The following is a 288,358-nucleotide window of genomic DNA, read 5'->3' as shown; positions in this document are numbered from 1 at the left end:
AATGCACTTTATCAAGGATCAAACTGTAGGGCTAAGGAGCCTGGCACTATACTAGCTATAAATACAGTATATACGGTGGTGTTGTACTGCCATGGTATCACCAGAACCCATCTTGCCTCATTACTGCTTGAACAATTGCAGAGCTACGTTTGACATAGACATTACTTGGTGTCTACATCTCTGAGATGGTAATGTTTAATAATCTAAGTGACAGCCAATCAGGAGCTTCCCAGAGAGATCTCTGTGTAGGAAAAGGAAGGATACAGAGGGAGACATTTATAATATATATGAAGATGAAACGCTTCAGCTGAAGATCAGAAGAGAAGCTCCGAGCTGGGTGGGACAGGCCAGATTGATAAGCACTGACTGTATAAACTGGAGCAATTGAAGAAATGAAAAATAAATGTTATTTACTATATTTTAACATTTATTTTCTGGCTTTTATGAATATGAAGCATTTAGTCTTCTCTTTTTGCCTGTCAGTAATAGTATTATCTAGGCCACCTTTGCATACATTACATTCACAGTAAGTAGGCTGCCCATGTATATTTGAATATGGCTCAGTTAAATTGCTATGAAATGCAGACAGCCTTAGCGCGTATAGAAATTCTACACAGTCCTTTCTTAAAGGGACACTGTCATCAGAAACAAAAAGTCTGCATTTGTGGGGACATATAAGGGTTGATTCACTAAAGGTCGATAAACGTTATCGCATGCTTTTTTGCGTTAAAATTGACACGAAAAAACGCGATTCGCTAAAGTATTATCGCATGCATTAAGTCGCATATCGCGTGCGCTAAATAGCGCGCAAACAAATGCGTTCATTTTAATGCATTGTGTTAATTAGCACGCTAAATATTGCATTAGTCTGTGCGAAAATGAACACCTACTTGGGGCAGGCGGTAATTATAGAAAAGTACAGTTAATGAGCTTTTGGCAACACAATATGGACTTTGCAGTGGGATTTATTCAAGTCTGTGTTGGCCCTAGAGTGATGTAGCCGCCAGTTTGCAGGGAAATGGTCATTTTCAGAACAGTAGTTTTCCGAAAGTAATGCCATGTATGGCTAATATGGCGTGCATTTTTTCGCACGTGGTGACAATTTGTGTGTGCTGCGTTAATTAGAGCGTGCTGCGTCAAATACCACACAAAAATAGTCTTCGCGACTTAAATAACGCAAACAGTATTGCGTCTAAATTAATGCAAATATCCTTTTAGGGAATCGTGCGTTACGCAAAAAATAAGACGCAATAAAATTTTTAACGCATGCTATAAATAGTGCTCGTTTTATCGCACTTTAGTGAATCAACCCTATAGTATCAAGTACAATAATAAAGGCCAGCCTCTGCCCAATCCATTTACCCACCCCTGCCCTATCTGCCCATTCACCACCCCATCCACCCATTCACTGCCTAGCCTGCCCATTTTCCCAACCCCAAATGACATTAATGCCCCAACCTAAAGGCCAGTATTAACAGCAAAAAAATATGTCAACCCTATTACCACTTTGTCGAAACAGCAACTGCCCTACCCAAGACCTCCCCGCCCCACCACTGATATTATCTGCCCCGCCTGCCTGGACCCCTGAGCCACAAAAGGTGGCAACCCTAGAAACAGGGCCTTCTCCAGTGCCTGCCCTATGACATTGCAGTGTGACCTTTGCAGCAGATTTTCTGTCTGGCATTAGATGCCCACCACAGCTATTAAACTGGGCAGAATTATTCAGTGGAGGACTAAGGGGGCTCTCTTAGGGATCTTGTGCTTCTGTCTGGGGGAATAATATATGAACCCTGATCTATTAGCTGTTACTACTGCGGTACTGCTGACTGTAGCAGGATAAGAATCCCTGTTCTACAACATCCCATGGATTCTTCTCATAGCGCAGGGCAAGGCACCAGGGATCTTGCATAAAGAATCCTCCCTGTTCTTCTACCACATGTTGGCATCCTCGCTCAGTTACTAAGATACAATAAGCCCATTCAGAGAGGTGCATTTTACCTTCTAGAGTCAATGTTCCTTTATAGGAAAATCACATTAAGAATTATATTTTTAACATTTCGTACTGTTTTCATTCCTGGAAGGAAATGCTCACTGCGGCACGCCAAAAGGCTCAGCGTTTACTGGGTACAGAAATATGCTATTAACTTCTCGCCTCTGTGACAGCTCTAAAAAGTAAAAAAAAAATACAAAAAACAACAGCATTTCTCCTGCGCCCAAGATTCCCCTTCCCACAAAGCCTCGCATGCTTCTTCACTGGTCTGTTAATCAGCTGGTTTCTGCTACTAGTCACAACTGGCAGTGCAGAGAATAGCAAATGACATATACTGCTTTACGTTAAAAATAATTATATAGTGATGAATCATTTAGATTTGAAATAAATAGGAGTAGGCAAGAGAGGCGCGTGCCTTGAGTGCAACAGGAGGGGACACAATTGGAGGGGAACGATTAGCTGGTGAGGAAGAGAACTGTGTGGACTGGGGGTGGGGAGCACATGGACTATAGCAGGGGGATGGTGAGTGAGCAAGAGGGGGGTTCAAGGCAAAAATGGAATGAATAGTATTGCCTTGGGCACCAGTACTACTTGGTCATGGTCTCTAGACACACAGCACTTTTTGTTTGGTGGTATGTTGGTTGGCAAGCAAATATTGTAACAAGTAGGGCAACACAAGGTTGCTCTTATCTGCCCTCTGTAAAGTGATAATGGATGGTTACATATGAGGAAGACATAAACGATAATTCTGCCCAGTAGCAATGGGGGAGGTTGGATGTGCCGTTCAGCTGATTTGAGATTTGCCTGTAGGAAGGGGCTGGCATTGGGACCCCAAAATTGGCTAGTGCAAAAATGCTATGTCCATAAGATACTCTATACACATGTCTATATATTTCTGACTAATGGGAAGATGCTTTACCCTATGCCACCATCTATCTCTGTGGTTAGTGGACTAATGCACCTAAATGGGCCCCATTCTGTCCATGCAACATAAGGCAACAGAAAGATCATTTATCCCTGTGTGTATGCCAATGTAACACATGTTCTCTACCAAACCCAGTAAAACAGAACATATCAAGTTTTATCCATTAACCGAAACAAAATCCAGTTTCCCATTTTGGATCTTGCCCTGTGTATACACAGCACCTTTGGTTCCCCTTGAGCATACATATCTTATGTCATTGTTTCATTGTTAATTATGACTGACAGACTTGCAGGATGGACCCAAAATACCCTTTGCTGTTTTGCTTTGCCGTGCCACAGGAGGCAATGCTCTGAGTAACCTGGGGGTTATGACATTACACTTACACAACGGGAGAAAAGAAATCCTAAAATGATTAGGAACCCAGTGTTACTATAGTAACTCAGACACTGGCATGCTGTGCGCAACTGATCTCATTGCAAATGAACTTTAATTACTGGAACACAGATTCTGACAGCAGATAAGAACCTATTGGCCTGCCTAGGTTGTCCATTCAGTAATTAGCTGATTTTCTCAGGCCTCTGATCTGGATCAGGGTTACATTTTCGGTGTCTTTGCTAAATTTGAAATATTTGTCTTTACTGAGAAAATGACACCTGGATTAGGATCCTCTAACTAGGGATGCATTCGGCCTTATTCAGCAGAATTCGGCTAAATCCATGTGCCTGGCTGAACCGAATCCATAAAATCATGTGACTTTTTGCCACATGAAAGCCCCCCGTGCTTACCTTTACAGCAACTGAAGGGGTCTAGAAGGGGCCTATTGCCAGTACAGCAAGCACAACTGAGCTCCGTGTAATAGAAGAGACAAATTTCTTGTTTAAAAACTTGCCTCTTATAGTTACCAGGAGTAGCTTTTTGCCGCCCCTGGTAATTTGTGTGGCACTGCCGCCTTAGGTAAGTATCTTAACTCACCCCATGGCAACAACCCGGATACTTCTAACCCCCTTGCTTCATTGTGTAGAACTGATTTGTTCATGCATTGTTATAATGGCTTTCTACAGGTACATGATCTATTATCCAGAATGCTTGGGACCTGGTTTTCTGGATAAGGGATCTTTTTATTCAATGTATTCCAGGTGCCATTGACCTTAGGCTTTAATGTGGGCCACAGGCCTTAGCATCAGATGGTATTTTTCTACTGACCCTCCCCCCCAGACCCTCCAACACATTGCAAGTGGGACTGCAGTTTCTAAAACTATAAAATCATCCGCTAAAATGCATACTGGCTACTTTTAAGCTGAAAAATATGATTTACATTCCCTTTATCAGGGAAGATCCCCCAGTAGCCCCCCAAAGATCCCCCAGTAGCCCCCCATCTTCTTTTCTGCTGATTCCCTGCACATTACCAATGAAAACGTCGAATCTCTTTGGGTAGAAATTTCAGTAGGGCTGAAGGTCACAAAGAAAATGGTCATTGGTGTATGCTATAAACCACCCCGTATAGATGAGGGGGGTGAGTCCCAGCTATTGTTGCAAATGGAGGAGGCTTCAAAACTGGGTCAAGTTGTTATTATGGGGGACTTTAATTATCCGGACATTGACTGGAGTAATGGGGTGGCTAAGTCAGAAAAAGCTAGTAGGTTTGTATATATGCTAAATGACAACTTTTTATTTCAGGCGGTTCAAGAACCTACTCGGAATTATTCTATTTTGGACCTGGTGATTTCTAATAATAATGAACTTATCTCTAACATTTGTGTGGGTGAGCATTTGGGGAACAGTGATCACAACATGGTCTCCTTTGAGATAATGCTGCAGAGACAGCTCTATAAGGGACTTACTAAAACGCTCAATTTTAGACGTGCAGACTTTGCCAGTATAAAGGCATCTCTGCAATGTGTCAACTGGGAAAGGCTTTTCATGGGGCTAGACACAGAAGGAAAATGGAACATCTTTAAAACATTGCTTTGCAGGTATACACAACAGTATATTCCCCTTGTAAGCAAGGAGAGGCATCGCAAAGCAAAACCTTTATGGCTGAATAAAAGTGTTATTGTAGAGGTTGGTAAGAAAAGACGTGCTTTTAGGGCATTCAAGTTAGCTGGGACAGCGGAAACTTTCATCAGGTATAAGGAAGCAAATAAAGCATGCAAAAAAGCTATCAAGCAAGCTAAAATAGAAATGGAAAGGGATATTGCAGCTAGGAGTAAAAAGAATCCAAAATTATTTTTTAATTATGTGAATAGTAAAAAAATGAAGCAATAAAATAATAAAAGGCTTCCCTTTTATTATGCCCAGTTCTAGTAATTTAGCTACTGACGCATGGGTCACTCAGGAGGAAATTCAAAAGAGACTTGAACATGTAAAGGTAAACAAAGGTCCAGGGCCGGATGGGATTCATCCCAGGGTATTAAATGAGCTGAGCGCTGTGATTGCCAAACCTCTTCACTTAATTTTTCAGGATTCATTAAGGTCTGGCATGGTGCCAAGAGACTGGCGGATTGCTAATGTGGTGCCGTTATTTAAAAAGGGATCCCGTTCTCAGCCTGAAAACTATAGGCCTCTTAGTCTGACATCAGTAGTAGGAAAACTTTGGGAAGGGGTAATAAGGGATAGGGTACTTGAATACATTGCAGTTCACAATACTATTAGTTTGTTCCAGCATGGTTTTATGCGTAACAGATCTTGCCAGACTAATTTAGTTGCCTTTTATGAGGAGGTGAGCAGGAACCTTGATGCTGGAATGGCAGTTGATCTACTTGGACTTTGCTAAAGCGTTTGATACAGTACCTCACAGAAGGTTAATGATCAAATTAAGGAATATTGGCCTAGAACATAATATTTGTAATTGGATAGAGAACTGGCTGAAGGATAGAGTACAAAGAGTGGTGGTAAATGGAACATTTTCTAATTGGACCAGTGTGGTTAGTGGAGTACCGCAGGGGTCAGTCCTTGGTCCTTTGCTTTTTAACTTGTTTATTAATGACCTGGAGGTGGGCACAGAGAGTACGTTTCTATTTTTGCTGATGACACAAAATTGTGCAAAACTATAAGTTCCATGCAGGATGCTGCCGCTTTGCAGAGCGATTTGACAAAATTGGAAAACTGGGCAGCAAACTGGAAAATGAGGTTCAATGTTGATAAGTGCAAAGTTATGCATTTTGGTAGAAATAATATAAAAGCGAACTATCTACTAAATGGTAGTGTGTTGGGGGTTTCCTTAATGGAGAAGGATCTGGGGGTTTTTGTTGATAACAAGTTGTCTAATTCCAGGCAGTGTCATTCTGTGGCTACTAAAGCAAATAAAGTGCTGTCTTGTATAAAAAAGGGCATTGGCTCAAGGGATGAGAACATAATTTTGCTCCTTTATAGGTCCCTGGTAAGGCCTCACCTTGAGTATGCAGTGCAGTTTTGGGCTCCAGTCCTTAAGAAGGATATTAATGAGCTGGAGAGAGTGCAGAGACTGCAACTAAACTGGTAAAGGGGATGGAAGATTTAAACTATGAGGATAGACTGTCAGGGTTGGGGTTGTTTTCTCTGGAAAAGAGGCGCTTGCGAGGGGACATGATTACTCTGTACAAGTACATTAGAGGGGATTATAGGCAGATGGGGGATGTTCTTTTTTCCCATAAAAACAATCAACGCACCAGAGGCCCCCCCTTTAGATTAGAGGAAAGGAGCTTCCATTTGAAGCAGCGTAGGTGGTTTTTCATGGTGAGGGCAGTGAGGTTGGGGAATGCCCTTCCTAGAGATGTGGTAATGGTAGATTCTGTTAATGCCTTTAAGAGGGGCCTGGATGAGTTTTTGAGCAAGCAGAATATCCAAGGCTATTGTGATACTAATATCTACAGTTAGTGTTAGTGGTTGTATTTATAGTTTATGTATGTTAGTGTATAGATTGGTAGGTGTGGGTTAGGTGTGCTGGGTTTACTTGGATGGGTTGAACTTGATGGACACTGGTCTTTTTTCAACCCTATGTAACTATGTAACTATGTAACTATGTAACATACTCTGTGCTGCTGTCACTTACCTGAGCTTAGGGAGCCAATCACAATATACTGTATATATAGAATATAGATGTCACAATATACTGTATATATAGAGTATAAATGTCACAATATACTGTATATATAGAGCATAAATGGCACAATATACTGTATATATAGAATATAGATGTCACAATATACTGTATATATAGAGTATAAATGGCACAATATACTGTATATAGAGTATAAATGGCCGAATATACTGTATATAGAGTATAAATGGCACAGTATACTATGTCTATGAAGATTTTCATTCATCCAGGTCATGGTATATCTAGTATAAATAAATCTAAAGTAACTGAACTTGTTAGGTAATCATTGAAGATGTTTCACTACTCGTCCGAGCAGCTTCTTCAGTTCAACTGACTGGTATGGGAAGCCCTCAGCATATGTACTCTTCCACTAATCCAATCACAATGGCACTATGTAACTCTTCAGAAAGGTGACATCTGAAACTCACAGAGGTGTGAATGCTGTGGAGTTACTTTGAAAGGATTACCAAAGTATCAGGATTACCAAAGTATCATGCAACTCTTCAAACAACTTACTTGTTAGAGTTGCATGAATGGATGTGGGAAGAGTTCTGAAACTGCCGGGGTACAGATGGTTAGAATGTAGCAGACAGATGGTGTCGAAGTCCCCCGCCTCTGTTTAGGGATGGTTTCTCCACTTTGTCATGAATGGCCTCTTTTACACCTCTTTCAAACCAGCGGTCTTCTTTGTCCAAAATTTGGACGTGGCTATTTTCAAAGGAGTGTCCCTTGTCTTTTAGGTGTAGAAATACAGCAGAGTCCTGGCCTGTAGTGTTAGCCCTCCTATGCTGAGCCATTCGCTTGGAGAGCAGTTGCTTTGTCACACCAATGTAAAGGTCTGTGCACTCCTCGCTACACTGGACTGCGTATACAACACTGCTTTGTTTTTTCTTTGGTGTTGGATCCTTTGGGTGTAGAAGTTTTTTGTCTCAGTGTGTTGCAAGGTTTGAGGCGGGGGACTTCGACACCATCTGTCTGCTACATACAATGCTGTTCTAACATCTTTATCCCGGCAGTTTCAGAACTCTTCACACATCCATTCATGCAACTCTAACAAGTAACACCTGTTTGAAGAGTTGCATGATACTTTGGTAATCCTTTCAAAGTAACTCCACAGCATTCACACCTCTGTGAGTTTCAGATGTCACCTTTCTGAAGAGTTACATAGTGCCATTGTGATTGGATTAGTGGAAGAGAACATATGCTGAGGGCTTCCCATACCAGTCAGTTGAACTGAAGAAGCTGCTCGGGTGAGTAGTGAAACGTCTTCAATGATTACCTAACAAGTCCAGTTGCTTTAGATTTATTTATACTAGATATGGCACAATATACTGTATATATAGAGTATAAATGGCACAATATACTGTATATATAGAGTATAAATGGCACAATATACTGTATATAGAGTATAAATGGCACAATATAAGGCTGGTTATTAAATAGTTTCACTTTTTGTAAGTGCAATTAGCAGCAGAATGTAATCAGTAGCAATTAGCCCTATAGCATCAGCTTCGATGACAGATAAACCTCATTTTCTGCTTCATTATTTACAAAGACTCCTAAGCTCAGCTTCTCAATAGGGATGTAGCGAACTGTTCGCCGGCGAACTAATTCGCGCGAACATCGGGTGTTCGCAAGTCTGCAAATTCGCGAACTTTTGGCGATGTTCGCCATTTGGGTTCGCCTTAGCTGGCGCCAAATTTTGACCTCTCACCCCAGACCAGCAGATACATGTCAGCCAATCAGGCAGCTCTCCCTCCTGGGCCACCCCCCCCCCTTGGACCACTCCCTTCCATATATAAACCGAAGCCCAGCAGCCATTTTACATTCTGCCTGTGTGTGCTTGAAGAGATAGTGTAGGGAGAGAGCTGTGTATTGATTTGAGGGAGAGTTTAAGTAGGTTTTCTGGCTAGTAATCTACTACTGCTCTGTATTTGTGTGGGGATAGGAGCTGTGCATTGATGTGAGGCAGAGTTTAAGTAGGATTTCTGGCTAGTAATCTACTTTCTACTGCTCTGTATTTGTGTGGGGATAGGAGCTGTATGTATTGATTTGAGGGAGAGTTTAAGTAGGTTTTCTGGCTAGTAATCTACTACTGCTCTGTATTTGTGTGGGGATAGGAGCTGTGCATTGATGTGAGGCAGAGTTTAAGTAGGATTTCTGGATAGTAATCTACTTTCTACTGCTATGTATTTGTGTGGGGATAGGAGCTGTATGTATTGATTTGAGGGAGAGTTTAAGTAGGTTTTCTGGCTAGTAATCTACTTTCTACTGCTCTGTATTTTTTGTCTAAATAACAATTTGTCTAAATAACAATAATAATTCCGTGTCCAGAAACATCACTTGAGTGACAGTTTTCCACCAGCAATAATATATTCCGTATCCACTACTGTATACGTTGCCCTTGCAGGCCTTGTTGCCCGGTGTCTGCAACCAAGTGCCACCTAGCTGTGTGATCTATTTGTCTAAATAACAATAATAATTCCGTGTCCAGAAACATCACCCAAGTTGTTGTTGTTTTGTAAAAATAAAAAAAATGCCAGGCAAAGGCAGGCCGCCACGCAGAGGCACTAGGGGCCGTGCTGCTATGATATCCTGTGGCCCTAGGAAATTGCCCAGTGTTCCGAAGGCACTTACCCTGAACTCCCAAAATGCTGAAGAGGTAGTTGACTGGCTTACACAGCACACCCCATCCTCTACCGTTTCTAACTTTGCCACAACATCCTCATCCTCCTCTGCTATGGACACCCCACCTACCACTTCCTCCACCACCGCCGCCCCTTCTTCACTGGAGTCAGAGGAGTTATTTACTCATGAGTTTGTTGAAATGAGTGATGCGCAACCATTATTGCCAGAAGAAGATGAGGACGTTACACCAGATATAACTCAGGCAGGCAACACAACAGAGATGGACATAAGGTGTGATGAGGTCCCCGCTGCTGCTGCCTTCTGTGAGCTGTCAGAAGAAATTGATGCATCTGAGGAGAATGATGATGAGGAGATTGATGTTTTGTGGGTGCCCACAAGAAGAGAGCAAGAGGAGGATAGTTCAGATGGAGAGACGGAGAGTCAGAGAGGCAGGAGGAGAATAAGACTTAGAAGAAGCAGGGACAGCTCGCGGGGAACAGTAGGGCAACAACATGAATCGGCACCTGTGGTCAGCCAGCCAACGCACCCGCCAGCTTCTACTGTTACCGCTAGAAAGTCCGCATCAAAAGGCTCAGCAGTGTGGCATTTTTTTAATGTTTGTGCCTCTGACAAAAGCGCTGTAATTTGCAATGAGTGCAGTCAGAAACTGAGTCTTGGGAAGCCCAACACCCACATAGGTACAACTGCTATGCGAAGGCACATGAACGCCAAACACAAAGCACTATGGGAGCAACACCTCAAAGGCAGCAGCCAAACTCAAAGCCACCCTCCTTCTGGTCCAGCATCTTACTGCTCTACCTCTGCTGTCCTTGACCCATCTCAACCACCCTCCACTCCGCCTTCCACCTTGACCACAAGTTCTTGCTCATCTGCCCCCAGCCAAGTTTCTTTGAGGGCCATGTTTGAGCATAAAAAGCCAATGCCTCCGAGTCACCCCCTTGCCCGGCGTCTGACAGCTGGCTTGTCTGCGCTCTTAGCCCGCCAGCTTTTACCATACCAGCTGGTGGACTCTGAGGCCTTCCACAAATTTGTAGCAATTGGGACACCGCAGTGGAAGGTACCTACGAATATCTATTTGAACTGGGTGGTAGGACTGGATCGGCAGAGCTGGGGATTTTTTTCCCCCATTACTGGGTGCTTATGCGTGATGCCTGCAGGCTCATGCACCCTTTTGACAAGGTCACAAATATGGTTAGTCACACTGAAGGCACCATCAGCGACCTAGTACCCTTTGTGTTCTTCCTGGAGCGTGCCGTGCGACGAGTGACAGATGAGGCCGTAGACCAGCGTGACCAGGAGCAGGAAGAGCATGATTTCTGGGCGGAATCACCAGAACGTTCCCAGGCACCTGCTGCAACGCAGGGAGAGCTGTCAGAAGTGGAGTCAGAGGAGGAAGGTGGCTTTGTGGAGGCGGAAGACCAACAGGAGCAGGCTTCCCGGGGGGCTTGTGGTCACCTTTTGGGGAGCCCTGGTCTTGTACGTGGCTGGGGGGAGGAGACAGTGGTGGATGAGGACGTAGTCCTTGATAACGAGGAAGGGGAGATGGATACCTCTGCATCCAACCTTGTGAGAATGGGGTCTTTCATGCTGTCATGCCTGTTGAAGGACCCCCGTATCAAGAGGCTTAAGGAGAAGGACCTGTACTGGGTGGCAACGCTACTAGACCCTCGTTACAAGCATAAAGTGGCAGAAATGTTACCAACGTACCACAAGTCCGAAAGGATGCTGCATTTCCAAACCAGCCTGCAAAACATGTTGTGCAATGCTTTTAAGGGTGATGTCACTCCACATTCCAGGGGCAGGGCTGCCGGTAATCCTCCCACGAGCACACCTGCAAGGACAATGCACTTTGGCCACTCTGTAACATCAGACATGCAAAGTTTTTTCAGTCCAAGGCAGCGCCAGAACCCTTCTGGATCCACCCTCAGAGAACGCCTCGACCGGCAGGTAGCGGACTACCTGGCATTAACTGCAGATATCGACACTCTGAGGAGCGATGAACCCCTGGACTACTGGGTGCGCAGGCTTGATCTGTGGCCAGAGCTGTCACAATTTGCCATAAACCTCTTGTCTTGCCCCGCCTCAAGTGTCCTCTCAGAAAGGACCTTGAGTGCAGCAGGAGGGATTGTAACTGAGAAGAGAACTCGCCTAGGTCACAAAAGTGTGGATTACCTGACCTTTATTAAAATGAATGAGGCATGGATCTCGGAGGGTTACTGCACGCCGGAAGACTTGTTCTGACTGCCCATGCAGCTGTCCTTCTCTGCAAGTCGCTTGACACCACTCACAGCTGTCCTTTAGCATCCTCTTCCACCACCGTACAAACTAGGGTGCAAATCCTACTGGTTTGAGGCATGGATCTCAGAGGGTTACTGCACGCTGGAAGACTTGTTCTGACTGCCCATGCAGCTGTCCTTCTCTGCAAGTCGCTTGACACCACTGACAGCTGTCCTTTAGCGTCCTCCTCCTCCACCGTACAAACTAGGGTGCAAATCCTACTGGTTTGAGGCATGGATCTCAGAGGGTTACTGCACGCCGGAAGACTTGTTCTGACTGCCCATGCAGCTGTCCTTCTCTGCAAGTCGCTTGACACCACTCACAGCTGTCCTTTAGCATCCTCTTCCACCACCGTACAAACTAGGGTGCAAATCCTACTGGTTTGAGGCATGGAACTCAGAGGGTTACTGCACGCCGGAAGACTTGTTCTGACTCCCCATGCAGCTGACCTTCTCTGCACGCCGCATGACTCCACACACAGCTGTCCTTTAGCGTCCTCCTTTTTGAACAGGTAAATCCTGAGTTTTTCTGGCCTCTGTGCTTCAGTGGCTGCGACAAAAAAAACATAATTTTTCAGGAATGTACACATGCCTGATTTTTCAGGGTTCTGCAACAGCGGCAAAATTGTATCTTTTATGGTCACCGCAGGTGATCAATAAAGTAGTCCAAAACTGGGCCCGCACTGCAGAATCAGTGTTTTTTGGTTCACTTCACTGACATTGAATTGCCTCTGCCTGACCGTGCACGTGCGCACAAGCACGGTGACTGCTAAACACACCACTACAGAAATATTCCCACCGACAGGACGAACATCCTGGAGGTGACAAGCAACTAGTAAAAACTATTATTCGCTCACTTGACGGTATCATTAAAGCTTTTTGCGTTTTTTTCGTTGCAGTAAACGCGGCGTTTTGTCTTTGCGTGTGAACCGGCCCTAATCTTTACACGACTTGATTGGCATGTAGACGCCGGACGTTTTAAAGCAGTTTATTACACAAGTTTAGGAATGTAGTGTGATTTGTGCCCTTTACAGCACAAAACGCAACGCTGTGTCAAAAACTACTTCTCAACAACTGCCCAGAGCCCACTGAGCATGTGCAGTGTCACTGACCGCTGAAGGCCTGTATCATTACTGTTATAGACACAAAGCTGAACTTTTAGGCTGGTGCAGAAGTGATAGTATTTACAGTGGTGACAGTCTGTACCAGACAAAGTGACAGAAACTGTCAACAAACTTTGCTTCTTTTCTCCAGAACTCTTCTAATTAACTTATTTTCAACTATCCTTTTCCTCTTGCGCCTGATCTAAGTTCTGCCCATTGACTCCATTTATCCGTCCATTCTCTATCTGCTGTTAATCTCTTTACATGCTTTTTATTTTCTTTTGAATTAGATCCAGACACCACTTAACACTTCCATTCAAGACTATTATTTAAGGAGCCCCCTGCTACATATCTCGTCTCTAAGTACATGCCATTGGGTTCCCTAGGTTGTGCTTCTGATCTCTTCCTCTCTTCTCCTCTAATTGCCTTTTCCCATTCTTGGCGGCAAGACTCGCTCTCTAACAAATGCCCATGTGTATGTAGCCTTTGGTTGGAACGCTCTTCAAAAGCTCCTCGGACTCATCCATTCTCTCTAAATTGTCAAACACTTCCAACTAACCTGAAGACAGACAGACAGAGCTGGCCCATCAAACCCACATTCCCCTGAAGGCAACGTATCATAATGGATAATAACCGCTTGTCAAAATCTCCTGTTTCAATCTGTAACCTTTGCCTATTAAAGGATAAGTAAATCTTTAAAATAAGTGAATATAAAATTGATGATAGTGCTATTCTATCATCATTATATTTATCATTATTATTTTCAAGATTCCAAGATATTAATGGAAATATGTCCTGTTGAAGAACTTGTCAGGAGAAAGAAAGACGACTGTTCTGAAGTTCTTCTAATTTAAAATCTTCCTGTTTTTTAGTTCTATAAAGATACACTTAGAATAACACGGGTGTAAAACAAGAGCTAACTTTAGAGGTGTTAACTGAACCCCATGTCATTGGGTTAATGGTAGTCCAAGTTATTTGATTCAAGCTCCTCTTTGAGGCCCAACATTTGGCTGTGGCCACCCTTAGCTTACTAATCTTGCTCTAATTGACCTCCAAGATGGACTTCCAGGAGTATCTTGAAAAGCAAATCGGCATTCTCTGTAACTTAAAGGAACAGTAACACCAAAAAATGAAAGTGTTTTAAAGTAATTGAAATATAATGTACAGTTGCCCTGCACTGGTAAAACTGGTGTGTTTGCTTCAGGAACACTACTATAGTTTATATAAATAAGCTGCTGTGTAGCCACGGGGGCAGCCATTCAAGCTGGAAAAAAGGAGAAAAGGCACAGGTTACATAGCAGATAACAGATAAGACACCAATGTATTCTACAGGGTTTATCTGTTAGCAGCTATATAACCTGTGCCTTTTCTTCTTTTGAATGGCTGCCCCCATGGCTACACACCAGGGTTTATATAAACTCTAGTAATGTTTCTGAAGCAAACACAAAATTTGTACCAGTGCAGGGCAGCAGTACATTATAGTTTAATTTCTTTGAAATATATACATTTTTTGGTGTTACTGTTCCTTTAAGGGGGCCACACATGTACAGATTTAAGCTGCCAATTCTCCATCTTTCACCGTGTGTCCAGCTTTATACAAGAATAAATCAAAGCAGCAGCTACATATACACCTGTGCCTAGTGCGGCAGCTTTTTTGGGGCAGCCTTTGGTGCCTATATGATAGATTTATTATAATTATGATTTTTTTTTAAAATTAAAAATTGTGGGTGTGGCTTCTATCACAGATCTGATGATGTCACTGCCTGCATACAAAGCCCTGCTTACATCAGTGAATGCTCATTGTGCCTGTACAGCTCTAGCTTAGATGGGGGTATTAAAAATATTAAAAAAAAAAAACAGGGGAATGGCAGTGGGGGGGGGGGGGGGGAGCAAATCAGATTTTAGGAACTACAGTAGGCAAGTGGTCAAAGGGAAAACCAATGCATAAAAAGAGGGCTTACGCCCCCCTGAAGACAGAGGTATGATTCCTGTGGATAGAAGACGGGACTCGCAGCTGTTAGAATTGGGATTTGGGAAACATAAACTCAAGAACCGCTCTTAGAAGAAAATTGTTTTCATGCTCAAACATATCTTTGTGATTGAGGAGGAGGAAGTGCCAACAGCTTTGCCCGTTGCCAATGAAAAATGACATTCTGTTCTCTCGGAGGATCTGCTCACCACCTGGAGCTCAGCAATACAGGTGCCTGCCATGTTCCGTCCATCTCTGCTGGTGAAACATAAAGTCGCTCTGTATTCCACAAGCAGACCGCAGGCACGTGAAGCAAATGGGAATACATATGGTTTCATTGTAAATTATAAACAACCAGCTGGATCCTGTTGCCTTGTTGTTGTTAAAGAGAAACAAACTATATTTTTGGAAGGCGGTATAGCCCCCCTTAATTATAACTTAATTATAAGGAATTCACCAATGAGAATGCTGCTTCCCAGCACTATATGAACCATCTTGCCATTATCTTATATTATTGTATCATTTTGGCCCCATGGCAGTACACAAGAAGGAGGACATACTGTTGTTTAATTGTTTTGTGATAGACCTTCCATCTCCAGTTGCAGGAAGAACCTGGTGCACCATTTACACAGATCAGGTTGATTCTCATTGGAGGATTCTCATGGTCTTTATATCACTGACCTTGCAGAGCTGGAGGGAATTTTACTGAACACTATTTATTTAAGAATACAGCCCTGATGTTGGAGGCCTTGGAATAAAGACCTACCTAGAGGAGTGCCCAACCATGCAACTGACCTAATTTAGTGCTCACTAATAGCGTTTTGGGTGGGGCATTGAAAGTGGAGCCATTGACACACATATTGGCTAAGGAAGAGGGTGCCTCAATTTGCCCCAATTTATTAACTAGCATATGAAAGGAGCAGGCTCCTACAATGATGCTGGATTTCTAAGAATTATGCTATAAAAAGCTCCCATCTCCCATTGGCTTCTTCCATTTAATAACTCATGGTCAGATCCGGAGCCTCCCTGCATGATTCCGGCTTTGTCCTTGCCCAAGGATCCTGCGCCCTTTGTTGGCAGCTGAGAACCTTCCCAAAAGAGGGGGAAGAATAGCATATATGTATATATAGAATAGTGTATAGACATTTGTGCCGATACACACTCATACACAGCATGCATAGCTCTCCTTGTAATCCCTTAAGTGTGAGACCTTTTGATTAAAAATATGTCATAAAGAGTCACACGGCATCCCCAGCTTGTAACAAACAAATACTAAGGCTCGGCATGGCTGCTCACTCCCTGCCCCTTGGGCATGACTGGTCTGCAACATTTAGTTTACCCTTTTCCTCCTCTGTCGAACAAGGATATGACTTTTTTCCTATTATAAAATGAATTCCCAACAGCCCCCCATGTCAGCTCCAAGCAAAGCTCTGGTGGCCATGCAGCAGAAATCTGAGCTTATTTCCAAGAAAAAAAGTGCGCTCAAAATGGGTCATTGTCAGAACGCTGTGCTGCACGTGCCCGATATAGAGTAAGCAATCCTCAAATTCATTCTCAGAAACCGGGATACGGAGTGGTCATATGCTGCATTTATTAAGCCTGTGAAGCTCAGGCATGCTAGATTTAACAATTTACCTTCCAGCACGGGAAAAATGGATGGCAACAACAATCCAGAGGGCTGTCCCGCAAGCTCTAATATGCCATAGAAAATAATTAGACCTGGACTGAAAATCTGTGATTCTGGCAAATGCCAGAGGGGCTGCTGTAAGATGCCATAGACAGTCACTATTTATTGGGCTGGGTGGCTGTTTAGGCTATTTAGGCCTCTGTGTACTTGAAGTCCTTGTCCACGCTTGAAAAGCTGCTGATGAGTTAACAAAGGTATCTTTTTGACAAATGCCTTAATCCATTAAAACCCTTTCCAGACTGTCAGAGAAGTAATAAATCATACGTGCCCTATTAAATGACCTGACTAGTGTCTCTTATAGCAAACCCAAACCCCAGAGGAGTATATTTAGGTTCCTGCCTAGGCGTACTATTCTGTCTATAACGGCCTACGGCTGTGGGCCTGGCACTTAGCTTCTTGGGTGCCGCCTGGACTTATCACACAAGAATCAAGTGACTCCTACGTGGGCAGACAGGGGAATCAAACTGCAGGGAAGGAGCCGGTAAGGACAGAGCTGTACATAGTCAGACAGGCTGAGTCAGAACCAGAAAAGAACAGTAGAATTGTAAGTCAAATTCGGGAACAAGCTGGGGTCAAAACCAGGTAACACAATGGACAGGACCAGGGAAGAACAATAGCTGTTCTGTAGAAAAATGAACTAAGAGCAGAACATTTACTATTTATTGGTACAGTGCTAGGCCTTAAAATGGGCACAGAATTGCACCCATTAAAATACCATACACAAATATAGCTAAAATGCTCCACGTTTGCACCTCATTATGCTCCTACATCATTGTGCTGTCTATTAGTATGCTAGTTGCACCTTCCATTGGCAGAATGTGCAGTTGGCACAGGAAACCTTTAACCAAACAGCCACCATTGACCAGATGGTACAGTAGGTACAGGGCTCCCTTTGATTATTGCACATGCGCATGCTTCATTTTGTGCCACTAGGAAAACATGTAATGGAAGGGGGTGAAAATGCATGCCCATAGCTTGCCCATGTACTGCCCCTTACTCTGCAGGTGCAAGTTGGGGTGATTTCGTTTTAATGATCTGCTGAGGACTTGCTTCTGGGACTCGGACAGGGTCTCAAGCTTGATATTCGCTGCCAGCGTCAGAGCACTCATCTCTAGGGCCTCCTGTATAATTGATCTGGTAGAGCAAAAAGGCACATTATAGCTCACAAGTGCTTGTGTTAAGTGACTTTCCATATCCTTACAGAATAGGGGAGCTGCAATGTTTATACTGCACTTGGGCATCAATCATTTAATGTTACAGCCTGATGTCTCTGAGGAAAGTGGCCCCTGACAGTTATAAGTTGGAAGGTAAAATACCGCCCCACTTATTTCGTGCCAACCTACAGTAATGTGAAAATCATTCATGATCACACTACCCCCAATACCCATGTTCCTTCTCCCCCCAGTTCTTTCAATCCCTCCGCCATTTTTCCTCATCACTTTGTCTTTCTTTTTCTCACTGTCACCATAAGTCTGAAGCAAGTAAATTCTTCTCAGACAAGTCAGGGGCCATAATCAGCCCCACTGAAGTGTTCCCAACTGAAAAAGAGTTTGGTGCTGTCATTCAGAGACTTAGGACTCTTACTCTGGCTACAATTTTATTGTTATTGCTACTTTTTATAACTTATTTTTTCGGATTGGGTCCCCTCCTATTCATATATCAGTCTCTCATTCAAACCACTCTTTGGTTGCTAAGGTAACTTGGACCCTAGCTACCAGATAGCTGATGAAACCCTGAGTAAATAAAATAATTACAGAAAAAACTACAAATAATGTCAAATAAAGCTAAATTGTAGATAAATACAAAGTGCTAGTGCACGGACATTACCTGATTACTGTCTACATAAGGGGCTGTTTAAAGGTACTGTAGGCCACAAAAGCCACATGGCATTTAGTGACATTGCCTGCTTGGTAGAAAAAGGGACAGGCAGCTCCTCCCTGTACCGTATCTGACAGCAATTTCCTTCAGAATATTTATCATGCTCTCCACCTGTCAGTCATCCCATAAAGTAACAAATAACAACCTTTATTTTCTGAGGAGTCTGCAAAATAATAACAAAGTACGACACACATCAATAACATTGCACAATTATGGGCCAACAACACTAAAGCTGTCATCAGGTCGCACTAAAAGAACAATAAGGATTGAAAACAAGGCGCTATTATAAAATCTTTTATGTAAAGTCTTCCTTATCTATATCAAGAAAGGAAGCCACTATTTTTCATGGTTCCAACAGCAAAAGGGCATACGAGGGGTGCTTCAACAACCTGTACCACCCATAAGTCAAGTGGCATTCTGGTAGTGGCCCAGAAAGTGGTCCGTAAGCAGAATTCTGCCCTTCTTGCCTAAGCTAACAGTGCTTGCCCACAGGCAATAGTAACTTGCAGATAATACTGCACAGGAAAAGAGGAGAGCACCTTCACGCAGATAAACTTCTTCAGCCTTTATTCAAACCACAGCACACAACATGTTTCGGGCTGTATCAAGCCCTTTCTCAAGTGTAACTAGTTAACAACAGAGTGAACATTAGTGATGAGCGAATCTGTTCCGTTTCGCTTCGCCGAAAAATTAGCAAATCTTTCAAAAGATCCGCGAAACGGCGAAAAATTCGCGAAACGACGGAAATGACGTGCGACAAAAAAAATTGGCACCCGCGGCTATTATTTTGTCGCTCGGCTATTGTTTCGTCGCCCGCGGCTATTATTTTGTCGCGCGGCTATTGTTTCGTCGCCCGCGGCTATTATTTTGTCGCCCGCAGCTATTATTTTGTCGCGCGGCTATTGTTTCGTCCCCCGCGGCTATTATTTTGTCCCCCGCGACTATTCTTGTTTTGACGCCGGCGACAATTTTTGGACGTGCTGCGAATTTTTCCACAGCGAATTTTTTTATCCATTTAGTGAAACAATCCGCCAATGGCGAAACACGGAAATTGCTGCGAATCCATGCCTGGCGAAACTTTTCGCCCATCACTAGTGAACATTTGAACCCATAACCCCACCTCCTAAGCACTAATTGGTGCTTGCAAATATCCAGCCAAATTACTTTAGATCACCATATATTTCCTTTTACAAAATATTTATAGAAAAGTCCATCAATTAAAAAAAGTCCATAATTAGAAAAATACTGTATAGAAAGGTCCTTAGATGATCCATCCTTTGTGCACAGAAAACTGTGAAAAAATATATTAAAATCAGAAAATCACCAATTAAACATACATATACCAGGGTGCCTGGGACTGCACATCACATTGCCTACCAAATAAGCACCATGTATAACAAATAGCACGATAAAAACTATTATAAAAACAATCTTACCCTTATTTTTGTGTAGCTACACTTTCTGGTAAATAAGATTTTCAAAGCCTGCAAAAAGATAACACATATATAGATCCATCAGTGTATAGATAAGCTAAAGAATTTCATAAAAAAGGTTTTAAACTCCAAGCATCATTAAGCCCATCCGGCACCAATGTATTGAGTTAATACTGCAGCAGTTGGTGGGTAGGTTATTAAACCAAACCTGATTGGGGAAGACTTGATTACGCTGTATGCCAAATGTCTAGGGGCCCCTCTGCTGATTGTACACACAATCCCCCCTAAATTAATGAGCCACAACATTCCTAGACTGTGGTTTTCCATGTATGATATTCCATATTCTTAACAAATCCATTTAATCTTTACTCTTTTGGTTAAAAAACAAAATCATAATTGCATCAGTTCTTCCAAACACTGTTTTAATTAGCTGCACATTTAATATCCTTGTAAGTGCTGGAATTTACTCACAGATGACATGACTTGGGTACAAACCAAGTTGCAAACTTTAACGCAGGACAGACTATAAAATCACATTAGGCATGGTTAATTAGTAGTTATTCTAAATGCCTGCTCTGGTCTGAACAAGTCACTGCCTCACACATTTATTTTATGAAAAAAAGCCCTTATATAATTCTGTGCTAGTGTAGGGAAAGCTTCTCTGGGAGGGCAATGCCCCAAAGTGGCCATTGCCAGGGTTGGCATCTTTGCCTGGACATTGTTGGTGCAGACCTGGGTCAGACCATTATTACTAGGAAACTCAGCAGTGAGCATTTCCCAGAGATAATGGTCTGACCCACAAAGTTCACCAGCAGGTCCAAGAGATGATTATTATTCAGGTGAATGGATGGAGTGCCATTGCCCTTAAATAAGTAATACTGATGTACATTTTACTTTTCAAGAGCGCTGGGGTGCACTCCTTACAAACCTAAACATTTATTGGGTGCCAGAGGTTCCGAGTGGCCAAATTGCCTAACCATCTGTAGATACATGAGCCTACTGGGAGGCAGATCAGGCTGGATCTCAGATGGACTAATCATTCGCCAATCATTCGGACAACCTAACATTGTGTGTGACTGACCTAATTCTGAATAATGCTATAATAATTAATGTTAATTAAAATGGAATTGTGCAGGGGATGGGAGCTGGCTGGCCACACACAGGCCAAATCGATTGAACCACATGAATAATCTTTGCCCGTCTTAATGTTAATATGGATTGTTTCCATGTAGTCAATGCTCATTAGCCTGAAAGGGCAGCTAAATCTTGCATTTAAATTATATGCTGTGCAATATATCTCATTCATATTGTTCTGTTTATGTTGGAATATACAGCATCGTTATGGCATTAATTAAATGACTTCCATCCCACTTAAAGCAAGGCTATAAATGACCAACAGGTCTTTACAGATCAGGTGTCTCTATTGCTGCCATAACACTTATATGAAAGAATGGGACAGGCCTAAGTGCTGCTTATTGTCCATAACATACCTTTCAGTGACACCTCACTGCTTCCTAGGTAGGACACACAATGCTCAGATGAACTTGAAATAAAAACCATGGCTACTGTTTCCATGGCTGTATCTCTAGTGATATTCCCACATCAAGTGCAGTGTCGCTGATGCAGAACCCCCTTATCTGATGTGAGAGTGGTTTCAGGGTCTCAAAGCCATAATGCTTCTTTTTCTACTCCCTTATTCCTTCATATCTCACATCTTAACTCTGTGCAGCTTTCCCAGCCAAGAACCACTCTTGCTAGTATTTATGGCTGATGGTACTGATTGGACTGCATCAGTACCCAGAAAGAACAGTGGTCCAAAGGAATGTTGGGGGGCCTGTTGCAAATTTTGCTCCTCGACCTGTTGTCGTGTAATGCTACTTCTGAAAAATATATACAGGTCACCATGTTTTTTACCCACAATGCAGCTCAATAATTCCAACATAGTGCATGCAAAATAGCAATGCTTTGGTTTGTCTTGGTCCGTGTAGGTGTGAAATGATAGTATTGGAGTGTATATTGTGCTGCTATGATAATTCTCCATGTTTTATTTCCACCTATTATTCCTGAAAGGCATATCCAATAGATTGAACAGATAAAGACCTGCAATTCATATCCATTTAAAGGCTTAATCATGTGTCTGTACTATAGTTCCTACCCCAATAACGTTGCTTGTCCATCAGACGTTTTAGACCAGCGGTGGGTTTTAATTCAAACCATGCAAGGCGTTGGTGGCTGAACCCTCATGGCAAAATAAATATATAAAGAAAATAAGAATATGATCTGTATATGGAGAGTAACACCCTTAGGCTCATTTAGCAAATTGGAGCTTGTGCAAAAGTTGCACCTCACTCCGTATGCATTCTCCTTGTGTTTGTCAGCACTGTGTACAAAGGCGGCAATGGCTGAACATTCCCTTTCCTGGGGTGTGCCTAGGGACCCTACACCCTAATACAGGGCTCCCTTGTGTACAACATAGTAGCAGTGCTTATTGGTTTTGTTGCAACCCCCATGGGGTTCTAAGGGCCATGATTGCATGGCCCTTAATGCTCCTTTAGTTGCAGGCCTGGAATGGGGTTCAAAATAGGCCCTGGTATGCCAAGTACACAGAAGCCCAAACAGCCCCCCCAGCCCAATAAATAGTGACTGTCTATGGCATCTTACAGCAGCCCCTCTGGCATTTGCCGGAACCCACAGATTGCCAGTCTGGGCCCGTACAATTGAACTTATTCCTTTGTAAATAAGGCCTTCTGGCTTTTTAGCAGTGCAATGACATCCTTGCCTTGGGTCAGTGATCCATATTTCACACCTGAAGAGGAAACTGTTATGGCTTAATGCAATATCATGTCTCCGATGTACACCAGTGCAGTAACCCATAGCAACCATTAGCAGTTAGGGTCGACTGCAGTTAAAGCAATGAAAGGAAATAATTGGTTTCTGTGAGTAACTGGAAGAGAGAAAATCTGACTTTAACAAAAAACTTTCTGTTCTAGTCTTTGTCATTTATATGTTAGAAAAAGCTTATTTTGTAATACTAATGTAACCCCTTCTTGGCTGTACCAAGCCAACAGCACGGCTAGATAGGTCTAGAGCAGGGGTACACACAACTCAATCCTTCAGGATGGGCCTTCGCTATGTGGAAGGGACTAAACAGAGCTATGGTGTAGTGCAACTACAACCCACTGAGCTGTGTGCAGTGCAGAATAACAAATTGGCGCCAGCAGATTCTTGCAGTTGAACAATAGAATCGGTTTATTGACAATCAATAGGCAAAGTTAGTGCAAATACTCACATCAGCAGTTAGAATAGCAATACTCTGAGGGCACACCCACTTCTCCCAACTCCTCTTGAGTCTGGGCAGGTCAATGCCACCTGGTCAGTTTTGGAACAGTCAGATGGGATACCACACTCCTCAGGTTGAACACCTCTAGCCCTCAGGGTCCCACGGCAACTCTGGATCAGGGTTCAGATACTGCCTGCCTCCTATGTCTAAACAGTGGCCCTACGCTAAAGGTCCCCATACACAGACAGATGTCGCCAAGTGAGTGGATCTTCTCCTGATATCTCCAGCTACGGGTGGGTGATATCGGGAGAATCCAGGATAATTTGATCGTTTGGCCCCAGGGCCATAGGAAAAGTCGGTCCGGGGAACGCATCAACAAACCGATGTGGTCCCCGATCCGACTAGATTTTCTAACCTGCCTGATCAAGATCTGGATGATTTGAGGCCAGATATTGGTCGGGCAGGCCCGTCGGTAGTGCCCATACACGGGCCGATTCTAGCTGCCAAATCGGTCTAAGGGACAGATATCGGCAGCTAGAATCGGCCCATGTATGGGGACCTTAAGGCAACAGTGCCTGTCTGGAAGGGTACTTCCAAATACTTTCCTTGGTGGAGCCAAACTGCTCTTGCTTCCTTCCTTCACTATCTCACTCTCCTAGAAAGTGCTCGACACAACTTACTATCTAACTGGCCCTCGTTCACAGGGTCCCTGTCCCCGACTTCTCTAGAGTATATGAAGACTCTAGGGTGAAATGCTTTACTGGGGCCCTGTTGATCCCAGGCTCAGTGGAACTTCCACCTGGGTCAGCAGATGCAGCCAAAGAGAAAGCCACACCCTCCTGCTAAACACTATATGAGAGTGCAAGAGGTGTGGTCAACCCAAATAACCAATAAGGCAAACTCTAAACTGATACATGAGCATTTGCCCAGTAACAGCACGGCTTATAGCCGTAGGGACTAGTTAACCCTATGGATCCCTACACTAATACTTAATAATGATACTAATACAGGCAATCCTGGACCCCGGTGGCTGTGCTACACAGTATCTTTTCTCTGGCTTCATAGCTCATGTATTAAATGGGAAAAACATGAATGCAGCCCGTTATCAGTTTAGGGGCCCTGCTAACTGTCAGGCATATTAGCAAAGAGATTTACTATCATAAATACAATTTAGCTTAGGGCCCTACCTTGTTATTAGCCCCCCCATTTATGTTCTTGTTCCCCTCCTCCTTTTGTTTCTGTCTCCACCTCCTTATAGATTGTAAGCTCTCAGAGCAGGGACCTCATTTCAACTATGTATTGAACTCCCAGTTAAGTACTTGATCTAACTGACTAATTTATAATAACGATACTCCTGATTGTGGTTATGCCTTGTAAAGCACTGCATATATTTGGGGGTGGGACATGGCAACTAAGCCAGGGCTTCAATTTTAAAAAATGCTGCTTGAAATAGGCCAGCCCTAGGAATCCAGCATACACAATCTGGGTTACTGTAAGGAATCATATGGGATAGCTAGTGTCTGTACTGACTATCTAATTAGAAAGCTACAAAACATTCCAGAGAATGCAGCAATGGAAATGCGGTTAAAGTGCCTTGGTGGAAAGTAACTGAAATCCCATGATTTTAATAGCACTTAACGTTATTGATGACTGGGAAAAAATTAATGATTTCTTCCCTCATTTTGCCTGAATGTGTTTTTTTCATCTTCCCATAAGAAATAATGATATTCCACCAGGTCTGAAATGGCAATATCAGTGATACTTTGGGCAAAGTCAATTTTTGTTGTAGCCTTAATTAAATGGATGCTTTGGATACTTGGAAGCTTTACAGGCCTTGTGAGTAAAGTAAAATGTTAACATTGCCTTCTTCAACAAGAGTCACCCCAATAAAACACATAGCTTTATTTGTGGTAGACTTTGTTCTTTTAGTGCTCCACAGACTCATAAGGTTTGGTGTTTCTGGCCTCAGGCGGATCACTATTCTTCCATTCTGATGCTAAGGATATTTTAAATATCAAACACTTAACAATATAGGGGTCCTTTATAACCCTGGGAAGTATAAATGCAAGAGTGTGCCCCTTAGTGCTCATCTACTAGCACTTGTACCCCTGGTGTTATAGCTCTCTGCATGGCGTGCTGGATCCTACCTTGAGCCTCAGGAACAGGGTCGGACTGTGGTGTGAGAGACCCACTGGGGCTGCTACCCCAGAAGCCCCCACACTCCTCAGAGGCCCCTGACCGCCAGCTCACCTACTCCTAACCCCTCCCCCACATGCATACCTTATACTTGTCAGTGAGGGGGGAGGGAGGGCACCAGGGAGAGCCACAGCAGCGGGGAGTGGCAGCAGCCATGATCGGATCTGGATTGGCACACCCGATCTGACCCTCCTCAGAAAGTCTGATTGCTTTTTGCACACTGCATTGTAAATTAGCTCTCTTATCTTATTGCCACAGTTAGGAACAGTGGCTGATCGATCACTGTAAATCACTACAGTTGTCAATATGGTACCTTCCCCTATTTATAGGCTGCCTGCCCTATGCTGCCTGTGTGTGCCATACTCTGCCTGCCCTATGCTGCCTGTGTGTGCCATACTCTGCCTGCCCTACCCTGCCTGTGTGTGCCATACTCTGCCTGCCCTATACTACCTGTGTGTGCCATACACTGCCTGTCCTATGCTACCTGTGTGTACCATACTCTGCCTGCCCTATGCTGCATGTGTGTGCCATACTCTGCCTGCCCTATGCTGCCTATGTGTGCCATACTCTGCCTGCCCTACCCTGCCTGTGTGTGCCATACTCTGCCTGCCCTACCCTGCCTGTGTGTGCCATACTCTGCCTTCCCTACCCTGCCTGTGTGTGCCATACTCTGCCTGCCCTACCCTGCCTGTGTGTGCCATACTATGCCTTCCCTACCCTGCCTGTGTGTGCCATACTCTGCCTGCCCTACCCTGCCTGTGTGTGCCATACTCTGCCTGCCCTACCCTGCCTGTGTGTGCCATACTCTGTCTGCCCTACCCTGCCTGTGTGTGCCATACTCTGCCTGCCCTACCCTGCCTGTGTGTGCCATACTCTGTCTGCCCTATGCTGCCTGTGTGTGCCATACTCTGCCTGCCCTACCCTGCCTGTGTGTGCCATACACACAGGCAACATAGGGCAGGCAGTACATTCAGTGACACAATGCATAGTGGCACTGCTCTTACAGTCTGTCTGTGTCAACAGGTAAAAAATGTGGGTGCTTACAGTCTGAGCCTGAGGTGTGAACAGTACAGGGGATTACATGTTTAAACAAGGCACTGAGGTAGATGATGCACTAATGATAGCAGGCAGGGCCAGAAGTAGGGGTAGGCAGAAGAGGCAGCTGCCTAGGGCACAATGATTAGGGGGCGCCAGGCAGAAACCTCTGCTGCCTACCACTAGTTCCCCTACTTTGCCATTGCCCCTGCCGCTTGTCATTAGCGGCGGGGGCAATGGCAAAGTAGGGGAACTAGACCCACGGCATCGCACCTCCCCCAACTGTGCATGCACGCCAGCGGAGGGGGCGGGGCGGGCGATGTGGCCGACCGGGTTGCCTAGGGCGCCCGGACGACTTGGCCCTCCCCTGATAGCAGGCACTCTTCTGCTATTTCATTAACAACCTGTTGCTTGATATTCTGTTGTTGTACCTACACTATTATCATTTCTTACCTTATACTATGTTACATTTTATTCTTCCTCTCAAATCTTGCCCTCACCCTTAAAAAAAGACTTCAGTATGGGCAAGAAACATACTGATCCTGGATCTGGTGGTTTAGTACCAGTAACATGTTCTATAAAATATATCAACTTGTGCAAAAAGGGCGTTGGTGGATTAGTATAGGGATTTGCACTCCCTACCTCAAAAACAAATACAACTCCAAACTGTGAAAAAGCAAGCAGTTTTATAAACCACTAAAGTTGAAATATTTTCTAAGCTGCTTCACTGCCTGTGAAGTAGGATTAGACAATTTAATGCAGTACTGACAATTTCCTATAATCAGTGTTGGACTGACCCACCAGGACACAGGGGAAATCCCAGTGGGCCGCTCCAACTCCAGGTTCATGCTGCTGGCATACTGTATGCATGGCAATAGGAGGTATTGGTGCTAAGGTTGCTTGTGTCAGTTGGTTGGTTTTATTGTTGGCTCCTGTTTGATAGAACCTCATAGAAACACTATTATCTCTCAGTGACAGACACTGAGTCTCAGAGAACAGTTTTCAGGTCAGAATCGTGGGCTGTATGATACTTGAAGTGATTCACAGTTACTGTAGTGGGAGGGATGTTCTTGTATATACTGGGATCTTCCTATACACACCGAGGGATGGTTTATTCAGTGATTATGTTTACACTTGACATTGACTTTTTGTCTTCAGGGCCCTGTGATTAAAGGGTAAGGGTGATGATATGGATCATGATGATGTGGAAGAGAACAATATTAGGAGCTTTCATGATCCTTTTGCTTCAGCCGGCTGTATTTGCACAGTGTGGTTTACTGAAGTGGAAAGAATTAGAGGGAAGGGAGATGTTATTTCTTGGTGCTGAAAAAACAAGATGATAAGACAGTTCAGCCCCTGCATTATATATTACTGTAGCACTAATGTGAGCAGGATGCAAGCTTTGTGGCTTTTTGTGATTTATGTCAGGGAATTGAGCCTGTGAACTACTAGTGCAACACAAATCTGTCAGAAGGGTCTGCATTGCTCCATTGCTAAGCTGTGTGCCCATTAGCCATTGGCTGGTTCATATGTGATCCATGGAAGTCCCAATGGCAGTTTGTTGGTGGCCATGTCAATAACTGCTTCACTTGCATAGAAATTGTGTATAAATGTGTCCTTTGTTTCCATAGCTAACAATGCTAATGTCACTCAGGATAGGTAAGTCATTATAAAAATGATGTTTTTTAAAAATTCCATTCAAATATATTCCATGTGCTTGAATTCCCTTATTAAATTAGCCCTTCCCATGAATTTCATCACATTCTGATTACGTTTCCTTGTTTTTTTTGCTCCCGAGTATGTTTTGTCCCTTGATTCTACCCCATCCATTTTCAACCAGTTCTAAAAACATTTCAACCAGGCTACTGGCTAACGCATGGAACAAGTGCCTATGGGCTGTGATCCAGATCCAGAGATATAGGCAGTGGGGTAACTGGTCTGGAACCCCACAAACCATCGGGGAGATAATCTCTTGGTTCCATTTATACTGAAGAGAAAAATAATAGTAAAGCCACCTTTATACAACTGCTGCGTTTGCTATCTCTTAGTTAAAGGTTACCTGGTTAACCTCCCAATCTGGTACAGAAGAACAGGAACAGCACCTCTTGTCTTTGTAGATTAAAATGCCTTTATTGCAACATTTTTTTGGGGCAAACAACAATAGCAGCAACGTTTCAGGTCACAAGACCTCCCAATCTGGTCATATCTATATATGATCAATGTAGTCCAGTCAACTACTAGCTGTAGCTGAGTTTCATTTTGCAGCATGTAGGAAAGCAAATTGACATTTCTACTCTGCACTTGCCTGGCTTTTGCCTAATCCTCCATATTTTTTTATATATCATATCACAGTTGTTAGATGTTATTATTCAGTATATATATCTGCTACAGCCAATCTTCAGCCCTCTAGCTGTTCTGTGATAGCAGTCGGCTGTGGGGGATTGTGTGAGTTGTAGTTTAACGACAGCTAGTGTGTTGCATTATTTGCATGATTTTCCTCCTGTAACTACCCTGAATGCAAGGGTCGGATTCAGAATTCTACAAGGTAACTAGAGAAGCCAGAACATGGGCTGCTTCATATCTGTATGATATTTTAGGCATTTAAGGCAAGGGGAGGAATTTAAAATGCCATTACAAAGTCAGATTACAGTTAGAGAAGACTTTAAATGACAGGCCATGCAGAGGTGGGATGAACTTCAGTGCAGGAATGCTGTAAAAATGCAAGTATGATGTGGGGAGGATTAACTAATAAATTGTTTGGTCAGGAGAAGGTCTAGGGGGTCACATTGCCCTGCCTCTTTCATCAGCTCACCTTTGCCCTTGGGTGAAATCACTTTAGGATTTACTGGTCCACAATAATGTAACTTTTTTTGGTGGCATATGGGTAGTTTTAGGATTCAGACAAAGTAGTTTCAGGTTGGATCAACTGATGGGGGGGGGGGTCTATGCAGGTGAAGAACCAGGTTGTGGCGGGGGAAGCTGAAGTTAATATTGTGCAATATTCTTGATATTTAGAAACAATTAGGGGCATAAGAATAGGGAAGGCAGACTCCTGGGATTGTTAGAAAACCCCAGTTGTGCCTATCACTGATGATTTTCATATATGTTTACAAAGGACGACATCTTCCTAAAAATGTTGTGGCCTCCACAATTTGTTTGCAGCAATGGGACTTTTATTCATGCCCTGTGGGGCATACATAGGTGTAGTGACCCCCAATGGTATGTAACATATCTATTAAATATACAGAAACCAGAAGGAAACCTATTACATTGCAGTTTAATGGGCCTATACATTGAGTACCCAATAAGTAGTGGCGTAATTGGAGGTTACTGGGCCCCACAGTTATTTAATTTAGGGCCCCAAAACATTACATTGCTAAGTTGGCCAATTTTACCAAGTTATATTGAAACTGCTCATTAATTTAGCCCTTACTGGGCCCATTCACTCACATTAACATCATTTAATGTCACTCTCTTTACCAAGCCAGTTTGGGCCTGATGTTTCAAGCAGGTGTCAAAGCGCACTGAGTAGTTTAAATGGTAAAAATGAGGCACATCTTAACCAGGTTCAGTAACCCTCAACAATCAGTCAGCAATTAGCTTTTAAAGTAATGTAATGCCACTAGAACTACAATAGAAAATGTCTTATTGGTTGGCATGTGTTATTGGAATAGGACAGCCATTGTCTCTGTTTCTGCATGACTAGGACTCATTTAATTACTATGGTGTGCAAAGTGCAATTTTCTACCTCGATTGCCATGTTTTTACCCACAATGCATCATTCCCCCGACAATGCCAGCATTATTGCAATAACCATGAAAACTGCGTCTAATTCAATTGAGGCTGTTGGTGTGCAAGTGACAAGTGCGCCTTATTCGTTCACTGCTGTGATTTGTGCATCCACAACTGATGTAGCGGATGTAAATGAGCCCCATTCTGTCTGTCTTTCTCTATACATATATATATATCATATATATATATAGCGAACCCAGGGTGGCACTCTGCTTCAGCTCTTAGCTCGGGTGCAAGGTAAATTATTTAAATATCCAAAAAAGACCAGCAACACCGATATAAATATATATACCTGCCTTTCTCTATCTATCTATCTATCTATCTATCTATCTATCTATCTATCTATCTATCTATCTATCTATCTATCTATCTATATCTTTCATCTATCTGTATAGCTTTCTATCTCTTTCTCTATCTTTCTCTGTCACTCTATCTAGTATGCTTTTTACCCGAACCAAGTCTAAAGTTACATTATATCACACTAACAATGAGCCACGCCACTCATAAGGGCTCATTTACAAAAGTGCATGTACAGCTGAGCTCAGATAGATGAAAGGCTGTGAGCGTATTGACTCAATTTGGCATCCAAGCAAATTCCTTACACATCTGCATTGTTGCAGTTTGTTATGAAAATCATGCACTAGTGCATCTATTGGCGCAAAGGAGCCCTGGAGCTAGCGCCATCCTGAATTTGGGGCTTATTCCAGGGTTCCCACAGCCCACAGTTGTCTCAGTGACTGATGTGAATGATTCTTGTACAGCAGTATCTGCGCTTTATAGATAAGCGCTGTGCTATATAAATAAAGGATATAAAGATTTTATATATATATATAATTATATATTATTGTATTCATAAATATGTCATACATTTAAAAATATAATATTATCACTGTGCACAATATGTTGGGCACATCTGTATATTCCACCATACACATTAGCGGCTGACAGTGATCAGTACATTCCTAAACAGCAGATAAAATTCCATTGCTGAAACAAGTGAACACTAGAGAGAGCTGTGCCTAATCCTGCATAGGAGAATCACTGAACAAAGGCATGGAAAGAGCAGAACGGCAGCCAAAGGATAAAGCACAGAGCAGACCCGGAAAGCCGTCTCTCCAGAGCAAGCACATGTAAGGATCCCAGGCTGCGGGAGGCCAGCATCAGCACCATGGACAGCTGCACTTTGGAGACAAGGCAGGTCTGAACTGGAGGAGGAGGGAGAGCCTGGGAGATGCCAAAGCGTTGTCATAAGAACAAACTGAAGAAAGGAAAAAATGGTTTCTTTTGTTAAAGACAACAACTGGATATATGGTTTAGCCTAGTGAACGGGGAAATACACCTATCAGTGTGGATAGGAAACTGCAGGGATTTTATGAAAGGAGAAGACTGGGGCTTTGAATAGAAACCCAAGAGACTGCCAGACCTTGTGAGTGGGAGGAATACGGTGTACAGCACTGTCACATCCTGCTGGGAGCAGCCGGAGTGGGGGTTACAGTGAATCACAGTGAGAAGATACAAGGGACTGAGTTGCTGGGAGCTGCCTGTGCCTGGAAGAGAGATAATCAGAGGTTGCATTAGAAAAGTAGCCCCTAGACTTGCCAGAAAGGAGCAAGACAACCAAGGGTGCATGTGGAAATGCCAACTGCAAGCAAGGAAACCCTGTGACTGTCTCTGCATCTTTGGGCATCCTCTGCTGTCTGCACCCTGCCAGCAAATCAGCAGGTAGGACACCAGCTCTAGCTCTAGGATGTGGTGTGGTTAATGGGCATGGTACCCACAGCCTTGAAATCTGCCACATCATTATCCTTTCATTTGACTTGAACTGTGGCTAATGCCAGAGAATGCAGTGTGGGCACCCTGGGCCGTGGGAGGGTTAAATACATTGTATGTGACAATACATTAGAACACTGAGTCCTTTATCCTTATTTCTGATAACCCTGTGTTAATGTTGTGCCATAGCCGGTGGGTTACCTTTTTTTAAAAAGTGCTGAGAACAGCTGAGCTCCTGGGACACACTGATAATCCGGTACTGTATAGTCTTGCTAGGAGGGGGACACAGCTGAGCGATCTGAGTGAATGTGTGAGAGAGCTTGATAGAGAGAGAGAGAGAAGGAGATATTCTCTCTCTCCCCCTTGCTATGTGCAGATCAGGAGTGTGCTAAGTTCTGTGGCTGTGCCAGACAGAGGCACACGTCTCTCTTACTATCCCTGTGGGTTGGATCCAGAATAAATCTATGCTGAGTTCCACTGTTCTCATCACTCCAGTGTGAGCTTTCAAACTGTGACAGCTGACTGGACCACTGGGTGTGCGGGTGAGGGATCGAAAAGCTGTGAAGTTCACTCATGGCTTTCTCACATATATCCCGATACTGCGAAAGGTAATTTGCTCTTTATTAATGGTATATTCTATGGTTGGCATCAGGAGACGGGGCAGAAGCAGAAGCCCGGGGTATTTAAGGTGACATTTGGCTATTGAGTTAATAGGTTTATTGCTTGGATGAGCTGTCTGGGTCTGTAGTGCTGGAATGGGCAAATTAAAATTAATAACCTGTCGGGCTCTCGATTCGTTAGATTTCTTCCTATGCTTTTTGCTGATGCTTTTTTTTCCCACTGGATTTTTTTTTGCAGATACAAAAACTTAAAAGGTATTTGGATCATTTTTGCATTGTGAAGTCATCATGCTTTTTTTACATTTCTGGTCAAGTTGAGTCTGGTAGATCATCGCCTATTCATGTACTAATATTCATTTTAATGAAACAGATGCTTACACTTATCTCTTGCGAAAATTACAATGCATTGAATCATGCAGAAGAGTTGCAGTCATGCGACGAGCTTCATGTTGTGTCTCTATAGCTGCTGTGGAACTATAACAATGCTTTATGGTAATACCATGTCTACTAATTGTAGCTCTGTAGACTCCCTGCAGTAGTGCCAAACCGTGTAGCTTAGTGATTGTAGGTTGTCTCGGCAAGGACGCTGCAAGTCAAGAGTTCATGTCTCAGCTACAGTGCACAGTGTTTCTGGTTCCTTACAAGAAACTTTATGTAACATAACAGAAGCTGAGGCCACAATAATCCCACCGTTGTATGTGTTGGTGAGCCTCAATAAAGAACGTTTAGAGGTGCCTACCGACGTACAATACCTGGTGTTTGATTCTTTCATGTTCCTGGTGTTGGTCTAACGAGTTCCTGGGGGATGATCACAATTAATATTTATCACCTCTGATACTTTTAAATTGGCCACTCTAGCCACCATTTATATGTGGTTTCTAGTTCTAGTGACTTGCTTTCATAGTCTTATCTTTCCCACATCGTATCTTATTGCGCTAATGTGCTGTAACAAATACAATGTTATCCTGCAAAACAAAATCATGCAGGGATCTATATGGCAAAATCTCAGTAAGACATCGCCAGAGGCTACAAGGTTAACCTGAGGATATAAACTCCTTGGGGAAAAAGGAAAAGTCCAAACAATCCATATTCTTACATTATAAATTATAAAGTATATAAAGGGGTGGTGGATTAGCACCTGTTTAAATTTCCTCTGGTGTATATGGATATGAATGGATATGGATGTATTAATAGTGCCGTTTGTGGTGGAATGATACATATTAGCCTTAATGCTCCATTAATAATAGCATGACAAATGGAATGTGATACAGCAAAAGCAGTTTAATAAACTGCATGATAGTAGCTTTGGCAAACCCATGGCCAGCATCTGAAAAATGTGCACTATTCCTATTGGTGTCAAAAGTCCCATTTTTAGCTTGCACCTTTACACCCAGGAACTAGTTTACAGATAGAAACAGATTTCCCGACTGTTACTGTTTGACTTAATAGTTAAACACATTTTAACGCACAAATCTACAACATAGTACATGCAAAGGTCAGGTAAATGCCACATACTGTAGACAAATTGAATTGCATTGGATTTTTGAGAACCAGGAGGGCTAACAGTTTGTATGCGGCTGGGGGGGCACAGAATCAGTCAGTGTTAAGTAGACAGGAAAGATGATGTCTCATACACGGACAGTTTATAAGCCAGTCAAAGCCAAGTTGACAAGCGGAAATTTCCAGCCTCTGTGATTCGGTATCACATAAATGCTGGCTAAAGGAAGATAATCTTTATTTAAGCATTACTTTCTGGTAGCTGTATCAAGGTATAGTGTTCCTGTACATCTTCCCAAAACCAGTAGGACATTGTCACTTAATTCATAGTCTCCCTTACCCCCAGGTTCCTCAAGTAGGGTCACGGCGCCTCCTCGTTACCAAAGGATACACATATGTAGTGTGCTTCCCCAAGCTGTAGGGTACTAAATGTGCAAGAATGCTGGTACACTGCACCCTACAGGACTGGTTTTTGGATGCCATTTGCCTTTGCCCCATGGACTTTAGAGGAGCCCCTTGGGGGAAAACAGAGACAGAAGTACCAAGAATACAATATTTTCAGTATATACATTTAATAATGTTTAACTGCAACTAATAGCACCCAGCAGCTAATAGGACTCTGGGTTTGTCATTACGTTATAACACTGTCATAGGAAACATTTTTTTAAACCACATTTTCCAGCAGAATCTTGCATTGAAATTCGTTTTTCAAAAACACAAACATGTTTTTTTTATATTTAATTTTTAAATTTCACATGGGGTTGGCCATATTCTTCATTTCCCAGGGTGCCACAGTCATGTGACCTGATGAACTTCAGTCACACTTTACTGCTGAGCTGTAAGTTGGGGTGGTACCCCCCCCTCCCAGCAGCCAATCAGCAGAACAATGGGAAGGGAGCAAGATAGCAGCTCCCAGTAGGTATCAGAATAGCACTCAATAGTAAGAAATCCAAGTCCGGCTTGGGACTCCTTCAGTTACATGGGAGTAGGAGAAACAATAGGTTAGCTGAAAGCAGTTCTAATGTGGAGCGCTGGCTCCTTCTGAAAGCTCAGACTCAGGCACAATGCACTGAGATGGCGCCTACACACCAATATTACAGCTAAAAATACATTTATTGGTTCAAGAATACAATTTTAAAAGGCAGAGGGAATTATTTGCTATGTAAACAGTGTAATTTAGAAATAAGAAGTATACCATAAAAATCATCTCCCTCAGAAATGCTCCTTATTTTCCTGTATGGCCAGAAACCGCTTTCAGGGCCCCGCGAATGACTGAGCCTCCTCCAACTATACCCTTTGTATCCTCCACATACTGCCCTGAACTGGCATGAGCTTTAAAACTGATTAAAACCTAAATCAATCTCACTTTTAATGTAAGAAATAAAATCTTGCTAAGGTGCCTATACACTGGGTGCACATTGACTTCTGACTTCTCTTGCTCAGTTACCAGGATGATCGTCAGTGTATTGCCTCCGGAATCAATTGCTGGCTAGAAGCCATTAAGATATTAATCAGATTGGACGGGAAGTCCTGTTGAGTGAGCACCATATCAGGTCATGTATTTAAACCTCAGCTGATGGCTCTGCATGGGTCCCCCATGTGACATGATTGCTCACTGGAGGACAAACTATAGTATATCTGATATGGTCCACCACCCAATAAGCAGATCTTGATCTGTGTAGGTTTAGCCTTTAGAGAATTAAATGATCTCAAGAAATACAAGAAAAATGCAATTTTTTTAAAGTGACTACAGGTTAAACCATCTACCTTACAACCCACTGGGTTCTAAATGTGTTCTACAGCGCTGGGGTCACACTAGCTCTAATATGGTACCATTCCCATGTTCCAATCTATCTGTTCATTCTCTCAGTTCTGCCATTTTCCCATGTTAGACCACTAGAGAGCACTGTTTTGTTCATCCGTGATGTTGTTATGTCAACGCATAGTATACTCATCCCAACTTTGTGAATGAACTTAAGGAGTTGCATAAATAATGGTCAAACCGGCTTGTGAATCAAGGTGGAAAATCAGGTTCAATTTTGCACCAATAAAAACACAACACTGCTCCATGCTAGCTTGCTGCATTAAAGAGCTTAGACTGCTGCATCAGTTATTGTGGATGAGGCTCAAAGCTCAATGCTAGGCACAAGCTGCATTTAACACCATGTTTGACCACCTATTAAGTCCACAGTTGCTTGGGAAACTGAGGCCACAGACAAACTGTTAAAGTCTCTATTTTTCTTTCCCTCTGGCTACTACTAAATAGCGCTTTCCTTGTGCTTCTGCTCCTAATTGATACTATTTATCACAGGCATTTTGTTTGAGGTTTTGCAGGAGCTCATTCTGTTTCGAATTTGTGATGTGTGATGTTTATCCACAAACAAGAATTTATTTGCTCCAGAAGCCGTAGACAGCCTTCCATGTCAGATGCGACACATTAGCTGTATGGACTTACCAGCTAAGCAAAATAAACTGTGCTGTGAGCTTTAAAGGTCTGAGAAGATGTTTAAATGATTTTTTAGCAGGCTTAAGGTATTGAGATACAAATTACAAATTACAGAAATACCCCTTATCTGGAAAACCCAAGGTCTCTAGGGAAGTCTGAATTCACATATCATTTTTGAGGTGTTGAGGAGAACCCAGTTAAATGCAAAATGATCAGGATCAAAGATAAGCAGTGAGTGTTGGGATACATTTGGCAAGTTATAAATGGTTCTTTTTATGCCGATTAGGCAAATGGAAGCACATGATCTCTCAGTGAACTGAGTGCCATTGTCTTTCAACAAATGATTAATGGTTTAAATATGGAACAGGTGTAGTGCTGCTTTTACACATAGAAGAATCTAATGCAGAATCCAGAATCAAATGTACCACTAGCTGTTACTTGGTCATGTATTCCCTCCCTCCCCCCAACCCACCCAACTTCCACTGAGGTATTGTCCAACTCCTACAGCTCCTTCTTCACTAAGGGCTTTCTTGCCTTATCCATTCCTTTCCATGAACAGGACCCAAGATGCCTAACATGACATCCCCTTACCTTATATATCATAAGGGGTAACACTTGACATCCTTGCATCAGTGTTAACCAGCCCACCACTTACAGGGCAAATCTAAGCTACAGTATGAATCTACATAAGATATATAGATCTAAGCAAATGTGGTAAATAAGGAGCTTACCCTTGGTACGTGGTGGCCCAGGTAATCATGCCCCAGACCCTCAGCATAGGGGAGCCAAATACAGTAGGAATCAAACTTGCGAGAAAGGCAGGCACTCCGGTGTTCCATGGAGGTAGACTAAAGCTCAGGTTTTTAGTAAACTCAAAGTAATTTATTGAATTTTACACATACAGTAAATGCTATACAGCCTTACGCGTTCCATACCTAACTTGGTACTTAATCATAGGCTCGGATTATGATTAAGTACCAAGTTAGGTACGAAACGCATAAGGCTGTATAGCATTTATATGTAAAATTCAATAAATTACTTTGATTTTACTAAATACCTGAGCTTTAGTCTACCTCCATGGAACTCCGGAGTGCCTGCCTTTCTCGCAAGTTTGATTCAAATCTAAGCTACACCTACACTAATCTACTTTCTGATGCTTTATAGCTGCAGTAATACATTAAAGTTTGTTCTAGGCCTGAAGACTTACAGTAACCATTCACGTTTGCTTGATTATTCTTTCTGCACTTGTTTAATTGGTTACTATGGGTTACTAGACCTGATGCTAACTCTGCACCCAAAGTTTTTTCTGGTCTCGTGCCATAAAAATAATAGAAGCACACATCTGACTGATTGGGGGTTACTGGACTAGGGAGACATTGCCCCTGTCTCTGGATAACTGTTCTATATACATGTCTTTGCCTTATTTTCTTCAGTGTTTCCAGTTGATGAAAGGCAAGACGTGTAATGATTTTCTGCTGTATACTTTGAGCTATAGGGGTGAATTTATGAGCTAGAGATACAGCAAGGGCTGTTGACTGAATAAATAAAAAATAAAAGTTAAAATTCAGTGAGTGAAAAACAACAGTCAATGAAGTCCCAATCAATGACGGAACAAACCAACAGAGATGGGGTGGAGTGTTTTTTATGTAGAAGTCTTTTTGACTTAATTTAAACTCCTTTGTAAAACGCTCCTCCCAATCCTTTTTGATGGTGTTTAAAGTCCCCCCGGGCTTGATATGAAGAGTGGATGTGTCCCCCTCCTTGTTCAGCACATTCAGCCCTTTGAAGTGTAAGAGACTGGATTATTAGGGAACAGAGCAGTGCAAGGTGGATAAAGATAAAACAACATTCAAGCTATGAAGAGCAGCATCATAGGCTTTTCACAAATCGAATTCCAGTAGGCATTAACCCTAATGCTTTTAAGATTAAGTGAAGAGTGCATCTGGGTCTATATTAGGCATATGTTTATAATAACCACTGATAGGCCTTGGGGTAATTCACTTCATCAAATAGGTAATAGATGTGAGTAATAATATACAGTGAAGGTTCAGCACAACAGAAAGAAGAGTGACATGCATACATATAAGATTCTGCTTGTGCCTTAAACCTTCTTTTCTATTCCAGTCACCAATGGTACTGACCTCGTGTGTCTGGCATCTTAATGGTGTATTTGGTCCTCAGGTGCTAATCTATATGTAAGCCAGTGCATAAACAAATCTACTCTACTAAACGAAAAAACTCCCATTGACACTGCAAGCAGCCACATGCTGTGACTTTCAAGAATCCTTAAATGACACTATAATAACTCACAAAAGCCTAATAGACATTGTGCAGGATAAAGCAGGCCCTGCGGGCAGGCTAAAAAGAACATTTTCCTTGGGTGGGGCCCATAGGTTGACTTGTCCAGTAAATATTTCATATTTGTAGTTGTAGAAATTGGAAATTATGAATGTTTCATGCTATGAGTTGGCAGGACTTTTCTTCCAGGGGGGCTGGTATACTAGCTAGTAATGCCCGCCCAATACTCCCCTGCGTTTAAAGTCTGCTAAACAGGAAAGTGTCATCTGGCAGGGGCCCTCTACCGGGACTGAGCTCCTAACAGGACATGCACCATCTCTCCCTGATTGTGGCCCTAACATCAAGCATCGCCAGCTTGTGGCCCAGTAGAAGCAGTTGTCGACCAAGAATCCAAGCACTTAGTCAGCCAAAAGCACAATTAGAACCCCACTCTTTTGGGGGTTTATTTGTTCTGGTCAACCTTAAATGTCCATTTAAAAAAATGATAAAGAAATAATTTTATCGCCCACATGCAAGGGCTGCAGCATGGCCTCTATTATTCATGTTATGTAATCAGCTGGTTAGCACAGTGCATCCTCTCCATCCTCCCAAGCAATGGCCTACTTTTCTTGATGGATGCACCAGTCCTGTCTTGCAGCTCCTGCTGTCATGCCTGGGGTAATATGTAACCGAGCCATGCTGCTACTCTATTTAAAGGAATTTTAACTATATGTACATGGAATTATACCCTACCTGTAGGCTGAAAACCACACTGCCCAGCTTCCCTCTTTTAGCTGAACTAATGAAGAGCTAATGGGGCATTGCCAGGTTCTTTTGGCACATGAACTTGTGTTATGGAACTCCAGATCCTAGGGTTGGCAAGTTACTGCCGTCCATGTAGGATTTATGCTTGATGCACTAAGTACAAATAATGGTGCGTTATCGTTAACACACAATTATTACAAGTTATAAAATGTAAGACAATAATGAATTAGCCCTTATGTAAATAGAATCTGGATTAACGTTAACTGTCTCTTTAAGTACCTGATCTACTTAACTCACGGTGGGCTCAATTCCTGATATCCATATAGCAACCAATCAAATGTTTGCTTTTATTCCTGCAGCTGGATGAACTAAGTTAATGACTGATTGGGTTACTGCCCAGGTACCATTGTGCAAAGTGTCCTGCTCCTCATGGTCAATCCTTTTTATTGTTATTAATATGAGCTAAGAAATATTGGATTTTATGATTACATGGCAGTTGGCCTCTGTTGCAATGGGTTGCTGTGTGGACAAATTTGACCTGTTTCAGCAAATGAGTCTGGATAAAGCCAGTTTCTTCTCAAGCCAATGGATTGAAATTGTAAAGCTGCTATATTGGTTTCTGTGGGTTGATGCCATGGTTGGCACCACATTGGAATATAATATGCCAGCTGTCCTCTGTCTGTTATCTTCCTTCCCTATTAATAACCATTTTAACTAACTGGCCCATTAAGATACCAGCCAGTTAGTAACCTTAGCTGATACAGATGCCTCTTAGAGGCTTTCCATGTGGTTTTGTTGACCTATGCTATTCTTCACTCTTTGTCAATCCCTCTGTTGGAATTTCTGCAGGTCTCATAGATGTTTTGTATATCCTCTCTGCTGCCTTCCTTGGTCACTGCTCTGAACTGCACTGAATGTAGCTCTTATGTAGGTGCTAATCTTCCCTCTAGGAGTGGTAAAAAGATTTGCTTCTTGTTGTTCTGGTAGCCTCGAGCTGGAGCTGGCTCTTCAGTCTTCTCAGCTGGCTCTGCTAATAAATAGCTGGCAAGGAAACAGTCTCTGAAACTAAAGTGTAATTAGTGAAAAGGTCATTTCAGAACTCTTTGATTCATTTGAAGCCAAAGAAACAAGGAATTCTAGGAAATAATCCCAGAATTCCTTGTATTTGAATACCTATGAGGCGGTCTCCTCAACCCCTTATTTATCTGTGAAACCTTTGAAGCCAAAACGTGTTTAGATAATTCCAGATTCCAGTTCTTCCTCTGCCATCTCAGTAGACAATTTGTGTAGAGGCATCACATTGTGCAAGGGGGCATTATTGTGCAGAAACAGAAAGGGCTCTTCCCTAAACTGTTCCACAAAGTAGGAGGCTCAGAGAGCTCAGTAATGTCAGGAATGCCAATATACCCTGTAGACTTTGCCCTGTAGGTTTGCTTTTAATTCAGCCAAGGTCCCTAGCTCCAAATATGGAAAATAGCCCCCAAACCTTATGCTTTCACCCAACTTTGCTATCAGCATTATGCAATGAGGCAGGCCATGCAATTACCTGTAGTGATGAGTGAATCTGTCCCATTTCACTTCGCGGAAAAATTTGCGAATCGTTCAAAAGATTCGCGACACGGCGAAAATGTTGCGCGTCAAAAAAAAATGTCGCCCGCGACTATTCTTTTGTCCCCAGCGGTTATTCTTTTGTTGTGCGGATATTCTTTTGTCGCCTGTGGCTATTTTTTTTGTCGTGCGACTATTGTTTTGATGCGACAATTTTTGGACGTGCAGCAAATTTTTCCACGCCAAATTTTTTCATCCGTTTCACGAAACAATCCGCCAATGGCAAAATGCTTAAATTCGCCGTGAATCCATGCCTGGCGAAACATTTCGCCCATCACTAATTACCTGATCTAGAATTGTCTATCTGACTGCAAAATGGCAAAGCTTGCTTCATCACTTCATCATCATTCTGCTTCCACTGCTCCAAATCCTTTGGTGGTGACACCTCTCCAACACCTGGAACTGAGTGTGTGGATGTTCGACTTCTGTACAGGGTTCATCCATAAAAACCCACACTCCTGGGACAGTATGGAACTTAACAGTTAATGTTCCATCTGAGCCCATGAACAAGGGCTGTCTGGGTACATTTAGTCATATAATGTAAAAGTAATGATGCATATACCTAATGCTGTATATATATATATGATCTGGGGCAGGTATCTGCCTACGTGTGAGTTGTTAGCCTTCTTGTTGGCAAATGCAACAGGACTCCTTGAATGTCCCCATCTGCTTTTATGGTTATGAAATGCTGCAATTGCATCGTTAAAGCTATTTGTGCCACATTCTCCTTTCCACCAATGGTTATGACAACAAGTGCCAACACTAAAGTTTTAATTTCTTGCCCATCCTACCACTGTCACATGATAAAGTGCAGCAAAGAACCAGCTCCTCCATGGGCCCCAGATAGGTTGCAGAATGTTTATGAAACTGGATTGGGGGGATGGGTGTTATTTAAATATTTATTTGTCTTGCATTATTAAAGATTCTGTATCGTTTCTAGAAAGAATGATCTTTTTATTCCTAAAATACCTAGAGCTACGTTTGCAAGAGCTTTTGGGTTTAAGTCATGAATATGCACTTTGTGTGGTTCCAGTAACCACAACACCCCGGTTGGGGCTTCATTTACAAAACTGATTAAAAATAGCTAGAGCCGACAGCAAACACACTGCAATGAAGAAACAACAGGACTTTTGTGTCAAATGAAACAATATTGTTCATATACTCGCTAGAAATGATTGGTATGTCATTTCCGATGAGTAACATTCTTCTTTTTGTGTTACTGATTTTCAAAATTATCATCCTCAATGCGCCTTTGACAAAGTGACAAAAGGTTCCTATCCCTGATGTGTAATGTTAAACAGTGCGGCATTAACCCTGTAGGCATCGGGGTGATCTTATACCCACTGATCCCTGGCGCCAAGAGGCAATTTGACGCAGTGCCCAGAATATCTTAAGAGATCTTACTTGGAAGATGCTCAACTGAATCATGGTCCATGAGCAGAATAAGATCTTGCTGTGATGGGAAAAGGCCCGTTACAGGTTATTAAAACAATAAGTCACTGAAATGAGCCCATGTGACCTACAGGGTGGCTGTATGGAAGCCTTGGAAACTGTGCCGAGCTTGCATTTGTCAGCATCTGGCAATACTAACATGATGGCTCTAAGTAGCGCTAAATATGCAGATTCCAGGGCATGCCCTCATTATCATCCCCTTATTGCCATCATCCTTCATTGTAATGGAGACACTGAGACAGGTGAATGAATCGTACAGATACTAGGAGTCGAACAGGACCCTAATATGATACAGAGGTAGCTTTGTGCTAAAATAGGTTATGGCATTGTCTCCTGTGTGCTATCCCAGATTTCTTATATAACATCAGGATGGTGCACAGTACAAGCTCTGCGTTTCCTAGCTGCTTTTTACATAGTTACATAGTTACATAGGGTTGAAAAAAGACCAGTGTCCATCAAGTTCAACCCATCCAAGTAAACCCAGCACACACAACCCACACCTACCAATCTATACACTCACATACATACACTATATATACAACCACTAGTACTAACTGTAGATATTAGTATCACAATAGCCTTGGATATTCTGATTGATCAAGAACTCATCCAGGCCCCTCTTAAAGGCATTAACAGAATCTGCCATTACCACATCACTAGGAAGGGCATTCCCCAACCTCACTGCCCTCACCGTGAAAAACCACCTACGCTGCTTCAAATGGAAGCTCCTTTCCTCTAATCTAAAGGGGTGACCTCTGGTGCGTTGATTGTTTTTATGGGAAAAAAGAACATCCCCCAACTGCCTATAATCCCCTCTAATGTACTTGTACAGAGTAATCATGTCCCCTCGCAAGCGCCTCTTTTCCAGAGAAAACAACCCCAACCCTGACAGTCTAACCTCATAGCTTAACCCTTCCATCCCCTTAACCAGTTTAGTTGCACGTCTCTGCACTCTCTCCAGCTCATTAATATCCTTCTTAAGGACTGGAGCCCAAAACTGCACTGCATACTCAAGGTGAGGCCTTACCAGGGACCTATAAAGGGGCAAAATTATGTTCTCATCCCTTGAGTCAATGCCCTTTTTTATACAAGACAGCACTTTATTTGCTTTAGTAGCCACAGAATGACACTGCCTGGCATTAGACAACTTGTTATCAACAAAAACCCCTAGATCCTTCTCCATTAAGGAAACCCCCAACACACTACCATTCAGTAGATAGTTTGCGTTTATATTATTTCTACCAAAGTGCATAACTTTGCACTTATCAACATTGAACCTCATTTTCCAGTTTGCTGCCCAGTTTTCTAATTTTGTCAAATCGCTCTGCAAAGCGGCAGCATCCTGCATGGAACTTATAGTTTTGCACAATTTAGTGCTTTTTGCTAATAAGTTGCAGGTCCTACAGCGAGGTTCAAGTTAAGCAAGGCATTGGCTGGGGTCCCAAATAATTTATATTTAATATAAAAAAGATTAAGAGGAAGAAAACACTAATCCTATACATTTCTTAGGGGAAGAAAAAAACCTTTTGAATTTCCATTTCCTCTTGCCAAGGAAGAAGAAAGGCCATTGCACTGGGAGATGGAAAATGGGAGAAGCAGTGAAGTGTACTGGGTGGGTTGGGCAATATGGGGCAGGGGCACTGGGCAGGGAGGCTGTGAAATGTAAGAACCATACTCAGTAGTTGCTGCACTATTGGGAAGTCATCTTTGATATTTAGGGTTTGGGTAATCAAGCTGCACTCATTCTGCCATAGGGTTCAGTTTCTCAGACCCTTGGCTTGATTTTTTTGATACCCTACACTAGCTCCATGTCAAGAAGACTTGCATGTCTTATACCCAGCCTCTTAAATATGTATAACATTTTATATGAATTGTATTCTTTATGTTGCACAGCCATGCTGGTATAGAGAAGTATTCACCGTACAGCCTAGCAGCGAGGGAGGAATTATTATAATAATAATAAAAAATCAGCCATAAGAACAGGAGTGGGAAAATAAGGCACAGAATGTTGTGAGAACTATTAACAACTAACTAAACAACTGGACCAGAACAGCTCATGTCATTCTAATTATTGTAATAAGCTTAATTTCAATAAATTAGCCTCCCCCACACATGATGATGCAGCAGAGGAAGGACACATGAATCCAGGGACAAATATAGCTCATAGTTAAACACTGTCCTTTGTTTTTTACCCTTGATATTTGTGGGAGATTTTGTCCCTTGTACATACTAATGAGTGACCCAATTTTTGTTTCTGTGGGTTTCCATGTTCTGCACTGTCTGAAGCAAATGCTTGCTGCTGAACAAACAACAGGGGTCCAAAACCTCTGGCCAGTACCAGAGAACTCGACATTGAGGGCCTATTTTTGCAACAATTACGGTGGCCATACACGTTAAGATCCGCTCGCTTGGTGAGGTCGCCAAGGGAGTAGATCTTCTCCTGATATCCCCCACCTATGGGGCCAAACGATTGAATTAGAACGCTGGTATTAGGCACAGTTGGTTCGGGGACCGCATCAATGAGCGATGTGGTCCCCGATCCGACTAAATTTTTTAACCTGCCTGATCAATATCTGGCCAATTTCAGGCCAGATATCGGTTGGGCAGACCAGTTGTTTGTGCCCCTACATGGGCCGATAAGCTGCCAAATCGGTCTAAGGGACAAATATCGCCCGTGTATGGCCTCCTTTAGATAGAATCAGTGACAAATGGTAAATACTTAAATAAATAAGGATGGGCTTATGGGAGTTTCCCAGAACAGGGCTCACTAGTACAGGGGTGCCAAACTCAATCACATAAGGGGGCCGAAATCTAAAACACAGGCTAAGTCGATGGCCAAATTTTTTATTAATATACTTAGTAAGATACTAAGGGGTATATTTATCACAATGTGTAAAAAGTGGAGTAAGACATTACTGGTGATGTTGCTCATAGCAGCCAATAGATGCTTTGCTACTGTTGAAATCTGATTACTGATTGGATGCCTTGAGCAACATTACTGGTAATGCTTCACTCCACTTTTTACACAGCATGATAAATATACCCCTTAGTATTAGTTACTATGTGAGGAAAATGGAAATTGATCAGGCTGGATGGTCAGACACACTCACCAAGGGCCACATAAAACAGCCAGGTGGGCCGGATTTGGCCCCGGGCCTTGTGTTTGACATATATGGACTAGGGCTTGGCACCACCTGAATATCCTTTGGCTCTGGCAGGCCAGTCTGACCCTGACTGTGGCTTCTCATCTGTTGCTTATCTACCAACTGAGCAAACTTGGACATCACCTGTCATTTAAGGGGGTATTACTATTTCACTACTACTTTTTGGATTTAAGTCCCCTTGGTGAAATCTTTGGCTAATGCCAGCTGAGCACTCCTGATGAAAGCAGCGTGGAGAATATTTGCTGCCATCCCTGACCCTATTCAAATGCTGCACTACAGTTACCACCATGTCTTAAGTAGACCCTTTAATTTTCAGCATCATTTTTCTATTTAAATTGTGTTCTCTGGGACTGTTATTTGAATATTACTTGCAATTATTCTTGCTTATGAATGCACCGGGGAGCGGCCCAGGCTGTGTGAATGCATAATTCAAAATTCTATTTGACTAGGTTTCATGAGTTTCAAGTTCTTTTTATACTCATCCTGTCCTTAAAGTGATACTGACACTAAAAAACTCATCTTTAAAATATTTATATATCGTATATACTCGAGTATAAGCCGAATTTTACCTAAGAAAACTGGAAAAACTTATTGACTCGAGTATAAGCCTAGGGTGGGAAATGCAGCAGCTACTTCTAAGTTTTAATAATCAAAATAAATACCAATAAAATTACATTAATTGAGGCATCAGTGGGGTATAAGTTTTTCAATATTTATTTCAAAGAAAAACAGTAAACTAGCTCTGTAAGCGGAGAAGTGGGTCAACAAAAACAATATGAGTACTACCCCACGCTCATTGCACATTGGCAAACTGGCAGCAGACCCAGTGGCCTAGTGGGAGCCTAGGCCAGGGCACTGGAGGGTCTGGTTGCGGATGGCCTAATTTGCACACAAAGGAGAGAGGGTGCTAGTCTAGAGGGACCCATTGCACCCGACTCGAGTATAAGCCGAGGGTGACTTTTTTCAGCACATTTTGGGTGCTGAAAAACTAGGCTTATACTAGAGTATATACAGTACATAAAAAGTTCCCTATAGGTCACGTTGATGTTTTTTGCTGAGAAGCCTGCTTTTGTAAGTTATTGTTACTTGAAAACTTGTCTGTTTTGCCGACCTGACTGTCCCTGCTCGACCTGTCGGTTATATCTTCTAATGCTAAATATGCACAAATATGGCAGCCCCCGCATAGAGGAACATGGGGGATTAGATAGGGAATGTAAAAGCATCAGGCAAAATTATAAATAGCATGTAAAGGCAATGTTATGATAAATGTAAAAAGGTTTAATTTCTGGTGTCAGTATCTCTTTACCTGTGACTAAGGTTAGTGGCCTGTGCATTATATGCAATGAGTTTGTGTCAGAGTAGGGCTCCCAATGGAGGGATGGCCTGGTTTTTAACTGGTTCAGATCAAGTGCACTATATGCTGAATGTGTTTTTGCATCTATAACACTTGGATTTAATAAAGATTATTAGGTGGGCCTTGAGAGGTAGCCTTTGTAGGGCCAAGTATGAGTGGTGGGACCGCAGAAGCATAACACCATCAGTACAGGTTGTTCTTGTTGCTACTAACCATGGAAGATAGTATATAAAGCTTTTGTTTAAACGGGACCTGTCACCCTCAGAAATAACTCCAGATTATTTTCTATATTGTTAGTTAAGCAAAATAAACTTTACTTACGCTATATAAATAATATAAATCTTGTTTCCTTCCGTCTTGGAATTACTCAATCAAAGCAAGCAGGCAGGCACCATTTTGTGTGTTATGAAGGCAAGCTTTGTATCATGCCAAAATCTTGTGTATGTGCCAGAATGGGGGACTCTATGCCCATGTACTGGCTACACAGTTAGATAATGAGGAGGGAGGGGGAGAAGTGAGATGTGCAGTGACCTAGGGGCATATTTATTAAGCTGTGTAAACAACGGCGAGAAAATTCTCCACACATCGCCAGGCTTCGCCGGGTAAAAGCGGCGTAATTTTTTTACGCGTTTTTTCTTCCACTGGAACTTATGGAAAATAACGGCATAATATCCAGCGTAATATCCGGCGTTCAGATGGCGATCTTTTCCATTTATTTTACACAGCTTTTTACTCTGTTACTCTTCGGCGAATTAGTTTTACACAGCATAATAAATACGCCCCCTAGTGATCTAGGTAGTGCTGAATGGAAAGCTAAAGCCTAAGGCAATATATGATTGACAGCTGGTATTTTTAATTGTCTTTATAATGGGTTTGGATGTGTTAATATAAAAATGAATTTGGGTTTCATGTTTAATTTGAAAAGGTCTTTTATTATACAGCTTATACAGACACTATATCAATACTTTTCCCTAAAGAATCATGCTTACTATGAGGAAATACCTTTGTTGGTATACATATAAGATGCATATCTTGAAAATGGGCTATGAGACAATCTCATTTGATGTACTGAGGGTTAGAGCACTATTTGAATGGTAATCCTGCAGGGATATCACACCCCATGGAGCATAGGCTAAATCACATTATGGCCACTTGTAATGGCATTAGAATACAATAGGAAGCCTCTTTGCAGTGATATGGAAGCCTGTGGGCACAAGTTGAACCAGTGAAGACCTACATAGAAACTCAAAGTAAAGAAATGCTAAGATAAAATAAACATTAGAAAAATCCTTTAGCAAAATAATACAATAAAGATATAGGTTTACCAACTTGACATTACTTGAGGAACTTATCTGCTTGCCTGTGCCACCTATCAGATGCACCTCAGGCTGTCCTATTGTGGAATATACAGGTATGTTCCAGAGTTATACTCTGAAATCCATCTGAGCTAGACATTCCCATGCATATATTCACACAATCCTCCCTCTGCCTGAGCTGCCATGTATTTCTGTAATATCCAGAGTGTGATGCTACAGAAATAAATAGCAGCACAATTGCTGGATGTGTATTGCTGCTTGCACAGCAGAAACGATAAATTTTGGATGACCACATAGATACTAGGAATGTGTAATGGGTCGGTAGCTACAGTACAGTTGTGCATATAAATCCATTCCTTGGCTGTTGGTATTTAGCATTTGAGTTTCACTTGAACAAATGTGCAGCCCTTCAGTCCAGACTGATGTGACAGGCCATCTACACTGACAATTAGGTGGGCGCCAGTTGCATCTGGGAGAGGGCCGGTACCATGATCTCTCCGCTGGGGAGGTTAGAACTTGCCTACAAGGAATGAGTGTGAATCCATTAAAACAGAGACACTATGCCATTGGAAGGCAATTTACTATTAAAGGAACAGTAACACAAAAAAATGAAAGTGCATAAAAGTAATAACAATATAATGTACTGTTGCCCTGCATTGTTACAACTGGTGTGTTTGCCTCAGAAAGACTACTATAATTTATATAAATAAGCTGCTGTGTAGCCATGGGGGCAGCCATTCAAAGGAGAAAAGGCACAGGTTACTTAGCAGATAACAGATAAACCCCCATTATATGGGGCTTATCTACTAGTTATCTGCTATGTAACCTGTGCCTTTTCTCCTTTTTTCCAGCTTGAATGGCTGCCCCCATGGCTACACAGCAGGGTATTTATATAGTAGCTTTTCTGTAGCTAAAACACCAGTTTTTTTGCAGAGCAACAGCACATTATATTTTAATTACTTTAAAACACTTTAATTTTTTGATGTTACTGTTCCTTTAAACTGAGAATTGATGTATTTTGCCAGACTGGGGGTCCTCAAATAACCCTCAGTATAACAGAACAGCTGGCAATATAGTAAGGCAAGATGGTGTCAGGAGAGGAGCTGCATCTGTGGGCTAGTGTAGTAAAGAAAAGATGGGGTGTGGAGGGGCTGTAACTGTGGGAGATTGTGGATATAGTAAAGGTGGCCACACACGTGGCGATTTCCGATCGTACAATCGGCCACTAACCTTCAGGGCTGAAACGACAGATAAGGAGGTAGAAACAATAGGATTTCTACGTCCTTCTGCCGATTCAGCCCTGACGGCAGATTTTGCTCAGGGGCCTTCTATGGCGCCCGATCAAAATCTTTTAACCTGGCCGATCGGTGAGTCGACCAATATCAGCAGCCTCCTGCGATATCGGTCGACTCGCCGACTTACTATACACGCACCGAATATCGTACGAAACAAGGTTTCGTACGATATTATCGGTGCGTGTATGGCCAGCTTAAGGCAAGATGTTGTAGATGGTTGCACCACTAAAGATATTTCTGGTCAGATATTTTCTTCAGTGACAATGTAAAATCAACCTACTGGTTATCATATGCTGCATTCTATAAAGTGCTGGATATCTGTATGTATAAGTGAAAGAAATATATGCATATCAGTCTGCCCCTGTGCCACTTCCAGAAGCCGGCTTCATTTGTTTATCAGCACAATAATGATCCGCTAATATTCTGGCACTTGCGGTTTCCATATGAAATTGTGCGGAATGAAATATAACTCAGAGGCTCATACTGTCTGCAAGAAAGCACCGCTGTTAAGGGATGATTGAGTCTGATTGGCAATAAGTGCATTATTCTGATTAGTGGGTTAGAAGTGAATTCTCAGCTAAATTGATGAGGATTTAATGGGAATCATAGGCAAACAAATATTCTCTGCTGACTCCGGCACCTTCATACTGCGTTGGCTTATGTATATGGCATTTAGTAAGTTAGACTAACATATTATACATTTGGGATTCATTTGTAGAATTAATTACTTCTTAATGGCTTTTTTTTCTGGTCTGGAATGATGATTTCAGCAGTCAGGAGCATTTTTAACTGCTGTTGGGATTGGGCAATAGTTTCTTTATTGTGAATGGATACTTGGAAATTGTCTGATTTTGGATGCCACCTACCACGTATATTTCAAATTACAGGTATGGGATCCGTTACCCAGATACCTGTTATTTAGAAAACTCTGAATTATGAAAAGCGCATCTCCCATAGATTTCCTTTTTCTCTGTAATAATAAAACAGTACCTGTACTTGATCCCAACTAAGATATAATTACCCCTTATTGGGGGCAGAACAGCCCTATTGGGTTTATTTAATGGTTAAATGATTCCCTTTTCTCTGTAATAATAAAACAGTACCTGTACTTGATCCCAACTAAGATATAATTACCCCTTATAGGGGGCAGAACAGCCCTATTGGGTTTATTTAATGGTTAAATGATTCCCTTTTCTCTGTAATAATAAAACAGTACCTGTACTTGATCCCAACTAAGATATAATTACCCCTTATTGGGGGCAGAACAGTCCTATTGGGTTTATTTAATGGTTAAATGATTCCCTTTTCTCTGTAATAATAAAACAGTACCTGTACTTGATCCCAACTAAGATATAATTACCCCTTATTGGGGGCAGAACAGCCCTATTGGGTTTATTTAATGGTTAAATGATTCCCTTTTCTCTGTAATAATAAAACAGTACCTGTACTTGATCCAAACTCAGATATAATTAATCCTTACTGAATGCAAAACAATCCTACTGGATTTATTTGATGTTTAAATGATTTTTTAGAATTAAGGTATGTTGACCCGAATTATGCAAAGACCCCTTATCCAAGGGGCCAAGCCGACCAAGTTACCCAGGGCGCCCAGCCGGCTTGGCCGGGCACTGCATTTCCATATCTGATGTTTGACAGGGGGATTGTGGTTTTGTTAATAGGTCAGTATGATCTGTGGCTATTGCAAATATAAAATAAATAATGTAATTAAGGAACTGTTGCTTTACATATATTAGCACCTCTCAATCTCAATAACACTCAACACAAAACACTTCATATATTGAGACACTATAGGATGCAGCCTGTACTTCCTAATTGGACCCATCAGATTCTTTTAGAAGATAGAAACCCATCCAAGTGTGTGGAATTCTAAATGTTAAAATGTTACTACAGGTACGGGACCTGGGGTTTGCCTGATAAGAAGTCTTTCCTTAATTTGGATCACCATACATTAAATCTACTAAAAAATTCAAATAGTAAATAAACCCAATAGTGTTGTTTTGCCTCCTGTGAGGATCCATTATATCTTAATTGGAGTCAAGTACAAGGTACTGTTTTATTATTACAGAGAAAAAAGAGAGCATTTTTAACAATGGGAATTATTTGATTAAAATGGACTCTATGGGAGATGGCCTTCCTATAGTTTGGAGCTTTCTGGATAACAGATCCCATACCTGTACTTCATTTTTGTAATTTTGAACAAGTTTAGTATCAATCCTAATGTCACTGCTGTCTCTTAAATTCCTTCACCAATATCTTCCTTTGGCTTATCTCTGTGCTTTCTTGTTTGCTCTTGCCAAGTCATGATGCACGAGACACAAACATCCAGGCCCGGATCTGCGGGGAGGCCACAAAGGCCTGGGCCTAGGGTGGCACAAACTTAGGGGCAGCATGCCGCCCCGCCGCAACAAAATGGGAGTTTAAATGGCCAAAGTCTGCGCGGGGAGGGGGGCCCTTGGGGGTGCCCGGGTTAGAAATCCGGTGCTGCAAACATCTCTAACCCAGGGCCAGAACTAGGGGTAGGCAAAAGAGATACCTGCCTAGGGAGGAACATTGAGGGGTGCTAGGCAGGTACCTCTTTTGCCAACTCCCATTTGTGCACCTTGGGGCTGGGTCACCTAGGGTGCCTGGCCAGCTTGGCCTTCTTGTGCTTTAACCTTAGCACACTGCTCATATCAGAGCTCTCCAAACTTGCCCAGTGTTCTCTTGGGTGCCACTGGCTCAGAAGCAGATTTTTCCACACTGCTTTCCTATAATGCCAGCTTCTGCTTAGCCAAACAAATCTACTTTGCAACAAAAATTAATTTACTCTCCAGAAAGCCTGCACAACCTTTCTTTACCATTAATTCATTACTTTCCTCTTCTTCTCTGTGTACTTTAGTCACTGCTCAAGATGTTGCTGAGCACTTCAAAAGCAGAACTGACACTATAAAAAATATATCTATCAAACCATCAGTCTTCCCCTCCTCCAGTGCTCATCAGTCTCCTTTGTGCTTCTTTTGTGCTAAAAAAGTGATTCTCTCTGTCCAGTCCACACATCACTAGATAGTGACACTCGATATCAGTTTGCCACATTGTGTAACAACTTTGGAACCATTAGTTTCTGTGTGAATGAGCTGTGCTATAGTCTTCATCCACTGCTGGCTAGAAAGGTCTCAATAGAATGAGGAAAGTGCATCAGAAGGGAACAGAGAGAGTTAATATATGAGGAGAGCATCTCAGAAGACATGTGCAGTGCAGTTCCCATCTGCTGGCACATATTTGTTTTTCACTTCTGTGGATGAAATTCACTTGGGAAAGAAACACAATTGTGTTTTTTTCTGCTCCTTTTCATTTGCCATTAAGAGCTAAGCATATTGTGGGTAAAATGCCTGAACATCGATAAAGAAGAGGTTTTGCAGAGTTCTCTAGAATTACTGTAAGCAATAGTTTACTTGGAATAATAATAAACAGGATTAAGTGCTTGGGCAGCCCACTGTCTTACTAACACTGTCTCACCAATAAAATAATTGAAATAATCACCAGATTCATACGGATCACACTTCAACAGCGTTTCATCAACATCCACAGTTCATAAAATATCCTAAAATGACGCAGTTCATATGAGAAATGAAAAGAGGAAGGTAAACAAACAATATGAGTGATACAACTGCCCAGATATAAGACAAATAAGAACACGCAGCTATAGATAGAACACTAGTAATATAATAGCATTCTCAAAGCAAAGGTATTAATGTGAAGTTGGTTCTTCCTTTCCTGTAACAGGTCCCACACCTCTGGGAAGGCTTCCCTCTGATGTTGGAACATTTTTAGTGGGATTTGCTTCGTTTTGGCATTAGTGATGTTGAGTATCAGGCTTGGCTCGCTGTTGGTGTTTGAATTCGCTCCAAAGTCGTACAGTTAGGTTCAGGTAGGAGCTCTGTGCTGGCCAGTCTTCCCCAAATTGTTGTCACATGGAAATGTCAAAAATGCTATTGTCAACTGTAGTCTTTTGTTCTTAGTAAAACCAGGATCTCTAACTGAAGCAACTTTCACATACCAGTACCAAATGGTGCAGTGCCATTTACCTCACCAGATCCAATGTTAAGCTGGCCATATAAGCACCAATAAAATCATACAAAACCTAGGTTTGTGCTATTTTTTGACTGTGTGTGGATAATTTTCCTACCATGGTGAACGGTTAATTAGCCAGGTCAGAAAATTTTGGTTGGATAACGATAAAATCTACTCATGTATTTGTGTATTGGACGATATCCCTGGGGGACCTACAATGGAAGTCACTTTCATTTAAATGGTGTCTGCCAACTATTTTATGTTCAGAACATTCTCCAATTTGTTATTTTTAGAGCTTTTATCCTACAATTTCAGTCTGAATGTTAGTTTTAGATCATTGCATTTAAACGTACGATCGATATCTGAACATTCATCGGAAGAAGGCTTAAATCTGATCGTGTATGGCCGGCTTTACCACTGTTCTAGAGTTCGATTTCAGTGACCTTTTCTACACGCCACCCACTGCAGATGGTTATGTCAGGAGAGTTTGCAGCTGATTACCCATAAAACCTCCATGCTCCCTACAAGTTTACTAGTGTTGACAATGCTTCCAGAGACAGTATGGGGACTCTGCAGTAAGTGTTCCATTGTCCTTATAGACCAAAGTGTCTATAACCAGGAAACCTGTTTTCCAGAAAGCTCTCCCAGTATCCATTTTAATTAAATAATTCATTTAATTAATTTTTTCCAGCCTCCTTTGTAATAAGACAGTACTTTGTACCTGATGGTGACTAGGCCACATTGGTAGCAAAACAATCCGATTAGGTTTATTTAGCGTTTCAAACCCATTATCTAGAAATCCACAGGCAGGGCTGGACCAACACAATAGGACACCCAAAGCAAGGACCTCGGCTTCACTCCACATAACCATCCTCCTCAAATCCACTTGGCAACTACGGCCTCGCATTGCCACTCTGCAAATCTCTTCCAACCCCACCCCTCCCACACTCTGCAACTCCAATCTCCCCTACCTGGTCTCCACTCACCCCTGTCTCCTACCCGGTCCCTGCTCACTCCTTTCCCCAAACACGTGTGCCACTCACTCCTCTCACCTATCCGTTCCTCATATGCTCCTCTATGCTACCCAATCCCTACTTGCTCCTCTCTCCCATCTGCTCTGCAACTCCTATCCCCCTGATACCACACTCGCAACAGCTGCTGATCCAATGCACGGGCCAGAGGTAGAGAAGGCATAAGCGGTATGTGCCTAGGGTCCTAGTGCCCTCCCCCTATCCTTGCGCCCTAGGTACATGCCTCTTCTGCTTACCCCTAGTGTTGGTCCCAAGCATTCTGGATAATATATCTCATACCTGTATATATAAATCAAGTTTACCAACTGACCAGTTCAGCCAGATATTTTGTATTGCATTTTAGAACAACAGACCACTCCAGATACTCATTAATGCTACATTGTCTAAAATGGAGCAGCATTCAGCAAGTTCCTTTAATGTGCCCCCCCCCCCCCCCCACCCCCTGTGGACATGAAATTATCCTTTATCAGGAGTTTTAGCCCGGGCAGCTTGTTGGAAGGTTTGCTGAGCTCTCACTTTGATATGTTCGCTCTATTTGGCTCACCTGTCTTTCAATATTAATCAGCTCCTGTTTCTGAATATGCAGCATGTTTCATCTCTCTTCATTAAACCGCCAATAAATCTTGCAGCGCACGGAGTTCATGCAGAATCTGATGGTTGGGAAGAATAAAAAGCTTTTAACCAAGAGACTTTACTTCCTTGTCATGATAATAAACTATTTGCACATTAACAGGTATCTATAGCAGCTACAGCAATTGGCCCTGTGCTTATCTATTATTCAGCACTTGATTAAAATATCACTATACCTTTATTATTTTTACATTTCCTAATGGAAACATTAAAGGGGCTGTTCACCTTTTGGTATGTTATAGAATGGCTAATTCTAATCAACTTTTAAGTTGGTCTTTATTTTTTTTATTTTATTTTATTTTATTTTTTTTAATTATTTCCAGCTTTCTTCTGCCTTTTTACAGCTTTTCAATGGGGTCACCGACCCCAGGGGCCAAAAAACTATTGCTCTGTGAGGCTACAATTTTATTGTTACTGTTACTTTTTATTGCTAACCTTTCTAGTCTCTCATTCAAAGCAATGCCTGGTGGCTAGGTTGCTAGGGTCATTTGGACCCTATCAGTCAGATATCTGTTAAAATTCCGAACTGGAGAGCTGCTACCTAAAAAGCTAAATAATGTAAAAAAAATAAAAAATGAAGACTAATTGCAGAATATCACTCTATGTATAATATTAAAAGCTAATTTAAAGGTGAATAACCCCTATAAAGCATAGGTAAACATTTAAAAGTTTTCTTGTGGTATTTAAGTTGTTGCTGGATAAGAATGCAGTTTTGGTCTTATCATTGCCTCCTTTTGACTGGCAATTATCTTGCAAGTCATTTTCCTTAGTCCCCCTGTTGTGTTACAAGGAGTTAACAGATGTCCTAGCAGGCTATGGGTTGTATGGTCTGTATGGTTACTAGCTTAGGGCAAGTCAAATGGTGTCACAAGGAGAACTGGAAGCATGAATCTTATTTACTGGCCCCACAATCTACCTTATACTGTGATGGGCTACTCAAGTCTGACTTGCACTACTTCTTACCACAAAGGTACAGGGAAAAGAGAAATGTTGAGCGGACCCAACCTGCATCAATACCCTCTGCACTGCAGATACCTAGCTCTCTGCAGAAGAATAATTCCCTAGCCTAGAACAAAGAATTGCTATCAAAAGTGCCAGAATATGAATACTCAGTCATAAGTCCTGTGCCTCCATTTGTAATGCTCGGTATCTGTGTCATTTTGTTTGTCATTATCACACCCCAGCTGGATATGCTGCTGCTTCATGAATAAATCATTAGCTGCTAAAAACAAAATCATATTACCCCTCAGTATGAACTGCAAACAATAAAGCCTGTGCCGGCAGCTCACATGTGTTAAAGGGGAAACTGCTGTCAAGGAAATGCAAATAAACCATTTAGGTTTCTCTGGATTGAAATATCTGCAGGTACAGGGACACACATTTCAGAGATGTTGTATGATAAAAGCATATGCAGAGATTTATGAGACAAAATTGAGATTGGTTTAGTATTTGGAAAGGATTTTAAGGTGATTTTTCTCAGTGCCAAAATATCTTTATTCTTTTGATGTTTACATAATACTGCTCTATAATGGTTTGCCTATTCATCACACCCACAGAAGCAAAAGTTTAGTTTTCATTATGATGCACAAGGAACAGGAAGCTTACTCCATAAGCCAGGGGTCCCCAAACTTTATTACTCGTGAGCCACAGTCAAATGTAAAAAGACTTGGAGAGCAACACAAGCACCATAAAAGTTCATGGAGGAGCCAAAGAAGGGCTAAGATTGGCTATTAGGCAGCCTCTATGCACCCTATCAGCTTACAGGGGCTTTATTTGGTAGGAAATCTTGTTTTTATTCAACCAAAACTTGCCCCCAAGTCAGGAATTCAAAAATAACTCCCTGGTTTGGGGGCACTGAGAGCAACATCCAAGGGGTTGGTGAGCAACATGTTGCCCCTGAGCCACTGGTTGGGGATCACTGCCACAAGTGAATGCTCACTAAAGAAGCATTTATGCTCTGGGGTATGCTTAGCTCTGCTATATTTATTATTTATTATTTCTTTTTTGTATTATTTATTTTCAGAAGCAGAGCACAGAATCAAAAAGAAGGCCATTTTTAAATTAAACCATGTTGTGTACAAAGTGTAAAAAAAATTACCAATGACTGCATTCTTTGCACTTTTCACACTGTGCAGTGCATAGTAAATGACCCCTTCTGTATCATTACTATTATATAAAGAGCCTGTTTGTTTTTTGGGATGGGAGGAACCCCATCCATAAGCACAAACAAGAAAGTTTACACTTAATACTGCACATGTATTTCATTCCCTCCCCCCCTCCCCTCTGCCAGATCCACTTCTGATTGGCTGGTGGGCATGTGTAGCTCAGAACAGGAGACAGGATCAAGTTACACACATGCTCAAAGAATAGGAAGGCTGCCGCTGGCACCTACAGGAAGGGGAGAGAGATTTCAGTGATGTCACTTTAGGCTTCACACTGCTGTAGGCTGCCAGCACCATATCTCAGAGAAGCAAGCAGGGATCTGGGAATTTAGATATGCAGTAAGTACTTTAAAGAATGCCTTTAGACTTACTTTTAATTTATATTAACCTTTCCTTGGCCTTAAGGGAATACTGTACTGTAAGTATCAGTCAAGATCCCCTGGGGCTTCTGTACTCCTGCTACCCCCAGGAACTTTGGGTTGGGGAGGCTCTCTCTATTACTTTGCCTCTGGATAGAGTTTGTGAGGAGCAGTTTGAGGTGCAGGAGAGGCATCGTGCCTTTAACAGTTAATAGTTTAAAAGCATGGCAGAGAGAAATAACATTCACTAATACACTATTCTGAATTAAGTACAAAAAAAATAAATTTCCTAGTTACTGTTACTATGGTTTCTATTCCTTTGCTAATCAGCTCGGAGATCCCTAAATGGGTTAGTTTGATAAGTGATCACCTTGAGATGCGTTTACTTTAGTCCTCCAGCGCACTCTCCTCCTTGGCTCTTCTGCTTTGTACAAATGTAAGATATTAGGTCAAGGGCAAGCAGATACATTTCCTTCTGCTTTATTTCTCTGAAATCATAAATCACTGCAAAGCAGCCCAAACCCATCTCCCATTCGCATTTCACCTTCTTATTGACCTTTATATCAACGCATAAGTCTTCCAGATGCTTTGATTGCTTGCTGGCTGCCCTCTCACCTACTGACACAACTCCTGTTGGCTCCGGCTCTTGTGGTCCTTCTCTTGATTGCAGCACACACTGACTATTCCTTCCATTCATTCAAGTCCTCCGTTACCTGCTGGAAGTGTAATATATTTTATTCAAAAGAACCTTGAGATGTTAAATATAACCCAGTAAGAGTTCTAAATATATATACATGTTGCTAGTAATAAACCAGAATGCAGAAACTGAAATGCACATTGAGTAATGATACAAAATTATTTCTCTACATTTATACTGGGAGGTTATTACAATATTAGTGGGGGGCGCAGGGAGGTGTGGGAAGCAGCAACACAAACATCCCAACCCTTTTGCAACTCAGAGCCCCAGATTACCAAAGGAAACCAAAATAACTATTATTCTTCTATATAAACCCTTGTAACACAACAATCACAGGGAGGGCTTTATATATGCTGAATGGGAATATATATTTTATATTTTGTACAAAGCTTTAATGATTTTAGTGGGGTGCATTATTTTGCACAGGGTGATATTTAAGCTAAGGCTGGTCGCAAATGGAAGGTTGCAACTCTCTGCTTTGTTTGCATCCCTCATCCCCCAATACTCTTATTATTGGAACTAGGGACTTTCTAGCACAATTCCCAGTACGGCCCCTTTGTTGATAATACTAGCACATTCCATCAAATTCAAAGGTGCAACTATGGTCTACCATAGTATGAACCTTGTCACAAATCCAGGCCTTTACAGTAGTGACCAATCTCCCCCACCCTTATCTTGGTTCATTTTGGGGGTCATTGCAGGGGGTCAGTCTTAGATGTCAGCAGACCAGAGGTGTTACTGAATAGAGTTGTCTAAGTAGGGCCAGATGCCATAGGCCTTGCCTATACTCATGCATTAAGAGCAGAGGTTGCAGGAAGACTGTGGTATAGCTCAATAACCCACCACATATTAATATATTGATTTACAGGGATCTTTATTCATGTATGGCAATGCCCTATGGTTACAGCAGCCCTTTATATCAATGTTGTGTAATTCATGTCCTTACAGTGAGACTACAAGCGGCTGTAGGAGTTAAAGTTCTACAGTGACAGGTGAACTGAACAGCTCTCCATCCCTAAAAACATCATTGCCCAGTGCATTAGCAGGGAGAAAACCCATGTATGGTTACCATATACCAAAAAAACACAAATAAGCAGTTACAGTTCTCAGTCTGTAAATACAGAATGGAAGCTACCATTGCACCCTGTGACACTGGGTCTTGGTCTTTCCCTAATATTCCCACACTCAGTAGGAAGGCTTGCAGACAATGTAACGGACAATACATAAGCTGTAGGCAATATCAGACTTACAAATGAGAACATACATAATATGTTATTGCCTGCAGTGTATGTATTCTCAGTAGCTTATCCATTCTCCAAAGCTTATAGGTTTTTTCACTTGAGCCCAGATGAAAACATTCTGGGCAGCAAATCAGTAATTGTAACTGGGGAATCTGAAGCAAATGTTGCAGCATGTGACAGCACACACCCATTATCTTTGTTTCTGTATTCACATTAAACAAAACAAAGTAACTAGGGTTGAAAAAAGACACATTCATTGAGTTCAACCTTTCATGTCGATATGAAACCTGCCTAAATGCTAACTGATCCATAGGAAAGCAAAAAAGGGAAAGGAAGGCAGGGCTGGTCTAAAGGGTGGCTGATCTTTATAGAGGCTGCCTGGTGCCCCCCAATCGTTGCGCCCTAGGCAGCTGCCTCTTCTGCCTACCCCTAGTTCCGGCCCTGAGCTGACCTAGGTGTCATATGTAATGATAGAGGGTGCTGGGCTGTCCATGATCATAGTGGGAGTCATTTATCTCATACTCCAAAACAAAGACCTGCGTTCCCTGCAGAAATAAAGTGCTGTCTGCATTTGGCATTATGGGCAGAATGAAAGAGACACTTGTCTCCCCTCTTGTCTCCTACCCATCCTCTTACTGGAGCATGTTAGGGAGCCCCCTATGTCAGATTGCCTTGTGCCTGACATTGTGCTCTGCATCTTGTGCCAGATTTCTAGTTCAGCACTAAGTGCAGATCCTGGAAGGCAAGTCACTTTCTGGAAAAAAAATATTGTTTTTTAGCCTTCTTCCCCTTTAATAGCATTGGCATTAGGCATCATTTTTACGAGCCAGGCCAGTAAGATGGCAACTCTAGTGCAGCTATCTGAGCAGCTAATGTTTTGCTTATGGCAACTGCATCACTGGACAGTTTGCACAGCTTGAGACTTGGGATAATATTAGAAACTCCTTTCCACTTTCTGCCGGATTAAACCGTTTGTGTCTGCATTTTATCTTGAGCCGCAGATGGACCCATTCTCAGGTACTGTATCCAGGCACGAGAACTGTAGCATTGCATTCATTTCAGATTCTAGAAATATAAAATATATGACAGTATATGTATGTAAAAAAGAAAAAACAACTGTATAGGCTGATTTATGCTTACTGAAGGGAGGATAGAAGTTATTGGTCCATTATGGGACATTTGAGGGCTGCACTTGGAGAGCTGGATCCCTCATGTATCATCTCTGTTCCTTTTCAGTCACTTTACATTCCCACAAGTGCCAGCATTATATAAAAGTGAGTGTGTGTGTGTGGGGGGGGGGGGGGGGGGGATAATTTAAGAAAAATAAACAAAGGCTCATAATTTGTGTTATGGTAAAATATGAACTAACTAAAACACATTCATGTCCCTTAAATCTGATTACATGATACTCTGAGCATATTACTGTTTATTTTTTAAACTCATTAGAAAATGCTTCAATTTACAGCTTCCTACTCCTATTACCTGTGCTATTCACAGGCCCGGATTTGTGGACAAGCCCACAATTTGTGGAGGGGCCCAGGGTAGCACAAATTTGGGGGCGGCACGCCGCCCCGCCGCACCAAGGTGTTGGCATTTTTCTCCCATATGGAGCAATGGGGACCTCTCCCCACAACTGTGCATGCGGGACAAATGGGGCTGGCCTAGGGACGCCCACATTAAATATCCGGCGATGGCTAATGCCTAATGCCCTGTCTATACAGTAGCAGCTACACCAGATATTGCTGAAAATGCCACAGGTCAAGTTTGTAGGGAGGGCAACCAGCAGTTCACACTCTCAGGTCACACAGGCATCAGTCAGACATGCAGCACAGCCATTCGCACACCTATGTTTACAGCATGCCGGCAACATTCAGTTGTTTTGCCAAGAGGCACACATACACAATGGTACAACATTCCTAGCAGGCTGATCACACCAGTAAATACTCTCCAAATGACTCTTCCTCAAGGATGTCTAGGCTGGGTTCTCACACACATCTCCGGTCCATGGGAATCCTTGTTCCCCACCTGTCTCAGCAATCTGATACTCCCTGTGGTTCCCCTTTGCTATTCCGACCAGGCTTTTTCTCACTGGCAGACCTCTGGCCCAAAGTCCATCAAACCCCTCTCACTAGCCTATTCCTGTATGCTTGGGTTTCTATCTTGTGGATAATTCACTGGGAAAACTATTCCCACTACCCTCTTTGTTGGGGCAATAGGCGGCCCATGCTAGCTAACCTAACTCAGGCACCTAGTACCTGCCCCACTTCCCTTTTACCTATCCTTTCTTGCTTCTATTCCTCTCCTCAGGTTTTCTTTTCCTGTTGCGCTGCAGTCCCATAAAGACCATGGACTCTGGGTGTTGCTCCCCTTTTATACCCTTTTGCCTCTAAAACCCCCGGTGGCTGGTGGTCAGCATTACACTAAACTTTTTTTCTCAACTATACTGCCATCTGTTGGTTGCATATGCACATAACATTCTATCTAAAGAAAAATGTGCAAAAACAGCACTTAATATCCAATCATCCTTTTCCACCAGTCCACAAGCTTGCAGCTATGAACTAAAAAAGTGGGGGTATTTAAACGAAGAACTTCTGGTTCCCTCTTAGCTGCAATATTGTGTGTTCTATTTTCTCTGCATCAGGGAGAGTATGAGGGAGCATTTAGGCAGCTATATATTGGGGGGCATTGCCTTTCATTGATTGGATGAAGCAAACAGTATTAATTAATAATGAATAACATTGCCTGCGTGTATGCATCCATCAATACCACCAATACACTGAACACCACCTGTCCTGTCTGTCCTTAGTTCCTGAGCTCTAAACAGTGCCTGGGAATACAGAAGGTCAGCATGACGGGATCTACTTGAGAACAGATTTTTCTACCGTCCAAAGATGGATGGGCCCATTTGCCTTGCAATAAACAGATGTGTTTGTCAGAAAAACAAGAATCCCAGTCACGAAGCTGCAGAGCATGGTTTAGAGAAGATAAATCATTACAGGAGATAACTATTTCATTAACACAGGACTAACTATTTAATTATTTTATCTTGTATTAAAGAGAGAGAGAGAGGTAAAGCTGAAATACATTGTTCAGTTAAAGAGTGAGAATATTAGATTACAGGGGAAACCACCCTTAATATTTTCTGTATCTTTCAATAAAAGCAATTATAGGACTTTGCCTTTGGATGGGAGGTTAGGGTATACCTGCCACAGGCTAAGCATTTACCTACTAGCCAAGCAAATATAAAGCTTATTTTTTTTGTATCTGACGCCCACCCACATTATAATATCGTGTTAGCTTGAAAAAAAAGTTGAGAAGCCTACAGCTTCAATGCAGCTTAAAAGGGATGTAAATCCAAAGGAACAAATATTGCCTAATAAAAGAAAATGTAATTCCGAGCAATCTTTTTTCAATGGTTTTAATGTCCCCTGCACACCTGGTTCTCACTCTTGATATAATGTAGCTAAAGCCAGCTTTCTGCCAGACAAGTTCACATATGCCCTCGTGACTGGCGTGATTCTTCACAAGTCTGTCAGTTGGCTTCTGCTGCATTGTTTCAATAGTGAGAACCAGCAGGACAGTATTAACAAGGGAAAGACAGACACTGCTTCCAATAGCAGTTATATTTAGAAACGTTAACACCATTTAAAATATTCAGTTAATGCACTGGAATATGTAGGTTAGGATTTCATTTTCTTTGATTTGACTTTTTGGGTTTACATCCCCTTTGGCTGGGCAGAAACAGGACTTACATTTTGCATTTGATGCCAACTGGCCTGCTGATTGAAACTGATTAGGAAAGGACTGTTTTATTGCATGAGTTTAATTAGGTTTGTAAAGTAAAATAAGCATGTAGGAAAGTCTGTTTTCTTATTATTAAGGAGAACTGACAATGCAACCAACCTGGGGTGAAGGTATTAATTCTGTCCAGACGTTACCAAACTACAACTCCCAAAATGCCATCCCCCAGACTATTAATGAATGCTGAGTAGTATCCTATGGTAAAGTCATAGTCTATAGACAGACATACCCTGGTCTATTTAAAAAAACAGACCTAAGAAGAGAGAACTACTCTTGAATTCTAATTCTGTGTAGTGACTGACATTGTGCCCAGCCAAGTAATAACAACTAGAGACTTTACTGTTCCCACCAGCTATGAGGCCAGTGTCCTGCTACAATCCCTGTCACTGCCTAATACCAAGCTTAAGGGAAGATATAATGCAAAAACCCAGCAGTTTATTTCCTCTGTATCTGCTGTTTGTGTGAGTGGAATGTGGTGAATAAAAAAAAAACAATATAGTGTTATGATGCTACGCATGGCTGAGCTCGTCATTCTGCTAAAAGTCGGCATCAGTGTAATTTGCAATTGTATCCCATGTTGCCTACAAGAGAATGCTTAGAGAACGAAAGAGCAAGCTGAGCTGATGTTCTAATCATTACAATTCTAATTCTACAGCAAAACCTCAGTTTGTATTTACCAGTATATATACCAGTACTCGCTCACTATCTATCTATCTATCTATCTATCATCTATCTATCTATCTATCTATCTATCTATCTATCTATCTATCTATCTATCTATCTATATCTATCTATCTATCTATCTATCTATCTATCATCTATCTATCTATCTATCTATCTATCTATCTATCATCTATCTATCTATCTATCTATCTATCATCTATCATCTATCTATCTATCTATCTATCGATCATCTATCATTTGTCTGTCTATCTATCTATCTATCTATCTATCTATCTATCTGTCTGTCTGTCTGTCTGTCTGTCTATCTATCTATCTATCTATTTATCTATCTATTTATCATTTGTCTGTCTGTCTATCTATATCTGTCATCATTTAGCTTTCATCTGTTATCTCTCCTAAGAAATACTTACAGACTTATCCTCTTGGAAGAAATTAAATGTAATTGCTCCTTAGCTTGTTTATTAATATAAGCAGTTATTTTTTTGGGGACTTGAGCACCTCACAATATTATGGAGTTGTTATATATGACTAGGCTCATTTGTAATTTGATTATTATAGCAATTTAAGAACATACCCAAAATGGGGGTAAGGCATCACTTTTCATCAATATAATCACACTGGAAGCAGATTTTAAAACAAACACATTTGTAACCTTCATTCTGCATGGCTTGGATCAAAACCAGCAGAACTGATCAGTTTGTGTAAGGACTAAGATAAGCTAATATAGAGAGGAAGGGGTTGATGACATCAGGAAAGCAGCAAATGCAAATATATAATAAGAATAAGTAGCTGAAATTGTTAAGACCAGAACTATAAGGGCTGTAGCACCATTAGAAGAATTATATGAATATATATATATATATATATATATATATATATATATACATACAAAAAAGTATCAGTGCAGTCCAGTCTGCAGCATACATCTCAACACATAGCTAATCAACCATAGAAGATATGTCCAGTATCCAGTTTAAAAGGGGTAAAATGATTGTTGATTGATTAGACCTGGTGTAACCTATCCTGCTTGTAATTGGAATTAAGAGTGGATTCATGTGTAAAATATTGGTAATTGGAATGTAATGTATGACTTCATGTATGAGTGTCAGGAATCGGCGACGCTCCCTACCTGGCGTGCGGCGGCATCCTTCCTCCCGGCGCGGCGAATCCAAGATGGCGGCGCCCAGGGCTCCACGTGGGCGCAAGGACGCCGGCGCGATGACGTCACGCGCTATGGCGCCAAATTCAAACTTAAAAGAACGCCAGAGACCCAGGTTCAATGCCCGAGTATAGCTCAATTTACCTATTGTGTTCCTGGGCTTCTAATATTCCTATCTGCTTTACTGTTGCTGTCTATTTGCCTGTTCCTGACCTTGAACCTTGCTGCCTGCCTTAAGTGACCTTTGCCTGAACCGGACCTCGCTATTGGGTTATCCTGCATCTGTACTTCGCTCGGACTCGCTGGAAGCGGCCTTCCTCCTTGATCCTGACTTCTCCCCTCCCGTGGGTGCCGGAGGCCCCCGTTGACATTATACTCGGGCCATGGATCCCGAGGAAGCGGTACCGGACGTCGGAAGAGCCCTTCGCGGGCTGGCGTCCCGTATGGAGGCGTATGAATCCCAGCAAGTCAGAATTGGGCAAGTACTTGATTCCATTTTGTCCCGTTTGCCCGTTACCCCCGCTGTCGCGGAAATTCCTCCTGCTGTGGTGGTTCCTCTGCCAGCGATGCCGCCAGCTCGTGAGCCACGAATACCTCCTCCTCCGCGCTACAGTGGCAATCCGCAGGCCTGCAGGGGATTCGTGACTCAATGCCAGATTCAGTTTGAGTTCCAACCTTCCCAATTCTCCTGTGAGCGAGCGAAGGTGGGCTACGTTATGTCTCGTCTGGAGGGCAAACCACTGGAATGGGCAACTTCTCTCTGGGAGAGTCAGTCACCCCTGACATTTGATGTGAAGGAATTTCTTCTGATGTTCAGAACCATCTTTGATGCCCCTGGTCGGGTCGCTACTGCCTCTTCACGCCTGCTGCAAATCCGCCAGGGCACTCTCGGTGCCAGTGAGTATGCCATAGACTTTAGAACCCTCATGGCGGAAACTTCCTGGAATGAGGAGGCTTATAAGGCAGTCTTCTATCAAGGCCTATCGTCCCGTCTGAAGGATGACCTGGTATCCAGAGATCTACCTGACTCCCTTGAAGATTTGATTGCTCTCGCTATTAAGGTAGACACTCGCCTTAAAGAACATCAGGCTGATAAAGAGCGGAGTAAAAAGTCTCATCCAGTCCTGGCTCCGCGCTTCCAGAACCCTATGATGCCACCGTCTTCCCCGCAGTTTACCTCTTCCCCTTCGGAGGAACCCATGCAACTTGGGAAGGCTCGACTATCTGCACAAGAGAAGCTTCGGAGACGCCTTTCCGGCCTATGTCTATACTGCGGCGGACAATCCCACTTAGCAGTTTCCTGCCCTGTCAAGCTGGGGAATACTCCTGCTTCAAGTAAGACTATTGTTTCTTTTGCTGGTAGTATTGTTCCTAAGTCAGCGGAACAATCTCACCAATTTCATGTTCCTGTGCAGATCCGGTTGCCCTCCCAGGCAATTCCAGTCTCAGCTTTCCTTGATTCCGGAGCTGCAGGAAACTTTATGGACTTGGCATTCGCGAAAAAGGTTGGCATTTCCCTCTTTCCAGTGACTCCTCCTATTCGGGTCCTCGCCATCGATGACAGACCTCTCTCCACGGACACCATTACTTTAACCACCGGTGAACTATCTGTCCAGATTGGAGCACTACATCTGGAAAAGATGTCATTCCTGATCATTCCATGTCCTTCGTCTCCTGTTGTGCTGGGGTTGCCATGGCTACGACTCCATAACCCCTCCATTGACTGGTCATCGGGTCAAATCTCCCGTTGGAGTCAGTATTGCCAAAGACATTGTTTAATTCTTCGGCCACTCCAGCGGGTTACAGTCTCCTCTACGAGTCTTTCAGCTCTGCCCTCCGTCTACAGGGACTTCTCTGATGTCTTTTGTAAAAAATCAGCAGAGTTTCTTCCCCCGCATCGGCGGTATGACTGCCCTATTGATCTCCTTCCTGGAATCATGCCACCCCGTGGGCGGACCTATCCCTTATCCCCTGCAGAGACGGCTGCCATGAAGGAGTATATCTCTGAGAATCTCCAGCGTGGATTTATCCGTCCTTCTACCTCTCCAGCAGGAGCTGGCTTCTTTTTTGTCGAAAAGAAGGACGGTGGACTCCGCCCCTGTATTGACTACCGGGGTCTCAATAAAATAACTGTTAAGAACAGATACCCTTTACCCCTTATTTCAGAACTTTTTGACCAACTAAAAGGGGCCAAGATTTTCTCTAAGTTGGATCTCCGTGGGGCCTATAATCTCATCAGGATCCGAGAGGGCGATGAGTGGAAGACGGCTTTCAATACCCGTGATGGGCATTACGAGTACCTCGTGATGCCCTTCGGCCTCTGCAACGCTCCAGCCGTCTTCCAAGAGTTCGTAAACGATATTTTTCGGGACCTCCTGGGGAAGTCTGTTGTCGTGTACCTGGATGACATCCTTATCTTCTCTCAGGATTTGGAGACCCATCGCTCCCAAGTCAAAGAAGCCCTTTCTCGCCTTAGAGAAAATTCTCTTTTCGCCAAGTTGGATAAATGCACTTTTGAAGTACCAAAGATCTCCTTCCTGGGCTACATTATCTCGTCTAGGGGCTTCGAAATGGATCCTGCCAAGGTATCTGCTATCCAGAAGTGGCCACTCCCCCAGAGTACTAAAGCAATCCAGAGGTTTATAGGATTTGCGAACTATTACCGCCAGTTCATTAAAGGCTTTTCTTCACGCATTGCTCCTATCCTTTCCCTCATCCGCAAAGGAGGGAGACCCAATTGTTGGCCTCCTGTGGCCCTTGAAGCCTTTCAGTCCCTGAAGGATGCCTTCATTTCGGCCTCTGTTCTTCGACACCCAGAGCCTCATCTACCCTTCTTTATTGAAGTCGACGCCTCTGATGTAGGAGCAGGTGCTATTCTTTCCCAGAGACATTCTGCAGATGGTAAGCTCCATCCATGTGCATACTTCTCCAAGAAGTTTTCCTCCGCCGAGCAGAATTACGACATTGGGAATCGTGAACTCCTGGCTGTCAAACTCGCCCTCGAGGAATGGCGACACCTCTTAGAGGGAGCATCTCATCCGGTCACGATCTATACCGATCATAAGAACCTAGAATTTCTACAGTCTCTAAAGAGACAGAATCCCCGTCAGGCGAGGTGGTCGCTTTTCTTCTCCCGTTTCCATTTTGTCCTGACGTATCGTCCTGGGACCAAGAATCGGAAGGCAGACGCCCTGTCCCGAAGTTTCTCCCCAGAGGATCGTCTACCTATAGAGCGAGAGCCTATCATTCCTCCATCCAGGATCATTGCCTCTGTATTGCCCCAATTCGCTGAACAAATATTGCTAAGCCAGTCTGCCGCTCCTCCAGATACTCCCATAGGGATGGCATTTGTACCTCCTGAGTTACGCCTTCCCATTCTCCAGCAGACTCATAGCTCCAAACAAGCTGGCCACCCTGGTTCTGAAAAAACTCTTGAACTTCTTCAACGCCTAGTTTGGTGGCCGACCATCCGTAAGGATGTCCGAGACTTTGTCGCAGCTTGTACTGTATGTGCCACCACTAAAGCCAGCCACTCCCGACCCTGCGGTCTTCTGCATCCATTGCCAGTACCCTCTCGCCCATGGACGCATTTGGGTATGGACTTTATTGTGGAGTTGCCGCCCTCCTGTGGTAACACTGTCATTTGGGTAGTGATAGACCGCTTCAGCAAGATGGCACACTTCGTACCCCTGAGGAAACTCCCCTCGGCTGTAGAACTGGCTCAACTCTTCATACAGCATATCTTTCGTTTGCATGGTTTCCCTGTGGAAATTGTCTCCGATAGGGGGTCTCAGTTTGTGTCCAGATTTTGGCGCTCCTTGTGCAAGTCTCTGGGAGTGTCTCTTCAGTTCTCCTCAGCCTATCACCCTCAGACCAATGGGGCAGCAGAGCGTGTAAACCAAGCTCTTGAACAATTTCTGCGAAACCATGTTTCCCTTTGCCAAGACGACTGGTCAGGTTTACTCCCGTGGGCAGAATTCGCTCACAACAATGCCAGTCATTCCTCCACTGGAAGATCTCCTTTTTTGTCAGTGTATGGTCAACATCCTTTGGCCTTCCCTCAAGATTTTCTCCTCTCCAAAGTTCCCGCTGCAGATGACTTGGCGGCTCACATGTCTGTTATCTGGGCTGCCACCAAGTCTAATTTGGAGAAAAGTTCCCTGGTACACAAAACCTTCGCTGATCGTCGGAGGAAGCCTTCCCCTCCATACAAGGTTGGTGAAAAAGTCTGGCTTTCTTCCAAGAACATCCGCTTGAAGGTACCTTCTCCGAAACTGGGTCCCAAGTTCCTGGGTCCCTTCTCCATCTCTGAGGTGATCAATCCCGTGGCAGTCCGGCTACAACTTCCCCCAGAGATGCGGATTCCTAACGTGTTCCACGTCTCCTTGTTGAAACCAGTGGTGCTCAATCACTTCTCTTCTGCTCAGTCCCCTCCTTCTGCCGTCCTCGTGGATGGTCAGCAAGAGTACGAAGTTGAAAAGATTCTGGATTCTAGGCTCTCCAGGGGATCACTTCAATACCTCGTCCAATGGAAGGGATTCGGCCCTGAGGAATGCTCCTGGGAGAAAGACTCTGATGTACATGCTTCTCGTCTTGTGAAGGCATTCCATGGTCAATTTCCTCAGAAGCCTCGGCCTAGTGGTCCAGTGGCCCCCCGTGGGGGGGGGGGTACTGTCAGGAATCGGCGACGCTCCCTACCTGGCGTGCGGCGGCGTCCTTCCTCCCGGCGCGGCGAATCCAAGATGGCGGCGCCCAGGGCTCCACGTGGGCGCAAGGACGCCGGCGCGATGACGTCACGCGCTATGGCGCCAAATTCAAACTTAAAAGAACGCCAGAGACCCAGGTTCAATGCCCGAGTATAGCTCAATTTACCTATTGTGTTCCTGGGCTTCTAATATTCCTATCTGCTTTACTGTTGCTGTCTATTTGCCTGTTCCTGACCTTGAACCTTGCTGCCTGCCTTAAGTGACCTTTGCCTGAACCGGACCTCGCTATTGGGTTATCCTGCATCTGTACTTCGCTCGGACTCGCTGGAAGCGGCCTTCCTCCTTGATCCTGACTTCTCCCCTCCCGTGGGTGCCGGAGGCCCCCGTTGACAATGAGAAAATTAACCTGCATATAAAACATGCACAGAAAGGTGTATAGACGCTCGTATTTGTCATGCATTTATGTACATATCTCGTTATTTTGCTGTTGCAGAAGAGAAGGCAGGGCGCAACCATAGATACATTAGTCACACTCAACTGAGTTTTACTGGAGCGATGACGTGACATCCCCTTGCTTGATATTTTAGTCCCTAACATTATCTATTTATGGAAAAGTCACATGGCTCAGTGCCTAGAAATGGGAGTTTTGATTTTTGGCAGATGATAGAGTTGCTTAGATTCTCAGCTGATAGGAAGCAAATAGCACAGTTGTTTTGACCTACAAACATGTGAGAGATCTAATATATGCCTCCCCTCTCCAAATTATTCATGAATCTTCATTACGGCTGCTCACGCTCTTCACTTCGCACCTTTCCTTGAGGAACTATATGAAAAGAGATTGTTTGCAAGTGATTATCCCTTTTATCCAGGCACAATGTATTGAAGGCAATGGCTTCCCTGGCTAGGAAGAGTATACTGCCTATATTCTATTGCTGTCATTTATCACATTGCCCATTGACTTTGCTCAATTATGAACATAATGATCTGATTAACTAAAGGTTGGTTAAAGGAGAAGTTAAACTCAATAAGAATTAGACAAGCTATGCTACAACTTGTGTTTTAGGCTACTGTACCACCGCTGTAGGCCTACAGCAATGAAACTCTGTGCCGCCTTAGATACCCAGTAGCTCCCCATCTTCTTTTCTGCTGATTCACGGCGCATGTTTTGGGCTTCTGTCTTAACAACAGCTTTCATGACTGATGTAACTGCACTTTCTGCTAATGCTGTGATAATTTAGCGACAGTAGCAGCCTAGATCCCACTCAGAATGTGCAGTGCCACAGTGGCCTAATAAGATCCAGGATGGGGAGCTGTTGTGAACAACTTTGAATGCCTGGATAATTCCTTTTATAGGGCTGTTTAACCTTGGGGCTGGTCAGTAAATTTAGTACAGGTATGGGATTTGTAATCAGATAACCCGTTATCCATAAATCTCTGAATTACATTTTTCTCTGTAATAATAAAACTGTACCTTTTACTTCATTCTAACTAATATATAATTAATCCCTTTTCAAGGAAGAACAATTCTATTAGGTTCATGTAAATGTTAAATAATTTTTTTAGTAGACCCGAAAAACTCTAGGTTCCAAGCCTTCGAGATAACAGCATTTCTAGGCTCAATTTTTAGGCTTCCTGCTTTGCAAACATTTTAATATGTTCTACAGGTTGGTTCTAGCTTTGAACCCCCATTAAAAATGAAAAATTGAATTAACTGATATAAGCAGGGGTTAATTACACACTGGAGGTAATGTGACATATAAAAGCCATCAGATTTGTGTCTTTATATTGCCATGCCATATGTACTAATATACTTTACAAGTAGGTAAATGCTTTGTATGGGGGCATACAGATAGCAACCGATTTGCTCATATTCTTTTCTTAATGCTCATTGAACTGTATAGCAGGTGGCTATTTAGAAAATATGTTATTTAATCTCTGACCCAGATATGAGCTGGGGGGGGGGGGTTAAACAGATTATGTACTGCACAAAAGGAATTGAATCCTGTCAAAAAAAGTCCTCTGCAATAGGGGGCTACTATACTAGCAACTCTATAATGCTGAACAAGAGATGCATTATTCACTATATTATTTACATGACCATAAACCAAGGAAACAAACTCATTAAAATAGCCGACGGAACCAAATGTTGGCTATACAATTTGGAAAAGTGTTGCAGACAAGCTGTTTATGATACAATGTTATGGGGCATATTTATATTTGGAATAACCGGTCTCCTTTTTTCAACTTCAGCTTGGAGGGAAGAATAAAAGGCACAAAGCTTCTCTATTTATATAAATCTCATTTATTAATGAAAACATAGTTGATATTAATTAAATGAATGTAGTGTAAAAAGGCAAATGTGCTGTGTGCAATACCTGGCTGTGTTTCCCAGCTAGGCACCTGTACAAAGCAGCAAGGTAGACATGCCCATATGGAATGCTGGGGATTAATTCAGCGGTGGTAATATAATCTAATAGTGCTTTCATTTACATCATCATCCATAAATGTAATATAGTTGCCCCAAGTTTATAATTTAAAGATGCTCCAAACAGTGACTACTCCATGGAAGATTTGGGCCATGTACCAGACAAATCCAGAAACCTAATATGTATATTAAAACCTTAGCAAGATAAAACACAACTTTATCATCTCTGAACAGATGCTACTGACTTGCATTACATAGTTATGTTGGGTTAAAATAAGACCAAAGCCTAAACCAACCTATTTATACACTCACATACATAAACCATATACTGTATATATATACCAACATCAATACTAACTGTAGATATTAGTATCACAATAGCCTTGGATTCTATGCTTGTTCAAGAACTCATCCAGGCCCCTCTTATAGGCATTAACAGAATCTGCTATCACAACATCACTAGGAAGGGCATTCCCAACCTCACTGCCCTTAATGTAGAGAACCACCTACGCTGCTTCAAATTAAAAGTGTTTTTATGGGGAAAAAAACATCTCCTATCTGCCTATAATCCCCTCTAATGTACTTGTACAGAGTAATCATGTCCCCTCCCAAGCGCCTTTTATACCAGAGAAACAAGAGGTTGACAAGAGGTTTGAACTCTCATGGCTTTATGGCTTCATATTGAATTCAGCTGAGCACTAAGGGACAGATTTATCAAACACAGAACTGGGGAATCTAATAATGTTTCCAGCAGTTTTATAATTTCACCAATTATCAACGGATTCCTGACAGTCAGGAAACATTTATCAAAGAAGATACCTGTGTCAGATTGTCGAAATCTGCTCAGCTGTTTAGAGCGGTTGAACACATGCTGCCCATGTCATGCCAATCTGCCCCAATACACCCCAGATATACTCAGTAGTCCCCCGACTTATAAGCCCCAATGCTTTGGGGGTCTACAATTGGGTAGGTAAAAAAATAAATCTGTATTGGGTGTCAGTTCAATCAAGAGCTAGAAATGGAGCTGACGTAAGAAAGTGTTGCCATCTTGGATGATCGCGACGCTAAGGATACAGTATTGATATGCATGGTTCCCTAGCAACCCACCACTGCACACTCAAAAAAAAGGAAGCTCCGGAGGATGCTCCAGGGGGAAAAGCAAGATTTTCTTTTATTTCTTGCCAAAATGTTTGAAATGTAATAACAACAAAGCAAAAGCTGCAAAGCTGGGATTAAAGTGTCAGCCTTGAGCAGCTCATACATGTTTCTTTCATGTTCCTAACTTGCCTGGATCTCTATAAACCCCATGGCTACTGCCATGTTTTATTGTGTCTTGGAGATGTTTCTAGCACAATAACTGCCTCTGACAATAAAACAGGACAGGTTTAAGCAGGCAGTTAGAAGGCGAAGGAAATTAATATACAGGTATAGAACCCATTATCCAGAATGCTCGGGACCAAGGGTATTTCTGATAAGGGGTCTGTCCATTATTTGGATCTTCATACCTTAAATCTACAAAAATTCAATAAAACATTACTTAAACCCAATAGGATTGTTTTGCATCCAGTAAGATTAATTATATCTTAGTTGGGATCAATTACAGGTACTGTTTTATTATTACAGAGAAAAAGGGAATCATTTAACCATGAAATAAACCCAATAGGGCTGTTCTGCCCCCAATAAGGGGTAATTATATCTTAGTTGGGATCAAGTACAGGTACTGTTTTATTATTACAGAGAAAAAGGGAATCATTTAACCATTAAATAAACCCAATAGGATTGTTTTGCATCCAATAAGATTATTTATATCTTAGTTGGGATCAATTACATGGTACTGTTTTATTATTACAGAGAAAAGGGAATCATTTAACCATTAAATAAACCCAATAGGGCTGTTCTGCCCCCAATAAGGGGTAATTATATCTTAGTTGGGATCAAGTACAGGTACTGTTTTATTATTACAGAGAAAAAGGAATCAGTTTTAAAAATCTACAATATTTCATTAAAATGGAGTCTATGGGAGATGGGCTTTCCGTAATTCGGAGCTATCTGGATAACGGGTTTCCGGATAACGGATCCCATACCAATATCACCAGCACATAGCCATCTTCCCTGGGTTAACTACAGTGCTCACAGGATTGCTTTAATCTGGATGGAACCATTTCCTAAAATTACAAAAAAGACGCAGGCGACAAACGCGTTTCACGGTTTTTCCGCTGTTTCGTGAATTTCCCTGTCGTTTCGGAAATTTTTCGACGAAGCGAAATGGGACAGATTCGCTCATCATTAAATACAAGAATATGTTCATGTTGATTGAACTGTAGCCCATTAGTTGTTGTTGTAGTGCAGCTTTCAGCACCCACAATGGATAGAAACTGTCAGGGGAACTTGAGCTTCAATAATAACCATAGATTGTACAGTATTCTTTTTATTAGTAAAATGCCCCCCACCTAACAACTGCACTGGAAATAATATCATAGGATCTAATGAATCCATAGGGTCTTTTCATATTCTATAAAAAGAAAATTAAAATCTTACACTGAATGTTTAATGACGCATTATTATACCATAAGGATACGCTGGAAAAAATATCCATCATAGACGATTTTATTAGAAATTCAATTATAGATCTTAGTTCTGTGACGTGATGAGAAGCTCATAATCTTTTCATGAGGCGAGAATTATTAGCATTTTATTTCCCCATCTTATTAATTATTAAAAAAATGATTGATTTCACTCATAATATATCTATCTGTTTATACACATATCCACATAAAGATAGTTTATAAAAGATAAGAAAATAATGTAGTGCTTATTATTGGAATTTAAACTGCAATGGATGTGACACCATCTCTCCCTACTATACCTGCTATCCCACAGCCACAGTCCCTTCCCAGAGGCTATTATCCCCCCACTGCTACTATAGGCACCATCTCTCCCTACTATACCTGCTATCCCACAGCCCCAGTCCCTTCCCAGAGGCTATTATCCCCCACTGCTACTATAGGCACCATCTCTCCCTACTATACCCGCTATCCCACAGCCCCAGTCCCTTCCCAGAGGCTATTATCCCCCACTGCTACTATAGGCACCATCTCTCCCTACTATACCTGCTATCCCACAGCCACAGTCCCTTCCCAGAGGCTATTATCCCCCCACTGCTACTATAGGCACCATCTCTCCCTACTATACCTGCTATCCCACAGCCCCAGTCCCTTCCCAGAGGCTATTATCCCCCACTGCTACTATAGGCACCATCTCTCCCTACTATACCCGCTATCCCACAGCCCCAGTCCCTTCCCAGAGGCTATTATCCCCCACTGCTACTATAGGCACCATCTCTCCCTACTATACCTGCTATCCCACAGCCCCAGTCCCTTCCCAGAGGCTATTATCCCCCCACTGCTACTATAGGCACCATCTCTCCCTACTATACCTGCTATCCCACAGCCACAGTCCCTTCCCAGAGGCTATTATCCCCACTGCTACTATAGGCACCATCTCTCCCTACTATACCTGCTATCCCACAGCCACAGTCCCTTCCCAGAGGCTATTATCCCCCCACTGCTACTATAGGCACCATCTCTCCCTACTATACCTGCTATCCCACAGCCCCAGTCCCTTCCCAGAGGCTATTATCCCCCCACTGCTACTATAGGCACCATCTCTCCCTACTATACCTGCTATCCCACAGCCACAGTCCCTTCCCAGAGGCTATTATCCCCCCACTGCTACTATAGGCACCATCTCTCCCTACTATACCTGCTATCCCACAGCCACAGTCCCTTCCCAGAAGCTATTATCCCCCCACTGCTACTATAGGCACCATCTCTCCCTACTATACCTGCTATCCCACAGCCACAATCCCTTCCCAGAGGCTATTATCCCCCCACTGCTACTATAGGCACCATCTCTCCCTACTATACCTGCTATCCCACAGCCCCAGTCCCTTCCCAGAGGCTGCTATTATCCCCACTGCTTCTATAGGCACCATCTCTCCCTACTATACCTGCTATCCCACAGCCCCAGTCCCTTCCCAGAGGCTATTATTCCACTGCTACTATAGGCACCATCTCTCCCTACTATACCTGCTATCCCAAAGCCACAGTCCCTTCCCAGAGGGTATTATCCCCCCACTGCTACTATAGGCACCATCTCTCCCTACTATACCTGCTATCCCACAGCCACAGTCCCTTCCCAGAGGGTATTATCCCCCCACTGCTACTATAGGCACCATCTCTCCCTACTATACCTGCTATCCCAAAGCCACAGTCCCTTCCCAGAGGGTATTATCCCCCCACTGCTACTATAGGCACCATCTCTCCCTACTATACCTGCTATGCCACAGCCCCAGTCCCTTCCCAGAGGCTATTATCCCCACTGCTACTATAGGCACCATCTCTCCCTACTATACCTGCTATCCCACAGCCACAGTCCCTTCCCAGAGGCTATTATCCCCACTGCTACTATAGGCACCATCTCTCCCTACTATACCTGCTATCCCACAGTCACGGTCCCTTCCCAGAGGCTATTATCCCCCCACTGCTACTATAGGCACCATCTCTCCCTACTATACCTGCTATCCCACAGCCACAGTCCCTTTTACAGCAGATATATTTTGTTTACCCACACTTTACCTGACTGCTGTTCTGTGGGATACTTTTTGTTCCAGAAGTGGGGTTGGAACCCCTAAAAATAAGTCTCTGCCCCTGGGAAAACTCACATTGTGGATACTCTACTAGCAGTGCATTGTGGTGTTACAGGCATGAAAAGAGATTTCACTGGTTATGTGTAAATATACAGTTGCTAACGTTACTAGGTGCAGAGTTCTTCCTACAGCAAACTGTATATCATTTTATGAGATTGTCAGGCTCAATGAATAATGATGCTTTGCAGTGGATACTCACACAGACAGGAAAAATCACTAGCTATATTTTAGCCTGAAGGGACCCAAAAAAGAAAGGACAAGCTTGACAGTTTATAGGGAAAAATGACTGACAATGGTTAACACAAAGACACGTTGTTAAAGGGAAAGCGGACCACAAATGACTGTACATCTATGCTAGAAAGCAATAAAAAGAATTCCAAAGAAAAGTCCATTTCAGCTTTTTTGTGCAATATTATCAAACCTGATAATGGCAAGGGTTCAAGATCCATGGGCAGACTCTCAAAGTGTGATGCAAATGCAGATTAAATGTGCTACTTTTGCTAAAAACATATCCCACTTGAAAATCAATTACATTCTGCAAGAGGGTTTGTCAACTTTGTGGCTGCAGGGAATATCCAGTCCTGGAGGAGGAACTCATGAATATGAAAGGGCATAAACTGATGAATGTATATATTTATATTATATAAAACGATAAAGTCACAAAAGGCAGGCAACTCACATAACAATCCATAATGATAGCCTGGGTGCAGTCCGAAGTTGAAGATATCCAAAGTGTAATAAGGGTCCATACAACTCAGGACTTAAAAAATAATATACTTTATTAGGAGGCTGACGTTTCGGCCGAGACAAGGGCCTTTTAAAAAAAAAAAAAAAAGGAAAAAGGCCCTTGTCTCGGCTGAAACGTCAGTCTCCTAATAAAGTTGCTTTAAATTTATTTATACTAGATATACCATGACCTGGATGAATTAAAATCTTCATAGACATGTCTCCGAATAAAGTATATTATTTTTCCCAAGTCCTGAGTTGTGTGGACCCTTTCTACACTTTGGATATATATATATACAGTATATATATCTATATATATATATATATATATATATATGCTACTGGCATGGGAGTAGGGTTGCCACCTTCCCCTTTCATTAACTCTGTGCAGGGGTTGGTGAAAGGGTGATGGCAGGGGGCGGGGCAGGGGACATTGGGACAGGACCATGACATCAGGGGGTAGGATTAAGACTTGGCAGGACTCCCCTTGAATGATGTGACAATCAACCAATTGCAGTTGGCTAGTTCATTTAAAATAAGTCTTGTCTGAATTTCCTAGTTTTGAAAACCGGCTGTCTGGGTCAAAACTGGACATGTGGCAACTCTATATGGGAGTAAGGTGCAGGCCACTGGGGCATTAGGACAACAAACAATATGGGATATAAGCAGAGCCAGAACTAGGGGGAGACGGAAGAGGCACGTGCCTTGGGTACAACTATCTGGGGGCGCTAGGCACGTACCTCTTCCTTTGCCTACCCCTAGGGGCTGATTTACTAACCCACGAATCCGACCCGAATTGGAAAAGTTCCGACTAGAAAACGAACATTTTGCGACTTTTTCGTATGTTTTGCGATTTTTTCGGATTCTGTACGAATTTTTCGTTACCAATACGATTTTTGCGTAAAAACGCGAGTTTTTCGTATCCATTACGAAAGTTGCGTAAAAAGTTGCGCATTTTTCGTAGCGTTAAAACTTACGCGAAAAGTTGCGCATTTTTCGCGTAAGTTTTAACGCTACGAAAAATGCGCAACTTTTTACGCAACTTTCGTAATGGATAGGAAAACTCGCGTTTTTACGCAAAAATCGTATTGGTAACGAAAAATTCGTAAAGAATCCGAAAAAATCGCAAAACATACGAAAAAATCGCAAAATACCGATCATTACGAAAAAAACGCAATCGGACTCCATTCGACCCGTTCGTGGGTAAGTAAATCAGCCCCCTAGTCTGGGCTGGCCGGGTTGCCTAGAATGCCCTGCTGTCTTGGCCCAGCTCTGGATATAAACATTTTTGAAGAGGGCCCTTCATGATGCTGTACCTTCTTTCTAGGACAGTTGCACAGATTGCCGGCTGATTGTGTTAAGATCTCAGGGGCGGCTAAGAGTAAGTGCCCATTTATTCTGGGCATAGGTCTGCCAATCGAAGGGACTGAGCAGCTGATTAATCTATTAGTTCTGTATGGTGATCACAACAGATGTTTTTCCCACTAAGCTCCAACTATATCAGTAAGCTGGAAACTGGCAAAAACGTGATTGAAAGCCTTTCACCTTGGTGAGCGATGCCAGGATTTGGGATTGAAATGTGTGTGACTTGCTGCCTGCTGACCTTGTACATGACTTATGAAAGATGAATGCACTGAAACCTCTGCGGAAAATGAACACCAATATATCCTTTATTAAAAATAACTCTTCTTGCCTCTTTTAGATTTCTTTTTGAAGGTTTTTATAACTGAATGTCAAGGTTCCAATGAAGGTGCATCTAAGAGGCTGTTTTATTAATAGGGTTGCCAGCTTTCGGCGGCCTGAAATCCAGGTGGGACGTGATGTCACTAGGCGGGGAGGTGATGTCACATGGGTGGACTAGTGAAGTCATGGGGTATTGCTATGACATGGCCATAGGCAATTGCCCAATCACCTTGTCAGTTCTGGAAAGTCTTGCCCAGTTTTACAGATTAGGAAGGCAGTTTTGACCTGGACAGTTCAGTTTTCTGAAGGGCTGTACGGGGTCAAAACCGTCTGCCAAGTTTTAAGGTGGCAACTGTATTTATTAAACATTGTGGTAAAATGTGACCGTGATTTTGCTGCAACTCATGGGACTGCAACCTGCAGATGGAAGTTTCAGCAGTTTTGTGTAACACAAAGAAATGAAATGGAAAGCCTATTGGGGAAAGAGAAAGTTTGCTTTTCTAGATACACCTAAGGCACACATGGCATTTTTGCTTTGTGTTTTTAAAAACATTAATACTGGTGAAAAATCACCTGCTTAGTAACACTGTTTTTGTGCGTTTTTCGGTTGCAATGCAATTTTTGGTATCACAAAAGGCCTTCGGGGAAGACATTTCTCTCTGATTCAGGGATACAGGACACAAATCATTACTGTCTACAGGAGGTAAATTTCTAGTATTGATTATTGGAATTGCTTGATCTTAATGTGGCCATACACAGGCAGTGTTCAGCTGCTGATTTGGGTCCTTCAGGCTGATTCGGCAACTTACTGTATATGGGCAGTAGTGATGGGCGAAATGTTTCGCCAGGCATGGATTCGCAGCGAATTTCCTCATTTCGCCATTGGCGGATTGTTTCGCGAAACGGATGAAAAAATTTGCCGCAGAAAAATTTTCGGCGTTTTGCAAATTTTTTGCCGTTTACCGAATCTTTTGAAAGATTCGCAAATTTTTCGGCGAAGCGAAACAGGACAGATTCGCTCATCACTAATGGGCAGCCCCAGCGGGCCTACCCAACCGACATCTGGCCTAAAATTGGTCAGATTTTGAGCGGGCAGGTTTGATATTCCGTCAGATCGGGGACAGCATTGGCTTGTTAATGTGGTCCTTAGTCTGACGGTGCCTATGCCCGCTGTTGTAATTAGCCTGATATCGTCCACCTTTAGGCCCCAGATCTGACAGAATATCAAACCTGCCTGATCGAGATCTGACCAATTTTAGGCTAGATATTGGTCGGGTAGACCCGTCGGAGGAGCCCATACATGAGCAGATGAGTTGCCGAATTGGTCTGAAGGACCCAAATTGGCAGCTGAAATCTTAGTGAGTATGGTCACCTTTACAGTCAAGCCTTATGCGTAGGTTATTGGTTATAAAATGATGGACCAACCACAGCTCAAAAATATATATTAACAATCAGACTTGGGGGCCCATTTACTTACTCACGAACGGGCCGAATGCGTCCGATTGCGTTTTTTTCGTAATGATCGGTATTTTGCGATTTTTTCGGAAAATTATCGCGACTTTTTTGTTACCAATACGATTTTTGCGGAAAAACGCGAGTTTTTCGTAGCCATTCTGAAAATTGCGATTTTTTCGTAGCGTTAAAACTTGCGCAAAAAGTTGCGATTTTTTCGTAGTGTTAAAACTTGCGCAAAACATCGCGCCTTTTAAGTTTTAACGCTACGAAAAAAGCACAACTTTTCGCGCAAGTTTTAACGCTACGAAAAAATCGCAACTTTCGGAATGGCTACGAAAAACTCGCGTTTTTTCGCGCAAATCGTATTGGTAACGAAAAAGTCGCGATAATTTCCGAAAAGTCGTAAAGGCGCCGAAAAAATCGCAAAAAATACGAAAAAGTCGCAAAATGTTCGTTTTCCAATCGGAATTTTTCCAATTCGGTCGGAATTCGTGTCTTAGTAAATCAGCCCCTTGGTGTCTTCCAGTTATTCATTATTTTTGTTAATAGTTTTGTAGTTACATGCACAACTACTTGCAAAAGGTACTGAGCTGAAACATTTAGATTCACATAGAATTCCCTATGCTTTACCTGCAGTTTATTCTTGTACAAGTACAGGTATGGGACCTGTTATCCAGAATGCTCGGGACCAAGGGTTTTCCGGATAAGGGATCTTAATTTGGATCTCCATAACTTAAGTCTACTAAAAAATCATTTAAATATTGAATAAACCCAATAGGCTTGTTTTGCCTCCAATAAGGATTAATTGTATCTGAGTTGGAGACAGAGAATTATTTGCTTATAATGTAGTCTATGGGAGATGGTCTTTCTGTAATTTGGAACTTTCTGGATAATGGGTTTCCGGATAAGGGATCCCATGCTTGTACTTCAAAACAAAAGCCCACAATGCAGCCATCTTGGACTTGCTAAGAATGCTGGGATACCTACCAAATCCACAAGCAGCTCACCCTAATAGCTCAATTAATTTGAAAATGCCTCAGGGAATGTAAAAAAAAACCCATCTTGTAAATGTCTCCTAAGGCGACAGTATATTTCTGGTTCTCAGCAGAACCTGCTTTTCTGTCCACTAATTCATACGGCTCATGAGTTTTAAAAATGAAAACTAATTTTACAAAGTATGGTGCGTATGTTTGGGTTTGAATATAATACACAATGGCAATGAACTCGCTGCAGAACAAATCCTTAGAATTGCTTTGATGAAGTTTTCACTGATATCTGGGGCTTAGTGAGGTCAGTTGTGGCCCAACCTATATCATTGTATAATACACAAGAGCCACGAGTATTGTATGTATATATCCTTATAACCAATCATAGGATACGCTTAAATACACTATATGGGCAAAACTATGTGGACAGCCTTTCTAATTATTGGAATTTAAGCAACATCCATCATTACCAACACAGGTGCCACTTAGTTATGAGCTAATCTGTCCCACGAAATGGCGAAAATGTTGTGTGCAACTATTTTTATTAACTATTATCACTATAATAAATATTAACTATTATCACTAGTGCCACTACATCATACTATGACAATATTGATAATTCCAGGCTTCTTACTTGGAGGTAACAGTTTGATGAAGGCCACACGGGAGGGCCATACAGAATGGGTCTGTTGAGATGGGAGTAGTGATGAGCGAATTTTTTCAGCAGGCATGGATTCGCAGTGAATTTCCGCATTTCGCCATTGGCGAATTGTTTTGCCAAGCTTAAAAAAATTTCAGACGCGACCGCTTCAAAATTGGGCACGGCTGCGTCAAATTGGGCACTGTCGCATCAAAAAAACACGGTCAACAAAAAAAAAAAAAAAGACGTGGGCGACCAAAAACAATGCGGGCGAAAAAAAACCACAGGTGACAAAAAAGTTGGGCAACAAATGCATTTCGTAAATTCTTTTGCTGTTTCGCGCATCACTATATGGGAGTGGAAGAAACTGACTGCCCTGCACAGAACCCTGATTAATAGGATGAATGCAGGATGAATGCAGGATGAATGCAGGATGAATGCAGGATGAACTGGGATGCACGTTTGAGCCGGGGCTCACCCCAATCATCACTGCTCAACCCACTTCATATGAGTGGAAACAAAAGGGACTTCCCAGAAGGCCTTGGCTGCTGGCTGTAATGCTAAAGATCTAGATGCATTATTATGGATATTATGTACATGCCAAAGTTACTCAAGATTTTATCCCATAATCTTCTAGTTTTCACAAAGTCTACGCGACTGGAAAAAAACCCACGTCAAGGGCTGATTTATCAAAATTTGAGTTTGTCGGGAAAAAATGGACGTTGAAATAAAAAAACTCATGTGACGAATTCTTGCTTATTTAAGAGAAATACGCACATTTTGTCTCAGAAAAAAAGTTGCACAATGGCGAGAATCATATTGTTCCATTGATTTCCAATGAGGCTAATAAAGTTGTTAGAGACAATTCTCATTGACTTCTACTGAACCTCGCCAGCTTTTTACTTGGCAAGTTTCTCTGGCGACTTGTTGAGGATTTCTTTTAAATAAATACAGACTAGTCATGATTAAGACTATTCTCAAGTATATTCGCATTTGTGTTTTTTCTTGAATCATAAAATACCAATTTTTTGCTGAAAAAATATGCACTTTTTTCCGCCATTTATTATGCTACAACAGCGCAACAAATCTGTAACAATAAATACACCATCTAAACGCTTTTGCCATGTGGAAGTCAATGGTGTTCTTTTCACAACTGGAAAATCTTTGTTTGTTTTGTGGTTTTAGAGGTTTCCAGGTTTTTTGAGACTTGCATTTGTGCGACAATACAAAACGGTTTCTTGTTTTTTTCCGGTCATGCTTTTTTTATTTGGATTTTTTAATAAATGATTGTGGTTTTAGTGAAATCAGTATAGTCGTGGTTTCAAAAAGCTCTTAAACTAGTTATGAGCGAATCTGGCCCGTGAATATTGACGCCTGTTTCGCGAAAAAATCCACCAATGGCGAAACACGGAAATTCACCGCAAATCCATACACGGTGAATTATTTCGCCCATCACTATCTAAAACCACAAAAATCTGACAATTAATTAACCTGCCCCTAAGGGGCTGATTTACTAAGACACGAATTCGAATCCGAATTGGAAAAATTCCGATTGGAAAACGAACATTTTGCGACTTTTTCGTATTTTTTGCGATTTTTTCGTCGCCTTTACGACTTTTCGGAAATTGTCGCGACTTTTTCGTTACCAATACGATTTTCGCGAAAAAACGCGAGTTTTTCGTAGCCATTACGATTCGCTCGTATCTTGTCGCGACTTTTTCATATTGAACGCTCGTAAGCGGCGGCGAAACTTTCAGACTTAGCATGATTTTGGAAGCCTCCCATAGGACTCAATGGCACCCTGCAGCTCCAACCTGGCCCAAGAAAAGTCACCATACTGAAGCTTGAATGAATCCAAACGCAACGAAAAAAACGCAACATTTTGCGCAACTTTCGGAATGGCTACGAAAAAGACGCGACTTTTCGCACAAGTTTTAACGTTACGAAAAAATCGCCAGATTTTGCGCAACATTCGGATGGCAACGTAAAAAGTTGCGATAATTTTCCGAAAAAATCGCCAAATACCGATCATTATGAAAAAAACGCAATCGGACGCATTCGCCCGGTTCGTGAGTAAGTAAATGGGCCCCTTAGTGTAGTAATTATGCCTAAACCATCATAGTAAATCTGAGCAAGAACTCATCTATCTTGCCCAGTTTCATCACCTACATCGGTTTCTACTCATTTGGCTTTATTTTTATCATACCACAAGCTTTTGCTACACTTCTTGTTACATTGTGTCATAAATATTCCTCCCAACTATTGTTAATGTTACATTAGTCCCTATAAAAACATTCTGTTTCATATTTTTCCCTTAAAAATGTGCCGATTGATAATAAACTAGAAAAATCAAATGTTTCTACAGAAACAATTAGGTACTAAACTCCCAGTTTGCTGACAGCTCTACAATGTGGAACTGAGCATCGCTGACCTAGAATAGGTTTCAGTAATTTGCTGCGGGCACAAATGGGGGGAGGCACGAGAATATCAATATAAAATTCACGCTACGTGCGGCAGAGCCAGTTCATGCTCTCTGCTCCTGGATTGGGATAAAAAGGGGCTTTAGGCTGAGGAGAATCAAATCACACAGATTCATTTACATTCACAGTGCGGGCCAATCAGCACCGGTTATATTATAGCAGTAAAGTCATTATTCTTTACAGCCACATTAGTTATCCATAATGCTGTGTGTATAGAAGTCTGGAAGCACATGAATTCCTATTGCTTCCTAAGGCACCGCTAGATTAAGAGATCTGCCCAAGGCATTAACACAGGATATGAACCCAGTATTCTATGAGTTACAGTGCACACAAGTCTCTTTTTTATTTATTTATTTAAAATGTAAAATTCTTTTATTATGGGAATATTAAGATGTATGTACAGTGACATTCTGGCTGCTTGGCCTTCGGCAGCCTCTATAAAAACTGTAAAACTGATCTTGTAATAATTATTATACAGATGGATCAATGGCTATATTATGATATCTTAGTATATGTAATAGAGGTGTTATTTTTAGCTGTATTACTAAGGGGCAGATTTAGTAATCCACGAATCCGAATCCCGAAAGGGAAAAAATCGTATTGGAAGCAAAAATTTTGCGACTTTTTCGTCGCCGTTGCGATTTTTCGTATTTGACGCGACTTTTTCGTCGTCGTCGCGACTTTATCGTATTTTGTGCGACTATTTCATTGCCATCGCGATTTTTTAGTATTGAGCTATTGTAAACGGCGGAAAAACCAATCCGAATTTTTCACAACGGCGACGAAAAAGTTGCAAAAATACCGATCATTATGAAAAAATGCATTCGGACGCCTTCGGACCGTTCGTGGATTAGTAAATCTCCCCCTAAGTGTTAATTTGATAATATGGCTCAAGATATATTTTGGGATAAGAATGCTACAAGGGTTCATATTCATCAGGCAAATTAAACCCTAGGCATATCCTGAGATATCATTTGGGATAGAATAGTATTATCATTGTGCGGGGGACAAAAATATTAAGTATTTGCACTACTGATCTGGTGAATACCGGTATGGGATCCATTATCCAGAAACCTATTATCCAGAAAGTTCCAAATTGATTAATCAATAATTATTTCCTTTTACTCTTATCTGTATTGGAGGCAAAACAATCCTATTGGGTTTATTTATATTTTTAAGACTTTAAATATATATACCTACATATCATTTATAATCTGGGTGAATATGATTTGACTTCAGACTGACCCCTTCCAGCCACTGCTCCAGGCTTCACAGAATGTGCTGTAGGGCAATGGCAGAAAGGGCTACCTAGGACATGTTGCTGACGTGTGTTTTTTTTGTAAATGATGTAGAGAATAATATTCTAAGACAATTTACCATTGGTTTTGATGTTTTACATTATTTTACTTTTTGTTCAGCAACTCTCTAGTTTCAAATGTCAGCAATTATCTGGTTGCTAGGGTTCAAATGACCTTAGCAACCAGTGAGTGGTTGGAACGAGCAACTGGTATATGAATAGGAAAGGACCCGAATAGAAAAATAAGTAGTAAAAAGTAGTGATGAGCGAATCTGTCGGCGAAACGGCAACACTTTTTAACCGCTGCAAATTTTTCCGTGGCTAATTTTGTTGCGCGTTTTGCAAAAAGATCCACCAATAGCGAATCAATGCCTGGCGAATTATTTCACCCATCACTAATAAAAAGTAACAACAACAATACAAGTGTAGCCTCGCAGAGCAATAGGTTTTTGGCTGCTGGGGTCAGTGACCCCCATTTGAAAGTTGGAAAGACTCTTGTAAAGAATAAGGTAAATAATAAAAAAACTATAAAAATGAATAATGAAGAGCAATTAAACAGTTGCTTAGAACTGGTCATTTTGAATTTAAATCTAAAATAGTCAAATATTGTTACAATCAAACCCACAATCAATATACAATTCTCTTGCTCTGTGCACTGCAGTTGTTACTTTCTCTGTAAATACATATCCAGTACATTCAATACAAGGGTTCCAGTTTGAATTTTGCAACCTGCCACCTCTTGATCCTAAAGATCCTATACTTTTTATTTATCAATTACACTATTTACATAGCAAATAATTCACTCTGCCATTGAAAATGTTATTCTTGAACCAACAAATGTATTTTTAGCTGTAATATAGGCGTGTAGGCGCCATCTCAGTGCATTGTGCCTGAGTCTGAGCTTTCAGAAGGAGCCAGCGCTACACATTAGAACTGCTTTCAGGCAATCTATTGTTTCTCCTACTCCCATGTAACTGGAGGAGTCCCAAGCCAGACTTGAATTTCTTACTATTGAGTGCTATTCTGATACCTACTGGGAGCTGCTATCTTGTTCCCTTCCCATTGTTCTGCTGATCGGCTGCTGGGGGGGGGAAGGGGTGATATCACTCCAACTTGCAGCTCAGCAGTAAAGTGTGACTGAAATTTATCAGAGCACAGGTCACATGGTTATAGCACCCTGGGAAATGAAGAATAGGGCTAGCCCCATGTGACATTTCAAAATTAAATATAAAAAAAAAACTTTGAAAAAAACATGTTTTCCCATGACAGTATTCCTTTAACTTGCGCTCTGGGAAAACTCATTTTTTACATTACATTTTGCCTTATCTTAACTGAGTCATCTAGAAAGCAGCATCAGGGTTGTCTTTGTGAATGAAGCCCGAAGCTGACAAAACAATTCCAGGAATTACTGCAGCAGAACAAACTTTCACCACTCACTGAAAAGCCATGTTCCCATAAGTATAGTAGTAAATAGTATAGTCATATTTCTGCTGCTATAAATTGTGCTAGCGTCACCATCTCTGCCTGATAATAACTACTACCGATGTCCACCTACGACAGTTCTGTTTTCAGTATTGCGCTGTGCTAATTGCTCCCTTCTTTCCCCCCACTGTGCTAGGGAAAGCTCTGCCACTTTATGAATAAATGATAGTAATCATCATTATTCCCTGGATAAGGCTGTATAATACTGTGATCTTAAATGAGACAATTCACACGTTTGGGTTAGGGTTGAAGCTTTACACTAGCTGGTGCTTTAGTCAGACAGTTGATGGGAGATTAGTGCCCCATGCCAACCTAACCAATTCCACCCATAGAGAGGGGCACTTGTATGGAATAATACTGGTCTCAGAATGGCATATGAAGGCATCCGTGGGGCTAACAGGAGAAATGTGCTCTGCTGCATTTGATACTGGCAGCTGAAAGTGTCCAAAACTGAGAATAACGGCATCAGTGTAACTAATAGAAGAAAGATTTACTGCTGTATTATAGGCAGGCAATAAAGCCTGATGACTGGCTCCGGGTACCACCTACAGTATATCTGCCATGTACTCCTGCTATTAGCTCACAATTCAAATGCTTGGAAGGTTTCTCCCAGTCTCTTACCATAGGCAGAGGTTCCCCCAGAGAACAGAGTTGAATATATGGCAAAAAAATTATTTCTGTAGACTGGTACAACATGAATATTTTATATATTTACAGTCATGTTGCTGCTTCCTGAGATTTATTTGAACCCAAGTATGGTTTCTGGTTGGTGCAGCTACTGCCCTAGCTAACCCATTGTATCTAACTAATTCATGTGCAATGCACTATGGACAGATAGATAGATGATAGATTATAGATAGATAGATAGATAGATAGATGATAGATAGATAGATAGATGATAGATAGATAGATGATAGATAGATAGATAGATTATAGATAGATAGATAGATAGATTATAGATAGATAGATAGATGATAGATGATAGATGATAGATAGATAGATAGATGATAGATAGATAGATAGATAGATAGATAGATAGATAGATAGATGATAGATAGATAGATAGATAGATGATAGATAGATAAATAGATAGATAGATTATAGATAGATAGATAGATAGATGATAGATAGATAGATAGATTATAGATAGATAGATAGATGATATATACTGTAGATAAATAGATGATAGTTAGATAAATAGATATATTATAGAGAGATCGACTACGAAATTTGTATATGGATGGATAGATTGATGATAGATAGATAGGCCCGTATCTATATATTGGCCCCTGAGTGCCTGTGCCTAGGGTGGCAGCCTTAGGGGGGGCAAGCCTATATAATTAATCATTTAAAAATACATAAATACTCTCCCCATTAGACAAATGCTTCCTGGGCAAATCCAGAGGTGGAGTTGGCAGTTGGAAAGATCAGGGTTGTCACAGCAATCACAAGCCCATGTGATGTCACTTCTGGAGGAAGTGGCGTCACACATACAGGAAATTATGTCATGCACACCGTATGTGCGACGTCACTTCCGCAACCTAGGGGCTTAGTTAGGGTGGCACTGGACCTAAATACAGCCCTGTAGATAGATAAATAGATAGAAAATATGGATAATAAATGTATATTGATGATAACAGTACTGGACAGTGTGTTACTTTAATGAGTCTTTGAAATGGAGGATCTGTGGATCATATAACACAAACTTTCAGACACAGAAAAAAATTTCAACTCACAGATAAAGACAACCTACAAGCTCCATGTTTAGCAAAGTCTTTGGCGGGGAATATAAACTCACACCAAGAACATACAGTCAGGTCACCGGCTTTTGATAAAACTGACTAAAGTGTGTGTGAATGTAAATGACCTTAGATTGTAAGCTCCATGGGGGAAGGGACTAATGTGAATGATGTATAATGTCTAATTTTGTTGGCACTATATAAGTAAAGAATAATAACCCATATTTAAATGGTGTTGGCACTTAAGAAATGGAAGGCTCAGCCTACAGCCGGCTGCCATAACTATAGTATGTGCATATGTGAATAGTTACTACTCATAGTCACTATTTATATACTGCATATTGATTGTTTTTTTAAAAGTCTCATTTAATATAGGTACAAAAAACAAAAGCAAGTTGACTAGCAAGTATCAGTTACAGAACATGCGCCATTACTGCGAATGCTATTATTTAAAAAAAAAAAAAAATCATTGCAAAGGCTACAAGCAATCATTATGCACTGAGACAATGGAGAGAAACATGTAGTAATTACAAATGTATGTTCTCTAAACAATGGAGTGATCATGCACATTGTTTTAATAATGAAAGGCTTAGCAGTATTCTTATGCTTTGCTTGCCTTGGAAGTGTCACCGCTTGCCTTCTGTTTTCCCATAGAGAGACATATACTGGAATTTTTATTTAAAAGGAAAAATGTGCATCCATCCATCATCGTATAATGTATTACTTACCGCAATACAGAGGAAACACTCTTATCGTATGTCAGTGCTGTCCAAGATTTTCGATAATGTGGGCCAGTCTTCCGCTATTATAGAATTAAAATGTCACACTAACAGGTCTATGAACATCTCGAGCCAGGGCAGGTCGGGCCTACTGTATGTGATTATACAAATAGAGCGGCAGGATGTTCCTATATTGGAAACAGGGGAGGTATATGAAGTAGTCATGTGTGAATGGAAGTGATGGGTGTGAACTTGTAGCATGTAAAGGAGCAACAGAAACATATAAAGGGTCATTTACAGCCTCAAGTGCAATTTCAGACATAGTTCCCCATGATGTTTGACCCTCAATGCAGCATTTAGGGGACGCGGCTGGCGTGGGCACCTGCAGGGCCCCTGAGGTGGGAGCCGCAGTGGGCCCTGTACCCCCCAGTCTGACCCTGCTGGTACAATGGTGCTTTGCACAAAAATAAGGAGTAAGGAGGAGTTGCGCTCATCTAAATAGTTTGGCCTGGTACACAGGGTCAGACCCGACCCATGCCAGCGCTCCCACTGTCCGACTGTTCCTCCCCTGACACATTAAACTTATGCACGCTCAGGGGAGGACGTCGGGTGGGGGACCCTGTGGGGGGGATGGTTAGGGACTGTGGTTGGCGTGGGCACCTGCAGGGCCCCTTGGGTGGGAGCCCCGGTGGGCCCTGCACCCTCCAGTCTGACCGTGCTGGTACAATGGTACTTGGCACAAAAATTTGCAATTTTAAGGGGTGGCTTTGGACACTGCTGGTATCTTTAATAAATGGCAGGAATTAGCACAATAATTGCTTCTGTTTTGCATACCAGCAACCATGATTGGAGCCAAACTGAGCCCTTTAACCTCTAGGACTCTGCACTCATTTGTTGAAAGAACAGCTCTTTGCTTGGCCATTTACCCCCAAGCCCTTGCAGCATCCCGGATATAAACAGGGAGTACAATTTCAAGAGTACAGTGTCCCTAAAATATAGAATTATTTCCATTTTCTTGGTATGCTTCCCCTTGTTCTGTACATCATATTCTTCTTTACCTCTTTATTTTTTGTAACTTATCATTCTGTTCAGACTTCCTCCTATCCATCATTTATTGCCTCGTTTCTAGGGCCAGTGGGAGCCTAACAACTGAACATTTTAAGAAATAGCAGTCCTTTTTCAACAGGCAAGTCTTTTTTTAAACAAGCCCCAGACTAGATACGAGCGGTATAATATAAATGGGCCAAGTTTACTTCTTGCCTTCATCTCTCTTCTAGTAATAAACATCTCCAGCCGTTGAGGAGGAATAATGAGTAGGGTACAAGATTTAATCAAAGAGACTCACTCTAACCCTTTGATGTAATGCAGCGTGGCTGATTGCAGCATTAGTCTAGGATATAAATAAACTGGCTATAGTGAGTGAGTGGGGAATTGTGTTCATGGACCAGCATCATAGTTTTTCATAAATGGAACAAGAGGGCTTTCAAAACCCACAGGTGATATGGAATAATACTGCCAAAGAACACAGCAACTTTTAATATCTGCTCCACACACCTCATCTTATCCTACAGAAAAACTAAAGGTATTAGGACTCCCCAGAAGGCCGCAGACTGTGCTGACAGGGGGAGATGCAGGCAAGCGAGATCATGTCTGGCTGGCCATTTTTATTCCACCATGGCGAAGTTCCTCCTACCTGCTCCTTAGGGTTGTGGTAATTTACTTTATTTCAGTTGATAGCATTGTATTGCATTATCACAGCTACCAGGGAATGCTTGGCAGTTGGGAGCTGAGTGTCAGTTACGCTTCGCATAAAAATGAAAGATTCCGTTGCCTATGGCCACTACACTAGGATGTTGACGCTCTGTATAGTGTTGCGTCGGCACATGATGTCATTGTGCTTGGCGCAAAATTCAAAGATAAAGGGACACCAAGAACCCAGGTTCAATGCCCCAATATAGTTCTTTTCTCGGAATGTTCCTGGGTGCGAATAAATTGCTAATTTTGCTAGATAGACTCTCTGCTCTGCTCCCAGCTATGCTGATTGCTGTCTGCCATGAACTTTTGCCTGAATTGGACTTGAGATTAACCCCTTGGATCACATTGGACTTTTTATTTATAGCGAACTAGCCGACTTGTAGCTAATATGCTTTCAGTGGGCACAGAGCCCATAATGTGATGAGGACTGGTTTCCTGCTTATTCCATTGGGTGGCTGACATGACAGGTGGTTAATAGTGGTTAATAGCAGCAAGCATTCCATCGTGGGGTAAGTTATGTGTATATATACATACCTATATTTATATATATGTATATAGCTTCAGAAGTTAAAATATATACACAAGTAACTAGCTTTTGGGTAAGCTCCTCAAATTAAAATTGGTGCATCTCATACAGATAGACCTCATCAAACCCATTGCCCTTTTTAATTGTTTAATAAAGTGTAACATACACACAGGAAGCACACTGCCATGAGTTACAAGAGCAACCAGTTTTGGGAATGTTTGAAACCCAACTTATAAATTTCCTTTTTGATAGAACCATGCATTTATGCCTTGCAATGACCATTGTCACAGATATTTGTGTTCAATGCACTGTTGACATTATTCATTCCATGATTCAAGGCAAAGGTGTCTTTATAAACGTACAAATAGGCATAACAGTAGCTAAAGATCAGCACTTGTATGTATATTAGGGCAAGATAAAGAAAGTAGGGCAGTATAGCCACATAAATACAGTGGCTCAGTGGATAGAACAGCTGCCTTGTACTACTGGGTTTTAGTTAGTTCATACCTAGTCACTATCTTCAAGGAGTTTGTTTCTTCCTCCCTTGTCTATGTTGGGTTCTTCAGGGTTCTGTCAAGGATACAGGCAGGTTAATAGACTCCAGATCAATTCACTGTAGTGTGTTTTTTGGATTTGATTGAGACGTTCAATCTCTTATCCCAGATGTAAAGGTAAAAACTGGTACCCAAGTGGCACGGTCTCCAAGAAATTAAAGAAATGTAAATATTTGTGCATAATATGATCATGATAAATGCAGTAGATTTCTTGAAAAATAATGATTATTCCTTTGCTGAACCAGCTTTTATCCCTTTTGTTTGTGGAAAGCCACCAGGGAATGGCCAGCCAGTACTTGCTACTGATAATGAGGACACAGTAGGAAGCTGACCAGTAAAACAACAAACCGTGAGATGCCAATAAAGGGAGGGATTGGAGAGAGACTATGCGGAATATGTAGGGAAGGGAAACACACTTGATACTTTAATGCCCAATTAATCACTTTCCCTCACTGATATAGGACCTACAGGAGACAGTGACTGAGTAAAGGGAAAAGATTGCTCTACAATCCTAGCTAGCAAGTATGGCAAAACACTGCTTTATTTTCATTGTTGCCAATGAGGATTGTCACATTATTCTACATTATTTGTGTCTATAAGTGTTTCACCAACTTTGTAGCTCTGTTGGGCAGGGGACCTCCTAGCTCCACATCTGTCAAGTGTTGCGCTGCTAACATGGCAATCATGCCTTCATACCCACATAGAAAACTTTGCCATTTTCACTACCAAGTAGAAAGCCTGATTGGCCAAGTAATTGATTATCAGGTAAAAAGGCCAATCAGGTAGGTGTAGAAAAGGGTGCAAATCTGGCATGATTACCTTGTCACCCTTCTCTGGGCCCTTCAGAGCAGTTTAGGGGGGAGTAATGATCAGAGCAAGAAACCTGTACTGAATCACTTATTGGGTATGTAATTATTATTGTATATTATATATAGTACCTATTTATGCTGCATTGTGGGGTGAGGGTGGAATTAGGGGACCCCCAGGCTTTGCAGAATTAGCTGCATCAGTCCTACATGAGTTAAACTGGCAGAATAATTCTGCCCATGCCCACCGGCTGCTCACAGATCCCATGTTGGTTTAATGCCCATACTTCCCTGGACAGGGATTTAGTGATGTCTGGCACCTTCAGATACATATTATTGGCACTACACCCCTTTGATGTTGCTTCAGCCTCTTTCTATGGTTCTTTAGACAGAGCCTCTTTACCCCCAGGGCTGCCCAAGCTGGCATTAAAATGAAACCAATTCCTCACTTAGCCGAGCCATTCTGTGAGTGTTACAGCGGCAGTGGAGTAGAGCTGTTATTGCACCATAACCAAGTTTCTAATTTAAACATCCTGCTATTAAAAATTCATTTCATCTGAGAGCTGTAACACATCCCCGAACTGAAATCTGTGTCAAATCATAGCAAACATTTCCAGGCGTACTAAAGCAGCGCAGCCGCCTTTATCTTGCTTTTGAACATCTGAATTGTGACACGTACGCATTGTATATTCCCCCCTCAGCTGGTTTCTTAGAAACCACAAGATTTTTCAGTTTTCCTATTAATTAACTCTAAAATGAAAGCCTGAGTAAGTGGAGGAAGGTTTGATTTGTAAGTGAGGGTGCGATTTCATTTTTTTAGACCATCTGCTAATCCTGCAGCTCTTAAAGTAAGAAGCATAAAGCCTCTTTCTCTGGTGCAAAAGAGCCTGGCGCCCAACGGCACAACCTCAAGTCTATAGGACACAATCATCTTGTGAATAGAAAAATGAACACAAATCTACTGTCCTTCCTCCTACCCTTCCCCTACTACCCTCTTCACCCCACCCCCTCCTATCTCCCCCATTCCCACCAATATCAACTCCTACATGCAGGCAATGAGTCTATACTGACAATGCACACTATGCCATCCAAACTCTAAACCTATGCTGTGAACTGTTATGGACCAAAAGATAACTGTATCCCCCAAACCCTTCCCCTTTCATTTTCTGTATCCCCCAAACCCTTCAATAAAAATGCAAGTTACAAAAAAAATAAAAATGAACAAAAATATTCTTAAAATGTACAGTATATAAGAGCTGTTTCAGGGTCCAAGCAGAGGAAACTGTCCTGTTTCTTACATTTACTGGAGTTCTGTACAAGTGAGGTTGTTTGAACTGTAGCTTAACCGGTGGATGAAAAGCTCAGCAATGCACCACAAATGTACCTTTTAAATGTGCAGCAGGACTTAGTAGTAGTAGGTATAAAAACCTCTGGGAAGGGACTGTGGCTGTGGGATAGCAGGTATAGTAGGGAGAGATGGTGCCTATAGTAGCAGTGGGGGGATGATAGCCTCTGGGAAGGGACTGGGGCTGTGGGATAGCAGGTATAGTAGGCAGAGATGGTGCCTAGAGTAGCAGTGGGATAATAACCTCTGGGAAGGGACTGTGGCTGTGGGATAGCAGGTATAGTAGGGAGAGATGGTGCCTAGAGTAGCAGTGGGATAATAGCCTCTGGGAAGGGACTGTGGCTGTGGGATAGCAGGTATAGTAGGGAGAGATGGTGCCTATAGTAGCAGTGGGATAATAGCCTCTGGGAAGGGACTGTGGCTGTGGGATAGCAGGTATAGTAGGGAGAGGTGGTGCCTATAGTAGCAGTGGGGGGATAATAGCCTCTGGGAAGGGACTGTGGCTGTGGGATAGCAGGTATAGTAGGGAGAGATGGTGCCTATAGTAGCAGTGGGATAATAGCCTCTGGGAAGGGACTGTGGCTGTGGGATAGCAGGTATAGTAGGGAGAGATGGTGCCTATAGTAGCAGTGGGATAATAGCCTCTGGGAAGGGACTGGGGCTGTGGGATAACAGGTATAGTAGGGAGAGATGGTGCCTATAGTAGCAGTGGGGGGATAATAGCCTCTGGGAAGGGACTGTGGCTGTGGGATAGCAGGTATAGTAGGGAGAGATGGTGCCTATAGTAGCAGTGGGGGGATAATAGCCTCTGGGAAGGGACTGGGGCTGTGGGATAGCAGGTATAGTAGGGAGAGATGGGGCCTATAGTAGCAGTGGGGGGATAATAGCCTCTGGGAAGGGACTGGGGCTGTGGGATAGCAGGTATAGTAGGGAGAGATGGTGCCTATAGTAGCAGTGGGGGTATAATAGCCTCTGGGAAGGGACTGGGGCTGTGGGATAGCAGGTATAGTAGGGAGAGATGGTGCCTATAGTAGCAGTGGGGGGATAATAGCCTCTGGGAAGGGACTGTGGCTGTGGGATAGCAGGTATAGTAGGGAGAGATGGTGCCTATAGTAGCAGTGGGGGGATAATAGCCTCTGGGAAGGGACTGTGGCTGTGGCATAGCAGGTAGAGATCCAAGTATTATTACGCAAGAGCAATACTGTGAAGGACTCAGTAGTTTAACGATAATATACTATATTAAATTTGATTGCAAGAGCTATTGAAAGCTTTGGAAGGTCTGGCAGAAGGAGCAATATAAGATTAGAGACAGTGTAATGACATAATTTAGTATGGAATGGAGTGGATATAAGAAAGAACTAGTTAAATGGAGGTTGCAGTAATCGAGATGTGAATTTATAAAGCAGCACACACATGCCTTCAGGGTAACTCTTGTGAGACAAGGTCATTCTGTATTAAGTTTCACATGGTAAGAATGACAAGACGTTGATAGCAAATAAGGTGGGTAAAACAAAGGAAGGTGCCAAAAACAACACCTAGGTAGGAAGCCTGTGATATTACAAGGCAAGAGCACCCATGCCTCTATTATCAGTTGTCCTTCAAAAGGGAGGGGACATTTTTTGAACATTAATTGTAAAATTTCCTTGAATGAGTATTTTAGTGGAGTTTAAACACTGCATTTACAGTAAAAGAAAGGTACTTGACTTTCCCATTGTAAGTGCAGTGTAAGTAGATGATGAGGGCTGATACAGGAAAGTAGCGAATTAAGTAGAGTATTATAGGTCAGACAGTAATTCTGAAGCAGCGCCCAGACAAAGAATGGAGGGATAGAAGTTGATAATTTGAAAGAAATGAAGGGTCATGGTTGGATGTCTTTAACATGATTGTGTTGGGAGGCAGAGGAACCTGCCTGAGTGGTGTGTGAAAGGTTGAATAAATCAGTTAAGTATGTCAAGATAACAAAGAGGCAGGAGGGAATGAGAGGTCCCGGGGTGGCCGGTGAGGTGCAATGATAACAGGAGCTTAGCAAACTCATCTTCTGTATGATGAACGCGGGGGAGGTCACTTGCGTGGAGTTTGATTTGAGAGCATGTCAGTGCTTAAAGTGTCCATCTTGACTTTAATGTTAACAGCAAGATATGTGCTTGGAAATATAGAGACAGACGACATTAATAAAGAATAGGAAGCAGTGTTGCAAGTTGATTGATGTGAAATAAAAAAGAAATGGTGTTGCTACTTTACTAGCACTAGGAGATTTCAGAGGTACACATAATAAGACAGTAAGCTCCCCCTGGGCTTATGTAGACCATTTTAGGGGTTCACACTACCTCACCTTAACTTTTGTGGTTCCTTCTGTTGAAAACCACCAGGGCTTTAGCCATTCTAACATTGGTCATTGGACCTTAATACTGTCCAGCTCTTTCTATTTAGTTCTCACAACAGAAGACTCTGTATATGTCTGCCTCCCACCTCACTCAGTGGTAACTTTTCTAGCTTGAGCTTTGTCTGGGCATTTCTCTCAAAGCTCTCTGAGGAGGACCACAATTGAGATATTCCTCCTTCTCAGCTTCTATACCATTGGAACTGTTCCCTTAGGGCTTCTCCTAGTCAAACCATCCCTAGTCTCCCCCCCACCCAGAGGATTCTACCAAGCTGCTAAGCCCTCCTGGTAGGATTGTAGCCCAAACACACTCGGGATACTTATTGGAGAGGTTAACTCTTTATGGAGGAAGGCCCGATTTTGAGAGCTTGAGAATTAATTGCAGCAGAAAGATTTGGTTTGTTGTAGCAACTCTTACTTATATATATGCAAAAGTGCCCAAGGATAGATATCCAGTGAAACCAATCAACTATTTTCTATTGAATTGAAAAATGAAACTACAAGTGAAAGCAGTATCTTCTATTCCCTCCACTACTTGCCTCGACTACGTAGGCTGCTAAAACAATGTTACAGTGGTAAACACCCCTTGAGCCATGGTCCACAATGAAATTGGAGAGATATATAAAACCATTGTTGTATCAGACATTTTTCTATGGTTCTAATAATACCCAGGACTGCAAATAAATAGTGGGAATGGAACATTTTAGAAGAAATAGAGGCTGGGGAAAGAGGATGTAATAATTAAATGTCGCAATATTCAGTCAATTCAAAAAACTCCTTCAGGAGCACAGAAGCAAAGAAGTATAAGGAAGAGATGACTTGCCCTTAAAATTGTGTAGGCTGATTGGGTTCATGGGCTTAAATATCTTGTCAAAAGATGGGGGCCAATATATTATGACATGGGAACAATATGCCTTAGGGGCAGCATAGATTAATGATAATGTATAGAATGGGTTCATTTGGGTTAATATAGAAGGTATATGGACCAGCTCATTCTCTGCCGCTCCCCCATCCAGGATGAAACAGTCTCAAGCCAACCTGATTATTTCCGATGGTGCCGTGTAGAAGAGGTCAGTATGGATAAATAGAGGTGGATGGTGGCAGCAGATAGATGAACATTTAAGGCAAATAAGTTAATGAGTTCAACAAGGGTGATTACATTATTAAAGAACAACTTCATTAAGCAATGTTAGTATCTGTTCCTAATTTACTCTACTTTCAATTTACTGGCATTTAGCTATGTATACTGCAAATTAATATGCTAATGGAAATCATGTACTGCCAATAATGAGAAAACTGTCATCCAATAGATAAGCTTGATTTTTGAAGAAAGACTCAGTGTGCACTCTGATACCCAACAATTGAAGATGTCTTGTAATCAGAATGAGCAAATAAAACCATAATCATGCACCAACAGCATGTGGACTGCAGTTGTGGAATAGCAGGTATAGTAGGGAGAGATGGTGCCTATAGTAGCAGTGGGGGGATAATAGCCTCTGGGAAGGGACTGGGGCTGTGGGACAGCAGGTATAGTAGGGAGAGATGGTGCCTAGAGTAGCAGTGGGGGGATAATAGCCTCTGGGAAGGGACTGTGGCTGTGGGATAGCAGGTATAGTAGGGAGAGATGGTGCCTATAATAGCAGTGGGATAATAGCCTCTGGGAAGGGACTGTGGCTGTGGGATAGCAGGTATAGTAGGGAGAGATGGTGCCTATAATAGCAGTGGGATAATAGCCTCTGGGAAGGGACTGGGGCTGTGGGATAGCAGGTATAGTAGGGAGAGATGGTGCCTATAGTAGCAGTGGGATAATAGCCTCTGGGAAGGGACTGGGGCTGTGGGATAGCAGGTATAGTAGGGAGAGATGGTGCCTATAATAGCAGTGGGATAATAGCCTCTGGGAAGGGACTGGGGCTGTGGGATAGCAGGTATAATAGGGAGAGATGGTGCCTAGAGTTGCAGTGGGGGGATAATAGCCTCTGGGAAGGGACTGGGGCTGTGGGATAGCAGGTATAGTAGGGAGAGATGGTGCCTATAGTAGCAGTGGGATAATAGCCTCTGGGAAGGGACTGGGGCTGTGGGATAGCAGGTATAATAGGGAGAGATGGTGCCTATAGTAGCAGTGGGATAATAGCCTCTGGGAAGGGACTGGGGCTGTGGGATAGCAGGTATAGTAGGGAGAGATGGTGCCTATAGTAGCAGTGGGATAATAGCCTCTGGGAAGGGACTGGGGCTGTGGGATAGAAGGGATAGTAGGGAGAGATGGTGCCTATAGTAGCAGTGGGGGGATAATAGCCTTTGGGAAGGGACCGGAGCTGTGGGATAGCAGGTATAGTAGGGAGAGATGGTGCCTATAGTAGCAGTGGGGGTACAATAACCTCTGGGAAGGGACTGTGGCTGTGGGATAGCAGGTATAGTAGGGAGAGATGGTGCCAATAGTAGCAGTGGGGGGATAATAGCCTCTGGGAAGGGACTGTGGCTGTGGGATAGCAGGTATAGTAGGGAGAGATGGTGCCTATAGTAGCAGTGGGGGGATAATAGCCTCTGGGAAGTGACTGTGGCTGTGGGATAGCAGGTATAGTAGGGAGAGATGGTGCCTATAGTAGCAGTGGGGGGATAATAGCCTCTGGGAAGGGACTGGGGCTGTGGGATAGCAGGTATAGTAGGGAGAGATGGTGCCTATAGTAGCAGTGGGGGTACAATAACCTCTGGGAAGGGACTGTGGCTGTGGGATAGCAGGTATAGTAGGGAGAGATGGTGCCAATAGTAGCAGTGGGGGGATAATAGCCTCTGGGAAGGGACTGTGGCTGTGGGATAGCAGGTATAGTAGGGAGAGATGGTGCCTATAGTAGCAGTGGGGGGATAATAGCCTCTGGGAAGTGACTGTGGCTGTGGGATAGCAGGTATAGTAGGGAGAGATGGTGCCTATAGTAGCAGTGGGGGGATAATAGCCTCTGGGAAGGGACTGGGGCTGTGGGATAGCAGGTATAGTAGGGAGAGATGGTGCCTATAGTAGCAGTGGGATAATAGCCTCTGGGAAGGGACTGTGGCTGTGGGATAGCAGGTATAGTAGGGAGAGATGGTGCCTATAGTAGCAGTGGGGGGATAATAGCCTCTGGGAAGGGACTGGGGCTGTGGGATAGCAGGTATAGTAGGGAGAGATGGTGCCTATAGTAGCAGTGGGGGGATAATAGCCTCTGGGAAGGGACTGGGGCTGTGGGATAGCAGGTATAGTAGGTAAAGATGGTGCCTATAGTATAACTGGGGGAAATAGTTCATGGAAGGTGTCTTTGGCCATAGAATAATGTATAATTGAACAATCTTTTCCATTATATTATGATTTTTTTTTTCAAATTGTCTGAACTGTTATATCTGATTAGTTAGAAGCTTAAATGAAGTATAATTGTGGCTGCCTAAGTCTCAACATGATCCTAGCACAATGAAAGTCTTTGAGCACATTAAGAGAAATACAATACACTCTTTTAAGCTTCTGTTTATCAGCGGCACTAATGACCATGACTGGCTTTATATTGAGTGGTTTATATTGAGCTACTGTGTTTGTACTGGGTGCAGGGGCTCCAGTGTGTGAAAGGACACCTATTGGAATGAATTAAAGCAACTCTCAATTATATAATTTTTTATAAAAAAAAATCCAGCATAATGATGTCAAGATCACTCTGATAGGTCCAGATAGTGAGCATAACAATAAAACATGATTTACATTATGACAGTTTGTGGGAAACTGGCCCATTCCTGTGTTACAGGTCCCATATACAGTAATACATGAATTACATTACAGGTATAGGACCTGTTATCCAGAATGTTCAGGACCAAGGGTATTCTGGATAAGGGATCTTTCTGTAATTTTGATCTCCATACCTTAAGTCTGCTAAAAATCATTAAAACATTAATTAAACCCAATAGGTTTGTTTTGCATCCAATAAGGATTATTTATATCTTAGTTGGGATCAAGTACAGGTACTGTTTTATTATTACAGAGAAAGGGGAATCATTTAACCATTAAATAAACCCAATAGGGCTGTTCTGCCCCCAATAAGGGGTAATTATATCTTAGTTGGGATCAAGTACAGGTACTGTTTTATTATTACAGAGAAAAGGGAATCATTTAACCATTAAATAAACCCAATAGGGGTGTTCTGCCCCAATAAGGGGTAATTATATCTTAGTTGGGATCAAGTACAGGTACTGTTTTATTATTACAGAGAAAAGGGAATCATTTAACCATTAAATAAACCCAATAGGGCTGTTCTGCCCCAATAAGGGGTAATTATATCTTAGTTGGGATCAAGTACAAGGTTCTGTTTTATTATTACAGAGAAAAAGGAAATCAGTTTTAAAATTCCATAATTCAGAGCTTTCTGGATAATGGTTTTCCGGATAAGGGGTCTGATACCTGTCTTACTTTTAATCAATATGGGGCAGACACAGATATTCTGACAGTTTGTGGTTGGTCTTATTTATTTATTTTTATTTTTATGTTTCTTTGCGTTAATATTTCTTTCTGTTCAGTCTCTCTTTTTTCATCTCCCATGGTATAAACATACAGATGCTACAGAGAGGGCAAAGCTCTGCTTCTTATAGAAGAAAATGATTTTGCACCAATTTGGCAGAAAGGGGCCTGTGATTCCTGCCTTGGTTATGCTAATGTATCAGGGAATTATGATGTGTGTCAGGCTTATATATAAGCACCATGCCAGAATCTCTGTATGTGATGTTGTTTGCCCCAGAGCCTTTGATATTATGTAAATAATAGCGACGCTAATAATTTCACTGTGAAAACTCACACTCGGGTTTTCTGTGCTTTTAATAATTCAGCAGCACTTTGGATTTTCTTTCTTTCCATTTACATATAAGTATTAGACGTAGGCTGTGCCAGTATCAGGCTGTCATTTTGGGCCATATAATGTGTGAAATGCTTTATTCTCTTAAAAGAATATATAACCTGCATGAGGAGTATTGAGCAATTATTTATTTTCCCTAAATCTTACAGCTCAGTACAGACTGTGGGCAAAGGGACAGTATTGGTGCAGTGCATTAGTATATGGGAAGGGGAGCTGCTACACAGGTGTAGTTGCAGAATAGCTGAAATTGGTGCATATGATATTTAAATATATTTACAATCAGGAAAGAAGATCCAGTATATTGTTGCAGGGGGTAGGGGAGGAATATAGAGGTGCTTGTATAGGGTGAGGAGATTTGGATAATATATATTGTGCAGATCAGATTTTAGGGGCCAAGGATTGGGGGGGGGGTACTGAAATGGTGTTGCTTTCAGGTCCATTAATTTCTAATTTGTGCCAATGCCTGGAATTCTGTTTCATTAAGGCTTCACAAAGTTTTGTTGTGCCTCTAGGGTTGCCATCCAGCTGGTATAGTATTTTACCAGCCGAGTTAATAAATCACTAGGCCTTGTAGTTGCCATGTACTTGCCAGGTAATTTGTAATTCACTATCCTTCCCCTCCCAACCTGCACTTGATTTTCCTATTTAACACTCCCACTCCCTTCATGTCTATCTCCCACTCTCTCTGCACTCAACCAGTCCAATCACTGCCCCAATCCACCCAGTGAAATCATCACTTGGCCACATGACATCATCACTCTATGGCTGAGTTTTCAGCAAAGGTGGCAACCCTATGTAAATCTATTGCTAGTGCATGGGCTGCCATGGAGAGGGCCACTTCGGAAGCCATGAATAGTGATGGGCGAAATGTTTCGGCAGGCATGTATTCGCAGCTAATTTCCGCGTTTCACCATTTGCCGCGGAAAAATTCGGCGCATGGCGCACGTCCGACGAAACACTAGCCGCGGGCGACAAAAGAATAGCCATGTGACGAAAGAATAGCCACGGGCGACGAAAGAATAGCCGCGGGCGACAAAAGAATAGCCATGCAACAAAAGAATAGCCGCGGCCAACAAAAGAATAGCCGCGGGCAACAAAAGAATAGTTGCGGGCGACAATTTTTTTTTGACGTGCAACATTTTCGCCTTTCCCGAATTTTTAGGTGAAGCGAAACAGGACAGATTCACTCATCACTAGCCATGAGTGGTTGGAAAGAGAACAGTACATAAAATATCAGCTATTTCTTGGAAAACCACAACAATAGTTTTTTTCCTCTGATAAAGAGACAATAAGCTCCTGTGTGTGACGGGGAAGCGCTTTGCAGTTCCTAGCAGTGAGGAGCACAGGGAACAGCAGATGTTTCTAGCAAGCGAGCAGTGCAGTCATCACACTGATAAAAAGCACAAGATCAAAACATGTTGGGATAAAGGAATCCGAGTTTTATTTAGCGGAGATCATTTTAGCTCCACTGAGTACATGTTAACTCATGATTGGCTGCCAGGCTGTACCTACTCTAAAGGAAAGCACTCTCTCTATCTCTTTAGATGCTCTAGCCCCCCCTAATCTTCTTGAACTGAACCTCCCACAACCTCCTGATGACCTTCAGTTTTTGGTGCAATGCTGGCGATTTCTTGATTCAAATCATTTAGATGGCTAATACATATGTATAACGTAACACACCTTCCTGGTGTTTATCTGTAACCATCCCACTGTCCCATTTCTTATTGAAAAGTCCATCTATTTCCACCTTTTGCCCAAGTGAAGGCTTCCTTGCTTGAAGCTGAGCGAGATGAAGGTAATAAAAACAGATCTATAGCTGTCTCCAATGGTTCATATAAGGACAAATATTTCTTATGGGTTCCAAAACAGTAATCAGATCAAAGGTCCTGGACAAATGTGGTACTTAAAATGCATCCAAACCTTGTTACTTCTTTAAACCTTCTTGAAACTAATTTGGCAGTGGTTGCCAGACTTTTTCAGTTAAGGCCCCCCTTGAAGGCTTAACCTTTTGGACAAACCTTGTGTATTAGTCATTCAGCCATAGTTTGTCATAATTTAACAATATCTAGGCCAGCAAATGCATATTCACTCCAAATCTTAACTGGCTTCCAAGCTGGACTTTTAGGTGCATCTATGAAGGCAAATGGCTATTTTCCCCTTAAACTAATCCTAACCACCATTTAGGCTGAGCCCCCCGCCACTACTCTAAGTTCCCCCAGGTAGGGAAGGGGTTACCTCTACAGTTTGGCAACCAATGATCTAAGGTTCCTGTCATTTCCTGTATAACCCATTCAAGGAGAGAAGAACAATATTTCACAGCTGTTACTGCAAAAAATATGTTGCTCTTGGGTCCTCTATTGACTTCTACTAAGAATAAATCACCTGAATTTATTGCATGGCCCCCTTATATAAATTATATCCAACTTGAATGCCTGTTCTCCAGTGTAAACAATCCCTTTTTTAACTATACATGACATACATTGTTTAAATAATGTCCTTTTTGAACAAAATTGTACTGTATAGATGGGGCCTTACCTTTTATTTATAAAGGGGAAGAATTACCCTCTCCTCCTATAAATCTATGCCTCTTTTAATAAAGGACAATACCTTTCTGCTGCTGACTGGCATTGCTTGTTACAGATACAGCAGTTTATTATCCTCAAGTACCCCCGGTCCATCTCCATCAAGGATTTGTCTTTTAGTCACATAAGATGTTATGCACATCTACTTTTCATCCTAAAGTTATGAGCTCTCACCTGATCTCTTCTCCCCTAAATATATCCACACACTTATAAGCTCTTGATAATTTCCTGCTCACTATCTCTCACTGCATACATAACACCAAGTTTCCTCTCCTCTTATCATCTATGCACCCTTTACTTTTCCATCTCATATGTTTTCCTTTCTACATTATTCTTCTTGTTTAATACTAACCACCATCCCTCCCCACATACCTCCCACCCCAACACTATTTCCTCCCTACATGGCCCCATCCAATTTCATAAAGTGTATCTGTTCCTTCTCCCCACACATATTTCTCCCGTTGTTATAATCACACTTTGCCCAGGCACTGGCTGGGTCAGCACTCATACAATTAAGCATGGTGGCTCAGTGCCTTTTCTTTTTCAAATGTTTTTATTGATTTTAACTTAGACAAGCAAAATATGATGCAAACAAAAGAGCATTATAGTTCAGAATGAAAATCTGACAATGAAATAGATTCGTTAATGACGAGTGATACAAAGTATCAAATTACTGAACAAGAAAATAAACTATAAATATAAACAGATTCTTTCAGCTTTCAGAAAATGAAGGAATACTTTACAAGACAAATTGGTCTGAAATGAAATGTGAAAAGAAGTAATAGGTAATTACCTTCACAAAAAGTATTTCTGGTAATACGTGTTGCTCCCATAAACGTACCTATTATTTGGTTAGTTTAACACAATTTAAATAAAATTTAAAAGTAACACAATATAAATAAGAAACCCAATTAATCATGAAGTTGTATCTAAGTTTTTGGGTCCAAGACTCAATAAGTTCTGGTAAAGAAAGTTCATATAACTGGAGCAAAATATCTTCCAAAAAAGGAACCTTATGTCTAATCCAGTATTAAAAAAGTGATTTATGAGCTGAAGCCATGACCAAAAATAGACAATGATCTGACTAGAAGTCTTCGCATTACTTTTAGGGTTAAGATATTTTTTTGAGCCTAAAATTGCAAATTGAAGAGTTAGAATCATATTCATTTTGGTAGATACAGCTCAGTGCCCAGCATTGCTTAGGGCCATGGGTATGATTTTGAACAGGGCTTTATCTGTGTATATTCTTTTTGTGTTTGGTGGTTTATTATAAAGGGCTCAGGTTGACTTCTAATTATAAGAAATTAAATTGTATGCTCCACTGGAACAGGGACTGATTTGAAAACTTAAATTTTCTCTGTAAATAGGAGTTATTATTATTATTACTACTAAGCTCCTCAATCTATCATTTTTGGATTTTTCCGAATTACTTGTGTGTGGGAGAGGGGTCAGTACCAAGATGGAGCCTCACTGCAAATTTTGCCACTAAGCCGTAACTGACCTGTAATTTGGATCACTATACCTTAGGCTGATGCCACACGCGGCGTAGGGCTGATTTTTTCGGCAAGCAGAAAAACGCTTGCCGAAAAATCAGCCCTACGCCTGCTACTTGTGCCTGCACCCGAATGAATGGGATACGCTCGGGTGCAGGCACATGTAGCCGATATACGCATGAGAATGCCGATATACGCGAGAGAATGCAAAGTCTTGCGTTTTCTTGCGTATATCGGCTACATGTGCCTGCACCCGAGCGTATCCCATTCATTCGGGTGCAGGCACAAGTAGGAGGCGTAGGGCTGAATTTTCGGCAAGCGTTTATCCGCTTGCCGAAAATTTCAGCCCTACGCCACGTGGGGCATTAGCCTAAAGTCTGCTAAAAATCATTTATACATGAAATAAACCCAGTAGGATAGTTGTGCAACCAATATGGATCCATGCAGCTTCGTTACCATCAAGTACAAGGTAGTGCAGGAATTTATTTGTAAATATTTCAATTATTTCCATAATTTAGACTCTTTGGTAAATTGCTTCTTGTAATATAGAGCCTTCTGGGCAACAGGCTTTTCTGGTAAGAGATTCTCTACCTGAACTACATAAATAAGGGATAATATTAAAAATATATGTTATAGATACATTGATTGAGAACAATTCACCGTTCTTCTTTTATAAATGTTAAAAAAAAAATACTATTTTGCTATTTTCTCTGTAAAAAATGTGCTGTTCAAGTTTAGATTGCGAAACTTGCCAATTTGGAGTTGTGATTTAAAAGCTTTCTGTCCCATGCAACACAATCTTGCCGAGGCCTCTCTCACAATATTGATCTCGCCTTGTCATGTGCAGTAAGGGTGATGTAGCCATGGCAATGCTGTGACAGGCACTCACCTTGTTTGGAAATGCATCTGAAGTGCAAATAGGAGTCTGCACAATGGATGCCCCTCTAATGCATATTATTTGTGAAAAGGGGGTCATGCATTGTGCAGAGAAAGAGGCAGTCATTTGCTTTGCTAATGGGTTCATTAGGGCTTATTTATGACTGCAAGACACAGAACTAGATACAAATATGGGCCAGTCAAAATACTATTTACCAGAGAGCTTGTGCCAACTTGTGCCTGTCTATACCTGTGCCAATATGCATGCATGGTGCAAGGTACGGCACACTCCGGCACCAGGGAGCCATGTACCATACACTTGCCTTATACAGAAGGTCATCTCAGGGTTTCTTTAGCATGATTTGCCTATAAATGCTCCTGCTTGTGCCATCTGAACCATGTGTAAATGTGATTATAAACTACACAGGCTCAGGAAGTGCCCGCATTGAAGCTGCTGCAACTTGTTTATTGACGAATCACAAGCAAAAAAACAACACTTGCAACATTTGCAGCAGAAGAATTACTGGGATGTTGAGCAAGTTGCATTGTGAGTAATAACATGGTGAGTAGCAGCAATATTTTGTGCTTAGTACAAAAAGCACCAGTATCTAGATACAGGTATGGAATCCCTTATCTGGAAACCCATTATCCAGAAAGTTCCAAATTACAGAAAGGCTATTGCCCATAGACTCCATTATAAGCAAATAATTCTAATTTTTAAAAATGATTCCTTTTTCTCTGTGATAATAAAACAGTACTTTGTACTTGATCCCAACTAAGATATAATTACCCCTTATTGGGGGCAGAACAATCCTATTGGGTTTATTTAATGGTTAAATGATTCCCTTTTCTCTGTAATAATAAAACAGTACCTGTACTTGATCCCAACTAAGATATAATTACCCCTTATTGGGGGCAGAACAGCCCTATTGGGTTTATTTAATGGTTAAATGATTCCCTTTTCTCTGTAATAATAAAACAGTACCTGTACTTGATCCCAACTAAGATATAATTACCCCTTATTGGGGGCAGAACAGCCCTATTGGGTTTATTTAATGGTTAAATGATTCCCTTTTCTCTGTAATAATAAAACAGTACCTGTACTTGATCCCAACTAAGATATAATTAATCCTTATTGGAGGCAGAACAGCCCTATTGGGTTTATTTAATGGTTAAATGATTCCCTTTTCTCTGTAATAATAAAACAGTACCTGTACTTGATCCCAACTAAGATATAATTACCCCTTATTGGGGGCAGAACAGCCCTATTGGGTTTATTTAATGGTTAAATGATTCCCTTTTCTCTGTAATAATAAAACAGTACCTGTACTTGATCCCAACTAAGATATAATTACCCCTTATTGGGGGCAGAACAGCCCTATTGGGTTTATTTAATGGTTAAATGATTCCCTTTTCTCTGTAATAATAAAACAGTACCTGTACTTGATCCCAACTAAGATATAATTACCCCTTATTGGGGGCAGAACAGCCCTATTGGGTTTATTTAATGGTTAAATGATTCCCTTTTCTCTGTAATAATAAAACAGTACCTGTACTTGATCCCAACTAAGATATAATTAATCCTTATTGGAGGCAGAACAGCCCTATTGGGTTTATTTAATGGTTAAATGATTCCCTTTTCTCTGTAATAATAAAACAGTACCTGTACTTGATCCCAACTAAGATATAATTAATCATTAATGGAGGCAAAACAATCCTATTGGGTTTATTCAATATTGAAATGATGTTTAGCAGACTTAAGTTATGGAGATCCAAATTACAGAAAGATCCCTTATCCAGAAAACCCCAGGTCCCAAGCATTCTGGATAACGGGTCCCATACCTGAACTAGCTATCAAGGAACAATGCAAGATTTGTCTTCCAAGACAAATTACTTCGAATGCACCTTGACCCCTATGACTTACATAAACGCGCTACTGCTACTGCCAACTGAGGTCACATCTTCCTGGGAGCTTGGAGCCTCTCTTGGAGCCACATTCTCATCTATATGGGGTGTGATACAAAACAACCTGCCTGGGCTTTTGCCGTGACCTTTCTCCAGCACTATTTTTTTTGGTACTAGGGGCAAAGTAAACCACTTTACATCAGTAAATTTGGAAAGAGGTTTTAAAATCCCCTGACAAAGGATAAAATCCACTGCCAGTCCAACAGCAAACATCAATGAGGTGATTACAATATAACAAGTGACATAAGTGATATTATATAGTATGACCCAGCATAAACTTGATAATAACATGGATGATATCTTTGTAACCTGCAGCTACTAGTAATCTGAGGCTGCAGGGGGTTGTAGTTTACATCAGGAGACAACCTCATTCATGGAGGCAGAGCTGGTTATCGGTGTCCCAACTTGCTCATGGATAATGCTGCAATTCCAATCTGTCAGCTACAGGTAATAGACTCCTGCTCCTGACACACTGATTGGATCTTACGGGAGCTGTTTGTCTCTCCGATGCCGAGTCCTCCCTTAGCTGTCAGCTTTAATGGGCAGCGGCAATAGCCTGATGTTTGTCATTTAATATCTTGTGCACTCTTCAGACTGACAAATTTATGGAGGAGGATATTGCCGTGGCTTTTTATTTCTGTGCATTCGTTATGTATCAAGCATGGTTCCTCTGATTAATATGTTGATTTATAATTGGTTTTATTTATAGCCAGGTGGAAGGGTTTTTAGGACCTGTCCATATGGCAACATGGAAAACTTTTAATAAGACATTGATGCTAAACACAGCATCTCTAATGAAGAAAGAAGCCAATACCAAAAAGGTTATATGAACATATTGTTGATGTGTCTCTGAAACCTAAATTGCTTTCATTCTTCCTGGTCATTTTGCAATTTCTGATATCCAAGGGTTTGAAAAGTTTTTTAAACAAAAAGTACTACTATATCCTCATTATTTGTGGAAGTATTGTGTATAGGTCAAGGGAATAGCGCTGTGCAATCGTAGGGAGTAATTCTCGCTATGGAGATTGCCATTCTGGCCTTGATCAATTTACCCCCCCCTCTTAAAGATGCCTGCCAGACCATTCCTTTTTTTTCTTCTTTTTGTAACTTATCTCACAAGACTTAGAATTGAATCAATTACCTCTTATCTAAACAGCTCATTTACTGTACATTTATTCCATTGTATGCTCAGTTCTAAAGCTGGCCATACATTATACACTCATTTGGTTACCAAAGGAGGGGTTCTTTCCTTGCTATGCCCGCCTGGGGGGGGGCAATATCGAGTTGATGCGATTGTTTGGCCCTAGAGACAAATGATTGGATCACAACGATGGGGATACAGGCCATCAGATAGTTACATAGTTACATAGAGTTGAAAAAAGAGTCCATCAGGTTCAACCCTTCCAAGTGAACCCAGCACACACAACCTATACTTACCAATCTATACACTCACATACATAAACTATATATACAACCACTAATACTAACTGTAGATATTAGTATCGCATTAGTATTTCATCAACAAGCCTATGCAGTCTTCAATGGAAAAATTAAAGGTGGCTGATTGACATAAGCCCGATTTTCAGACAGATATGGTTCAGGAAGGCCCATCGGAGACCCCCAAACATCAGCAGCTGACAATTCAGTCTGAAGTGGCCAATTCTGTATATTAAATCTGTCTGTGTATGGCTGCCTTAACTTAGCTACAAGAGTGGATGAAATGGCTCATTTACTTTCAAATCACAACATAGGTACTAACAGCAACCACAGCAAATGGGAGTCAGTAGTTAGTTATGATTAGTCTACTGAAAGTCAGAAAATGAACACAGGGATCTGCTTGCTTGCTATAAGTAACTTGCCATACATAGTGATTTGGCCAGCCATACACTGGGCCATATTTGTATGATAAGCTCATTGGCCTGGGGGTTTCTGGGGTTCAAGGTCCCCACTATTCTAGTACTCAATTTAGTAGTATCTGCACAACAGAGACAACACAGCACTATTTTAGGCATGGATAAAAAATTAAACAGAGTTATAAAAATGGAGCTCATTAAGCAATGACAGTATTTAACGTGATTGTAACAAGACTGCAGTAGCAGTGCAACAATAGCTGCAACACTGCAGGCTGGGATCCCTGATGATGGCTTTGTGCTTTTATCTAGAATTTTTCCCATAGGGACCCCTGTGATGTTGATGGCCCAGGGCAAATGCTCTCTAAAATGTTCCCTCAAATTAAACGTGGATCTGTAAAACAAAGCAGCGATGAAAACAATAAGGGAAAATTGAGCCTCAGCTGGGTTATACGCTAATTCCGCAGTTATGGCCGCTGCTTCTCATTTCGAGGTTGCGGAACATCTGCATATGGATAGGTATCTGATCAAATAATGTAGATGTGAAAGCGTTCTAATATTAATGATTTAACAGGTGCTAAACTGCTCTCATAATCATGCTATATTTGCTTTTAAATAACCAATAGGATTTATTGTCTGTTTGTTTCCCATGAAATAGCCCATAAAGTGAGGTTAAAGGCAAACTATACCCCCAAACAATGTAGGTCTCTATAAAACTATATTGCATAAACAGCTCATATGTAAAACCCTGCTTCATCTAAATAAATCATTTTCAGAAAAAAGATACTTTTTAGTAGTATTTGCTATTGGGTAATCCTAAATAGAAAACTGGCATTTTAAGAATTAAGGGCCGCCCCCTGGGATTATAGGATTCACAGTGCACACAAACAAGCCAAGGCACACATACATGCTAGGCCCCATCAGCCAATTAATGGACAGAGTTTTGCTTTTTACTCCCACACTACTTCCTGTTACAGTCAGAGCTGCATTATTTCCTGTCAGCTGATCTCTGAGGGAGCCCACAGCCCATCACTAAATGGTGGATCAAGGATGTAAAAGGGCAATATTTACTGATATCTATATATATATATTCCAGTTTGGCGAGATTCTTTAATAGGTCACTTAACATAATATAAACTATCTGTTGGTTAAGTATTAATTCTGGGGCTATAGTTTTCCTTTAATTTAATGCTGAGAACATTCCATCCCTCCATATTTATGTATTTATGGTTGGGATCAATGGGGGATGGCCATACAGTCAAGACTGTGCAGCCTGACTGATTAAAGAGGGGTTCCAGGGCAAGCCAGTTCTACTGATATTAGTGTTCAAGGGGCAAGGTATTGATTTCCTTTTCAGCACTGTGGATTGATTAGGGGTGGGTGGGGTAAAGTTGAGTAGACTGAGGAAGATGGAGGGGGGAAACACCAAAGCCCAGAGTCCATGTTACTCTCTAATACGGGCATCGATAAGCTTTTTTACACATGAGCCACATTGAAATGTAGAGAGATGGGGAGAAACACAGTCATGAAACATGTTCCTGGGGTTGCCAAATGAGGGTTTTGATTGGCTATTTGGTAGCCCCTATGTGGACTGGCAGCCTACAGGAGGCTCTGTTTGGCAGTACACCTGGTTTTTATGCAACCAAAATGTTCCTCCAAGCCAGGAATTCAAAGATAAGCACCACTGGTTGGAGATCTGCCATATGTTTTACTTTGTATGGAATAAATGCAAATAATTGTACATTGATGGCAATAACAATGGCACTGTGATTTACCTCTAGGGGGCACTAGTCTGTAAAACGTTTATGTCTATCTTGTACAAATGGCACGAAGCAGAGATAGAATGACTGTGCACATGGCAGGCTACCTGCTCGTCCTTCTCTGTCTACTTGAGAGAACATAAGTAGAAGATTACACAGTTTTGCAATTCCAGTAGACAGGTTGCCAGCCTTCCCAGTCAGAAAGATAAGGCGAATAATCTTCTCTGCTTACTTCTGCTCTAGTGGTGGCCATGGAATAGATTTAACAGCACATTTGAATTGATCATGTTCTGTTGTATTATCATATCAGTATGGAGTGAAGAAAATAAAATGCTAGAACTAGGCTCCAGCATTCATATACAGCAAAGACTGTGTTAAGTTAGAAACAATGTGGGTTACTTACCACCCCCAGGGCATAGTCCAAAGGGCAAAGAACAGGTTTTATTAACCATGTTTTTTTTACAGTCTAAACTCTATGTAGAGGAAAAGCTGAATGTTTATGCACTCCAAATGGAGCAAAGGAACCTGCATTCACCCCAGAAATTCAGTGATGCCTGCGTTTAGCAACAGTATATTCATGGGGGTGGTTGGGGGAAGCACATAGGCAACCCCTCTCCTTCTTCCTATCCATTCCATTCCATTCAGGAGTGTAACGTAGTGAGTGCCCTATGGCAGGTGTAAAGGACAGTGCTTGTGTCCAGCAGAGTTGTCTAGTCTTGAAAAAGGTCCTCTAGGTGGGACTACTGAAATATTGACTTCAGCAATTAAAATTTCTTTTGAGTCATAGGAAAGATCTATGAGTGCTCCTGCATTTTGTTTATGGACAGGATTGAACTTGGGGGTTAGGGCACACCAGTAGTGATGGGCGAAATGTTTCGCCAGGCATGGATTCGCGTTTTGCCATTGGCGGATTGTTTCACGAAACGGATGAAAAAATTTGCGCGGAAAAATTCGCCGTGCGTCCAAAAATTGTCGTGGGGCGACAAAAAAATAGCCGCGCGATAAAAGAATAGCCACGGGCGACAAAAGAATAGCTGCACGACAAAACAATAGCCGCGGGCGACAAAACAATGGCAGCGGGCGACAAAACAATAGCCACGGGCGACAACCCTTTCCTACCTGAGTGCCACGAATATCCTGTAAATTATATCCTTATAAATGTTGCTTATTGATGTCATCTGTTATAATCCATGCTTAGTGATGTACCCCTTGTTTTAAAATGGGGATATTAGAAGTCACCCTAGAGTTGACCTGTGTAAAAGCACTCAGCCTTTGGCCTCATGCTTCATGGAACACCTTGGTGAGGGGTGGGCGCGCTTTATTCCCTATATATATATATATATATATATAATAAAGAACATAGAGAAGCACTACCCTTAACTGTAGAGCCAACTGCCCCAGGAGCAGGTAAAGAAAATTCTAAACAGAAAAAGTACAAACCCTGAGGAAGAGCACAGCTGGTGCTCGGCACGTTGGAATTTTTGTAAATAAAACACTTTTCTTTTTGAGAAGTTTCTCTCTCTCTGTACTGGGTATCATTTGGAATGGTTCTTTTGGGTCTTTTTTCAACCAAAATAAACTATGTACAGTAACTATGTAATCACAGAACAGGTTGCGTGAATAAAGCACATTTGCAGCAGGAGTCAGAGTGGCCCCTGTTGCTTATATGGTGGGTCTATTGTACGATATGTACACATGAGGCAAGGAGAGACCATTTTCTTAGGTAGCTCTTTACCAGGGATGCTCAAAAGCCTCTTGAAGAGCTGAATGTCCAAATATTAATGGGAATTCATCTTTTTACAGTAGTTACTCTATACTAGTGAGGGAGGCAGCACGGCTTTACGCAGCACAAGTAGATGAAGCACCCGTGCATGTACAGTAACTGGGCAGAATGCTTCCGAATTTGGATCAGTCCATTCTCTACTGCTTTATAGCTCCGTTGTGCCCTTTGTGGGCTGCAAATATTTTGACTTAAATCAATACTTTCATTATTCTTTATGCTTCCGCTGTACAATAATGCCTTAAAAGAAAAGCACTTCAAAGGCTTTCCATTTTAGCTTTATAATCTCTATCTACCAACCTTTTGCCGACTCACTTTCTATGATTAAGTGACAGCACCATTGCAGGTTACGTTCATTTGTTACATTCGTTATATCTCTTTTGGATAGAATGCCAAGGGCAGGCAGTAAGTGGAAATGCTCTTAAATTACTTCTTCTGGCTTAGATCACTTCTAGAACTGCCTGCCCCCCATCAGTCAGACCATAAGTCAACCAAGTAAAAGTGAACCTTTGCCTTATTTGCCTTCTTCTCCTCTGACTCCCAGCAGCCAAAAAACTATTGCTCTGTGGGGCTACAATTGTATTCTTATTGAAACGTTGTATTACTTATTTTTCTATTCAGGTTATCTCCTATTTATTTACCTGTCTCTCATTCCAACCACCTCCTGGTTGCTAAGGTAATTTGAACCATAGCAACCAGTTTACTGCTGAAACTGTAGAGCGGCTGTATAAAAAAGTAAAATAACTAAAGAACCACAAATGTTAAAAAAAGACCAATGGCAAATTGTCTTAGAATATTATTCTCTACATCATATTAAAAGTTAACTCAAATATGAAAACTGAATTAATAAACTATATAAATAATATATTTAAACCTGGGCAGCTGATGTTAAACAGGGGGTAAGGAATGATGCTAGGATCTAATTTGTCTCTCTAATAATACCATAAGGGTTTCTTTTCCTTCTGTTCTAAATGTGTGTTATTTACTTATGGAGTATATTGTATATATTTGCATTCATATTTCCCAGTGTCCCTATTAGTCAGTAACATTTCTATTGCTCTGTAGTCAGAGGGAAGGGAGATTTAGGAGAAGGGATTCCATGTGGGTTTTCTTAGTAATTCTTTATCAATATGTTGTTTATAGATTTTACACACTGGGGAAATATTTTCTTTCATTTTATTTCCCTGCTCATGTTTGTGCTGTGGTGAGTGATATGTCACCCGATACTGATGGAGAAATCCTTTTATTGAAAATGATGTACTTACACAAGAGCAAATGTAAATGGTTGAGCATTACAGCGGCACCCCATGCCTGAGAGATAAGTACGTAGGGCTTGGTTGTTGTTGGGTTCTAAGGGCTCTGGCACACGGGGAGATTAGTCGCCCGTGACAAAACTCTCTGTTCGCGGGCGACTAATCTCCCCCAAATGCCATCCCACCGGCGAAAATGTAAATCGCCGGTGGGATGGCATACGTGGCGGCGCGATTTCACTGAAATCGCGCAAGTTGCCTCGAAAGGAAACTTGCGCGATTTCACTGAAATCGCGCCGCGTATGCCATCCCACTGGCAATTTACATTTTCGCCGGTGGGATGGCATTTGGGGGAGATTAGTCGCCCGAGACACAGGAGATTTCTTGCGGGCAACTAATCTCCCCGTGTGCCAGAGCCCTTAGGGTAAAGACACATGGAGCTACTAGTAGCAGCTACTTGTCATGGCTAGTAAAATAGACAATGCTGATCATTTACTGATAATTGTCTCTACATGTGTTTTAGCAGGGGCAATTCTCAGGATTGTCTATGGTAGGTTATATTCGGGATTTTAGTAGCCTTGAAAAAGTAGCTGCTATTAGGCAGTGGGTACACAGGGAGATTAGTCGCCCCGCAACAAATCTTTGTTGTCGTGGGTGACTAATCTCTCCGCAATGCCATCCTACCGGTTAGAATGTAAATCACTGGTGCGCTTTGCGCTTTGGGTCCTACGGGAGAAAATCGCTTTACAAATGTTTGTTGTTGTTGTTGGTGGGATGGCATATGCGTCGCAGCAATGTCCTACAGTCGCCCGAAGTTTCCTCCGAAGACAACTTCAGGCGACAGTGGAACTTTGCAGCGGTGCATATCCCATCCCACCAGCGATTTACATTCTAGCAAATGAAATGGCATTGCGGGTAGATTAATCGCTCGCAACAACTAAGATTTGTTGCGGGGCGACTAATCTCCCCGTGTACCCCTGCCCTAAGAGATGTAGTTACAAGGCTGAATGCTGACCATTACTTATTGTAGGAAATTGTAGGTACTGTCTCCTATGTTTCCGGCTTGCCGAACACCAGATTTCTTTCCACACAGCAGGCAATGATGTAGGGGTTGGCTGTCAGAGTAGAAGGGCACCTGGGATAAGGATGACCCAAGGGAGTATAAAGACAATTTCAGAGGTCCATAGGCCCTGTTAACCCACTTCCAGTCTACATATCTATAGGATCCAAAGGCAGGGCAAGGAAACGGGACTAAATGGATTCATAGAGATACACAGATCTGTTTCTTCTTAGGATATGGTGTACAGAGACAGTGCTAGCCTCTGCTTAGTGTTTCATATTTAATGAATTCTCCTGGTTCCCAGGGCCAGGAATAAGGTAAAAAGATGATGCATCTCCATTTGTTCTAAAAAAGTATACTATGTTTTTTTTTTTTATGGGGGGATTACAATAAAAACTTTAGACTTTACAATAATGGCTACTGTAGAGCATAGTGGGAGGTTATGATGAGTTCCAGGGACCATTTGAGGCTATATTATATAGATAATAAAGAGATCATTGGGGCATTAGAGACTGATTACTGCAGGATCAGTGGTCGCCAACCATGTTGCTCACCAACCCCTTGGATGTTGCTCCCAGTGGCCTCAAAGCAGGTGCTTATTGTTGAATTTCAGGCTTGGAGGCAAGTTTTGGCTGCATAAAAACAAGGTGTACTGCCAAACAGGGCCTTCTGTAGGCTGCCAGTCCAATAGGGGCTACCAGTTAGCCAGTCACAGCCCTTATCTGGCACCACCTAGAATTTTTTTTCATGCTTGTGTTGCTCACCAGTAAAGTTTGGGGACCCCCACTCTAAATTATTGCCAATTGATCCTTTTTTTTACACCTCTCAATGTTTTTACAATGTGTTTTCCTTCCTAACCAGTTTTGGAAATAGTGAGGTTATTCGTTGAGCCAAAAATCTTGCATGTGATAGATTCATTTCATGCTATGATCTATTTTACATTGGGCATCCTAGGGCCCACCACAGACACTCATTTCCAGGGTCCACTCTTATAGCAATTATTTGTGGACAATGCTAAATGTTGTAGGAAGTAGGAGAGGCCTGATAGAGTCCAAACCACCATGAACTTCTCTGTTGAAGGCCAATCTAAACTGTGATAAATATTTTGGCACTGAGCATCACGTGGCAGCTTCAGAGTTGAATGGTCATCAGTCAAGAGGACAGGAGCTGTTGTTTCTAAGTGAGCCTCATCTCCTGCTAGGCGGACAAACACCACTGTTTTTAAATTCATTACTTTCTTTCTGAGGATATCATTTTCTGTAAATTTGTCTCCAAGGGAATTTAAGATGAATGCTGCTATCCACAAATTGTACACTGGTTGCCATGGCAGTCTTTGATGTGAGTGAATAAAGCAAGAAAAGAAAAACTGTTAAAAAAAAAAAGTTCCCTTTTAATAGAATATGAAAAAGACTTGAGCCCAGAAAGAAGAGTTATTGGTGGAAAGAAGGGATGGGGCAGTGGGAGTAGGAATGATAGATAGAAATGACTTGAGTTAAATGTTTTAATGCATTGTGTGCCCATGGAGATGTATCAAGATAATGGCCATGCACAATAAACATTGATTGCGAGCCCACAAATGGATTCATTAGCCCATATATTATACTACATCATGGCAAAGATTACCACATTGTCCTAAAACATGGAATTGAGAATTAATCATGTCACTGACAAATGGAACAGCCAAAATGTTGAGGGTTATTGCACAGCACACAGTGTTTTACATTACAAATACATCTTTTGTTTATGGCACACTTTTCTGTTTACTGCACTGATGGTGTTTGGGATACTTCTTCATCCCTTTAGTTCTGCTATGTTTGATATACTACACAAAATATTAATACAGGTATGGGACCCATTATCCAGAATACTCGGGACCTGGGGTTTTCCGGATAAGGGGTCTTTCTGTAATTCGGATCTCCTACCTTAAGTCTGCTAAAAACATTATTTCAACAGTAATTAAACCCAAAAGGATTGTTTTTCCTCCACTAAGGATTAATTATATCTTTGTTGGGATCAAGTACAAGGTACTGTTTTATTATTATAGAGAAAAGGGAATCATTTAACCATTAAATAAACCCAATAGGGCTGTTCTGCCCCCAATAAGGGGTAATTATATCTTAGTTGGGATCAAGTACAAGGTACTGTTTTATTATTACAGAGAAAAGGGAATCATTTAACCATTAAATAAACCCAATAGGGCTGTTCTGCTCCCAATAAGGATTAATTATATCTTAGCTGGGATCAAGTACAAGGTACTGTTTTATTATTACAGAGAGAAAGGAAAAAAAATGTGAATTATTTGATTAAAATGGACTCTATGGGAGATGGCCTTTCTGTAATTCGTAACTATCTGGATAATGGGTTTCCGGATAAGGGGTCTGATACCTGTAATCTGTTTATCTGAATGGTGCATAGCACAGCCATATGCTTCCACCATGCCCCCCCCCCCCCACTGCCAAATACAGACAGCACTTTATTCATGGAGATCTGTACTCCATTTTGTGGGTGGAAACCTGAGGCCATTCTACATTCTGCAGAGCAGGGCATATGGGTATAGAGAACATGATGGTCTGCAGCCATTACTTGCGCTTTGTGCACTGCTCTGCACTTGGTAAATAAGTGCAAAAAAATAACAGGGCTGGCATTTTCCAGAGAAGGTTTCTGTATGTTACCTATTTAATGTGCCATGATTGGCCTGTTGGTGTATATTACATGCCTTCCTGCTCATGGCATTTTATAGGGCACATTTCTGGCAGGTCGAAGGGGGTGGGGAGTGGTTGGTAATTATTTTACTGTAGAGTAAAGAGCACTTCTAATTACATAACTGATTTATTTACACACCCAGTCATCCTGATTATCCACTTCTAATCTAGATTTAGTGTCAATCAATTGATACAGTTAAAGCTAAATAGTATTAAAGGCCTACCTGACACTATTAAACTCATTTTAGCATCAGTTTGTAAAATGTGAGATTAGCCCCCAAGGTCTATGGTTAGCTTGTTTAAAGAATAGTTGATCCCGTAATGTGCCTTCTCTGTTCCATAATTTGGCTATACAGACCCAAATCTGGAGGGTGAGTGCTGATTTTAATTATCCTGCCCAACCCAGGGCATTCAGCTCGGGTGTAGGTCCTACACGCCGTCCTACAGTCCTGGTGGATCTCAGGTGATCTGTTCAAAATGAAATATTTCTCTGCAGATTCAACTTGGCAGCAGGTATATTGTGCATTTGTAGATGAAGATAGAAGTGAAGTCAATGTCCCACAATCTACCTCCCCCCTTCTTCTTACCATTACCTGAATGGTAAAAACAAGTGTTCTTGCTGCCTTTTTAGAGGGTGACGAGGTTGAATCTGTGAGTTTTGCAATTTGCCGGTTCCCACTACAGCAATTAGGCTTCTGCCCACCATGGGACCAAGAAACTGTTTGATTTCCTGCCCTTCCTGGGTGACAGTGGGAAGGCAAGTCAAAGGTGTGACCTAAATATGTGACACTGGACAGAGCTGCTATATTGATAACACCAATAAACATTTGAGGTTGAGTAAATATTCACAGTAGAATATTGGACACCTAGCACCTCTGCTCTGTTGCCAGCAAGTATGGTAGGGAGATAGAAACACCAGTAACTCAGTAATAATACCAGCAAGTATGGTAGGGAGATAGAAACGAAAACAAAAAGCAAATTGGCACTCAGGGCTAACGGGAAATAATTCCTTGTTAGAAAGTCTTTATTTGCGAAAAAGATGCAACGTTTCGAGGCCAATCAGCCCCTTTATCAAGCATCAAGATAGAAACACCAGTAACTCAGTAATAATACCAACAAGTATGGTAGGGAGACAGAAACACCAGTAACTCAGTAATAATACCAGCAAGTATGGTAGAGGAGATGGAAAAACGAGTAACTCAGTAATAATACCAGCAAGTATGGTAGGGAGATAGAAACACCAGTAACTCAGTAATAATACCAACAAGTATGGTAGGGAGATAGAAACACCAGTAACTCAGTAATAATACCAGCAAGTATGGTAGGGAGATAGAAACACCAGTAACTCAGTAATAATACCAGCAAGTATGGTAGGGAGATAGAAACACCAGTAACTCAGTAATAATACCAGCAAGTATGGTAGGGAGTTAGAAACACCAGTAACTCAGGAATAATACCAGCAAGTATGGTAGGGAGTTAGAAACACCAGTAACTCAGGAATAATACCAGCAAGTATGGTAGGGAGATATTAACACCAGTAACTCAGTAATAATACCAGCAAGTATGGTAGGGAGTTAGAAACACCAGTAACTCAGGAATAATACCAACAAGTATGGTAGGGAGATAGAAACACCAGTAACTCAGTAATAATACCAGCAAGTATGGTAGGGAGATAGAAACACCAGTAACTCAGTAATAATACCAGCAAGTATGGTAGGGAGATAGAAACACCAGTAACTCAGTAATAATACCAGCAAGTATGGTAGGGAGTTAGAAACACCAGTAACTCAGGAATAATACCAGCAAGTATGGTAGGGAGTTAGAAACACCAGTAACTCAGGAATAATACCAGCAAGTATGGTAGGGAGATATTAACACCAGTAACTCAGTAATAATACCAGCAAGTATGGTAGGGAGATAGAAACACCAGTAACTCAGTAATAATACCAGCAAGTATGGTAGGGAGTTAGAAACACCAGTAACTCAGGAATAATACCAGCAAGTATGGTAGGGAGATATTAACACCAGTAACTCAGTAATAATACCAGCAAGTATGGTAGGGAGATAGAAACACCAGTAACTCAGTAATAATACCAGCAAGTATGGTAGGGAGATAGAAACACCAGTAACTCAGTAATAATACCAACAAGTATGGTAGGGAGATAGAAACCCCAGTAACTCAGTAATAATACCAGCAAGTATGGTAGGGAGATAGAAACACCAGTAACTCAGTAATAATACCAACAAGTATGGTAGGGAGAGAGAAACACCAGTAACTCAGTAATAATACCAGCAAGTATGGTAGGGAGATAGAAACACCAGTAACTCAGTAATAATACCAACAAGTATGGTAGGGAGATAGAAACACCAGTAACTCAGTAATAATACCAACAAGTATGGTAGGGAGATAGAAACACCAGTAACTCAGTAATAATACCAACAAGTATGGTAGGGAGATAGAAACACCAGTAACTCAGTAATAATACCAACAAGTATGGTAGGGAGATAGAAACACCAGTAACTCAGTAATAATACACTTCAAAAACCTAGAGAAAATCCAATTGCCAACAGGGGCATCTGCCATGGCTTAGCGTACTCCTTTTCTACTGTAATCCTCAATATTCTCAGTCAGCTTCACATGACCATAAGGAAGAAGATACTCTTCAATGCAGCTCCTCTTCCTCTTCTGTACAATGCACTTGAGTATTTACAGGGGAAACGCGATCATTTTGTAGTTTTACTATAGAAATACAAATTATATGAGGCTCTCTACGAGCAAGATTTAAGATTATTAGTGTTGCTCAGCTCCACATTGACTTTGCTCCTTCAAAATAACAAATTTTATGGGAAGTCTTATGGGAAATATAGATGTGAAATCCCTGCAGCCCTGGATTAATTATTCCATAAAAAATTTCCCTATAGATACATTTATTGTGCAGTAAATACCCGCTGCCCCACATTAGGGCCCTATTTGAGGTACTGGCTTGAAATGTATAAAAATCAGTGTTGGTTGCTACAGTTTTGTTACGTTATTTAACGCCTGAATTTATCCTATTGACTTCAGTGGGTTGTGCTCAGCCACTAGAATCCCTGTAGCCCTCCTTTATGGACATCACCTCACTATCTAGATTCTGTTTGTACTGCTTGGGAAGAAAGGTTTTTTCAATTTCCCCTACAGAAGAAATGAATCATATTTTCTTGTCATTCATCGGCTCCTTTATGAAGAGTGGAGCAACGGGGGAACGGGATAGTGAGAATCATTTTTCATACAAGGGATATTGACTATCTTTAAACTCAGTGCAAGCCTGGCTGAAATGAAGTCTATTACTATAGAAACAAAAGGTACCCACCTCTCCATACTGGGATTATTTTACGTATAACCTATATGTGAGCTCTTATGAAAGATCGACATATGGCAAGTTATATTTCTTTGATTGCCAGCTGTCTCCATGGAAACTTGCGAAAAGTCAATCTTTTGGTGATTTTTTTTTTTATACTTATGAAAAGAAAATCATTTGTCTCCCCCTGAAGCTGTAAAAGAAGGGACATTTAGATCCTTTGCTGTGGACAAAGCACATTTTGTTCTTAGAGGTTTATCAGAATGATGTAAATAATTGCTGACTAACTTCCTCCATGTAATGGTGCCATTATTGATACAGACTATATTTTGGGGAAATGAATATACATAATTTATATCCGTAACTGTCCTTGCCATGCCCACACTCACCCAGACCCCACAATCCCAACACTATTGCCTATGTGCTGAACATATAGGGGATAGGTAACCTCCTGACTGCTGGCTGAGGGCTTTGAGGAATATCTGGGAATGTAATTGCTATATCGGCACCCATGGGCCATCTGCCCAAGCTGCCACCCTAGGTATGGGTGCCTATATAGAAAATATGACCCTGGATGCAAGTGGTAATCTAGTGTTATTCTAACACATGAACATAAGTTATTATATAAATCATTTTTGTTCTACCTTGCCCGTTGCCCCAAAGCCCAAAGTTGATCTTCGTTGATACAGTTTATATGTATGTGCAGCAACGATTGGGCAGTGCATGGGGCTCTAGTTGCCACAATAAGCACCTGGGTGGTACTTTTTCCACTGATAAAGACAGCTTGTAGCTCTTGAAACGTTTGGTCTGTATGTGCACTCCGCAATAAACAGGTTGGAGGTATTTTTTTACACCAGCAACTTCTTTTGTGTGCTTTTTTTCCCCCTTTTTTCTTGTGCTCATTACTATAGGCACCTGGCCAGGTGCATCAGGAGGATCTGCACCAGTGGATAACGGACTGAGTTTACAAGGAACCGTAAGTGTATGGACTTATTTTGTTTACAATTAGCACCTAGACCAGGGTTCCCCAACTCTTTTTACTTGTGAGCCATACTCAGATGTAAAAAGTGTTGGTGAGCCACACAAGCATGAAAAAAGTTTTTTGGAGATGCCAAATAAAGACTGTGATTGGCTATTAGTTAGTGCCAATGGAGGAGGCTCTGCTTGGAGTAAAACTGTGTCTGTCCTTCCAAAACTTGTCTCCAAGCCAGAAATTTATAAATGGCACCTACTTTGAGGCCACTGGGAGCAACATTAAAGGGGTTGGTGAGCAACATGCTGCTCCCGAGCCACTGGTTGGGTATCACCGAATGAGACCTTCATAATTGAGCTCTTCTGTCTGGATCAACTTTTTTACAACGCTTTTCTTAGCTAAGAACTAAGTTTACTTATACACAACCACATACAGTTGACCTAATAAGCCCTTGTACCCCTGGCTGTAATTGTACACTGTTGCCAAACAATAGTGAAATATTTGCCCAGTGACACTGCAGGGCTTGTTCAATGTCTAGTATTGTGATGACACAATGAATCCAATAGGAATATTTTGCCTCCAATAAGGATTAATTATATTGTATTTAGGATTAAGTATAAAGTACTATTTTGGTATTATAGATTAAAAGGAGATCATTTTTAATAATTTAATTATTCGATTAAAATGGAGTCTATAGAAGATAGTTTTTTCATAATTTGGAGCTTTCTGGATAACAGGTTTTCAGATAATGGATCCCATACCAGTATAACTAGAATAGGAAATAAATCTTTAACATAAATCTAACCCAGCTGCCTTTTTAACAAGGTTTTCAGGTGAATTAGAGGAGCAAATAATGATTCTCTCCCAGTTGGCCTTAATGCTGGTCATTCGCTGCTGCTGCTCCAAGCCCACCCACCTATAGAGGTTATTCCTCAGCCAAGCTGTATTCTGCTGTAGGAAACAGTTCAATCATTTGCTTTGGGTCTTTGGAGTAAAGTAAAATAAGAACTAGAAGTCTCACACCTAGCTATGCTTCCCTGCCTCTCTCCCCTTCCATAGCAGACTCACAGCTATTGTGTCTGTAGCCCTCCTCATTTGCCTTCCCACGCTTACAGATAACTGTAATTTGCTATGTAGCTTGAGGCTACACAATATCTCACTACTAATTTTTTTAACCCCAGCAGAACATACATTTTATTGAAGTTCTGCAGATTGAAATACATATCAAATGCAGCTCTTTAAATGCAGCAGTGGCTGTCAGACTTTTAAACCTCTTTTTAAGGATACAGATATGGAGAAATATTGGTGTAGCAGTCATTCAGCCAAAGGTCCATGTACAAGTATGGAAAGTATGGAATAGGAAATACATCTTTAACATAAATCTAACCCAGCTGCCTTTTTAACAAGGTTTTCAGGTGAATCAGAGGAGCAAATAATGATTCTCTCCCAGTTGGCCTTAATGCTGATCATCCGCTGCTGCGGCTCCAAGCCCACCCACCTATAGAAGTTATTCCTCAGCCAAGCTGTATTCTGCTGTAGGAAACAGCTCAATCATTTGCTTTGGGTCTTTGGAGTAAAGTAAAATAAGAACTGGAGGCGTATGAATAGAGGCCAAAGAACAGGAGGCTGCTGAGAATGCCTTTTGATGTGCAATTGCAGTAGATGTATTCCTGCAACAGGAGATGCTGTTACGGGTTACATGACTGTGCAGTGGCCCTTGCCCCCTTGTGAATTTTTTTTTCGGGCCTCCCAAAACCATGGGTCACCCAAGCTGCAAAATCACATCACCCACAATTTCACATTTGTTGCGTGTCACCCACTACCCCTTTCCCCTGGGCCCCCTGATGGCTGCAGGGCATGCCCCTATATAGTTACTGAGGCATGTTTGTACCATGTTGCCCCTTAAAAAATGTCCAACAGTAACAATGTTATGGTGGAAAAGAAAAGAATAAGTATTACTTTTAAGTGATACACCCCCAGTCCCACTGCATAATGACAGGGCCAGCTATATATGCTTGCTATATACATCAAAATGGGCTGGTTGAGCGTGTGAAGTTACCAAATGATTGGCCTAGTGTTGTGGGCCAAATCAGGTGGACCGATTTTATGACCAAACCATTATCAGAAATGTCATTATTTTGGTCCCGTACAGAGGCCAATAAGCTGCTGTGGGACTGGGACTAGGGTACCCAAGCATGGCACCTACCTTGGGTGCAGCTGGTGAGTGAGAGTGCAATTAGAGAGGGAGCAAGTGGACATAAGCAAGGGGTAGTGAGGTCTGGGGGGCTTTAGGTAGGGCTCCTAATCAAGTAGCCTTAGGTACCAATACTAATTGGCGCTACTGCTGGCTCAGTTAGGGGTCACTGGTGGGAGGCCAATGTTGGCTTGTCAATGGCCAGCTTTAGAAACATGTTGGACCCTGGCTTTGCAGGAAGGCTGGTGTGACACACTCCTGTGTGCCAGTGACTCTCCATCTATTGTGGAACTGAATGGCTCAGCATCTGCCCTGACAACATTGGGATGTGGAAGGGATGCTGAAGTTGCAGACCAACAGCTACTGCAGTGCTACAGATTGGACATTCCTGATTTACCCTAAATACACGTACTAAATATATATATCGCTAACAAATTGGACCTTATTTTTTAATTAGAAAAGGTGCAAATAAAATGAGTGCAGTTTGAGGAGGCACTGAAGGCTGTAACTAGTGAAAGGTAGAAAATAATTAACCATTTGCAGCTTCTAACACAAACCCCAAACTACCGTAAGTAGCGAGATTTTACAACCCTGCTGAGACCAACGTTAAGTCCGGTAATAGTGAATGAGGTGACTTTGTGTCCTTTGTGCTTTTATCGGCATTTTGCCCCAAGAGCCCCCCCCCCCCCATGATTATTAAATTATAGCAAATATAGAACAATTAAAGTTAAATCAACACATATGAAAAACACAGCAGCGTTAATAATTAACCAATGACTGAAATTGATATCGGCGCACAAAGGATAACAGTGGCGCTCTAAACTTTCCATTAAAACAATATTCAGATCATTATCTAAAGGCCAAACGTTTGACTCCATTCTATTCTGCTATTCAGTTCCATTTGCTTTGTTAGACTGTGCTTAATGGCACACTAGCCAGGGCGATACAAACAACATACACGGGCATAAAGGCCGACTAAATGTCACTGCGGGCCAGTTTTAGAAATAATGGCAGCAAACTTGTCCTTGTGATATTTCTCTATTATGATTAGATAATTCTGTAACCCTTACAGCTATAGGACATATAAAGATTCCCATGCAGTCCTGGGTAATGTTTGTTTTTTCTAAAGCAATTCCTGCTACTCATGTAATCAGCCCTAGTTTCCTCCTGGCGCAAAAACCAGCAGTTGTGTTTTGCTTTAAGGCAGGGAGTTTAGATATAATCAGAGCAACTGTCTAAAAAGACATATAAAAGGGTCAGTTACCCTTTAGCTAAAAAGCTTCTTTTCATTTACTCTGCCGAGGCCCGGCTGGGAAGTACAGTTTGAGAGCGGAAATGATAATAACCCCTGGCTAAAGCAAAACAAGCCAAGCAAATACAATGTTAAAATGTATAAATAAATCAAATCCAAATGTGAAATGTGACCAATCGAAAAACTGCACACTTAAATGGGAACTTCCCCCCCAAAAAATGTTAAAAATGTAATTCTAAGCAAGTTTTCTATATTCATTATTTAAACATTTCAAAGGTTTTTCATAGGGTCCATATTGAGGCACACATAATATGTAAGAGCCATGAATAACCTGCTAAATAATTTATCCGCTCGTGCCTACTCAGGGATGTCATTACTGTGTGTCAGTGCTGCTTGAGATGATCAGGAGTCACCTCCTAGTAATGTGGGTAAAAAAACTGGGGTTTTGTATGTATGTATAGCTTTATTTATAAAGCGCTACTTATGTACACAGTGCTGTACAGTAGAATACATTAATGCAAACAGGGGGTTATTAAGATTATAATAGATAAATACAAAGTATAACAATAAACACAAATAAATACAAGATACAGTTGCAATAAGAGTCAAAGACACAAGAGGATGGAGGCCCCTTCCCCGTAGAGCTTACAATCTTTATGTGGTCATGGGACTCCAATATGACTTCTACTATCCTTCTGTTTTACTATAGTAACAGATCAGGTGTCATTAGCTGTGACTAAAGTGCCTGAGCCATAAGGGGTGCAAAAACATGCCCCATATTAAAAAAGCACTTGTGTCAGGGGTGCGGCTGCACTCTGTTTGGAAATCCTGTGTTGGGTACTGGTTAGTGAAATTTTTCAGTGGATTTGCTGAGAAATTCCACATTGGCAAATTATTTCACGAAAATGCCACAGTCACATCAAAAAAAGTTGCACGCTTCAAAAGAGTCATGTGGTAGCAGTATTATAAACATTTTTTTTGCTGTTTTGTGATTTTTTTGGCAAAGTGAAATCGGGCAAATCACTCATCACTAGAACTGCTCCCTAGTCCCGTAGTTCCCCTGCTTCCCTCATAATATATGTACCTGCCCTCCTGCTGTGGCCTTGGGTGGGGCCAGAAACACGAGAGGTGGTCTCTATTTTGCTGACAGGGCAAAACATTCTTTTTTAATAGATGGAAAGTTTAAATTAGGGATGCACCAAATCTAGGATTCAGTTTGGGATTCGGCCAAGGTTCGGCCTTTTTCAGCAGGATTCGGATTCGGCCGAAGCCATGCCTCTGGTCGAACCGAATCCGATTCTGGGGTTCGGCCAAATCCCAAAAAGTCGATTCAGTGCATCCCTAGTTTAAATTTACAGGTGCTCGGTTGGAGTGCAGTTAACTTTTTCTAGTTTTGTGCAATGTTTCCTCTAATTTCTTCTTGGCTGTGTGTGCAAAAAATTATTTTATGAGCACTCTAAGACTGCGTGTGGATTTTAAAGGAGAAGGAAAGGTACAATTGTAAATAACTACCTGGTACCCCAGTTGGTGCTTCTGTTAGTAGAAACCTGCACCGGCTCGGGGTAACTGTGAGCGAGTGATCTTCTTCCTTTTTCTGTCTTTCTGCCACTTGCGCTTGTATAAAAATCCGCCAGTCACAGGAATGCAAAGAAAGAAGACAGGAGGAAGAGGATTTCTTGCATATGGGTACCCCAGGTCAGTGCAGTTTTCTGCTGGCAGGGACAACAGCCAGGGGTACCAGTCAAGTGATTATAATTACTGGGGGTACCTAACATTTGCCGCCCCAGTGATTGTAACTTTTCTTCCATACACACAAGCACACAGCTTAGAGGAGACAGCGGTTGTGGGTGACCTCTACAGAAATGCCACCTGAGATGCGGTTCTTATTGTCATTGGTCCTGCAAACTTATTTATACACCTGCCCTAATGGGATAAATAAAATGCATGTTTTAATAACACAAAAATATTCAGAATATCAGTTCTGCTTCACTGGCACACTGTCTCATCCTGGCACTAAACACTTAAATAAACAGAGCATATTTTACCTTTAAACAGTGAGCATCTTCTCCTTGCTCTATTGTGCATCTGACAATTCCAACCTGTCTTATTTACATGGTTTGGCCTGAAATAGTTTTCATTTTCTCCTATGAAAAAAGACAAGACCTTGAGTGTATCTGACCTTTGAGAATGTGAGCTCTTGGAATTGTTTGTGTGCATGTATCACCACTCCTATTTCCATGTGAATGGGATTCCTGTAATGTCTATTACATTAGATTTGGCAATCGAGGACTCAATTTCCAAGGTATTCAGTTATCTTCTTAGTCCCCCGCAGTTTCGGAGCTGCTTCATGTACCCTGCGTTCCCTGTGCCTCCTTGTCTGCATAATTCAAGATTACATTTCTTTTGATTCTCGGCAGTTCAGAGAAAGCCCCATATGGGAGGGAGATGAGCGAGAAGCATAAATTGTTCTAAGGATTTGTAAGTCTTTAAGACGGAGACAGGACATTAAAGGGATCTAAAATCCCTCTAGTTGCTTTCCCAGCCTGGTGTGGTTCCACTTGTGCTAATGTGCCAAGGTGGCTGTGGACATTGTAGCAAGGAAACCCCATTGCTTCTTTGATATGTAACTCCAAACAGGCCATAACAGTTTTTGACTCTTTGTGGGATGCAGGGAGTAGTAGTTTAATAATCCAATACTACTAATAGGTTGATGAGAAAACTAGTAGGGCAGGTGCTAATTAGATCTTCCCCATAGACCAGTTTCAGTCATATTAGTGGGTTCTTAATGTTGCACCAATCAGCTCAGTCTTTCCAAAGCCACGGCAGTGGTTCCACACAAAATCATATTTCTTGGTCAAAATTGCTCTTAGGAGCAATTATCTTTACTTTTGAACGCCTGGGACTCATGGAATGATGTGGAGGGGATACTTGAACCACAATCTGTTGCTGCTTTAATGTATCAACCCAATAAGACATAAAAAAGTGAAAATATGCATGTTTATGTGGCTGTAAAGGCCTGAGGGCTCCTGCATGATGCAGAATGGTGTATAATTCAGTGCTGCTCCTCTCTATGGATGTTACAGTGAATCAGCCTGATTGGTACATACTGAATTCTTAGCACTGATCGATGTTCCATATTCTGAGAGCGGATGTCACAGAAGCAGAATTATATCACCACCAATCAGTGTGGCCTACATTCTAGAGCCTGGCATTAAATAAACTGAAAAACCTACAAAATGTATACATTCAGTGATTCTGTTATCCCATGTAACTCATTCAGATACAATGAAGGGTAAACAAGTGCGACAAGAAGTATAAAGCTTCCCTTGTACTGTAGCTTGATTTATTTAGCTTCACTGATTCTCTTATACCACATAACACATGCAAGCAGAGTAATAATTAAAAAGCTGGGATCTATGAGAAGCATTGTATATAAGGTGGTTTGCCTGGTTCAGTAATACCATGTGGTATGTTTAATCAGAATAATGGTCCATTTAATGTGTGCCATAAAAAAACCTCCTTAATTATATGTTTGTGATTCCTTTATAAAGATATGTCACCCTTTTTCAGTGATTTTCAGCCATATGGCCCAATATGCCAAGTATCGTGCCAATTTTTCCCCCACACCAACCACCCTGTAAAAATCCAGGAGACCCCTGGGTTGATATCACTGCCTTAGCGTTAGATACCTTACAAACTGATAAGTAAATGAGTGCTAAAAAAATTATACCACATCCCCTTTGTCACTTCCTTTAGCTATAATGGCTTATGCCCATAAGATCAGTTTAGAAAATAATCAGGTTTACCCCAGACATGCCATTAAGATTACTGCAGAATATGAGCAATAAGCACATTAACCTTAGACATGCCAGTAAGATCACAGCAGGATATGAGCGATAAGCACATTAACCTTAGACATGCCAGTAAGATCACAGCAGGATATGAGCGATAAGCACATTAACCTTAGACATGCCAGTAAGATCACTGCAGACAATGGATAAGGAGCCCTACATTAACCACAAATATGCCAAAAAGATCATTGCAGAAGATGGGTAGATTCAAAGTATTAGCTCACCACACTCACACAAGCAAGTAGCACAAACTCTTTTTTCTTCTAATGCCCCATGCTGCTTGCCTCTCTTCTACCCCCTGTTCAGCTGACGTGCCTGTAAAGAGACTCAAGATGGCTGCGCATTTCATAGGGGCATCTGTGGCAACCATTTACACAACCAATGGGGGTCCTTCTGAGTACTTTAAAGTCACATATTTGGACGGCTTTAAAATGCGGCATTCCAAGTAACCAAAATTGCTCATTTTGTCCTTGCCTTTAGAGTTGACATCATCTGAAGTTGTATACCTATGCAATGCTGATACTTTACTACTTTGCCTCATTTGAATCTCATAGACATCAAAACAACTACACTTCTAATTTTTGAGCACTAGGTGGTGGTGTTCTTGGGATGTCTATGGAGAATATAGCAGCTCCCAGTCCCAAGTATGTATGCCCATCTCCAGAAATGCATATTGTATATTGCAAAATGTATCTTCTGTGCATGCAAAATACTTAAAAGAGTAACTAGGGCATATTTTTCTTTTAATTTGCTTTTTTAGCACCTAAAAGGTTATTTATTATTAATACACATGGCTTATTGTCCTGGAAGACAAGATAAGCAGGCGTTGCAATAATTAAGTGATGCTTTTTGGTATTCTGCTGTTTCTCTAGCTATCCTCTGAATCTCCTAGTCTTGCATTTGTTAGCATTTTTAATGTATGTCCTTGAATTAGCCCAGTTCTCTTCTATTTATTATACAGACCTATTTCTCATCGGCAGCTTTAACTGTTTGCAGCTCTCCCTAAACTAGGTTCTGTAGTTAATGTTGAAAAGCACCGAGCTGCCTTAGTGTTGTTGCCAGGGCCTGTGGCAATGTAAATACTAAGGGCCCCATTATTTTTGACCTATGTCATGTGCCCCCTCTGGCTCCCCCTATAACCATCCCTGCAAATCAGATATATATACTGTATATACACTATATGCTACATGCACTTCAACTCTGCTTTAAAATGAATCCCTAAGTTGATTCCAGTTAAATATGCATGGCCGCCTCATTATTAAGTCATTACTATCTGGCCTATTTAACCTTCTCTCAACAAATTAGCTCAGACTTTATACAACTCTCTCTGCAGCGTTTCCTAATCATGTAAATGATCTGCCTGGATCACATAGCGATACACTGTAATTGGTGCTTGCTGCTGCTGCAAAATAACGAATCTCCATGCAAGAAAAAAATAAAATAAATTGGAATATAAAAGGAATATTATTATAAAAATAAATGTCAAATGAATGCTTGGTGGTTAAAGGGCAAATGCATAATGTCAACGGTGAAATTTTCATTTATTTTTTTCAATTATTGACCTTTCTATTTTGACTCTTTCTAAGCCCAATATTTTTGGGGAGAATCGAGTTAAGTATAGGTATAGTCTATAAACAAACATAGCCAGTGGTGCAACTATAGTAGAAGTAGACCCCGGGCCCAGACCGAGGGGTCTGCTTTCTCTTAAGCTTTATTCAACTCCCCTCCCCATTCTGTTCTACTACCTGAGAGCTAGGGGTGGGCGGGGAGGGGTGGACATGATGGGTGGGCGGGGAGGGGGGGACATGAGGGGTGGGCAGGGAGGGGGACATGAGGGTGCAGAATGGGAGGGGCAGGTAATGCTTGTGTTGCGTGCTGGGCCCCTCTAAAGATTTTTTTGCAGGGGGCCCAGGCAGGATCTAGGGGACCCTGCTAAACATAGCAGTCTCTGCTTTGGGAAATATTGGGAAATATGGCCTTATATAGCTGGCTACATTCACAGTGATATAATGAAACCCCCCATGCTCTATAAAAAGATAATAAAAAGTAATGGTGTAGTGGTACTTTGAAGTACTGTTTAAAGTCCTGTGTGATTGCTGGGGTCTCTGAGACTTTCCAGCACAGCCAGCAGTCGAATCCCTTGTTCTGGTACTGAAACAGTGTTTGAGCAGCTTATTAATGAACAAACATACTCCGTATCTTTTTGCTTACTCTTAAACCAAGGGATCACGTTTTCAAACCCAATTCCCCCGTGGCCCTTCCATTGCAGGTTGTTTAATGAGCTGCATCGGGGCATTGGGGTGAGTGTGTTATTCTGTACCTTTTCCTGGGAATAAAAAAAACACAGTTTTCTTGCTACATAACCCAATAACCAGAAACTGCTGCTACCCTGAGGACATAGCGAGGCTTAATTAGCGCATTTAAAGCAGAAGCGGCTTTTGTCGTCAGATAGGGAAGAGCTTACTCCTCACCCTGAGACATAGAGATGGAACAGCAAGAGGCCAATGTGAGGAGGCTCTAATATTCCCCCTATTGCAGCTTGTGATCTGGATTGACAGCCTTTACTCTACAAGGCTGGGATGCTGCTTGGTATTCCGCCATTCCCGAATCTCTGCAGAATGTCCTAGATTTCTTCCCACACTGTCTCCTATCTGCTTCCCAGTCCTATTTTACATAGGTCTTTCCAGCTGTGTGCAGCTGCACGTGATGCCATTTCCTTGCATAATGCCCTTTGAGTGTGGATCCTGAATTATATGGTGGCATGTTGATCAATCATCTGCTGCTGAAGCAATTCTGCCCAATTACACCAGTGAAGGATTTCATATAAAAAGAAGCACTGAACGTGCAAGGCATCATGGTTAGATTGCCTTGGAGGCTTTTGAAATCTTTTGAAGAGGCGCTCAGCAGCTGCTGCAGAATAACATTCCTCTTTCAGATACTTATACCTAGTCTCTAAGTGTATTGTGTGCGGTTCCAGTATAAACCAATGGCCTTTTGGGAAGCCCAGTTGAGCCAAGGTCATATCTAAAATTGATGTCTAGGATTCTATCTGTTAACCCAAAGGTGTTAAATATAAAGGTACAGGTATGGGACCCCTTATGCGGAAAGTTCCGAATTACGGAAAGGCTGTCTCTCATAGACTCCATTATAAGTAAATAATTCTAGTTTTTAAAAATGATTCCCTTTTCTCTGTAATAATAAAACAGTACCTTGTACTTGATCCCAACTACATTACATTACATTACATTAACATTTATTTATAAAGCGCCAACATATTCCGCAGCGCTGTACAATAAGTGGGTTACATACATTGGACATACAGAGTAACATATAAAGCAATCAATAACCGATACAAGAGGTGAAGAGGGCCCTGCCCAAAAGAGCTTACAATCTACAAGGAGAAAGGGTTGAGACACAAGGTGTGGGAATGGGCATGACCAGAGTTGTGAGAGGTGGGGCACAGGGTATTGCTAAATTAGATTAGGGTAAGCCTCTCTAAATAAATGTGTTTTTAGAGATTTCTTGAAGGCAGAGAGATTGGGAGAAAGTCTGACAGTTTGTGGGAGCGAATTCCAGAGAAGCGGGGCAGCCCTTGCAAAGTCTTGAATGCGAGCGTGTGAGGAGGGAATGAGAGAGGAGTTGAGGAGCAGGTCAGTAGAGGAGCGTAACAAGCGGGTTGGATGGTACCTAGAGATGAGTTCAGAGATGTAGGGTGGGGCAGAGTTATGGACTGCTTTAAATGTGAGGGTCAATAGCTTGAATTTTATCCTGGATGGTAGGGGAAGCCAGTGCAGGGATTGGCAGAGTGGCATGGCAGAGGAGGAGCGGTTGGAGAGGTGTATGAGCCGGGCAGCAGTATTCATTATGGACTGGAGAGGGGACAGTCTTTGGAGGGGAAGGCCAATTAATAGGGAGTTACAGTAGTCCAGGCGAGATATTATAAGAGAGTGAATAAGAATTTTGGCAGCATCTTGGGTGATAAATGATCGGATTTTGGAGATATTTCTTAGGTGAAAGTGACATGATTTGATAAGTGATTGGATATGAGGGGTGAAGGACAGGGCAGAATCAAGGATAACCCCAAGGCACCGGGCCTGGGAAGATGGGGTGATGGTAGAATTGTTAACCGTTATAGATACCTCGGGAACAATGTGGGCGTTGGATGGGGGAAAGAGAACCAGTTCAGTTTTAGAGAGGTTTAATTTCAGGTAACGTTGGGACATCCAAGTGGAGATAGCGGACAGGCAGGAAGAGACGCGAGTTAGAAGCTCTGGGTTGAGATCAGGAGAGGAAAGCTAGATCTGAGTATCGTCAGCATAGAGGTGGTACTGACAGCCAAAAGAACTGATTAGTTTGCCAAGTGAGGAGGTATAGAGAGAAAATAGTAAGGGGCCCAGGACAGAGCCTTGAGGAACCCCAACAGAAAGAGGCAGGGGAGAAGATGATTCCCCATTGTAAGAGACACTGAAGGATCGATCTGAGAGATAAGATGAAAACCAGGATAAGGCAGTGTCACGAAGGCCAAGAGAGCGGAGAGTCTGGAGGAGAAGAGGGTGATCCACAGTGTCAAAAGCAGCAGAGAGATCGAGAAGTATTAGTAGCGAGTAGTGTTTTTTGGCTTTAGCCGAAAGTAGGTCATTTGTTAGTCGGGTTAGAGCAGTTTCTGTGGAGTGTTGTTGTCTAAAACCAGATTGTAGGGGATCCAGGAGGTTATTGTCAGAGAGGAATAGCGTCAGTCTGTTGTATACTAGGCGCTCAAGCAGTTTGGAGATGAATGGGAGCAGAGAGATAGGTCGGAGGTTAGTAGGATTGGAAGGATCTAGGGAGGGTTTTTTCAGAATAGGGGTTACAAGTGCATGTTTCAGTTGGGAGGGAAAGATTCCAGTAGAGAGCGAGAGATTGAATAGATGAGTTAAGGCTTTGATAAGACAGGGGTTGGCATTACGTAGAAGTTTGGTAGGAATGGGATCAAGCGGGCAGGTAGTAAGGTGGGAGGAAGACAGCAGTTTTGAGACTTCCTCTTCAGTCACAGGGGAGAAGGAGCCAAGAAGAGACTGGGGAGCATGTAGGGAGGGAGGGGAATGGTTATGGGGATTTAGTTGTGCAATGTCACTTCGGATGGTGTCAATTTTATTTTTAAAGTGCTCAGCAATAGATTGAGCAGTGACTGAAGCACACGGAGGGGGCGGAGGAGGGGACAGCAGAGAGTTAAAGGTAGAGAAGAGTTGTGCAGGTTTTTTAGAGAGGGAGTTAATAAGTGCAGTGAAGTAGGTTTGTTTAGCTTGGCAGAGGGTGGTGTTGTAGGAGAGCAGAGCAGATTTGTAGCTGCAGAAATCTGACTCTGACCTTGATTTGCGCCAGCGGCGCTCAAGTGCACGTGACTGTTTTTGGAGGGATTTGGTATGAGCAGTGTGCCAGGGTTGGAGCGGTTTGGGCCTCATGCGTTTAGTCTTGGCAGGAGCAAGCACATTGAGGGCAGTGGTGAGTGTGCTGTAGTAGACAGAGGTAGCCTGATTAGGACAAGAGACCATTTGGATGTTAGAATGAATAGAGTCAAAGGTAGAAGAGAGATGTGACGTGTTTAGGGATTGCAGGTCTCGGTATGTGTATGTTTGGGGGGCAGCAGAGGGTGTAGAGGGAGTAAGCGAGAGGTGAAATGTGAGCAGATTGTGATCAGAGAGGGGGAAAGGGGAGTTAGTGAAGTTGGAGGTAGAACAACATTTTGTAAATATAAGATCCAGGGAGTTTCCATTAGAGTGAGAGGGGGAGTCAGAGCACAGAGATAACCCAAAGGAGGATGTTAGTGAAAGGAGTTTAGAGGTAGCAGGGGCATTAGGATTGTTAACAGGTATGTTAAAGTCACCTAGTACAATGGATGGGGAGTCAGAGGAAAGGAAGTAAGGAAGCCAGGCAGAAAAGTTGTCAAAGAATTGTGAGGTCGGTCCAGGAGGTCGGTATATGACCGCAATGCGAAGCGAAACAGGGGCGAAGAGCTTAATAGAGTGAACCTCAAATGAGGAAAATGAAAGAGAAGGAGGAGGTGGAAGGACTTTAAATGAATAGCGGGGGGAGAGAAGGAGCCCTACCCCACCCCCTGCCCTGTTTCCAGGCCTGGGAGTGTGAGTAAGGTGTAGCCCCCCAAAGGACAGAGCAGCAGGTGAGGCAGTGTCAGTAGGGGAAAGCCAGGTCTCAGTTATTGCAAACAAGTTAAGCGATTTAGCGATGAAAAGGTCATGGATGGAGGTGAGTTTGTTGCAGACAGAGCGGGAATTCCAGAGGGCACAGGAAATTTGAATAGAGGCTTTGGGTATAGGGGTAAGGGTCCTGTACTTCAGAGGGGTACAGGGTGGGTTTGGGGAACGTGTCCCTAACAGAACAGGGATGGGGTAAGGGCCAGGGTTGGGGGAAATGTCACCGGCAGCGAGTAACAGGAAGGAGAGGAATGCAAGGTGAGAGCGGGATTTGTACGTTTTTGTTTTATATGAGGAGAAAGAGTTAACTGGGGTTACGGAGCAGAGCAATTTAAAAACTTCATGTGCTGAGAGGGAAGGAGAGGAGAGGAGAGAGGCAGTGATTGCTATACCTTTCTGACTGGATGGAGGGTGTGGCTGGAGATGTTTTAGGAAACATGAAAGTGCAAAGAGGAGGAGGGCAGGATAAAACATTTTGGGATAGGAAATAACAAACTACAATGAATAAGCAAAGTTGTTTTCTTGCGATTCCACGTTGTTCAGTGTTGATAGCAGATAGTTTGTAGCCTTGTCAATGCCTTGTCCAACTGCCTTGTTTAACTGCCATTCCCTTCTTCCTAGCACTTGTGAAATGTTGGCACTTAGGAAATGGTAGCACCAGTGCCTGCCCCTGACACTAGTGCCATCCCCAAGGCTGCATCTGAATTTATATGCAGTTGATTGGGGAAAGCCAGAATCTAATTGACTAATTAATCAGTTAAGCAATCAGGGATCAAAGTAAGCAGGCTGTGAGACTTTTAAGTCTTAAGACTTTTAAGTTTTAAGATATAATTACCCCTTATTGGGGGCAGAACAGTCCTATTGGGTTTATTTAATGGTTAAATGATTCCCTTTTCTCTGTAATAATAAAACAGTACCTTGTACTTGAGCCCAACTAAGATATAATTAATCCTTATTGGAGAAAAAACAATCCTATTGGGTATATTCAATATTTAAATGATTTTAGCAGACTTATGTTATGGAGATCCAAATTACAGAAAGATCCCTTATCCGGAAAACCCCAATAGAGTCTTGCAATACATTGAGTAACTGAAAAAGCATAAGGGCACCTTGGTGTAGCCAGAAGTATCTAGAACTCTATCGCTGGAATGAAACCCCACTCTTCCAAATGCCACCACTTGGGGGGAGATTCATCAAAGTACGAGTTTGAATCCCGAAATGGGTAAAATTCAGATTAGATGCGATAATTTCTGATGATCAGAAATGTTGCGAAAATGCATACAAAAAAATCGTAATAGTCACGATAATATCGTATTGGCGATCCGAAAGTCATGAAATTTTTGTATTCGAATGATCGGAAACGTCGGGAAAACCTTTCTGACTTTGATCCCTCTGTGCATGTTTTTGGAAGCCTCATAGGACTCAATGGCACTCTGCAGCTCCAACCCGGCCCAAGGAAAGTCTCCCATAGGGCTCAATGGCACTCTGCAGCTCCAACCCGGCCCAAGGAAAGTCTCCCATAGGGCTCAATGGCACTCTGCAGCTCCAACCCGGCCCAAGGAAAGTCTCCCATAGGGCTCAATGGCACCCTGCAGCTCCATCCTGGCCCATGGAAAGTCACGATGCCGAAGCTTGAATGAATCCAAAACTTACGTACTCGTTGCGACAAATATGATTTTGTCGTGTAAATTTTGTCGCAGAGTACGAAAAAGTCGAGCAAAGTAACGAAAAAATCACAGAAAATAAGCACAATACGAAAATGTAGAAAAAATAAGATTTTTTTGTATTTGGAAGCAATCGTACTTATATATAAAGGGGCCCCTTGGTGTTGCATTGATCTGCAGAGTTTTGTCAGAGTCATTGCAGAAAATTCAATAAGAAATTAACTGCAATGAGATCTGAGTTACCATGTTAGTCCTGACCTATGACTTGCACTGTCCCTATGCTCAACATAAATTGACTACATTGACCGCTTGTGAATGGGAGCATGAGCAGTGTCAGGGTCAGAATAAAAGTGATGTCCATCCAGTAATCACCACTATGCACCGTCAACTATGAGATATACCAGTTCCTTTCATTGCAGCAAGGAGATGCTACATCAACTGCTCTTTCAGAAAGTAGAACAAACTTCTAATTAGCAGGTCCTTTCCAGTCGTTTGGATCCAGTTAAGGTTTTCTTCACGACAACTGGAATACAGAGCAGTTGGGATGAATGTTCCATATCTCTATGTTATTGGTTTCCATACTGCAGGCAGGCCCCTGGGGATGCCTGGAGAAGTGGAAGGTGTAGCTCAGCCTGAAGATCAGTTAAGGTGAAATTTGCGGAAAATTCTTCTTTGCTCTCCTAGATATACAGAAAAGTCCAGCGTAAAGGTCAGTTAGGGTGATATTTGGGGAGAACGTGTATTTACTTAGCTTCCTCAATAAATGTACATCTGTTATGACCTATAGGGGGCCATGACCAACATGGGACTTCCAAGGTAATTGAACTGAACCACTGCTCTATGGGGCCTTTAAGATAGTTTAACACAGTTATACCAATGTCTGAAACAATATTAAGAGACCTGAATGAAGTTAATCTACTAAAGAGGTTTGAATCAGAAAAGTCTACATACTGTACGTCTTCTCACAAAAGCTCACTAACTGGGATAATGTTAGTTTAATAATGAGTTCAATTGCCTGGGGCTGTTAATAGCTGGCAAACACATTAGCAGTAATTGTGCGCCCCATTCACTTCTCTCAGTAGGCCATTTCCTTCTACACTGTTCAAGGGGTGTTTACTTTATTATGATTATTAATGTAACACTTGTTTGGCTATGGATTAGTAAAACCAGGCTAGTAGTTATATGGAGAGCATGTGTTACATGCGACTCCTTTTCTTAGGATGGGCCTTCGCTTAGGTGGAAGAGACCTGAACAGAGCTGAGGGTGTAGTAGAATTACAACTTACTGTAGCTGTGTAGTGCAGGTGTAGTAAATATGGGGAGAGAGGTTCTTGCGGTAAACTATAGTACAGATTTATTGTCCAAGACACAATGTTAGACTGGTGATGATATACTCACACACAGGCAGACTTAGATGGTACATATAAGTGCACTCTGAGAAAGAAGAGAGGGTGTACCCAGGTTTATCCCACCGCTTGATAGAGTCTGGGCAGGGAAATACACCTTTCAGCCAATACTCCTTTGGAGGTAGTCTGGGTAGATATCTGCTCCTTCAGGTTGATAACCTCTAGCATATGAGTCCTCCGGGTGAGTAGGGATCAGGGTTTATTTTAGTCCTGTCACTATCTCTACTCCGCGGCCCTACACTGAGGCAACATTGCCGGATAGGAGAAATACTTCTAGATCTAATCTCTCCTTTGTTGGGGCTATTAAAGCTGCCCTTTCTTACTAGGTGCTGACTACTTCACTTTCCTAGTGCTATGACAAATCTGCTGTGCTTACTAAGACCTCGTTCACGGGGCCCTGTCCCCGACTTTCTCCAGAGGGATGATGTCCTCTGGGGTACAAATGGCTTCTGGGGCCTAAGGTCTGCTCCCAGGCTCAATGGAGCTCTGCTTGGAAGACAGACTGCAGCCAAAGAGGAAGTCACACCCTCCTGTCAGACACTATATCAATCTGCAGGGGGCGTGAACAACCTAAACAACCTGACTTAACCAATAAAGGTCCCCATACACGGGCCGACTATAGCTGCCAATATCGGTCCCTTGGACCGATTTGGCAGCTGATCGGCCCGTGTATGGGGAGAGCAGAACGGCCTGGCCGACCGATATCTGGCCTGAAATTGGCCAGATCTCGATCGGCCAGGTTAGAAAATCCGGTCGGATCGGGGACCGAATCGGCTCGTTGATGCGGTCCCCGATCCGACTGCCCCATTGCCGTCCACATAATCCGATCGTTTGGCCCCAGGGCCAAACGATCGGATTATTTTTTTTTTTACCTAAATGCTCCTAAATGCTCCCCGATATCGCCCACCCGCCAAGCGAGCAGATCTGCTCGTGTATGGCCACCTTTAGGGATAGTGTATTAACTGTAACCTGAGTACAGAGAGCTTTGCCCAATAACAGTAAAGGTGTGAAGAGGTAGGGTTTTAAGCCATAGGGAGCTTAACCCTATGGGTCCCTACATTATTATTATGTGCAGTATATAAATCTGTAGCGAACATGTGTGGTTGATGCATTCTTGCCTCCAAACGTGGATTAAAACTATCAAAAAACACTTCCTTGCACCAGAACCTCCCACATTCAGTATTCTACAAAGAAGTGCTTTTATTAAGGTAAAAAAAGGGGCGTAATGATGGGGCCATATTATCTGCACTATTATAGAATATGGGGGTTATTTAATAAAAGGCCCTTAGTTAGCTCATTCACAAACTATAAAAAATCAAGGCCAATTAGAGATGTAAGAATTGGCCATTCTTTAACTTAGTAAAGGTTAACTTATAGATGGACTCGTTTAACTATATAGAAAATAGGGATTCTTGTGGCTAATTCAGCCTCCTGGGATCATGTTCCATTTTGCAAGTTATTAAAAAGTGGTGCTTAAACCAATAATATTTGTAACAGCTTTATATGTCATACGGCTGGGGCTGAGCCAACTGTAGGGCAAGCCTTATGTCAGGCAGCGGCAGAGTGTCCCTGGTTAATGACTCCCCTTTAGTGGCATCTGTGCGGCCGTTCATGTCCCTATGTAGGTGGAGTGCATTCTAGAATGTAAAATTCAAAGTGCTTAATGAAGCCAGACTGGAAGCTTGTCATCCCGAGGCCTAGAGAAGCTGCCTGTCTCAGGGTCCTTGTGCAAGCAGATGGCGAGCCATACTGACATTGTTCCTTCAATTGGTTCAAATATTCAGTTGGCTCAGCACCGCGACCCTTCTGGTAACACAGCAGCTCATTCTCATGGATACAAGGAATTTCTTTCAACCATTATTTTAAGTGGCACACAGCGATGTTTTTTTTTTTTTTTTAGGCCAGGCATTTATCAAAACTTTTGTGCTTTTATAGTTAATTATAGTTGTTTTAGTAGCTGGGAAAGTGGAGCAGTTGTCCCAAAGCTGCATGGATTTTCTGGGACAAACTACTACTAAAATAAAAAGGAAATTGTCAGGGCCTTGGGTGTCACTTAAACTGGGACAAAGTGAAACTCCTGAGATGACCTGGCAATGGCGGGGGTGGTAACAGTTCATGCTTTGTGCGTAGTAACGACTTGCAGTGTATACCTAAAATTTGCTATTGAAGTAGGTGTTGAGGTTCAAGGCATAAAAGAATTATGAGGCTCTATTATTTACATTAACAATGCCATTTAGATGCTGTTGCACAACAACTAAAAGGCTACAATTTATACAACATCTCTCCCTACTATACCTGCTATCCCACAGCCACAGTCCCTTCCCAGAGGCTATTATCCCCCCACTGCTACTATAGGCACCATCTCTCCCTACTATACCTGCTATCCCACAGCCAGAGTCCCTTCCCAGAGGCTATTATCCCCCCACTGCTACTATAGGCACCATCTCTCCCTACTATACCTGCTATCCCACAGCCACAGTCCCTTCCCAGAGGCTATTATCCCCCCACTGCTACTATAGGCACCATCTCTCCCTACTATACTTACTATCCCACAGCCATATATAAACTAATAGGCTATATTGCTCCTTTAAAAAATGCGTGATCCAGTATTTTACTTGTCACAAGAGATACAGCAGTGATAAAAGAAAATGTGAATGCAATGCAGAAAAACCTGAATTATTAATGATATCATTGATAGTCTCTGAATGGCTGCATATTCTATTCATCCACATGTATTTATACACAAGCTGCTTTTCTGCCTAGGTGACACAGACATTAGACTAAAACTAGCATAACATTTACTGAAAGTAAACTTTGAACTGAATACATCAAAGTATGGGCAGCTTTGCGCAATGAACCAAAGTTGTATTTCTAATTACATCCACCAGTATATAGGGTTTTAGATTTGCATGCACAAAAATGACGGTTTTTGGAACATACTGTATAGATACAATTAGTGATGAGAAATTACTGAGAAATTTGCGGCTACCGCAACATTTTCTTGATGTTTGTGACTTTTTTTGACTTTGAGGTTCACTTCCAACAGTATATGCTCTGGATAGGCCCACAAGTGGGTCAGTTGGCTGCACATGTAGATAAGTCATGTCCCCAATTAATTTTACAAATGAACTGCACTGGATTTTTGCTTCCACTTAATATCCCACCCTCTCTGACATCATTAGATTGGTTCGCTCACACACTGATCATTATGTCCCTTCTCATCACTGGATTGGTGGGTTTGGGGCAGGTGCAGTACAGGGAATCCTGATCTGGATCTTTTATTTTATTTATCCTGACCTGAGCACATCATTTTTTAAAAATGTGCTCATAAAATCATTTTTTGCTCATATAGCCAAAAAGAAATTATACGGAACATTGCTGGGGACCCAAGTTTATGAAATAGGGCTCTAAGACATAAACAGTAGCGATGAGCGAATTTTTTTGCCAGGCATGGATTTGCAGCTAATTTCCGCATTTTGCCATTGGCGAATTGTTTCACAAAAATTCCGCAAAAATTTGGCGCAGAAATTTTCTTTGTCCCACGTCAAATTCGGGGAAACCGTGTCAAAAAAATTGGGTGCGGTCATGTCAGAAAAGGGCACGGTTGCATCAAATTGGGTGCCGTCGCATCAAAATTGGGCTTGGTCACAACAAAAAAGTGCGGGTGACAAAAAAAATAGACGCGGGCGACAAAAAAAATTGTGCGACAAATGCAATTTTTTTCCCCCCAAAATTTTATGGCTAAGCGAAACGGGACAGATTCGCTCATCACTAATAAATAGTTTCAGAAACTATCATCGCATAGAAAAGAAGTGTACCCTGGTTTGGTCTGAAGGGCATTTAGAGGACTTTATTTTGTGATTTAATAACAACAGGTCCAGTGTTTACTCCATGTACACTAACCCGCAGCAACCTGCAGATTCCTGCTTGCACCCATCCTCACTCCAATGGCTAAAAAAATTCATTCATCACTACAAAGGAACCGTGGTGCTACCACCACCTCTAGACCAGACCCGGGTATAGTGCCAGGGTTCCCTCAGTGCCCTGCATCAGTACAACTTACATCTACAGCACTGGACACCGAACATCAGATATGGCAACTGAACTTAGAGAACCTTCAGTGCCATTGCGTCTAATTTACCACGAAAGTGTAAGTGCATTTGCATTCACTTTGATGCATTGATCTTAATTGTGTCAGACATGACACCCCCTTGTCTCTTCAACAACAATGGAATTCTGGGAAAAAATGCTGCAATATGGGGAAAAAAAAATTTTCTTGCCTTGAAAGTTGTATAAACTTGGGACGGTATAAATTTGAATTAAACGCGATTATTATTGTATTTATAAAATGTCATGATAATGCTTGAATCGTTCATACGAAAATTTCGAGTTTACATTTGAAAATCCCAAATTTCTCGAGCTGAAAGTGTCATTAAAACGTTTCCATGAATCCTCTTTATTTTTTCCAAACAGGAATTTCTCCAGCAGCCATTTTAGAAGCATTGGCATTCATTTTTGGAAAGCAATAATGTGTTTAAGTTTCACTTAAAAATCTGTGACATAGAAAACAATGATGGGATTAACTTCTCCTTGAAACTGAGTGAAACAGAAAACATCGAGGAGATTAACTTCTCCTTAAAAATGTATCAAGGACAGGATATCACTGACTATTCTATTCCTCTACTATTCTAAGTCTCCATAGGACTTGACAGATCAAACCTGCCGAACTATGGAAGTTATTTTTGAAAACACTCAAATTTCCAAAACACTCACATTTTTCGAGAAACAATATCAGAAAAATCGAGTACTGGCAAAAACCCAGATCTCAAAAACATCTAGAAAACAGAAATCTAGAAATATCTGCAAAAAAAATTGACTTGTTAGCAAATTGCTTAGTAAATGTGCCCCTTAGGGGCTGATTTACTAAGACACGAATTCGAATCCGAATTGGAAAAATTCCGATTGGAAAACGAACATTTTGCGACTTTTTCGTATTTTTTGCGATTTGTTCGGCGCCTTTACGACTTTTCGGAAATTGTCACGACTTTTTCGTTACCAATACGATTTGCGCGAAAAAACACGAGTTTTTCGTAGCCATTACGATTTGCTCGTATCTTGTCGCGACTTTTTCGTATTGAACGCTCGTAAGCGGCAGGCAAAACTTTCAGACTTAGCATGATTTTGGAAGCCTCCCATAGGACTCAATGGCACCCTGCAGCTCCAACCCGGCCCAAGGAAAGTCTCCCATAGGGCTCAATGGCACTCTGCAGCTCCAACCCGGCCCAAGGAAAGTCTCCCATAGGGCTCAATGGCACTCTGCAGCTCCAACCCGGCCCAAGGAAAGTCTCCCATAGGGCTCAATGGCACTCTGCAGCTCCAACCTGGCCCAAGGAAAGTCTCCCATAGGGCTCAATGGCACTCTGCAGCTCCAACCCGGCCCAAGGAAAGTCTCCCATAGGGCTCAATGGCACTCTGCAGTTCCAACCCGGCCCAAGGAAAGTCTCCCATAGGGCTCAATGGCACTCTGCAGCTCTAAACCCGGCCCAAGGAAAGTCTCCCATAGGGCTCAATGGCACTCTGCAGCTCCAACCCGGCCCAAGGAAAGTCTCCCATAGGGCTCAATGGCACTCTGCAGCCCCAACCCGGCCCAAGGAAAGTCACCCATAGGGCTCAATGGCACTCTGCAGCCCCAACCCGGCCCAAGGAAAGTCTCCCATAGGGCTCAATGGCACTCTGCAGCTCCAACCCGGCCCAAGGAAAGTCTCCCATAGGGCTCAATGGCACTCTGCAGCTCCAACCCGGCCCAAGGGAAGTCTCCCATAGGGCTCAATGGCACTCTGCAGCTCCAACCCGGCCCAAGGAAAGTCTCCCATAGGGCTCAATGGCACTCTGCAGCTCCAACCCGGCCCAAGGAAAGTCACCCATAGGGCTCAATGGCACTCTGCAGCCCCAACCCGGCCCAAGGAAAGTCTCCCATAGGGCTCAATGGCACTCTGCAGCTCCAACCCGGCCCAAGGAAAGTCTCCCATAGGGCTCAATGGCACTCTGCAGCTCCAACCCGGCCCAAGGGAAGTCTCCCATAGGGCTCAATGGCACTCTGCAGCTCCAACCCGGCCCAAGGAAAGTCTCCCATAGGACTCAATGGCACTCTGCAGCTCCAACCCGGCCCAAGGAAAGTCTCCCATAGGGCTCAATGGCACTCTGCAGCTCCAACCCGGCCCAAGGAAAGTCTCCCATAGGGCTCAATGGCACTCTGTAGCTCCAACCCGGCCCAAGGAAAGTCTCCCATAGGGCTCAATGGCACTCTGCAGCTCCAACCCGGCCCAAGGAAAGTCTCCCATAGGGCTCAATGGCACTCTGCAGCTCCAACCTGGCCCAAGGAAAGTCTCCCATAGCACTCAATGGCACCCTGCAGCTCCAACCTGGCCCAAGAAAAGTCACCATACTGTAGCTTGAATGAATCCGAAAGCTACGAAAAATCGCAACATTTTGAGCAACTTTCGGAATGGCTACGAAAAAGGCGTGACTTTTCGCGCAAGTTTTAACGCTAGGAAAAAATCGCCAGATTTTGCGCAACTTTCGGAATGACTACGAAAAAGTCGCGACAATTTTCCAAAAAAATCGCAAAATACCGATCATTACGAAGAAAACGCAATCGGACACATTCGGCCCGTTCGTGGGTTAGTAAATGTGCCCCTTAGTGTTGTTTATGACCCCATATGAGTTACTATATCAGGTGCAAATATTAATCAGAAATTTCATTGCCTCGGCATCACCTTTGCTTTAGCTGTGTTTTGTCTGTGGTTAATTTTGGTGTAATAAAGTGAGTGCCATCTGCCATGTAAATATGATATTAGTTCAAGCCTTGTTGAGGATGCCAAGTTTCAGGGAATAATAGTCACAAATGCCATAAAGCAGCTTGTACTTGTGTATACAGTGGCATTTTCCTGCTGTGGTGCTTAGTGGTCAGCTGCGTAATGGAGCTTTATTGCAGAGAACCAATTTCCAGAGTTGAGCTCCAGGGCACTAGTTGGGAGGTACTTCCAGCTAATAGCGTGAAATGCTGATCTGCACAAAGACACTATATACGATATCCTATTTTAGCAAGGCATTGAGCCAGTGGCAATAATTTCTCCCCTCGACATCTACTTAGATATATTTCATAGATTCCTTCTTGATGCATTTCAGGAAAAGACTGTACGGTGTCAGTCTAAGGCTTTGTATGAGCATTAGTTAAAGCAATGGCAATGCATACAGATACAGAATGTTCTGCAAAGGAAATGTATTATCTACTGTATCTGTGAGAAGATCTCAATGGACAATACTAGGTGCTGCCTGCTCGGGTTATAATAAGGGAGCTTTTATTAGGGGAGTTATTCATAATGCGTCAAAGTATTAACATTCATCACTTGGACACACAATTCTACTTTCCATCGGTACCAAACTGCGTATTTATAAAGCTGCAAAAACTTTCCATTGAAGTCAGAGATGTTTCGTATCATTTGAGGTTAGATGGAAGTTTATGTGGAGAAGTAAAAGGTAATAATAATACTGATTTTAAATTATATATATATATTTATATATATATATATATATATATATATATATATATATATATATATATATATATATATATTATTGATAGTAAAATATTTATAACTTCACACAAAAGTTCTTCATTCTGCTGTAAAAAAAATATTTTGACAGGTTTGGGATAGGGAGAACATTTCAACAATATAATGGTTGAAGAGCCGAGGTAGAAAGAGCAGTCAAAGTTGTAGTTACATTAAAGGTAGGCTGAATTAATAAATAAAAAAGCTCATGTTTTATAAACAAGGCAAGGAATTCAAACTGTTGATGTTTTTAAACTTTTAAAAAAGAGGTTTGTTAGCTTTTGGGCTTTTGGGTGGTGGTGGATCTTCATTTGCTCCACTGCTTGGCTCTGGTGCTTCATGCTATGTTATGGCACTCAAGTATTGAGATGACATTGGCACACCATCACTTTTTTCCTATAGTATTAGAGTTGGTTTAGTTGGCATCCAGGTTGGCATACAAATACCAGTATTTTACCTACAGTATACGTGCATTACCTGTCCATGCCCAACACTGGTAACTTGGTTGTTTCACCTTGAATATCAAACCTCCACAGAGGCATCGCTAATGAGAAGTATTCACAGTTGTTCCTGCTTAATGACTGCCCTCTGGTACCACCCTACATATTTCTTCTAAAACATCAGCTGACTCAGCAGTCACTATGTCACTATGTCCTACCATACATACCTCAAAAATTAGCACTCTCTCAAGGTCCTTGAGATATTTTCCTCTGTCACAGAGAGCATTTCTCAGGATGGAATATTACATAAAAAAAATTAATGCACATCTTTACAGTGGCTTTGAGAACACTATTTTCCTTAAGAACTCCTTTCCAGCATTAATCTCTTATGTAACTGTTAGAACATTCTTGAGGTGTCATAGAATGTCATATAATGTAAATGGTAGAACATTATGATCACCCTGAAGGCCTGCAACACCCTTTTACTTTTAGGGAGAATGTAGAAGATACAATTACATCATAAATAAGAGATTGCCATGTAGGTTTATTGGCCTATGTAAGCAAGAGGTCGGCATGCAGGTATATTGACCTATGGGAAGAGAATGGCATGTAGGTGTACTGACCTATGGGAAGAGATTGGCATGTTGATGTATTGACCTATGTAAGGAAGAGATTGGCATGTAGGTGTATTGACCTATGGGAAGAGATTGGCATGTAGGTGTACTGACCTATGGGAAGAGATTGGCATGCTGATGTATTGACCTATGTAAGGAAGAGATTAGCATGTAGGTGTATTGACCTAAGAGAAGAGATTGGCATTTTGGTGTTTTAACCTATATAAAGAAGAGGTTAGCATGTAGGTGTATTGACCTATACAAGGAAGAGATTGGCATGTATGTATATTGACCTATGGCATGTAGGTGCATTGACCTATGTAAGCAAGATGTTGGTATGTAGGTGTATTGACCTATGGGAAGAGATTGGCATGTTGATGTATTGACCTATGCAAGGAAGAGATTGGCATGTAGGTGTGTTGACCAATGAACAATAAAGTGAGCCTGTTTACTTCTAACTAGTGATGACCGAATCTGCCCCATTTAGCTTCGGCAAATGTGAAGCACAACAAATTTTTTCTGCAGCTAATTTTCGCGAAAACAATTAGCTTCAAATCCATGCCTGGCGCAAAAAATTCACGCATTACTAGTTCTAACCCTTCAGAAAGTTCTTGTAGGTCTATAACAATTTTATACTGTGTAATTCTATTGAATGGGAAGGGAGCATGCAATGGAACGACAAAGAGACATGATGCGACTGCTGAATAGCAAGCCAAATTATAAGTCTGGATATTGCAAATTTGCAAACAGTGTCTGACTAAGGCTGCCAAATAATCACAAACATTTTAAAGGTATACTCATTCTGCAAATGCAGTTTCCATAAAGTCTTGAATACCTGCCAGCATAGCGCAAATTCTCTGTTGCAATTCGTTAATCGTGGATGTGCTGAAATACATTAAAGCCCTTCCCTGCTTCCCATACAATTGCTAAGTAGTTAGGTGCAGGGCAAAATAATCTGTTTTTGTTTTGTTTCTCTCATTTAAGTTCAAAGATGTGCATACTTAGATTTTCCCTAGAAACAGACCCAGCATTCCATCATTGTGCCATCATTGGCTGTTCAAATAACTATTTTGGGGTGACAATGTGCGCTGTGCCTAGCAGAGATGCTTTTAGTGTTGTTCATCATTAATAAAAGAGTTCAGTTCAGTTTAACTATGTAACTCAGTACAGTTCTAAGCTTTAATAGTTTCACTTTCAAAAGAATGAAATAGACTCTTAAGGGCCTCACCCCTAGAACTGCCAACCAGGCCTAAGGATTGCCACCAACAAAGATTCATTATATCTTAGTTGGGATCAAGTACAGGTACTGTTTTATTATTATAGAGAAAAGGGAATCATTTAACCATTAAATAAACCCAATAGGACTGTTCTGCCCCCAATAAGGGGTAATTATATCTTAGTTGGGATCAAGTACAGGTACTGTTTTATTATTACAGAGAAAAGGGAATCATTTAACCATTAAATAAACCCAATGGGGCTGTTCTGCCCCCAATAAGGGGTAATTATATCTTAGTTGGGATCAAGTACAGGTACTGTTTTATTATTACAGAGAAAAGGGAATCATTTAACCATTAAATAAACCCAATAGGGCTGTTCTGCCCCTAATAAGGGGTAATTATATCTTAGTTGGGATCAAGTACAGGTACTGTTTTATTATTACAGAGAAAAGGGAATCATTTAACCATGAAATAAACCCAATAGGGCTGTTCTGCCCCCAATAAGGGGTAATTATATCTTAGTTGGGATCAAGTACAAGGCACTGTTTTATTATTACAGAGAAAAGGAAATCATTATAAAAATGTAAATTATTTGATTAAAATTGAGTCTACAAGAAGCGGTCATCCTGTAATTCAGAGCTTTCTGGATAATGGGATTCCAGCTTTTGGATCCCCATACGTTAAACCTTAAACAATCACAAAAATTGCCTTATGTGTTTCGTGCTACCCCAGGCCACTTAATCATAGGCTAGTCTATTATCTAGTTCTTATGGGTAATACAATAACAAGTGCAAAGTTTTCCCCTGTTAACACATGAAATCAGTTATCACCAGTATATTAGTCTATGTTCTTACTGGTTGTTATGAGTTGCTGGAACTGGAGAAAATTTTGCACCACCTACATTATTCTTCTCTAATATAGTCTTCTTAAGATGGGCATATATGTAAAGATCTTCTCTTTTATGGAGGTCATCAAATGATCAGATCTATCCCTAATTTGGCCACACCCTGGACCAATGATCAGATCATAATGAGGGACAATGCAGACTTGTTGGGAGAAAACCTCAACAACTGACCAATGTGGACAATTCCTAAAGGTACTTTGTAACATGCCTGATAGATATCTCATTGTCTCTGCCTCAAACACAGGCCAATAAGCTACTGAATTGGTCTGAAAGAGTTGTGTTGGCAGCTTACATTGGCCTTGCATGGCCAGAATCAGGTGATAATGGAACACCAGCTTAATTTCAGCAGAAGACTTAAATCATTCAGTCTACAGCCAATATTGTATTATAACATGAAGATCTGGTTGAGCCCCACATCTGTAATGTGAAGGTGATCTTCACTATAACATGATATAGAAGTAGGAACACAAAAAGGATCATTTGTGAGAATGGGGTAGAATGAGTTCAGCTGTGTGAGATCACTTAAAGATATGTTTATATACTGTATAAATGGCTGCACATTTAGCTAAGAGCGTAACAGATCAGAAGTGTGACAGTCGCATTGCATAGAACATTGCTCTTTAATTAATTTAACAAAAAAGCATGCATGACAGAATAGATAAAGCCAGTGTCCTCTGATCTCTAACTAGTAGGACAGAAGTAATTTGGTGATCTTTATTAAAATGTATCGTTCCACACTTGCTTAACACGTTTACATAAGTAATTGGAACGGTCAGACTTTATTGCATTGATCTTTCGATTACTCTGTGTGAAATTTTAGGCTAGTAAAAAACAAAACTAAAATATTTTAGTAGTATTGACCATACATGGGCCATAGTTTGGGTTGTCTTAGCCCTGTAGGACAGACACGCAGAAATTTGGTTTGCACCTGAACATTTAGTTGTAAATGTGGATGGCCAAGCATTTATCTGCTTATTTTGATTATGGGCTAGAAGTGGGAAAGGGATGTTGTCCCTGCATTTTATCCCACATATCTGGGGAAGGCATGGACAAACTGAATTATCTGTCCAGACAGACCAGTAGTATCCAATAGGATCACAGGATGCTCTGTCAAGACTGCCCTTCTAATATGACCCATGCACAGCAATGGCCAAACAAATTGCAGCCCAGAGATGAAGATTAGGGATCATTTATCAACACTGAGCACAATTGTCCATGGGTTGTAACCCATGGCAACCAATGAAAATGTTGCATTCATTGTTATACCTGCAGCAGGCTGAAAAAAGCAGATCACTGATGGGTAAGTGGCCACAGGCAAATTTGCCCAGCGTTGATTAAGGAGCCTCAGTGTGCTTGCACTTTCTGTATGTACATGGTAGGAGGAGAGGAATCTAAATCCAACAGCCATAATCTACAGAAGCCAAAGTCTGAGCTCCCCAGACCAATTCAGAAGACTGTGCCACTAATTCCACTTTAATACTTCTCAAGATGTATAAAACTCCTACAAGACATTGCTTGCCCAAACTGACCTAAGCAGCCAGGGACACATATGCAGTTAGTAAGTCTGGATAAACACCCAGGATAAACATCTCTTTTCCACTCTGTTGTGTAGATATGGTACCCATTGCAAAAACCCTTGCAAATATAAGGTAATAAAGAAGAACATTCCAATGCATGCTGAACTGAACAGGTTTAGAGACAAATCCAATCGTCTATCTAATGAGTCAGCCAATTTAGGAGCACATGGAGAGATTGGCAGATGCTCATTCCCTCCATGACTAATGACTTGCTGCTCATCACTAAATGACAAGGAATGCATATTTCTCTAAATGTGCAAGAGCTAATCTTTAGCAGATGCAGCTACAATTAAATTTGGAACATTCAGGGAAATAGGCAGTGAACTTTACAAAGGGACAAAACACAATTTGTGCATCAGATATAGACCGTATTGCTTAGATTCATGCTGTGTTTTAGGAGATTTGAAGCATGAGGGACGCTAATCTGATGGCTGAATCGAGGGAATGTGTAGAATTCTCTACAGAAAAATGATATGTTCAGAGCATAAAATGGTTCTGCATGTGCTGGGTTATATCTGTAAGAATGTGAATGATGAAATAGTTTAGACATGACAGATTGGGATTGGACATGCAGGACCCTATGGATTAGAAAAAAGCATAGACTGGGCTGGATAGAATGATTAGACTGGATAGACTGTAGGAGCGGTCAATGAACTGATACTAAAGTTACAAGGTTTTTGCTAAATAACATGGGTTCCTATAAATGTTCTCCTTTTCTGGTTGGATATGAGCTTGAAATACAGAATCCAAGCTATTGAAGGGTGAAAGGATAAAAGTGGGCTAATATGTTTTTGTCTGCCAAAACAAACATGGAGCCATGGGAATTTTATTAAGCTGTTTTGACCTAGCAGTTCTGGCCACCTTGGGTGTAGTCAGAATGACCACCGATAAAGCTATTTTGCCAATCAGGTTTAAAAACCAAGTTGGCCTGTGTGTGAGCACTTTTAGAGTTGCCAGCCATATGTTCTACAATATTGTCTGGAAGCATAGACAAGTCTGTCCATAATGCCTGACCTCATTAAATGCATAATCAGACAGGGCACAAGTCTGTTGGATAAACTGACCACTGATTACCTCTTGCTGTGCAATGGCCAGCCTGATGGACATGGAAAGATAAAGTTAAGATCCATGACCTTGAATCTTTCATGCCTACAATATTGCAGAGGTCACAAGGGTATCCATTTAACCTAAAGAAAAGAAAGTTTAGGCATCAGAATTAAAAAGAGTTTCCTTTCCAACAATTCTTTTGTACCATGGTAGTGATGAGTTGCTTACTGGCTTGTTTTTTAATATGGATGGAATGCCATTTACTTAATTACAGAAAGTTGATTTAATAATAGTTGATTTACTGGACCTCAATCATCCTTCATTATATTTGAAAGAATGACTTCATACTGATGGGCTCTTTTACTAATAACAATAGTATTTCATTTTGAAGTCAGCAAGTCTTGTTCATTGCAGAGTAGAGAAAACAGATAAACATATATGTTATGTATCATTTATGTAATAAATGTCCTATGTGTCAATTATTTCAAGGCACAAGTAGTGATGAACGAATCTGTTCCGTTTCGCTTCGCCATAAAATTTGAAAAACGGCAAGAAAATTCACGAAAAGGAGAAAAATTTGTGAAACTCATTTGGTGTGCGATTTTTTTTTTCGCCCGCATCTTTTTTGTTGTCCGCGTCTTTTTTGTCACCCGTGTCTATTTTTTGTCACCCTTGTTTTTTGACGCGACTGCGCCCTTTTTTGATGCACCCAATTTGCCGTGACAGTGCACTTTTTTGACACGAGACAACAAAAAATTCTGTGGGACAAATTTTTCCGTGGCGAATTTTCACAGAAGTTTCGCAAAACAATTAGCCAATGGCGGAATGTGGAAATTCGCTGCGAATCCATGCCTGGCGAAAAAATTTGCTCATCACTAGACACAAGCTTTGGCCTCTCCGTAGTTGGACAATTCATTTTGCCTAATCTGTTTTGGCCATGGTGGGTTCTAAGAAACCATTTTTATACTGCAGGCATGGGAATAACATGGACTGACCTGTGAAGGACTCGTCTCAACGCCTTGAATCTATATGATTCAGAAATGTCCAGCCTAGCACCCTCCAGCATATGGTTGGTTGCATGCTGGTGTTTCAGTTTGGACATTTCTGATATAAACAATAAATTATGTCCATTGATTTTGTCTGGCCCAAAGTAAAATCTCTTTCTGCCTTGCACTAAAATGCTGCAGATAAATAGGTATACATTGGTTGGGGAAAGGGACACTATCAAAATGGTTGTAGAGACATACAACTGAGCAATTTCCTGCAAATGATCCTCGTTATAGGGAATCTGGCAGATTTGCTTGAATGCTGAAGAAAGTCCAACTTCTGTCATCTCTGTGTGTGAGTGCTGATTAGCTATGCTGGGAAACTAGCGAGGTTTCCATGTGAACACTGTACTGCTGCATAGCACTGCTTTGGGCCTGGAAGATAAAGTCATGTAGAAAAATTCATATGTACAGCATAAAATGAGTAATTTGCTGTTTAGAACTTAATGAACTTAATTTCATAATAGATCATTTGAACATGTTATATTACAGTCATTTTTAATCTTCCTGTCTCTGTAACCCTCTCTCCTCCATAAATGCCGCAGCTGCAAACTAATATTACTTTAACAAAATTGGCCTTAATTTGTTTTACCATTTTATCTCAGCGGCAAGCTGTTTGGGCTTGCACTTTCAGTATTAAAAGAAAAAAAAAATCTTTTTTAATTACTCGGTTCTGGAATCTTAATTATTAGATTCAGATGTTCCTCAAAAATTTGGCCAAATAAGTACCAACCCTGAAACCGAATGTGCATATTCTAATACGAGCTTAATCACAACAGTTGAATCTTCTGACTAAAATAGAATGTTCACCTAGTTGGTGTTTTAAAGTTACAGAAAGGTAAAAACTAAGTAAGCTTTATCAGAAAGATCTATGTAAATACAGCCATAAGCACTTACAGAGTCCTCTATTAAAAGAAACACAGGATTTCTTGTCTCCTTTTTTGTAAACATGTTCTTTGGTATCAGACTTCCTCTCTCAGAAAAATCCTTCATTCCTGGGGCCAGAGTCTGTGCAGATCTCTCCTCTCTCCCTTCTCCTGCTCAGCCCTCCCTTAAGAATTCATAAAACTCACTCCCCCGTCCCTTAGGAATGTGTGATCTGAGCAACCAGCCTCTAGAGCTGCAGCAGGAAGCTAGGAAGATGAAGCTAAAATGGCAGCTGCAATCTTAAACAAACAGAGGGAGCTTCTAGGGCTGTTTACTCAGGTATAGTAAAGCTGTTTGCAAAATAAATATAGCGTTCTCTATTGGCAGTTAAGGGTTTAACTGAACAACCATAACCCTGCAAAAAGTGCTGGAATTTGGCTAAATCATGATCCAGATTGGATCTTTAATATTCATATTTGAGGCTTCCTTGTTTTTGGTGCCCATGTATTTTTGAAATATGAACATTCAAGGTATAAGGCAATCAAGGTATTTTCTAATGAAGACTTCTTCTTCCATCCCTTCCAGCTGGCCCTGTAATGCTGCTGTGGTTTTGCCTTCCTGACAATGCCCCAGAGTCCTGTGTCAAGCGAGGAGGAGAGGAGGAGCATCTCTGGATACCCTGGGGAAGAATCAGACTCAGACAGTTCCAGAGAGGACCCTGTCCCTGGAGGGAAAAACAATCCCACCTCTGCCACCAGCAATATCCCTAAGCCTATTTCATTATCTTCAGTAGCTGCAAGAAGAATAAAAGAAAGATCCATGTCGGTTCCGGATGACTCCAATTTCAGCATGATGGTCTTCCGTATTGGAATTCCTGACCTGCACCAAACAGTAAGCATGCCATAATCCATTAGGTTTATTTTGTTTATAGCTATGTATTCAATATAGTAAACCAAACAGTTAGATATATTTGGCAACTAATGTGTGTGTGTGTCTATCCATGTGATTGGCGACTCCTTTCACATGTGACTGTACTACAATTACCAACACCAGCCAACTGTGCCTGGGATACCTGGAGTTGTACTTAAACAAACAGCTTTGGTAGCTGCAACTTGGAAAGCAACATTTTATATTATTAATGAACCCCCACAAAACCAAGTTTGTTGCTCACCCCATTACAACTATATACAGCCCAGCATGGTACCATATTAACTCAATCATAAACCATCTGCGTCTCCAATGAGTGAGATGTCAGTAACAGTGTTTCCGAGGGATTTATCAATAGAGTACGCAGAAGTACCGAGGTCCTGCTTGGGGCCACTTATAACTTTAAGTCTGCCAAAGAAATCAATTTGTGCTGGCCATTTTTTCTTTTTCGAAATAAGCCACTGAGTACGGATTTAATGACATTATCTCTCCAAGACCCAATTAATATCAATGGGTCACTAAAATCATACATATATCCTTGTAACCACAGCAATTATTTTTATACACCTTGAATATGGTGCGCTGTTTGGTTCATTTGCTGCTTATCCAGTGATGTTCCTAATGGCAAACATGCACCATGCATAAACTGTTTTTATTATGTTCCCAGCTGGGACCAAGAATGTGAATGCACACAGAGAGAACTTTATAAAACCCTTTATAAATTATATAGACATCCTATTGTTTATATTTCTTATTAGACCACCTGGATCAGACACTTTGTTGGTCTTTCATGTTCTGAAACCAGGTTCTGAAGCCTCTCCATCTCTCTTATTACATGCTTGAAACAGAACGATACTTGCGTCGGATAGCCAATAACATTTCCCTTTAGTTCCCACTCTCTTCTTTCTCAATTTCCCAGCCTTATATTATTGTGCTGTCCCTGGGGTGGTCATTACCACGTTATGATAAATGTCTAACTCAGCACAAACAAAATCAAATAAACACTTTTCCCTTTGGCCTGCCCCTTCCCCCCTCTCTGTGAGTCAAGCTCTCATTAAAGCCGGCTGTTTACTGTACATGAAGGACTTTGGGGAGTCTACGGAAAAGACGTTTATGGAGTGACGTTTGAATGCATTTCATTTCTGCTGCAGAGGAGCCGGGAAAAGGCACATTTTGTTTAATCAGCAGATCATTTTAGCTGATCTTTAAACCATCTTGTGCACAGTATAGGAAATAATTTAATGCTATAGAGGGACTGCTAAAAATCTAATTTAGCAGCGTGTTCTTGAATGCAACATTCTTCTATAATTTAGGAACTGTCCTTAAAATAGCTCCTTCTACAAACAAGTTCATAGCCAAGTCCTGGGAATCCTTCAGTGCACCAGCTGTTAAAGAACTACAAGTCTTAGCAACACCCACAGCAAAAAAGCTGGCCATGCATGTACCAATACATTTCATATCATTTTTGGTATCTGTTTGTCTCCTAGATGAGGAAGTTTGGAAAAGTCATTAACTGATGCATTATGTTGGCCAGAGTGCTGGCAGATGAAGAGCTACTCTTCACTTCCTCTGGTTCCTATACTTTGGACTGTCAACTTGAGCAAACAGAACAACTGATACCGTAAATGGCCATACTATGTATGGTCCCTCATACAGTATGCTTCCGATGAGATAAAACCATCATAACGTTTAGGTGAAGGTGATTTGCAATGGTTTTAAAGAATAAGTAAAGTTTTTTTCTATTAATAAAATTACTCTAAACATCTTCCCAGAATTGCCTACCTTTGTTCCTCTGTTCTTTCTGACCTGGTTCCTCAGTTACAAGCTACCATTACACCCTCTACCTGCTTTGGCAATGCTAAATGTATTTGGTCCTGCCAATAAAGCTCATTTGATTTGATTTGAACTGCTCGATTCCTCTCCTTCCTTGTTCAGAGTGAAGCCCCGCCCCCACTTCTTGTTCAGGTCTTTCATCAAGAAAAACAACCCTGCTGATGCACAGACTGCCTTCTGCAGCCTCCAGGCATGCGCAGAAGGCTCTCCACTTCGACTACAGGTAGTCGATGTAATGAGAGACCTGAACAGGAAGTGGGGGCGGAGATTCACTCTGAACAAGGAAGGAGAGGAATCGAGCAGCTTGTAACTGAGGAACCAGGTCAGAAAGAACAGAGGGACAAAGGAAGGCAATTCTGGGAAGCTGTTTAGAGTAATTTTATTTATAGAAAAAAAAAAAGGTTTACTTATTCTTTAAATGACGTTGGCCAACCATTTTGGAGACGTGTGTGAGATTTGATACTAGCAAACAAATACGATAGGACTACCTTTAAAACATAAGTATACATAGATTATTTTTCCATTAAAGACGGGTTCACTAAATTACTTTTTAACTGGTATTCTGGAGTTTCTTTTATCCGCCTGTATTTGCCACAGACTGGCTTAATATGAGCACTCATCTACAGCATTCACAGAACTGCTAGATAGCAAAACTCTTCCATGAGCACTGATGTCAACTCTATAGTCAGTATCTTGGGCACTTAGAATTAGCTTGGACCAGGGTACAATCTGAGGCTGGTCTTTTAAGAGTCACGGCTATGGATCAGAGAAAGCATAGAATAAAATAAATAAACCCAATGTAATCTTTACAAAACTGTATTCATCTATACTTGAGAGTATCTTGAAGAAGGTTCATGAAGATGGGTGAACCTTAGAGCTTGGCTTTGGTTTAACAGAACGCTTAAGGGCAGATTTATCAAAATGAGCTTAGAGATTAATACATATACACTCACCCACATTCTATTCATTCCTATGGCATTTTTAGAAGCGTATTTATCAATGGGTAAGAGTTAGAACTCACAATTTGATCAATAACGCTTCTAAAACCCATAGGAATGAATAGATTATGGGTGAGAGTTTATGTATTTAGCTCTAAACTCACATTTTGATACAATAACTTGTATAAACACTATATAACTTTTTTAAAATTTCTTTCAAATTAAAAGTAAGATTTTAATTTGTTTAGTATAGAGTCAAATCTTTTTGTGGAGGATTCAGCATTTGTCTAAATCCCAAAATTATGGCGAATACCTGTTTTGTACAGACCTTTGACTATCACTGATCTGAAAGAGCAATATAAGGAATATTTTCCCCACCAAGTGGAGGTACTGAGATGAGACCAGACTGACAGACAATTCTTTGGAAGAAAAAATGTCATTATTAATGTAATAACCAGGCACATATGACTATGGCAGCATATTACCACAAAACCCTAATAAAGCCTCACAAAGGAAATAGCTATCAGTGTACAAACCTATAGAACAATACCATGTTATAGACATGATCATGGCCTCCATATTAGTTTCTCTCCTCCTATGTCTTTGTGCAAGGAGTAAACTTCCATATTCACAATCTCCTGTTGCTAAATGCACAGGAAAATCTATGAATTTCCCCAGGTGGGGCTATTTCATGTGCAATAGAAGACATGCTGTGGATACTGACCTTTAAATAAGTAAGACCCATAGATTAAATGCTGTACTTTTAGACCCTAAAGAGGGAAAAAAAAGAAAAAATGTGTTCCTTGGCATATAAGTATTGAACAAATGGAGCCATTAACAGAAGCTCAGAATTAACCACACAGCTGAGTCTAAATAAAATGAGTTGGAAGTAAATGTGATTCCCCCAGGTACATTAGCTGCCAGTGCCTAAGCTTCCTGCTTCAGTTAATGAGCTTTGTACCTTTATGCAAGTTCTCAGCCCCCCCACCGCTTGTACCTTCTGCTACAGACCTGCAGTAGTCTAGTCAGGCAGACCCACCTTTGACCATAACCTTCAGACCCATAATCAGACCAATATTTCTACCCTCATTGCTTCCTCACCGCAGAGGATTTGGCCTCTATTTAAACTCCAACTGGTCGTTGCTATAACCTAAAAGTGACGATACTCAGGATACAGGACTAGACTGAAATATTTTGATAAAGGGAAAGGCACCCATTCAACTTCCAAATGAGGTGCCTAGAGGATGAGCACAAAGTTGTTGAATCTTCCCAATATTGACCACTTTATGCATATGTCACGAATACCCTTCCTGATGCAGGACTTCTTCAGGAACTCTACCCCTATTGTGTATTTATATTGTGTCCTAACTCTGTTTTAATAAACAATGTATCTGTCTTTGGCAATGGGTTTTACACTTCTTTGGTTCAAGCTCCCTTTATATCAGGCATTCAGTAATAATAGCCATTCAATCATAGTTCTGTGAATATCTTGAATAGCAAAAAAGTCTACCCCAAAGGAGAGTTAATAGGCATTTTTATCAACCTAGAAACAAATTGCCTTCAGGCTAAGACCTCCCCCGGCTTCTGCTCCAAGCCACCCTAGGGGGGTCAGCTCTGCATTTTAGAAACTGATCTTTGGGATCTGTTTTAGGAAAGCGCAGGGATCACTTGGGAGCAGTTGTTTTTCTTATATCCATCAGTAGGTTGAACATACCTAATTTGTGGAATTTTTTTTCTCCTTTTTATGGGGTCCTAAACCTTTTGAATTGCTAGTCCCCCTGCCCAAACTTATACAGTCTGAAAAGGAGTTTGAATGTTCAATATAGTCATACAAACTATTCTCTGGCAAATGCATTTCCGCGTGAAGGCTAAAACATGTTCTTGTGAAGGCTAAATCAGTAGAAAGAAGATTCAATATATTTTTTAAATAAACAAATAATCCAACCCACCCACTATGTTAAACCTTTCCCAATACATGATCATTTTTGTCAGACAGAGACCTCACCCTTACTTTTAGCTACCTGGATTCATTGCCTAGAGGCCATAGCAGAGTTTAGCTGGGTCCTTATATTCGGTAAGGCTAGTAGAAGGGGGTAGTAGTAGAAGTGCCTGCTTATGGTGAATAAAGGGCAAGCTGGATCCAATACAAAGACCAGAAGTCAGGATAGATGATAAGCAGACATAAAGTAAAAAAATAGTCAGAAATAAGGGCAAGTATCATGTCACCTTTGGCAGTGGCCTGCCATCAGTTTTGTATGGCTTTCATCATTATATGCATTTATTTACATTGATTTAACAATAAAAAGATGGCCATACATTATATGGGCTCTCCTACAGTATCCTTCTGTATACCGCAGCCAGTTGGCTGTATATTGTGCAGAACTGCCCAGTGTATAGCTACCTTTATGCTGCCTCTGTGGTGCACCTTTCCCATTCATTTGCAAGATGAGGCCCAGTTAGTTACGCTACAGGTGCTAACAGTCTAAACTTCTACCAGTAGGTTGATTTCTTATGAAATAGCAAAAAAAACTAAAAGCTGTAGGATCAAGATACCTAGCTTTCCCACTGTGGAACTGCTTTTTCACAAAGAACTCAAATCTATAAGTCAGTATTAATAATTAATTCCAGTTTCTTTGTACATATGATACTTTAGGCAAAAAAAATAATCCACAAATGATATCATTCCATTTTCACAATGGTGCACCACATATTCACACCTTTGGGAAGTCATCTTTACCCTGCGCTGAGGTCTCGTATCCTTTCATGCTATTCTGTGGATCACTATGGGGCAAAGTGCATGGTGCTTCGTACCTTAGAGAAACAGAATAAAACATTTAGATATCAGCCAGCAGCACTGAAGAGAAGTGTAACAAAGAAATTCAGTATAAATGGGATTTTAAAAAAGCATCGATCATTTGTGGGCAGAAGGCTGCACATTCATGAAATACTGTAATTTAAAGATAAACATATTTATGAAAATCAGTTTTATGCTGCTCAATGACTGATAAATGTTGGATATCATTAATGTAAATGATGAAACATCTAACAACTGTTGCACAGTATACTGTATATGTCCTTTGTAGTTTTATCTATGTCGTACAGTCAGTGCTGGAGCTATAGAGTGGAAAGGGGCTGCCATTACGGGAAAGCCGAGCAGGGAAATAATAAGGCCTGTTAGCCCATAGCTTGCAATTTCCTGAGGAAGGCACGAAAGCTGGCCATACATGGGCAGTATATGTGCTGCTGAGGTGGCTCATTATGACTCGGCAGCTTATTCGCCAGTGTTTGGCCAAATGTCATCCACATTTCTGCTGGCAAGATAGGAAAGCCCTTCAGAACCACATTGGCTCCTTGATATGGTAGTGCCTTGAAGGGTCTGCATAAGCCGGTATAAGTTATGGGCAGGGTGCCAAACTATCGGGCCAGCCCAATTTTGCCCAGCACATGGGTACTATACCTGGAACAAATTTTTATGTGTATATCCAGCTGTTACTTGTCCCTTCTGCAAGCCAACTGTTTGTTTGAAGCCTACATTTTCTCTGTTCTCTTTTGCCGTCATTGTTTCTAGTTTAAGAATTGCCATGCCATTCCATCAATTGTGTCCCCCTGTCCAACCAAGGTTGAGCCCAGGGCTTTCACGCCGATACCCACACCGCCCAGTGATTACATATACTTGTTTTTTGCACAGGATAATGCTTTCGTTGCTATTAATTCCCAGGCATGTACAAACTTTAATGGAGGGCTGTTGATAGCCTGTGGCCCTGGAACTCAGCAAGAGCACTTCTTTTCTTTTTTTTCTTTAAATACCTACAATTAATTGACCCTCTCTATTACTCTTGTCTTTTCCCTTTGCATTGATCCTTTTCCTTGAAACGCGTCTCTTGTTTCAAGAACTGTCTTCCATCTCAAGCGCTTTTCACGTACTGCAGAATATCAATTAACAAGATCTGCTCAGAATGTAGTGCCGTCTCATGAAAAGACTCATTTTCTTGATAACTACTCCCATCTCTCCTTCTTAACTCACTTTCCCTCTAACGCAGGCTCCCCCATACATTTACATTAACTCCTGCTGCCTAAGTGTACCCTACAACAAAAACAACCAGCATGTACTATATAAATACTCTTCCTGTAGCCTGTTATTCTAGTTTTAATCTCAATGGAATAATTTGAACTTAATTTCCTGTATATTTACCTACAACATCAATCAATGCTTCTCCAAATAACTTCATTTAAAAGCATTCAATCATATGGAATGAACAGTAAATGATTTTAAACGTTTCTGTTAAACCATATAGAGTGTTTAAGAGCATCAATACCTCCCAGTCTTTAAATGGATATCCTGGGGGAATATCTTATTACATTTTTCTAGGGCACCTAAATGTAGGCTTATAGGGATTGGGAAGAATATGGCACTTCTGAAGCTCCTTTGGATAATGGTCATGGGAAAAAAAGCAATAAGTGGTAAATAAGCTAATAAATACCAAGTGTGCTGAGGTTGCATATGTTAAATAATGGTCACAGCTTTTTCAGGTGCATGTCCCTTGTTAATAACAGAATAGCACAGAAGCTCAAAATTGGATTCCACTTGTTACTGATTAAATATATTTTGTTTGTATGAGAAAAATCCCAGTTTATGCCGGTACAGTGCATTAATATGCCTCCATTAAACACAGACCTCCTTTAAACACATTGAGAGACTTTGGTTTCACCATGGAAACTGTTGCTACTAAGCTCAAGCTGTCATCTCCTTGGAAACCTCAACGCACAAAATTCACATGCAGGTATCTTTTCCGGTTTCCAAAAACAAATGGCTTTTGCAAAGTAAAAAAAATATTTTCTGGAATGTAAAGAGATATGGAAAGAATAGATAAATACAACGTGTTAATGAAGGTAAATGCATAGAATGAGTAATACAACCAACAGAAACTGTAGGTGCTTTCACTTGATACTCAATGTGCAATCAAAAGCAACATTAGACTCAGAATCCTACTGGTTATGGTAAATCAATGGTTCATGTGTAACTCCATACCCTCACAGACCAATGCTTTTACATAAAATGCTTTAGAAGACCCACAGATCAATACCTAGGATGTAGTTGGAAGCTTCCACATATGTGGAAAAAAGTAGTTGAGGAATGGAATTGTTTTGGCCCCATGCACAGCTACAGGGTTTCATATTCACTCAACCACATCAGAATAACCACCTGATCTTGGTTGGTAGGGGCATTTTAAATAAAAGCTTAAATACCAGACTGGGTGCCCCCTTTGGACCAAATTGCCATTATTCCTCCTTAATAAAAAATGGACCAGTCCCAAGTGCTTGACTGGGGAATATGCAATCTCCATCTTTTTGCATCTCTAGTTCTTGTATGGGCTTGGGCAACATTTATCTGTAATATAGAAATTCTAGTAAGTTCTAATGTTCTGCACCCACCTGAACAAGGACAAACAAAGAATACTTGGAAAATGAAAGAGATGAATGTAGCAGCGTGCTCCCCGCCAAGCACCACCAGCTGATCATTTTTATAGAGAAGGAGCTTCAATCGGGAGAAGAAGGTTATAATTTTGGTTCACTGGGGGGTGCCTAGAAAACTGGAGTCCCTTTAGTGCTTTAAGCTTTTGTTGTCCTAGAGTCCAAGACTCCTCTCCAACATGCCCTTTAATCTCCAAATATCCGACATCTGCTGGCTTCTTCTTTCTCTGATAGAGTTTCATTCATTCCTGTAACCTTTTCCCTGTCTTGTCAACAAGATTTTTGACATCAGATACATTTCAGGCATCTAAAACATTCTGCTTTATGACCCTTAACGTTTGTATTGTCAGTCATGTTACAGGTTTCTATTATATATCTCCACCACAGGTTTGCATGGCACAGAAGACACCAGCTTTTAAGTTTAAGAAACTAATCTTCTAGCATATCTCTTTTTTACAGAAATGCCTTCGATTCAATCCAGATGCCACAATCTGGGTTGCAAAGCAGCAGATACTGTGCACATTGAATGAGAGCCTGAAGGATGTGCTGAACTATGGTCTCTTCCAACCAGCGACCAACGGGAGAGATGCTAAGTTTCTGGATGAGGAGCGACTCCTTCGGGAATACCCCCAATCTTTTGAGAAAGGGGTTCCTTATTTGGAGGTTTGTCATTGATTGATTTGTTAAATGTCTTAGAAGGGGTAAAAATTGACTTTGCGGGGCTTCATTATTTCATGAGATTGCAGGTCATGTCTACAGTATAGCCATTTAGTTGTTACTGAATTATAAATCGTAGCTAAAGGGCTACCATCATACCCTATTGTCATTATCTGGTCTTACAATGTTGCAATCTATACAGACTATGTTCCAACCTATACAGACTTCTCCATTGGGTCCCAACCATATATACAGTATATAATCGCTATTTGCACCCAATAACAACGTTTCACTGTGGGCTATTTGGACATCCTAGTGGACCAACATGAAGGATTTTGAACCTATAACAGAAAAGCTGAAGACAAGGGCAGCAACTCCCCATCACTTGTAACATACATACATTTGTGATAACTGGCTATGTATAGAAACAGAAAACTTAGAACTAGTGATGAGCGAATCTGTCCTGTTTCGCTTCGGCAAAAAATTTGCGAATCTTTCAAAAGATTCGCGAAACGGCGGAAAATTCGCGAAACAGCGAAAATGTTGCACGTCAAAAAAAAATTGTCACCCGCGGCTATTCTTTCGTCGCGCAGCTATTCTTTTGTCGTCCGCGGCTATTCTTTCGTCACGCGGCTATTATTTTGTCGCCCGAGGCTATTATTTTCTCTCATGGCTATTATTTCGTCGCCCGCGGCTATTATTTTGTCACCCGCGGCTATTATTTTGTCGCCTGCGGCAATTATTTTGTCGCCCGCGGGCAACAATTCTCGGACGTGCGGCGAATTTTTCTGCAACAAATTTTTTCATCCGTTTCGCGAAACAATCTGCCAATGGCGAAACGCGGAAATTCACCGCGAATCCATGCCTGCCGAAACATTTCACCCATCACTACTTAGAACTAGAAATATTTTTTAAAAAGGCAAATTTGCAGATGATAACAATTCTTTAATTGCCTAAGTAAAGAAAGGGAAGTGGAATATAAACCCTTCCTGTATGTAGGCTACATTTTTCCTTTATGAGCTGACTCGCTATTTCTGCTGGATAACTCATCCTTCATATGGAACGCTGCTAATTTCCATTCCTTTTTAACTTTATTAAGCAATGAATTAGGTGCTCAGTAAATATCTCCTAATGCTGTGAGATTCCCTATGCATGAGCTGACTAGCTAATGGAAACTCAAGTGCCGTGAGTTTTCATAATGTTTAGGCTGATGTCTCTCATGCTTGTATTTAGTGGGTTACAGTTTATAGGTTTCCATAACTGAACTGTGGGCTGTTTATGTGAATGGCAGGCTTGACTTATGATTGCCCGTGTTTTTGGGCCTGGCCAATCATAAATATGCCCCTAATTATTGTATGGAGAGCAGTGCAGGTGCCCAGGGGATTAATGGAGCAACACACAGACCTTTCAAAAGGGTATATTTACTGTATATATATATATATATATATATATATATATATATATATATTTGTATATTTATATTTTATATGCCTTTTAAAAGGAGAAGGATTTGCAAAAGGAGGTGGGTTGTTGACATGGTGGCCTGTGAATGGCTACCAGGGTTGGACTGGGGGGGTGCAGGGCCTGCTGGGGCTGCCGTCCCCAGGGCCCCACACCCTCCAAGGTGCCCCCCGCTGACCGCACCCCCCCAGGGGCCCCCGACCCCTAACCTTCTGCAGGGGAGCCCACCACCCATGCTCCCCTGAGCACGCATAAGTGAAATGCGTCAGGGGAGGATATCGGCGGCCAGGGGAAGCAGCAACAGGCATTGGGTCTGGGCCGCCGGGGCCCACTGGGTTTTTTTCCTGGTCCGACCCTGATGGCTGCATTGCATGTCAGTCAGGGGGGGTTCTGTTTGGGTTTAGATCTCTTAAAAGCTTTATACTGTGAAGTCAGACATTGTTGCCAGTTTTAATCTGGGAAGTCAGACAGGCTATATTTTCCAAATGATAATGTCCCTTTAATGGATAACTATGGATGATTTCTGGAGAGTTTCTGGAGCATTATTGGTGGAAACTAACACAACCCCCCTGCATGGGGGAGGGAGAGGTCTCACCATTCTCTCTTTTCTCTATCGTATAACAAAAAAAGATTAAAATCTACATAGATATTTGTTGAATATGAATACTTTGCTGCCAGTTCTGACGCCTTTTATGTATTCTGCCTTCATTCAGTTCCGCTATAAGACAAGAGTTTACAAACAGACCAACCTCGATGAGAAGCAGCTGGCCAAGCTCCACACCAAGGTGAGATGCTATTGGTAGAATAACAGTTTACTGTGGACCCTATTGATGCAAAAAAAAACAAAAAAAAAAACAAATCTGAAACTCTAAACATCTGTTTTGCTGTGTTTACAGGTTTTGCAAGTAAAGGTATAGGGTCGGTTACCCAGAATGCTTGGACCTGGGGTTTTCTGGATAGGAGATCATTCTGTAATTTGAATCACCATTAGAATTAATAATGCTTAGTTACCATCAACTCCAAGCTACTGTTTTATTATTATAAAGGGAAAGCATTAACAAAAAATAGAATTATTTCTTTTAAAGGGGAGATGTCCTTTCTATAATTAGGAGTTTTCTGGATATCAGGTTTCCAAATGAGTGATCCCATACCTGTAAAAATATTTTGTGTCAGTATTGTATTGTAAATCTCAACCGTTCCCGATAAGCAACTGATTCAAATACATGTTATACAACTAAATCTATTCTTACCATTAGACGCAGAAGTCATAATCTGTAGCAAGGTCAGCTCTTCTTTATGTCTTTGTGAAAAAGTCCTTCAGCTCTCACTCTCTCTCTATATATATATTTATACATATTTATATGTACATACTTAAAAGCACATAGATACATGTTTTTTACTACAGCTTATTCCATTGCAGATTAGTATTTGAGAAATGTATTTATGAAATTCCCCATGAAAGTAGGATGATTGATAATATGGCTCTGTATAACAGTGGTTCCCAAACTGGCATAAACACCATTTAGGTTGAGGTTTGGTTTGCTTTTCTACATACACTCCATTGCCCAACTAAAGGGCAGCTATGGTAAAATTTGATAGATATGTTTTGAGACTGAGGCTGATTGGCAGTAATACTGTATTTTTGTAACGTTCCTATGAGCTGAGTGTGACCAAAGGTTGGACCTCCCAGGGGTATCTGAGATGAAGAAGATAGAAAACTACTGTTGTATATCATAAGACTGTTGGGTTTGAGTTAATACTCAAATACTCAAATCAAATATATAATATTTGATACTTTAGGACATAACTCAGTTGTGCTTGAAACTAGAGTTCTGAAGTAAGTAAAAATGTAAAGGTAAGACCCAAAATAACCACTACCTTGACTGTAACTTATGACAGGCCTTTCTTACAAAAGTTGGCAAATGCAGTATGGGGGCAGCCACCCCTGCCATAGGCCACAAATAGAAATGGGCCAGGGGAGCCAGGCTGAAGGCCAGCTATGATAATATTTCTGGTTAATGCTTATTTACTGTTCTAGATATTCCTGGAAGACCAGGAAGGCCAGTTAGGTGAGACTTGGGGTGGATTTCTTGGAACTGTAGCAGGATGATCGACACAATACTGTTTATATCTGTTTCTGACTTAGTTCTGAGGTATGGCTAGCTGCTGACTAGACATTACATGTGTGTTTTTGAGTGCAGGTTCCTCTGTTTTTCCCTTGGACTTGCTGCCAACAGCCCTTTAGTCTCTGCTCCTCATCTAAAGAAACATCAGCTCAGCTGTTTTCATGACTGTTCCCTGCCACGTGGCAAGTGCAATTATGCGCACAATTCTTGGGAAGAATAACCCCCTGGCTTTATTCTCAAATTGAGTAGTGTAATAATAATAATTCTGTAATTAGGAAGTGTGTATTAAGGTCATAAGTTTCATTAGAGCTGATAAACCCAGATGAAATGATTCTCTGCATCAGAATTTGCACACATACACCCTGCGCTGCAGCGCCCTTTGGTTAATGACTTTTATTAAGTGCAAAAGAAATTAGAACTCATTTGTCCATTTTTCACCAGCGCCAGTCAGGACTTTACAGTAGTTATAGGAGTTGGCAAATATTACTGTTATATACATGTTTACTTTGGTTCAGTGGGAAGAATTTCAACCCAAATAGGCAGAATGCAATGTTTTATCTTTGCTATGTAAAAGGAAATCACTTTGGCTTATGTTTCATGTTAGGAAATGTTATGTTAGGAACTGCTGATCTCCAAGAGTCCCCTTTTGGCCTTTACTGAATAATTCCAGCTCATAGCAGGGCACCTGAAAAAGCTTGTAATCCATTTATTCCTAGTTTTCTATCAGCCTTGTCACTTTCAAGACACAAAGATCAGCATAAGTTTTGGGTTGGTTGGTTATGTTATAGGACTGTGACAAAGAGGGGCTGAGGTTTCTTTCTCTGCCCCCACTATGAGCCAGGACAAGTCACATTATGGTCATGTTCCACCTACACTTTATAAAAAAGAGACTTGTTAGTCCTCTCTCTCTTCTCTTGATTGTCGGCAGTTCTCCTTAGCCCAATGTAGAATAAGAAGTGGCTGAAATCCTCAGAGAGTTGGAGGCAAGAAATTTACCAAGGCAGAGAATTAAATAAATGTGACTGAGGCAGAAACCTGACAACTGGGAAACACTTGGGCACAGTAGAATTATCATTTTGCTCAATAGACTTGATCTTCAGGGTGTGAAGAATGTAGGGGAGGAGGCGCACTTTAATTGTGGCCCTGACAATACGTGCCGCATACTGAGAGCAGAAGCAGCTGTTCCCTACAAACAGAGCTGCTTGGAAGTTATTCTGTAAAATCCTCCGATAGATGGGTCTGAATTAATATCTTATAGATATAGATACCTCCAACCCCCAAATGGGGCTGAATGGCCATAGCTCTTTTTTATTTACATTTTAGCATGTTTAGTCTTACAATAAACAAAATATTAGCAGCAACCAACTACAGGAATGCATAAGGCTATGTACATAATAGGAGTTAAGGTCCACGTAGATTTTGGACCACTCTACAGTAAATTATAGTGAAGCTCACCACCCTATTAGTGAATTACTAAGGGTCAAAATGGGCCTGGGTCGTTGGTATGGTTCCCAGTATACAGCCGGCAATCAGGCTTAACTGCAAGATGGGTTACCGCATTATTTGCAATGTAGCTGCTACAGTACTGGTCTGCTTTGCTTTTAAGACTATTCATTATAATACCAGCAAACTAAATTATTGTTAAATGTACTTTTCTGTCCATATATCAGTTGTTTAAGTGCAATATTGCTTAGGGTCATTTTGAGTGCTTTAGTAGTCAATGTTTTTATTAGCCCAGAAATTGCCATCTGTGGCCTGCTTTGTTTATCACATGAAACCAGATATGTCTGCATGGTACATGAGCACTAAGGGGCACATTTACTAATCCACGAACAGTCCGAATGCATCTGAATACGTTTTTTTTCGTAATGATCGGTATTTTTGCGACATTTTTGTATTTTCCGCGACTTTTACGTTGGCGTTGCAACTTTTTCGTATAATTTTTCACGACTTTTTAGTTGCCGTCGTGAAAAAATCGTATTGTTGCGCCGAGTACAAAAGTTTCGGATTCATTCAAGCTTCAGTATTTTGACTTTCCTTGGCCCAGGTTGGCCAAGTCGGAAAGGTTTTTCTGCCATTTACGATCGTTCAATACGATTAAGTCGCGACGGCGACTAAATAGTCACGCAACATACGATAAAGTTGCGACGGTGAAGAAAAAGTCGCGGAAAATTCGAAAATGTTGCGACGGCAACGAAAAAGTCGCGAAATTTTCATTTCCAATCCGAATTTTTGCCATTCGGGATTCGAATTCGTGCTTTGGTAAATCTGCCCCTAAGAGTAAGCAAAGGGAAATACATAGAAAATTCAATAAATGTAAAATGTAAATGATTTTCAATAGTGATCTAAGATTCTCAAAGAGCTCTGCCTGACTCTGTAATACTCATTCTTGGCTTCTTCTCTTAGGCTGGTTTGAAGAAGTTCGTGGAGTATGTGCAGCATGGTTCTGCTGAGAAAGTGGCCCGCTTGCTGGACAAAGGCCTAGATCCCAACTATCATGATTCAGAAACTGGAGGTAACTGGAAACAAGGAAGCTCTTGGGTAGAGGACAGCAGTTCATATTCTTTATATTAAATGTTAAACCAATGCACAACCACTGGCTTATTATTGCATAGAGAAGCATGTACTTGACATACTAGAAATAGAACAGTAGTAGTAAAATACTGGTACCTCTACTAATGGAAACACTGGATTCCTGATATAATGTAAAATTAAACAGGGGTTCAGCAATTAACATCCTGTCAGTTGGTGGGAATGTCATGTATTTAAGCCGCTACCTTCAAGCTGGGCGGGAAGAAAACTGCAGTTTGAAGGTCACATCGTGCAAGTGTGTCACTTTCCAAGGGGGTCGTGGTGACCCCTATCAGCTCTACAGTATTCTTTTTAAAGGTTACATTTATGGCTGCAGTCTTTTCTGTGTTTTACAGGGTCTCAGGAGACATCTATCTCTTGTGCTAATAGTCAAAAAAAAATTGCTCTTTGTTAGAACTAAAGACTGACCATGGAATACACAAAAGAGAAAGTCCTTGTCTTTGAAGCTCTGAAGAACACAAAAGGAGTCATTTATAAAAATAGAGGGGAAAAGTGCAAGAGCACTAAGGGGTGCAATAACATGCTCCTTAGTGCTCATTCAAGTAGCGCTTAATCTCCCGCTCTGGTTTCACTCTGCAGCTCATGCCAAATAAAAAATCCACTGCTAGTTGCAGACCGAAATCTTAGTAGCAGGCATAATGAAAAGGGACTACTTCCTCTACCAACCCTATATGTGCATCTCTAGAATGTTAAGGGATGGTTTCAGGGACTTTTTACCTCCCCCCAACTTCCTCTCATGGATACAACTCAGCCAAATGCAGCCTATGCTGAATTCAATGGAAACTAAGCGCAGACCTAAGGCAATCCAGGACCAGAGGAAGACATTGTACAAAATACCACCATTTTTTGCACACTGCCTTTCTTTGTTGCGAATGACCCCTAAAGAAGACACACAACCTATACAACCTAGAACTAACGTTATATCAGGGTTCCAGTACTACCATTGGTTTAATGATGTCAGCTTCCCTTCTGCCATGACTTTTGTGGTATCGTTTTTATTACTACATTACACTGTTCACATTGCATATTATTGATTCTACCATTTAAAGTTTTATTCTTGATTCAATAAATGTACTTTTTAGCTGTAATATTGGTGTGTAGGCGACCATGTCAGTGAATTGTGCCTGAGTCTGAGCTTTCAGAAGGAGCCAGCGCTACACATTAGAACTGCTTTCAGCTAACCTATTGTTTCTCCTACTCCCATGTAACTGGAGGAGTCCCAAGCCAGACTTGGATTTCTTTCTATTGAGCTGCTATCTTGCTCTGTTCCCATTGTTCCCATTGGCTGCTCGGAGGGGGGGGAATCAGTCCAACTTGCAGCTCAGCAGTAAAGTGTGACTGAAGTTTATCAGAGCACAAGTCACATGGTTGTGGCACCCTGGGAAATGAAGAATATGGCTAGCCCCATGTGAAATTTTTAAATTAAATATAAAAAATCTGTTTGCTCTTTTAAAAAAAAAAGGGGATTTCAGTGATTCTCGACCGATTTTAACAGATTCGTTTTATAAAAACACACGTTTTCCCGAGATAAAATCCCTTTCAGAAACAGGTACAAAAAGAAAATAAATGCAACATGTTTGTTTTAAATAAAATTTGTTAACTGAAACTGAGAAATACATTGGGGAGTTAGAGCTTTCTAGAGAGCAACAGCCGGAGGATGTCAAGTTGCGTTTTCCTATTTTGAAGGTTCATTGCATCCTTATCAGGTTTATATAAATTCATGAGGCGCTCTTCCAGGAACTCACGATTCATTTACTATATCACCAGTACAGAACCAAATGGATCAATAAAAAGTTATGTCGCTGGTGACGGCTGAACAATAGATTAGCAGGGTCACTGTTACACTTACCCACCACCGGGCAGGTCAATAGAATAATAACGTCATCACCAATCAATGGGGCTACTGTATAACCATCGGGCCAACAGAATTGTATCAAGTCACGGGCAAGCTGGCAAGTCAGAATATTGTATTGAGCAGCAATTCACGAGATGGAAGGTTTGTACTCTGTTAGCCTATATCCAACGTATAGAAGAGATCAATACTTCTCTATGTGCACAAGATAGTGGCTTGGAAAAGAAACTAAAAATTGAAACTGACACCCAAATAGAAAAGATCAACTTCAACTAATATATCAGAGGTTACTGTAATTCAATAAATGAATAAAACATAAGAAAATACATAAGAATGTTACATAGAGCCCCCTCAACAAATCAAGTCAATTATTCACCCCTGCCAGGTCTTCTTTCACTTTCTCCCTTCAACCTCCATCTGCCACCCCCACGGCTGTGCCTGGGGTGCCACTGACCTCTAGGACTGGTCTACAAGGATAGCAGGAAAACTCCTGGTGGGTCCAGGTGTCAGTGGGCCCTCCTGCTCCTGGCCATTTGGCCTGCTTTATGGTCATTCCCTATTTCTAAATGAAAACAAAGAAGAGAAATAGATGTAAGGATAGATGCTAGCATGTAAATAAAAGAGACTAGGAGAATAAAGAGGTTGGGTGAGGAAAAGAGGAAAAATAGTATGGAGAGTGGGCCTATGGTCTAAGGTTTTCTGGTGGGCCCCTGGGGTCCCAGTCCGACTCTGAATAGGGTTAACATCTTTTAGAGTAGAAGAGCACAATAACACTCTTCCCCCCATCATGCCTGAGGACAGTTAATGTAGGTGGAATGGTAGCAAAACAGCCCAAGTCTTCCATGTAGTAGCACAAATGGTTTGGTATTTAAATCTTCTGATTTCAGTTTAGGAGAAAATGTAATTTTATATCCCCATACAAACTGGCTAAAACATATACACGCATTTTAAGTGGCATACCAATAACAGTTGCTGATATATGGCACAGCTTTGACACTGCTGCCCATGGCTTCTCATTAACTGGCGCTGTTTCTTGCTCCTTAGAGACCCCATTGACACTGGCTTCGCAGCTTGAGGGAACTGTGGATGTCATTAGGATGCTGTGCCTGGGAGGTGCCCACATCGACTTTCGATCTCGGGATGGCATGACGGCTTTGCACAAGTCTGTTTGCGCCCGCAACTACAATGCCCTAATGGTATGGTATTTATTCCTGCTAATGAACTTTCTGCTTGAGGCTTGGGCCCAGAACATATTTCTAGTGCCAAACAAAGGAGTTTCATTGGGGGATTGCTTTGTTGTCCAACACTGTGGCAATGCAACCCTCATGCCATATATATATGTGTGTAATACATAGGCATAAATTTAAATCAACCAGGGCCTTAAGGTGGCCAAACATGGGACAATAAAAGCTGCCGACTCAGTTACTCCAGATCAAATAAGAAGATTATTATTCTGTATAAGGAGCTCTGACCACTATCTGGTTAATTTACTGTCATATATCTGTTGTATCATATAAAGGTACATACTCTACACCAGGGGTCCCCAACCTTTCTTACTCGTGAGCCACAGCCAAATGTAAAAAGACTTGGAGAGCAACACAAGCACCATAAAAGTTCATGGAGGAGCCAAATAAGGGCTGTGATTGGCTATTAGGGGCCTCTATGCACACTATCATCTTACAGGGGGCTTTATTTGGTAGGAAATCTTGTTTTTATTCAACCAAAACTTGCCCCCAAGTCAGGAATTCAAAAATAACTACCTGGTTTGGGGGCACTGAGAGCAACATCCAAGGGGTTTATATATCCCCAACCTGTGGAACCCAGAAGGGTATGTACTTAGAAGAAATGATTCATCTGCTAATTTAGCAACTGGCATAAGTGCAAGAGTTCTAAAGGGTACAATATTGTTCCTGCTGACTACTTGTGCCTGTAGGATTCTCTGAGCTCTGCACATTGTGCTGGATTTTAGAAAGGCAGAACAAAACGCTCATGGACACAAGGGAGTTTATTTGCCTATTTCACTGTTGTCTTGTAGTTTATCCTTTGAATGAATACATTTGGCAGCATCTGTATTAGGCCAGGTAAGTGTCCTGGCACAGGTTGGTCCAACCTCCTCTCCATGGTGTTTGGTCCACTTGGAATTATGGGCAACCTCCCAGATTGCCCTTATAAAACTTCACTCCTAGTTGCAACTGACACGATATAATAGTATGGCCAACAACAGGCAGTCACTTACAGGGAATTCCTCCCATACATGGGCAAGTCTGGCCCATTGCCTTGTATAATGTTGGGGTTGGTAAGATTAGGCTATAAATAGTGATGAGCGAATCTGTTCTCTTTTGCTTTGCTGAAAAATTAGCGAAGCCAATTGGCTTCTTCAGTCCAGAACTGAAGAAGCTACTTGGAAGAGTGATGAAAGGTTTTTAAGAAAACCAGTTGTTTTAGACTTTCTTCTACCAGATACTGTGCATCAGAACTGATTAATGATTAGCCTAGTAACATCAGCTTCTATAACAAACACCCCTAATTTACTACTTCATTTGCAATAAGCCCTAAACTCAACTGCAGCCCTGAGCACACTGAGCATGTGCAGTGCCACTGACATTCAAAGTATGGCCTAACTGTATCAGCCCGGATCATTACTTTTATAGGGCTACTGAGCCTCTGAGCTGGTACAGAAAGTACAGTGTAAAAATACAGCATTTCTAGAAATATTTATTTTAGTATTTAGTTCTGCTTTAAATTTCATCTGATTGCTTGGGTCAGTAAGAGAAAGTAATATTAGCATTAGAATGAACTCTTATTTAATGCTTATTATAAGCAATAAAATATAATTATAATATTTGTTTATAATATTTGCTTAATATTTGTACTCTGTCCAGTGTCCTATTTCCTTTAGCATTGCCATAAATGCCATGTTGCTAGGGTGAATAAGCCTAACAACCATCAGGTAAAATCTCAAATGAACAAAAAAAAAGAAAGTGAATCATTGAAATGTTGTCAGGCAACATCAGTCAAAGAATAAGTGGAAGCATAGAACCAAAGGGGCTGGCAGTCAGGCAGGTGGCAGCCAGTGTTTTAATGATGTTTACAATTTTACAAAGGGCTAAAAAACATACAGCTAAACTGAATGTTGTATTCTGTAAAGTTCCACTTTAATAAATAGGAAATGGCTGATTTATACAGTTTTTTTTTATTTAAAAAAAAAAAAAAAAAAAGCTAATAGTAAGCCTACAACCTCCAGATGTAGTAAGGGTACAATTCCCAGCATCCCCCCATAATGTAAATACAGTATTCAAGTTGCCCTTGTCTGTTGTAAATTGCCTGGAATAAAGTGGGCTGTATGAGAATCGGCATGAATGGGTATCATTGATCAAGCTCCAAGCTACGGATTGTTTCTGTTGTGACAGTCGCTTTACCCCAAGAGAAAGCCGTGGGCTGTACATTGCTGGGCGGCTGGGGTACGCGGTATCCTTTATCCACTCACCCTACTGGTATCAGTGATTGATTTTACCTACAAACTGATATAAGCAGCAGTGATTATGGTTTAATGCCATCTGTCACCATCACTGTCACCTCCAGTGATTTATGCATCAATAAGAGCTTTCTGGCCCAGGTGAAAGTACATCTGCCTGTCAGACATGTACCAGCCTGTTATGTGCAATAAGCGTGCAACACAGTTTGTCTTACTGGAAACCCCTTCTTATTACAGAATCTAATATAAAATGTGTAAAGCAAATCTACTTTTTCCATTTTAGCGACCATTTGTAAATAGGCCCCATTATGTGCCCTTCCAGCAGGGAAAGAATAACTGGCTTCTCCTCACTTCATTGGCACAAGTGGTTTGGCCAGCAAAATTTTAGACAAATGCTCTTGCCAATGGACGCAATGAGCATTTTAACAGGAGCTCAATGAATAGGGCTTGTGCCAAACACACAGTACTATTTGCCCATTTTTTTTTTTAATTACAGGAATTGTAAAACCTCAAAACAAAAACGGAAAATGCATTAGAGTGTGCTCTTCTGAGTATTTTTGCCATTTAAATGTATTTATTGCTGTTTCACGATATTAGCAGTTTGTAAGATGCCAATAAGCTAAATTTGAAGCTCCTCCTTATCTTAGAATTTATCTTAGCTTAGAATTTGTTTATACAGGTATAGGACCCATTATCCAGAATGCTCAGGGCCAAGGGTATTCCGGATAAAGGGGTCTTTCTGTAATTTGGATCTCCATACCTTAAGTCTACTAAAAAATCAATAAACCATTATTAAACCCAATAGGACTGTTTTGCATCCAATGGATTATTTATATCTTAGTTGGGATCAGTTAAAAGGTACGGTTTTATAACTACAGAGAAAAAGGAAATCAGTTTTAAAATTCTGAATTATTTGATTAAAATGGAGTCTATGGGAGACGGGCTTTCTGTAATTCGGAGCTTTCTGGATAATGGGTTTCCGGCTAAGGGATCCCATACCTGTACAGAGCTTATGATTTCCCTTTAAAGAAAGTACCCTATTAAGAGAGGGTAGAGTAGGGGAGCTGGTGGCGAGCAGTTACGCCACTGCCTCCAAGGCAAGTCATTCAGATGTGCAAGTTAGGGCGCTGCAGAGGAATTTTTATCTAGAGCAAGGTGCAGATCGCAGCTAGACTGGGAGGTAAAAGTGCTGCCTGAATGAACACTAAAGGGTGCTTTCTTGTGCCCCTTGCTCTGTACTTCTTCCCTCATTCTGGTGTAAATGACCCCTCATTTTAGGATAAAAATGCAGAATTGTCGAATTTCCCCATTTACGTTTTAGCTTAAAAAATCAGCCCAAATGTATAATTCTACTAAACACAATCATTTTCCTTTTGGTTATCAACACTCAGTGAAAGTCAGTGGATTAAATGCAGACGGCTGTGTAATGTCACATTAAGATGTTGGAATGGCAATGTTATCCTCTGGTACTTGAGTAAAAGGAGTGTGTTCCATTCTTAATTCCCTCTGTGCTGCAAAAATCCACTGTCATTAAAGTCTTTCGTCTGCAGACGGTCGGCAATGAGCGGCTCAACCTCACATTTTTTACAGATGAGCAGTGCCGTGCCGAATCCAAACACCAAGCATTGGACGGGCAAAACAGTAAAGCCATTTGTAATAAAAGTATAAATATTTTTGGGCACTGGGAGTTGAAGTGAGTAGGCTGCTCATTTAGGAACTTTGAGTCGCAGTGGATTTCTGTCTTAGGGTCCTTGGTTCTATTCCAGCCTGGGCCCTATCACCATGGAGTGTTTATATTACCTAGGGATGCACCGAACCCACTTTTTTGGGTTCGGCCGAACCTACGAACCCACCCAGCAGGATTCGGCTGAATTTTTTCACTGTCCATTTAACCCTTTCCGAATTCGGATTTGGTTCGGGCAGGACCACATCCTTAAAAAAACACTGGGATTCGGTGCATCCCTTATATTACCCTTGTGTCTAAGTAGGTATCCTCCCAGTACTCCAATTTCCTCCCATACTCCATAAACATACAGGCAGCATAAATGGCTCCTGATAAAAACTGACCCAGAATATTTTAGGGACCTTAGATTGTAAGCTCCACCTGGGCAGGAATTGACATAACATGTTGGTGCTTTATATATATATATATATAATGTCTTTGCTACATTACTTGCAGCAAAACCATCAGTGTTCTGGGCTTCAGTTAGCCAATTAGGAGACCAGAGGCAAAGGGCCAATGTTCTCTTTGTCATCCTAAAAGAGGATAAATGTGAATGGCTTATGCATCCCTTCATACTCAGTTCACTTACACTGATGGCTTGTTAGTAGCTATAAGCACCAAAGTGACTGCGTATATAATACATCTGAAATATATAAGTTAATAAGCAGCCTACTTAGCTAGGTGGATTTATGTGCTGCCTACCTACAACCTCTGGCCTCAACGGACACGGCGAAAAGTAAAAAAAATGCAATTTGATTTTATGGCATTTTGCCACTTGCCCATGCTTTAATAAAAAGCCCACTGGATAATAAACTTGCCCACCCTTGAGGCACCCTATTCCAGCTGGAAGGATTTTCTGAGGATCCGGAAAGGTTACACCAGGATTCATCCGAGTGCGGAACACTTGTAACATCTCCCATCTCTGTTTATTAGATTAAAAGTCAATTTGCAAAGATATTTTGCTTATTTCCCTCCCATTGACTTCAATCTGCTTGTGTTTGTTTTGCTTTGAAGTGGCAGATGTTCTGATCGCTGCTTTATTTCTCATTATGCCTGACTGCCTCCCCTTTCTGGGATAAGAAGTGACCCCTCAGTATTAGCACCCCTGCAGAGATCATATCCTCGGCACAATGGATAAAGCTAGTGCTATTCAGATATTCTGCCAGCATTTCCATTCGTTATTATCAGCCTTGTGGGTAGGGGAGATCTATACACAACTAATGCAGGTTTAAGCAAAGCCCTCCATGTCTGGCACAGCAGGGATGCTGTTTTAAAGGAGAGGGGGGTCTAGGATTTGGGAGCCAAGTCCTGTTGTGTTGCACAGTATCTGTATATGAAGGCATGGAACCCCTATCTTTACATATAGCCAATTCCCATGCCCCTGTGCCCTTCAAGGCTTCTCTTATCAAATATAGTGTATTTAGCAGACAGGTAAACAGATTTGCCATCTCTAGTGCAGGTTATTGTAACCCACTTGGCATGTTTTGGGCATAAAATGGTGTATTTAGGGGTAAAATGTGTTGGTGCCCAATTAGTTGTTGCCACAGTACAGCTCCCAGCATTCACCTAAAAGCGACTGAGGGGTGCTGGGAGTTTGGGTATAAAACATCAGTCTGATCCTGGAATGCAGCTTAACAACAACTATATGAGTGAAAGAGGTTAATTGCCAGAGGGGGGTAGTAGTTGCCGTGGCAACATTTTAGGGATATGATACCCTCCTCTTCTTACAGAAGAGACATGTTATAAAGCCGCATGATTAACACACTATGGAGTAAAGAAAAAAAAGGAATTTAAACTCTGCAATGTCTTTTCCAGCCCAACTCTAAACAATATCTATCTAGTTGCCATAGGAGCAAATGAGAGTAAAGCATATTGAGGTCAGTTGTAACAAAGAAAAAAATAGTAACCTACTGTGTTCAACAGAGATCTCACATATCTAAATATTCTTCATCCTTCCACTCATCCCTCCTCATTCTCCTGGGTAGAACATTTGTGACAGGGACAGAGCTGTTTTTGGAGGGGGGCCCAAAAAGAAGCAACTGCACTCAACCCCAGTCTCTCAGAAGCGACTGTGGCTGTGGGATAGCAGGTATAGTAGGGAGAGATGGTGCCTATAGTAGCACTGGGGGATAATAGCCTCTGGGAAGGGACTGTGGCTGTGGGATAGCAGGTATAGTAGGGAGAGATGGTGCCTATAGTAGCAGTGGGGGGATAATAGCCTCTGGGAAGGGACTGTGGCTGTGGGATAGCAGGTATAGTAGGGAGAGATGGTGCCTATAGTAGCAGTGTGGGGGATAATAGCCTCTGGGAAGGGACTGTGGCTGTGGGATAGCAGGTATAGTAGGGAGAGATGGTTCCTATAGTAGCAGTGGGATAATAGCCTCTGGGAAGGGACTGTGGCTGTGGGATAGCAGGTATAGTAGGGAGAGATGGTGTCTATAGTAGCAGTGGGATAATAGCCTCTGGAAAGGGACTGCGGCTGTGGGATACCAGGTATAGTAGGGAGAGATGGTGCCTATAGTAGCAGTGGGGGGATAATAGCCTCTGGGAAGGGACTGTGGCTGTGGGATAGCAGGTATAAAAGGGAGAGATGGTGCCTATAGTAGCAGTGGGGGGATAATAGCCTCTGGGAAGGGACTGTGGCTGCAAGATAGCAGGTATAGTAGGGAGAGATGGTGCCTATAGTAGCAGTGGGGGGATAATAGCCTCTGGGAAGGGACTGTGGCTGTGGGATAGCAGGTATAGTAGGGAGAGATGGTGCCTATAGTAGCAGTGGGATAATAGCCTCTGGGAAGGGACTGGGGCTGTGGGATAGCAGGTATAGTAGGGAGAGATGGTGCCTATAGTAGCAGTGGGGGGATAATAGCCTTTGGGAAGGGACTGGGGCTGAGGGATAGCAGGTATAGTAGGGAGAGATGGTGCCTATAGTAGCAGTGGGGGGATAATAGCCTCTGGGAAGGGACTGGGGCTGTGGGATAGCAGGTATAGTAGGGAGAGATGGTGCCTATAGTAGCAGTGGGGGGGATAATAGTCTTTGGGAAGGGACTGTGGCTGTGGGATAGCAGGTATAGTAGGGAGAGATGGTGCCTATAGTAGCAGTAGGATAATAGCCTCTGGGAAGGGGTTGTGGCTAAGATACTGTAGTAGATGTATCAGCAAGTACAAAGCTAATGTAATATCTTAGGGTGCTAAATACTGTAGCTGGATTGACTTAATATATTGTGACATGCTGAATGCCTGTACACGCAATTTTGGGGGAATTAGCAATGGTAGGCAGGCAGGCATGCAGAGGATCAGGAGCATAGAGACAGGGACACCAAGTCTTCAAGCAAAACTCAGGTTTATTTAGGGCCAGTTCTTCCCAACAGAAACATAAAGACATAAGTTCATAAACAGTTCAGTTTTATGATATGTCCCTCCTTCAGGGTTCTCACCTTCCAGGGTTGGTTCCACACTCTGGAACACTCAGGCTTCACAGTAAGCCTTGCTGAGCCCTCTCAGCACTCATCCGTTTGGTCAGAACTCCCTCTGCTCCCTGCAGTGGCAAGTGGCACCCCCAGCTCCTCTGGGAGTTCCTAACACAGGCAGCCCTCCTGCTCTGAGAGTGACCTTCACACAGTCACGGTTCAATTCCAACTCCAACCTGTAAATCACACAACCCCTTTTATTGGCTGCTCACCTGCAGCCTAATGAGGCAGCTCCCTACAGCTGGCCCAATCAAAATCTTAAAGGGAGATTTACTCCAACACAGCATTACCTGCTGTAAAACCAGGTATTTTACCTTGGGCCATTTGTATCCCACCTTAAACACTGGTGGAAATACACCAAATAATGACCTTTTCCATTGCATCTCTCACAATATATAATAATGGAGAATTACGTTGCTTACATTACCCGCTACTTTTGGAATGACATTGTTTCTCCATTATATCTATGACTGTTTACAGGTATATGCTGATTGCTTAATAACTCTTCTTAGTATGAAATATATCTATCTGGGTCACTCTATTTACCATAATAGAGAATTAAACTATTTTAAACAATTAGATCCCCTGCACAGCCCCTGCCCCATTCCTAGCCACCGGGCTTCCCTGTTTCCCTGCACATGTGTGCCTAATGCAAATCTGTACATCCAGGTTGGAGGCCTCGATTATTTTGCCAAAGGTTCCAAAGCAGTGATTGTCAAGCTGGATGGCACACTCGCTGATGACAGTTAGCACCAATGAAGACCGTTGCTTTTCTTGGAATGTCCTACTCAAGTGTTGTTTTAAAGTTCTTTGTTTTTCTTGCAGACCCTGTTGGACCTTGGTGGTTCACCAAATCACAAGGACCGCCGAGGCTTAACTCCACTTTACCATACGGCTATGGTTGGAGGTGATCCCCGGTGCTGTGAATTGTTGCTCTATAATCGAGCTTCTATTGGTACAGTGGATGAAAATGGCTGGCAGGAGATCCATCAGGTAATAAGAATTAGTGGCTTTTAGTCCTCCTACTTTAATGAAACATCTTTCTAGTTAGATATTAGAATAGAACAACATGCTCAGTTAGACTTTGGACACATGGACTTACAGACTATTGTTCTTCGCTTTGTCTTTGCCACAGGCTTGCCAACATGGCCACTCACAACATCTGGAGCATCTGCTGTTTTATGGTGCTGATCCTGCTTCCCAGAATGCTTCAGGCAACACTGCTCTGCATATCTGTGCTCTGTACAACAAGGTCAGTAGCCCCTTCATCCAGCACTAACAGATTTATGTAACATGGAGCTGATACCATCTAGAATAGGGCAGTCTGACCTTCAAGGTCTTTCTCCTTTATCAAAATATTGGTACATTCCTTCATTAAAGAATAAGTAAACCTCAAGTGAATGTAGAACTGATACATTTTGTTACAACAGCACCACCTGCTGGTCAGTTTCCCACCCTGATCAAGTCAAGGAACCTTTAGGATAAAGAAAGAGGGCTGGTCTGATGTTTTTCAGTTTAGGACAGACGAGATCAAATTTATCTGAGGTTTCTAATGTTTTTCCTAACCAGAAGAACATCAGACCAGCCCTCCTTTTTCCTCGACTGGATCACAGTTAGAAACTGACCAGCAGGTGGTGCTGTAGTAACACAATTTATTGATATTAACAGTATATATTTATTCATATTAATAATCATTTCCAGGTCCATCCAGATGGGTCAGTGGGAGCCATTTGTTTGATATTCAACTCATGTGGTTACCAACATGCAGCTAATGATGCACTTACATTATAAGCTCCACAGGGCAGGCTCCTCATTCCTCCTGAGCTTTTTAAAATATGTAGCTGAATCTATATTTTTTATGTACTGTAGCGTTTGCCACCCATCTGTACTGTTAATGTAGAATGGGTAGTATTTGCCGACAGTAAAGCCTATGCGTGGATAACTGGCTGGAAGCATCATCAGGGCCGGATTTCTCTTTGGTGCGCCCCGAGGCCGCCCCTGTGGGAGTCCCCCATGCGCATGCGCAAACGCGCACCCCAGTGCGCATGCGCAAACGCGCCCCCGGTGCGCATGTGCAAGCGCGCTCCCAGTGCGCATGCGCAAAGCGCCAGCTCCCCATTGCGCATGCGCAAAGCGCCAGCGCATGCGCGAACGCTCTTTTTAACTCCCATAGGGAGCAGTGGGGAGAGGTCCCGACTGCTCCGTATGGGAGCAAAATTAAAAAATGTTCTTGCGGCGGGGCGGCATGCCGCCCCTAAACTTCTGCCGCCCTAGGCCCGGGCCTTTGTGGCCTCTCCACAAATCCGGGCCTGAGCATCATATTTCAGCCAATCAAGTGCAAACACTGAGTAAAAGAATTGGCCCAGGTGATGACTCCCACTTATTGGTAATGATACACAAACCAAGCACAGGGAACCCTTACCTTTTAATAGCTTAATGAATGTGAAGCTCATTAAATGCCCCATAGGAGACCTAATTCCTCCGGCGAGACCTATAAATGTCTATTGAGTGCCGTCCCCTTGCCTGGGCATACATACAGTGAGCAGTCACACTGATAATGTCACTTTTAGAAACTGTCAATATAATTCCCAGAATGAGCACAAATATTTCTGTGGGATTATTGAGAATTATTGTAAGAATTACCTGTCCTTTCCCATTATATACAGTACCTTCTTCCAGCTTTTACCTTTGTTTCTACCCTGGCTTACTTCTTTACTGGACTTCCTTTCTGTCTTTCCTTTTAGCCTGTTTTGCCTCTTCCCTAGATTTCCCTTCTTCTTTTTTCCTCAACTTGTTTCTTCCCTGCTTCTCCCTTTCTGTATCCCACCATCTTCGTTCTTTCTGTATCATGTAAACTTTTCTCCTACCTTGTTTCCTTCCTACTTTTCCTAACTTGTCTTCATCCTGACATCTACTATAGGATCTGTCTTTTTCTTTTTATTCTTTTATAACCTGATTACATTTTGCTTTTCCTTTCTTTTCTTCCTTATTCAAATCCCAAATCTCATGTCCTTCCTGCTTCCACCTATTCTATTTCTTTTCTTGTGGATTTCTCCTCCCTTTCTTCCTTCCTTCTGCAACTTTCTTCCAATCGGTTTCCCTTCCTTGGATTTCTTTCCTATACAAACTTAAATGGATCACTGAAATATAAATTGAGCCCATCACATTTTCCCCAAAATGCAGAAAACCACAGCCTTTCCTTGAGAATATTACAGGATACTGTAGCATGTAGCATTTTCATTATAACTTTCTCATAAGAAAAGACCTATATGCAGCAGGGGTCCCCAACCTTTTTTATCGATGAGCCACAGTCAAATGTAAAAAGAGTTGGGGAGCAACACAAGCATAAAAAAGTCCATGAGATGCCAAATAAGGGCTGTTCTTGGCTATTTTGTAGCCCCTACTTGGACCAACAGCCTAAAGGATCTGTTTGTCAGTACACCTGGTTTTATGCAACCAATACTTGACTATAAGCTGAAAATTAAAAAATAAGCACCTGCTTTGAGGCCACTTGGAGAAACATTCAAGGGGTTTGTGAGCAACATGTTGCTCTTGAGCCACTGTTGGGGATCACTGATCTACATTACAACACTCATAATGTAATTTATAAACGGTATAGTAACATTCAAAGCTTTTACCTTTATTTCTCGAAAGAAATAAATGACCAATGTGAATACAGATACTGTAGGTGTTACAGTACCTTTCATTTATAACCCTTGCTTGAGAGAAGGAACTCACTTGGAGAAATATTGCCCTCTGCTGGTCAGAAAGTGCATACAAGCTCTGTATTCATATTCTAAACACTGCAAAAGGTGCAGATGGAGCAAAATTTATGTAGACATTTCAATCAGTTGGTCTTGTTCCACTGTGTCATTCCATATATAAAGATCCATCTGCATTAGGGATGCTCTGAATCTAGGATTTGGTCAAGATTCTGCCTTTTTCAGTAAGATTCGGATCCGGATAAATCCAAGTGCCTGGCTGCAAATTAGTTTTAAATCAGTATTTTAAATCTTTCACAAAGGGGTTGGGCCGGATCACAAAATAGTGGATTTGGTGCATCCCTAATCTACACCATCAAGCTATATCCAAGTGTCCTGCATTTCCTTATATCTTTATTTATACAAGATTTGGGACATCCGCAGCAAGGTGCCCCTTGTGTTATGGCCTTTAAGCTCTAGGTTGTTATTTTTTGTAATTGTTTTCTCTCTCTTTCCCCAAACTTACAGGAAAGCTGCGCTAGAATTCTGCTGTACCGGGGGGCCAGTAAAGACATCAAAAACCACAGTGGGCAGACCCCATTCCAGGTTTGGATCTGGGCGGGGGGATAAAAATGTTTCTATTCAGTTTCACCATTCTTGGAGCAAAGGTTCTTTCATATATTGCAACATCTTCATCTTCTACGTAAGCTTATGCAGCAAAAGCATTAGAAAGTGCACTACCTATACACCTTCATGCTTTGTCTGTTGTGGAGGCCTAAAAAACCCAACTGACAAATCCTTTCTCTCTCTTGGCACACCACAACCTTCTTCATACTTTGATCCCTCGTCCAGAAGGTATCTCCTTAACTATGTTTATATTCAAATCCCTCAGCTGCCATGATGCAGCCCATTGCACTATATCTATGTAGTATATATCGAATATATAAAGAATGAGACTGAAAGCTTTGTTGTGAAATTTTGGTAGATGTGGCATGGTTAATTGGCTATCCATGGTCTAAAAAAGCAAGCTGGCAAACCCTTATCTCTCTTGGCGCACCACAATGCACAAAAGGCATCTATGTTTATATTTAAAATCCCTCAGCTGCCATGATGCAGCCCAATACACTACATCTATGTAGTGTATATATGAAGAGAAGTGCTGAAAGTTTTGTTTTGACATTTTGGGAGATATGGAGGGGTTATATTGGCTATCCATGGTCTAAAGACCCAAATGACAAACCCTTATCTCTCTTGGTGCAACACAACTTTCCTCATGCTCTTTGATCCCTCATCCAGAAGGCATTGCCTTACCTACAGTATGTTGCCTGTTACCTACTTATGAGAAAAGCCAACGCCACAGTGATTATCTTTATCACATGTCCCAAGATGGAGGAGCCAGAGCGTGCTGTACCCATGCAGTTATACCTTGGTGTTCTGTTATTGACCTTCAATCACTGCTTTAAATATCTGGAAATATTTTCTTTGTTCATTTCCATAACCTCCTTGTTTCCTTAGCTACAAGGTTCTGCATCATTTAGGCTAATTTGTCACAGCTCGGCACTCTCTCGCTATCACAAAGTTGCATTCATGCATTTCTCGTCTAGCCCAATCCCTAGTGTTTTCTATTTAAGCAGAGCCCTTTTTCATTCCCTGCCTATGTCTTTAACCCTCTGACTCTCCCTTTCTGCAGGTCGCGGTCATTTCAGGAAATTTCGAGCTGGGGGAGTTAATAAAGAGCCACAGAGACAGTGATGTTGGTGAGTCCATTGCTCTATCAGACCTGTTATAGTCAGGGATAAGGGAATGATCTATATGGGTTATCATTTAATTCATTTCCGAGAACCTTGTATCTAAGTCATCAGTGACGACATGATGATGTGAGCGGCAGGGGACTGATATTTCAATGAGATGCCACACCATAATGGTGCAGATAGAAGGTCTATTGTTGGCAAGGAATGCTGTCAGGGTTATAGGGAAGCTATTGGTAAGGCACAAACTTATCCTTTATGGGAGATGGGACACAAAAATATGAAAGTTTATCTAAAACTGTTCCACCGAGCACCCTTGTTCTCTAACGGAGATTATCTATGAAATGAGGTCACATTAATGACCAGTGCTCTCTGTGTCTGTAGTACCCTTCCAGGAATCCCCCTCCTATGCCATGCATCGTAGGGAAGGGGGCAAAGCGCTGTCGGTGCCCCACGTCCTCCATCGAGCAAACAGCGACAACAGCCTCTCACTGCCTGACTGGATGGTCTTCTCAGCGTCTACTGCCAACACTGTCACTCTACAGGGACAAAAGGCCTCAGGGGGAACTCTCCGCAGCTCCAGTAGCCCACGTGGTGCTCGAAGCCGGTCACCTTCAAGAGGCCGACACACAGAGGAATCCAAGAAGCAGCCACGTGGACGACCCAGGTAATCCAAGTAACTATTTATATTCAGAATCCCTCAGCTGCCATGATGCAGCCCATTGCACTACATCTATGTCTGCAGTGACCTTCTTTTTGCTATGAAGGGGAAGGCTGAAAGTTATATTGCCCTCTGAAAGAGGGAACAACCTGGCATAATGGCAAGGGCTTAAACAGAATGTTCTACGTTCCACTGCACAGAATTGGCGGTGCATTAGAACAATAAAACAAGCGACACATTGATGACTTGTGCTGGGGACCTCACTCCTTGATTGCTTTTTCCCCAGTGTGTATAATATGGGTATTGGATTGCAAGCTTCACTGGGGCAGGAACTGTCCCCCAATGATGATCTATGTAAATTGCTGAGTCTTTCTACAGCCCTCATAAACCCTAGGGTTATATCACGCTGATCTGATCTTCTGCTGATGGCTGCAGGCCAAATTGCCCCCTAAGACACTATACATTACCCCCAGTGGTTAACATCAAACCTTTAGAGTGAGCGTTGATAGAGCAGAGTGCCTTTATGGCTGATAGGTCAGCACAGTGCTAGTTATGCATGAATATCTGGAATCCATTAAACATGAGTTTGTTAGTTGCACATCCCAGGCTCTCACTGATTGACTGTTTATGAGATCTCCTGTACTGTATGTGTCTGTCACACCATTTACTCTCTGCTACGAATGGCTGCTTTGATTTAAAGTGGTCAATCTATTGCTTCCCATAGAAAGGTGCCATGAAGGGGCAGACACTGACCAATAATCATTGTTGTTATCCTTTATTTATATAGTGCTGATATATTCTGCAGTGTTGTACAGAGATTAGATATCAGCCCCTGCCCCTAATCTACGGTTACAATCTACTGTCCTTGTCACATTCACACACACTAGGGTCAGTTTCATCACAAGTCACTAAACTTGCCCGGTGTTGTATTCTGGACACAGTATTATAAAAGAGGTTCACAGCAGCTGGTAGTGGGACAAGCTTTACTTAGAACAAAACATGGCTGAACTGCCAACAAGTTGGGAGAAAGGAAAGGATAGACAGGCAATGCTAGGGGAAACTATTATTAGCAGAATCGGATGACACATGTCAGTTTTTTACATGTAACAGCGCCATCTAGTGATCACACATTAACAGTCAATACACAACACCTGATGGGGTTCTTTAGGCCCCCATTATGATCTGATCACTGGTGGGACCACACGATGGGGCCATAAGTGCCCCAGTCCACTGAGGGCTGTATTGGGTACGCCCAGCTTTAGTGTGCAAGTACTGAATTCATTGGTAGCAGTGTTGGAACATGCTGCTCATTCAGTGTTCTGCCTTCTCTGCACCACCTGATGCCCCCTGGTGGAACCTGAACCTACAGGCCACATCCACAACTGTAGTATTGTGCAGAGCCCTTCTTCCCTTTCCAACCCCATTTCATATAAACTAGTGGAGTCCTGAGCAAGGACCAATTTTAATGGCACACTGCCACCTACTGGCTACAAAAAGAAAAATGACAAAAAAATGATGCATAAAATGTACTTCCATCTTTACATGTTTGATATTTAAATTCCATTTTTAATTGATTGTGTGACATCTATCGGACTGGAGTTGAGACATGATTGTCGGTGGGTAATACTAATGACTTATATATGTGGATATATCATTTGTTCCATATTTCGGTTTATTCTCTGCTCTGTCAACCTCAAGAGGAAATTACCATGGGGTTACTTAGGGGAGAGGAGACAGAGAAGCCAGCACTATTTTACTTGGCTAGTGTTAAAGAGCAGACATATCATGAATAACCCTCATCTGCCCCGACCACCCCACACCTGGTCACCCACTATCTGTAATTTGCACCCAAATTGTCATGGGTACCCACCCATATCCCCTCTGAGCACTTCACAACTTACATTTATTATTACATTCCAAGATATTCACAGTTGTTCATTAATATTCTGAATGTATAACTGGTGCACCCTCTGCTGTTGTGTCCAGGCAGGTAAAACATTTATTTACTGATGCAGGAAGTGTCTCTGGTAACTTCTCTGCTCAGTTTTATTATCCACAAAATGAGAGACCATGTTTACACATTCATGATATTAGCAGTATAAATAAATAGTTCTCTGTAGACTGTCCCTTTAATATAAAATAAAGGCTGCACTGATATTCTGTATGAAAGATTTACTGCTCCTGAGCAAACCCATGCTTGTGCAAGAGCTTAGATGGAGCTTAGATGGATATAAATGGACTTGCCCTGGGGCACATCATCCTCAGCTTGTTTGTATCCTCAACTTATATGTTTGTTGTTTATATTCCTCATTTCTATATCTTTATACAGTTCCAGTGGTCCTACCAAAGAGCCCCCTGCAAATGCAACCACCAATCATCGCTCCAAGCGCAAGTTGTACTCGGCGGTGCCAGGGCGCACGTTTGTGGCGGTGAAACCCTACCAGTCGCAAGGAGAAGGAGAGATATCCCTCAGCAAAGGAGAAAAGGTCAAAGGTATGTAAAGCCTAAAGTCCCCAGATCTAAAGTCCTGCAGCAATGGGAGAATGAGGTTAGGGCCCCACATCAGTTCTGCAGTCCTACTACTACTACTACTACTACTACTACTACTACTACTACTACTACTGTCTTACTACAAAATGATTGTTACCAAAGCATTTCCCTATTTATGTACCCTGCATTTTTCTTAGGTAGTAGGGGTAGTTCACCTTTTACGATGGCATAGACCAGCGCTGTCCAACTTCTGTGGTTCCAAGGGCCAGAATTTTTCTGGCCAACGTGGTAGAGGGCCGATAATCGAAGCCAGTTTGACCAATCCCCCTTTTTAAACCACACCCACTTGAAACCACACCCATGTTATCACAAGAACTTTTAAGACTATACCCACATTAATGGTGGTAGCGCAGCAAAACCCCAAATGGTTGGTGCTCACTGTAGGGATATTACCCTTCATTCATATGTGAAAGAATTATATTATGTCATATTAAACATGCCCTTAAATCCCTATGCCTCCTCCTCCCCTGTGTATAGCACAGCAATCCCAGCACATAATTACACATCTTAGGGACCATATAATGACTATTTATTTTCAAATGCTAACAAACCCCCAGAACAAACCCCTGCCAGGTTCACCTCCCACAGGCAGCATAGGGCAGGCAGATTATGGCACACACAGGCAGCATAGGGCAGACAGAGTATGGCACACACAGGCAGCATAGGGCAGGTAGAGTATGGTACACACAGGCAGGGTAGGGCAGGCAGAGTATGGCACACACAGGCAGCATAGGGCAGGCAGAGTATGGCACACACAGGCAGCATAGGGCAGGTAGAGTATGGTACACACAGGCAGGGTAGGGCAGGCAGAGTATGGCACACACAGGCAGCATAGGGCAGGTAGAGTATGGTACACACAGGCAGGGTAGGGCAGGCAGAGTATGGCACACACAGGCAGTATAGGGCAGGCAGAGTATGGCACACACAGGCAGCATAGGGCAGGCAGAGTATGGCAGGTAGAGTATGGCACACACAGGCAGCATAGGGCAGGCAGAGTATGGCACACACAGGCAACATAGGGCAGACTGAGTATGGGACACACAGGCAGCATAGAGCAGGCAGAGTATGGAACATACTCTGCCTGCTCTACCCTGCCTGTGTGTGCCATACTCTGTCTGCCCTACCCTGCCTATGTGTGCCATACTCTGCCTGCCCTATGCTGCCTGTGTGTGCCCTACCCTGCCTGCCCTATGCTGCCTGTGTGTATGGCACACACAGACAGCATACACTGACACAATGCTGGCACTGCTCCTACAGTCTGGCTGAGGTGTGAACAATGCAGGGAGTGAACAATGTAGGGATTAAAGGTGTGAACAGTACAGGAGATTACATATTTAAACAATACAGGGGGATTACAGGCTGAATCTGAGGTGAGAACCATGCAGGGGGACATTTAATCTCAGTACTGATACCACTTAAATCTTCCACAAAGGTAAACCATCAAAGCAGCCAGACAGGTGGGGGGCCACACAGAGGGGGTCGTGGGCCACCAGTTGGACAGCCAGGCCCGGGCCTAGGGCGGCACAACTTTAGGGGCGGCACACAACGAAATTTTGAAATTTTGCTCCGATACGGAGCAGTGGGGATTTCTCCCCACTATTCCGTATGGGCGGGCACGGCACGGGGGGAGGGGGGGCTTGTTCGCGCAGGGGGAGCGAATGGGGGACGGCCTAGGGGCGGCTGGTTTTGAAATCCAGCGCTGTGGACAGCCCTGGCATAGACAATGACAATCTGCAACTGGTATTTATTTATTTTTATTTTCTGTGGTTTTCAGTTATGTAGCTTTGTGTACAGCAGCTCTCCAGTTTAGAATTTCAGCAGCTATCTGGTTGCAGCTCCCCTTATACATGCACCGCTGCTAATTATCTATAAAACCTGAGACCTAAAGGATATCGGCATTTTTTTAATTTCCTATTCAGAAGAGATTCCCACAGGTAGGAACATTACCAGTAGATTTTGCTAATCCACATGCAAAAACAGAAATTTTGGTACCTGGGCTACAGCCACATTTTTCAAGCACACCCCAAGGACCACAGCTCATCTAATCTGCTGTGCAACAGTGCCATCTAGTGGCTTGAATAATATATCTTATATCTATTTATCTGCATTCCATGCAATGTGCTGGTCTTTTGTTGTTATTTTGTATTAGGCTGATGCACCAAAACTATTTTGTCTGATTTTCTATCTCTTTTTACAGACTGTTTCTCCCTACAGAATAGCTTTTACATTTAGAGTAGGTGGTGCAGCCTTTCCAGATGGATTTTGTAGAAATGTCCCTGATTTTACACATGGTCTTTAAACTTAATCTAAAAAGGGGTTCCCTCCAGGGCTGGGGGCACAGGGGAACCTTTCTGGGAATGAAAGAGATGTTCGATTTATAAAGGGCCAGCCATCAATTACCTTATCCTCCACTAGGGGGTAGTATTGCTTCCTTTTACCTTAGGCCATAATCCGTAATGCTTCCAATTTCTAGAACCTTTAGTATAATATGGAGATATCAAACTCACAATTGGTGCCACATAATAGAGTTGGACTGTATCACAGCACGTTACACCCCCTATCTCTTTCTTATTCGTATATTCATAAATATCTCTTTTTCTTATTCATGTTCCCTTGTTAATTCAGCCCAGACCCTCATTTACTCTTTATTATTAGCTGTACTGTGCTATTTGTATTGCTTATGTCAGTAAATGGCACTTTAGCATAACTTGTAAGGAGCAGGGGTTACACATTGGAACCTTGCACTAAGGCTGGAGCCTTGCAGTAAATCTGAAGGTATTTACAACAGGGTGGTGCAAGGACCGTTATGCACATAATAACTTTTACTAAACATAATGGGAAATACAGTGTCAATCAGGAATCAATATGACATTCCAACATATGAAAATTAATGTTGACTATACCCAGTCTGCCCTAAGCACATATGTTCATACCCAGACATCCCCCCCACCCCAAGCTACTCAAAACCTGACCCACATTTTCATAACCTGTGATTCTAGATTATTTTGCCTGAAATGGAACCATTGTCAGGCAGGATAAGGACCAATGCAGTTATTCACATAAATACCGATTGTAGTGCTTACAGAGCTCAGTGCCACCTTCACATAGTTGCCCAAACAATGTTGAAACATTTTAGTTTGTGCCCTTCAAATACACAGACCATTTAAAGTTTTGGCCTTTTTTAATCCCCAATTCCTGTCTCTTTTTGTGAAAGTATCAGTAAGCTTTTAAAATAAGTGAATGTAAAATTGATGAGAGGGCTACTCTAAAGGTCCCCATACACGGGCCGATTCTAGCTGCCGATATTGGTCCCTTAATCAGGGCTAATCGGCCCGTGTATTGGGCACTACCGACGGGCCTACACGACCGATATCTGGCCTGAAATCGGGCAGATCTCGATCGGCCAGGTTAGAAAATCTAGTCGTTTCGGGGACTGCATTATAATGCCCGTCATTATAATTCGATCGTTTGGCCCCAGGGCGACATCGCCAAGCGAGCGGATTTGCCCGTAATTCTAAGCACTTTTGCTATTTACATTCATTATGAATTTTATTACAATAGTGCCACCTGCTGGTCACTTTCCAACCTTGATCCAGTTGAGAAAGTTGTCGGCAGAAAAAAAGAGGCTGGTCTGATGTTCTTCTGGTTAGGAAAGACTTGAGAAGAGTTATCTGAGGTTTCTAATAGCGACCAGCAGGTGGCGCTCTTGTAACAAAATTCATTCAATTCCCTTAATATTTTGGAATCTTGAAAAAAAAAGTAATGAATGTAAATTTTAAAAGTGCTTAGAATTGCTCTCTCATCAATTTTTAAAGGTTTACTTATCTCTAAATACATGCACCTTTTGCAGCCTGCTTGCTGGGGCTTTCCTGGCACATTATGCCTGCAGCTCATACAGGGCAATCAAGCTGAACTACTGCGAAGTTACATTTAACATTTATAAGTCTTCAATGCAGGGGCATGTGGATATCACCATGGAACTTACCCTATTGTCTCTACTCTGGTGCTACTAAGGCAACTATGGCAGCCTGTAGGCCTCACACTGGCTGCTGGGTAGCCATCCTAGACTTTCTTAGAGCCTCTTGTCCCAGGGCTATAGCTTCACTGGAGGGGGGGGGGGGCACCTTCACCAGGATCTGGTTCTGCATCCACCTCTGCTTGGATCCAATTAACTGGTTGTGAACCCTCTCCTGTCTTTATAAGCCCAGAATCTTAACATCACCCAGGGCTTCTACCTGCTCTCCCAATATCTCTCCCCTACACTTCATGCACAATAGGTCCTACATCAGCCATTTTACTAACTAAGGTACTAAGGTGGCATCTATAACATTTCAACTCTGATCAAATAGAACCCACAGAGGTACTGCCATCATGAGTCCTAACCACTTAAAGAGGTTGTTTTGAGATTCATCTTCCTTTATGAATTCCTAACGCATTGTCTCTTCTGTTCTACAGTTCTAAGTGTGGGAGAAGGAGGATTCTGGGAAGGAAATGCCAAGGGTCGCACCGGCTGGTTCCCATCAGACTGCGTAGAAGAAATACCCACAAAACCACAGGAAGGAAAACAAGGTATTGCAGCTTCACCTAAAATGGTATCATTTTGCCCGAGTCATTAACGGACTAATGGGCTGAAATAAATATATTGCTGAATGTACTGGAAAGGTTCTCTATAAAATTCACTGTGGGGAATGGGAAGAGAATAAAGAGACGGGGGGGGAGCGCTAGTGGCAGAATTTAGCAATATAGTAGCATGAATTCCTGTGTGAACGAACAACTGTGCTTCTTACATGGCAGTGATACATTTATGGACAGGTTATTAAGAGAAATAAAAGCATGTTGGCTTAGATTTATTGTGAGCAAAGTATCTCTGAGACATGGCAGTGCCCTTGTTTCATTAAACATGCTAAAGTTACTGAAGGGTATAACTATATAATTAAGCTGTTCTAATTGTTAGCTATACATTTGTTTAAGGAAGAATAAAGCCTTAAGCTGGCCAAATGCAGGCCGACACTAACTGCCAACTCAGCAATTCTAGAAAGGGTTGACCACCTTTTGGTCCATGCATGCAGCCAAAACAACCCTTTGCATGTTTGATATCTGGTTGGGTATAGTGTTTAGCCAATGGCCCAGTGATCACATTAGGGCTTTAATCAGACCATTCAGGACAATTTTAAATAGGGCCCTAACATGATTACTGACCCAAGGGCCAAGGGTTTGAATAAGCCTGATATATCCCACCACCTGGTTGGCTGAACTGGGCAAGGACCTGCTCATTTAGTGTATGGCATACCCTACCCTAGTAGCACATTTGCCTACTGTGTTGGTGAGAATGCAGTGGTTGCTGTAATTACAGTTAAGTACATAGGTTTTGTGCAGTGGCTTTACAATTTCACACAATGGAAATTCAGTTATAGATGGAATATTTCCTCTTTACCTACAAGATTCTTGCAGTCATGTTTGCTAGAAGCACCCGATTCTCAGATAATAGCTCAGTATTCTTTTTCGTTCCATCCCCTACACAGCTGCCCCCAGAATACCCTGTGCGGTACAGGAAGGGGGGGGGCTAAGTCAGTAGGCGAGAGGTATCTGGTAGGAGATTAATTATTAGTTACCTATTTATATAGAACTCATCCAATTTGCTTAATAAATGCGGTCAGTTTCAGAATAACACAAACAAGATATATCGTGTGATTCTACTCCCATCTAGTGGCTGTGAAGATGAACTACATCTCATTCTGAATGTGGATTTTTTTTTTCTTTAAATTTTTAATTTTTATTAGATTTTAACAGGTGTCCAACTTGGACAGTAGTGTCAGTTTAACAGATAACAGTGTCATACATAAAATTATACATCTGTTCAGCAAGTTATAACTCAGTTATAAAAAAAAAATAAGGACAAAAAGAAGTCCATACATCAAACTGTCTGTGCGCTGTCTACTGTCCACTGTCAATAGCTATAGTTTGGTAAAAAGTTGGAGATTTTCTAGGGGAGGGGAAGGGGGAGAGAATTCCAGGCAAGATCTGTCTCCATAAATAGCCTATTCTATTTGTTCTATCTAGGGTGGTAGAGAAAGAAGAAAGAGCTACCTAAATGCGTATTCCCGTATACTGCAGTTTAATTGTGTCATTATAGTACACTTAAAAACACTCATATATATTTTAGGTGTCCGTAAATATAGCCTATCTAGTTACCTGGTTTGGCATAACACTTTGTTTAGGTTTGCGTGATTGAGCAGTCTTAGGCTGATTCCACACATGGGGTTTTTACACTGCGTATTTTCTCAGCCTAAAAACGCCGCACAAGCCACACAGCCCCTGACTATGGCGTTTTTCAGCCTAGTACTGGTGACGTAGCAAATCCCGTTTCCATGGTGCTAATAGTGCGAAATAGTAAAAAACGCTGCGTATTTCCGCTAGGTCTGGCAGCTGCCTTTGCATATACATAGGAATAGGTTGCTGTGCAAATACTTGTGTATTTCGGCAAACGATTGAAAAATCCGTGCTAAGGCATTTTCTAGCGTATTTACGCATTGTGTGGTTTGCTTCAAGTCTTTTCAAGTTATTTCTATGGATGATGATATTGTGCGTTTTTCAGCCGCCGAGAGAATTAGAAAATACGCAGCGTAAAAACGCCACGTTAATTATGTTAGATTGTCCATGAATGTAGACCAGGGGTGGCAAACGACCCAGTGCTTCCTCCTTGTATCGTAGGATTCGGCATGCAGTTCCTCAAACTTTCGGATATCTTCCATCTCTGAAATCCATTCTGTCAGTGTAGGTAATAGTTTGGTCTTCCATTTGCGAGGAATTATGATTTTGGCGGCATTTAAAGCAAACTGAGTTAAGGATTTTTTGTAGTGGGTAATGGAAATATTGTTGTGGTGAAGAAGGATTGATGCTGGATTTTTTTCCAGTTTCATTTGCAGCCTGTTATTACATATGTCTATAATCTCGTTCCAGAATTTTTGTATTTATGTACATTCCCGAAATATGTGTAACATTGTTCCAGAGAGCCCACGTATAGCAGCAAAGATTGGAGGAGGGGGCAACATGACCCAGGCCTAGCCCCTGCAGAAGCCCAATAGGTGGTAAAATAAAGGGGAGGGGTAATAGATGGGGGGTTGGATTAGAGGGCCATTTTAGATTGAGGAAAGGCTGCCTGGTCACCATTTTACGGGAGCCAGAAGTCAGTAAAGTTCCCCGCCCACCCTCCCTAGAAAAGGGGGTAGAAATGGTTTGGTTTTGTTGTTTTACTAGTTGTCACATGTGTGGCCAAGGAGGGTAGGGGTACAAGAATTTATAGTTAGTTAAGGGAAAAATAGAACAAGAGGGTCCCTGTTATCAAGAGGGATATTTCTCACAGCAACGGCGGGCCCTTGTCAGTCTGCCGGGAAAGGATTTGGCCCGGTAAGAGAGGATTATCTTGGTGGGATGGTTTAACCCCTAAGGTGGGTGGCCATTATTCTGGATGGATTCCAAAGGGAAATATTTAATAAGCGATGGCGGGTGCTCCAGGTAAGGTGGAGGCTCCTTGATACGTACAGTTTGGCGGCATATCCTCTGGGCCAAGATGTTTTACGGCTGGAGGATATTGCTTCAGGTAAGGAAGGGCAGACTGACAGGGGCTCATGTGTTTTCATGTGTTTGATGTTTACCATGTTTTGATATTATTGTTATTATTAATGTTATTGTTAAATGGTTGAAAATTTGTATATCAAAATGTATGTTATGGAATGTTATTGTTGGAAACTAATAAAGCTGTGGCCATTATCATTCCAAGATGATAGTGTCACGCATTTTATTGGGATAGGATAGGATTAGTGTGAGAATGCAATGGGTTATGCCTGGGTCAAGAGGACTGTCCGCATCGGCAGCATTTGTTAGACACAACCAGAAACATTTTGCTTAATTTAACCGGGGTATTATACCTGTTAGTGAGAATTTTGTAATTGTTCTCTAGGATTCTGCAGCTTCTTTGGCCGATGAATGACTTGGTGGTTATTTCCTCAAGTTCTTGTTGTGAAAAGGTTTTATCCAGGGTTTTCCCCCATTTTGCAAAGTGCATCAAGTTTGTTAATGGAATAGTCTCTTGTGCCAGAAGAATTTGGTATATCGATGAAATATTGTGTGGAGGAGGCTGCGTTTGTCGGCAAAGGTTGTCGAAATTAGTATAGATTTGGTCCCCTGTAATACTTTTAAGTATCGGAGAGATGAAGCTTCTGAGCTGTTGATATGTGAAGTAGTCAGATGTAGTGATGGGCAAAATGTTTCGCCAGGCATGGATTCGCGGCGAATTTCTGCATTTCGCCATTGGCGGATTGTTTTGCAAAACGGATGAAAAAATTTGCAGCGGAAAAATTCACCGCACGCCCAAAAATTGTCGCCGGCGTCAAAAAAGAATAGTTGCGGGCGACAAAAGAATAGCCGTGCAACAAAATAATAGGCGCACGACAAAATAATAGCCACGCGACAAAATAATAGGCGCACGACAAAATAATAGCCGCGGGAGACAAAATAATAGCCGCGCGACAAAATAATAGCCGCGGGCGACAAAATAATAGCCGTGTGACAAAATAATAGTCGCGGGCGACAAAATAATAGTCGCGGACGAATTTCCGCGTTTCGCCATTGGCGGATTGTTTCGCAAAACGGATGAAAAAATTTGCAGCGAAAAATTCACCGCATGCCCAAAAATTGTCGCCGGCGTCAAAAAAGAATAGTCGCGGGCGACAAAAGAATGGCCGTGCGACAAAATAATAGGCGCACGACAAAATAATAGCCGCGTGACAAAATAATAGCCGCGGGCGACAAAATAATAGTCGCGGACGACAATTTTTTTTGCCGCACAACATTTTTGCCGTTTCGCGAATTTTTCACCGTTTCACGGATCTTTTGAGAGATTTGCAAATTTTTCGGCGAAGTGAAACGGAACAGATTCGCTCATCACTAGTCACATGCTGTAAGTGCAAACGTCTTTTTTGCCTGTTCCCATGTGGGAAAGGTCCCTTTGGGACAAATCTGAAATATTTGAAGAGTTGTGCTTTGTCTCCAATTAGTGAGGTCAGGTGGCCTTTTTGGAGACCTGGAGGAAAGTCAGGGTTGTATGTCAAAGGAGTGAGTAGTGACTTGGGTGACATCAAATTTGATCGATGCCTTAAGGAGTCCCACATGTTTAAAGCGTAGGTTAATAATGGATGCTTATCTAATAAAGCTGTCCTCTTTCCGGGGTGCAGCCATGGAAGAAGCTTCAGCGGTTGAGTTGTGTATGATTGCTATGCACGTTTTAAAGTGGATCTTTTTTGATTCCATTTGCCGGCTAACAGATTATTTTTGCAAATTTTGGGTTAGAGAAAGAGGGGGCCTGGGGTAATGCAGGAAAGGATATGATTCTCTGGGGCTGTCAGGGAGCTCCTAAAGATGCAACAATGGCTGGAGGCCAGCAGGTTGGACATCAAATGGATGAAATCGGAGAATATATGACAGTTGTGACTAGTAACAGTGAAGTAAATTCTTTCATGATAATAATAATAATAATAAGTCGCTAATACAAAGTCCACTTCTAAATAGTGATGAGCGAATTTTTTCGCCAGGCATGGATTCGCAGCAAATTTCCGTATTTTGTAATTGGCGAATTGTTTCACGAAACCTCTGTGAAAATTTGCCGCGGAAAAATTCGTAGCGCAGAATTTTTTTTGTTGCAACAAAAAAGGGCGTGGTCACGTCAAAAAGCACGGGCGACAAACTCAGGGCTTGTTGCCCTCCTGCAAATAAACTTGGATATGAGATTTCACCATAGAATACAGTATATGAAAAGCTAAAATCACCCCCATACTATTTATTTGTACTTAGCCCCTGGCTTTCTCCAGTGTCATTATCATTAAAATGTCAGTTTCCCGAGCCAGATGAGACTTCTAAGTGGCAATATTTTAGATGTGGTGCAGCCACTTAGCAACATAAAGGGAAAGAGACCGACCTTTTCACATGCAAGGAAATGGGTGGAAATTATATAGTGATTCTCCCAGGAAATGTTCCTTCATTTAAGAGCATGTTGTTTCACTTATTACAGAAAGTGGCTGCTGCTTTCATGCCATGCTGCCATATTCATATTTATTTTATATTAACCCACATAAAAATGATTAAATCTAGCAGGGTTTTGAGAGTCAATGACAAAGTTAATGTAAAATACCTAAGAGTTATCTTCTAAGCACTTTTGTTATCCTTTCCTAGACAAACTGTATGTCAGTACTTACTGGTATAGCCCCTCCCACCTGCTCCCATTGGATGGACTCTCCCCAAATCTTTAAAAGACCAACCCTACTCACTTAATGGCGGCTTTGTAACGAGCTTCCAAAAATTACAGTAAAAAGGGGGGCTGTACTGACACGGAGTTTGTCTTAAAAAGAAGTTCACGGTACATACAAAACAATCATCTTTCCTTTCTCTATTCGAACTCCATGTCAGTATTTACTGGGATGTAGCAATTTACTCTTTCCCAATGGGAGGGTAAGTGGCTGTAGCAGGAACCTGTAATAAGGAATGCTCTGACATTAATACAACCACAATCATAAAACTTCTATAAGTGAATGTAACAAAAACGACTCCAGGTGGAATCCCCAGAATAAGACAAGGATAGGAATAATCCTGCAGTATAGACTCTGATTGAGAGAGGTGCTAGCAAACCTCCAGAATGAGGAAACCATAGGGAACATATTGTCAAAGTGACACCCTGGAAAGTGAGTCCAATAAACATAACAGCTTGATATCAAGAAACCTCTGTACATTTTGACATCAAATAAAGTGAGATGCTTACTCCGCTAGTCACCAGGAGGCGTACATTACATATATGCCTAGTTTTAGTGCAGATTGCACCTGTAAGAACCACTTAGTAGAAGTGAGAACCCCCAGGGTCAGGCTGGGACAGTGGGACACCAGGAAAAAACTTGGAGATCCCCACTGACCCAGACCCGATCCCCGTCGGGAAGCATTAGCGCTGCTCCACTGACCTCCCTCCCTTGATTGTGCCTAGGTAAGTATGAGCTATGCATGCTGGGGTGGGAGTGAATGATGGTGGTTAAGTGTTAGGGGCCCCTGGGGGGCATGGGGCATGCCCTAGGGTGGCAGCCCTGGTGGGCCATGCTCACACCAGTCCAACCCCGAGAACCCTAAAACAAGCCTTTTCTAGGTATGACCCCTGTAATATAGTGAAATAGGGCACTCAGGGCATTCTGAGTTACACATGAAACATGTACAATAAATACCTACTGAAAGTAGACACTGCTGCCTGGTAATCAGATCTGTTCTAACAAAAAACTGATCCCCAAGATCAGGGACAAGGGCACCTGGGGAAGAAGCACTTAAACAGTGTAGGATCCTATGTGTGTCTTAGGGGTATATTTATCATGCTGTGTAAGAAGTGGAGTGAAGCATTACTGGTGATGTTGCCCAGGGCAACCAATCAGCGATTAGATTTGAACAGTTAGAAAATCAAAACAAAGCATCTTATTGGCTGCTATGAGCAACATCACCGGTAATGTTTTACTCCGCTTTTTACACAGCATAATAAATATACCCCTTAATGTACAGAAAACATAAGCCCAGGGGAATCCAGAGCAACAACTTATGGAAAGAGAACCATTGTTGGAAAACAGAACATAGCAACCTTGTGAAAAAGGTACCCTGGTTACCCATTAAGGTTTCCAGGTCCAATAGTAAAATAATCCCCAAAAAATTGGGCGTGGCACAACTATTTTATTGTGTGCAACTTTTTTGACGCGGACACGCCTATTTTACCGCAACATTTCTTGATGCAACAAATTTTATCCCAAAAATTTTCACTAAAGTTTCAGAAAACAATTCGCCAATGGTGAAGTGCGGAAATTTGCTGTGATGCCATGCATGGCGAAAAAATTCATTCATCACTAAACCCAAGTGATGCTCAAAAGGAAATCACTCGAGATTGTGGAGGCTGTAGCACCGAGGCAGATGCTCAGAATCATTGACGAAAAGCCAGTCTGTCCTTACCCTGCCTATAAGAACCCTATCAACCCCTTCACCATAAGAACCCTATTAACCGAGCTGAACCAACACTGGACCACCTGGATATTCAAGTAAATGCCAGAATGGCTGCTAATCCATCATACTAGAACTTTATTGGGTCAAATGACTAAATGTACTTGAAGCCAGAGTGTAGCTTTAACCCCAGTACAGGAGTGACTGAGCTTCACGAGGAAACCCTACCTCTAAAGAGCAACAACATAGTGTGAAATTCCATGAACAAAGGGAGACCCCCGGAGTGCCCTATCTAGGAAATAACCCAGACAGAGAACCCTGAGACCATGTAATGAAGACACAACATCTCAGACTGGGTAATGGGACAAACCCACAGTATATAGGGAACAGTCTGGCAGCCTTGAATGAACAGATGAAACATCTCCGAACATCCTGTTGGGATTTGACAAAATAGCATTGTAACCTAACAATTATCTCTATTTATCCGCAAGATGAAAACCAAAATGGAAACCAATGAAGGTAGAAGCATAGGATAACACTACACCGTTACACTGTTATGACCGTAAACACTAGTAAACCGCAATTTTTTTTGCCAGGCATGGATTTGCTGCGAATTTCCGCATTTTGCCATTGGCGAATTGTTTGCGCGAAACTTCAGTGAAAATTTGCCATGGAAAAATTTGTTGCCCGGATTGTTTTTTTCTTGCGTGTCAATTGGGCGCGGTTGCGTCAAATCGGGCATGGTCGTGTAAAAAAAAAGGCGCGGTCACATAAAAAAGGCGGTCGACAAAAAATAGACGTGGGTGACAAAATCGCAAATTTTTTGCCATTTTGCAAATTTTCTTGCCGTTTCGCAAATTTGATGGCGACAGATTCGCTCATCACTAGTAAACACCTTAAGTAAAGTGAAGACTATGATACTCTAAGTCACTAAGCTTCAAGGCCTTATAGCTAGAGGCAATACAATAGGTAAGAAGCAAAGGGATTTAGCTGAAGCGGATTTATAAGAGGAGGCAAGTGTCCCCACTCACCAGATGCTTCCATCAAGTCTAAAGCAGTTACCTATCGGAATACCAGTTTTCTGGTTTCCTAATTACAAGAAAATTGGACAAATCATATGCAAAACAGTATAAACAAACCCCTACCCAAAACAGCAGCCTTCAGTCTATACTTTTATAACCTGTCAACTCCCACTGCCAGATGTGTCTATATGGGTCAGGCTAATTAACAGTCTATGGACATTTAGAGCTATGCATCTGTAATGCCAGAAACACAAAGGCCATACAATGACAATTCTAATGTCTAGTACAGGGATCCCCAAACTGTTTTACCTGTGAGCAACATTGAAATATAAGAAGTAGTTGAGGAGCAACACAAGCATGGAGACAGTTCCTAGGGGATGACCAATAAGGGCTGTGATTGGTTATTTGGTAGCCCAATGTGGACTGGTAGACTACAGAAGGTTCTGCTTGGCAGTACATGTTGGGGCTCATTTATAAAGTTCACACAGAGAAAATTTTTTCACAAATGGTTGTTTTGAGCATTTTTTTCCCCTAAAGGCTTACATTTGTCACTGCCGTGCCCATCTTTTCTTTTTTGCAAATCACAGTGAAATGCAAATTGCGCACAAAAATTCACAAATGCGTGTTTATTGTGTGCGAATATAGCGCCAATTTTCACTTTGAACTTTTTTTCTGAAATCAGATTAGCAACATTTTTTTCTGCCACCAAAGTTGTGGCCTCATTTAGACATAGAAGGGTTGATTCGCTAAAGTGCAATAACGCATATCGCATGCTTTTTTGCGTTAAAATAGACGTGAAAAAATGTGCGATTCGCTATAGTATTATCGTATGCGTTAAGTCGCATATCGCGTGCGTTAATTAGCGCACAACCACATGCGTTAATTTTACCACATTGCGTTAATTAGCGCGCAGAAATAATACTAACGCATGATTCACAAACACTTAGACGTGCTAAATATCGCATTAGTCCATGCGAAAATTAACACCTACTTGGGGCAGGCGGTAATTATAGAAAAGTACAGTTAATGAGCTTTTGGCAACACAATATGGTTGGCCCTAGAGTGATGCAGCCGCCAGTTTGCAGGGAAATGGGCATTTGAAAAAAAAGTAGTTTTACGAACGTAATGGTGTGTATGGCTAATATGGCGTGCGCGCGTAAATTAGCGTGCGTTGCGTCGAATACCATGCAAAATTAGTCTTCGTAACTTAAATAACGCAAACAGCATCGCATCTAAATTAGCGCAAATATACTTTTAGTGAATCATGTGTTAAGGCGCGAAAAATTAGACGCAATAAAATTTTTAACGCATGCTATAAATAGCGCTCGTTTTAACGCACTTTAGTGAATCATAAGTGTATAAGTGTGTGTATAAGTATTTGCAATTTGCGAATACACCGTATTTAAAAAGCTTTTGCACTGTGAATAAAAAAGTTCAGTCTTGTCCAGCTTTAAAAATATAAACATGGGCAGGGCAAATATGTTCATATGTGCAATATGTGTGAATAATTCTGCACTGCGCAAATTATAAATGACCCCCACTGTCTTTATGCTTCCAAAACTTGCCTCCAAGCCAGGAATTCTAAAATGATCACCTGGTTTGAGGCCACTGGGAGCAACATCCAAGGGAGCAACATGTTGCTTGTGAGCCACTGGTTGGGGATCATTGCTCTAGTGGTTAAGGGACTCCTGTAACCTGAACACTTGAGCTGAGAAATAGATGCTGATACACGAGCAATACTACCATACCAGGCATGCAAATGGCCCTCATCTACAACCCCTAAAACTCCCAGAGTGACCCAATGTCTAATGTCTAAGGCCCCGAACCATAAGAACATCCTAGACAGTGATAGCATAGTCATTGTTAATGGCCATTCATTTATAGATATTTTCAAGACTCTTTTGTAAAAGGGGGCCTAGGTTTTCTTCCTTTCCCCTCACAAAGCAGCAGTTGCGTCATGCTTTATGGCTGAAACTCAAAACTATTCTTCTCCTTTATCAAGCTGAGCTTGGGGAGTCTTTTGCTGTTCTCTGCACTGCTAGTCATGACTGCAGGAACAACTATGTTGCAGTAGCCAGCTCTTCTCCAGCCAACAGTGCCTTGGACACTTCTCCTTGTATTTCTCCAGCTAAGCACAGAACATGTAGAGCAGTGTATTGGAGGAAGGAAGAGGCATCCTAGTTTGGGAAATGACAAGGTTCTGATGTAAACTGGCAGAAAATGAAGGAATATTAGTATGACGTCATGTGATACAATATCATATACTAATCTGTACATACATAACATTTTCTGCATGATTTCCCTGAAATATATATTCATTTATGCAGAAGAAAGTGCGCAGGAATAGACAGGGTTGATCCAGAATAAGTTCATGCCGTTCCCAATCATTCACTTGTAGTAAACAACTACTATTCTCCCACGCGGTTTGAATGATATTATATTATGTGCCACTTATGTCCTTTGTAAATGTGAGTAATCTGTTCAAGGAGATATACCTCAGTTATGTAATGTATATTATAAAATATAAGATATTGAATATTAAATACACAAGAGTCCCCACGTTTGCCTTCAGATGAGTATGTATTGGTGAGATTGCAGTAAAGGTTGATGAGCTATAATTAGGGATCTTGGGGCAGTTCGCTTTGGATAAAAGTTTGCAAAACGGCAGAAATTGACAGAAATGCACCAATGTTTTTAAGGCATTTTTAGCTCTTAATAGCATTAACATTGCCTAACATTATTACAGAAGTTCCTTTCCACTATGCTACAGTTGTTCTTCATAGTAAAAAAATCACACCAGACTACCACTACAGGGAGTAGGCAAGCGGACACAAACAGTAGTACAAAGTGTACTACTAGGGACACGCTGTCTGATAGCAGCCCACTGGAAATCTCCCACAATGCCAACCATACCTGAACTGATAAATAAGATACAACATATACGGAACATGGATTACCTAACGGCTATACTTCAGGATCAAACATTACCCTTTCTAGAGGACTGGTTTCTATGGGACTCATACTATGGACAACTACATAATCATGTAGATGTGTATTTTATTCTTCTGTACCATTTAACATATACATCTACCACGACCACTATGAACATATGTACTTAATTGATCTTAAAAATGGATACTGTACCTGTACCTTGATTCTATAATGTCTTACCTTGTTTTCCATTGAAAATAAATAAAAACATAGTTCAAAAAAAAATCACTCCAGCTTTGATATGTACTGTCTGCATATAAAACTGAAAATAAAGAATATACAAAAAAAAAAAAAAAAAATCACACCCTCTAGATATTCTTTCTCCCAGGTGCTCAGGCCGGAAATACTCCAAATCACGTCTGTGCAACCGTGGCTTTTTTCTCATTCCAAATACATTGATGTCAATGGACGTTTTTGTCACCCGTTTCTTGTTGTGTCACAAAAAAAAATTTCCAATGGCAAATTTGCTCATCCGTAGTGTCCTCTTCTGCTGCCTCCCACTGCCCATAAGCGTCATTTGCACACTCAAGTTAGGGAGCAGAAGGAGGCACAGCCTGCACCGGTGCCCTGTACTTACTGCCTGCCCAAAGGGCTGGGCTGGGGCTCCTACTTACATAGTTACATAGGGTTGAAAAAAGACCAGAGCCCATCAAGTTCAACCCATCCAAGTAAACCCAGCACACCTAACCCACACCTACCAATCTATACACTCACATACATAAACTATATATACAACCACTAATACTGCTACCGCTACTCTCTGCATGGAGATCTGTGCAGGGAGGAAACAACCAGGGGAACATGAGTCCTATTAAGTGAGTACTAAGGGGAACTCTTGTATTTGTGCCCCCTTGGGCTATAAATGACCCCTCATACCTTCTTAGTACTATACCAACCCTGGACAGTGATCTTATTGTGTTTCCTTTTTTTATCTTTTCTTTCAATAAGTTTTAACAGATTTTAGCAAATGAGAATTTACTAAAATCAAAGGAAAAAAAAACTTATGTAACAATAATTATGTAAATTATTTAAAAAAAAAAAAACGCACCCCATACTTGTATAATATTTCATAGCACAGGTGTGGGATCCGTTATCCGGAAACCCATTATCAAAAAAAGCTCCGAATTACGGAAGGACTGTCTCCCATATACTCCATTTTAATCAAATGATTCAAAATTTTAAAACCGATTTCCCTTTTCTTTGTAGTAATAAAACAGAACCAGGTAATTGATCCCAACTAGTGATGGGCGAAATGTTTCGACAGGCATGGATTCGCGGCAAATTTCCGCTTTTTGCCATTGGCGGATTGTTTCGTGAAATGGATGAAAAAATTGCCGCAGAAAAATTTGCCACACGTCCAAAAATTGTCATAGGCGTCAAAATAGAATAGCCGCGGGTGACAAAAGAATAGCCGCGGGTGACAAAAGAATAGCCGCGGCTGACAAAAGAATAGCCGCAGGTGACAAAAGAATAGCCGCGGGTAACAAAAGAATAGCCGCGCGTGACAAAAGAATAGCCGCACGTGACAAAAGAATAGCCGCGGGTGACAAAAGAATAGCTGCGGGCGACAAAAGAATAGCTGCACGTGACAAAAGATTAGCCACAGGCGGCAAAAGAATAGTTGCAGGCGACAATTTTTTTTGCCGCACAACATTTTTGCCTTTTCGCGGATCTTTTGAAAGATTCACTAATTTTTCAGCGAAGCGAAACGGAACAGATTCGCTCATCACTAATCCCAACTAAGATGTAAATTTTCCTTATTGGATGCAAAACAATCCTATTGGGTTTAATTCAAATTTTATTGATTTTTTAAAAGACTTAAGGTATGGAGATCCAAATTACGGAAAGACCCCTTATCAGGAATACCCTTGGTCCCGAGCATTCTGGATAATGGGTCCTATACCTGTAGCAGTATTTTATATTATCTTTAAAATGATTATAAGAATATTATATTGGTTATTTTTACAGTGTGATATTATGTTATACTTTGCATTCTTTGTATAAAGAGGTGGAAGCATTTATTAGCACTCCTTGGCTGTATACGGCATTGATATATACACTAAAGCCTTCTCTCCCTAGAGGTGTGTTGCCTGTAGGAAGATATAATATGGTCCTCCTGCCTCACTCTCCCTTGTTTGTGTCTTGCCAGAGAGCCGGAGCGATAAAGCCAAGCGCTTATTTAGACACTACACGGTTGGATCCTATGACAGCTTTGATGCCCCCAGGTAAGAACCTCCTGCTCTACTTGACTCTGTGTTCCATCTGTCAGCAAGCAGTGTACGTATACAATCTGTCTTCAAGGGCATTTGTAGCTGTGATTATAGTTAAAATTGATGCCGAGGGAGGTCAGTGTGAAGCAGACGATTTAAAATGAGTCAAAAACATAGAGATCAAACCAAAACAGTGAAGTGTGCACTTCAGAAATGCAGAAGGAACTTCATTTGCGGCTTCATGTAACCTGGATACTTCAGCAGATATTTGTACAAAGTGCGGTGGTTACAAGTGTTTAGAATTGCCTTCACTTTTTCTTGGTTATCCAGAAATTTCAAAAAAAGCCTTTTTGAGTTGGACAGGGATCCTATGTTTTACAGAGGTCTTTAGACCACAAGCCAAACTATTTTCTCCCATTTCATCTGGCTTCTTTATTCTTTATTATTACTCATCTCTTCTCTTTACATTCTCTCATTTGTTCTTCAATCCACTTTTTCTATTTGATCTCATTTAGAAATTAATAATTATATTAGAGGCCCACATACACCTAGGCGTTCTTGCAGTTTTTCTTGTAACCTGGTGGGCCAGTTCGACACTGATTGGTCTTGTAAAAGGATCAAACTGTCTTGGTTCACCAAACCATGGAAAGTCTTGGACATAAGTAACCATAGGTTGACTGTTCCTCTTCTGTTAAGTGAAGTTGCCTATTCTTTTGGTTGCTAAAAGTGGTTAACGTGACTGGTATTCTTTGTGCACCCTGTCACTTTTATATATGTGTCAATGGCCTCAATTTAGGTAGTTCTGAAATGCATAACAGTGGTCTTACCAGAAGGTAGGTAGGGTTTTCTGCAGGTTGGTGGTGTCTATATTGTCCTTGCTGTTTGATTAAAATGTTAGGAGGTATGAGGTACAGTAGTATGAAATGCTTGCTGATACAATGTATGACTAGTAACCTGGAAAGGACCCAGTGTCAGGTGTCATGCTAATGTCATGCTAATAGCAATGTATAGAAGTAGAAGGAGAAGGCATAGCAGAACACCATTTTTTAAAGTGCCATTGAACCTAAATTGATATTAACATTGAACAGCACTGAATCTCACAGTTATGCATTATACTGTTTGGGTTGGACATGTTTATTCTGGTTCTTTGCTTATACATGAAACCAAAGTTCTATGTGCCATGCACAAGAGGGACATCTCATGGGGCCAGTTGACCTTTAGGGGACTGTGATCAACCAAATTTTATCCCATTTAACAATACTATCATACAACAATTTTGTAAGCTTAATTAGCAAGCTTAAGTAGATTTAGACTAACGCCAAACACTGTGTTTTTTCCACCGACAGAGAAATGCCAGGTAATAACCATCTATCACTTCTCCAATGTCGTGGATTTTGGTTCGGAAATGTTCAAGTGTACACTTGAGCCAAAAACTCCTGCATGTAATGTGACAGCCATTTAATTGCCCAGTCCTGCGCTTAAGGGCAAATGCCCATACCTGGTGTACTCTTACCTTCCAGTTTGTGCCTGTATGTTACCCAACCGCTTAGATTGTAAGCTCTACGGGGCAGGGACCCCCTTCCTACTGTGTCTCATACCACATGGCACTTATACTGTATATATATATATATATATATTTATTGTATTTATTTATTATATCACTTGTCCTCCCTGTGTGTAATTTTGTATTCTGTAAGATTGTACAGCGCTGCGTACCCTTGTGGCACTTTATAAATAAAGTTATACATACATACATACATACATATATACATACAATTGGAGTCTGCACTGGTGGTATCAGGTGTTTCTTGTGGCTTACTATGTGCTCTGGGTGTAGCTCTCTCCCTACCCCCCAGGGTATCATCCATCACAGCTTTCTAAAGATAAGGATCTCTATAATTACATGTGCTAAAGGTGCAAGGTATAAAGGGTCCTCATTCCCTGCATGATACTCTATGTTTTCTTGGATGTCCTGCTGGCATTAAACCTCTGTTCATCCATGAAGTCCCCTATAACGATAGCACCTTTGTGGTTTAAAGATGATGGTACCATTATGGTAAATGTACTCATTGGGCAATTATGTCACCCTTGTGACCACCACATGTGTATGTAAATAGGGGCTTTCTACTAGTTTGCTGGGAGTCTCAAAGGGTTAGGTTCTCAGTGGCATTTCCTATGAGTAGCATACAGCAATGCACTTACTTTATCTGTGTCCCCTGACATTGTAGGAAGCAGTGGGCGCAATGTGTCATCTTTGGCTTCAAAAACAAAACTCCACACTCCATTTTTCCTCTGCATGCTGGGCACGGGCGTCAGTGCTCAATGGGGCAATGCAGAAGATATAACAGACATTATATATACTCCCTTACTAATTGGGTGTTTTAGGTGCACTTACTTGTAACTGAGCTGGAAAATACAGTAACACAGTCAGCACAGAAACTCAAAACTAAAGCAAAACAAAAGGAATTATAGTGTAGTATTATTTCTGCACCCCTTATACCCCTTTATCCAGCTTTATAAAGCTGGCTGTGACCTCTGGGCGGATGAGACATAAGATCTGCTGCATGTACATTAATAACTGTATAGCTCAGGGGTCAGTGCAAGTATGACAATCTGTGCCCCCCCAACCACACCATTACCCCTGACAAGGAAGAGTTAGTGTCAGTCACAGACCAGCTGACAATAGAAGGATGAGGAGAGACAAGATGCTGGTCTTGCAATGAAGCCATTTGTGCCAAAATGGCCACATCCTAGACAGGTGCCTTTGCTACCTACCCCAAATTTTGACCCTGGCCAGTAAGCACTATCCACTGCCATTTGTAAGGAATGATGTGCATGTACTTTCAGCGCAAACATAAGCAGAAAAAATATATCATCACAGACATGGCAGGACATTGTGGTCTGTGGCTTCGTAATTAAATTAACCCTCCTTAAAAGGCTTTGAAAAAGTTGCCACCTGGCCAGTTCTTTACTGACCCAAGAAGTAAAAACAAAGAGAGATTGGTTGTCCATTTGGGCATTTGGAAGACTTTATTTTCTAATATTCTGAATTATAATAACTATAAAGATGGGAATATTATGGAGAAATCTGTATTTCAACTCCTTTCACAGTACAACCTTCTGGGTCTGTAACTCTGTTCTTTTCTACTTTCTGTCTCTTTTAAGAACAACTTGAATTTTTAGCTCTTTTCTTCCTCTCAATAATATTGACTTCACATGTAACAAATGCTTTCAGAGAGGTTCATGTATAATTTGATTCCTTTATGTACTTCTAAAATTACCGTATGGTACAGTTGCGGCTTTCTGTTAATTCCTTCCACCCTCCCCCCCCCCTCCTCTCGATCCTTTCCAGGCCTTTAGGAAAAGTCGTTGAAGAGCAGTGTTCTAAGCAAGGAATAATCACACACCCGCTGGGATGCATTAATAGAGTCACTGGGTACAGCGGCACCCAATAGGCTGCCGCAACATGAGGACTCACAGAAACAGAAAAGAATAAGGAAAGCTAAAAGTGGGAGGTGAATGCTGAATAGAAAAGCCAGAATTTTAGGGTTGGAGCTACTGTAACACTTTCATGAGGAGTTTTATTTCATGGATATGTTTGTGCTTCTAGTTTATTCCCATAGTGAAGCAGCATCACTTTGCTATGGAGGATGAAAACTCCCATCATCCTGCCCTAGAAATACCTGCAGACTCCAGTTGTATTTCAACAACTCTCCCAGCCTCCGGCCATAAATAGTTTAACTACAACATCCAGCATTATGGCACAGCTTGGGCATCTTTTCTCCAATACAGTAATCATGCTCAGGTGGGAGTGAGAGAATGTTCTTGCACCTTGAAACCATTGGCTAAAGTATGAGTTTTTCTGCTGATGAAGAAGCAATAGGTTTAATGGTCTCTTACTGATTTACAAGTAAAAATGTTGTGTCTGTTACCAAGAATGCTGGCAAACTAAGGTTGCCTGCATAGTCATAGGGAGCATCTGTCTCAAGGCTGCTAAAAACATGCCGTTTGTGGCTCAAAGTTTATTTGTGGAAGGAGGCAGTTAATCCTATCCAGACATAATTACAAGCAACTTTACAGTATACATAAATTAAAAACTATACAGCCTTTTCGTGATTGTTAATGTAATCTATCTATATCTATCTATCTATCTATCTATCTATCTAGCACTGCAGCATGGAAGTACACAACTTTCTGCAATGTATAAGAGCATGGCAGAAATGCACAACAGAAGAGAAACGAGTGAAATATTCAGCGTATATATTCTCACTGTATCTGCATTCTGCATATTGCACACATAGACACCCTTCCATTCCCTTCTGTGTGCATTAATATCCCTTTGGTGTCTCTGCACGCTCTGTACATTGATATTCTTTGCATTGCTGGCTGCATAATGTCTGCATGTTCTGACTGTGCTTTGGTTGCCATGTCCTTTGCATACTGTGCACATTTATTCTTGGTTTCAGACAATTTGCATTTGCACAAATAAAAAGCATCTGTCTGCCACATTTATCTGCCACAAGGTATGGGTCACATTAAAAAGGCAGGGTTGGTATAAGTATTCATGACTATAGATGAAGTTAATAAATGCCCTGCCAAATAAACATAAGTTTAAGTGGATGATCTGTAGTCCGTCTGCCAACTGTGGCAGCAGTGCCATACTGAAGCCGCTCTTAACTCTGGTCTGTCTGGGGCTAGGTGAGGCAAGGGTGCGGCAACTTCTTCTGCCTAGTAAGAGCCAAACTCTCTTTTAATGCTGCCCAGCCCGCTGGGATTGCCCCTCTTTCTAGATAGTGTGCCAATGTCAGTGTAGTGTGCCAGGAAGTGAAATGTCCTGGTTTTGCTCCAAGCATTGCGCACTGTAAAGGGAACCATACACTGGGCAGCTTTCTAGGTATCCAACCAGTCAGCCTTATGGCCAAATGGGTGGATATTGTATATCTTGACCATCCATGTGAAGGGCCAAATACCATTTTTTGGAAATGACAAAAGCACTACAGCTCCTGCTCCTCTCCCCATCTGCTGATGTCCATAGACAAGTTGAGAGTTCCACAAATTCTTATATTCCATAGAATCTAGCACACAAACATGTGGGGCCCCATTACTATTAGTAAGCACAACTGTAGGTGTATATTTGCTGACTTGCTTGCACCTGTAAAACAGAATATATAAACTGCATATTTAGCATTTTTCCTGTGCCCAGCACATAATAATTACACACCTTAGGGACCCCCCTATGGCACACATAGGCAGCATAGGGCAGACAGAGTATGGCACACACAGGCAGCAAAAAGTAGGCAGAGTATAGCACACACAGGCAGCATAGGGCAAGCAGAGTATGGCACACACAGGCAGCAGAGGGCAGGCAGAGTATGACACTCAGGCAGAATAGGGCAGGCAGAGTATGGCACACACAGGCAGCATAGGGCAGGCAGAGTATGGCACACACAGGCAGCATAGGGCAGGTAGAGTATGGCACACACAGGCAGCATAGGGCAGGCAGAGTATGGCACACACATGCAGCATAGGGCAGGCAGAGTATGGCACACACAGGCAGCATAGGGCAGGCAGAGTATGGCACACACAGGCAGCAGAGGGCAGGCAGAGTATGGCACACATAGGCAGTATAGGGCAGGCAAAGTATGGCACTCAGGCAGCATAGGGCAGGCAGAGTATGGCACACACAGGCAGCAGAGGGCAGGCAGAGTATGGCACACACAGGCAGCATAGGGCACGTAGAGTATGACACACACAGGAAGCATAGGGCAGGCAGAGTATGGCACACACAGGCAGCATAGGGCAGGTAGAGTATGGCACACACAGGCAGTATAGGGCAGGCAGAGTATGGCACTCAGGCAGCATAGGGCAGGCAGAGTATGGCACACACAGGCAGCAGAGGGCAGGCAGAGTATGGCACACACAGGCAGCATAGGGCACGTAGAGTATGGCACACACAGGCAGCATAGGGCAGGCAGAGTATGGCACACACAGGCAGCGTAGGGCAGGCAGAGTATGGCACACACAGTATGGAACAATCTAATTTCCAAATCCAGCAATTTGCACACAATTGTCCCAAGGGCCAAATTATAAAATAAACCTCACGTTTGACAGTGTCTCCGCAATAGATTTCCACCACATCTGCTGGAAGCTTATTCCGCATATCTCTTACCCTCATTGTACAGCAGTGCTTCCTTTTGTGGATGCAAATATTTACCGTACTTTTTCATAACCCTCCGACAACATGGTACATACTGTAAATGTGTGATAACCAAACACCCTTATTGCATATGGAATTGAATATGGGGTCCCATTTCATATACCTTGAGCTCACAGCCAAGACAGTGTCTTTCTGCTGCAAATCCTTCTGACGCAGAGCAAGCCATTTAAATAAAATGCATGTGGAAATAGGTAATCATTTCCAAAGCGTGAGCAGAAATAACTGTACTTAATTGTAACTTTTTTTTTGCATTCGGCTGCGACGAGGGGGCTAAGTTTCTTTTTAATTCTGTGCTCCCTGCATCTTGTGTGGGGGCTGACAGATTGTGCTGCTCATTCCTTTCTCTTGTTCTCCTGTGCTGCAGATTCCATGCTGGCAGCACGTGTTTATGGATCGGTGCCAATACAGGGGTTTTTTTTGGGGGGGGGAAGGGTTTAAGTGCTTGCAGACAGTGGAGGTGGATTCAGGGGGCGACTTAGGGGGAGTAAGTTTATGTCAGGATTAACCTATTTTTCTCTTTTGTGATGAGTGTCCCATCACAGAGAGTTATGTATGTTCCAGTATGACCTCTCTTTCCTTATTAACACTGTCTAACCTTTGTTTTCCTAAATTAATTTTGCATGTTGTCGCTTGTTGTCAGAGACCACTTTTGTAGTCTAATTATTGGCATTATTATTAGCTTCCCCTAGTATAAACTCATACCCTTCCTGTTCTGCTCTTTTTCTTAGTTGGTATCAATAACTATTTTATGATACACGTCGTTGGTGGCTGGATCTTTGTTGGGTGTGGGTGAGAGGGAGTTTTCGTCATTAAGCTGTAGGCATGCCCTGTGGATGAGCTGCAAATGCCTTCTGGTATCTTGCGGTATATAATGCAAGGGGGATAGATATGCTAGACCTCTTTGGACAACATGTATGGGTAGGGGTGGATGTTCCTGGGATCTTAGGGCAAGGGAGGTGTCAGGAAAAAAAGACCCATGAGTTAAAGATCCACCTCACGGAGAATCAGTGAGGAGAGAGACCCTAAAGAGGACTAGCTAGAGACAGCCTAGATCTTACATGTATGCATCACTCTAGAAATAGAACATAGACAAGGGAAGCTAGTAGAGCAGTCAGAAATACCACAGAGGATGGCCTACTATTGTAGGGTCTTAATTGGGAAGGCTCAGGGTAAAGAAGAACCCCTGCTGCATATTTGGAGGGTCTGGTGTATGGGGGCTGGGATCCCAGAGTAAGCAATACCATTTGTAATTTTAAAGGAAAAAAATGTAATCAGTAACTATGCAAGATCCATGCCAATAAATTGTTAACTATTTGTCTTAAAGGAGAAGGAAAGGTAAAAACTAAGTAAGCTTTATCAGAAAGGTCTATGTAAATACAGTCATAAGCACTCACAGAAACGCTGCACTGACTTCCCTGTCAAAAGATTTCTTGTGTCTGTAATTCATGTGCCAGAGAGACGCAACTCTCTGCTCTCTCCTGCTCCCCCCTCCCTCAAGAATGCTAAGAACTCACTCCCCCGCCTTAGGAATGTGGATCTGAGCCAATCAGCAGGAAGCTGACTCATAGTCTAACTAACTGAGCATGTTCACTTGGTCTCGGTCTCCGTGCAGGAGTGAGGCATTATGGGAACTTTCTTTACACAGCTCAGTCCTGTATCAAAAGAAACATAGGATTTCTTGTCTCCTTTTTTGTAAACATATTCTTAGGGTATCTGACTTGCTCTCTCAGAAAAATCCTTCATTCCTGGGGCTGAGTCTGCTTTTCCCCTCTCCTGCTCCCCCCTCCCTCAAGAATGCTAAGAACTCCCTCCCCCTCCCTTAGGAATGTGAGCTATAACGGCTAAGCTGCAAGCAGGAAGCTACGGAGACCAAGCTAAATGGCAGCTGCAAGCTTAAGCAAACAGAGAAAGCTTCTAGGGCTCTTTACTCAGGTATGGCAATGCTTTCTGCAGAATAAATATAGTGTTCTAGGTGGCACTAATGTGGGAAATCTATTGGCAGTAAAATGCCAAAATGACTTTCCTTCTCCTTTAAGAACACATTAACACCCAGCGTTATAATTGTTAAAGGGTCCAGAGTTGGGACCAACACAAATGTGGCAGTCACCCATAGTGTCCCTACAGCTTTATGGTTCCACTAAGTCTTTGTAATAGTCCTGTTCTGAAAATGAGGGGCTCATTTGCAGGATTGTCCAGCTTTTCTTCCAACACCCTAGCACAGCTGAAGCTGGATAGTCATGGATATTTATGATCTATAACTGGCAGGTATTGCAGTGCAGCCTTAGCTTGTCCTGTTCACCTACCTTCATCTACCACTGATGGAATCACCTTGGGGGACACCTAAGAGACATATCTGAAGTTACTGAATAATCTTACAGGGCATTTTTAAAGACTTTCTTCCTAAGCTTCAGCTTTGGTCAGCTAACATGGGGTGCTAAGGCCCATTCATGTACATTCCCGAGCTCATCACAACATATAACTACATTTGTTCTATACACGTGTTGTAACTATAGTCATTATTCCCCTTTTAGTTTTCCTGGATTTTAGGGCTGGAGAGAACCTTGCATGCATTATCATACAGACATTTTAGCTGCTGTAGAGCAGCATGATTCCATGATTCCCTTTACCAACTCTTCTGGGAGATTTTCTGCAACATCTGGATTGCCTTGGGTCTCCTATCCCTGGTGTAATTTAGCTAAGTGCCAAAGAGAATACTATTGTTTTGGCATATCAAAATTAAGACAAAAGAAAACCATAATATACAGTGACGTGAAAAAGAAATATGTTCCTTTTTCCCCATTTCTCCTTTCAGTGTGGAAATTTCAATTTAGTTGTTTCTTGAGTCTCACATTCATCTTTGCAATACTGAAATATGGTAAAAAAACATAAAATGATAATGTATAATTCTTCAATATAAATAGAAAATATTTGGGAAGGAGGGATAAGCCACAAGTCTAAGGTCTTGACATAGGTTTTCAGTGTGGTTAGGGTTGGACTCTAACTTGTATTCACTTAAACTTCGGATTATTATCCTGCTGAAACACAGACACAGGATGCCAATAATACAAACCCTTTATCTTTCCATCCAAAACAAAATTAGCTGCTGGTGAAGAGCATCCCCATAATACAATGTTACACATACAATTCTCTGTTGTAGGAATGGTGATAATGGGTAATGTTTAGTGTATTATTTCCACTTTATCAATCCACAAGACATGTCCCTGAAGTAACCTCAAGACTGTATTTTGCTAATGATTTGCTGACAAGGGTCTTTTATGTGGAATTTGTTGGAGATTGTTGCTCTGTGTGGAATGTACTCAATTGCAGCCAAAGAACTGATGTAGTTCCTTCAGCAAGATCGGACTAGCCGGCCAGAGTACCAGGAGGTCTCCCAGTAGGCCCCATTCAAGGGCAATTCCCTTCATCTTTTCTTCTTTTCACCATAGATCTATATGACATGTATTACATTTATCACTGTCTATATCTAATTGTTGTGAGAGTTGACCCTTGACGCTAGGTTCTATGGTGGGCCCTATAAGGCCCATACATACAATGTCCTTAGTGGAAGGTCTGGCTTTCAAATTCTGGCTGCTATTTCTTTGATTTTTGTACAGTGAGCTGCATTGAACTACATGATACAATGATCTTTACCCTTCATCAGCATGTATTCAGTCTGCCAAAAAATGTAGCCTTTTTAGTAGCTTTTCAGGTCATATGTAGATCATGTGCATAGCATAGCTAAAAAACAGCATAATTAAAAATTATTTACAAATTTAGAATCATTTGTAATGTTTTTTTCCCAAAGAAAAAGGTTTTGTTGACCCTGTCAGAGCTAAAATTGATATTCATTAAGGTTGACTTGGAATATTCATCCTTGTTTGCCCCTATAAATCATGTTTACTCTATATAATGTAAAAATGTTGCTCTGCTTGTAAAGAATGCTTTTTAAGGCTCATAAACCAAGGTGACCCTCAAGTAATCTCCAAGTGCATAGTACTGTTGCTTATTTATGGTCCTCAGATGGATTACTCATGGTCTGATTTGCCCTGAGAAAGGCCTTGTAGTCTGGGTAAAGGTTTATTTTTTTTAAAGATGTCAGGGCACTCTCTTTCAAACTATACCCAAAACATAGGGTTGTTCCTAGATGTCCTCTCTCCATAGTGTGCTGCAGACGTAGATAATATTAAGCTTATTTTGATACAGGTATAGGATCCCTTATCCGGAAACCTGTTATCCAGAAAGCTCCGAATTATGGAAAGTCTGTCTCCCATAGACTCCATTTTAATCAAATAATTTAGAATTTTAAAACTGATTTCCTTTTTATATGTAATAATAAAACAGTACCTTGTAACTGATCCCAACTAAGATATAAATAATCATTATTGGAGGCAAAACAATCCTAATGGGTTTAATTAATGTTTTATTGATTTTTTAGTAGACTTAGGGGCTGATTTACTAAGACACGATTTCGAATCCGAATTGGAAAAATTCCGATTGGAAACGAACATTTTGCGACTTTTTCGTATATTTTGCGATTTTTTCGGCGTCTTTACTAACTTACACTTGCGCGCAAAGTCGCGCCTTTTTCGTAGCGTTAACTTAACTTAACGCTACGAAAAAATCGCGACTTTGCGCAACTTTCGTAAAGACGCCGAAAAACTCGCGTTTTTATGCAAAAATCGTAAAGATGCCGAAAAAATCGCGTTTTTACGCAAAAATCATAAAGACGCCGAAAAAAATCGCAAAATTACCGATCATTACGAAAAAAACGCAATCGGACGCATTCGGCCCGTTCGTGGGTTAGTAAATGTGCCCCTTAAGGTATGGAGATCCAAATTACGGAAAGATCCCTTATCCGGAATACCCTTGGTCCCGAGCATTCTGGATAATGGGTCCTATACCTGTACTATCTACTTGAAAGTCACTTTTATTTCAAAGATGTTTGCCTTATCTGTGATCCCTTTTGTTTAGACATAATACCCAATACTTTGTCAACATGTGCCAAAAATTCTGCTTCAGTTTAAGCCCTGAAAAAAGTACAAAAATAAGAGGTCCTATGTATTCACCCATTATCAAAATACATAGGACAGGGGAACTCCGGCTTCCTAACCAAAATTTGTTAAAGAGCCCCCCACACAACCCAGAAACCCTTAATATACTGTACCTATCACTGTAATCTATTCCTTTGAAAAGTATGAATAAATATCATGTTATATGCTGAAATCCAGCGGCATCATTTAAAACCTTCGCAGGGAAGGAAAGACTAAAACATTGATGTTACCAATTGTAACACAGCATGCAGGAACTACATAACCCACAATGCATTCTGCTGTGATGTTCTTTTCCTTATTGACATCATGTGTGCAGGGATTTGGGGGATTTGGGGGATGTAGGTTGAAGGCAGGCTACTAAAATTGCCCTCCCATATAAACAAAACAGGGATTGTTTGCCCATATATACTGCAATATGCTTCAAGCTGTCCAACTACACCAAAGTTATCCTGGGTCTGGTTCATTAAGAATTCTGCTGCTTCATTATACTTTTTTCACAGGGACTAAGTTTTGCCTGCAATTTTCTTGCTTTCAAGGTTAAAACTCCCAAATACTGGGATCACCTGACTGTAGCTGGGAATGATGGACGCTACAAAATGGAGCTGGCCACTGCTTCCATATAAACTAAAGCAAAGAAGGAAAAGTTGTGCTCAGCGCTACATTTTAAACCATTAGGTTTTTTTGCTTTAGTCCTGAAGAAGAACACATTAACCAGAAACTGAAGATGACCCCATGGGTCTTAAACTGATATTCATTCTGGCTTGCCCTATAAATCATATTTACTCTATGTAAAGGAATAATTACTTTTCCTATAAATAAGGCTCTCAAAGGTTTATAAACCAAGGTGACCCTTAAGTAATCTACAAGTATTGGTTATTAATCTTCAGTTGGAGCACTTACGGTCTGATTTAACCTGAGGAAAACCTTGTGACTTAGGTACATGTTTTATTAAAAAAAGGTCCACTGTCTTTCCAACTATACCCAAGCCACAATGCCGTCCCTAGATGTTCTCTCTCCTTGCTATGCTGCAGAAGTAGATAGCATCAAGCTCAGAAAGCATTACATCATTCCAAGCCTTGCGTTGCTTTGCAAAGCGTCTGTTGGATTCCGTAGCACTGAGACCCAATGATCTCATTTCGATAGATGACACATTCCCAACTTGCCATTTTTTATTTTTATCCTATCAAACGTTAACTGCATTTCAGCAGCTCATAAAGCCATAATGAGAGAAAAAATAAAAAAACGTATGGTAATTGTGCCCCATATATGGGTTAACGTCTCCCCGGGCTTGTCCCAGCGCGGTCGTACCTTCCACTAATATTGCTAGGGCATTGTCTGCTGCTTTCCCTTTAATGGTAATGGATTTTGTCTTGTAAAAAGAACCGTGTTTCGGATACAAGCACACATTTATAGCAAGCATACAAACTCCAGTTAGAGTGGACGACAGGTAACTGCATCTGTGCCTAAAGACTGCAGGTGCCAGTAATGGGCTGAGAAAGAGAGCAGCTTTTAATTACACTCTCCATTGCTCTTGCATGAAATCTATTGATGACAGTAATCCGTGGCCCTGCTTTGCCTTACCCTGTAGAAGTAGAAGCTGTTTTTTTTAACCTTGTCAGTTCCAAATTAGCCCAGCTACACTTTGTATAGTGAGGTGTTACCACTTCCTTTCCACAAGGCAAACACAATAAAACCCGGACAATGTGTATCTAAATGAAACACACTTGGAGACAACCCATGGTTTCATATTCATCAAGTGCTGTCCTGGGTCCAATTAGCTGGCTGAAGCGCTGGACACTGTATCACAGTGGCCATCCTTGAGCAGTTACACTGGGTTATAAAAAAGAAAGGACTCGGGGAATAGCTGTCAGATTAAGTTAGACTGATAGACTACCTGGCCTGGGCTAGTCATTTTCGCTCAATTATACTGACAACAGATACAAAGAAATAGTAACTCTCACACAGGCCACTGCTTTATGCTACTGAGATAGCCATGTTTGCATTCATGTGTCTAGTCTCATGTCTTATTTGAATTTAGAAAATTTCAGTGATAAAATACTGGGTACAGTGTCTTAGTAGCAGGTTATCAAAGCAAATTAACTGCTTAAAGAGATACTGACTATATATACACAGGTATATATATAACTACCATAACATTGTCTTTGCACCAGCTTTAGAAATATGCCATAAAAGTATTTGCCCAATGCTTTTACATTACCTATCTGATCCCCATGTTCCTCTATGAGGAGGCTGCCATATTTGTGCAGCAGTAGCCTGTTAGTATTAGAAACTGACAGGCTGAGAAGGGACAGTCAGGTTGGCAAAACTGTCAGGTTTAGGAACTTCAAGTAACAATTACTTACAATAGCAGCGAAAAACAATCACAATGACCTATAGGTGTCTTTAAAGGTACTATCAAATTATGAAGAGATGTTTTTTTAGTGTCAGTATCACTTTAAATAAATGGAAATCCTTATGGCTTTGTCACTGACTATTTTGACTAGAGGGCAGACAAGCAGTAAATTAGCCTTAAATACAGGAGTGGACTCTTTTTGGGTTCAGTTCTAATACCAGCTGCTTGTGACCTTGAGCAATTGAATTTATTTGTGACTAATCATCAAAGCAAAGATGTAAGCTTTATGGGCAATTATAAGAATTATAGTAATAGAAATGTTCAACCTAACTCTACAAAATGATTCGGCCACAACTCCTCACATTGCCTTCCGTCTTCTGGTACATTGAGCATTGCAGAAATTCAGTGGTCTTGATATGTATTAAGTCTATAGCCACAGCAATGAAAGAAGGTCATAGCTACAGCTGATTGAATTGCTGACATTGCAAAATACAAGCTGAGTACAAGCCGACATATTAGCATGAAAAATACTGTTCTTATGCTTGTCCATTCAAGATATAAATCAGTACATGTACAGTGAATATAGGCATTTGATAGTGGGGGCTTGGACCAGGAACTGTAAGGAGAAGAGCCCTTTGAACGAGCGGGCCAGGAAGTAGAAGTATTGGAAGAGGAAGTGGGTGGGGGTAGGAGGCTGCAGGGTATTAGAGGTAGTGGGGAGGGGATATTTTTGGGGCTATGTGCTAGTATATTCCACTAGGGTGGAATGATTTCCGGGGCAGGTGGGTGGGGTCATGTTATATATTTATTGTTATGTTTGTGCCATTTGCAACCACAGATGCAGAAATTCTGGGAAAAAGTTGCACTGGGGGGAAAACATGGTGCCCTATGGTGTCAGTGATGTTGTCCATATTGCAGATATCTCTTCAATATGGCTGGGGGGGGGGGCAGTTTGTTCCAGCATCCCCTCCTTTTAGCCTTGAACATGTCTCTGAGCCTTCTGCTAATTACTTTATGACATGAGATTGATTTTCATACATTCAGCCAAGTAACACATTTTTGGGGTAAAAACCACCTTCCAATACATGCATTGAAACTTCTAGTGGATTTGTTCTCATTCTCTAGTTTATGTTAACTGTAGCCTTGCTTGTGTTTATGCCTCATACAGTACTTCGTAGCCCTGTGGTGCTGTACAAATAAATGAATACAATCTATTATAATACAGTACAATATTTTGAGTTTTAGTTTCCTTTTCACAATTGTCCCAAAGGGCACTCTTACTCCCCTCTTATTTAAATTGTGAAGGCTGCAATAAATCCATGTGGCAGTTAACAAAGGGGAAAATCTAACCTGGCATAGTAACATGGTGCCAGTTTTACTCCAGGCTATGAAAACAGTTGAGGGGTTGTTGCTTTTAATATAGAAAGCTTAAACTACATTGCCTACTACTAGTAGTACTACCTACTACTTTTCTTGACACTCCCCAATTAACAGGATGCCAAACCTTGGACCTCAAGTTTCTATCATACAATCAAAGGGGCTATGGGGGTGTTAAGAAGATTGTGACAAGATGGCGTAAGAGCTGTACAAGCTAAGGTCAGCGGTTCTTTGTGAATATTCTGGGAGATCCACAGGCTCTGTATGTCTGACTGATATACTAACACCCCTATATGTGTATTTCAGGAGCTCCCCTTCCTCTACATCTGGAGAATATTCAGGTTTTACGTCATCCGGTGCTTGTCAAGCAAGGGGTGAACTTGACAGATAAATGTTTTTTTACAAATGACAATGTACAGCAGCTATTACGTATATGGCTGCTCCCACTCATAGGTATCAATGTAAATATAGTATACAACAAAGGCAGGTTCTGTGCACTAAATGACAATTAGTAGAAAAACCTTATTATTCACAAGGTTCCTGGTTTGCAATCTGTTTTAAAGGGCAATTCAATGTAAGCCTGTTAATTTTAGGGCACAGGAATGCTATGCTTTTTTTTTCCATAACCAGCAACCCTATGCCTTTAAAGTATAGCTTCCAAGCAACCCCTGCTTTGAGCTATGTGGATCTTCATTTCTTATTATTCGTGGTTTTTGCCTAGCAGCTCACCAGTTTGGAATTTTAGCAGCTGTCTGGTTGCTAGTGTCCAAATTACCCTAGCAACCAGGCAGTGGTTTGAATGAGAAACTAGAATATGAATAAGAGAGAGGTTATCAATAGAAAGAAGTAAGTCATTTGGCAGCTAAAAAGAGGCAGAAGAGGAAGGCAAATAAAAAAAAAACTATTAAAAAAAAAAAAAATTTAGACCACTTGAAAAATTGTTCTGAATTGGCCATTCTATAACATACTAAATATTAACTTAAAGGTAAACCACCCCTTTAAAGTGAAGTTCTAGCTTCTGAATCAAAATTTGTTAAAGAGCGAGAGAGAGAATGACTGTAATTTGTAAAGTATGAATTAACACCATTTTTAAATGTGAAATCCAGCTGCAAAACAGTTCTTCTCTTTCTGCATCATTTAAAATCCTGGCAGGGGAGGAGGGACTAAAGCACTGTTGTTACACACTGTAACAACTTCTACACAGCTTACAGACAGCATGCAGGAACTACATAACCCACAATGCATTGCACTGTGATGTTCCTTTCCTTACTGACATCACATGTGCAGGGAATTGTGGGATTGGGAGGATTCAGGCTGAAGGCAGGCTGAGGATAGGTGACTACTGTTACTTTTGTTTGAGTCTCAAAGTAGCCAGCCAGATCAGCAGGGGAACAGGGGGCGGGGCTTAGGGAACTGTTCCAAACCATATTATTACATTAAAAATCTTGAAAAGACTGCATGTTTTTTAACTGACGTCTATTGCAAGTTGCTTGAAATTATATTTCCTTTTCAAAAAGCTTAAGTTGTGTTTGGGTGGCGTTCCCCTGGGGCCAATGATGATGAAACAAACATGATAATTAAAAACATGATGAAGGTAACAAATTTACTCTTATTATGAAAAGGCAGCATCGAGCACTGACCTTCAGGGGAAGAACAGCACAATCTGGTAATGGGAGGGGTCATTGTCTGGTAATGGGAGGGGTCATTGTCTGGTAATGGGAGGGTCATATCATGTCCACTGGTTTTTCCATATAGAAGCTCAAAAGCACAGTGAGTGACGCTTGCAGTTCTGTGGCTTATCCAAGGGCAATCATGTGACTTCCATGGGGGTCACTTTAAGGTGGCTGGGGGGCTTCCCAATGCAGCCATAAGCTATTCCCTAGAGCATCCATGTGAGTGTGTGCTGGGATCAGATAACATTACATGGAGGGCACTATCCTATTCACTTAAGGCTCTGATGTAGTAAATACTAGTGTGGGCCTTCCTATACAGATAAAGATAAGGGGAACACAGCTGTATTTATTTATTAAAGGGGACATAGAACCAAAAGTTGATATTTGCGTTCTCGAAGAAAATAGAATTCTAAGCAACTGTCCAATAAATATCCATCATACATTTCCAATGGTTTTAAAGTTATTTGTAAACCTTGTCATTGCTAATGAAAGCGGTCTTTGTTCTCTAGTTCTGACTCATGAACCCATGCAGCAGGGGTTGGTTCTCCTACTGCCCTGTTAATCAGCCGGCTCCTGTTTCATTGTTTCAGAAGTAATAACCAGCAGTGCAGGGGATAAAAGGGGGGGGAGGCAAGCACTGCTTTCAGCAGCAATGACATTTACAATTAAGTTAAAAACCTCTGGAGGTGCTTAATTTATTTAACCTAGAATGGAAACTTGCTTGGAATTCCATTCTGTTTCCCATGGAATATGTGCAAACTGTGCATCTGGGGGTGCTGCTTTACAAGAGGTTAGAGTATCAGGAGCCTTGGGAGGGGGGGGTGTAGCTAATAAATGAGGGAAGAATAATAAGGGTTAAGAAGCCGGAGCTGTTCTATTAGTAAGAGCGATCGGGCTGTGTTTCAGCACCATGAGCAGCTCCCTAGCTCTGTCGTTGGGTCGCACAGTCTGCCAATGAGTGCAGTCTCAGGCACAGCAGCCACACGGAGGAAATGATGTGAGTATCGTACAGTGGGTCTTGGCTGGTCTTGGGTACAGACGGCTGCGCTGCTGCTATACCATCACAGGCGCACTGCCCCTCTCTCTCTCTCTTCTTCCTCCCTCTCTCTCTCTCTCTTCCTCCTCTCTCTCTCTCTCTCTCTCTCTCTCTCTCTGTCTTTCTATATCAGCGAGGTATTTTAGAATGAGGCTGAGCTCTGCTGTAATTCTGAGGTTCGGAGCAGAATCATGGCTTTGTCTGATGGCAGGATGCAATCCTCCCTCTCCTCTAGCTGGCCTGCCTTGGGGCCCCGAAGGAGAAGTGTCTGGTATATTTACAGGTAAAGGAGAGTCTCTTTCTCGCTCTCTCTTTCTAACTGGCAAAATGCCTCTTGCCACCCTTCTCCCCTCCCTTGGCAGCACTGTTTTACATGCATTATTGGTGGGTGTGTGTGTGTGTATGTGTGTGTGTGTATGTAAGGGGGGGGGGGGCAGGAGGGGGGCTTCCAACCCCCTCCCTTTCCCCAGACACACACTCTGACGATGCTACCTCTTCCGCGGAGGGCCTAGAATTGGCTTTTACTGTCTTCCATTCATTTCTTATTCATTCACACAATTCATTCATCTTTCTTTCTCTGTGCTGCTACACACATTCCGCCCCCTCGTCCCCACCCCCATTCACCCATGTGTGTGTGTATATATATGTGTGTGTGTGTGTCTTGCTCCATTCGTCTGTTTATCGATGCTGCTATGGCTTTCGTCTCTCTCTCTATTCAGGAGGGAATGAGGTAGGGGGAGGGGGCTTGGTTAATATGCTGGTGCCTGCGTAATTAACCCCAATCTCACATTTACCCTTAATGGCACAGCGGGGAGGAGGATGGCATAGGGTGGGGGGGCGCTTAAATTCATGTATTTATTGTATAAGGATTGTATGTGCTGTTGGTGTTGTCTCTGCTGTGCGAATACGTGCCTGGGGCTTCTGTTAACTCTTCCTGTCCCGGAGAGTCGAGCACTGAATGGTTCTGCAGTGTTGGGTTTTGTACCAGCCCATGTGTTTTTGACAGGCATTCTCTCTGGGAGAAAATGGAGTAGGCATTGCTGCTGAAAGCTTACGTGGAATCCTGGCCGCCAGTGTTGTGTTACCCACCATGATTGCAGCTTGTACTATGCTTTACACACATCTGCACAGGAGATTTCCATACCCAGATACCGGTATAGTTCAAAGCTGCAGCCTTAGCATTGTACAGAGCCTAATACTGTGTGTGTGTTGGTGAATCATAGCTGAGCTGTCTCTGGGGTGGGGTTCAGTCAGGAGCAGTTGCACCATGCTGTGACCCCACTGAGTGGCACTTTGGTGCCTATAGTAGCAGTGGGATAATAGCCTCTGGGAAGGGACTGTGGCTGTGGGATAGCAGGTATAGTAGGGAGAGATGGTGCCTATAGTAGCAGTGGGATAATAGCCTCTGGGAAGGGACTGTGGCTGTGGGATAGCAGGTATAGTAGGGAGAGATGGTGCCTATAGTAGCAGTGGGATAATAGCCTATGGGAAGGGATTGTGGCTGTGGGATAGCAGGTATAGTAGGGAGAGATGGTGCCTATAGTAGCAGTGGGATAATAGCCTCTGGGAAGGGACTGGGGCTGTGGGATAGCAGGTATAGTAGGGAGAGATGGTGCCTATAGTAGCAGTGGGGGGATAATAGCCTCTGGGAAGGGACTGTGGCTGTGGGATAGCAGGTATAGTAGGGAGAGATGGTGCCTATAGTAGCAGTGGGATAATAGCCTCTGGGAAGGGACTGTGGCTGTGGGATAGCAGGTATAGTAGGGAGAGATGGTGCCTATAGTAGCAGTGGGATAATAGCCTATGGGAAGGGATTGTGGCTGTGGGATAGCAGGTATAGTAGGGAGAGATGGTACCTATAGTAGCAGTGGGGGGATAATAGCCTCTGGGAAGGGACTGGGGCTGTGGGATAGCAGGTATAGTAGGGAGAGATGGTGCCTATAGTAGCAGTGGGGGGATAATAGCCTCTGGGAAGGGACTGGGGCTGTGGGATAGCAGGTATAGTAGGGAGAGATGGTGCCTATAGTAGCAGTGGGGGGATAATAGCCTCTGGGAAGGGACTGTGGCTGTGGGATAGCAGGTATAGTAGGGAGAGATGGTGTCTATAGTAGCAGTGGGGGGGATAATAGCCTCTGGGAAGGGACTGGGGCTGTGGGATAGCAGGTATAGTAGGGAGAGATGGTGCCTATAGTAGCAGTGGGATAATAGCCTCTGGAAATGGACTGGGGCTGTGGGATAGCAGGTATAGTAGGGAGTGAGGGTGAGGGACAATAGACTTTGGGGATACCCTGTAGTCCTATAGTAGCTATGAGACCATAATGTAGTTTGGATAGTACTACATTATATCAATAACGGGGCCTGCAAAATTGCAAAATACGCTTTGCTTAGGACTCCACCACCACTAGAGTTAAAATCATTTGTAAGACCAATAGGTAAAGCATTCTGCAATATTTCCCTTCCTGTATATGTTATTATATAGACCAAAAAAGCTTGACTAAAATATCTTACCCATGTTTACACTAAAGCATTCAGTGACACTTTGGAGTTAATCTCCTATTTGTAATCTAGTCGACAACAAAACATTCTTTCCCTTATAAACCAACGTGCTTTCTCAAAGCGAATGATCCTGTACCTTTGCGCGCATGTTTAGTATGGAGCTGCATTTAAGACATGCTTAAATAGGCATGTTGGCTTTCGCACTACGATAAAAATGTCATCAACCAGTTTGTACAAGTGAAAAAATACTGTGAGAGCAAACAAGCTATTGTATATGCAATATGCTGTAAACATACATGCACCCAGTATGCCTTATGTTTGTAGAGGTATATACAGTAGCCAGTATCTCATATATTTACAGTTCCTGCAGTAACAGCATGTGTAGACATATAGTACCAATTATACTGTGATCCACATTACCCAGTACATTGTGCCTCTATGGGGCCCAGTACGGTGCACACTTTTAGCAGCCTGTATCCAGTACCGAGCATACTGCAATCTACGGTACCCAGCGTGCTGCACTATTCTCTCCCATGTTCTATGCAGGTGGCATTGAGAATGTTAGAAACCAATATGATGCATGCCTGCAGCACTGATTGTGACTTGTGCTTATTGTACCCAGTACAATTGCTGTGCTCGGCTACAAAAAACATTATATTGTACAGTTACAGTAATCAATATGCTGTATGCCTGGATAGTTACTCTATAAGCAGACTGGAGACCTATGGCCATTATTTTACAGACTTAAAGTTAACAATCTAAATACAGTTATAGTAGGGAACTGTATATTCTACATTTAGACAGCATTCAGTAAACTGGACATTTCAGAACCCAGGATGCATGGTCCAATATAGACTACAGGGTCCATCTATCACCTATCTAGCACATACTTGTGGTGCTGTGCCTATCTATCATCTATCTATCTATCTATCTATCTATCTATCTATCTATCATCTATCTATCTATCTATCTATCTGTACATATGAATCATATGCTGAACCTAGCATATTGTATCTCAGTCTGTCTTTCTTTCTCTCTATATATATCTATCTGTCTGTCTCTCTGTCTATATCTATCTTTCTATCTATCTATCTACCTATCTATCATCTATCTATCTATCTATCTATCTATCTATCCATGTATCCATACATATGAATCATATGTTGAACCTAGCATATTGTATCTCAGTCTGTCTTTCTTTCTCTCTGTATATATCTATCTGTCTGTCTCTCTGTCTATATCTATCTATCTATCTATCTATCTACCTATCTATCATCTATCTATCTATCTATCTATCTATCTATCTATCTATCTATCCATGTATCCATACATATGAATCATATGCTGAACCTAGCAAATTGTGTCTCAGTCTGTCTTTCTCTCTCTCTATCTATCTATCTATCTATCTATCTATCTATCTATCTATCTATCATCTATCTATCTATCATCTATCTATCTATCTATCTATCTATCTATCTATCTATCATCTATACATACCTGCGGTGCTGTACCCATCGATCATGACCAGTGCTAACATACTGCATGCTGGTATGCTTATGGTGGTAGCAATATATAATATATATGACTGCCCATAATGCTGTTAACCTCCACTATCCAATAGGCTGAAAACAGGGCATTTGGCATTTACAGATGGCATTAAAGAGAGTAGGCAGGGCTGTTCTCAGTGATAGTGGGGTACAGGACAAAGCAAAGGAAGAGCAATATTTAGAGCAGCCCACCTATTCCCTTCAGATCATGGTAAAAAAAACAACTTTGGCTGTCAGTGGTTGGTAGCAGTTGCACTTTAAGAACAGCTGATGGGCTACAAGGTTTATCAGCAATGATCTACAGCCACGGTCCTATCCGTTCTTATATTATGCCCACTGTAGATATAGAGGTTGCCGACCAAAAACTTCTATTCTGTTGGGCCACTTTAAGAGAAGGACAGCAACCTGGGAATTGCCTGTATGGATCTGTCACTTGAGATATCCGCATGACTTCCGCACGTGGTCACGAGGACAAAGCATGACTTTGGGATTGTCTTTCTGACCTTTCTACATCAGCATCTTACATATCGACTATTTACTATTTATACATGATCATAAATTGCTTAATTTATAGGGTGGTGGTGGTATTCTGAGTCCATTTGTAACTTATATTTATATATTATTGATATTTTGTTGTTTTGGGTACATTCAGTTGTTTCTGTGGATTGCAGTTTGACATTTATACTACTCTGTTGTTGCTAGGATCCATAGCTCTTGCAATGGTACAAAAATATAAATTCCAGTCTGTAAGATATTAGAGAATTTGAAAGAGAGGGTAAGAGGTTAAATATTGATACAGAGTATACTGTATATTCCTGTCTGCTTCTGCCTTAAAGGGGTTGTCCATCTTTAAATGAACTTTTAGCATGACATAGACAATGATAACATAATTTGCTGTTGGTTTTATTTTTTTATTCTTTGTGGTTTTTTTTTAGTTATTTAGCTTTTTGCCCAGTTTGGAAATTCAGTGGCTGGTTGCTAGGGTTTTGTTTACCTTAGCAACAGGCAACAGTTTGAATAAGGGACTAGAACATGATTAGGAGAGGGGCTAAAAAAAAAGATAATGAATAAAATTTAACAGTAATAATAATAATAATAATAAAATAGCAATGTTTGTCTATGAAGTTTTTCATTCATCTTATGGTATATCTAGTAGAAGTAAATATAAAGCAACTGGACTTGCTGAATAATCAAAGATGTTTTACTAATGATCTGAGCAGCTGCTTCAGTTTAACTGACTAGTATGGGAAGTCCTTGGCATATAAATTCTTCCACTAATCCAATCACAATGGTGCATTGTACCTTATTCAGAGAAGTGACAACTGGGACTCACAGAGGTATGAATGCTGTAGGGTTACTGGGATTGGATTAGCCAAGTGTCATGCAACTCATAGGGACAGGTCTTATTTGTAAGAGTTTCATGAATGGTGAAGTGTTCTGAAAGCGCCGGGATAATGATGGTATAACAGCATTGTATGTAGACACAAGGACCATTTTTACAGAAAGAAACATGGCTGTGCAATGGCTTCTCAGGTATCTCCCATTGTGGCCAACATGGAGGAAGTGGAAAGGAGGGCTATCTATTTTGGACTGTTTGATATGCATTCAAGTGATGGGTAATTTGAAAACAGAAGTATACAGGAAACCCATTCATATGGATCAATATCTGTTGTTCAATTCCCACCATTCATTGGAAGAAAAACTGGGTGTCATCAGAACTCTACACCCAATGCGGAAAATGTGACAACTGATACAGAGTCCAAGGACAAGAACCACAAACATCTCAGAGGAGCATTGAAAGCATTTTGGACAGGGAAGATCAGTGGTTGGAACGAGGTATAAAGGAATCCATTCATGTTAAGGTAGAGAAAGCATCCTTAAATAGAGCTGGGGGCCTTCAGCACCACCTGTCTGCTACATACAATGGTACATCGGTACCCCGGCAGATTCAGAACACTTCACACATCCATTCATGCAACTCTCACAAGTAACACCTGTCCCTAGGAGTTGCATGACACCTTGGTAATCCTATTACATTAACTCCACAGCCTTCACACCAGTTGTTACCTCTGTGAAGATGTATAATACACCATTGTGATTAGTGGAAGTGTTTATATACAAGTCGGTTGAACTGAAGAAGCTGCTCGGATTAGTAGTGAAACATCTTCTGTGATTACTCAGCAAGTCCTACTTAGCAATAGTTTTTTTAGTTCCCGGGGTCAGTGACCCCCGTTGGACAGCTGGTAAAAAGAGGAAGGTTAATAAATAAAAAAATATTTAAAAGAAAATAAATAATGAAGAATGCAAAGTTGTAAAAGGAATGCAAAGGAATATGACATACTATAACATACTAATAGGGTTATGTAATAAATGGCACTAAGTTTGCCCAGGAGCAGTAACCTATAGCAACCAATCAGCAGGTAGCATTTGCTGGTCACCTGTTTAAAAACAAACATCTTATTGGTTACTATGAGTTACTGCTTCTGGGCAAACTTAGTGCCTTTTTTTACATATGGGGGTTAGAGTTTTCTGAGCTTAGGGACAGTATTTCAATATAATGTTTATACAGAATATAAATGTCACAATACAAGGGTGATTAGTAAATAATACAGATTATTAGTACATGGCAGCTCTGAGCAATTAGCATCAGAATTTAATCAGCCCTGTAGCATCAGCTTATATGTCAGGCCAGCCTCATTTTCTGCTTGTTAATTTGTGACAATCCCTAAGATTGGCTATCCAATAGCTTCCCAGAGCACACTGAGCATGTGCAGTGTCGCTGACACTCTAACAAAATCCAAGATGGGAAGCTGCTGTGCACAGAACTGGATCATAAGCCCTATAGAGATGCTGAACCTTTAGGCTGGTGCAATAAGTTCAGTATACAAAATATGGCGTTCCTAGCTATATTCATTTTAGGGTTTAGTTCTCCTTTTAAAATGGGCACTGCAAGTCCATGGATAAGAATGATTTTATTGCAGAGCAGTTCTGGGCAGTAACTAGCAAGTGTCCTCTTTTTTACACATAGGGGCTTATGTTTGCCCAGGAGCAGTTACTCATAGCAACAAATCAGCAGGCAGAACTTACTGGCCACCAGTTTAAAAACAAACATCTTATTAGTTGGGTTACTGCCCTGGGCAAACTTAGTGTCTATTATTACTTATGGGGGTTAATACCTTGACAGGTTGCTTGCACCATAGGGCGCATCTCTTTTCAGTCCCAACTCTTATGCCTCCTTCTGAATGCATCGAGGGGGTGGTAGGCAGGCAGCAGATGGGCATCCCTTAGAATACTCCTTAGCTGGCATATTATTTAGATGTGCAAGCTAGCGAGTACCAGTTGAAGAAAAGAGGAGCCCTATATTTACAGGAAAAAACTATATGTACAAGGCTCTGTTGGATCTGGCTGCTCTACCTTCTGCAACAATAGACAATAAAATAATAAGATTGAAAAAATCGTATTATTTAAAAAAAACTAGTGCTTTATTTGAAAAGCTGACTTGCAAGGCCCCTGATAGGTTCAAACCTTGTCCCAGACAGTGGCTGGATGAAGGTTGTGAAAGGTCATATAACATTCCTGCCGGTCACCTTTTTTCTTTTTTTACTAGAGAATATTGATTTTTCCATCTTAGCAGTCACAAACCATGAATCAAATTTTACTGTACTTGAAGCTGATTACTGATGGAGTCATTGCTTGAGGGCTACATATAGGACTGAAATGGCTGAGCGACAGAACATCACACCCAACTGCTTTGGGTTTTCATTTTTTCAGTTCACTTCATAGAAGATGGACAACAGTAGTGTGTACTATAGAGATAGCCTCCTAGCTTCTCATTGCACAATGATTGTATGCTGGTTATGCTGGTTTCCTGCACAATTATTGGTTTAAATGCTCAATGCTATGCTTTTATGTGATAAGTGGAGTTGGGAGCTGCTATTTATGGCAGTGGGAAGGCATTCATAGTACGTAGCAAGCATTTGACAAATAAAGGCCCCTGTGTCCACTGATCATAAAAGGATTTAAGAAGACTCCGGACACAAGTGTTAGCACTAAAGGGTGCAAATTAAAGCCCTTAATGCTCAAAATGCACTTCTGTCTGGGGTCTTGCTGCCCCTAAAAGAGCACAGCACCAGTGGGTCTGAATAATGCACAGCTTAGGGGACGTGTAGGGGGTGAGAGAGGGACCACCTATGTTCTCCCCTCATAGGGGAGGCCAACAGCCCTGCAGAACGCAGGCAGCACTGTATTTATGTCAAAGTACAGGCCCGCATCTGCTGATGCTCAGAGAAGGAGCAAATTGCAAAAAATATGGCAGCTTGTCCCTGTTTTTTGCATTTTACACCATGCTATGCCATCAATAAATGGGCCCTTATGCACAAAGTTTGCATTTTTCTTACCTTTCTGCAGGTGGGGTCCACACCAATTTCTGTCTGTACATGTGGAGTAGAGTAAACCCAAGATTTTACTCTACTGCACATGTGCAAAATGCCAAGTGCCAAAGGTGATGCCGGCCCAGCACTCAGGAGCACCAGCCTAGGGAAAAACTTAGCAATCTGTTTCACTGAGGGGTGCCCAACATTTTGGCACCCATCAGTGAAATAGACTTTTCATGCTCTTTTTGTATGTTCCCAGACAGTGTGGGGGTGAAATAGGCTATATTCTTCAGTGCACCTAGGAGTCTGTGCACTAAGTTAGGGTGTACCCATTAGTCATCGGTTTTCATAGCAGTATAGAACACGTGAAAGAAAATAACCTGCTATATTATGTTTTCCTTGTACTTTACCTTAAAAAGATAAATAAAATACTGTATATTGGCTTCTGCACCATTTCTTTGCCTATTTGTATTATTATTGATACATTTTTGGAAAATGTGATCTTTGTGGTCTCGTGACTAAGATACAGGGGTTCTTTGGGGTTCAAAGGGATATTGTGTTCAGCCTAATATTACTGTTGACTTGTGACCAGAATAAAGGCATCATGTGTACTGTCATAGTGAAAATATTAAGGCACAAGAATTCACAGAACTGTTATATAGGTTTCAAAGGAATTTGGGGTATCTGTATATTTTGTTGGGACTAGGACATCCCGAATTTCTGGTTTAGGGATGTACTATGTGAGTGTGGCTTACTTCCCTCACAGTGGCTTGCAACCATATTAGCACACGTCACACAAAGCAATCATTAGCTGAACTGGTGATGCAGAAATGTTCTGAGCTCTGTCCATGAAAGGAACAGTATAGGCGATGAGGCTAAAACAGAAATTGGTTCACCACCATCTGCATGTTAAGGATATGGATACCGTGTTGCCTCAGTAATTCAATATAACCCACTCTGTTATTAGGGAATGTTTTTATCTTTCAATGCTGCATGGAATGTTATAAGCTTTACTCAACAGAAAAAGGGTCTTCACCAGGGCTGGAACTAGGGGTAGGTAGAAGAGGCAGCTGCCTAGGGCGCAACGATTGGGGGACGTCAGGCAGGAGCCTCTCCTGCCTACCCCTAGTACTACTTTGTCATTGCCTCCGCCGCTTGTCATTAGCGGTGGAGGCAATGACCGATCTAATCGCACGCCCCCCCCCCCCACCTGCGCTTTGGCGCGCATGCGCCGTTGGGGGGGGGGGGCGGGGAGGTTGTCGGAGTTGGCCGACCGGGTTGCCCAGGGCACCCGGTCGGCTTGGCCCGCCCCTGGTCTTCACTAACCCCTCACACCATAGAAACTCTATTGGAAGTCTGTATATTGAATGTACACACCCATTTATTGTACAGGGCCGGTGAATATAAATACAGTACATCATGATAATACTAATAAATAATTAAAAGGGGGTTCTGGGTGGTTAGGCCCTTGGGTCGCATTTCTGTGATGGACAAATTAGAGATACCACCAAAAGTGTCTGCGCTATATTATCAGTGGGAGAACTGATGTGACTGGATGTGACAAGTAAATAGTTCTATCTAGCTCAGGTCTGGATGTCATGCCTTGCAGTATGCAGAACTCTAAATGATATTGAGCTTATTGCATTCTTGGATTTTATAGCAGATACATATCACCATCCCTCTATCTGTTTTATCATCTATACCACTCACTGCTGAAAAGCTGATTTAGGTCAGAGCTTCATTCCTGTAGCATCCAACTCCCTACATGAGACTTAATAGCGTTCTTCATCCTTTCTACTATCCAGCAAGTGCAATTCATGTGGCTTTACATGCCATCTGTTCCTCTTAATGTGTCCTTATATCAGCACTGATCCCCAGACTGGATGCTTTAGTATAGGTTTCATACATCACCAGCAGATTTCTTACATCATCACTTTAGTTCCATGCTTGCAGCAAGCCTTCCCGTCTGCTGCTTTTGTATGTACATAAACTCTGGTTATAAGAAGAATTTTTTTCCTCTATATCTCCTCTTGAGTAAAAATTGAGTATTTTGTTTCCTGCCGGATTTAATATCCATCGTAATCCAAAATTAGAAATTGGGTTTCCTTGCATCACAGATGGGAAGCACCTAAAAATATGTAGCATTTTATCTCTTTTTGTAGTCTAGTCTTATGTAATTAAATGCACTATGTCACCTGTTTAATAGCAAACATCTTATTGGTTGCAATGGGTTATTGCTATTGGGCAAACTTAAAGCGTCTTATGGCGTTAGCCTCTCTAAATCTTTATTATTCTCTGCCTGTTCTGCTGACACAGCCAGGGGGTTGGTGACTCTTTGGTTAAAGGGAAGTGTGAAAAACCTATAGTAAAGTTTTAACACTTTTTACTGACCCAAACTGTATATTTTTGGAAGGTCTCTCAATTAATATGATTATTAAATTAAATTGGAACCTGCTGGAGGCTGTGTACCTGCAGTGCAATGTGGACATTGGGCAGGTAGAGGGTAGTGCAATGTGGGCATTGGGAAGGTAGAGGGTAGTGCAATGTGGGCATTGGGCAGGTAGAGGGTAGTGCAATGTGGGCATTGGGCAGGTAGAGGGTAGTGCAATGTGGGCATTGGGCAGGTAGAGGGTAGTGCAATGTGGGCATTGGGGAGGTAAAGGGTAGTGCATTGTGGGCATTGGCCAGGTAGAGGGTAGTCCAATGGGTACTGGGTGGGTAGTGTAGTGTGGCTATTAGGTGGGTAAAGGTTAGTGCAATGTGAGTATTATGCAGATAGAGGGGAGTGAAATGTGGATACTAGGCAGTAGAGGGTAGTGCAATGTGTATATTGGGCTGGTAAAGGTTAGTGCAGTGTGGGTATAGGATAGGTAGAGTGTAGTGCAATGTGGCTATTGGATAGGTAGAGTGTAGTGCAATGTGGCTATTGGATAGGTAGAGTGTAGTGCAATGTGGGTATTGGATAGGTAGAGTGTAGTGCAATGTGGCTATTGGATAGGTAGAGTGTAGTGCAATGTGGGTATTGGATAGGTAGAGTGTAGTGCAATGTGGGTATTGGATAGGTAGAGTGTAGTGCAATGTGGGTATTGGATAGGTAGAGTGTAGTGCAATGTGGGTATTGGATAGGTAGAGTGTAGTGCAGTGTGGGTATAGGATAGGTAGAGTGTAGTGCAATGTGGCTATTGGATAGGTAGAGTGTAGTGCAATGTGGGTATTGGATAGGTAGAGTGTAGTGCAGTGTGGGTATTGGATAGGTAGAGTGTAGTGCAATGTGGGTATTGGGTGGCTAGAGGGTAGATCCATATGAGTATTAGGCAGATAGAGGGTAATGCATTGCAGTTGTGCAGACTAGTTGGGCAGACAGAGCATTTTTCTCAAAGCAGCATCTCTGCCTAATTCCTCTTTCTGAGAATGTAATTGCTATGTTTGTGATTACATCAGGGCAAGCAGAGAGTTGTTGCTCAGGCTGAATTGCAGGCATGTTGCAGGTATGAATGAGTAAAAATGCAGGTCCTGGTATGTATGGTGGTTGTTTACCCACTCAGTTAGACCCACATGCATCTCTAGTTCAATTATCTACTAGTAAAATGGAATCAAGAAACCGGTATTGTATCTATGTAAATATAGGGCATTCCAGAGATATGCTACATTTCTATGGCTTCTTTTGCAATCAGAATGACGGAGACCTTTGTTCTTGCCACTTTTCCATCTTAAAGGGGAACTCCACTCCAGTTTCTGCACTACCTTGCATGCTTCAGTGATCTTCCTTTTACCTGAGATTATTACTCAACGAACATAGCATACTATTGTTGAAAATGCAGATCTGACTTCTACTACATTGTGGGCAGTGGTACATGTAGTCAGAAGAAGCAGTGCAGATAATATAAGGGACGTACACTGCTTTCAGTGCTAATTACATTCAATCATTTAACATTTTTAATCCATGTATGTTGGAAACCTCAAAATTATGCATACATTTTGTATTTATCAATATTTGATTGGAGATTCCCTTTTAAATGCAATTGAACATGTAATATTGTATTCTGGACTTGTGAGCCCTGTGTTACCTTTTTGGATTATAGTCATAAAACTATGACACATACTGTACTTTATACTATTGTACCACATTTCCCTGTTGGGGCTCAGAAGGTCTGGAGCATTCTAAAGGGGCCATGTTTGGGCACACAAAGCTTTCTGGGACATCAGCAGATTAAGTGATGGCTTCAGTATCAGACAAAGATCTTACCTCTAGACCAATGTCTTCTAAATTGGAATATTTGTCTCGTTATTTTGTTGCACATTAGTTTAGGAGATGTACAGTAGGTCCCTTGGAGCCATGTTGCTGCTCTAGAGCTGTTAGACGTTGGTCATGGTGGTTGTTACAGGTAGCCTGTACCTTTAACTTTGGTCTACATGCTTCAAAATGTCAAACCAATTGCATATTATAGTCAATGTATTTCTCTCTGTAATTTACTTTGTGCAAGGGATTTAGCACAAAACATACATCTTCTATATACATATGTGGTGTATTTCTAGATAGAAAATATATGCTGACTGTGGAACCATTTTTAGAAGGATGATTTGTGACATGACATGAATGTTATCACATAAATTTCACTTACTCATTTTCTTTCTTAAAAGTAGCCGTTGAGGTTGATGATTTTATAGGGTGGGCTAAATTGTGCCTTTCTTCTCCTCTCCAGTTAAACGTATCCTGATCAACTTCCCTTTCATTTCAGTGCAATGTAATCAATCAGTACTGTAGGATGGGAATAGTATATGTTTCTTTACTATGCTATGAGAGTTTTCTGCAGTAAAGTCGACTGTACCTTCATTGCACAACTATAGAATTCCAGCCTTTGTTGTATGCATCCCCTCCCATATAGATTGTAAGCTCTACGGGGCAGGGACCTCCTTCATCTTGTGTTTCTGACTCTTATTGCAACTGTACCTTGTATTTATTTGTATTTATTGTTGTACTTTGTTATTTATCCATTATCTTTAACCCCCCTGTCTGTATTAATGAATCCTACTGTACAGCGCTGCGTACATAAGTAGCGCTTTATAAATAAAGATATACATACATACATATGCATAGTAACATAGGTTGAAAAAGACATACTTCTATGAAGCTTAGCCTTTTATGCCTAAATAAAACCTGTTTAACTGCTAGTTGATCCAGAGGAAGGCCTCTCTCTTTTCGCTCTAAGATGGCAATCAGACTACTTGAACCAGGAGCTATTTTCAGTAACCCTGTATTTTCTCACTTGCTAAAAAGCCAATCAACCCCTTCTTGAAGCTTTCTAATGCATATACCAGTACAACAATTACAACTTGTAAAAAAACCCTTTTAAAATATATAAATGGTACCTCTTTTCTTCTAATTGGAATGGGTGCCCTTGTGTCTGCTGGAAGGACCTACTAGTAAATAAAGCATTAGGGAGATTACTATATGGTCCCCTTATATATCTGTACATAGTTATCATATTTAAGTGCCTTTTCACCGGCTGAAATAGCCCCTCTTGGCCAGTCTTTCTTCATAACTGAGACTTTCCATACCCTTACCAGCTTAGTTGTCCTTCTTTGGACCCTCTCTAATTCAATAATATCCTGGTTAAGCACTGGAGGCCTAAACTACATGGCATATTTAGATGGGGCTGTAAAGCGGAAGAATAACCCCCTCCTCCTGTGAATCTATACCCCTTTTAATACAGCTCAAAACCTTGTTTGCCCTTGCAGCTGCTGCCTGGCATTGCTTGCTACAGCCAAGTTTATTATCTACAAGGACTCCAAGGTCCTTCTCCATTATGGATTTGCCTAGTGCAAGTCCCATTAAGGGTATAAGTGGCTTGCATTCCCAGGTGCATAACCTTACATTTATCAACACTGAATAGCATAATGATACAGTAATTAAAAATTACACTGTAATTAAAACAGTAATAAAAATCTAGTTATGGAGAAACTGAATAACAAATTTTTCAAAATTAAAATGTGATCTTCTTGTAGCCCCTAGAGAAGTAAAAAGTCATACAGTGAGATGCTTGTTGCTATTAAATGACTAGCTGCCTATTTTTGTGTGTGCTAATGATATCAGACAGTGATTGTTAGGCCTGAGAATATATTACTATATAGGTAGGGGACCTGTTATCCAGAATGCTCGGGACCTGGGGTTTTCCGGATAAATATTGAATAAACCCAATAGGACTGATTTGCCTCCAATAAGGATTAATTATATCTTAGTTGGGATCAAGTACAGGTACTGTTTTATTATTACAGAGAAAAGGGAATCATTTAACCATTAAATAAACCCAATAGGGCTGTTCTGCCCCCAATAAGGGGTAATTATATCTTAGTTGGGATCAAGTACAGGTACTGTTTTATTATTACAGAGAAAAGGGAATCATTTAACCATGAAATAAACCCAATAGGGCTGTTCTGCCCCCAATAAGGAGTAATTATATCTTAGTTGGGATCAAGTACAGGTACTGTTTTATTATTACAGAGAAAAGGGAATCATTTAACCATGAAATAAACCCAATAGGGCTGTTCTGCCCCCAATAAGGGGTAATTATATCTTAGTTGGGATCAAGTACAGGTACTGTTTTATTATTACAGAGAAAAGGGAATCATTTAACCATTAAATAAACCCAATAGGGCTGTTCTGCCCCCAATGAGGGGTAATTATATCTTAGTTGGGATCAAGTACAGGTACTGTTTTATTATTACAAAGAAAAAGGAAACCATTTTTTAAAATTAGAATTATTTGCTTATAATGGAGTCTATGGGTGATGGCCTTTCCGTTTTTCTGAACTTTCTGGATAACGGGTTTCCGGATAAGGGATCCCATACCTGTACAGACATTGTTATAGGAGATATGTCTCTTTGGAGCATCTATATTACAGTAAACTTCAATATATTCTGATTATGGTTCATTTCCAAGGCTGGACATCCTAAATCTACTCGTGGTTGTCAGACTTTTTTGATTTAGGTTTGAAGTGAAACCTTTGGTGAGGGGACCCATTGGCTCTTAACAAGTTTACAAAAATAGAAAAATAGAAATAAATATAAAAGTCATTCATCCTTCTACCAATACTGTATATGGAATAGCAAATAAATGCTCACCTCCATGTTCCACTCTATTTGTTGAAGCTTCCAGGAGTCTAGAAGAGACATTTTGCCCAAATCTCGACTTAATTGGCCTTCAGACTGAGCTCCTCAAGTATTTCTACAGGTTTCCCCATAGGGGGCAGCTCCTCAGTTTGGAAACTCTTAAGGAAGTCCTGATGGGGGAAGACAGGGTTCCCCTAAAACAAGCCAATAGTGCCTTAAGAGAGGAGTATTGCTGGAGTTGAAACTGAATCACACTGATAAATATTCAGTTGTCTTGTTGTAGTTCTTTAATATTTGTTGAGAATTTGTTGAGGAACACCAAACCCACATTGTATTAATGCTAGTAACATAATGTAACCTGAGCTCTACTGAGGAGGAGCTGGATGTACATTAGGGGGTCCCTCGAAGTTACAGTGTTGCACTTTTATAGGTTCCTGATATCATTAAATACCATGTGTAGAGGTTTTTTTGTGCCCAAAATATTTGTTGAAGTTTACATAAGTAGAGTTAAGTTTGTACAGGTATGGGTTTTCTGGATAAGGGATCTTTCCATAATTTGGATTTCCATAACTTAAGTCTGCTAAAAATAATTTAAATATTGAATAAAACCAATAGGAAACCCATTATCCAGAAAACGACACATTACCGGGAGGTCTTCTCCATTTTCATCATAAATAATTCAAAATTTTAAAACATAATTCCTTTTACTCTGTAACATTAAAACAGGACCTTGTACTTGATCCTAACAAAAATACAATTAATCCTTATTAGAGGCAAAATAATAGACTTAATAGACTTAATATATGGCAATATAAATTACAGAAAGACCCCTTATGTGGAAAGACCCAGGTCCCAAGCATTCTAGATAATAGGTCCCATACCTTGTAGTACACAATAGGGCTTATTTACATCCGCAAGCACAGTGGGCAACTTGCACTTTTCCCCTACAGTGAGTTGCACCTAAAACCACTTTCTCTAAAGTTACTTGCGTATATATACCTTTGTATAGTTGCACTTGGCGCACTTAAGGTCCCCATACATGGGCCGACTATAGCTGCCGATATCGGTCCCTTGGACCGATTTGGCAGCTAATCGGCCCGTGTATGGGCAGAACAGAGCTGCCTGGCCGACCGATATCTGGCCTGAAATTGCCCAGATCTCGATCGGCCAGGTTAGAAAATCCGGTCGGATCGGGGACCGCATCAGCTCGTTGATGCGGTCCCCGAACCGACTGCCCCATAAGCTCAAATGTAATCCGATCGTTTGGCCCCAGGGCCGGATTATTTTTTTTTTAAGTCCCTTGCTACCCGATATCACCCACCCGTAGGTGGGGATATCGGGTGAGCCAAGCGAGCAAATCTTATAGTGTATGGGCACCTTTAGTCCTTCCTGCCTTCTGTTCTGAATCAGGCACTGTTGCCTATTGATAGAGGGGAACCTTGAAGTTACAACCACCTATGGACCAGGTGGTATCTCCAGGGTTCCATCAGCACCCTGCGTCAATAGGTGCAATTCAGTTGCACAGAAATAATAGGGTGCACATGTCCCTTACACGCTGAAGACCACGCATGCATAGTTGCATCCATTTTGGCAAATTAGATGAAAATGCAGTAGGTGCAGCACAGTTATTTTAAGGGAATCGCTCATTTCTTCTGTGATAATGCTGGAATTCTATGGAAACGAGTGCATTGTGGGATAAAAAAACACGGTGTTTGCTCTTGCAAAGGCCAATGCAAATGAGACCTAATAAATAATGTTTTTTTTTTAGTTTCTTTCAATTTATTTGGCTTTTTCTGCAATTTACCTGAATTATGTTTTATTTTAATCTCATGTTCCCCACTGATAGCCGTTAAAGCTCTGTCCGTGCCCTCGCCAAACGAGCCAATCTCTACCTGATATGGTCACCCACTTGCTGGGCCAAATTTAATTGATCCAGTTGTTTGGCCCGTAGGTTAATGTAAAAAGCTTTCCAGTATACATTAATGACACATTTTCAATGATTTTAAAGTTATTGTAAATGTGATTGCTATGCTTAGCACTGCTGGGTAAGGCCATGCGTACCATAATGCAGCCCAAACTCTGATTCCCAGAATACTTTGCATGATTTGTGATTAACATAGACCAGCAGTGCAGGGAATAGCGAAGGAGATATAGATACTGTTTACAAATAATGTATATTGGATAATTGCTGAATTATATTTGCTGTTACACTTTTACATTAAAGGCCAGATTTATTAACATTCTGATTTTTGTGGGTTTAGAGTTTTTTCATACCAAAAAAAGTTAAGTTAAAAAGTAGAATCTCTTATGGTGTCCCTTAAGATTAATTACTAATATTGGTAAATTGGTGTTTTTTTTTAATGAGTAAGAGAGGATGTACCCGTATATACTCGAGTATAAGCCGATCCGAATATAAGCCGAGGTACCTAATTTTACCTAAGAAAACTGGGAAACCTTATTGACTCGAGTATAAGCCTAGGGTGGGAAATTGCTAAGTTTTTAAAATCAAAATAAATACCAATAAAATTACATTAATTGAGGCATCAGTGGGGTATATGTTTTTCAATATTTATTTCAAAGAAAAACAGTAAACTAGCTCTGTAAGCGGAGAAGAGGGTCAACAAAAACAATATGAGTACTACCCCACGCTCATTGCAAACTGGCAGCAGACCCAGTCCCGGAGGAGATGTAAGGGGAAATAAGTATTGCTAGTGGGAGCCTAGGCCAGGGCACTGGAGGGTCTGGTTGCGGGTGGCCTAATTTGCACACAAAGGACAGAGGGTGCTAGTCTGGAGGGACCCATGGCACCCGACTTGAGTATAAGCTGAGTCTTTTTTCAGCACACTTTGGGTGCTGAAAAACTAGGCTTATACTCGAGTATATACAGTATGTTATTTTATATATACTTTACAGCACTTGAATTGAATTGATAAAATAAGGGGTCTATGTTTAATTTTGCATACAGACTGGTGCTTTACACTCGCACAAGTGTACAGAAATGAGGACCTATGTGGTTTAAGTGGATTTGGGGGTGAGGTGGGTGACATAGTGATGTTAGATGCCGGCATTAGGGATGCACCGAGCCCAGTTTTTTGGGTTCAGCTGAACCTCTGAATCCATTGTAAGGGATTCGGCCGAATTCAGTTCAGGCAGGACCGTGGATTCCCGGCTTTTTTTTAAGGATTCTTTTCGGCCGGATCTGCAGTCCCGGCCGAACCGAATTCGAATCCTAATTAGGATAAATTAGCATGTGCTAATTACAATTCAGAAAGGGTTAAATAGGCAGTGAAAATAAAATTTGCTAATTAGGATTCGGTTCGGGATTCGGCAAATCCTTCTGGGTGGGTTTGGGGGTTCGGCCGAACCCAAAAAAGTGGGTTTGGTGCATCCCCACCGAATACTGAACCGAATCCTTTATTCGGGGCATCCCTAGCCGGCATCTCACTCCTATCAGTGTCCTTCTTCTCTCCACTGACACTCTAAATTACTGGAAACTTTTGAGTCGGAAGTGTGGGGCTGGGGACTGAGTTGTTTTTGGTGAGAGGTTGGGAGGTATGTTACTTTACCAAGTGTGCTGTCAGTTTGCTATTGAATCTGATCTGTGTTCTCACAAAATAACTGAACAGTTATGTCCCATGTGCCCCCCCCCCTAAAGTCACTGACTAACTAAGAGGTTAGACAGCTTAAAGCAAGAAGTAGTGTTCTGACTATTATGTTAGACATCTGTTCACTCCAGAGAGGCAGGAGCCTTCCTTTGTAGCCTGCCACCAGCTATAGGGGCATGAATTCATGAGGAGGCAGGATCTGTAATTCAGAAATTGTTATTTATTACAAACACAGTGAATATCCAGCTTTCTATGCTTACCCTAAAGAATAAACACACAAGTACAGGTTATGCAATTATTTACTAACTCCGTAGCCATCGCCAAGTCTTTCCCTTTCTTACTGTGGGTGCAACAGGTTCATTCGCAATAACAGTCTCACATCTCTTCTTTTCAGGGACACATCTGTAACAGCTCTGGTTTAGTTGTTTCAGTAAGGCATTAAGGTACACAAAAACAGTTATTTCAAAAATGCATAAATTTGTCATATCAAATGGTGTCTGAATCTTACATAAGGCTTGTATCTCTAATACATTCGGCTGAAGCATCCAAAGCATGTGAAGTATGTAAACTTTACCCAATAATAAACTCTGCTCTGTTGCATTGTTCTATCTATCTACCTACCTACCTATCTATCTATCTATCTATCTATCTATCTATCTATCTATCTATCTATCTATCATCTATCATCTATCTATCTATCACCTATCTATCTGTCTATCATCTGTTTGTTTATCTATCTATCTATCATCTATCTATCTATTTATCTATCTATTATCTATCTATCTATTTATCTATCTATCTACCTATCTATCACCTATCTATCTGTCTATCATCTGTTTGTTTATCTATCTATCTATCATCTATCTATCTATTTATCTATCTATTATCTATCTATTTATCTATCTATCTACCTATCTATCACCTATCTATCTGTCTATCATCTGTTTGTTTATCTATCTATCTATCATCTATCTATCTATTTATCTATCTATCTATCTATTATCTATCTATTTATCTATCTATCTACCTATCTATCACCTATCTATCTGTCTATTATCTGTTTGTTTATCTATCTATCATCTATCTATCTATCTATCTATCTATCTATCTATCAATCAATCTATCTATTTATTATCTATCTATCTATCTATCATCTATCTATCTATCTATCTATCTATCTATCTATCTATCTATCTATCTATCTATCTATCATCTGTCTGTGGGTAATGTACCCCCTACAGTGATTTATAAAGATATTAGATATTATATTGATATAGAATGTGCCATTAATAAGAATAATATTTACAGTTGGCCCATAGGGAAATGGCAGACCTGTATATATGTTTTATATATAGAGTAATGTAGTATAGGTTTTAAATAAAAGTTTTTGGCTTTATTTTTATGATTGTTTAAGTGCAATACTTATTTACTTTTGCATTTGTTTGTTATCACCTCTCAGGCATTTGATATTTAAAGTGCTCCAGGACACACACATATATATATATATATATATATAATCACATTATATATGTCGGAATTCTTATCTTTACCTCTTGGTTCTTTCCATATTTATAAGCTGATGGGGGGGGGGGGGGGGGGGGGGGTTGAAGTTATAGTATATATGGTGGAATTCCTATTTGTCTCCTTGTCTCTTGTCCCTTTCCCCACCATTGCTGCACTTGGCTTCCCATCTTTATTCTTGCTTTATATGACAATAACAAGCATCTCCGCATTCATTTTGTCATAGATTTATGTTTCCTCCACTCCTCTCTGTTAAGAAACTGCCATTATCAGCCATTTTTTCCCCTTTTAGTAAAATACTGCCTCACAGGACAAGGCTCTTTCATAGCCTTTGTTATGATTATGAAATGACATACTCAAAAGAAAAATAAAGTATTCAGATTTTTGCCAAGGCTCAAAGACTACATTACTGACTCTTTTCTCTTAAAACAACTTGTTTTAACTTTTTTCTTTAAAATTGCAGTATGGAAGTTTTATATTTTAAGCTGCCTATTTTCATTTTTCATGTCCTCGATAACAAAGTCTGTTTCCCGTAACACATGAATCATTTTAGCCTCGTTGCTTGGTTTCATGTATCGTGCTTCATCTTGCAGTGTCTGTATTAAAAGAGATTTTGTGTAAACTGTTTACTAATAGTAACACTTTCCATAATCCTAACCCTGTTCATTAACAGTATCCCTAACCCTAATCCTTACCCTGTTCACTAACAGTATCTCTAACCTGAATCCTAACCCTGTTCACTAACAGTATCCCTAACCTGAATCCTAACCCTGTTCACTAACAGTATCCCTAACCTTAACCCTGTTCACTAACAGTATCCCTAGCCCTAAACCTAACCCTGTTCACTAACAATATCCCTAATCTGAATCCTAACCCTGTTCACTAACAATATCCCTAATCTGAATCCTAACCCTGTTCACTAACGGTATCCCTAACCCTAATCCTGTTCACTAACAGTATCCCTAACCTGAATCCTAACCCTGTTCACTAACAGTATCCCTAACCCTAATCCTGTTCACTAACAGTATCCCTAACCTGAATCCTAACCCTGTTCACTAACAGTATCCCTAACCCTAAGCCTAACCCTGTTCACTAACAGTATCCCTAACCCTAATCCTGTTCACTAACAGTATCCCTAACCCTAAACCTAACCCTGTTCACTAACAGTATCCCTAACCCTAAGCCTAACCCTGTTCACTAACAGTATCCTTAATCCTAACCCTGTTCACTAACAGTATTCCTAACCCTAATCCTAACCCTGTTCTCTAACAGTATCCCTAACCCTAATCCTAACCCTGTTCACTAACAGTATCCCTAACCCTAATCCTGTTCACTAACAGTATCCCTAACCCTGTTCACTAACAGTATCCCTAACCCTGTTCTCTAACAGTATCCCTAACCCTAAACCTAACCTTGTTCATTAACAGTATTCCTAACCCTAATCCTAACCCTGCTCACTAACAGTATCCCTAACCCTAAACCTAACCCTGTTCTCTAACAGTATCCCTAACCCTAACCCTGTTCTCTAACAGTATCCCTAACCCTAATCCTAACCCTGTTCACTAACAGTATCCCTAACCCTAACCCTGTTCTCTAACAGTATCCCTAACCCTAATCCTAACCCTGTTCACTAACAGTATCCCTAACCCTAAGCCTAACCCTGTTCTCTAACAGTATCCCTAACCCTGTTCTCTAACAGTATCCCTAACCCTGTTCTCTAACAGTATCCCTAACCCTAATCCTAACCCTGTTCTCTAACAGTATCCCTAACCCTAATCCTAACCCTGTTCACTAACAGTATCCCTAACCCTAACCCTAACCCTGTTCTCTAACAGTATCCCTAACCCTAACCCTGTTCTCTAACAGTATCCCTAACCCTAACCCTGTTCTCTAACAGTATCCCTAACCCTAACCCTGTTCTCTAACAGTATCCCTAACCCTGTTCTCTAACAATATCCCTAACCCTGTTCTCTAACAATATCCCTAACCCTAATCCTAACCCTTTTGGGAAAAGCAGTTTTCCAGTTTTTCAACAATCAGACCAAGTTAGTGCCCTAAAAAATGCAGTATCAGGAACATTACTGTTATTATGTTTAAAAAATATTTTTTAGATGTATTTTTCCAAAGACAGGGTTTACTTTGCAATTTAGGTTAAAAATTACTAAGAAAAAAATGGTGAAAAAAGAGAGGGAGGAGTCAAAGATTACCCACAGCCTTATATTACAGGATATATAAAGTCAAAATCTTAACTTAGTGTTAATATATAAGATAGGAAAGATAGGAAAGCGCTATAACAGATGCTGTTCTAAGAAAATCATATGGCAATGCAATTAAAACAGGGTTAAAACACAGCCAACTAGAGCTCTGTATTCCTCAGTGTCTGCAGCAGAATGAGGAGTGGGCGTGTTTCACTCTCTGCTCATGTTTCACTTCCTTATCTGGCCCTGACTTGCTCTTATCAAAAATTGACCAATGACAGTCCAGTAAACAAACTCCTGTGCTTTTTTTTTTCAAGTCGGGTATAGGGCAGTCCCTGCTTTTTATTTACACCAGGATGGCCACTGTTCAGGAGCTGTGATCAGAGCTGATTTCAGGGGAATAGCAAAAGATACAAAATACAAAGGCTTCTAATTAAAAAACAGTAGAGAATTTTTAATGGGTTTATATGGCAAATGTATTTCATTTAGTCTAAATAACACACACAAGGATTATGGTATTTTCCTTTACTTATCCTTCCTGCTGTCATGTTATATCTGTGTCCTGTTTTCACATGTTATTGCACAATGGCTGTGTCTTCCAGTAGTCAAGTTTTGGATGCTTGTGGATTTTTAAATCAATCATCTGATTAGATGAGATCAGCAAATTCCTATAATGATGTCTTTGTGGCTTCAGGACATGGTTAAAAAAAAAAAAGCAGATGTACATAGTTTCTGTCGCTTCGTTGCTTTCTATTTCATATCCTCTCCCTTGCTATATATATATATATACAGTATAGATATATATATAGTGCTTTTGCTTTTCCAATGAATGCCTTTCATAACCTTATCTAATGAAGGGACTCATTTACCCAGCGCTTCTTGTCTTGGCTTTGAATCACTAACTGCCTAAATAAACTGCGTAAACTGCCTTAATAAATATGGGGAGGTGGGGATGAAAATCAATTAAGTACATGATAGCAATAGAATCTATTGGATTGGAGCATCATTTAGTTGCCAAACCATAAGGAGAACTAAAGCGTAACAAAGAAGCAGGCTAGAAATGTTGAACTTTATGTTTTGCGACACACGGCACATCAGAAAAGGACACACGTGCGTCCTCTTCTGATGTGACTGCGGCTGTTTTGACGCTACCCCTTTTTTTTATGTGACCGTGCACAACAATTTGCCAATTCTGAAATGCAGAAATTCACTGCGAATTCATGCCTGGTGAAAAAAAAATGTTCATCACTACTCCTAACAAGATCCAAGATGGTGACCCCCTGTGCCCAACTTTGAAGGCCTGCATCATTGCTGTTACAGAAATTCTGAAAATGTAGACTGGGACAGTAAGCTCAGTATATAAAGTACAGCATTTCTACCCCATATTGTTTTTAGGGTTTTGTTCTTTTTTTACAAATAAAGCTAAACCGCCCTATACAAATAAAGCTAAACCGCCCTATACAAATAAAGCTAAACCGCCCTATACAAATAAAGCTAAACCGCCCTATACAAATAAAGCTAAACCACCTTATACAAATAAAGCTAAACCGCCCTATACAAATAAAGCTAAACCGCCCTATACAAATAAAGCTAAACCGCCCTATACAAATAAAGCTAAACCACCTTATACAAATAAAGCTAAACCGCCCTATACAAATAAAGCTAAACCGCCCTATACAAATAAAGCTAAACCGCCCTATACAAATAAAGCTAAACCGCCCTATACAAATAAAGCTAAACCGCCCTATACAAATAAAGCTAAACCGCCCTATACAAATAAAGCTAAACCGCCCTATACAAATAAATCTAAACCGCCCTATACAAATAAATCTAAACCGCCCTATACAAATAAAGCTAAACCACCCTATACAAATAAAGCTAAACACACTTTTTGACTGCACAGAAAGGTTCAGAAAGGTCCATGTAATGTTTGTAACTGTTACTTTATTTTACAAATACTGTATTTGATGTATTAATAAGTATTTTATTTTAAATATTAACAATATACATAAAGGGATGTATGACCCATATCAGTACCCTGATTTTTTTTTTTGTACATAAGAGCAATTTAGAATTGAAAAATAATTCCAGTTCAGGATGAAGTCATGTAAAACACAACATAGTACATACCAAGTGCCCTCTGTACCCTCAAGTACACGCTGCTGTCACAGTATACCCTACTGTGTGTGATTCATGTATTATGGAGGATACTTTGTATGTGGAATGTGTCTGCGAAGAATTGCAGATCATCTTGGAGGATTTAAATAAGCTTCCCTCTAAAATGAAATTCAGTTGCAGTGTCATTATAATAGCATGCTTCTGAATTTTATAGTCTACAAGAAAGAAAAGGGGTTGGCAAGCAACAACACTGTATTTCTAATTAGGGCATCCAGGCCGCCCCTGCCCCCTTGCTCAGGATTGCGCACATTGTTTTATCTCACATACAGAGCATTGGGGACAGGGTGTGCAGAAAACTTCAGGGTGCCTAGACCCCAGTGCCCGTATGTGAGCAAAGTTCAGGTGTGGTTGGGCGGAATATCGCTCTAAATTTGTTCCGCCCTAGACTTGGGCCTTTGTTGCCTCTACACAAATCCGCCCCTGGCAAGCAAGTTATCTTCCCAAAAATTTCCTTCCCCCAATTACTCCTAAGATTGGCCCAAGAGCCACTGAGGCTCATTTATAAGTTTGGCAGAATCTGCAGAATTATATACACAGTGAACGTATTTGCCCATCCTGTGTTTATATTTATAAAGCTGTACAAGACGAATTTAATGTTTGCAAATTGTATTATTTGCAGCGCGATTGTCCTTAAGTTTTTTTAAATATGGCATTAAAACAATTTGCGAATATTTATTTGCATCCAAATTACACCACAACATTGGTGGCACAAAAAATATTCACTAAACAGATTTTGTATATTGCAAATTTATATTCACAAAGTGAAAATTCACGCACACCAAGCCCGCATTGTTCTGATGCAAACCTGAATCTTATTTGCGAGCCATTTGCAAATTTTAATGCGCGATGCAGATTTTACAGCCATTCACAAAAAACAGGGAAGACGGACACAGCAGAGCAAAGTTTAACTGTTAAGGGGCAATAAGGTGCAATAAGCTTGGGGTAGCCAAAAGGTTTAATAAAAAAAGTGCTATACATACAAAGGAGGAAGTGAACTGCAAATGTATGAAAGAGTAGGATAGGAATCATGTAGATATACTGTATAATGATATACAGAGACTTTCTTATTTTGTTGTATGGAGTTATAAAAATGTGTGGGTCATAGGGATGATTAGTGATGAGCAAATTTTTTTTGCCAGACATAGATTTGCAGCGAATTTCTGCATTGGCGAAATGTTTCACAAAACTTTGCTGAAAAATTTGTTGCACGCCAAAAAAATGTTGGGGCAAAATAGGCGTGGTCGCATAAAAAGGCGGGGTCACAAAATAGGCATGGTCGCATAAAAAGGCGTGGTCACATCCAAAAAGGATGCGGTCATGTCAAAATGGGCACGGGTGTAAAAAAAAAAAAAAAATCGAGCAACAAATTTTCTTGTCGTTTCACAAATTTTCCAGCGAAGCAAAATGGGACAGATTCGCTCATCAGTGATGAGCGAATCTGTCCCTTTTTGCTAGGGAAAAGAATTGCTAAACTGAAAATTTGCAAAAGTGCAACTTTTTCTGGTGCAGCCATAACTTTTTTGGCACAATCCCAACTTTGCTGATGAGACTGCTTTTTGATGCGACTGTGACTTTTTTCTAACTCCAAATACATTCAAGTCAAAGGCCGTATTTCTTGGCAAATTGTTGCAGCAGTTTCGTCAAAAAATTTGCCAATGGCAAAATGCGGAATTTCACAGTGAATGCATGCCTGCTGAAAAAATGTGTTCATCACTAGTGGGCCAATGTTTTCTCCTGAGAAGTATGCTAAAATGATGGCTTCATTTCCAACTGAGCACTGTATTAAGACAGTAGCTGGATATGTCAAAGTCCTATCAGAATGAAATATTTGAACCAAAGCTAACTAGTATATAGGCAGAAATATTGGCAAAATCTGGAAACTTACTAAAGATCTAAAGACATTAATGGAAATATGTATTGTCAATATGAAACATTTTGTTAGAACATCGCCGCCTGCTGGTCAGTTGCTGACCAGGATCCAGTAGAGGGACTTGTCAGAAGAAAAAAAGGGCTGGTCTGATGTTCTTCTGGCTAGGAAAACATGAGAAAAGTTATCTGAGGTTTTTAATGTTTTGAAAACATTACTGCTTTTTATAGCTAATAAAGCTTTTTTTTTTTCTATTTTTCATCTCCTCCCTGGGTGGAGAGTTTGTATGAGACTAACTCTTCAGAGCATAGTGACTCCCTCTTATGGATATAAATATGCAAGTAGATATGGCTCAGTCCATAGAAGAACTATGTAAACCCTGCTTCCTAGAATTACCACATATTAAGGCATATTAAGGCATATTTAGGCTCTGGCCGCTACAGAAGACCTTAATTATAGTACAATACTGTGAAATACTGTGAAAAACCTGGCTGGCAATTAGTCACATTGGGGAATGGTGTAATTGCAGATCAAAACTGTTTCTTTTATACTAGAAATGTGATATAACTTTGGCAAAAATTGGTCTAGTAGGACAATCAGAATAATGAAAGAAAACATTCAACTGATTGTTGTGCTGGTTGAGTTAAACTAATTTTTTTTCTGCAGGGATTTTAATATATTTTTTTCCCCAAGAAGATATCTGTGATGGGTCCCTAAACAAGTCAGTGTGTATGTGTAAAGCTGCCAATGCTGTGGCCCTTACGCTGTTGTTGTTGAATGTCCACCCTTAATATCCCTAATGATCTAATGATGTAGATTAGCAAAACTGAAAGTTGGATATCTCAAATACAATTGTTACTATACTACCTTACAAGCACAGTCCCTATTCAGAGGTCTCCATGCTGCTGATGACTTTGGATACATGATTGACCTCCTACAAAAATCAAAGACAGTGCTTGTCAACCACCCAATACTCTTTTTTTGGGATGAATAAATCCACTGCATCTCCCCTGTTTTATAGGGCAGCCTGAAAACTCCATTGTAAGGTTGACACCATTTCTGGATAAACATTCTGAACTTCCCTAGTGCCCAGTGTGGAATTTACACGTCCTTCTGAAATAATTAGATTTCCAGTTTCACTTTGGAGAAACATAAAACAAAAATTCAAACAAAGTTTGTACTTTATACCAACCCGAATGGTTATAGCAGCTATCTAATTATTTTAGACCTCTGTTGGCACCAATAGAGGCCAAATTAGGGCTGCAGTAACTTTTTTTCATTTTAATATTATTGGTACAATAACGTTTAGTCCAGTTATTATTCCATCCTGCATTTCTAGCAATGTGTGTGCAAGTGAAACCAAACACATCAAAAAGATATTCACTGTAAAGCTCCAGACTAAACATTGGGCCCCATTGGGACGACTGTTTCTCTTTATACTTAACAACCCACAGGGAGCCTCTGGGTACTGTGAAGTCTCTGTTTATATATATATAAACCACAGTGTGTGCTGACCCACTTACACACATTTAAAAAAAAATGTTACACAAGTTTTAAATGAATGTTACTGAAGAGCATCTAGTTCAATGAGTATAAACTACTAACATTTGCGACTTAAATAAATGACTTTTTTTTTTGAAAACTGCAAAAAGAAAAAAAAAACAATTGAGTATATTTGATCCCTGTTTAAAAATATAATTTAAAAAATATTTCCTGGTTGGGTTTTTGTATATTTAACATTTTTTTTTTAAATGATAAGCTAAACCCAACAAATGATTAGACTAGATATGATATTACAGTGCGCATAGGACTTATGTGCAGTGGTGCAGCATCCCTGCCTACAAATGAATCCCCATATGTTACAGTAGTCTGGTCCTCTGAAGACTATATTACCAGGAATGCACCAAATGAGCTGATTAACACTTGAGGTTGTCCTATAGATACCTACAGCACACTAATCATGTTGATATAAGGCCAAGCAAGAAAAGGAGGGTACAAAGCTGATGGAGGAAACAGCATACCTCCCCTTTTGCCCCTGTTTAAGAAGCACATTTTGCTTTATAGATGCCAATATAAATAATGCTTACCTATAAGTGAGTGTAGCTGGGGGTGTATGTGGGAACAGCTAGAAGCATCCAAACTGTGACTACTATGACATATGAAACAGAGACATTTGCTTTTCCCTGTTGCTTCTCTGGGAATGGTGCAGTAAGTCCATTACATAAGGTACCGTATTTTTCGGACCATAAGACGCACCGGACCATAAGACGCACCAGTTTTTAGAGAAGGGAAATGAAGAAAAAAAGATTCTGAAATAAATACTGTCCTAAAATATTTTATGTGCATTAAAAGCGAACCTGTACCAGCAGCACCCAACATATTGCCCCCGACCTGTACCAGCAGCACCCAACATATTGCCCCCCACCTGTACCAGCAGCACCCAACATATTGCCCCCCACCTGTACCAGCAGCACCCAACATATTGCCCCCATCTGTACCAGCATATAGCCTACAGATATACTTTAAGAAAATGTTTTTACTTGCCCGTGTGGTCTCCGTGCAGGGCCCTCCTCTATTCACCGGTGCTTAGCTGTGGCGCTGTGCGCATGCACAATGACGCGCATGCGTATGGGCCACTTCTGGGGGAAAAAAAGTGCGTCTTATGGTCCGAAAAATACGGTACCTTACCTTAGCCAAGCTGTCTATCTGGCTTTAATCCTTGTTCAGGATTAATCCGAGTCTAACATTTCTCGTTAACAAATGCAAAGTACTTTCATACTTTCTTTTACAAAGTAAGGATGGACAACATTATTAAGCATTAATGCATTCCTTTTACTTTGTTTCAGTGCAGGGGGCTGTTGTATTGCTTCCCAGGTTCAGTATGCAACTCTGTATAATGTGTTTCTTCCTATATGCCATAGCTTTCTGGTAGGGATGCACAGTGTCGGACTGGGACCCCAGGGGCCCACTAGAAAACCTTAGACCATAAACCCACTCTCCAAACTATTTTTCCTCTTTTCCTCACCCAACCTCTTTATTCTCTTAGTCTCTTATTTACATGCTAGCATCTATTCTTCCATGTATTTCTCCTCTTGTTCCCATTCAGAAATAGGAAATGACCATGAAACAGGCCAAATGGTCAGGACCAGGAAGGCCCACTGACACCTGGGCCCACCGGGAGTTTTCCTGGTATCCGGGTGGGCCAGTCCGACACTGGGAATGCATCAAATCCAGGATTCGATTTAGCCAAGATTCAGCCCTTTTTGGCAGGATTTGGATTTGGCTGGATCCATGTGCCTAGCCACACTGAATCTAAATTCTTAAAATCACATGACTTTTTGACACATAAATATGGAGGTCACAAATGTTTCTCTTATTTGCATTTGGTTCAGTATTTAGCCAAACCTTTCATGAAGAATTCGGGGGTTCGGCCCAATCCCAAAATAGTGGGACTTTCTGCTCTTGAGCAGTGCCGAGCGAATTTTTTCGCCAGGCATGGATTTGCAGCGAATTTGCGTATTTCACCATTGGCGAATTGTTTCGGGAAACTTCAGTGAAAATTCGCTGTGCGTAAAAAAACTTTGCCGTGCACCAAATTAGGTTGCGTCAAAATTAGGCGTGGTCGTTTCAAAGTCACGGGCGACAAAAAAATTGAGCGACAAATATGTTTAGTGAATTTTTTGCCGTTTTACGAATTTTCTTGCCGTTTTTTGAAATGGGAAATGGGACAGATTCGCTCATCACTAGTCTTACATGGTTCATTACTTCCCATGTGCCTGTATTGGAACACATAATACATATACAGAGCAGCCTAGTCTGACATGCTTCTTCATGGGCACAAGAGAGAAGCATTATACAGTATTTTCCATAATTCCAAATAATTTCCTTGGACAATGAGCCCTTGAGCACCACCGGAGATTTATTTTAGACTGTATTGTACCAGCCTCACCATACAGTACATGGCATGTAAATTGGAAATTATTATTTGTTAGAACTTTATTGTATTTTATAAGTTATTTGTGCTCTACAGGTCACTTCGATCTGCTTTATGGGTTACGGTGCCTCGTGTTATTCTGTGAATGTGGGCTTTTAAACTCTTTTTTCAAATTTTATTTCTCTTTGTGTTCAGTATTTTTTCCAGGAATATTTAAAAACCACAATTATAATCATTACACAATGACAACGCCATTTCTAGTGTTGAGGTTGGAAAACACTGTTTCAGTCTTCCGTGCACTTTTGATGTCAATGTTATTCTAGATTTTTATTGCTGCTCGAGAACATTTACTTTGAGTACAATATCATTCCGATGTGTTTCCCACTGATGGGAGGGAGACCTTCCTTTGAGTAAAATTAGGGGTCATTGCTATTTTCTTATTGCTTTATAATTAGTAAATAGTAAATAGTTTGAGATTAAGGAATTTCTGCAGTTGTTTTGTTGCTACAATGACTTATAAAAGAAGCATTTTTGAAGCTTTATAAACCATACCATGAATAAATATTATTTTTTTATTTATTTGAGTTTTTTATTTTTAGAAAATATATTAGAAATGTCAATATGTTTTGTCATGTAATGATTTATATGTGAAGTTATGTTATGGTTTGTTATGGCATTGTGAATATTGTAATGCGCAAACCAGGGTTACTTTTAACCTATAAATAGTCTATGGGTATAGGACCTATTATCCGGAATGCTCGGGACCAAGGGTATTCTGGAGAAAGGGTCTTTCTGTAATTTGGATCTCCATACCTAAAGTCTACTAAAAAATCAATAAAACATTAATTAAACCCAACAGGATTGTTTTGCCTCCAATAAGGATTAATTATATCTTAGTTGGGATCAAGTACAGGTACTGTTTTATTATTACAGAGAAAAAGGAAATCATTTTTAAAAATTACATTTATTTGCTTATAATGGAGTCAATGGGAGATGGCCTTTCCGTAATTCGGAGCTTTCTGGATAACGGTTTTTCGAATAAGGGATCCCATACCTGTATCTAGTGTTAGGCATGATTGATTTGCTGTTAATAGATTTGCTCTGCTGTAGTAACCAGTAGCAGCCAGCCAGCAGTTACCTTTGGCTTTTGATTGGTCACCTGCCACATGGACATTGGAAGATAATGTTTAGGTGAAGTGCTTGCATTACTAAATCACTTCTGTGTTGTAAATGATGTAAACCCTACATTTTCCTGGCATGTATATAAGTTGGGTAAATCTCCTCGACCTAAACGGCATAATGTGTACTGCATTTATCCCCTCTGTTTGCCAGAACCTTCACATTTTTCTAAAACAAATAGCAGCTTTCACCCAGCGGCCATTTTCCCTCTGACACATAATCAGTGACATTTCCATCTGCAAACAGCCCATGTGTGCTGTAAAGTTTATCCGATCAAGAATGCAGGCTTACACAGGCAGAACATACTTTGATAAAAAGTATGACTGAGCATTGTAATGGTTAAGCTGAGCTCAGGAGAGGAGGTTAGGAGAAAAAAGCAAAAGCTGACAGCAGGAGCTGAGTTTCTATGGGAACTAGCAATGCCATCTCTTTATTGGCTATTAAACTGGAGGGCGTGTTTAGTTATCTCAACTGAGAAGAACTGAGCAACCAACAGCCAAAGTAAATTCCTGAGGGAGGGGGCGATTGGGATAGAGCAGGAGAAGGAATCCAAAGTGATTAAGAGGATGCTGCAACCGAAATTTTAATCTTTGAACAGCTGGAGTTGGGGGTATTTAAATATTTTAAAGAAGCTGTTCACTGATTACATTTTCGTGTGGGGGGTTTACATGTCTTTTAAGTCTTGAAATATGATTTAAACATTCAATAATCCCCATAGGATTGCTTTTCCTCCAATAAAGATGTATTATATCTTAGTTGGGATCAAGTACAGGTACTGTTTTATTATTACAGAGAAAAGGGAATCATGTAACCATTAAATAAACCCAATAGGGCTGTTCTGCCCCCAATAAGGGGTAATTATATCTTAGTTGGGATCAAGTACAGGTACTGTTTTATTATTACAGAGGAAAGGGAATCATTTAACCATGAAATAAACCCAATAGGGCTGTTCTGTCCCCAATAAGGGGTAATTATATCTTAGTTGGGATCAAGTACAGGTACTGTTTTATTATTACAGAGAAAAGGGAATCATTTAACCATGAAATAAACCCAATAGGGCTGTTCTGCCCCCAATAAGGGGTAAAAATTATATCTTAGTTGGGATCAAGTACAGGTACTGTTTTATTATTACAGAGAAAAGGGAATCATTTAACCAAGAAATAAACCCAATAGGGCTGTTCTGCCCCCAATAAGGGGTAATTATATCTTAGTTGGGATCAAGTACAGGTACTGTTTTATTATTACTGAGAAAAGGGAATCATTTAACCATGAAATAAACCCAATAGGGCTGTTCTGCCCCCAATAAGGGGTAATTATATCTTAGTTGGGATCAAGTACAAGGTACTGTTTTATTATTACAGGGAAAAGGGAATCATTTTTAAAAATGCAAATTATTTTATTAAAATTGAGTGTATGGGAAATGACCTTCCCTTAATTTGGTGCTTTCTGGATAACGGGTTTAACAATCCCATACCTATAATTAAAGTGAACTGAGATATCAGGCTCTATTAAATAATTCACTTCACTATGATAAAGAAGGGCACATTGAAGTGTCAGTCCCCTACAACAGGGATCCCAATCTTTTTTTACTAGTGAGCCTTGCTCAGATGTAAAAAGTGTTGGTGAGCCACACAGGCATGAAAATAGTTCCTGGGGTGCCAAATAAGGGCTGTGACTATTAGGTAGCCCCATGTGGACTGCTGGCCTGTGGGAGGCTCTGGTTGGAGTAAAACTATGTCTGTGCTTCCAAAACTTGCCTCCAAGCCAGGAACGTAAATATGGCACCTACTTTGAGGCCACTGGGAGCAACATCGAAGGGGGTGGTGAGCAACATGTTCCTTAAGGGATTAATTTGGCCAATAACAACAGAAAGTTATTTTTTTCTTTGCACAACCTTACAAACCTATGTTTATCAACAAACAGGCACTCTTTGTCAAGTCTTCCTCTTTTTTTTGTCAAGTGCATTCAGTCTCTTGAAGATATGTTTGTGCAAATATTGTGTGTGTGTACATAGGGCAGTTGTGTACCTAGAGCGTGAGTGTTGAGACCAAACCAACAGAGAATTATCTGTGGGCATAACTTTTTTGTGGACTCCACAATTTGTTTGTTACCACGGCCTGGATGCTGTGAACAGAATTTAGTGAATTTAGTTTAAAAATAGACCAAAGGGATTCTGGGAACAAATTCCTTAAGGCTCCTAAAAAAAATCCCATTTACATGGGTTTATCCTATAGGCTAAAGCTCACCCTCTGGGTTTTTGAAGCAAAATCCAGAATAACAGCTGATCAGATCCCCAACTACACACCGGTTTCGCCCTTCTTCATCAGTGTAGTGCAGGGTTTCCTGATCAGCTTAGGTAGAGCCAGGGGTGGGGATTCACGAACAAGTCAAAAGGGTTGAGGAGACCGCCCTAAGCAATTTGTTCACAGAATCCCCTTGGTCTATTTGATATGTATGAGGTCTCCTCAACCCTTTTGACTTGTGTTAAAAAATTATAATTGTGTGCTATGTGTGCAAAATGTGTTAAGGCTATGGTGTGCCCTACATTTGTTTTTTTGTTTACTTTTCCTACATGCCTATTTATATCATCTGTGTCTTTATCTGCTGCTATGGCTCACCGTCCCTAAGCTATATGTCTGAGATATATGTACCCAGACCCCACGTCGCTACTGGTGAAATCTTCAATTTTGTTTAGTTTGCACTTTTCTCTTTTTTATCATTTCAAATGTGGTTTAAAGGCAACAGGAGGGCCACAATGTGGATATTCTAGTCTCAAAGCAGCAGCAATGTATCAGGTGTTGGATTTTGAGAGTTGACATTCGCCCATGTTGCCATTACAATTATTTGCACTGAATTTTGAAAATTACTTTTTTTTTCTATAAGTCAATACCGTGGCATTTGTTATTTTCCCTATAGGTGGAGAAAAAATCTGCTCTCAGCCTTTATGACTACAGTTGTTCATTTACCATCCTGTGTAAGGTTACGTTCGATCCCCTGAGATCTCAGAAAATGCTGGCTTCATCACTTATTCCAAATCACAGCATTTGTGACATTAAATGCATATACCTTGGAACTGTTCCTGCCCAAAGAGATGTGAAGCTGGCGGTCTAATTCCTGCTAGACAATTGGGCACGTTTTCTGTTGGAGAATACTGCATAGCATAAGCGTTGAATTACATCCGCTCAGATAGACCTTGCAGATGGAAACTTTCATAGAATCCCATTTCTAAACTCAGCAGTTATATAACATACAAGGGCCCATATGAGTGACCTTTTGTACGCTTTCTCTTGCTATAGAATTTCCTTGACTCTTTTGTTATCGTTGCTCTTTTTATGGTCTTGTGTAGTTAGTCATAAGTGGTAGATGCATTTTTATTTTTATTCCAGTTCTCTGCTAGGTTTGCTGCTCTTATTCCCTGCATTCCCTCATAGTGATGTGTTTGGTATTTTTGGAGTTAGTAATCAATAAACCACTGGTAGAAATGTTGTGTCTTTAACACTAAGGGAGCAATGTTAATCCAGGGAACAAGTCATTTCCTTATCTTGGTTTATGGAGGTTAACGATTGCAAGAAAGTGAGGAACCACGCATATTGGGTCTGCATATTTTTATCAATCTCCAGGTCCTTGCCCCAGACCTAAAATTTTCCAGACCCCCTAGAGCAGGGGTCCCCAACCTTTCTTACTTGTGAACCACAGTAAAATGTAAAAAGACTTGAGGAGCAACACAAGCACAATAAAAGTACATGGAGGAGCCAAATAAGGGCTAAGATTGGCTGTTAGGCAGCCTCTATGCACCCTATCAGCTTACAGGGGCTTTATTTGGTAGTAAATCTTGTTTTTATTCAACAAAAACTTGCCCCCAATTCAGGAATTCAAAAATAACTACCTGCTTTGGGGGCACTGAGAGCAACATCCAAGGGGTTGGGGAGCAACATGTTGCCCCCGAGCCACTGGTTGGGGATCACTGCCCTAGAGCAATCCCAACTGTAACCCCTGATGGTGGTCTTGCCTTTGAGCTTTAAAACTGGAAACATTGTAAGCTCGATCAACCTGTGAACAAAGGTTGCCTAAATTAGATCCCCCAAAATGTTCCTTCGGTGTAGCCTTGTTCTGTCCCTGGTCCCTTTTTACTGCAAGTGACATTAGCTTTTGCTTTAGTTCAATTTCCTTAAATGAACTTTATATTTGGGAATATAGCTCATTGAGGGCACAGAAAATGTATAAGTGGAGCCAGTCATATTGCTAAGAAGAAATGACTCAGAGGCTTGAACTCCCGAGTTCTCGGTTTCATTCTAAGTAAATAATAATGCTTGGGTACAAGGACATTCTTACTCAATATCTTACAGACTCCAAAACCAATGATTTAATCACAAGGTACTGTTTTTGCCTATAGAAAACACCATTCCCGTATTTTGGAGCTTAAGTTTGTCGATAATAAATGTAATCATTCTAAAAGTGTTCTAGACAGAAGGAGCAAATTAGGATGCAAGTATGGGATCCATTATCCGGAAACAAAACCCATTATCCAGAAAACTCAGAATTACGGGAAGCCAAACTCCTCAAAAATTCCTTTTTTCTGTAATAATAAAACAGGAAAACCCCAGGTCCTGAGCATTCTGGATAATAGGTCCCATACCTTTATAAAAGTCCTATAAGAGAGCATTGATTATTTCCAAGACTTTAATGTGGCCAAGCGTATTACTTGGCATATATGAGCAAATTATTTATGGTGTTACTGTATGTTCTTATTTCCATTGGGTTTGCCAGAAACTGATATGATGCACAAATTCAACATTGCTTTTTAATGTTTGCATTTCAGTGACTACATTATCAAAGAAAAGACTGTGCTGTTGCAGAAGAAAGACAGTGAAGGATTTGGCTTTGTGCTGAGAGGAGCAAAGGGTGAGGACTCTCGTATAATTATGACGGGAAACGAATGTCTCTTTGCACTGCTGGGCCTGAACTGAGTGCCGTTGCTTCCCACCATGCAACAGGAATGTTCTAACAAGTACAAATGACCAAGATTAAGCCGATTTAATGGAAGATGTGAAAGATCACATCTGTATTACACTTTGGAGGATGGGGACCATACGTAAAACTGTAAACTGTGTAGATTGTGATTGAGGAGGCCATGTCTTTAAATCAATCATGTACCAGTGCGGAGCTATGTTGGATGACAGTGCGTTTTGCCTGGAAGTATTTAGAGGGAGACAGCTTTCTTTCCCCCCAGTGCAGTCACTTCATTGAGCCCAAGAAGTGAATAGCTGAGAACTTTATCAATACTCGGAGACAGAACTGCACAAAAACTCAACAAATGTACTTGTATTGTGCTTTGTTTAGGTTGAGGTTATTAATAAGCATAGATAAGGGGGATTCAAAATCTTCGAAACAGTGTCCTAGTCTTGCCCGCAGCTTCTATAAAAACCTCATAGTTAATGCCACCTGTGTGTTGTAGCCCAGCAACGCCTATTTTCTAACTTCATTTGACCTGATGTACATGGCAAAATATATGAGATTAACAAGCCTGTCCATTTTCCCTGGTGCAGTGGTTGCCCATGGGTAGGGTAGACCCCGCTACAGGAGCCCGGGGAAGTGGTTATTCTGAAGGCCAGTTAGGGTAAGATTTGGGGACAATGGCTATTTGATTTCTAGATACTCCTGGAAGCTCAGCATGAAAGTCAAAATAGAGGAGATCTGGGAGTGAACACTTAGTTTTTGTTCTGTGCATTGTTGGAACTTAGAGAAAGCTCTAATGAGGAGTCCCTTCTTTACAAACTGGCTCATATTTGTATGTTATTGGTATGTTTGATATAAACAAACTTGTAATATGGAGTGTATTACATATTTTGCTGCTGTATAAATGTGTTAATAATTGTAATAATAGGTATGTTTGAAAGGCTTGTACACCAAAGTTTTGACCTCCATGAGTGAGCTAAAACTAAAAAAGTCCAACAATCACTACGCTTGGGATAAAGACCCTGATTGTGACGGTAGGCCAAACACATGCACAAATCGTGTGGTCCAAAACATCATACAGTTTGCACTGTTAGCACAAGCATTAAATACAGGGCTTCCTTTGTGCATTATGTTCACAAAACTACAAACACTAAACTCATAAATTAACTTCCATGCCCACAATGACATAGATGAAACGTGCCCTCCATTTAGGAAACTGACCACTGATGAGCTAAATGGACATTATCCTTCCTCCTGTACTTAAGGTTACAGAATTGCTTGCTAACTATTTGTGATATATTTATACCCACTTCCCCATCTACAATGTCTTACCCTACAGCTCCCTCTTCTGGTCAGGTGTGAAAATGACAACATTTCATGATGCAAAGACCACTCATACCTGAAGTTCCCTGCATACACAGTTTAAAAATATTCATGTTAATTATAGAAACATATTTTATTGCTCGGTACAAGTCACCAATCACCACTTTTATTTCTAACCAGGCATACAAAGCTTATATTGGCATTTTTCAGCTATGTACAATTCATAATGTATAATGCATGTGCTGTTTCTTCATGTGTTACACAAGGGACATAACACAAGGGAGTTCTGTGTGTATTGGTTCCATAGGCCATTTGTCAATAAATTGAGGGCCAAGTATAGTGTGCAATAATGAATCATCCATTCAAAAAAAAATAATGTTTTTGATTTGTTACAGCACAAACCCCCATTGAAGAGTTCACTCCGACACCGGCGTTTCCGGCCCTGCAGTATTTGGAAAGTGTGGATGAAGGAGGCGTGGCCTGGAGGGCGGGTCTTAGAATGGGGGACTTTTTAATTGAGGTAATACAGACTGATTAGCTTGCAGTCATGGTTATATATATATATATATATGTGGGTATCATATACACATGACCTATATAATTATCATTATGTGCAACAAAAATAATTGATATATATTGTTAGTTAGATTTATTGGTTATATTATAAAGTATATCATAAAATATAAAACAAAGTTATATTTTTCTAGAGAATAAAAATGGCAATATTTGCCTAAAATGAGGGAAATTGTACTGCTTCTAAGCAAAATAACCTGCCCTAGAAAATAGGACCAGTGTTTCAGTGATATGTCATGATGTGTGCATGGATCAAAACACTGAACTTCTTTTGGTGATATATAATATATTGAGGTGATTTTCAAAGACTTTGAAGTGTGCTCCTATTATTCTGCTGCTACTGCTGCCATGTATGGAATTATTCTATGTTGTTGCAGTACCTCCCATGCATATTCATTTTATCCTTCTGGTGAATATATAAAACATTTTCGGATGAACATCTGCTATTCTACCCCAGTTTGTTATACAAAGAAATGTGGGCCTGTTAAGATGACAGGTACAGCAAGCGCCGCCTTCCCACTCATACTGTATATATGTTGGCAGGGGATGTGTATGGTATTGTATATAATGGTACCATTTTGTGGTTGCCAGTTTATGGGGCTACTCTAGATAACATAAAATTAATGTGATCATTTTTATTAATTATCATTAACAAATTATCCTTCATTTCTAAAGTGCCAACAGATTATGCTTTTAGCATTTGTATATGTACCATTAATCTTGTGTTAATATAGTGTCTTCTCTTCTTAGGTGAATGGTCAGAATGTGGTAAAAGTAGGACATCGTCAGGTTGTTAACATGATTCGGCAAGGAGGAAACAATCTAATGGTCAAAGTGGTCATGGTAACCAGGAACCCTGAAATGGAAGATGCCATGAGAAAGAAAGGTAAGGGGAAAATTGAAAATTTTTGGGCAGGACAAAGCATCTCCTTTCTAGGATTTAGGGAGGCCAATTGGCTAGAGGATGGTGTCACTATTGTAGTTTATTATTATTAACATTTATTTATAAAGCGCCAACATATTCCGCAGCGCTGTACAATAAGTGGGTTTCATACATTGGACATACAGAGTAACATATAAAGCAATCAATAACCGATACAAGAGGTGATGAGAGCCCTGCCCAAAAGAGCTTACAATCTACAAATATAGATATATTGATTTTGTAATCAAGGTTGAAAATAAAGACCAGCAAGCTGATGTGAAGTGGATTCAGCTGTGTATTCTACCTGAAAGCGGGGAGAAAATACATTTCTTCTTGACCACAGGATAGCTATTGGGTTGCATCCTCTAGAACTATGAAGAGCATGATTATGTTTTTAAGGCTTGAATCAATAACTCATTACCAATTCCCAAAAACTACCCATAAACTGATTGCCCTTATAGCACTAAAAATGTCTCCCTTCCTCCAGTTGTTGGTTCAAGAATAACATTTGAAATAGTAGAGTGAATTATTTGCTGTGTAAACAGTGTAATTTAGAACTAACAAGTACACCATAACAATCATGGCAGTATCCCTTTATTATAAGTTGTTTTGTACTAAATAATTGTCACAGTTTATTACAATTTAATATATATTCCAGTGAAACACTAATTCATGCCTTTGAGATTAAAGCACTTCTGGAAAGTAATGGTTCTAAGGAACTGAACCAGGCTAACCTGCCCCTTTGCATGAATCCTTACAGTGCCGCAGCAAAAGCGAGTTACACCACCTGCAATTTCCCTTCGGTCAAAATCCATGACTTCAGAGCTGGAAGAAATGGGTAAGTCTTCCAAGGATTTATACAATGTGCCGTTGACTTCTCAGAGAATGCCATAGCATGAATGCTTAGCTTCCCAGGCATCTTTTAGCCATTCCCCAGCAATGCGTTCCTAACTGCACGAGCCACAGTCACACCATGCACTCCGAACATTAACATTGTTGTAGGGTTTTTGTTTTTTGAGCAAATGGTTCCTTTTAAAGCAGCAGTTCTGATCTCTTTTAGGCAAAATATACTCCTTTTATAAGTAGATTGGAACTGCCATGAATTCTTTCATTATAGAAAGCAAGGTACTGTGTGAGCCTATTAAATTGCTTAGAATATCCTTATTACACTGCAACAGAGTATAGATGGGATCTGCAGTCGCTTGAAATGTATTATTCTGTTTGTGTTGATCTAAGGAGAATAACAGTCATTATTAGTTCTCCTTTATATTTGACCTACGGAAGCATTAATGTTACAGATATATATTTATATATATATATATTTTTTTTTAATATTTCCCCTTGTTACTGGCAGTGTCAGCCTTGCCTAAAATGCCATTGTGTCAGTCTGGCTGGACATCCTGCAGCCCTTCTATTGTGTAATGGTTTCATTACAAGTAACTGCCAGGGTAAACTGCTGGGGGCATAGCCAAAGCAATATGTCATTTTGAATAAATGAATAATCTAGCAGGAATAATTTACTAAATGTATTTTATGTACAGAGAGATACTATAAACCTATGCAGGCACAGATATTCTTAAGTACTAAGAAAAAGCAGGAAACATAAGGGCAGTGATCCCCAACCAGTGGCTCCTAAGCAACATGTTGCTCCCCAACCCCTTGGATGTTGCTCCCAGTGGCCTCAAGGCAGCTGCTTATTTTTAAATTCCTGGCTTAGAGGCAAGTTTTGATAATATCTACGTGTACTGCCAAACAGAGCCTCATGTTGACTTCCAGTCCACATAGGGAATACCAAATACCCAATCACGTCCCATATTTGGCACCCCCAGGAGCTTTTTTTATGCTTGTGTTGCTCCCCCACCCCTTTTTAATTAGTTGGACTTCCCACTTATATGCATAAATAGGATGGTCTTGACATGCCCTAATCTTCCTGTTATCTTTGTTTCTTTCTATTCACTGTTGCACATTCAACTAATAGTAGAGTCTTACTTAAGCTGGCCATACACGCACCGATACTATCGTCCGAAACCTCGTACCGTACGATATTTGGTGCGTGTATGGCATGTCGGCGAGTCAACCGATATCGCAGGAAGCTGCTGATATCGGCCGACTCGCCGATCGGACCAGTTTGAAAATTTTGATCGGGCGCCATAGAAGGCACCTGACCAAAATCTCCCTTCAGCGCTGAATCGGCAGAAGGAGGTAGAAATCCTATTGTTTCTACCTCCTTACCTGCCGATTCAGCCCTGAATGGTGTGTGGCGGATCTGACGATGTTTCGTGTGACCGATGGTCGCACGAAACATCGTCAGATCGCCACGTGTATGGCCAGCATTAGGGTGATAGGTTAGCAATTGCTCATCTTGGCTCATCTTTCTCCACCATATATTAATATCTGTTATTTTGACCTACAGCCATTTGTTAACACTAGTATATGATTTCTACAGTGCAATATAAATATCAAGACATTTTATTGTACAAGTACAATGTCATATTGGCTGTGCATGTCTCACCAGAATGTCCCAGAGTCGCCATTTTGGCTTGGATTTGCATTTTCTTCCATTGCTCTAGACCAGGGCTAAAGTGTGGGAAAAGTGGGAGTAATAACAAGGACAATGTTTGCCCAGGTCTAGTAACACAGCAATATTTAATCAGATGTTTTTGACCCGTGGACCAGGAACAGTAGATGTTGATAGATTGCTGTGGGCTACTAGACTTGAGGAAACCTTGCCTCTATCACCCACATCGATGTTATTAATTATTAAGGCATGCTTGGCCCAGTTATCAGCTCATAAAGTCCATAATTGGCTTGCCAAAAAAAAAAAAGATAATGTGTTAGAGAGCTGATGTGTTAATGATGAGCAACTTTCTTCTCCTTCTCTTTCCTTCCATATTCTATATATACTTCCCATGTCCCAATGGTCATTGCCATGTATTCTTCCTTCATTGTCCTCTTTTATATTGAATCATATTATTTCACCATTTGCTCTTTTATTATATAAATATAAAGTGGAAAAAGGTAAATTTTTCAACACACGTAAAAAGTAAAAGTTCATAGATATCTTTGTATTTGGTTTTCATGGGCCGTATCTAATGACCATAGTCCAGCTTTTATTGACATATTGTCTGATTCATTAATTAGACAAGGTATATAGATGACAAATAAATTACCCATGTCACGCGGCTGGTAAAGGTGAGGCAGTGCACCCTGCAAACGTCATCATTAGCCTTGCTACTTCAGCCAGTGATACTGTACATACTGTCCATGTATAGATTATATAACAGATTATGCCAGAGCAGCTTAATGCTCACCTTTGTATTTATATAAACCATGTATTGTGACTAGAGGTTAGCGAATAAGCTACGTTTTCAGATATTAATAAATTCAGACATAATAAATAAAGTCAATGCAAAAATAAGCAAGGTAAATAATGTGGATCTTGATTGCCCCCCTGACTTTTAAATAGGCTCTATTTCTAGTCCAAGCTCACACTAGGGGACATACAAATCAGAGGCAGCTATAGACTCTCTACCAATGCATTCACATTCCCTCACTCATAAAACAGCCTTTCCAATTTGTACTTTTCAGTACATATCAGTGACAGCCACAAGCACAGATGGCACACAATCGCTTATCTACAAGTACCAACTGTTGCTGCTTATAACACTTACAGTACATGCACTGAACAGCTATCTGCCTGAGTGAACTCACTATATATTGTTCAATATATCCAACAATGTATCTGTACAATCTTCCCTTTATACTCACATATTCTTCACAATGTTCTTTATTTATCTCTACAATATCCCCTTTATACTCACATTTTCTTCACAATGTTCTTTATTACCTATTCACTCAAAGACTTCCATCATCTACTGTATACCAGTGCTGTCCAACTTTTGTGGTACTGAGGACCAGAATTATTCTGGGCTAGTTGGTTAAGGGCTGATAATAGAAGCCAGCGTTGACCACTCTCTGTTTTTTAAACCACACCCATGTAATCACAAGAACTTTTAAGACCATACCCACATTAATGGGGATAGCACACCAAAAGACCAAATGATTGCTGCTCTCACTCATTTGTGAAAAAAGGTTCATTAAGTCATATTAAGAAATACCTTTAATACATATGCCTCCTTTGTGGGTAGCACAGCAGCCTCCCGAACATAATTAAACACCTATGAGACTCCCCCTAACAACCATTTTCAAATGCAATACCCCCGAATAAACCCCAACCAGGCTCACCTTTCATGGGAAGTGTAGGGCAGGCAGGGGCAGTTGTAAATTATTTTTATACTACTGTGCAATTATATGATACTTTTTTTAGCTATGATCCACTAATCTCTGGGCGAGGTCTCAAAAAATTGGTCACTGTAATGTTTATATTGGTAACCAGTGGAGAGAGCCCAGTAAAGTTGTGAGATGTCATTATACTGAAGGTTTCTGGGGCCCGGAAAAGATCAAAAACCTCTACTTCTGCTGCTTGGGTGACCACGATTCCATGATTCCAACACAATAACCCTTAACATTACAATGTGTTTAATTTATAGACAACATTAATCTAGGTCAGATCATCTAAAGTCATGAAATACTGCTCTGAACATTCACACAACCATGGACACAATCCCTTCCCATGTCTGCACTGTCGCCCATCAGTGATAATGAGTTCTTCTTATCACTGAACGGCTTGACATTTTGATAGGATTCAGACATGGATAAATCTATATGGGCGTAGCACAAAAAAACAGATTATGAGACCCTTTAAATCAGATCTTCAAATGGCTAAAATACAGCACAATTTATGGTTGAATGTCCGTATAAGACATAAATCTGCATTTTCCAATTTCCCATAAAATTTACAGCCAAACATAACTCACATGCACTTCTCGTCCCTGGGAATAAAACATTACGACAGCAGTGTAGAATTCTACTATCCGTGCCGTCAGTTCACGGTTTATCTCCTTTCTACAGTAAGTTGTTATGCAAAATTCAAACTTTATATCCTGATTGCAAGACACCATTTGCACCCATTTTAGGTGATTAGGTAAATCCAGAGGCCATACATTACCCTACCCAAACCACCAGCCACATCCACCCCACATTTTGATGGTAAGGTAGCTCTCAGCAGCAAGGATCCATTACTGAGGGAATGGAGACTGGCATGCGGAGGAGCCTCAAAATATCAAGTGTAAGTTATGTTCACCTTAATTTTGCTGCGAGCGGTGGGAGGGATGAGTAAGGACTGCTCACATGGGCTTGTACAAAGGCTTGAAAATGTGCTTATCTGACTGACTCTTTGCTGCTTTTCCTAGTTTCACCCTGGAAAAAGAAAAATGGTGAGTATATTGGATTGCTGATGGCCAAGATGATGATTTCAAATGTGAACATGAATTTCTGTGACCTGACTAATACTATTATTTAAATTCAAGATAATTAGTAACTCAACGAATCCTATCTAGTTTTACGTGAATTGTGGGGGTGCCGATCCCTTCTACTGTGCACTAGACTTACTTTGCACAAGAGGTGGCTTATTGTTCTGATACCATAAGCCAGTGATCCCCAACCAGTGGCTCCTAAGCAACATGTTGCTCCCCAACCCCTTGGATGTTGCTCCCAGTGGCCTTAAGCAGGTGCTTATTTTTGAATTCCTGGTTGGTTTTGGTTGCATAAAAACCAGGTGTAGTGACAAACAGAACCTTCTGTAGGCTGCCAGTCTACATAGGGGCTGCCAAGGCACCAGTCAGAGCCCTTATTTGTAACCCCAGAAACATTTTTCATGCTTGTGTTGCTCTCCAACTCTTTTTACATTTGAATGTGGCTCACAGGTAAAAAAGGTTGAGGATCCCTTCCATTAGCAAATCACATTTCAATCTTTCATACTGAAATCTTTCCACTAATATAGAGATTGACTCTGATACAGAGACCCTGACCATATTGAATGATATAGAATTTATGAGGCATTACATTGATTAGTTGTTCTTAGAATGTTAACAGTTCCAGTTATCAAGCAACAGATGGAAGAGGCTTTATTGTGCCACCTTGTGCACACAGTGCACATCCCACTATTTAATCAGTGGTTTGGCCATGAATGCTTGATGCTTCAATAAATCACACTCCATCTTTGGTCAGTTATATAGGCCATCCAACAACCAGAGATTACATTGCTTACTCCTCCCTGACACAAGGTGGGACGGCTTTGTCTCTTGCAGAAATCATGGGATTGGTTAAAATATACAACTGAAGAAAACTATTTTATTTATATAATTTATATAGTATAAAAAACACAAATGTAATAGTGCTTTTTTAGGGCAGTGACACACGGGGAGATTAGTCACCGCGTGACAAATCTTCGTCTCAAGACAACTTTGGCAAATCGCGGTGCCACGTATGCCATCCCACCAGTGATTTACATTCTAGCCAGTGGGATGGCATTGCGGGGAGATTAGTCGCCCGCGACAACAGAGGTTTGTCACGGTGCCACTAATCTCCCCATGTACCCCTGCCCTTATGGTTCCACACTCTCTGTACATTGTAAATGGCCCTATTTATATTAGTCTCACTAATAAGTGCATCAAAATTGCCCCAGTACTTAGTTACAGAGCTATGATCTGTACTACCTACCCCAGGGCTGTCTTATTTTATTTTCTCAGCCAGGGAACGTGACTTTGACCCAAATGAGACTTGAGTTTCATGTTCATAGGAGTGTATATAGTAGTTTTAAGGAGCTTCTGTAATGTTATTTTGCTCCATGAATGTGGTTCTGGGTTCCACTAAAATAATGCAGCCATTGGCTCTTTAAGTGGACTCTAACCCTCACCTCCTACCTTGTAATGTGACAGAATGTAATTCAGTAGCATGCAATATAGAGATTTACATATATATTTATATGTGAGTACTGGGAGCATATTGGATTCACAATGGGGATAGGGTAAAATTTGGCACCATGATTTATCCCAAGTTTTCATTGTAGAGATCTGTACAAATGGGAGCATTTGGTAGCAATTAGTGGGAGCAGTCTTTAGCTTGTTTGTGGAAGACTCAGGAGACACCAGGCTCCTGGGAAATGATTTTGGATGACCATGCTAATTCAATTCACACCCAGTTACACCCCAATAATGCCTCCTTCCTTCCTGCCTGGGGTATAAATAGGTCATGATAAGCCACCAGTATTAGAGTATCACCCTCATTTAGCATCAGATGATTATCTTGAATATCATGCATCATAAATACATTTTAGAACATAATAAAAATATTAGTTATGTTTAATTACTGCTGAAAATTGCTTAGAATAAAATGATGGCACAAGCAAGTTAATAGCAGTGTTATTAATATAATGGAGAAAGAGTTAATGCTCTTGAATAAATGGGTTCCAAGAGATTCTGTGTCATGCAATGAACTCTGCCAGTACTCACTCCCACAGCCGCTGGGAATGTTTCATGTTAGGTCCATATTGTCCCTTTTAGATTTTTTTTTTTTTATTTTTTTTTATTTTGTAGAGTTCAAGCAAATTTTCTTAGCTTTTTCACCAGAAAAATAGATTTATGCAACAGAGTTAATATGTTACAAAAGTATATATAATATTAATTTATATAATGCTTAATTAAATATATATAACGATCAGATAGATAAATTCAATGGTATTATTTAGTTAGGCTTCCTCTCCCGCTTACCCCTAGTGGCCGTGGGGAGAACAGTTGTTTGAAGGGGAACAAAGTATACAATAAGTAACCTCTTTAAAGTGTTGTGTGCCCCTGTTCAGTTTTAATAGCTAAAGATGTTTATATTTGCTCCTGTAGTGGGTTGTCTTGTTGTTTATGCCCAACATGTTTATTATTGACATTTTTTTCTTTCAGATTATGAACCACCCCAGAATACAGAGAAGAAAAGAACGGTGTACCAAATGGCACTAAGTAAGAAAAGAGCACAATAAGATTTAACTTCACAGTCAGTTGGGTTATTTCAGCATCAGCATTCAAGTGAAACTGGTAGTCAACTCATTTCTCCACTTACAGATAAACTGGATGAAATCTTGGCTGCAGCCCAGCAGACAATCAGTGTCAATGAGAGCTCTAGTCCAGGGACTCTGGCTTCAATGGGAGCATCCAGGGCTGCTGGAAAGGGATTTTTCTCTGCAGAGGTATTATGTCATTTGAGATGAAACTGTTGGTCTTTTCCTGTGTTATCCAGTGGAAACTAAACATGCCAAGATGTCCTGATGTTGGTGTAGTACACCCATGCATTGGTTTTGTCAAATGCTGTACAAATTACTGTCCTTCAGATCTGGATCTATTCCAAGTTTTACTGCTTTTGATATTGAACTGCCCCACCGATGACTACGTACAGTCCTATACAGTTGATAGTATTTACCTCCAGTGATCAAGTTCTAGTTTAGCACTCCGCTAGAGACTCTGAAACTGATTGGTTCTTACTTTAATAGCATGAATGATATACAGATGCTTGTTGATCATAGAGGTCCTCCATACTGACTTGACATGACATGACTGAACTTAAACAGCTAGTTTAGCAATTGGCAATTGACAATCTAGTGTATAAAATAAGTAGTTATATTGTAATTGTGATCTATGCCCTTTGCTATTACTCATCTGATTTTGTTTTTAGCCAAACTTTGGGCAGCACAGAGTACCAAGTGCCCAGTCTATGTATGAGAGGCCATCATTTCTTGCATCTAACCCCTCACAGGCCATGATGCTACGACAAAAGTCCATTGGTAAGAACAGCTGAGGTGAAAGTGTTGGGGTGTCTGGTTGGGGCTTTACTGCTTTGCTCATGTGTCAAACTTTTCAGCATCTTTTCATTTTTTGGGATGAGTAGATTATATGTAAATAACATCTTCTGTTTAAATTAGGGATTTCTCCTTAATATACATTTTTACACTAATATAAATAAACGTTATATGAATCCATGGCAGCCATTAGTTAAAAAAAGGTTTGCTAGAGTTTGAAATTTTATGGCCATGTTTTTGTTGTAGATCACAACAAAACATCTGATATTATCCCCAAGAAAGGACCGTGGCAGATTACAAAGAATTCTGTGGCTGAAAAACAATTTCTTAGCTTTTAAACAACCACAAATTCTTACGGAGGAATGAAATAAAAGTCATAAACAGAAGTGGTGGCTAAAGAGTTTCCGCATTAAATTTGCGCAAAAACAAATTTGCATTGCTTATATTTTTCCATTACTGACTTTTATTACATTTTCCCCCATAGAATCTTCCCAAGAATTCCTTGGCTGAAAGATAATTTAGATTTTAGACAACAACATCTTAGAATCTTCCCAAGGATTCTTTGGCTGAATGACAATTTCTTAGAATCTTCCTAAGTTCTTTGGTTGAAAGTAGGGATGCACCGAACCCTTTTTTTTTGGGTTTGGCCAAACCTCCGAACCCACCCAGCAGGATTCGGGTGAATCCCAAACCGAATCCAAATTAGCATTCGGATTCGGTTTGGCTGGGACCGCAGATCCGGTTCGGCCAAATCCCTAACCGAATCCAGGGTTCGGTGCATCTCTAGTTGAAAGACACATTCTCAGACTTTTTCCCAAAAAAGTATTTGTCTGAAAGCTAAATTCTTGAAGTTTTCCCTATGAAAATCTATTTTTCAAAAAGACAAAAGTCGGTTCCCAGACTTGACGGGAGAAAAGTTCTAAATCCAAAGTCCATTTATAATATTTGGGGCTTCTGGTGAAATTTCTGAGTGAACATGAACATAAATTGTAGGAACATGAGGAATGTACATAAATTAAAGAAAAAACGTATTTGTTGATGCAAAATCTATTGCATTATAATAATGTTGCATGAAAAGGAGAGAAATAATCTAAGCAACTTCTTTCTTGGTCTTATTTATTTATTTTGTATGTTTTTATTTTTTTAAGTTTAACCTTCCTGTTTCCTGGTTGGTTCCAGCCAGATGGTTTGAGTATACCCACACTTGTATATTGCCATTTATTGTGATTTTATAAGACAAAATTGCCAATAACTGACCAGCCATCTAAACCATAAAGCGAAGTTAATGTTAAAATGACTCCTACGTGACTTGCTTGTAAAAAACTAATTTGCCAATGAATGCAATCAGAACTGAAAGCAATGTGTTTTATATAGGAGCCGCTGAAGAAGATAAGCCGTTCTTGTCTACACCTTCAATGAAATTCAACCGCAGTCTCTCTGTTCCCAGTTCTGAAGACATTCCTCCGCCTCCTACAACTTCTGCCCCCGATCCTCCATATAACACTGCGCCCTCACCTTCACCAAGAGTTAGTCCAGGAATAAGATCAAACTTTAATCAAAGTGGAGATGTAAGAGATGTAAGAGATGTAAGAGATGTAAGAGATGTAAGAGATGTAAGAGATGTAAAGATGTACTCCCCATCTATGCGTCAGGATACAAGTATGTATGACCAGCAAATGATGGAGGCATCGCAGAAACGAGAAAAAATGCAGCTTTACCACCAAGACTCTGACCAAGGAAATGAAGAACAGATTCGCATGGGCATGGCCTCACCAGCAAATATGAGAAGCTGGAGGTCTCAGGCACAAGAAATCCGTTACTTTAATCTTCCTGCCAGAGCTGCCAGTACAGCAATGTATGTTCCACCAAAAGCAATGCATCGGAAAGGACAACTAGTGAAACAGGTTAAAGTGGAAAATGAACAATTTGAACAGCAGCAGCAACAGTTACAGCAGCAACTGCAACAGCAGCAATACCAGTCACATCACCAGCAGCAGCAGCAGCAGGTCACAAAGTCCCATGAAAAAAGTTCTATTCCTATCCCCACCATTATTATTAAAGCTCCCTCAACTAGTAGCAGTGGGCGGAGCAGTCAAGGTAGTAGCATGGAGGCAGAAAACCAACCAGAGCCAGTCCCAATCCCAACTCTACCCCCAAGTGATAATATGGATTTTACTAGTCGCTTTGGAGCAGCAATTGTTGGTGCAGCACGGCGGGACCGTGAATGGTTTAATGAGGCCCGACGAAAGTCAGCTCTCTTTTTGTCCACAGATGAAGATACAGAACCCACGCCGGCTCCACGACTAAAGCATTCCAAATCTATTGATGAGGGTATGTTTTCTAGTGAACCATATATGCACCTCCCTGCAAATTTTGGAATTCCTGTAAACAGAGACATTACTGGTGGATACTCTTACCAGCCCAAAACTGGCAAGTCATATGGTTCTAGTACAACCAGCGCTTTTAGCACAGTATGTTCTACTTTTATACCACAGCTGCAGTCTAGTTCCAGTCCACTAACAATGTCAAGTGTGAATCCAGCAGGGGGAGTAGTAACCCCACTAATCCATCCCTTAACTGGAAAAATTTTAGATCCTAGCTCTCCACTTGGTCTTGCTTTGGCAGCAAGAGAAAGAGCTTTGAAAGAGTCTCAGCAACATAGCAGAAATGAAATAGAAGAAAGGAAGTCTCGTCCGTGCTCACCTAGGTTTGTGGAGCAGCAAAAGTCGTCAATTGACTCCCAAAGCAGCCCCACACACCGACGTTGGGATTCTGCATCTGTTAGAAAAAAGGAGATTGATTACAAGTCTTGCATGATGAATACTGGAGGGGAGAGAAAATCAGATGAGAGCTCTGGACACCGATCACCTGCTCTTTTGTTACTGCAAGGTGTTGAACAAGGTAAAGCTTGGGAGAAAAGGGCTGACGGGCAAGAAAAGATAGAGCTTCATGTGCGTTTCATGGAGAACTCCACTCATAAGGAAGAAGAAGAACAAAGTAAGGTAGCCATGGTCAAAGTAAAACATGAGAGACCTCCACCAAGCCCCACAGTTAATCACCCTACAGTATCTAGCACAAACTGTATGACACATGAATCCAGTTCCAAAGAGAATGGCCTTCCCTTGTTAGTTTTACCACCACCAGCCCCATCTATTGATGTTGATGATGATTTTCTGTTTACAGAACCCCTCCCACCACCCTTAGAATTTTCAAACAGCTTTGACAAGCCCGACTCTCCTCCAGGAGTATCTAGTGGAGTTAATACACTCCCACCACCTCTGCCTCCAGCCCCTCCTGACTCCGGCATTACCACTGCATTAGACTCTACAACTTCTAGCCTCACTTCTTATGATAGCGAAGTAGCAAACCTAACCCAGGGGACACCAGAACCCAAAGAACCTCATGTTAATTTTTCATCTGTTGTTTCATCCATTCAAATACCAGCTTCGGACACCATAGAAACTGTGACTGACTCTGGCATTGAAGAGATTGACAGTCGAAGTAGCAGTGACCACCATCTCGAAACTATTAGTAGTGTATCTACATTATCAAGCATGTCAGGTCTGTCAACAGAAGGAACTGAACTTTTGGACACCTACATAACTTATCTGGATGGGCAAGCATTTGGTGCTGAAAAAGCTGTCCTTCAAAACAAGATCCGGACCCGGACATTCCCAAGTAGAACCCCTGGGCTACTCAGGGATCCCATTACTGCCACAAGTACCACCATATCAATTTCCCCCTGCACAGAAAATGTCTTTACTCTTACTCCCTCACAGGGGCCATCACTCATTGCTCCTTCAGAATCCACAAAGGACAGTCAACGTAAATCTCCCACTCTTCCATGGGAGGACTATTCTCAGGAGAAGACATCTCCTGTCTCAGCTGGTAAACCTACCATGATCACAGAACTAAGCTCAAAACTCCAGCATATGAGTGGTGTTTCATGGTCCAGGTCTCCAGAATCAGCCGTGGCTTTTACACCAGAGAGACCAACTTCTTTGCAAAGGCACAGGTACTTCTATGCTGTTTTATAAATGATTGCTTTAACTTGATATTTTATGGTTTAAATCAGGTTTCCCATTGATATGTTTATTGATTTATCTATATTAAATAAACATATTCTGAGCAACTTAACAAATTGGGAGAGTTACAGCGTTTGCAAAATATGCACATATTACCGCTGTATCTTTAGTGTAATGAGATATGGGTCAAAAAATTGAAATGTGCATTGTGGACCAATATGTCTTTGTCATAAAGCTACATGACAATGCAAGAAAAGTGTTGAAGCCACTTACCTGAGTAATGACCATTTATATTTACATGTAAGAAGGTCCAGATCTAGATGCACCTAACCCCTTGAACAGCTTAAAAAAAAAAAAAAAAAAAAAGAGGCCAGTGAAACATATACAGGTATTTCTGATCTTTTCAGTAAGCCTACTGTTATAGACATGGAACTTCTTGGCCAATGTGGGATCAAGAACTTTTGGGGAAATCTCTTTGTGGAATTCATTCAATTGTGCTTATTTAATATAGTTTTTAAACCTATGAAGGTATTTAGCAGCCATTCGGCAGTGGGAAAACACTGCAAATAATATTGGTTGCCCCAGTGTGTACTGTATGTAATATAACCTTCTACTGAAAAAGCGATTATTTGTACACCCTAAAAAATATGTTAATATAGCAGGACCTAAATATGGCTTCTCACAATTACCATTTGAAATGTACTAACTATCCAGTGAAGAATATCACCAAATTTTTATGGCTTTTATTACATTTCCTTGCAAGTCTCTTTTTAATCTTTTTACCCTAAACTTTTGTAATCCCGGATTATAAATTTCCTTCCTTCCTCTATAAAAGTACAACAGACAGGGCATACGCAGGCATAAATATTTCAGTCTGCCATCACTGTAATACATATACCCTCAATTAATGGAATTAAGTACAGGTATGGGACCTCTTATCCAGAATGCTCGGGACCTGGGGTTTTCCGGATAAGGGATCCTTCCATAATTTGGATCTCCATAACTTAAGTCTGCTAAAAATCATTTAAATACTGAATAAACCCAATAGGATTGTTCTGCCCCCAATAAGGATTAATTATATCTTAGTTGGGATCAAGTACAAGGTTCTGTTTTATTATTACAGAGAAAAAGGAAATCATTTTTAAAAATTTGAATTATTTGCTTATAATGGAGTCTATGGGAGATGGCCTTTCCGTAATTTAGAACTTTCTGGATAAGGGGTTTCCGGATAATGGATCCCATACCTGTACTGTAATCTAAGTACTTTTGTAATGTACAAGTTATATTATTACAAGTTTTGCTTGTTTTCTTGATATTAGCAGTCTTTAAACTGCTGATCAAGTGAATTTGTTACACAGTGCCACCTGCTGGTCATTTTGCCAACTGACTGAAGTAAAAAAAAAAAGGTTATTGAAGGTTGGTTTGCTTAGAACAGACCACTGATGTCCAGCAGGTGGCACTGTTGTTAACAATTCATTATATTAGCCGGTTAAAAACTGCTTGTATCATGAATAAAGAGAAACACTATGTATTTTTACATTTATTATTTATTAAAAAGATACTTATCTGGATAGAATGCTATCTCCAGAAAATGTATAATAAACAATAAGAAAGTGAATGCACAATCTTGGCTGAGCCAAGTATGCCATAAAAGCCTCACTCTATCTCTCCATTGAAACAAGAATAGACTGTTAAAAGAGACTGTTACACGTAAGGCCTGTGTGTAACAAAAAACATGGCAGGAACTGCATAGTTATAAAACTATAACATCCATCATTATCGTTAGGCATGCCTGATATATCTTTCTCTTGATTTATACGTCTCTGAAAAACTGTAAGGAACACAATAAACATTATTTCTGTTTTGTAATTGTCATTTTTCATAGGATAGTTGATGATTCTTCGGCATCTTTGATTTCTTCTAAACCAGTAAGCAGTATGTTTCACAACTGGCCCAAGTCTCCCCAGCCGCCTTCAAAGCATCCCAAAAGTGTGGACTTTGATATTCGCCCTTCGCTGAGACGAGCACCCAGCCCTTCAGCTTTACCCACAGAACACAAAATAAGCCCAACACCCCGCCCTTCGTCTCTCCCAATCCTGCCTTCAGCCCCTGTTTACACAGGGGTCTTTGACCTGAGAGGCTCCCCAACAGCTGGAGGTGAGTCCTTTCCCAGCTTCCAAACAGGCAGTCGGTCTCTTTCCCCCACGCATTTTATTCTACCCCCTACAGAGAAGCCCTTTGCTTCCAAGCCTGTTCACTTCTGGACAAAATATGACGTAGCCGATTGGTTGGACTATTTAAACCTTGGTGAACACCGAGAACATTTCCTAGACAATGAAATTGATGGTAGCCACTTACCTTCTTTAACCAAGGAGGACTACATTGACCTGGGGGTGACCAGGGTCGGTCATAGAATGAACATTGAACGTGCTCTGAAATTCTTCATAGAGAGGTGATCTGAAAAAAGAATCTTTTGATTCATAGTTCTTACATTTCTGCATTCATCTATTTTCCCTAAACTAAAGCGGTTCATGAAGGGAGGCATATCTGAATGTAATATGAAGGTAAAACAAAAGCAAAAACTAACAAAAATACAAAAAAAACAAAGACTATATAAATTATTATTATATATATATATATTATATATACGTTAACAACAATGCACAGAATTTTCATGAAATGATTGATTCACCAGCTGCTTCTTTTACACTATGGGGCAAGGAGGCTTCAATGTGAGCTGTGACATACACTCAGTTTTTTGGGGGGCACTGATGGGAATCGAATAGCAATGCTCTCATTTCATGTGCCCTGGTATTTCTGTTTCTGCACATTTACCGTCAACATAGAATGTACGAGGAAGGCAGAACATGAAATATGGCAGACAGGGAGAAAAAAAGAAAAAAATCATTTGAACATATGAGCAATGAGTGGATTGTGGGCAACAGAACAGAGAATCATAAGCCAAGTCTTCCCCCGAAATGTATGTCTAAATTGAGAAAGCGGATAAAATAATATCACGGTAATTCAACATGTAACATCAAGTTGCATTAGAGAATTAGTCAGTATATATATATTTCCTTGGCTGGACTGCAACCCGTTCCTAAAAAAGGAAACACGGAGTGTTTTACTTGTCGTCATCTTGCACTGCGACATCATGGTGATCCATGAATGGGCATTCTTATTGTCTATATTAAAGCAAAAATCCTATATATATATATATATATATATGCAGCCAAAATATATATATATATGACAGCAGCCAAGTGATTGTTTGTTTCAAAACAATTTCAGTATTACTGGGGAAAAATAATGATTGTAGCTCAGGATGTTATTATTTTTTTCTATAAGAAGGGAAATGTGAGCCAAGGTGTTTTGTCTATGTAAAAATGGATACAAAGGTCTCAAGCTGGAAGGGCAATGACACATTGCCAATAATGAGTGAGGATTAGCTGTAACAGGGATGATTAACCTTCTTCCTCTTTCAAAGACAGCAGTGATGGTTGTCTCATTACTTGTTCTATGGACTGAGTTCTCTCTTTCTCTTTAGCCAAAGCCGAATGACCACTGTGCTGTTGTGCCTGAGGATCTCACATTCCTTCTAAACTCAGACGCAACATTGTCATTGTTTTATTTCTCTCCCACCTACATTGATTTATTTCTAGGACTGTAGCTAGGCACCACGTGCACACGTAGGACCTTCTGCTGTTCCATGGGGAATATCGCTGAGGTATTCCATTGTGGGTAGATATTAGAAATATATAGCCTTACTTTTTTGTTGTTTTATCAATTGCTTGTGTGTTTTAATAACTGTGGACATGTATGACTATGATGATACTGCAAAAAGTTCTTGAGTGACAAGAGAGAAATGTAAAAAAAACAAACAAGAGATTTAGCACATGGGTATATTAGTTGTGTCTTTCCATAGAACAGGGGTAAACACCCCGTGATCCTTAAAGATCAACAACATCTGGAAGGCTGCAGGTTTCTCTACCCTGCCATAGATACTTTAACACTTTCATCAGGAAGGTCCAAGCTGGCGCTATCTGGCTTTCAAACTACAGCTCCTGTCTTGGACATCCCTGGGTAATCATTCATTTGCATGCAGTCATACTCAAATCTGGATACAATATTGATGGAAGTTAAACCTACTTTTGACTATGGTGTTTCTTCTCTTTAATTGGAGTAAAGCAATAAAGGCAAACATGATGCACACAGACTGTGTATAATCATGAGCCATGGTCTGCCTGGTCCAGTAACCCTTACTAATCGATAAAAAGCATCTATTGTCCACAGTACATGCAAAAAACTGATAGAATGTAATAGGTTTAATGGCTTGGACCTCAGCCTTTGTCAAAAATATATACCATTTAGCAAGTGGCGTCTTCATATATTGGCTTTAGATGGAACAGACCTTGTGGTGCATCAGGGGCATAGAGCACTATTTTTTTAACTGGAAAAATGTAGCTCTGTGTAACTGTATTTATCAGATGATTTTGTTGCCTCTGCTTCATCAGTATGTCTCAACAGTCCCTCTAGTTCAGGCCAGCTAGAAGATGGTTCTACAACTACTAAAACAGTGTAGGGTCCTCCTCTATGGCAAGAGTCCCCTGCTGTTGTTCTGTGAATTTAAAGCTACATGTACTATTTTATTCTTAAATATCATATTAACAATTTGTTGGTGCCCCCATCCACTGCTTTTGGAGAGAGCCTAACCCCCCCAAGTCTGAAATAACTGTTTTGAAGTCAAATAACTAACATTTACATACTAGATATTCCTATGATCTCCTTATTATTTGGGAGTTTTATTAAGAAGAGAGAATATATGCCTTTTAGTCTGTTTATAGAAGAGGACATTTATCTTTTAATGAGCAGGTGTTGGGCCAAAATTAAAGTGGTCAAAACACCCCCCTATAGACTTACATTGTAGTCACCTCTACAAGCTCTTTTCATTAAAACTACAACATAGTTCTATGGTGGTCTTGCTGTGCTTTAACACATTATTTATGGGCTGCTTAAAGAACAAAGAAAGGCTAATTTGCTGGAGAGGTTCCAAGATGTTAGACACCCCCTGAATTGGCTAATAAATTCCATATACATATTTATCAGTTGTGAATCCACCCCACCTACAGCCTTTTCCTAAGCTCATAGCCTTTAGAATCAGCCTTTGCATATTTAGGGGAAAATGAGGTCCCTACAAAATTTTAGTCCAATATCACAGTAATATAATCCCTAATGTTACTGTGTAATTATGACAACACCCTACTAATTAACCATCAAGCCCATTTCCCTGACCTAAGGGCTGTGTTAATATTTATGACTTTTCTATTGCTCTGCTTGTAGGGGAGGGCAATATTATTCTAGTTAAAAAAATATAAAATGAAAACAAACAAAAAAATGTAAAAAACTGTCTTCCAGATGATAAAAGAAATAGTGACAATTGTTCGTATGTTTATTTTTAGGTACTTCTACAGAAGTGTAAACACCTATATTTACCTACTTTGTGTCCTCGACACAAAGTGCTCAGGGCTAGAACAAACAAACCAATCAGAACATTACACTGTATCCACATGGCTAGATCAAGTAGCCTATCAGAGCATTAGAATATTGTACATTTTTAGCCTAGTTGAGCCAAATACCAGTATTTATATTCAACTTGTTTTGTGCTCTTCAAGATTTATGAATACTCACAAGCCCCTTAATACCATTCTAGACTTTAAAAGTTTCTTTTCTTCTGATTTTTCACGTCCAGAATATTTTTATTTATTTTGTATATAAAAATCCGCATCCTCCACCAGCTATTGAATGAGGTTGGACATTGTCGGAATATAATTGGAAGTTTATAGTTGTCAGTGGCGTGCCAAAGGCTGTCTGTGCCAGCTTTATTATGTATATAGGTAGTCACTGACATAGATTTATTTATTTTTAACAAAGGTTTACCTATGGTTTTTGATGATTTGAATACTTTGGTGCCCTAGGTGTTAGCACATTCACTTGGAATGGCAATGAATAATGATTGACACTTGACTGATACATTCATGAATTTGTTGTTAAGAATTTAATGGGGTTATGTAATAAAAGGCACTAAGTTTGCCCTGGATTAATAACCATAGCAACTAATCAGCAGGTAGAATTTACTGGTCACCTGTTTAAAAGCAAACTTCTTATTGGTTGCTATAGGTTACTGCTCCTGGGCAAACTTAGTGCCTTTTATTACATATTGGTTATGTGTTTCAATTTGTGTTCCAAAGAAGGAATGAGGGGGTGCAACTATTCTCTATATTATTTATATGATAATAAGTAGGACCAAAAGTTATGGATTTTTTTTAGAACGCCATGTAATACTGTATATTCCATTACGGAACAATAATGTAGGTTTAGACTTGGTGTCTAACCACCAAGCTAATGAACCAGTATTCCCAGTATTGTTAGGACCTATGGTTTAATGGCGTTATGTAAGAAGTGGTAAAGGAAAAAAATAAGTGCAACATAGTAACATAGTAACATAGTAAGTTGGGTTGAAAAAAGACGTAAGCCCATCAAGTTCAACTTTAATGCCTATATATAACCTGCCTAACTACTAACTGATCCAGAGGAAGGCAAAAACCCCATGTGAAGCCTCTCTAATTTGGTGGAAAAATTCCTTCCTGACTACAAGATGGCAGTCGGACCAGTCCCTGGATCCCATGAGCAATTTTTTCCTTTTTACTTCATCTTACACACATATAGCAACTCAACAGCACCAGTAAAAAAACCTTTCTGAAAAAGCTAATTTCTGATGAAAAATTATGCCACATTCAATCAAAATTCACAGTGTAATAAACTAATCAACAGCTTTACATTGTGAAATGTGTTTTATATTAATATTTTTATTCCTTTTTATTATGTTTATGTCTTTTATTACACACCGCCCTATGAACTGAATCCGTATGAACATATTAAGAACCATAAAGCAGAGTCTTAAGGGGCAAATGTAATAAAATTCAAATTTAAGTTTTCCAAAACTTGAGGTAACCAAACCCTGGCAAGCTTTTGTTAAAGTCAATGGGAGATGCACAGAGTACTGTATTTGTATATGACCCTTCTTATCTGCTTGCATCAAGCATACTCACCATTTGCTGTGGATCAACAATTTGCAGCAACTCACCATACTTACCAAAAATCGAATTTTCGCATTTTGTTTTTCAAATTTGAAAACCTCAATTGAATCTTGAAAACCTATCATCCTTCAATTTAAATTTTGAATTTTAGAAACTCAAATTGAAAAATAGCTTAAATTTTGAAATTACAATTCCCATTGACTTCTGCTTGAGCTTATCTGCTTTTAGATTAGGGATGCAGGAATCCAGGATTCGGTTTGGTATTCGGCCAAGCTTTGGCCTTTTTCTGCAGGATTTGGCCAAATCCATGGTCCTGGCTAAACCGAATCCAAATACAAAAAATCACGTGACTTATTTTAACATAAACACATAAATTGAAAAATTTTCAGCACGTGGCGACATTTAACCTTTCCAAAATATACATATGATAATTAGGATTTGGATTCGGGGGTTCGGCAGAATCCAAAAAAGTTGGTACATCCCTATTTTAGATGCTGGGGGTTAGGGGGTGCGGTGGGGGCCCCTGTGGGGGTTGTGGGGGGACATGGCGGGAGCACCTTGGAGAGTGTGGGACCAGGGCTGGAACTAGGGGTAGGCAGAAGAGGCAGCTGCCTAGGGCGCAACGATTGAGGGGCGCCAGGCAGGAGCCTCTCCTGCCTACCCCTAGTGCTACTTTGTCATTGCCTCCTCCGCTTGTCATTAGTGGCAGAGGAAATGACCGATCTAATCGCCCCGCCCCCCCTGCACCGCCTCCTGTGCTTTGGGGCGCATGCGCTGTTCGGGGGGGTGGGGAGGTGGGCGGAGTTGGCCGACCGGGTTGCCTAGGGCGCTTGGCCCGCCCCTGGTGGGGCCCCTGGGGAGGTAGCCCCAGTGGGCCCTGCACCCCCCAGTCTGACCCTGGACACTTGTAACTCATAGAAACCAGTCCCCAATTAGCAAGTACAGGTATAGGACCCGTTATCCAGAATGCTCGGAACCAAAGGTATTCCGGATAAGGGGTCTTTCTGTAATTTGGATCTCCATACCTTAAGTCTACTAAAAAATCAATAAAACATTAATTAAACCCAAAAGGATTGTTCTGCCCCCAATAAGGATAAATTATATCTTAGTTGGGATC

At 41.2% G+C, this 288,358-nt stretch overlaps 1 protein-coding gene across 1 annotated transcript; it reads left to right on the top strand.

Moving 5' to 3' along the window:
* Nucleotides 1-157,060: 157,060 nt before the first annotated feature.
* On the top strand, nt 157,061-282,747 carry shank1 (SH3 and multiple ankyrin repeat domains 1). The gene is made up of 23 exons (XM_031906165.1): nt 157,061-157,363; nt 166,102-166,305; nt 168,474-168,545; nt 172,293-172,401; nt 175,375-175,526; nt 183,821-183,988; nt 184,131-184,247; nt 187,225-187,302; nt 188,387-188,453; nt 188,829-189,111; nt 191,435-191,598; nt 196,111-196,224; nt 209,827-209,902; nt 264,422-264,504; nt 266,277-266,401; nt 267,205-267,340; nt 268,137-268,214; nt 272,689-272,712; nt 275,230-275,286; nt 275,389-275,513; nt 275,996-276,104; nt 277,494-280,134; nt 282,030-282,747. The coding sequence occupies exons 1-23, from the start codon at nt 157,097-157,099 to the stop codon at nt 282,598-282,600; spliced, it is 5,820 nt and encodes a 1,939-aa protein (XP_031762025.1). The 5' UTR covers nt 157,061-157,096; the 3' UTR covers nt 282,601-282,747.
* Nucleotides 282,748-288,358: the final 5,611 nt, after the last annotated feature.

Source organism: Xenopus tropicalis, chromosome 7 (assembly GCF_000004195.4).
Source record: "Xenopus tropicalis strain Nigerian chromosome 7, UCB_Xtro_10.0, whole genome shotgun sequence".
NCBI lineage: Eukaryota > Metazoa > Chordata > Amphibia > Anura > Pipidae > Xenopus > Xenopus tropicalis.
The sequence above is the reverse complement of the archived record's forward strand: the minus strand, read 5'-3'. Positions and strand labels throughout refer to the sequence as shown.

Coding starts and splice junctions, on each gene's coding strand:
- shank1 (XM_031906165.1), top strand. CDS start 157,097: ATGCCCCAGAGTCCTGTGTCAAGCGAGGAGGAGAGGAGGAGCATCTCT. Junction 189,112..191,434: donor CAGCCACGTGGACGACCCAG/GTAATCCAAGTA, acceptor ATCTTTATACAG/TTCCAGTGGTCCTACCAAAG. Junction 276,105..277,493: donor GCTACGACAAAAGTCCATTG/GTAAGAACAGCT, acceptor TGTTTTATATAG/GAGCCGCTGAAGAAGATAAG.